This window comes from Eretmochelys imbricata, chromosome 11, assembly GCF_965152235.1.
Source record: "Eretmochelys imbricata isolate rEreImb1 chromosome 11, rEreImb1.hap1, whole genome shotgun sequence".
Classification (NCBI taxonomy): domain Eukaryota; kingdom Metazoa; phylum Chordata; order Testudines; family Cheloniidae; genus Eretmochelys; species Eretmochelys imbricata.
Genome location: NC_135582.1, coordinates 8,358,748 through 8,647,105, shown reverse-complemented (window position 1 = coordinate 8,647,105; position 288,358 = coordinate 8,358,748). Strand labels below are relative to the sequence as shown.

The following is a 288,358-nucleotide window of genomic DNA, read 5'->3' as shown; positions in this document are numbered from 1 at the left end:
GGAGAGAAGAAAACTGTATGTAACTGAAAATACAGAGGGAGTTTATAGCACATAGGCACTATACAGCTACCTAAACTGCAATGTGAATGGAAACTTGAGATTGAAAATACACTTTTGTCCCCCCCTACACACACACTTTGTAGTGGGGGAAAATCTGAAAGATGCAGAGATAAACCTAACTTCTTTGGACTCTCCTAGCAGAGATCTAGTGTCATTGACTATGATTTTGAATAGTCACAGCTTTGCCAGCCCAAAGCATTCAACTATCATAAGTTAGGCCCTAAAAAATCATGAGATTGGCTTAAAATCATCAAACTTCAAAAATAATTAATAGTGGGATCTTCTTCTTTACTTCCTGGTATACGAACCTTTAGGATGAACTCTGGTCACATTTTCAAGCTTCTCTCCACAACTATGAGAGCTAGAAACTTACTTGTTTTAAATGAAAGCTGAGATTCTCATGTAATATCATGTCAGGAGCTGACCCTTTGGGAAAAAAAAATGTTGTGAGACTAATAATTAATATAATGGGAGTTGGTAACATTGTAAAAAACAACCAGAAAAAGTTGTTATATTTTCTAGTACGTTGTCCTATCTGATTTATATGCCTCCAGAGAAGGGACTTCTCCAACTTCCCGCAACAGACTGTGTCACAGTTATGTTGATTTCACTTTCAGAAAGCTTTTACTCTGGTTCTGGTTCTTCCCTATAGGACTGGTGCTAAACTTCAAGATCCAGAACTTCAACACCCTTCTTTGTTTACTTCCTTGTTTGTGCACCAACATCACTGAGGATACTTAGCTAGTGAGAGAGCGGTTCTTAATTAACTTATACTCCCTCTGCTGGCAAAAGGGTGGTGTAGCAAAAAACATTTAAATTGTTTTGGGTTCTTTTAAGTCTCTTGGCAAGTAAGTGGGGGGTTTTCTGAATAGTAGTTCGGGTGGTGGGTTGTTTGTTTTGTTTTGTTCTCCCTTACCTCTCTAAGCAGAAAATTAGAATCCAGATGAGCTTCCTCATCAGATTTTAGCAAGTTCAAGTAAGGGCAAATTTTTAGACTGAAGCAACTGGACAGTGTCAGTGATGTACCTCTGTGTTTAATTACGTGTCCTGAACAAACCAAAGATAATTCATGGTTCTTGTAGTATCAGCATAATGTATAACAGCAGACAGCTGCTCATTCTTCCCAGAGACCTTGATATCAGCAGCAGCTATGGATTGCACATATTCCAGCCTTGTTATATATACACAGTGTTGCACATTGCCTGATCTGGTATTATACAGATGAGTTCACTCTGTACCTAGGAGATGTTGTGGGGGAGGGGAGTTAAGGCTGTGCCTGAAACATTTGAGAAATTGTGAGGCATGAGGATTTCAGAGACTCCTAGAACTTGGGTATGGAAAACACCCATTAGGTCACCTGCTCCATACCCCTTTGCATGATTTTTCACTGCAGCACGTTTCCTAGTGTTTCTAGCCTGGTTTTAACATCCCACTTCTCCTGCGAGGTTATTCCTGAGTCCTAGACTGATTCCCCAATTGACAAGCTTTCCCTGATAGTCAGCTTGAATTTCTCTCTATTTCATCACATTTCCCCGAGATACACCTTCTCGTATCACACTGAGCAGTTCCTCCCCACTAGATGTTCATGTGGAGAAGTTTGTCCTGCACTAGACAATGTTCAGCCACCTATTACACAATTTTGCTCATTTCCATGTCTTCTCCTCTCTCTGTAAGCCTTCTGACTTTATGCATTCTTCCTTGGTTCCCTCTTCTTTCTCCATTTAATTATAATCTGATATCCTACCGTGAAATGCTGTGATTCTCTAGAATTCCAATTAACAAATGAGACATGCGTGGCCCATTCCTAATACAACACAGTTGTGATTCAGCCAGTGCTTTCAGGACATTTTGAATGAAACTGAGTGAACAGGGAAGAAAAAGGTTTCTATGGATATTTGTTTGAGTTTGAAGGTGAATTTCTGGTTCATCATGTTCCTGACTTCTCCTTCATTTTCTGTGAATATCTGAGCACTCACGCTTCATCCTTGTGAATATTCTTGTGTCTGAAGCTTGAATGTACAAATGTTTGCCTGAAGTGAATTCTGGATTGTTTTTAATGTGCAGTGTTGGTTAGTTATATAAATCACATGGTATTGTTTCTGTTCCCTCACTGGATACCATAATAATGAACAAAACAAATGGCCAACTGCAAAAATTACAAATGTACAATTTGAAATTTATGTTGAAATTTATGTGGGTTAGTTGATGACAATAGTTATGTAAGTTACCACAAAGATTGCCTATGGCAAATGATCTACAGATCAAGAAATTATTCACTGAAGAAATTAGTGAATAATTTCAAATGACAAACAATTTCACAATTTGCCCCTGGACAATTCACAAAGAGATAAAAGGCAAAATATTAATTTAGCAAATTAATTATTTGTTGTGAATTAGCCAGTTGGAGCTGTGAGTCTTCATCACCTCTGAAAATCAAACTGTGTGTGTCTAAAAGAAACACTTCTCCCCCAGGCAAAGTGGGTCTACCTCAAACGTCAGATGTTTCTATTAGTTAGAAGGGTTGAGAATATAATTAAAGAAATGGGAGTAACGGAGCACGCTAGATGGGCTTTAGACAACCTGTGTTCACAGCTTGGTTTTGGAGGCTCTATATAGTGTGTAAAAATAACATAACTGAAGGCTTGTAGAGCCAAAGAGTTCATATATAGAACCTCTGCATATAGACTAAGCCAATAACAAATGCAACTTCTCATCTTTAACCATAGCATTTTCAGGCCCCAATCCTGCAAAGACTACTTACACAGGTAAAATTACACACATGCTTAAGTCTTTGCAGGATCCAGGCCAGTACCATGTCTTTGTTTAGCACCTAGAAGAGTGGGGCCTTAATTCTGTTGGTGCCTCTGGGTGCTGTAATGACTATTATTACTAAAGCCATGAGACAAAACAAATAAATGGAACTAACAAGGTTTATGCGTATCACTGCCCCAACAACTTGCTTGTACCAGTATTCCTTTCCCCTAGCCTTCAGCTGTATTTTGATTTACTAGACTTCAAGTTCGTCTGCTCAGAAACCATGCATTCCTTTAGGCACATTTTGGGTGCTAACACACACATGTAACAGATCACTCCCAATAAGATCCATGAGGTTTTCTGTACTGCACCACACAATTATGACCACAGCCAACAGGTAGCCTTTGAACAGTGTCACATATCTAATGACATGTACCCAGCTATGTGTCACGCAGCTGTATTTTTATCAGGAGGATTTGATGACATTATAAAGCACAAGAGAGTTAATACAGTGGCTTGTTTGCTCATGTCAACAGAGCCCCAAGATAAGAAGCTACCAAGGCCTGACAATGTACACTTTGGGTGGTGTCCAGAACATGTGGGCAATGAAAGGCCAGCTGCTTCCTCCTGCTGAAGTGGCATTCCCTGGTTTCTCACCAGCACTAGGGTACCACTTGACTGTACAGTAACTACAATTCACTTGACAACAATAATCGTTTTCTAATATTTCCAGATGTGCCATTACTATTGGGAAAACACACATGATCCAAAGGTCTTTAAACCAGTTACATGACTGAACATCTTCACAACACAGCATGCTGCCCTAGTCAGGTACCTGCACATGCCTGGGGTTTATCGAGAGATATGGAGTCATCAGCACCTGAAACACTGTGGTTCTCCCAAACACCTGTATCTGCATACCATGACGACAGCTGCTAAATATCTATAGGTAGGGGGACAAGAATAGGAAGGGTGCTGTGAAGGGTACTGAAAACAGAGAGGCAAGAAAATACAAGGAGAGCTTGAAACGATTCAGACAGCATAACTTAAAGAGAAGATGAATAAGCCGAGATATAGGTATATAAAATAATCACTGGTATAAAACATGTCATTCAGGCCCTCCTATTTGCCCTTTATACCAAGACCGACTATCTTTCAGAGAGACAGACAACAGCTTAAACAAATTGTGGGTTTGGTGCAGAAATTACTAGATGAGGAGGTCAGAACAAATGATCACAATGGTCCCTTTTGACCTTAAAATCTATTAGTTGGCCCTCTCATGTAACTACTAGAGCAAGAGGACAGAATAGTATTTGAAAGGCAGCACATTTAAAAGGAGAGGGTTAACATGGTAAAAACAAAACACCCCTCCCCCTACAGACACACAAAGTTGACCAGTGGAACCCACTGCCACACAGTGTTATTGAAGCCAAAATCTTACTAGGGTTCAAAAAAGGATTAGCCATTTACATGGCTAATAAAGATCTCCACAGACACATTATCCAGGATAAAAAAAGCACTAACGGTTATGAAGTCATCATTCTTCAGGACATAGGACAGTTGCTAACTGTCTGGAGTTGGAAATAAATTTGTCTATGCCCATTATCAGATTTCTTGGACCTTCCTCAGAGGTGTTTAGTGCTGGGCACTGTTGGAGATAGGATGTTGGACTGAATGGTTTCAGCTAGTTTGGCAGTTCCTCTTTTCTTATGGTCTGTATTATTCTATTTAGAAAATGGTGAGTAGTTTGTGTGAAAAGGAAGATTAAAGAATTTAAAATAATGTAATTTAGAGATGGAATCAGATTCCAGGAATCCAGCTAGTGCAGGATTGTTACCTATAGCATATCTGAGTAATTCTAACCACATGGTTATTTCAGGTTTCAGAGTAGCAGCCGTGTTAGTCTGTATTCACAAAAAGAAAAGGAGGACTTGTGGCACCTTAGAGACTAACAGATTTATTTGAGCATAAGCTTTCGTGAGCTACAGCTCACTTCATCGAATGCATCCAGTGGCTATGGTTATTGTCACTGAATTGCAAAGGCTGGAAATTTAACTAGATAATCAGATGCGTGCCTTCAGGCCAGCCCATTTTCTTACCCTGCATTATCTAAGCAATGGGAGCAGCACTGTGCAAGGCAGTGATTTACTTTGGATAGCATCATGTTTCCTTATCTTGTTTCTAGATTAATTTCCTGACCAAAGCACGTAAAACCAAGCTGGTTAGCCAACATGTGGCAGGAGCCACGTGCCCAGTTCAGACTTGAAAAAGAGAAAAGCCAAACTGACCCGGAGACTGACTTGTTTTGTTTTGTTCCTACTTCTCTGGCTTCCCACCTTCAGCCATGCCTGGATTAATGCATAGGCATAATAAACCTGTGCCTAGGGCCCCAGCTCCTGGATTCATGCCATTACACATCAGAATCTCTGTTTTCTTTCTTTCTTTTTAGTGCTTCTAGCCTTCATGGATGCAGAGAATGGCTTGAACATGCAACCCAAGTGTATCTATCTGAATATGCAGATAGCCTAAAACAATAGGCTGAAACAATAGCTCCAATAGGTGTGAACTTACCTTAACTCAAACCTATTGCCATCCCAAGAAGGGGCAAGGTCAAGGAATGAGGGAAAAGCCATGAGGACACCATGTGGGGTGTGCAGATGGCCCCAGGTTGCCTCCATCTCCAGTCCCCTTAGGAATGTTAACACTTTTTGGTGTGTGTGAAGGAAAAGGAAAAAAAGCAAAAATCTATCCCTGAGCCAGTTCTAGAAGGTACATCAGAAGAGACAAGAATTGAGATCACTGAAGGACTAGAACCAGAAGGAATAGTGTGACATAAACCAAACTAAAATGTCAGGTGAATATCCAGAAATGTCTCCTAATGGCTTGATAGTCTAGAGAGTAAGGTGTTGTGGTTAAGGCCTGGACTGGGACTCAGAAGATCAGAGTTTTACCACCATCTCTCCCCAGACTTTCTGCATTGACCTTGAACAAGCCACAAGCTCTCTGTGCCTCAATTTACCTTCTGTAAAATGGGGTTAATAGTACTTAAGCCTGACTCTCCACTGCCCTGCACCTTGTGTTGTATTTACACCTGTACAAAGTGAGGGCAAACTGTTGCCATATCAAAAGTATGCTAATGATTTACACAGACTTTGCATGGGAGTAAATGACAACACAAGGCAGTGGAATATCAGGCCACGTGTTCTCACCTGCAAGGCTGTGCACAGCTCTGTTTCACCTAGATCTCTTTACTCCTCCACTCTACCTACTTCTCCTTCTTTGCAGATCCCTGCCTCTCTTGCACCACACAACTCCACTTTTCCCATGCTACTCTGTACATGGGGAGTGGCCTCCTTTTTCTAAGCAGACGGGGTACCCCAACTCCTTCCTTCCAATCCCTCCTCAGAACCCACATTGCTTGGCTAGCTTTCCACTCCTGCTCTCTGTTACGCTCTCTCCCAGGGCCTGACTTTCCTAAAGGAAGTCCAATTATACTATTTAATATAATGTTTAAAAGCCTCAGTGCCATGGTCTGGAATTCAACATATAGAACAGCTACAGATTGCTAGACCTTAGCCCCAATGCATTAGGATCTCCCTGTGACATGGTTTCTGATGTTCTCGTTGTTCCCCATTACGTTTAGGTTCTGAACAACTTGGGACAAAAATCATGGGTGAAATCTTGGCCCCATTGAAGCTGATGGGAAGTTTGCCACTGACTTCAGTAAGGCCAGGATTTCACCCTGTATCTTCTTGCTTGCAAATACGGTACCATGCACTTCGATTACACTCGTAACCATATATAACAACAATGAGCAGGGGCTAGCAAGAGATCAAGCTACAGCGGAGAATCTCTTGGCAATGGGTGAGAAAGTGGACAATCACTGAACTGAGCCACATCAGAAGAAATGCAATACATGAACTGCACTAAGCACAAAATGGAGAAAACCGATGGCTGGGACAGCCAGCAAGAGAGGGAAAAGCAAACTGCAAGCCTTTCCCACACCTGTGCAATTACATCTGACCCAGCATAGAGAGCCTTACAGATCCCACAGTAGGACATTCACCCAGCAGTAGACTGATTGAGGCTATGCTTGAAATAAGTTCTATCATGGCCAACACCTGTTTACTGAAGAATATGGTGATATGTACTGAAAAAAACCCTGGCTCTCTATGGAAGCAGAACAGCTCCAATGTGCATCATAAACCTCATACAGTTAAAGCTCAAATAGCAGAGTTTTGAAAATGGAGGACCTGAGTTCTATCCCTGTTGTAGTCATGAATGTTCTGAGCTGCTATAGTCTGTAGCAGAATGACAGCAACGAAGCCCTAGGCAGCCGTAAATTTGTTACAATTTTTCCAGTGCCTAGAAGCTTTCATTGCCAACTCGACATATATAAAGAAACCAATAACGTTTTTTTCTTCTCAATAGCACCTCTATCTTCAGTACTGAATCAAAAGCCACATGATGGAGATGCCCCCTGAGAATTAGGAAAAAACATACCATCTAATCTTGCTCCTTGTGAAAATTCCTTTGAATTCTGCAACTATCTAATTTAGTTTGATTGGTGGCTTTTTTCCTTCCTTTCCCCCCCTCATCTGTGCTGGCCAGAAACAGTTTGCAGGTGTTCCATTTTTTAAAAGTGATGATTTCTCAACATTTTCAGTGCAGTTCTTTCTCGTGTATCATGTTAACTTCTGATCGCCTTCACTTGAAGTCTTCTCCAGTTAATATCTTACCAGGCATGCAAGCCCCCACTGTTTTGCGTTTTGCACCTTGAATGCTATAACAATCCATAACTAAGGGGAGCTTAACCTTAAAACAGCATTTGGAAATACTGACAGTCTGAAACCCAGATCCAAGCAGAGCTGCAGCAGAGACATAACAGAGATAATTTTGCTGCTAGCATTCTATCTAAACAGAACAACAGTGGACAAGGGACAAAAACAGAATACTTATGTCTCAATATATCCAGCAGGACTTTTTAACCACCCCCCTCCTCCGCCCCTCCCCACATCAGATAGGGCCATTGTTCATGCCATGGAAAACATATCAAGGGAGACAGATAGTCAAAGGCCCAGAGAGAGAGCAGTTAGGCAGCAGCTTTGAATTTCTCCCCCAACATTCTTTATAAAACAGCAGCACCTAAGACTCCAATCAAGATTGAGCTTCCATTGCACTAGGCACTGTACAAACACATAGGCTGAGATTTTTAAAGCCACTAAGAATTTAGGCATATAACTTCCACAATTTTCATGGGAGTTGGGCATCTAAATCCTCTAGTCATCTTTGAAAATTCCAACTATATTAAGGCCCTAGTCTATACTTTAAACTTAGGTCAACATAGCTATGGTGCTCCGGGGTGTGAAAAATCTGCATCCCTGAGCGCCATAACTATGCCAACCTAACCTGCAGTGTTGATGCAGCTGGGTCAACAGAATAATGCTTCCATCAACCTAGCTACTTGGGGAGGTGGAGTTCCTACAATTATGTATGAACCCCTCCCATTGCTGTAAGAAGCATCTATACCCAGTGTGACCAAACTGTGGCTCGCAAGCTGCATGTGGCTCTTTTACAGTTAAAGTGCAGCTCGCAGAGCTCCCTATCCTCCTACCATTCTCCACCTATCAAACTGTTGGGGGAACTCAGGATCTCTGCCTTGCAGCGGGGTGGGGAGTTGGGGCTTCTGCCCAGCCGAGAGGGGGGTCTCAGGGCATAAGTAATTAGCACATATTCCAAAGGACTGTTCAACATGAAGTGGCCCGTTAATATCGCTGTTGTCATAGGAGAAAAATGTGGGTTAGTCGGTTACTTTGTGACAGGCCCAGTCCTGTGAACATGGGGGCTAACCTGACAATTCTGTTAAATTTAAATTTAAGCAGCATTAGTAAGAGTAGAGGACTGGAATCCAGGTTCCTGGGTTCTAGTCCCAGTTGGTTAAGTGACTCACTGTGCAATCTTCGATGAGTCACATCCTCTCTGCAACCCACTCTCGCATAGAATGGTCATAATAAGATACTGACTTGAATATCAAGATGTATTCAAACAGGTGATAAATATTGACAGAGAAAAAAATAAACATCAATATTCACCAGAACAGGAAGTCAGTAAAGACCATCCTACATGACAGTTAACCCCCCCAAGTTAGAATGATGGCTCCCAATGAACACAGTACTGCTAAAAGAGAACATTGGTCTTTCCCCCTTCCAACCTCACCAGAACTGAGGATAAAAATTAAATTAAGCAGAAGACAAAGATGGAGATTTATCTGCATGAACAGTACAGCTCTGCCTTTTTATTCTCATCTGTGCTGGCCAGCAAGCAAAACCAGTTTTGCTTTCAGCCCTTAACTCATATTTCCTTCAATCCAGCAGGGACTGACTCCTAATGAAAAATATACTACTGACACCATTGTACGCTGCACTGTCTGGTACCATTACTGCACAGCTTTGAATGGACAACATTTTCAGGGATGCAGAGTTTGTGTCTGATTAAACCTTTACAGCACATTTTATTTCCGCCTGCCGGTTTAGATTTTTCAAACGTTCCCAGCAGTGGAGCAGCTGCTAAAGGAAGGAAAATGGACTCTCCATCTCCTGGAAACTGAGGCAACAACTGGTAAAACCAGCATTCCTGTCTTCCAGCATAGAATGAAGGGCTCCCTCCCTTTATACTAGTGGGTTCTGAGTCTGGGATGGAAGCACTAAAAAGCTGATCAAGAAAAAACACAAATGCAACTAAAAAGATTCTTTGGTCAGCCTTTTCAAGGCAGGGCCCAACCATTAGAGTCCAGGAATGGGAAGGTAGAGGGATGGAAATTGTCCCATTATGGGAAGTTTTATATTCTAGGAGTGTAAACATTTTCAGTGCCCTGAATTTGTGTCGTGCACATCACAGAGTACACACTCTGTGGAGGTATGTGACAATATCATTTATATCACCTGAATGAAGTCGTTGAGTCCAATGGAGATGAAATAGACACATGGCCTGGCTTCCACTTTAGAAGTTCAGCTTCCCAAAGCACATGCTGTATGAGAATTTCAAGGCCTATTCTACAATGCTGCATCAGCGCTCTGCATCACATTAAACTGAACTCCTTGTTTCAAGGTTCAGTTTTAGCTCCTGCCTGCCGCTCTACTGTTGTTTTGCCCTCGGCCAGATGTTCTGCAATATTCTATTGTAATGATCCAAAAGGCATCCTCTTCCTATAGTGATACTACACTGTGTCCTTCTCCCACTGTTGACTCCACATTTACTCCCATGTTTCCACAATTATAAAAGAAGGGGTTGTGGTTAAAATACTGGAGTGGGACTCAGGAGATCTGGAGCCAGTTCTCACTCACACCTCTGCTTACATGCAAAAGTTGCATTACTTAACTTAAATCAGTTTTTAAAACTACTGCAAGAGGCTCTGTGGGGTCTTATTTTGGTTTAAATCAGGCTTTTTTTTTTTAAATGTAGCTTAAACTCTTTTCCAGTTCCAGTTCAGTTCAGCAAAACTGAAATAAATCTGATTTAAACTGAAATAAGACTGTTCACACAGTCTTTTGCACTGATTTTTTTAAGTCACACCTCCAGTTAAAGTGGTGCAACTTTCTCCCAATGAAAAACCCTGTGATTTTGAGAAAGTCACTTCATTTCTCTGTGCCTCAGTTCCCCATCTTGAAAATGGGGCTAATATTACTTCCTTTCTCTCACTCTTTATCTACCTTATCTAGTCAAATTTTAAGCTCTTTCTCTGTGTAGGGGGCTGAACTAGAGGACCTCTTGAAGTCGCTTCTCACCCTACGTTTCTATGATTCTATGTACAGGGGCCCTGACCTCAGCTGAGTCCTCTGTTCTCTATGTTAATATAATTAATTAATCACGACCACCGCCATTCTGAACTCTTTCCCTGACTTGATTCTGCTACTGCTTCTCTCCCTCCTCCTTCAAACACACTCCTTCAAAGGCACCTATAATCCCTACCATAGCTCTGCTCTCAAAAAAGGGTTCACAAAATACACCAGAGGAGATAGAAGATAAAATAGAAACTCAAAACAAAAATTATGTAACTAACAAACTCCATGCTGGATTTTACCACTCAATCACTTTGTTTTTGGTTGCATCCCATTCCCCATGCTTCATCTGCATGTTGACTGTAAGTTTTTTGGAAGGGAGCGTGGCTGAAAACCTGATCTCACTGAAGTCAGTGGGAGTTTTGCTATTGACTTCAATAGGGCTGGGATTTTCACCCTTTGTCTTTATACGCGTCAATAAAGCATTTAGCACACCTTTGGCACTATATAAATGTTAATTAACTAATATTGGGATTAGGTCAACATTTTTTCAAATTTCAAAATTTGACAAAATTTTGTAATTCAGAAAAAGGAAATTGAGAAAAAATTGATAACATTTTAGTAATTTGATCCCCCAATCTCCTAAAATTTTGAGTATTTAACTGTGCAACCTTAATATTCTGCTAATTCAATTTTTTCCCTATGGAATTACCAGGTTATTTTTAAAAAAGGAAAAAGATTGAACAAAGTAGAAAGTAGTTTCACTTTCCAGGACTGTGACGTTGTACAGATTTGCAAAAAAGCACATGTAAATTCCTGAATCTGAAGCGATCTCGCTAGACACCATCCGTCTGATTTCTCCTACATATCATAGGAAATCTGCCAGATAGAATCCCACTCCTGCTAACCTTAGGAGTTACACAGCGAAGGAAAAAGAAAAGGAGTACTTGTGGCACCTTAGAGACTAACAATTTTATTTGAGCATAAGCTTTCGTGAGCTACAGCTCACTTCATCAAATGCATGCAGTGGAAAATACAATGGGGAGATTTAGATACACAGAGAACATGAAACAATGGGTGTTACCATACACACTGTAATAAGAGTGATTAGGTAAGGTGAGCTATTACCAGCAGGAGAGCGGGGGGGAAAAAAGCTTTTGCAGTGATAATCAAGGTGGGCCATTTCCAGCAGTTGACAAGAACGTGTGAGGAACAGTGCGGTGGTGGGGGGGAAATAAACATGGGGAAATAGTTTTACTTTGTGTAATGACACATCCACTCCTAGTCTTTATCCAAGCCTAAAACTATTTCCCCATGTTTATTTTCCCCCACCCCCACTATTCCTCCCACGTTCTTGTCAAGGTGCCACAAGTACTCCTTTTCTTTTTGTGGATAAAGACCAACACGGCTGCTACTCTGAAACACAGCTAAGGAAGACATTTGGAGGGAAGGTATTTATTATTTGTATTACACCACCACCCGGAAGTCTGAACCAATAACGAGGCCCCATTGTACTATATGTAGGGTTGCCAACTTTCTCATTGCTAAAAACTGAACACCCTTGCCCTGCCCCCATCCTGCCTCTGCCCCAAGGCCCTGCCCCTCCCCCACCTCTTCCACTGAGGCCCCACCCCCCACTCAGTCCTCTCCGCCTTCCCTCTGTTCCTTGCTCTCCACCCGCCCCCTCTCAGACTCCCCCCTCTTCTGGGACTCACCTGCAGAGCCAGGATGGGAGGAGCTGACGCGGAGCCTGCCTGCCTGTCCAATCAGGGCACAGCGGGGGTCAGGCCCCGGAGCAGGGGGCTGGGAGGGGTCGGTCCCCATAGTGAGGGGCCAGGGCAATCAGGGCACAGTGGGGGGGTCAGTACCCAGAGCAAGGGGCCAGGACGGGAAGGGATTGGTCCCCATAGCGATGGTGTAGGGCTGGGGCAATCAGGGCACGGTGGGGCTGGTCCCCAGAGCAAGGGGCCAGGGTGGGGAGGGGTCAGACTGTTCCAAGGCCCAGAACTTGCTCCCTGCCCGGGGTATCCTGTGAGCCCTGTGAACGGAGCCCATCAACTGCATGGTTTGGTCCTTGAGCCACACTGTAGCTGTCGCCATGGAGATGGGCCTAGCAGCCTTACCCTGCACTCTGGAGGCGCCTGCAGCCACTGGTCCAGCCCTGAGTGCATCCCCGTGGCCTGTCCATGAGAAGGCAGCTTGCAGACCCCTCATCCTGGGCTCAGGGCCTTGTCACTTCACCTGGGTGGCTGATATTTAAGTGGTTCAGGTTCTGTAGTTTCTGCATCGGAGTGTTGCTCTTTTAAGACTTCTGAAAGCATGCTCCACACCTCATCCCTCTCAGATTTTGGAAGGTACTTCAGGTTCTTAAACCTTGGGTCCAGTGCTGTAGCTATCTTTAGAAATCTCACTTTGGTACCTTCTTTGCGTTTTGTCAAAAATGCAGTGAAAGTGTTCTTAAATCAAACAACATGGGCTTGGTCATCATCTGAGACTGCTACAACATGAAATATATGGCAGAATGTGGGTAAAACAGAGCAGGGGACATACAGTTGTCCCCCAAGGAGTTCTGTCACAAATTTAATTAAAGCATTTTTTTTTAAACAAGCGTCATCAGCATGGAAGCATGTCCTCTGGAATGGTGGCTGAAGCATGAAGTGGCATACGAAAGTTTAGCATATCTGGCATGTAAATACCTTGCAATGCCGGTTACAGAAGTGCCATGTGAACGCTTGTTCTCACTTTCTGGTGACATTGTAAATAAAGAGGGCAGTATTACTTGTTTGTCTTAACGATTGGCTGAACAAGAAGTAAGACTGAGTGGACTTGTAAGCTCTGAAGTTTTACATAGTTTTCTTTTTGAGTGCAGTTATGTAACAAAAAAAATCTACATTTGCAAGTTACACTTTCACAATAAAGAGATTGAACTACAGTACTTGTATGAGGTGAATTGAAAAATACTATTTCTTTTATCATTTTTACAGTGCAAATATTTATAATAAAAAATATACACTTTGATTTAAATTACAACACAGAATACAATATATATGAAAAGATAGAAAACATCCAAAAACATTTAATAAATTTCGGTTAGTATTCTATTGTTTAACAGTGCAATTAAAACTGCAATTAACCGTGATTAATTTTTTGAGTTAATCACATGAGTTAACTGAGATTAATCGACAGTCCTGCTCTGAGGTTCTACTGTAGTAGGATCCCCATTTTACTGGGGAACCGAGACACAAAGAAATTAAGTGTCTTGCCCATCATCACACAGGAAGTCTATGTAAGAGCAGGTACTTGAACTGAAAGGTATCTTGAAAGGTACCTTGAAAGGTATCTTTCAGGCCCAGTCCTTCAATCACAAGACTCTCCTTACCCTCAAGATACTAGGCAAGTGCTAATTATTAAGTGCTAAACATTACTGGGAATATTGGAGGGGCACATGTAATATTCTCTCCCCAAATTGCTCCTGAGCTTGAGAGTAACTTTCCATTCTTGTGCAATTCGTAGCCCCTTAAGTAAACATTAGCGGATTTCTTTATCATTGCTGTGGTTTCTGTAAGTCTCCAATACAGAAGCTTTGTCAGGCTCTGGTGTTTGCCAGCAGGAACACAGTCAGTTCTTTAATCAATTAAACCAGGTTTGGTGTGAGGGTGTTGGGGTTTTTTTAGCATTCATAACTTCAAACTTTCTTCATTTTGCTCTCCTGTAGCTCCTTCAACCAAAGATCTGAAAGCGAGTGAATGAATTAAACCTTCCGACACCCCTGGGAGAGAAGTAAATCTGATTATTCCCATTTTAGAGATGGAAAAACTAAGGCACAGTAAGGGTTAAATGCTCAGTGTCCAAGTCCTGTCTCTTAGCCATTTCTACCGCCTGATGACAGCTTTTGAAGTGTAACGTGTCAGACTGCTATCTTGGAATTACACATGCAACCATCCTCCCGAATCTGTCTTCCTCGAACTCCTCCAATTGATGCCAGTTTTCCTCATTCCTTCAGAAAAATAAGAACAGCCGTATGCCATCAGAACAACAGACACTCTAGCTTGGAATCCTATTTCCAGTAGTGGCCTGTAGCAGATTCTTTAGAGGAAGGTATAAAAAAAAAAAAACAGTAGTAGTCAATTATGCAATAACATGCCTATGGGGAGAGGCTGCTCAAATACATATTGCCCTAATTATACATACAAAAGCCTTCATCCCATCTGAGTATTTCTTTTCCATGATACTTTGGATTTTCACTGTATTGGAAATAATCATCGTGAATTGCATTGCCTTTACCATACTCTTACTACCATCAGATTATCCACTATCAAGATAATCCTTTTTCCCTCTTTTTAGACAGTCAAAGCATATAGTTTCTCTCATATTAAGTTTCAGAGTAGCAGCCGTGTTAGTCTGTATTCGCAAAAAGAAAAGGAGTACTTGTGGCACCTTAGAGACTAACAAATATATTTGAGCATAAGCTTTCGTGAGCTCTAAGGTGCCACAAGTACTCCTTTTCTTTTTTCTCATATTAGGCTTGGTTCTCGTTACACTGGTGACAGACAGGAGTAATTCCAGTTGAGTCAGAACCAGTGGGAGACTAGTATAAATCGGATTAGAATCAGGCCCCCTCTCTTTTAGCCCCTACATAGTTTGGTTTTTTTTCTTCCCTGCACAAGCACCAGTGCTTCAAGTTCATGGGGAATGGCTGTAATATTTCTACGTTATCCTGAGTGATGTGGCAAAAAGGTAATTACAGAGTCCAGGAAAGCTAAGCAACACTGTTGAAACAGTGAGTGGTCTAATGGCTTGAACATGTCCTGTGCACTTGTGTTCTAGTGGGAGTCCTCCAGACCCCCACTTTGCACCCTAGGTTATTTAACAGCTCTCTGCAACACTGGCCTTTTTGTCTGGGACATCTTGGCACCAGCATTGCATAGATATATCTGATTTCTTTCAGATGGTCTGCAAATAAACTTGCTCTTTATGAGTTTGTCATCAGTATCCACCAGGTTTCCGCCACTCTGTTTCAGACTTGAGCTTTATGCAGAAATATATTGAAGTCTGCAGGAGGACTTTATCAAAGGCAGCTACTCCACCTCTACAGGCTTTTGCCCAATATAAAGCTAACTTGAGCTTCTCTCTAAGACCTACTTTTACAGTAAAGGAGCCATTTTCCATGTCTGATGTGGGGAAATACTTTGCACCAGCACATCTGGTCTAGGCTATCTAGAATCTATAGACCTTCAGCCAGAATTTAAAGCTGGCCTCCACTGGCAGACCCCTCATGGGAGTTCAGTAACCACACCATAGGTACAGTGGGCTGTATGTGCAATTTTGTCAAAACAGAAATGGGAAACCTTTGAAAGGACAGGTCAGTTCTATCACAGGGCTTGATTCCTGCTCCCACTGAAGTCAACGTGAGCTACTGAGTACTCAGCACTTTTGAAAATCAGCCCACTTATTTAGGTGGCTAAATATGCACTTGGGGTCCTTATGTTGTGCTGCGTTTTTTAAAATCTTGGCCTGTATGAATATAGTGATGTAGTAAACAGGGAAGCTTTTAGAGTGCTGAGTTTCCCCTGGTTGATTTTCAAGCTTCAGCTTCACCTAACTATATGGGACTCTGCTTAGAAATAGAATTGAGAGAGACTGTGGAGCAGGATTTTCTGACCTCATGTCCAGATCCCCACAAAACCTTGGCAGCATTTAAAATTAGATGGCGTAAAATCCCCATCACACGCCCATGTCTCACTCAGAAACAAAACCCCAACCATCAAATTTGCCTAAAGGTCATTGCCCAGATAAAGAAATTACGAGGGTTTTAATTATTAATCTTTCAAGATCAAAAATTCCCTTCAGTACAGCACAGTGGGTTGCATTGGAGGTGTTCAGGGGAAAATTTATCAGAGGCCAGTGAGCTGAATTTTGTAAGCATAGTACTACAGGCTCATTTCCACTCCCATTGAAATCAATGGCAAAAGTCCCAGCCTCCTTCAAAGATCAGACCTTGCTAAGTTTACTCCTGTGAGTCCCCCTTAAGTCAGCCACATAACTAAGAAAGGCAGGATTCAGCCCTTAAAGAGCTGCCAATGCCTAACAGTGCTGAAAAGCCTCTGAAATAATTCTGCTCATACAATGCATTGTATGTTTTCAGGGATGTGAGTAGATTTCTTGATTTAAGACTAGGGATATTTGCATGAAAACTGGATCTATCTGACTTAAGAGTTCACCTGCTCCTGCACCTGCTCATGATTATTCCTTGTCTGAGACCATATTATAGAGAGGAAGGATGATCCAGTGGTTAGTGTTAGCCTGGGACTTGGGAGATCTGGATACAATTCCCTGCTCTGCCAGACTCCATGTGACCTTGGGCAAGTCACTTAGCCTCTTTGTGCCTCAGTTCCCCTTCTGTAAAACAGGGATAACCATACTTCTCTACCTCACACAGGTGTTGTGAGGATAATTACATTACAGATTGTGTGGTGCTCAGATACCACACTAATGAGAACCATATAAAGAACCAAAAATAGAGCAAATCTCCCTTCCTGTGATATGGAATCTAGAGTGGCCCAAGACCTGCCAAATCATCTAATTCCTTTCCCTGCCCTTGGAATATTGTTGTTGAAGTCACTAGCATTTTGACCTGCCAAGCAATGGGTATCCCTCCACATTCCTTGAGGACAGAGTGAAGCAAATAATTCACAAAATTATCTATCTGAGGACTTCTACCTCCTTTTCTGCTCATGGGCAGATTGCGATTCCTCTTCATTTGTCGTATTTATTTGACAAATTCCTACAGTTTGATCAGCAAATGTTTTGCTGCAAGTATTTAAAATGTTGGTTTTGTACATCCCATGGAATGGGTTCTGTTGCCTTAACCAGGTGAGCCCACGGGCACTCCTAACATGAGGACCCTCAAATGGAAATTTTAAATTCATTAGATAAACCGTTCATTGCAAATTGCTGAGCTTCAACGGAAGATGCTGGTACAGAGATGGCACTCATCAACCACCGCCCAATAGGCCAGGTCTAGATTCCCTTCAGTCATAGAAGCAGGGGACATATTCTGACCCAAGGAACTCAGAATCATAGAACCCAGAGATGGAAAAGACCTAGAGGGCCATTTAAGTCCATTCTCTTCACAGGGCAGTGTTGTACACATTCCTGTTTCAGCCGAATACCCCTAGTTAAAATAACAGAGAAAGAGAAATACAGATGACGATCCATCAGTACTGCAGAACACATTTGAGTGAGAGAGAGAGAGAGAGAGAGTTTCAGCATGGTCTATGAAACGCTGTTGAGTCTTTCCAGAAATGTACTCTCCCTTCCTGCTATGTACCCTACTCTAATTCCAGTTTAAAAGCTTTTTGATTCAGAGGAAAATGGATAACAGGATTTAGAAACAGATACAAATAGTAAAAGTAGGGCTTTGTACAGTCCCATAGCTACAGGGGATGGGATTGTCCAAACATAGGCTCTACTAATCCATCAAGAAAATGCCCTTAAAACCTGTTCAGAGTCAGGCTTAAACTCATAAAATCCAGGAAATTCAGGGCTAAGCCTGGATATCTGGACTGATGTTCTATCCTCAGTTCACCTTAGTGGGCAAATGCTGATTAATTCATTCATTCATTAATTCCCTGTTATGCCTGCACTGAAATATCAACAATCAGATTTTATAGGAAGAGGAGAGATTATTTTTCTCTTCTAGTTGTAGTAGGGTCACTCAGTATCATTCGCTCCTTTTCCTGGTAATGGTTTATCACCCTATGCAGTAGTTCCTTTCGGATCTCTAAATCTAGCAAGCAGCTGCCTTGTTAGTCTTTGGATAAGAGACCTCTAGGGAAACTCCAAGCTATTACAGGAAGTGAGGTTGGTTATCAATAGGTGGCAGCCTGTCCACTGCATCAGTATTGAACTAATGTCCCAGTGTAAAACAACCATCATCTTGTGCTTCTAGGACTTCCAGGGACAAGAGGATGAGACTAAGGGCCATGTTTCTAAAGGTACTTAGACACCGAATTGCCATCAATTTCCATGGAGGTTAGGCACCTAAATACCTTTAAAAATCTGGCCCTAGATCCCCTAGTTAGAAGCTGCAGATCAGGCACACGAAACACATACAGAGCCATGAGTTAGACCAGCCTGGTATTATTAGAGGGCACTGTGCTACTAGAGTTGCCATCTTTTGGCTGAAACATTAAACCACTTCTATCTAATTTAGGTCTTATATGACCCCCCATTACCATAGTATTTGAGTGGCGCTCAACCTGTAATGTATTTATCTTCAATACAATATTTATTTTCACCACCCCTGGAGGTTACCATTATCCCTATTTCACAGATGGTACAAAGAGGCAGAGAAACTATGTGATTTGAGCCATGGTCCCACAGGAAGTCTTTAACAGAACAAGGAATTAAGTCCAGGTCTCCAAAGTCTCAGGCTACTGCCCTAACCACTGGACCATCCTTCTTATCTTCTGGTAATTGAAGTTCCTAGGGTACTTTACAAGCAGGACAGCCTATTAACCCCAGCATCTTGGCCAAATTCCAGTTTGGGTAAATACATTCCACTCGGCAGCGGTTTCCAATGGATACAGTGGTTCTTACTTCTAGTTCTAAACTATTTTGCAGGGCAGCTGTTTGATCCTGGTGATGACTGCACTTCAGTGAGTGAAGGGACCTGATGGGCAAAATAAATTAGGTCCCAGCAACACTAGAAACCCCATCTCTATCTCTGAACCACCAAGACAACTGCATTCCTCTGAGACACACAAAGCCCAAATGTGCAGACGCACAAATGCAGCTCACAAAGCCCAGGTCAAAGCAGACCAGAATGAAGCACAAAGCATTCTCAATCAAGAGGATCTGTCTGTGGAATGAACTTCCAGCAGAGATTAGATGGATCCACAATTTGCCCATGCCTAGAAACCTGCAAAACCTTCCTATTTGATAAAGCTTTTCCACCATACCCAAGATGATACTCACAGAATCAACCATTCCTTTCTCTCCACCACCAGAATAAACAAAACATCAACAAATGCAGCCCAAGCAGCACTTTCTATACTCTGAGAAGGCAGGGGAGCCATAGAGCTTGCTACTGCCAACCTACAGCGATGAGCAGCAGTAGAAAACCTCAAGAAAGATAAGACTCAAACTACTTATATCCAGATTCATCACTAGTGAAATGGGCACAATTCCACTGAAATCAGTAGAGTTGCACCACCATACACCAGCTGTGAATTTAGCCCATGGCTCTTAAACTGTGTAAAGCACTTCAGAAAGAAAGGTGCTATATTTAGGAACCGTAGTATTGCTGTGTAGATATTTTCATAACCCCTAATTATGCGGGGGGGGGGGGGAATTGCAAGCTCTGTAGTATTAACTAGATTGGATACATATATAATTAGAGAATGTTTCAACATGTAGACTCTTGACACTGGAGGCTTTATCAGCTCTTCCTACCTTCCTGATCTGTTTTGTTTTGATTTTAAAGCTGTTTCTGTCAATCATGGCAAGATTTACTCAGAGCACCTACGGCCGCTGTACATACTAGCATAAAATGTACAAGTAACAAACTTGTGTTCAAATCATCCTTATACTACCAGAAAGAGAACTTTACGTTGTTGTTATTATTGTTATATAACACCCAACACATGCTAGGAGCTAAACTGATCAGACAAAAGCAACTGATCATACAAGGTCACTGCCTAAATCGCTTACAGACTAAAGCCCTCCCCACCACAGGGCCTCCATGAGCTCATGTCTGCAGGTGGGAAGGGGTTCAGACAGGGACTTCCTTCCCCAAACTGTCTCTCTCTCTGCAGAGTAGAAGACCCCTGAACCAAAGGCACCAGCTCCTGCAGAAGTGGGATTAGGCAGAAGTGCTGAGCCATGGGTCATTAGAATAGATGCCCGTTCTTTCCTGTAGATCACCAAGATGCACAAGTATCTTAGAAGATCTGTGGATTTATGGAAGATGTTCCTTAAGGTGCCAGTGGCAGGATGTATCAGGCCCTAAAACTAACTAGAGTTGGCTAATGACAAACAAAAGTGGAGGGATTGCCTTTTGGAGGGGTAAAGGGAGAATATTTCATTTTTTGTCAAAAATTCCATATATCACTGAAGTTAGAAAAAATATTCAACCAACTTTCTTAAAAACTCATTTTTAAAAATCATGCAACTCTAGGATTTGCATTTCATTTCTGTGTATTGCTGAAGTGATTAGTTCTTATTACTATCTATTGCCTGCAAAATAAAGATTTTTTTTTATTTTACTTGGGGGGGATGGGGACATTCTTTCCTACTCAGAGATAACCAAATGGATTTAATTGCCAGATTCTGATTTTAAAAAGCTTTTGTGGACCCAGTCTTCTCATGCCAATTTCTAGCCCAATGAGAATGTTAAGGACTGGAGTATGGGTATAAGCACCCCAAAACATGAGTTAATAATAGAAAGAGACAAGGATGTTGGTATAGTGAAATGATATGGCTATTCTAATACTCTTGTATCCAGACCACTATTGTGGCATGATTCATAATACCCAATGCCATGGACATCATAGAATCATAGAATATTAGGGTTTGAAGAGACCTCAGGAGGTCATCTAGTCCAATCCCCTGCTCAAAGCAGGACTAACACTAATTAAGCCATCCCAGCCAGGGCTTTGTCAAGCCAGGCCTTAAAGATATTAAAAGATATTACAGAATAGACCAACAGCAGCTTATCTCTGGAGATGTAGATATAAAGGAACATAATACAAGGAACCCTCGTGCTGACTGATTTAAAATAGGGTTCTTGCCTTCAAGCTCATGGGATAAATTCACACCTGGTTTAACTGGGTGCCACTCAATTGAGGATAATGGAGCTGCAGCCTCTGAAACTGCCCGAAAATATTACAGGCCTTGTTCTCCAATATCTTGCACCTTGTGCAGTCATGTACAATTGTACAAAATGGGTGTAAAATGCCTGCATGCCATGCCAGTCACATCCCCCTCCCAGCCACATGACGAGGGAGGGATGTGCAGACACCAGTAATTACAAGATTGCTGCATGGTGGCCACGGCTTGTGTGTGCAGCTTAGAGGGAATGTAGATGCAGGGAAGAAAAAAAATGGCACATTTTCACCAGCAACTAGCAAAGCACTACAAAATCCCACCCTGGACAGTTAAAAACCAGCCAGGTGTCAACCTTACCAGCATCCCCTGGCATCGGAAACATGACTAGGTAAGAGGTTGTGAGGCCAAAGCACCACTGTACTCTGGATATTCTCAGTCATTGCAACAGCCCCTTGGGATTATAGGCACCTAGAGAGAATATAGGACAGCCTTGGGGTTGCTCTACTCTGTCCTAGAGACTAAACCAGACCCTGACTCATCATAAAATGAGGGATAAGCAAAGGTGGTTTGCCTTCCTCTTTGGGTGCTGAGCTGACTGGAGCTCAGCCACACTTGAAAATTCATCCCATTGCCGTCTCTTTAGCTATTTTATGGGCACGTACACATTATATATATATAGTGTTACAGGGAAGTACTCAAGAGTCAAGAAATGCCCCCTTGTGCAAAACCTATTATAATATTGTCACTGAAGAGAAGATCATATGATGGCTACCACAGCATACAATATACTTTGTTCTTATAGAGAACCATACACTCTTCAAGGTACTGTCTCTATAAACATTAACTAATTTATGTATATGTGTTCTGTGTGTGTTTATATACACAAACACACCATCTAGAACAACTGAAGTGAAGATCAAGCAAAATACACAAACCCACACCCATCTAAAATACAAACACAGATTCTCATGAGTCATTATTAACCACCTCATAAATTACAGGGTTTTACAAAATATTATTACTGGAGATGATTCACTCCAATGGACCTGAACTGCACATACATAACTCCCATTAGTAGTGATAAGAGTTGTTTGCTTTGCCTTCACATGACACTGGAATCCCAAGGCCTGGATTTACAGAAATGCTGAGCGCCCACAGCCCTGCCCAACTAGAGTTGGGGGAGCTTTGGGTGCACGGCACCTCTGGAAAAAAAAATCCAATCCAAAGATTAGCTGGGGAGGACTAAAACATGGTTACAATATGCAGTCTGAGTAACAGGGAGCGTGGGGGGGCTGCTGAGGAGCGGTTCATGGCATAAGGGGGTCAAGAATCCATTTCTACTGCCATACCACAGGGATGAGAGAGCCACCCCCTGGGCTGCAGGTAACACTTACGATTCCTGTATCACTGCTCCTGGAGGGAATGACTAGTTGAGCTATGCAGTTCAGGCTCCACTGTCCCTTACACCATTCCTCCCATGTTGCCCGACCAGTCTCAAAACTCCCCCTTACCCCATACCTGACCTGGGATATAATGAGCCCCTGAAGCAATTAGTTTCTTGGCACTAAGTGAACATAGTCTTAACTGCCCTGATTCTGTGCTCAGCGTAAACACTGCTCCCTGAAATGGGGAAGGATTAGCACATTTCCACAGATACCAATGAAACAAAACTCATAGGCAATGAGCTCAAACCTGCACTCTCTACTTAGGAAAAATGCTAACAGGATGCAAGATTGGGCCCATCTGACTGATGTAAGTTCCACACAAGGTGCTGGCTTTCTTAGGCATATGTATAAGTTTGCTTTTCTGCAGTGTCTTCTTTTCCCTCTAATGAATTAGTCACCTTCATAGCACTTTATAACACATTTTGCTGCACTATGGTGTTGGACAATTCTCCTCAGAACCAGAAAATAAAACCTAGGGGCAAGGCTACTTACCAGCTGGAAGGAAGCAAGAAATGTGCAGCCAGCAGCAGCTAATTACAAAATGGCCATTTTAGGGCTGCAGCTGCCTCATCCTGCCATATTTAAAAAGCCTATTCCTCAGAAAGGCATGCTGGGGAAAAGAGGGAAGCCCTACAGTAAGACGAGGCAGTGGGGACCCGACAGTTGCTAAGAAAAGCCTTGCATCAGTGTATCTTACTGTGGCATTACAGTATTATAATTATTTATAAGTCTGCCTGTGAAGCGTACATGGGTCATAGATGTATTTTTACATTACATTGTTTCAATTGGGGCTGGGTTGTGCAAGGCATAAAGCATCCTGAACTTCCGTGAGGTGCTCAGCGCCTTGCAGGAGTGAGCCCTTAATTGGGAGATGCAGCATGCTTCAGGCTACATAGAACAGGACTGAGACTTTGAAGCTCTGGGCTGTTGTCCCAGATGTTCTGCTAGTCTGTGTGAGCCAAAGGAAGTCACATTGCCTCTCTGTGCACCAATTTCCCATTCTACCTGTCGTCTGTGTTTATGTATTTAGATTGTAAACATTTCAGGGCAGGGATGGTCTCTTACCATGAGTATGTGCAGTGCCTAGCACAATGGGGCCCTGATCTCTGCTTGAGCCTGTTGACACTACCATCATACAAATACTTCACAATAACAGCTGTGCCCTAATCCTGCATGGGCAGATCCCTGTACCCCCACTGAGCTCATTGCAGGATTCAACCCTACAACTACAAAGCATACACTCTTACCATCAGTCACCAGGGCCCAGACCCTGAAAAGTATTTAGGTACCTAACTCCCATTATACACCCCACACTGGAGCCCATGCCACTGCATCTTTACTGCTATTTTTAGCTGTGCCAGCTAGATTAAAGCTAGCACAGCTATGCTTACTGGAGCTGCTGTCACAACTCCAATTCCAGTAGAGATTTAGCCTTAGTCTATGAATCGGATTGATGTTTTGCCTTTAAATTTTGAGCGGTGGATAAAATATAGACAACAAAACACAGGAAATCAGCTTTAATATAAGGCTGCCATGTGCATACATCAGGATTTTGATGGCGCCACAGAGTTCTCAGCCACTGCTGCTTGTGTTTGCCATGACACCATAAAGCTTTAGCTCATCACTTTGCAAAGGGAATCCCAGTGACAACTGGGTACATTCAAAGAGGGTTCTTGCTGGATAGAAGTGGCGAAACCAGAGTAAAATAAGAAATATGTAAGATTGAGCCTGCAAGCCCTCTGCACACAGACATTCTATTGAAGACAACAGGAGTCCTGTGCATGTGATCAGGCCCTCGATTTGATATTGGAAAAAAACAGGCTACAGCTCATGTCTCACAAAGATTTTAAAATATGGCATGTTACACAGAGTGGTTATGTGAGTCCAAGTAATCACACCAATTATGTAATTTCATTTAATTGTGGTAATTACTGAAATACACAACAGCTTTCTAAAAGTTATTCCAAAAGCTACACCCGAAGACCATGATAGAGCCTAATTCTGTTTTCACCTATTCTGGCACAACTCAGGAATAACTCCACTGAAATCAATAGAGTTATACTGATGTAAAAGTGGTTGCTACAATTGTGAGAGACCAGGGAAATCCATCGTTTGAATAGAGATCTTGACCACTCGAGATAATTAAAGATCCTGTGGTACTTTGCACAAGAGGCAGGTGCTAGTTCCTGGCCAAACACCAAGGCATGTAAGAAAATAGCCCCTGTATATTCAACCTTCACTGCTTAGTTCTAAACTGATGTGTAAAGTTGTTGTACTCAGTTAAGCAGTTGCTGATTCCAAACCAAAAGGGTGGATGCATTTTAATGGTGTACAGAGTAGAGAGAGAGAGAGAGAGAGAGAGAGAGAGAGAATCTGTGCTTATTTGCACTAGAGTGTATCAGCGGAATTACTCCAAGCTGACACCGTTAGTGAAAGCAGAAACTGCTCTCAGAGAAAAATCTTTTGCTTTATGAAAGAATCTTGAAATATTTTGTAAAGTGCTTCACAATCTTTTGAGCAGAAAGTCACTGTCCAAATGTAAGTTAGTTTTAAGAATAATAAATTCATTAAGCATAAAAACTGGGATTTTCAAAGGACCGTAGGGGAATTGGGTACCTTATTCCCGTTGGCACCTTTGCAAAATCCAAGCCTAAATCCTCAGTACTTAGGCACAACTGTGCTTTTTTTTTTTTTAACTAATATTATAGATCTGTAGCCAGTTGTGGCAAAGAATATAAAGATTAACCCTTGTTTTTCATGATCTGTCTGTACTGACTTTCATGTTCATATGTTATTGCTGTGTGAACAGACTATACAACAAATACATTGTTAATTTCCAGTTCTGACTTCTCCTCTCTCACAAGTGACAAAGCAAAGCAGGTGAGTCTTGGATGATTTCTGAGCAATTATCTGTTACCAGTGGAAATGCACAGTGTGCAAAGTCGAACCATCGTGTGTTCTGTTGGTGCACCATATTGTGACATGCCTTTCACAGAACGCTCATTAACACCAGTAGGAGTTCCATGTAGGGAACTTAGTTTTTACTTCTGTTAGAATATTTTAAATGAGGAAGGAGCATGGATTTCCAGTTCCAGAACCTCAGTGCACCAGCAGGACTGAATAATAATATGTAGCATTTACAAGGCCTAAGCCGAAGCCCACTGAAGTCAATGTGAAAGACTCCCATTGATTTCAATGGGCTTTGGATCTGGCCCACTGTGCACTTTTGCAAACATTAACTAACCTTCACAACACCTGCTGTGACCTGTGGCCTTTGCAACAGCTGCAGATAAGCTCCATGTTATAGAGAGAGCAACCTGAAGCAAAAAGATGAAGGCCACCATTTCCAAAAGTGGCCTATCATTTTGGGTGCTTCTTTTTCTGGGTGTTCAACCTGAGATATGTGGGGCCTGCTGTTGAGATGTGCTGAGCCCCTACAACTCCAGCACCTCTGAAAACTAAGCCCATAGTGCCTCAAATTGGCACTCAAAATCAGAGCCCACTTTTGAACATGTTGGTCTAAGTGATCCCTGGGCTGGGTCATTGTCAGAGCCAGGATTAGATCTCATGATTTATTAGCCCCCAGCTTTGTGCTAAGACCAATAACTCATTCCACACCTAAGAGCAACAGACGTTGCCCAGACATTGGGTAAAATGTTAAAAAGTGCTTACATGACTTGGGAGCCCAAATCTTATTTTCAAAAGTGACCTAGGCCCAGATCCTCAAAGGTACATTGGTGCTTAACTCCCACTGATTTCAATTTAGATGCCTAAATAGCTTTGAGGATCTGGGCCCAAGTCATTTTTGTATGCCATAATTATAGAACCTGCTTGCTTAACAACTGACTTTTGACTGTCCCTTAAGTGGTGCTTGAAGACAGATTTCATGACATACAAAAAAAACACATGAACTGAAAATACTTATTTGACAACTGTTCAGGTGCCTGTAAAGCTGGAAAAGCATAATATATGATTTTCAGGCCAGGATCGGGGCCTGACACCAGACTTTGCTGTGGTGAGCAATGTTAATACAGTCTAGGGTTGCCAAACCTCCAGGATTGTCCTGGAGACTCCAGGAATTAAAGGTTAATCTTTAATTAAAGATTATGTCATGTGAGGAAACCTCCAGGAATACATCCAACCAAAATTGGCAACCCCTATAGTAGTCTCATGCTCCATCTTACCCACCCTCCTCACCCTTAATCCTGAGAGTTGTAAATTATATGTAACCAAGCTTCCCAGGAGGTGACATGCATAAAAGCTCATCCAGTTTTCAATCTTTTTATTTACTTAATCTGTACACAAATGCAAAATACTTCAACAGCAAATCTAAGTGAAACTTGTTTGGTTTTAAATTACTATGGAACAGAACCTAAAAGGAACTTTATTAAATAAACATAAAAAATGGATTTAAAGGATGTACATATTGTAATGTATTCTAGAACAGTCATTTTTTCACGCTACGTTCCATGTGCGTACGGTATAGAAAAGACATTGAATAGAACAAACAATCCATTTTGTACCCTGAAAGAATCGGCAGGCCTTGTGAGGGATTGCTCAGTACAACTACATGATATACGATGGCTTTGCCATCTCATAAAAATTATAACTAATACGTTGGCCTCTTTGGTTCCAAAATTTATGTATAATACATTTAAATGTATTCATTTTTGCTGCTATAAAAATAACATTTTTTTTTCAAATGGCAGGTTTTTGACTAATCATGCAACTAAATCAGTGCAAACATTAAAAGCAATCATTCGCTTTAAAAAAGAAGCAAAAGATTTAATTTCAAGTATAAAAAAATATAAAAAAGTCATATCATAAGTCCAGTTTTGTCTAGTATGGGTCAACACTTTAAATTGCATAGCTCATGCGGCACCTGTTTACCTAGATAGTGAGCAAAGATAAGTGCACTATCAAGTACCACTTTTCAAGGCATTGAAATCTGCAAGTGCTATAATATGTGCATTCAAGCAGTTTGCAAGTGCTATGCTGTATCTTTATTTTCGGATCTTTATGGCCATCCTTGACACTTCCTGGTAAAGAAATTGAAAGCACTCTCCTCTCTCCTCCTTTCCAAGACTTGTTAAAATGTTCTTCACCTTTTATTAAATGCACAGCATTTTTCAGAGTGTCTCCACCACGTTACTGTAATTCCTTTTAGGGTTCATTGGTTTAGTTGCGGTAGCATTTGTTTTTGTTTGTTTGTTTTTTCTCCCACATTACATGTCCTTGCGGAGTCTCCTGCTGAAACACACAGATTGCAACTTTGATTTTTTGTTCTTAAAACAGCAAGATGCTAATGGTCAGCACAATCCAGATATGACAGAAAAGCCCCTTTTCAATGGCACAACAGACATAGCCGTCCATGGATTTCTAGCAGTCAGTTAAAGCATCAAATAATGCCAACCTAACGTGATTTAGAAGAATACAGCAAGTCTCAGAATTACAGTAGCTGCTTAGGTGTATCTCTCCCTCTCTCTCATGTTATCATGTGATATTCCTTACTGGAAGTGCTGTCGGAAGATAAGGATATGTGTGGTGTTTATATTAGGAGATTTTAAATTAAGAGGAAGTGATCACCTGCGTAGGCAGGTGGACTGCGGCTTCCCTTTGGACCTAAGAGGTGATGGTCATTTTTAAGTTTGGTGATTTTGACTCCTGCGTGCAAGAATATATTATGTTCTCTCTTTTCTGTGTTCTTTTGTATGAGCACATAGAGCTCATTTCAGTCTGACTTTCCAGGCAGGTGGGGAAACAGTTGCTTAGCCATTCACTTGTACTGGCAGGCATTTTAGTTATGTTGTCACTGGTGATTGACTTCCTGTTACTTGTATCTCTTTTTCGTGTGTGTGTGTGGGTGTGGGTGTGTTTAAAGTATTTCATAGCATTAGTTTACAAGTGGTAGAATATTTAAATATCCAAGATCCACAAACTGCCACTGTCCTGACACCGATGTGAAACTTTTTTTTTTTTTGCCAGACTTTTCCACAGTGACTTAACACCGATGCCTGGATACACAGTGAAACTTCCTCCAACACCATCTAGTATGGGAATGTTCTCTTTCTCCCCCCCGAAACACACCTTAAATCAAGCACAACCACATTCTTCCACAATCATATTGGGAACGTCCCTTTTCACAATGTTGTATTCATCGTCAAAGTACAGCATTGACATTGTGCTAAGTTTGGTTGGAATGCAACAGGAGTTCACGGTGCCTGGGTTCAGCCCTCGCATGCGGTACTGATTCACTACCGCAGTGTGAAAAGAGGAAGCTGATCCTGGGACTCCAGCCAAGTAGGCTGGGCAGCTCCCTTCACAGTAATTCCCATAGTAACCTGATGGCGCTATGATCCAGTCATTCCACCCAATGAGTCTAAAGTCAATGTAAAACTGTTGCCTGCAACATAGATTGGTCCTGCCATCACACTCCAGGCCTCTTTTCCGGATCCTGTGTTTGTTATCAGCTAACCGGGCTTGCACTACTAAAAAAGGACGGTGGGATTCCTCCCCAGGGTCCACATAAATTGGCAGCACTGAATACTCTTCACAGCCCTCACATTGAACATCCAGGTTCAGTCTCCTTTCTCCTTTCTCAAACAGAGCCTGGATCACCTCGGTCATGGGAAAAGTGTGCCAACCACTTCTTTTGAGATCAACTTTCTTTTCGACCACATTCCACTTGTTGCTAGTGTCCAGGTCTTGGAAATAGATTTTGACTTTTACTTTTCGCCTGCTGCCTTTCTCTAAGACATACGGAAGCAGCTTCAAGTAAAGCCACAGGCTGGCTTGAACGACAAACAAGTTCTGGTTCCCTTCATTTGAAATGAAGAAATAGAGGCGGACTCTAGATGAGGCCATATCATCTGCAAGAGAAGGAGAGACCAGCAACATTAAGTCAAGAAGAAAATGCACTATTTGAGCAATTCTAGATTCAGAAAAATGCTAAAACATAACTGATCAAAACTACTGGGAGAATTTATTAGCCAGGAATAATGCACTGAATTAGAGATCCAGAATTTGTATTAGAAATACATTAAAAAGTGACTTCCCAGAGCAAAAATCTAACCAGGCCATAGCTGAACATGTCAGATCCAAAGAAAGCAAGATAAATTATTCAGAGGAATGGCTCTGAAGAGCCAGAGAGATTCAAGCGGGTATAAGAGTACCCTGAAAAATACAGCATTTGTACCTTGATATCTACTAATTAGTTTAGGAAAAGGTTCAGCCTTCAGATACCTTTTGGATTTTACAGGAAAGGCTTTTTAACAACCAGAGAAGCTTCAGTGACTAACGAAGGATTTTGTTACAATTTCCCATATGCTAATCTTAACAGATAGCATCCAAAACACCAGGGAAAATGTTCTCAAAAGCATGTCCACTCGTACACAGGGTTAAACTAATCTATATCTACTCTTCCTAAGTAGCAGGGTATCACCCATCAGATTTTGATCTCTGCCTTTCCCCCGCCCATAAATGCTAAAAAGAGGTCAAATGAAGCAGCCGTGGTGATTGTAATATCCTTCTCATTGACTGGCCTTAATGTATTTCTTAATGTCAGAATTAAATGAGTGAAACTATCACTGATATTCCACCCAATGTCTAGCTTTAATACATTATTTGCAACCAAAAGTGTTCACCGCATGAAAGGTACCAGAACTACTTGTATCTGCTGGAATCATGTGCTATGAGCATCACACAGCTATGCTTTAGGTGATAAATGTCCAGTCTAGCCTTTTTAGTGTGCATTTAATCCACATGTTCTAATTACATTCTCCTGACTGCTATTTAAAATTATTGGATGGACAGGTGTTTCTAATCTGTTACAATCTGTTTGATTGTGTTCTGTACATTGCCAAGCTCAGATTTGTATCCCTTTCGGTTGCCCAGGAACCTTTCTTCTTTTTGTCCACCTATATATCTTTCGGGGGTTTTGTAAAGTCAGAGTCTTAGTGTGTCACCCCAGATCCCTTCAAAATATGTCTGTTAGGCCCAGGCAGTGCATATAATGTTTCTGGTGCCTTATCATGTTTGCTGTGTCTATGTATGTTTTATATAAAACAGATTTGGAAGGTGTTGAAAAAATAAGTGATTGTCAATTGAGTACTGAATAGAACTGCAACCCCAGCAGTGATGTCATAGCATTAGACTTTTAAGAAAATGGTAAAAAAAAAATCCTATTACTTGTCAACACACAACTTTTCTATAAACTGATCACAGTGAAAGGAAATCAACAGCATAGTGTCATTATATCAGTACAAAAATGCATATTACCTATGGTAGAAGAGCACCTAAGAGATACATATTCATATGTAATATATAGACCTATAAATATTGATGTGATTATAAACAGACAAGCATGTATCTATTTTGTTTATACACAGAAGATACTGTAAATGTATGCTTTTGATAGATAGTTGGGTAGATGCTGTAGATAGATGGGCAGTATACATACGAATAGATTTTGTAGATGGGTGGGTAGTCAGATACCCCAGAGAAATAAAAATAAATTTAGTGATACAGCAGATTGATTGAGGGATACAGCAGGAAGACAGGCATGTACTTATGGTGGATTGACAGTGTAGATGGATATGTAAAGGATATAGATCCAGTGGATGAATGGAAGGATGGATGGATACTGCAGGTTAGATAGATACATACAGTGAATGGATCAGATGGATGAACAGGACTGATATGGCTGATGGACAGGTATTGTGGGTGGATGGATACAGTGAACATGCAGCTGGATGGATGGATAGCCAGAGCAGATGGACAAACATACATTGTACGTAAAAGGCTGAACATAGTAGAAGATGGATACGTTAAGTGGAAAGATGGACTGACAGAGTGAGTGGATAGATCAATAAAGTGTGTGGATGGGTGAATGCACTAGGTAGCTGGCTGGATAGGTAACATAGGTGCAGGTGAACTATGGATAGATGGGGTGGGTAGGCAGATGATGGGTACAGTGAATGTGTACAGTGGATACATGGGTACACTGGAGGGATGCAATAGAGGAGGCTGAAAGACATACAGAGATAGGATGATGGAACAGACAGGGCTGTAAGGCATGTGAGTGGTGTGTGGATGGATGGAGCGAGCTGAGGGCATATGGAGGGAGAAGGTGAATGGATATAGCAGTGAGGCTGGAGGGTGTGGGTGGATAGATGGATGGATGAGTATAGCAAAGGGGGTGGAGGATATGGTGGTTAGATGGGTAAAATTGATGTAGTGAATGGATGGGTGGGTGTAGCAGAGGAATTAGAGGGTATAGAGGGATGGATGGAGTTGATAAGTGATGGTTGCAGAAATTGCTGAAGGACAAGTGGAAATGGATGGGTGGATGGATGGATCTGTCAGTCAGGCAGAGGTGATGGATGGGTGACTGGGTATAGCAGAGGGGGTTGGATGGCATGGGTAAAGGAATGGCTGTAAATGGGGAATGGAGGTAGCAGAGGGGGCTGAATGGCATGTGAGTAGAGGAAAAGAGGATGGATAGATGTATATATGGATGGAATAGCTTGGCAGAGAGGTGGATGCAATGGTGTAGTAGAGGGATGGATGGCATGGGGCGGGTGGATGTGATGATGTAGCAGAGAGATGGATAGCATGGGGCGGGCAGATGAAATATTGTAACAGATAGGTGGATGGCATGGGATGGGCAGATAGTGTGGTGTAGCAGAGGGTGGATGGTGGGGCAGGTGGATGGCATAGGGTGGGCAGCTGGAATGATGTAGCAGAGGAATGGATGGCATGGGGTGGGCGGATGGATGAATAGATGGAGAAGAGGGGTGGGTGGACAGATGGATGTATAGATGGATTGATGGGTGAAGCAGAGGGGTGGCTGTCATGGGATGAATGACTGGGTGAAGAATAGAGGTGGCAGGCATGAGATGGATGGAGGAATGGGTGAAGCAGAGCTGTGAATGGATGGATGGATGTATGCATGGATGAACGGGTGTGTGGGCGGTGGGGGTGAAGCAGATGGGTGGCTGCCATGGGGTGGATGCATGGATGGATGTAGGAAGCAGAGGGATGGATGGACAAATGGATGGATGGGTGAAGCAGAGAGTTGTCTGCCATGGAATGGATGAATGGATTGATGAAGCAGAGGAGTGTCTGGCATGTGGGAAATGGATGGATGGACAGATGGGTGAAACAGAGGGGTGGCTGGGATGGGATGGACAAATGGATGGGTGAAGCAGAGGAGAGGATGCATGGATGGCCGAAGCGGACGGTGGCTGGCCTTGGATGGGTGGATAGATGGACAGATGGGTGAAGCACAGGAGTGTTGTCATGGGATGGATAGATGAAGCAAAGGGGTGGATGGACAGATGGGTGAAGCAAAGGAGTGGCTGGCCTGGGGTCGATGGACAGATGAAGCAGAGGAGTAGCTGGCATGGGATGGACAGATGGATGGGTGAAGCGGAGGGGTGACTGGGATGGATAGATGAATGGATGGGTAAAGCAGAGGGGTGGCCGGTATGGTTTGAATGGATGGGTGGGTGAACAGAAGGGGTGGCTGGCATGGAGTGGATGGACAGATCAGTGAGGCAGAGGAGAGGCTGGGGGTGGATGGACAGGTGGGTGGGTGAAGCAGAGATGGCTGGCCTAGGGTGGATGGACGGATGGTTGGGTGGAGGGGTGACTGGCATGGAGTGGATGGATCATTGAACAAGTATGTGAAGCCGAGGGGTGTCTGGAATGGATAGATGGATGAACAGAAGGATGGGTGGCTGTGAAGCGGAAAGGTGACTAGGTGGGATGGATGGGTAGGTGACAGGGAGAGGTGGCTGGCATGGTGTGGACAAATAGGTGGGTGAAGCAGAAAGGTGGCTAGGATGGGGTGACTAGTATGGGGTGGATGGATGATTGGATGGGTGGGTGAAGTGGAAGGGGTGGCTGACATGGGATAGATAGGTGAATGGATGGATAAGGCAGAGGGATGGCTGGGTGGGACGTATGGGTAGGTGACACGGAATGGTGACTGGCATATGGTGGATGGACAGATGGGTGGGTGATGCAGAGGAGTGGCTGGCGTGAGATGGTTGGACAGATAGGTGGGTGGGATGGATGAACAGGTGGGTGACACAGAGGGATGGCTGGGATGGACGGACAGGTGGGAGGGTGATATAGAGAGGTGGCTGACCTGGGGTGGACGGGCAGATGGGTGAAGCAGAGGGGTGGCTAAGTTGGTGAAGAAGAGAGGTGGCAGGCATGGGGTGGGTGGATGGATGGATGGATGGATGGATGGATGAAGTGGAGGGGTAACTGGGACAGATGGATGAACTGATGGGTGAAGCAAAGGGGTGGCTGGGATGAATGGGTGAAGCAGGCGGATGGCTGGGTGGATGGATGGACAGGTGGTTGACGTGGAGTGGTGGCAGGCATGGGGTGGATGGACAGAAGGAGGGTGACGCTGAGGGGTGGCTGAGATGGATGGCCTGGGATATGGGGTGGCTGGGTGGACCGACGGACAGATGGTTGATGCGAAGGGGTGGTTGGAAGGGGGATGACATGGTGGGAGGTCTGAGACAGATGGCTGGGTGATGGGTTGGCTGGGAAGGACCGACGGACGGGGGGATGACACAGGGTGAATGGATGGAAGGGGTGACACAGAGGGGTGGCTGGGACAGGGAGGATGTATGGAAGGGGGTGAAGCAGAGGGGTGACTGGCATGGGGAGGGCAGATGGAAGGGGGTGGGATGGGGTGACTGGGACAAGGTGGACGGACGTAAGGGGGTTGATGCATGGAAGGGGGTTGACGTAGAGGGGTGGCTGGGACGGATGGCCGGGGAGCGTGGTGAGATGGGGTGTCTGGGATGGACTGACAGACAGCTGGGTGATACAGAGATGATACACAGGTGGGACAGATGATCGGGTGATGGGATAGGGTGGCTGGCATGGACCCATGGACGGATGGAAGGGGGTAACACAGGGTGGCTGCGGGGGATGGGATGCAGTGGCTGGCACGGGGCGGACTAATGGAAGCGGGTAACGTGGAGGGTTCGCTGGCCAGGGGTGGGATGGTGTGGCTGGCACGGGGAGGACAGGTGGAAAGGGGTAATGTGGAAAGGTGGCTGGGACGGATGGCCGGGGGTGGGATGGGGTGGTTGACACGGGGTGGATGGATGGAAGGGGGTAACGCGGAAGGGTGGCTGGGACAGATGGCTGGAGGGACAGGGTGGCTGGCACAGGGCGGACAGGTAGAAGGGGGTGACACGGAGGGCCTGGGACAGGGCGGATGGATGGAAGAGGGTGACTCGGAGAGGTGGCTGGGATGGACGGCCGGGGGTGGGATGGGGTGGCTGGCACAGAGCGGACAGGTGGAAGGGGGTAATGCAGTAGGGTGGCTCAGACGGATGGCCGGGGGGACGGATGGAAAGGGGTAATGTGGAGAGGTGGCTGGGACGGATGACCGGGGGGACAGGGTGGCTGGCCCAGGATGGACGGGTGGAAGCAGGTAACACAGAGGGGTTGCTGGGACAGGCCGTATGGGTGGAAGGGGTAACGCGGAGGGGTGGGCGGGGTGGCTGGCACAGGGCGGACAGGTGGCTGGGGGGATGGAGTGGCTGGGACAGGGCGGACGGGTGGCTGGGACGAATGGCTGGGGTCACGGGGTGGCTGGGCAGATGGGTGGAAGGGGGTGACGCGGAGCGGCTGGGACAGATGGCTGGGGGGACGGGGTGGCTGGCACAGGGCGCACGGGGGAAAGGGGATAATGCAGAGGCTTAGCTGAGATGGATGGCCGGGTGGCTGGGACGGACCGACGGCCGGGTGGGTGAGGCAGAGCGGTCGGGGGAACGCGGAACCCACCTGTCTCGGCGAAGCTGATGATCTCGGACACTTGCTCGTGCAGCGGGGGCCCGCCGCTCGCCTGCCCGTCCAGGCTGGGGATCTCCACCCGACCGTCCTCCCGCACCTTGCCGGCGTGCAGCTTGCGCAGCGCCGTGACCATGGCCGCCTTGGGCACGGCGTGGGTGATGTTGGGCCGGTCCCGCAGCTGCAGCCGGCTCAGGATGTGCCGCTTCACCGCCTCCAGGAAATCCCCGTCCACCTTGCCCGGCTCCTCTGGCCGCCGGAAGCCGCAGGACGTGCAGGTGTCCTGGGGGGCGCCCCCCGCGGTGGGTGGCGGCGTCGGGGAGCCCCCGGCGCCCATCGCCAGCCAGCAAGCCACCAGCGCGGCCAGGACCCCGCTCCAAGCCGGCCCGTCCATGGCGGGCAGCGGGCGCTGTGGCGGGGGGCAGAGCCGGGGGCCGTCCCGATCCGCTGCTGAGAGTCCGGCTAAGTCCCGGCCGCCGGCAGCTCCGCTCAGGTCGCTCCCCGGCAGCAGCGCCCAGGGCAGGGGGGCGGTGGCAGCCAAGCTGGGATGGGGAGGGGTAGCAGCGCCACTAGGGGGGCGGGAGCCAAATTGGGGGGCAGCGGAGCGTCGAGGCGGGGAACTGAGGTCTAAAGTAGGGGCAGCAGGCTGGGGACAGGAGGTGCCAGGGGAGCCCGGTTAGGGGGCGGCAGGCTGGGGGGGAGAGGGTGCCAGGGGAGCCCGGTTAGGGGGCGGCAGGCTGGGGGGGAGAGGGTGCCAGGGGAGCCCGGTTAGGGGGCGGCAGGCTGGGGGGGAGAGGGTGCCAGGGGAGCCCAGCTGGGGACAGGAGGTGCCAGGGGAGCCCGGGTAGGGGCAGAAGCAGCAGGCAGGTTGCAGGGGGCGCGGGTCGAGGAGGAGGGAGGCTGTAGGGGACAGCAGCAGCTGCCCCCGGGGCGGCAGACGGAGCTCCAAGCACAGGGCAGGCGGCTCACTCCCCAGCGGACACCCCCAGGGAGAGCCGTGCGGCTGCCTGTCCCTTCGCGGCGGCTCTCAGCTCCCCAGGTCCCGCCGAGCCGGGGGCAAGCTCTCAGTCTGGCGTCATCGGGGCTGAGGGGGGAGAGGGACCCGGCCGGGTTACGTGCAATCCAGCGGATACCCGGCGGGAAGGAAACCAGGCTGGTGCCCCACACCTCGCCCGGCAAAGCCACGCCAGGGGCGCTGGGTGCAGGGCGGCTCCGCTCGGTCCTCTCGCTGGGCAGCTCCCCTGCCGCCAGCTCCCGGGAGTGGGAAGTCAGCTCCACACATGCAACCCCTTCCCCTCCCTGCTGTCGGTCCCGGCTCGGCGCTAGCGTCCTGCCAGGCTGCCCTTCCCTCGGGCCCCAGGGGCACGGAACGCGAGCCGAGCAAATCCACGGGCTCAGCGCCGCGCCGCTGCGCGCTGGTCCGGCCGCGTCTCCATGCTCAGCGCGGCTCCCTGGCGGCGGGTGAAGCTCCGGCTCTGCGTGCGCGGCGCTCTGCCTGGCCCGTGGGGCTGGGTGGCTTTTAACGCGCCTGACGGTCCGGCTCCGAGCCGCAGCCTGCGGGGGCGGGGGGGGGGGAGGAAAGGCTTGTGGGGGGAAGCGGCTCGCTGCTCACTTATCTGCCGCTGGTCTCCGCCTGCTCATCCCCCCCCCCCTCCCGCGCCCCCCGCAAAATCACGACACTGGGCCACTTTCGCCTGAAACTTTTATACAGGCGTGAAAGCCACGTGGGGACTTCAACGTGCCCCCGGGACGCCGCAGGCTCCTCGCTCGGGAGCAGCTGGAGCCTTCGGCCGCCTAGGCTAGTGCAGCCACTTCCTGGTGTGGAAATATTCGCTTTGCCGGTTCTCTAACCGCGCACACACCCCCGTCAAGCCCTGGCCAGAGTCAAAGCGGCGTCCGACCAGCCAGTCCCCCGAATGGCCAGTTTGCTGCAGTTAACACCCCCCCCAGACCCCCCCAGGAGCTAGGTGGGTCTGAGCCCGGGGCTCGTCTCCCTTTAACACCCGGAGTTGCGGGAAGTTTGCGGGTGGGGGGTACATCCGAAGCTGCGAGCTCCTGGCCCACAAATGGGGGCCGAGGGCGACGAGCCGGACGCGCGGGGACCCGGCAGCGTGGTGGCTGGTGTCACACGGGCAGGGCTCCGGGGGCCGGCGATAAGGGGGAGCCCGTGGCGGGCAAGTGTCAGGCAGCCCGCGCTGCTGAGCTCTGGGCGGGGGAAGAACGGCAAGCCGGTCACCGAGCCCTGCTCTGCTCCCCCGAGAGAGCCCGGCGCTGCCTGCTGCAGCCGCCCGCCTCCCCTCGCCCCGCTGGGGCTGCGCTCGTACGGAGCGAGTCTCCTCGGGGAAGCCCCTGGCTTCGGTCTCCGCCTGGCGCCCCGGAGAGCAGGACGGGGACCGCTCGGGCTGCAATGCACAGAGACTCCCCGCCAACTCTCAGCACCGGGCACAAACTCGGGTCCCACTAGCTGGGGGTGCACAGGGCGGCTGGGAGGAGGCTAGAAGCAGAGGGTCTCTCCTCCGACTCAGCAAAGGGGACCCACCAACCAGCAGATCACGCAGCAACAGGCGCTCTACGGAACTCGGCACCAAGCCGAGCGCACGCACACGACTATTAGCCCCCTACCGCGTCCACACAGCGAAACAAACCCAGCCCTCGCTCGCCAGCTCAAAGCGGCCCCACATGCCCGAAGCCCGTGCGAATGACACGCCGCGCACGCTGCCCGCCACCCTCACCGACATAAGCCCCCCCCCGCGCGTACAAAGGCCGGCACGCTGCACACACTCACAGCCACACAACTCCCCCCAGGCCACACAAACAGGCGCACGGCGTGTACTCTCACCGGAAAAACAACACAACGTGCACACCAGAGCTACGCTCCCAGCACAGCTCCACACCTGAGTCACACCCCGCACCCGCGCGCTCCACACCACACTGCTGACCTTGGGCGGCGCAATCCTAGCGCATCCGCCAAGGGCTCACCTGCGGTGGGCAGGGCAGGTGCTTTTCCCGCGCTGGCTGCTGCCCGGTGGGTTTCACGCCGTGCCAGGTGGAGCAGGTAAAAGCAGCGCTGCTGGGCACGGGCACGGGCACCTCCAGGCTATGGGGCAGGGAGCAGCCTCCGGCGCGGGAACGCTGGGGAAAGGGCGCCGCCTGTCGCTCGCGGCTGGAAACGGGCCAGCTGGCCCAAGGCAGCTTTCTGCTTAGCAGCTTTGTGACAGTGCTCCGGTTGCATCAAGGGGACAGAGGGGGGATGATGATAAATAATAACAGCACCCAGTAAGTGTTACATTTCAATTAATTAGTGTCTTGCTCGTAGCTCATCCTTCACTTGGCCAATTAGCGCTGTTCATCTAAAGGGCTCAAAACAATTATTTTTCCAGATGAAGAAACTGAAATACAGAGGAGGGGAGGCGAGGCAAGGCTTCCCCCTCCCACGTCCAGAAGTGGTCTCTCAGTGTGGGTGATCAATTTAATTTTGAGAGACCTGGGGTCTGTACAGGAGGGAGCCTCTTGCAAGCCTGTCCCATGGTAGGGAAGAATCCATCTAATATTTAAAGGCTGGGAAATAGCACAACACCCTAGGGCAGATTTTTTCTTCACCAAAGGAGCTTTGTTGTCATTTTGCCAGTGATCCAAGAAATGCCAGGTATGTGTCATGAGGTAATTGGGTCAAGTGCAGTTGCCCTCCCTGTTACAATCTGGGCTAATCTCTGCCCAGCACTGAGTCTGCTCAGTTGACAAAAACATATTAGATCACATCTGAACACCATTCTCATTGCCAGGGGTTGGGTGTTGGGGCTCTCATAATGCTTACATATTCCTGCATGGACAGCTAACCCCTGCAGGTTCTAATCTAATTAATGACCGCAAACCTTTTGTTTTAATTCTATAGTGTGTTTCTGGGGGATTTGGGAATATTTTGCCCAACATATTCTTAAGTATTAACAAAATCAATAACTTGATCATCTCCTTTGCAGTTCATATTACAAATGCAAATGTTGATGTTTTAGTCCACATTTTTTTTAATACCTGGACTGGCAAAATACTGACCTACTACACACTATTCATATTTTAAACTATAAGGAGGAAGGGTAGTCTTGTCATTAAAGAAAGAGCTGATCAGGACTTTTTCAATTCAACTTTTTTCAAAATGCCATTTAATCAAAACAAACTTTTCATGGAAATGTATCCATTTTGACAACATTTTCATCCAGTATGTCTCTCACATCTGCAGTGGAATTTCTGGTCAGAGAGAGTCATCCCAGTGGTTTTGGCACTCACCTGAATTGTGGGAGATCTAGATTCAAGTCCCAGCTCCCTGATTGATTCAGAGAACTTAAGTCTCCCACATTCCAGGCAAATGCCCTAACCACTGGGTCTGAGAGTCTCTCTTTCAATCTCTCCTGGTGGAATTGTTCTGCTTTGAATAAATAATTATATATCAAGTAGGCCAGACAAAGTCCCAGATTTGGAGCAGGGATTTGACCCAGGTCTCTCATATGAATGCCTTCACCACTGAGCTACTGCCTATTCTAGATTCTTGCTTTGTTTGAAAAACATTTGGAAATGTCTATAGTTCCAATACAGAACAAAAACAAATGTCAAATCTGCAACATTGTTCACAAAGTGGAATACTTGTTTGTCAGCCAGCCCTAGATTCAAGCACAACACTGGGACACACGAGAGCTGAGTTCATGACTCTGCCACAGGTTTCCTGTGTGACCTTGGGCAAGTCACTTAAACTTGTTGTGCCTCATTTGTAAAAGGGGAATAACAAAACTTCCTTTGTATGTCTTGAGTATTCCGGGCAGGAACTGTTTACTATGTACAATGCACAACAGTGCCATATCTGGGGCTGGTTGGAGGGTCCATATGCTACTGTATACAATTATAACAATTTTTTAGAATTTAGGGGATAAATATTGTTGTTGCAACACATGCTTTCTGCTTGTTGTTCTATGCCATAAATTAAGAGAATGAATTATAGAATCAACTCTGACTCATATTGCAACCCTGACCACTTTGTTCATCATGTATTTAATGTTAATATAGTCTGATTTCACTCAGAGGATTGACAACTAGGAGTAAATCCATCAACAGAACTGGAATTACACCAGTGTAAAACTGGTGTGAGATCCAAATCAGGAGTCTCCTTCCCACCCCATCAATTTTTGAATGGGGAACCTAGAATGTAAAAAAAGAAATAATGTTAAAAATCCAATCACTTTAACAGCCTGTAAACTAATAAGAGAAAATGAATGCAATAAGCTTAGTCCTTCTGCTGTCAAATTAATTACAGTGGAGCTAAGGAGAAAACAACAGATCCAGCAGTAATGGCTGGTTCACAGAGATCGTTTTCAAATGTAAAATGTGTAAACATTTTTAGAAGGGTCCATTTCACATTTGCAATAGTTGAAGGTTGCAACCACAATCCCTCACAGTTTGAAAACTTACTATTGTCCTTGGCCTAAGTGGAAGTGAGATGCAAAAAAGGAAAACTATATCTTCAGTGGAAATAATGAAATTCAAAGGTATGATCTCTGTCACCTTAGTGGTGTGTGATGGTGTTTGTTGTTTGCTTGTTTTATCAGTTGAGGATATTTTGCATATTTTAATATTGAAAAGGTCCATGTTATATCGGAATTACTTAATTATTATTAAACAATATAAACATTTAAAATATGTTGAACAATAAATAATCTTGAATATGGTGCCTTGAACAATCAACATCCTCTGGGTTTCCTTCTAGATAAGAATGTAATTGAATCACGGATGCACTCAGTCACATGACTGAAGAAAACCCTACAGGGGAAGCAATCGGGGTTATAGAAAGAAAAGTGTTATTAGACTCCTAATCCCACTCAGCGAGCAATGCCTACTAATTGATTCATAAAGCTCTGTTAATTTCAAGTCTTCTTAGTTTTCAGCACTTTCCCTTGGGCATAAACTTGTTGCATATGCACAGAAGCTGAACTATCAGTAGGATGGTTTCTTCACACTGCTGAGTTCTCTCTCTCTCTCTCTTTATATGCTATTTGTTCTGAGCTCATCTGAACAAGGATGAATTTTCACACACACCTTCTCAAACTGGCTTGTATCCAGCTTATTCAGAGTCATGCTTTCCCATACATTAAATGCTGATTGTAATGCAAGAAAACATTAACAAAAAAGGAAAAGGATTAGATTTGTGCCTCATGGGGAAATTTGTATTTAATGAGGGAAACCTACCTTGAGAGGGTAAAATGCGTTATTCTATGAAAGGACACTTTTTGTGGGGATTTCAAGATCACAGGTGGATCTTAGTTCCTATATACTGCTGATGATTACGGACTGGCTCCTCAGTGGGTACAAATCAATACTGATGTCAGTGGAACCATGTTGATTTACATCTGTTGAAGATTGGTCTCTATGGCAGTAAGTGACTAGTGATGTATTTTGATAACCTGCATATGAATCAGTAAATGGACATTTTCCTCAGGCAGTGGCAAACATAAAAATCACATTTATAAAGGCTGATTAAGTGCCCAGGTATCAAGAATTTCTGGTATGAGGTAGGTCAAAGGACCAACTTGATACTGGATGCAAATCTGGAGCCCTCCCCCTTAAGTTTCATTCCTGGTTATATTCCTGATAACTGGAGGTTACCTGGTAACAGGGCAGCGTGATTCCAATGTGCAGCTTTAGTCACTAAAAAATGAATCCTGCAAAAATGGAAAAGTCAATTCCCACCAAACATTGATGCCTGGCTCAGTGCTATGGTTGACCTTACAGCTAGTGAACACCTGGCAATCCACAGACGGGGAATGACCAAACAACTGAAAGCAATTTGGGCTGACTTTTTATAGGTCTGATTAATGTAGCTCCTGAAGAGAGAAATATGGCTTCCCCTCCCCACCCTTTATCCTAACCTTCTTTACTTACTTTGTGCATGATGCTGAATCTGGTATTTTAATCTATTCATTGTATTTGGGAAAACATACAAAATATATAAATAAAGGCAGATTAAGAGCAACTCCTCACCTTTCTGAATCAGTAGGAGGTTTAGAGAACAGATACCATCACAGGGGAGCTCCTCAGGCTGCGTGAAATTGTCATAGCTAAAATTGTAGAGTTGTGACAATTCACAGCAAGTGAGAATCTGCTCCATGTAGTCTTAGCATACCTTTCATGCCAAGGCTCTCAAAGCACTAATATTCATTAATTGACTCTCCTAACTCCCCTTTGAAGTAGGTGTTTAACTCATTGTACAGGTGGGTAAACTGAGGCACGGAGGTTAAGAATGGATAATGCTTCATACTATTGCAGGCCTTGTTTACACTGGGGAAGCTATAGCTATACCCAGTATAGCTATACCCTCAGCTTATACAGGCAAAAAAAGTGTTCTTGCAGGTATCATTTTTTTCTGAATGAAATAAACTATGTTGACAAAAGCACCTTTTTGCTGGTATAACTGCATCTACGTTAGAGATTTTACAGGTATAGAAATGTCACAGAAAAGAAGTTACGCTCCTAACTGACATTATTATTATACTGGCAAAAGCTTCTAGTGTAGAGCGGAGCTTAAAGCATTTAACCAAGATGGTTATGATGATCTTGCTGTACAGTTTGAGAAACTGAGGTGGCAGAGGGGCTGGTGGTGTTCCATGGTACCTAGGAGAGGAGGGCAGCTTGATCCCTTCTCTCTCCTCACATGAAATTGTATACTTAGCCATCAGCCTTCTGATCCCCAATTACACAGAGCCCTTTAAAAAGCAACACTGGTGGGATTTTCTAAACTGAAGCCTCTGAGTGATTTAGGAGCATGAGCCACATTGAAAATCATTGAGGCACTTCTGAAAATGCCACCCTAAATGACCTGAGAATTTTCTGATTGGTCAGAGAGAACTGAATGACAAACAGATCATAAAGGCACAGGGGCCTCCTCAGTGTGACAGTGCAGCTCTCAGGGGATTCCAACATCAACACAGACATTCCTTCCTTGCGAAAGGAGGCATCAAATCCCGAACATCTTACTTCAAAGATGAGTAACAGAAACCCAAGAGAAAAAAAGGGGAATGTCTTCCCTGCAGCTAAGAACAAGTAGGTGTAATGAGACTGACTCATGGGGAAGAAAGAATTAAGAGTATTTCCCCTTGTCCTGTTTCAGAGTAGCAGCCATGTTAGTCTGTATCCGCAAAAAGAAAAGGAGGACTTGTGGCACCTTAGAGACTAACAAAATTTATTTGAGCATAAGCTTTCGTGAGCTACAGCAATGAAGTGAGCCGTAGCTCACGAAAGTTTACGCTCAAATAAATTTTGTTAGTCTCTAAGGTGCCACAAGTCCTCCTTTTCTTTTTACTCTTAATTCTAGGCATTACTGAGTTTTGAGAAGGTAAACATACCCTCACTTTTCTTTGGCAAGTGCTCTGAGTTAGACTAGAATCACAGCTCCCTGTGTTTGCTATGGACGGCTTGATCCTGTTATTGCTCAGAAAAAAACCTCTCAGTGAAGTAAATAGGTGTTTGGACTAAGTAAACAGGGCAGCAGTGAGCCCTACTTTCTGCCTTGACAGGGAGACTGGACTCATTGATCTGTTAGGATCCCTAAATGACTGGGATTGTTACCCTTGTGAATGCTTCTGGACAGCTGCCATTTATGACACTCAAAAAAGCAGCCATTCCCCCACCCTTACCTGGTTTTGTGGATGGGCCACGTATCACATTTGGAATATGGGCCAAAGACACAATCAATTTTCAATCTGATTTCCTCCCCCCAAACAGCAGCACCAGGCCTCCAGCAGGTCAAGGAGATGACTCAGATGGCGTGAGAAGCTGTGCATGCCGTATGTTAGAAGAGCTTGCTTGCTAAATACACGGTCAAAGAACAGGGTGATGGTATTAGTCCAGGTTCACGGGAAATGCTTCAAGGGGAAGTGAAGAGGGATAATCTGCATTTAAGCGCTAAGCACACAAGCTAAACTTGCCCTTGTGTAATTTAAACACTACTTGCTGGGGGGATTATTAAAAATGCAACCCCGCTATACTTTAGCCACACTGAGACTATGACACAGCTAACAAGTCAAGAAATTCAACAGTAGGGCTGATGGTTCAGTGTTAACATTAATTGTCTTGAACGGAATGGATGATTCTGGGAAGTGGAAGCAGGATACAGCGCTTCTCTCCTTTAATTTCAAAGCCAGCCCACCTCAGAAGAAACTAACAATTGCTACCATCTCTGCAAAGGTTTATGTGAAATGCGTTGGTAAGTCCTGATGGACAGCGGTCAAAAACTGACACCTAATCTCAGCAGAAAGGACTGAACGAACCAGGGAAACTGAACTATCCTCTCTTCTCTAAATTTCTATCTCCAGGCAAAGGCTGAGGAAGTGTTTTGGTGGGGGATCCTGCACTGCTGCTGCATGTATGTATTGTGTGGCCAGATGACCTGTAGCCACTGCTGCATTCCCCCTCTCCGTGCCTCAATTTCCCCATCCATAATATGGGGGTGATACTAGAATTGTGTGAATAGCTGATTTGCCAGTTCATTGGCTGTTCTACAAAATTAGGGGGGAGGGGGATGGTCATTTCAAGTCAACCCAAAACAAAAGTTTTTCAAATGTTTCATTATACCAAAAATATATAGATATATATCATTTTTGGAACAGACAACACATTTAGCTGAATCTGAAACAAAATGTTTTGTTTCAGTTTTGAATTTTTTTTACAATATATTTTAAAAATTATTTTTAAATAAAAAAGTGAAGTACAGTTTGAAGTAAAAAGTCATTTTGAAGAGAAAAATCAAAATGTTTCATTTCAAAAGAGTTTAATTTTTTTCTTCCAGGTTTCTCTTGTCTGAAACAATTGGACGAATTTGTGAAATTTTTGATCAACCTGCATTTTTATTTTTTGACGAAAAAAGTTTCCACCAAAAAATTTCACCCAGCTTTAAATGATATTGACATCCTTGGTAAAGCAATTTGAAATCTACCGATGAAATGCACTACATAAGAGCTAGTCATTCTTAATTAGTGTTCACACACAAATTTTACTCTCTTCTTCCCCAACGAACTGATATGTCATGCATCCCTAACATAGTTCATGCTTTTTTTCCACATTTTAAATTTCCCTATTTTATTTGTTTTACATCAGGTCAAAACTATTCTACACATCAGGTACTTAGTCAACATTTTTTGGCAAAGGCTTTTTAGTACCATAAGGCAACAGATCTAACACAATGTATTTAGTAACATGTTCATTATTGGAGAGAGAAGTACATGTAGAGAGAGCCTACTAGATGGCCTTTGGTTAGTTTGGGTTATCTGAATACAGTCGTGCTCAAATCAGTCACTTTAAATGGGTACAAATTACAGAGATATAGGTGCCATATCCTCTGCTAGTGCAAAGCAGCATAGCTCTATTGCAGTCAATGCAGTTATGCCAATTTATACTAGCTAAAGATCTGGTACATATGATTTAGTAGACACTTGTCTGACCCTGTTTTGTCATCTTAAATTTCTAGCAAGTATGTTTAACCTACCTCACCCTTCCTATTTTCTACATCCAGATTAGCTACAAGCAAATTTTTCTACCACCACCCATCACTAACATTCCCATACCACTAAATCATGTCAAATGGTTTATTAATAGCGTTTGGAAATGCCTTTTGCCCTGTACTATGTATATGATTTATACACCAGAACTATTTGCCCCCCTTTCCTCCAGCCTTATGAGGAATTAACCAGAATACACAGTGGGATTAAAGACCAAATTGCAAACTGTATATGATGAGTGCTGAAATCTGCCATGTGTTCCTAAGTACCAAAAACCTACATTATCATACATGCCCCACCCTTGGCTGTCCCTTTAACTGAAAAGGTCCTCAAAGATGTGTTGTAAAAATTGTATGAATTTTGCAATCTCCAAGTGACAGCTGGTTCTTCTTCTTCTATTTACCTGGCTTTTATCTACTCAGTGCTGGACTGGTTAATTAATCTAGGAAGAACCCCAAAAACTCCCTGCAACATTTCAAAGTAATGGTCTAAATCTTAAAATAGCGTTCTTGCAATGGTTTGGATCATTACTATAGTATTTTAAAGGGTAAATAGTAGTATTTAAGACCACTACTATGAAATACTGTAGCATTATACTGTTGTATATGAAAACAAACTAAGACCCTGGTTGGCCAACACTTACATACATGGCTAACATTATGCTCGTGCATAGTCTGATTAGGTAGGCATGTATTTAAGTACTGGCAGGATCAGGGCCCCAAAGACGTGCATTGCAGTAGTTTGGTTGCCTCGAGGGTGAAGATGAGTGTGATTGCCTTTGGGAGGGGACCACATGAGAACTATAAAGGGCACCGTTTGACATTTTTTGATTACTTCAGATGGGTTTTTCTCACTTCAAAGGCCTGGAAGACTTTAAATGATTATCGTAGCCAAGCCATGAGGAAAATTATGCTTAAACATACTAAACCTCAGTGTTTGGGTAGGAGGAGGCTGGGAAGCTGCCTGGCTTCCAGGTAAGTTGCATTTACTATTGTTCGTGCAAGTTAAATCATTTGCCCAAAAAGCAAATCAACACAATGCATGGTTTTTTTTGTTTGTTTGGTTTCTTTTCCACAGAAAAGAACATTCCTATATTCTGCAATAATGGTCCAAAACATTAATGCGTATTCTTCTGAAAAGCTATAGTGCATCTACTCACATGAGTAAAAAGGTGAGAGGAGCAGATCCTATTTTTACATCAGGCAGTGAAGGAGTGGGATTGTTTTTAGTTTACTAGCTAGAAAAAATTTTTTTTTAAAATATCCTTATAGCTCTTCTGGCTCTCTGTTAGATGTGGTATGTTTTTTTTTTCTTAAATCATAGCAATTCTTTTTCAATAACCATCGGGCAGGGAAGGGTGTGTGGACAAGCAGATAAAGATGATTAAAACATACAAGGACTGTGGAGTGGGTCCATGAAGTGATATAATCCCTGACTCCTCTCTGCCTCAACGTGTTAATGCATCAACTTTAGTACAGTGATACTTTCAGCCGTAGGTGGAAATTCACACATGAGAAAGAGGTGGTGGAGGATTTCCAGATGGTCAGACCTCAGGGAGGGAGGAAGAGGGGGGAAATTGCTGGAGGGAAAGCGGACCTGGTCATGTCAGTAATTTCCAGCTGAAAATGAAAATGGCATATAAAAATGATCCAATACTATAACCAGGTGCATTCAAGCTTTTGGACATTATGTATGACAAATCCTCACCATTTCTGGTCGTTAAGAGATCCCAGGGTTATGATGATTTGCTTATTTGTAACAATAAAGGTGTGAGCTTTGTTTTCTTGGCCAGATTCCAACATGGGTATCCCACCTCAGATCCAATTAGTGACATGATTCCTCACTTCCCCTCAGTACGATAACTAGTGCAAGTACCCATTCTGCAGTGAGCACTACACATATTGCACCCCAGCACAAAGCTGTAGCAGAGTCCAAGAGCAGACCAAGTCCTGGGCTTTAGCCACTAGACCACGCTGCTTCTCCCTGCTAACTCAGGAGCGACTAGATGCTCTGACAAACCCTTACCAATGCAGAGCCTAATCCTAGTCACATGGACTCATCCATTGACATCAACAGTGGGATTAAGGCAAGCACAAGTTGGTTCATACTGTATTTCCAAAGGGTTTCTCTGCATTTAACTTACTCCTCAGCATAGTGCATTTCCCATGGTACTGCTGATGTCACCCCAATACGGACACGGAAGAGTGCAAGTGGTAAGGCGGACATGGGAGAATATATTGTTCAGTAGCTTCTGAAGAAGTGGTGTAATACACTATTACCTTCATCTTCAGGAAGGTGAGATGCTCCATAGCAGCTGAGTGTGAGGTCTCGCCTCACTCCAGACTAGCCTCATGAAAGTCTAGGTGATTATGTACTGTTCTCACTGTCAAATGTGTGCCAAGGTGGATCCCCCTGTCACACACAATTTCCAGTATAAACTCTGAGGGGTACCAATCAGGAATAAACTTGGGGAAACAAGAGTCTCTTTCTTCCCCTTCAAAACTATTTGCACATCTTAAGCTCCAAATTGTGAGAATCGCTGTTTTTAGTTGATGCTGAAGGCCCCTATGTTATGAATTAAATATGTTTTTTAAAAAACCTCTAGCACCAAAAACTAAGACTCTTTTTCTGCTTTCAATACAAGTTCTCTAACAAACTACAGCCACAGTTATTTTGCATAACAGCAGACTGAGCTCCTCTGGTATCTAAATAGCTCTGTAATCATTTATACCACCATCAGCATTAATTTGTACCTGCCTACAGGTGCTCAGGTGGCAAGTATGTGTCAGGGTTGAATAGGTCAAAACTCCCACTAAGAAGTAATGGGGAGTTGGAGGTACTTGGCACCTTGCAGGATTGAACCTTGGGGCAAAATTCAGCAGAAAAACTCCCTTAGCTAGAGTATATGCACCAGGGCTGAATTTGTCCCTCACTTTCAGTGGCTGTTAAACGGCAAAAGAAGGCCAAACAGGATTAAATGTATGGTGTATTTACACATGGCATGTGATCACAAATCAGAGTTATTTAGACTGGAAAGGAAACCAGAGATAGGAGGGGAGTTGATGGAGGCATTTCCCACAATGGAAAGAGAAAAATGTTAAAGAGAGGAGGGAAAAGGTAGGATAATTTCAACTGCTAACAATGACTGTAACTATTTAACATAGAATGATAAGGAGTAATCCAATTGCATACTTCAGAGCATAAATTAATTGCCGGCACTGGTCAGGCTGGAATTCTGCCCTTCACATACCCCTTTGCATCAAGAAAAGGCCATTGCTGGACCGTAATCCAGCAGTGCAGATAAAAGCTCATAGTGAGAAGAGAATTAACGTCCAGAAACTATAAGTAAACGGGATCATGGCTCAACATATTCTGCCCTAGACAGTCTGTAGCTGGGGATATTAATGGCACCAGGGCAACCCCTACTTTGGGATTGCCTTGCTTAGGTAAGTTATGGTCAAGATTTTCAAAAGTGACTACTGATTTTTGGTGCTTAATTTGAGACCATTAGAAGGGACTTTAATTTCAAGAAGTGCAAGGGGTCTCAAACTGGGCACCCAAAATCTTCTCCCCCCAAAAATAGATATTACCAATTGTGCACAAGGCCCTTTACAGGCAAGTATAAACATCAAGATCTCTGCCAAAGGGAGCTTGTGATCTAAACAGAAAACAAGAGTGTCTAGAGATGAAATAAGGGAGTGAGTGAGTGTCCAGCATGCCTCTCATTAGTTCTACTTTTACTTTGATTAGCATTTTGTGCAAAAGGGAGGGGCTATAGGAAGGTGTGTGGTTGGAAGTGGACCTAGACAGGGAGAGAGTCTTCCCCCATTAGTTTTACAAGGGTGAGGAGAGGGCTCCAAGCCCACTCTGATTTTTATATCCAGGCAGGTGGACTGATTCCACAGAGATTCTTGTTACAAAGTCATGCTACGTGTTCAAAGAAAGCATTCCCCCCAGTACTGCTTATTTACTGGCAGTTGGAACACTTCAAACCTAATTTAATACACTTGGCTTTACTATATTTTGGCATGATAACAGTTATTTCCTCTCTCTGTCCCAAAAAAGTCACCATGACAAAGTTCTAATTTGGTGTTGCATCAACATTCACCCCACCCAGTACAGTGTAAACAACCCGACTTGGAAAGCTCATGTAAAAAAACGTGAAATGTAATCTTTACTCAGTTCTTGTTCTGCATAATCCAGAGGAGACAAGGAACAACAAGGCAAGACATGTCTCTGCTACAAGTGTGAACTTGATCCCAAAGCCACAGCCTTTTCTATGCCTGCTCAGAGGTGGGTTGGCAATACGAAGGTAGGTTACAGGTAACAAGATTAAGAACATAAAAAAACCCTGTTATTAAACCAGGTGTAAAGTCTCTTGAAAGTTCATCACAGCAGCAGAATTCAGCTCTGGACATTAAGCTCGCTTCCAGTGATCACTTGGAAGTTAACATATGTTAACTTTAGAATATCCAGTTAACTAAAGGTAGAGAAAAGTCAATAGCAGCTAACCCCACATTCACCTCCCAGGCAACAGCCAGAATTAGACTCTATATCATTGACTTGTTACAGGTTTTCACTTTATAAGGAAAAGCAAAGACTTTGATTTAATCAGAGGCCAACACAAGGTGCAGCTGAAGAGCTAAACACAAGCCCCTGCTACCCTCTCATTGTAACCACTGGGGGAGAGGAGCGCTGATGAACTGCAGGGTGCAGAAGCTGGTGCACTCAAGCACTGAGCTACTTCTGTTTGCGGCTCATGGGAGCCATGTGTGCAAACATCAGTGTGGTGCATTTGATTAAAAATGTGCAAATTTATCAAGAAATAAAGGGCATGCCTCAGGCTCCTGGCAAACTGCTAAGGCAGCCATTGGGACTGCCAATGCAGGACTTCACTGTTTTTAATCCTCAGGACTCCAAGGGCAAGGACATCTATCCAGAGAAAATAGGGCCAAGCATTCTGGGTACCCTAGATTCTCCCTTCCCCCCACCACCACCTTACCAACTCCCAGGATAGTTGGTGGTTTTATTTATAAATAAATTTGATGCTGGAATAAAGAGACTGCATGAGAATCTCCATTTTCACTTTAAAAAGTTTCTAGCCCTCATGGTTGCACAGAAAAGTTTAGAAACATGAAGCAGATGTACCCAAAAAGCTTAGAAATCAGAAGGAAAAGCAAAAGAACTCCAAAATCATTCTTAGGAACTTAACTCATGCTTTTGAAGTCGGCAACAATGCAAATGTGACCTGTATCTCTTGCCAGTAGTCCCACCCATGAGTCCTCTCATGCTTTGACTGTTCCTGTTTGAAGAAGTCACACCACAACTTCAATAGGCAGCCTACCTCACCACCTGCTCACTGAAGACATCCTCCTCTGTAGAATGGAGCCTTGGGTAAAGATGCAGCTCTCACTGAGGGGTGAGACAGTTCAGACTTCCCCAAGTCACTAATAAGGCATGGGTCGGTAACTTCCTTCCAGCAGTCTGATCAAGTATTCAGCTTTCACTCTCATGCAGCCCAGATGGCTGGAGTTGAGGGTGCCAGCTACATCTTGACAAGTGAATGGTATTCTCTTGGTATTTCTATGTGATTTTGTCCCTACTATCTGACAGTCTGATTAGGGATTGGCTGTCCAAGTCACAAATCTGACAGAAATGCCAAAGTCACAAAGACAAGAGGGGCTAAGTCCTAACAAAGCTATTTGAAACTAAGCAGAATGTGAGAGTGTAGCTAGAGTCGCAGAACTAAGGCAACATATTACACCATGGCTTAAATGAAATCTGGAATGCAATGGATTTAGAGGGCTCTGAACCCATGTAGTTCTCCTTCACACATCACCTGCGAGGGCTTTAAAGCAATTCACTGCTACTCCACAAAATGCTTTCAACATTCAAACAACTGATATTTTTAATACAAATGTAACCTGTCCTTCTTGTTCCTTAAGATGCAAATACTATCCCCTCCACAAGGATCAGCCAGAAGTCCCTTTCAAGTGTGGAAACTGTTTACAGTACAAGTCTGTCCTTCCATTTCTAATTCCAAACGTGCATTCCTTACTCACTAGTGTAGTCTCACTGATTCCAGTGGCATGCAACTCATGTGGAGTAAGGAAAGCAGGAACCTTCATCCTCAGCTGCTCTTTTGGGACAAACCACCAAATTCTCAAAGTGCTTTTGCGACTGCTGACACCAGGGATTGAACCAGAGACGTCCAGAGTTGAAAGAATGAGTTGCTTCAGCTGAAGCGGCAGGCTTAGTAGGAAGGGCCATACACTAACATCCTCTGTGGATGGAGCTGAGCACTGGCTTACACACTTCCCCTGGACAGAGAAAGCTTGTCCCAAATGTTTCAGGTCCACAATAGTTTGGATCAATCCTCTAGAGGACAGCTGTTCTTAACAGAATGAGAAGTCAAATTGAGATTTAATATTTTACACCCAACCCCCACCTCTTTGGCTTCAGCACTCTACAAGGTGGCATGTGGTATTGATTAATGAATAGATCCTCACTGCTTGAGGACCTTCCATGCATTGAAGTGAGGGAAACTTCCCCTTTAATCTGTGTAAGAAATAAAAATAAGTAAAAGTCTAACTTTTGGTTTGGATACCAAAAAGCTCTGAACCACATTCCAGAAACTGAACTACCACCACCTTTATTGGTAACATAACTCACTGACAAGGCAAAGATCATCAGGGTCTTTTTCTGTGTGGGTAAATAAATCTGGGTCCTATCCAAAGAGAGATCTATTCTATCACATCATCTTCCACTGTGTTGAGGGCACACACAAATACATGCAAGTTTCTGTGCATCCAGAATTTATAGGCCAATAAACACCAGTATTTACACTGATTTGTTAAATAAACAGCCTTCAGTAGTGAGTGCTTTTATGAGCTATTAAAAGCAACCCATGAATGAAAATTGCCTACACAAAAATAGAACTCTCAATCCCCAAAGAACAGTCCATTCAATGAAGGAGCTATATAGTGGATTCCTGAAGTCAAATTGGCTTTATCAGAACAAAAGCAAATCCCAGAGCAGATGGCCTCAATTTCACCCCAACATTCTGCCTCCAGTCCTCTAGAGTTAAAAATCTCAGGGCCATTAGCTGCCATTTCCTTGCTTCTCTTTGCTACAAGAATGGTACCTGATAGTTCTTAAACGGAAGATACCATCATCCCCACCACTTAGGTTTTTATATGGTGAATTAAAATCAGCACCTTGAATTACCCCTAGAAACAAATGTTTGTGAAATATTGCAGAGTCCTATTGAACATACTTCCCTCTTCACAGACATGCAAATCCATCGGTGCTCAGTAAGCAGCACCAGTTTCCACTTTGCCATACAAACTAGTTTAATGCCATAGAAATCTTACTAAAGCCACTATCCTCATAAGAATATGGAGATTCTGTTGCACACTGAAATACTTCAGCAGGAATTCAGTTTAGTGTTTGTATGAAAAAGGAAACTTTTAAATTGGAACAAGGACTTTTACTGCATAAGAGTCACCATAGTGCAGAACAACCAGAATAAAAAGAATCCCATTTGTATGGCTCTTTATGGATGATTCAGGTAACAGATTATATACACACCTGTTATGCTCACAAGAGCAATTTCAAATAGTCTCTCTCCATGGTATTTACACATCCAAGTTCTCCTTTGAGGCCACAAGGTGGAGCCAGCTTTTTTCAGGAACTGTAGACTAGAGTGTAGACTAGAGTGTTTCCTACCGTACCACAGAAATAAACAGCACTTTGCATGCAGGAAAAATAATCACACAACAGAATACAATGTTAAAGTTGGGACAGAATACAGTACAAATAGGAAGGCTGGGGCCAGGATAAGTGGAAGATACAACAGGGCATATGAAGTGTTCATAAGGTTTTGCTCTGTTGTGCCTAGTTTACAGAAGACATTCCTAAATGTGAAGGGAGGTAGATGTATAGTAGAGATTTCTGCTATCTACTTTGTGTACAGATTAGAACTTTAAATGACTCAAACCCACATACTGTATACACAGCTGGTCTATGTAGCTGGGTGTTTCTGTTCCCACTGTCCATCCTCCCTCGTTTCCTCCAATTGTTTGACACTCAGTCAGAAATGTAAGGCTGGAAGGGACCTTGAGAAGTCATCAAGTTCAGCCCCCTGTGCAGTGGCAGGACCAAGAAAACCTAGAGCATCCCTGACAGATGTCTGTCCAACCTATTCTTAAAAACTTTCAATGACAGGGATTCCACAACCTCCCTTGGAATCCTATTCCAGAGCTTAACTGTCCTTACAGTTACAAAGTTTGTCTTAACATCTAACCCAAGAGTCTCCCTTGCTGCAGACTCAGCATATTACTTTTTGTCCTACCTTCAGTGGACACACAGAACAACTGATCACCATCCTCTTTATAACAGCCCTTAGCATATCTGAAGACTTGTCAGGTCCTCAGTCTTCTTTTATCAAGACTGAACGTGTCCCGTTTCTTTTAACCTTCCATCATCTGTCAGGTTTTCTAAACCTTTTTTATCATTTTTGCTGTTGTCCTCCGGACTGTTCAACCCTGTCCACATCTTTCCTAACGTGAATCCAAAATTGGACACAGTCGCATCTCGTCTTGGCTTGTAAACTCTAGAATTACACCACGTGTCTGGACAGTACCTAGGGCAACAGGGCCTTGGTCCTGGCTGAGGCTCTGGACACCATTGCAATGCTAATACCAGGTTCCCCTCTCACTCCCTCCTGAAGGCCTCTCATCTTCCGATTGTCACATCTATACTGCTAGGTCAACAGACGTTTTTCTTCAATTAAGGATGACATTTGTTTAATCCACTAGGAAAAAGCCACTTTGCAGACCAGACAAGACTCTGAGCAAAGCTCAGATAAATAGGCTGTGTGCTAGTGAAATCCACAGGGACTGGAATCCAACCCATGAGGAAAGGAGAGCTGCTTTATGGCCACTACTGCAGTGTCACAACTGTGGTAACCTCTGTGGTTAGTGTGCTGCCCTGCTGCTCCTCAGGGAATCTGCTACCCAGTCCCACCATCGGGACCCCCTCCAGTGCCTGCTCTGGTATCTAGGAAGTCCTCATCCCCAGCATTAACAAAAGCCCAAACAGGAGATTAACTTAAATTTCTCTGCAAGGGGCAGAGTTTGGAATGAAACCTCATCCCCTCCTGACTCTCCAACCCATGCCCTATGTTGTCTTCATCAATAGCTTTTTAAACCGTTCAGCTGGTCTTTGCAGTACTTTGGCCAAAGACCCACACTACAGCCCTTCGGTCAACAAATGGCACCCACAGTTTTTGAGGCCCTGTACTTTAGGATAGGCTCAAGAGGATTCTTGGAAGACCAGAGAGGAATGCATCCACAAGTTCCTATTGTGCCACTAGTTACTTAATCAACAGTTGCTTTTAGCCAGGTTACTATGGGAAAAAATGGTCTTGAAAGACTCTAGCCTAGGGCAAGCTAACCAGATTGATAATTGTGGGATAAGTGTTTGCCAAGATAACTGTAAACACAGTTACATAGTTCTGTGACCTTATGGTCCAATAAGGATGAGTGAAGGCAGTATACTAATACAAATAACCATCAAAACAAGCACAAAATACAGAGTATTGTACCTATTTCTCTCTTTTTTATTAACAGTAATACAAATCAGTTGGATTAGCAGGATAATGAATACAAAATGGCTAAAATACATTTTTATGAACAAGAAATGTTTGTGCAACATTTGAGAGCAAAGCTTTTCTTGATCTACAGAAGAAAAGTAGAACTTACACTGTGTAGCACAACATACATACTTTAAAAAGGCAATTTCTTTTTAATCCTTCCTGTCATTAGTATCACTTCATTATGGTAAACATAGTTCTTGGGGCTCCACTGAAAGGGACATTCACTTTCCTTTTTCATCCCAAAATTAACTCCTGCTATTCCTGTGCAGTCTGAAGATTACAGTGGAAGTGCTATTAGAATGAACCATAGGCCTGAACCTTGATTTAAAAGCCCAGACAAACTATGTAACAGAATCAAGTCCCATATGTCAATTGCTATTATAAAACCACTTTCCTCACCACTTTAATGTGTTGGATAGCCATTCATGGGGGGTAGGAGGAAGTTAGGCATTGTAAAATAATTCTGTTGGCTCTTCTCAAAACCACTAACTCATAATTTTGTTTAACTTTCTTTTTAAAATGGATTTAACATGATGGTGTGTTGTGTAGTTTGGTATGACAAGGAATTACCCTCTATTACATGTGAAAGAAGATTCATGCTTTGCAATTTTAATACCCAAGGTTATTTTAATTTGATTCTATTCTAAAATGCATAGCAAACAACTTTACAGGGTAGAAGGGAACTTTTATTGACTGCCATTGAAGTCATATCAACATATAATGCCCAGTAAATATGTAGGTGTGCTTCTTCCCACGGACTCAAACAAACCTCATGTGAATTTGTCCAGGGTGCTCTCAGATGTTAGATTAACATATCCAATATATATTCATCCACAGAACAAGTATGTAATGGATAGCAACAGTGAAAGCTTCTCTCCACTTTGTTTTATCAATGTATCAACCTGACCTGGAGAGATCCCCTCCAAGGATGAGAGGTCAGGTCAGTTTCCATACACATTTAATCCTTGGCACCTTTCAGAGACAGGATCCAAGGGTGCTGGTAGGTTGCCCTGTGGATAACTGTCTACACAGACTAGAAATGAAACCTCTGACGTGGTAGACAGCCTTCAGAGTGTAACCACACTCTCTACTGAAGTGGACTATATTGGGACCATCAGCAAAGGAAAGATTGTGTATCCCCATTCCCATGCCATCCAGTTACCCCCCAATTTTAATATTTAAAATCACATTTTGCAATAGTAATATATTCAAGTTCTTCTGGCATTCTTCTCCTACATGACTATCAGGCTCCCATCGATTTCACAAATACTTGTTCTATGCATCCATATTTTAAGGAGTGCAGATAATCATTGGAAAGCTCTGCCATTCTAATCTGATGGGAGAGTTTTTTCCTGTGATCCCAACCCTGCTTTAACCTGACCTTCAAAACCTGCAGGTGTATAACCTTCAATTGCTTTAATTCACATGGGTAGGAGGATATAATTGTTTGCTAGCCTACCAAGTTCTCTTCACTTTCCACACTTGAATTATGATTGCTCATCTAAACTTGGAACAGTTCAGAAATTAAAGTTGCCTTCAGCCCCTTCTTAAAGCCCCATGACAAGAAGCCATATTTCTTTCCTCCACACCTTAATTACTACTGAAGTCTTAACAATCCTCTGTAGAGCTAATGTACCTCCAGCCAAGCAGAACTGGAAATCACTTGTGGCCACTCTGGTAACTCCCTCTGCTTGGGAAGGCAGAGAACAGCTGAAGTGTAAGGCACGTCCCAAGACAAGGGGTTGAATGCATCACCTCCATGCAACTTCCAGGCCAGGGGTACACTTTATTGCCTGGTATATTAAAATCAGACCAGTAGTTCTTCACACAAGTATTTCCAAAGAGAAATGTTGCTCACTTATGTAATTTTGTTTGAATCAAGGTAGCTACCTTGTTCACAGCCACTGAACTAAGAGACTTCCACGAAAGTTTTCTTTTCTGCATTTGTCATAACTGAAAGCTAAAACTGAAAAGCTGCCGTATCAAGTTCTTAAGTGACTTTTTGGTTTTGGAAAAGAGAGAACACACTGAAAGCTCTAACAGAATGTGCTCTTAAGCCTTCTGCTCCACTGATGCAAATGCTGTGATGTTTAGAAAAAAGTGTTAATGAGTAAAGAACATAAACCTGCTAAGCATCCTCCTCAGAAGCAAGTTTAACTCAAAAGGACAAAATCATTTCTTACTACTGTTGAGAGTCACCGTCCTCATTCTACGTTAAGAATAAGTGCTACTCTCTCTCCAGTAAGTCTGATGGGGGATTACAACACACTGGTATGCCTCGTGCAAGAACAACTCATCCATTTTGTTTTTAAAAGTCTCTCTTATCAAATACTGCAAAATTTCTAAAAAGATTAATGGGATCTTTGGGTATTAGCTCAACATACATACTCGCTTCTACATCAGTTCTAAGTGAGCTGCCTGTTTGAGACCCTTGCCGAGTGCACTCTGATTTGTGAGCAACTTGAATCACTTTCTAATTAAATCTTACACTCCAGTAAACCTTGTTAGGCATATTTTATGTGCTTGTTTCTCCTCTCAATGCTATTAAAGAATACCAGAGGTCAGCATGATAGCTGCACTTAGACTTGTAAGAATGTAAGATTTTAAAGTGAGGTTAGGAAGAGAGATTTGGACCAAAAATACATACGTTACTTAAACAACTTACCAATACCTGTGTTCCCATCAATCTTTCTAAAACTCCAGTGAGAACAGTTTCTTCCAAGAATGAAGATTTACATGCTATATTTTCAGTACAAACACTGAAGCATTGTGCTTACCCAGGAGAATTTGAAAGGGACTTGTATAGAGAGACTATAAACAGAAGTAAAACTGACTAGACTATATTCATTTTTCAGATCAAGAAATGCAAAGAGTGGACAGTCAATGAAAAAGTCAGACTATTAAAAATGAAAAGTTTAAGCATTTAACACACTATGAGTGACACTGTAAAGAAACGTGTTATAACATCTCACCCAATTGCATCCCTTTAAGTTATATAACATCTAACTACACCCAGTGCTCTTGCACAGGGTTTAGATAAAAAAATAATAACCTTGTTTACAGATATTTTAAGAGCCAAATGGCTCCTACATTTTCATGTTTCTATGCTCTATAATCAAGCTAGCTTTGTAGTGCCATTCTGACCCTTATTGTCCAGTTCTAAAGGCTAACATTTTCAAACTTTTATGGGTAGAAAAAATGGCCTGCCTAGAACTATACAGGAATTTAACCTGACAATAAAACAGATTACAGCACTCTTGATTTAATACATGATTCTCCCATGCCGATATGTCGCTTGACAAATAGTAAAATCAAGATGTGGACGACAATGAATTAATGGGAAAGGAAACGCAGAACTCCATACAAGATCTCAGTCTCATAAGGGTGCATATTTATTTTCCACTGCATATTTATTTTCCTTTTCAAATCTCCAAGTGGAATGCACAAGAGCAGCAATCTAGCACATCTGATAATAAGAATAGGTTTCAGTAATCCTAGATGTTAGCTATGTTCAGGCTTGGAAGAATTAGATTTTTATTGGTAAGTGTTGATGTCACGACACAAGCACAAACAAATGAAAAAATATTTCCATTGATGATCATCAAAATTTACAGAGAGGCAGACAAAGAAAAATGCTGCTTGAGAACTTATCAGAATGTGACATAAAGATATTTATTTTGTAAATTTTAACATGTGATGTTGACAATTTGTGTCTGGTTAAAAAACTAACTTTTTTGAATCTCAGTGTCACTAAATAATTAGTGCCTGACCCGCTCCCCATAAATTCCAGCAACTGTGAACATTTAAAATAGATAATAAAAAATGCTTAAAAATAATCGATATGTCAAAATTATAAAAAAAGAATCAAATTCTGCCAAGCCTAGATACTTTATTAAATTTTGAATTAAGCCCTTCCTGCCTCTGCACTTCTCCCACTCATTTAAAGATTGAGCTAACGATACTAGTTTGTTTAGTGCTTAGATACCCTTCACTACACTGCTCCTTTCCACATCTTATTCCTTTCTCATTGTAGCTGTATATGAAGTCACAAATCAGATGACAAGTTGAAAAATGATTAGTTTTCAGATAATATATTTGTCTACTTTTTTAAAATTCAAACAGGAGTTTTTCTATGATTCATTGGGAAACTGTACAAAATGTATTCCAGAAGCAGGATAATTATAAAGGTTGACAATCTCTGCTACAGCAACAAGATGGAAATACATATTTTTGGCAACAGAACTTGATTGACACCATTAAGTTGCAAAAGGTATTTAAGTGAAATACGTCTGACACAGAGACAAGAACTGCTAAATATGTTTCGCATATATTTCCCCTATTTCTATTCTAATGTAGCTGATCATTTAGGACTAACTTCAACAACTGCAGCTTTGACAGCGAAACTCAGCAAAAATGTCTTCATATTTTAGATAAATGTGCAGAAGAACAGTACAGTAAAAATTAACGGCAAGTAACATAATATAGGACAGTTGCCTAACTTCATTTCAGCTTTGTTTCTGACATTTAGCAACTTACTTACTAGCCAAGTAACTGTGTCAAATTGCGAGGTAGCACAAAAGCCTCACACTGGTTCCACTTGCATAGTTTTGTGATCGGTGGCCTATGTCCTTTCCCAAAAAGAAAAAAAAAGTTTCTCTTAAACAAAACAGAAAGCAGAGATGCAGTAGTTTTCACATCTCCATGACATGAATACATGTATGACAATGTAACAAAATAGACAATCTGCACTTTAAACAGTTAAGATAATGATTTTGAGGAAAAGGGGAGTAAAGAGCAGATGAAATAGAAGCAACTGTATGAGTCTAGCCTCAATACAGAATGCTACAAATTTTGGGGTTTGTTTTTTTTAAATCAGTGCCAATTTGTTTCCTTTCTAAAAAAAATAAACACTATTGTTTTAGGTCACTTACCCACCCAACAAATAATTGCTTTTTGTTTTGTTCTGTTTAAAAAAAAAACAAAAACATGAGAGGAAACGAGCCAATTGGGAAGACAACTAACCAGTATTTAAATACTAAATGTTGCATTACCAAACAAAGTCTGATTTCAGTCAGTAGGCTCGATTCATGAATGCTGCATTGACTCAATCAAACAGACATAGCTAATTTGCTTTTGAATGACAACTCCCAAATCTTCAAATGTTGGTATTCAAGTAGACTTCTGATAGTCTGAGAAAATATCAACAGCCACTTAAAGACTGTGAGAACCTCAAAGTCTTGCCAGGTATTGGTTTGTCTATAATTATTACTAATACAAAAATGACAAAGTCAGCGAGTGCACAGACACTGAAAAATGTGGCTGAACTTAAAAAGACAGCCAGAGATGTTTGGTGAGGCTAATACAGGTTGGGGGAGGGGGAGATCAGATCTGAAAAGACATCAAGAAGCTACTTGACATGACATGGAATTATTTCCTGCAATCAGACAGAAATAAAATGCCCAAAGAACCATATTTGCTGGTAAAATTCTAGCTTTGAAAGTTGCTGGCAAGGTGAGCCCATTTCAGTGTACATGGGCTTAAATTTCTGTTGACTAATGGTTCACAAATTAATTTTTTTCATTTTAAAAAGGCGGTAAGTGAATAAAAATAGCATAGGGAGTCAATACAAACTTCCTTTCATGAATCCAGCCCTATATCCTTAGTAGTAAATCTTATTCGTTCCATCTGTAGATATTTATAGGTCCTAAGGATCACAGTAAACAACATCTTTCTTTAAAACTTTTCTTGCTCTTGCCACTTTTCTTCCCGTTCTTGTCTTTGTTTTCTGACATTTTCTTTGCTCTGATTTCCCTCATTAGATCAAAGAATACCTGGAAAGTTAAACATATGGGAGATTAAAACAACAGTTCAGCCAGCAGAAAATAAATTGGTATATTGATGCATAAACTAGAGTATTTGGCAAACAAAAATGTAACACAAGAACAAAGCACCTAATAAAATAAAAAATGAGTAGTCTAAACATAGATCCCAATGCTACAAATTCACCACCTGTGTTTATGCAGTACATGAATCAGGGGAAGGGAGAAGGACTTACCTAGCTACTAAGTCATTCGGCAGCCTGTTTCAAAATGATAAAAGCCTTTTTTAATGAGTTTCACTATTAATTGTAGCAAAGCAATATGCAGTGGCATGCACAGTTTTTATAGGGATCTATGAGATTTATACTAATCATAGGAGAATGTTTACAATTAACTCATGAAAAATGAAACCAGGAGACAATAAAAGCCTTGGTATAGCTCCTTCAACACATTAATGAATTAATACAACATCACCAGGAAATATTAACCTTATTTTATGGAGGGAAGAACTTAGGTGCAGAGAATTTAAGTGAACAAGCAAAGGTCACATGGTCAAGTAGAATCCACTTCTCCCAACCCCTAAACCAGTGGTTCCCAAACTGGGGTTTGTGAAATGTTACAGGGGGTTCTCGGGAAAAAATTCCCTAATGGTGGACAGAGCTGTCCCTAGGGACACGGGGCAGCAAGGGACCAGAAGCCCGGAGCCCCTGGACTTCCAAGAGCTAAGCAGATCAAAGCAAGCATATCTATCACACTGAGGAGATTTAAACTTCAAAACTCCTTATAAGAAATGGAAAGGGAGGTGGATATTTTTTGCTGTTTTTACAATTAAATAGGCAGCTAGTATTGTTTTTAAAGTTATTATGAAAAACAAGTTTAAGTTCTGTTGTAACGCGCGTTGTTTGCCTGGACTGCTCAAGACCTGAATGCTTGTGTAGGAGGAACTCTTTGAGTTGGCTTCTTAAATGCCTTCATGCTGTTCCACATCTGATACTCCTTGATGAAACATAGAAGCCTTGTCTTATAACAGGCTTATTCAAAGTGATACAAGCTACGAAAGTGAGATCTTGGAAAAGTGTTGCCGTTTTCATAATGTAATAAAAATACTGTAATGATAAATAATAATTAATAATAGTGTGTAATAAGTATGTCATAAAAACAAATTTTATATTCCCCAGATCACTGCTTTTATAATTTATACTCAGGTAAAGGAGAAAATCCCTGGAAATATTCATTTTTAGGAGGGGGTTCATGAGACTTGACATTTTAGTGAAAGGTGTTCACAGGTTGTTAAAGTTTGGGAACTACTGCCCTAAGCCCATATGGTATCTGGAAAAAAACCTCTTTCCTCAACTAAAAATCAGAACACAGAAGGGAAAAAAACAACAACATTTTAAAAGACTGCCAGGGTCAAACTTGTTTTTTCCCCCTACACTGTGTACTAAAAATTCTAGACACAAGAATATGATTTTTAATAAAGTTTAATTTTACTCAATTTCAATGTTTAGATGGACAATAAAAATACCAGCTGAACTGTTAAAACCTGGTCTATGACTAGTCTATAGTTTATAGCTAGGAAAATGGAATTCTCAGGATTATAGAAGTCTATTGGAATAATCCTTTTAATCCTTCAGAGTTAAGATTTGTGTGACAGCTAGCTCTTGTAGTTCCCCAAGAAGCAGATATTTTATTGGATTTAATAGACAAGGAACAAAGTAATTGAGACACAGCAAAAACAAGGCCTTCAGATACTGCATTTGGAAAGCACAAGTATAAGGTCATCCCTTAAAAAAAGAAGAAAATGCTTCACACTGCTTCAGACAAGGAGATGTAAAATAAGACCTACTGATTCCTAACTTGCACATGTGTTGCCGCTGACACATTTCGAAGATGTTCTTTATGTGGCAAATATAAAACTGTTTAAATTTAAGCCACTGCCGCTGCAGGAGTGCCCCTAATTTGAATGGATTTGGGTTGTCTGCACAGACATCAGTTTCCATGTAGAGAGAGTATAGTAACAATAGAGTGTAGTAACAAGTAATATGGCCAATACATGCCTATTTTCAGGCTATACAAATGCCGAAAGTTAAGACTTAAAAATCAAGATCCAGGGTGAATTTACAAGGCAAGTGCAGTGTGCTAGGCACTTTCCAAACAGATGAGTCTCTGACCCAAACCACTTAAAATCTGCGATATTAACTCTCTCATTTTACAGATTAGAAAACTGAGACACACAGGTCATGCTGCAAGTCAGAGCTGATCTTAGAATCCAGATCTCTTGGCTTGCTTTCCCATGCTCTAATTGTGCTGCTGCCTTGATAACTAGACCACTGTCAAACCAAAGTAGGAAGATATGGATTATTTTAGCTTGCTCATCAAGAAACCTGACATTTCCTAGTGAGTGTATATGTATTTGGATGGGAATGTTAATTTAGTCTAAAAAGCTGCAGTACAGACATTGCCACAGTGAATATGCCTCATGATTTATCTGGACTTTCTAACAGACTGAACAGGAAACACTTTACTGAGCATAAAAGTCAAAACTAGCCCTCAGATATAGTGAAGCTTCAAAACGTTCACCCCAAGTCATCTTCTGTGGATGTGTAAGAGGGTGTATTTTCATATTCTCCACAGAAAAAGGAAGAGAACCCTGATATCTAAGACACTTCAGGAAGCACATATGTACGTCCACTTGCTAGAAGGGTTATGAGAATCCATCTGTTCAGAAACTGAAAAGCAATTTCAATCCAAAAACGCGACAAGTGACATCAAGCTGGAGAATACAGAGTCTTAGGAAAGGCAGGTATGGAGGGCATGGGGAATCACGTTACAAGATAGGTATGCAGTAAAAAAAATGTATATTTTTCAGAAACTGCAGATAGTCTCAGTGATCAGAAAGTAAAGAACTGAGAGTTTGAAAGTGTTCTGGCAGATATTTAACAAAATATCAGCTGCACCACATGTGAGTTGAGGAGACAAAAGAGGGAAGAACCAAACTTCAGAAGTGCTGAAATTATCCTCATTTTAATTGTTTTATGATGGGCTGAACTACAGTTAGTATACATCATTACTAAGCATTTCAAGCTATAATTTAAATGAAACCCTGCACTTCAGTGAATTCTCAGAGCTAATAAATCTACTATACTTCAAACCATCATCTGAAAATTTGCCATTGTATAAGGGCTCACCAAACTTGTATCTATATAAAGTAAGTTAATGGGATTTTCTTGACATGTTACATAGACAGCAACAAAAACCAAATGTTTGCTTTAATTTGCAAGGTATTCATTAACTGAAACATTCAAACATTACAAGTGTAGACTATGGTAAGAGGAACAAAAACCCAACCATGAACTGTGCCTGTCCCAGAAAGTAGTAAGAATTAGTCAGTCATTCTCAGTACTGAAGGACTGCGATTCTACTACTGTAAAAATGTAAGCTAGTTGCCTTACCTTATCTACATTTGCTCTAGTTTTGGCAGAAGTTTCTACATACTGCACACCCCACTCCTCTGCTTTACTTCTGGCCTCCTCCACAGGCACCTGCCTCCGCTCTTCCAGGTCAGATTTATTTCCCACCACAAGCAATGGGATTTTGTCCTCTTCAGCCTTCACACGCAGGATCTGTTCCCTAATTCATCAGATATTAAAAACAGAACAGCTGAGTTAGCTTCCTGAGAGCATCAAAAATAAAGCACTTGACACCAGGAATAAGCAAGCAGCCTTCACACTGTGCCAAGGAGTATCATATTGTACTTCGAAAAAGCCATTTCAGGATGGCCTCATGCCATCACTAATGGGTAAAGGATTCCAAATTTAGAGTGGTAACATTGCAAGCTCAGAGCTGGTACTGCCCAATGAAGATAGGAACCCAAATTGTAAGTTACAGGAAATGGAGGTAGGTTACTTGTAACTGGAATTTCTTTCAGATATGTGATCCCAATGTGTATTCCATATGCGGGATATGCATGTGCACTCCATGACTGAGACTGGAAATTCTTGCAAGTATTGTCTGTTTGTCCGTGCCTGTGCCCTGGATTGTCTTCTGCTCAGTACCAAGGGTGTAAGGGGAGATGCAGATTGACCGCATCTCTACTTCCTTCTCTACCACAAATCCAGTCATGAGGCAAACCAGAGGGGAAGGTGGTCGGGTAGCAGAATTCAGATAGGGACAACACATCTCAAAGAATCTTGTTACAGATAAGTAACTTCCATTACTACTTTGAGTTCTAGTCCCTGTGTGCATTCCACATATGGGTGAATGTCAAGCAGTGATCAAATGGGGGTGGTGGTGGCGGGGGGGGGGGATTTGAGGATGCAGGTGGTATAGATCTCGAACACTGCAATTCCAAAGGCTGTGTTGACAGAAGAGACTTGGACTGAAGCATAGCGCTTCATGAAAATACAGATAGTGCTCCAGGTTGCCATCTTACAAAGTGTCCAGCATAGGCACTTCCTGAAGAGATGCTACTGAGGTTGCCAGTGCTCTAGCAGAATGGGCCCTCACCCCATCCGGGGGAGGGAAATACACTAACGGATAGCAAAGGAGTATATAGCCAAGCATCCACTTAGAGAGGCTGAGCACATATTGCTTGTCCCCTTGCTTGCTCCACTATAGCGACAAATAGTCTGGGTGATTTTCTAAATGGTTTCATTCTTAGATGAGCATTGCCATTCTACCTTCAGACGTCAACAGAGTGTAGTTTCCTCTTCTTGCTGGGGGCAGGAGACTCCGGAAAGAACCTGGAGTGAATAAGTGCACAGTAAGTGAATTGATTGGCTTATGTAGAACGTGGAAGATACCTCTGCGATGAACTTTGGGTCGAGTGAAGGGATACCTTCTCTTTATGAAATGTAGCATATGGTGAGTCTGCCACAAAGGCTTTTCCTTCACCCACCTTCCTGGCCAACGTAACGGCAACCAGGAAGATGGCCTTCATGGACAAATGAGACATTGAGCACATGGCGAATGGTTCAAAAGGTGGCCCCATAATATTGAAAATACGAGGATTAAGGTCTCACTGTGGTGTTTACTTTGCTACTAGTGGGAAGGTCCTAGTCAGACCACTTACAAAACTGGTTGTTACTGGGTGAACAACAGAATAGCCATCTACCAGAAGGTGGAACACACTGATTGCTGCTAGGTGGCCCTACAGAGAGCTACTAGAAAGATTTGATGTCTTGAGAGTCAGGAGGTAAGTCTAAGGTAGCAGGAATACCTGCTAGTCCTGATAAATGAGGCGCCCAGGCAGAGAAATGCCTCCATTTGACTAGTTAACATTTTCTGATAGAATCTTTCCTGCTGTGATTAAGAATAGTTTGAATGGCCTCTGAACATGAACGCTCTAGGTCTGACACCCATCCAAATACCCAGGCATGAGGTGAAGCGAGTCCAGGTTGGGATGTGTGATCCTGCCAGCCTCCTAAATTAGCAGTTCTGGGAAGGACTGAATGCTGACAGGCTGCTGGGTTGAAATTTGTAGGAGGGTCCAGAAACCAGAATTGTCTGGGCTAATTGAGTCAGATGAGAATGACTTGAGTTTTGTTTTGACAAATCTTCTATAGAATCTAGGGTAATAGTGGGATTGGAGGGAAGGCGTATCTCATGTGGCCTGTCCAGAACAGGAGAAGGGCATCGCTCCTGGAGTCCAGACCTTGAACTGCTCTGGTACAACATACATTGAGCTTCTTGTTTTTCTGGGAGGCGAACAGCTCCCAAGATGGTGTTCCCAACTGAGGGAAAATGCTGCCCAGCACTGAATTGTGTAAATCCCACCCATGATTGCTGGAAAAGTGTTTGAGCACCTGTGAGTTCTGAGCACCAGGCAGATACATTACAGTGATTTCGGATACACCAATTCCATAAGTTGACCACCCCATGTACAGTGGGAGGAGCCTTGCCCCACCCTGTTTGTTTATATAGAAGACAGTCGTTATCTACATTATCCAAACATTAGAGAGAGAAGGTGGGTGAGAAGATCCTCCTCCTTCCAGCAGTATCCTCTTCTGGGGTTAGAACATTCCTCAGAAGAACTGGGTCTGAAAGTAAAGGAGACTGTGGGTCTGGGAAGGGAAAGATATCCTTTGGGGTAGTATATGTCTCAGTCTGTCCCAGATTATGAGGGGTCCCGGTTATTGGTTATGCCAGATTCTGCGCCACAATAACTTAGTTGTTGGCAGATCCTTGCAGATCCTTATGGGGCCAGGTCAGTATCATTAGAGAGTGTCCTTCCTGGAGCTTTTGGCTGGCAATGGTGGATGCTGATCCTTTGCCTTGCTAGAAATCCTAGTCAGCACTGGTGTTAGTATGGGGGCCGGAACTGTTGGAGCTTTGCTCCTACATGCTCTCTGCTTTCTTTCTGTGGTCAGGAGGGTTAGGTAGACCTAAGTCCTTGGAGCTTGTATGTGAAGACTCACCCAACTTGGACGGCATCAGAGGGGGAAACCTTCTCTTGGAAGCAGACTTAAAGGGGAATCAGTTTTTGTGTCTATGAGAGTGTTCCTTACTCTCAAGAGAAGCCAGAGGTAATGGGTCTTTGTCTCCTCTGGCCTCTGCTCCAGAGCTTGTGCTCACAGATATGCTGCTAGAGGATTGTGGCCAGTATACAAGAGGGTCTCCCGGCTTTCTCCATGATGTATTTTCTTAGTCAGAGCTCTCATCCCTCTTGGGTCTGGGGTGAGAAGAAGTGACAAATATTGCACTTTGCAGGGATATGCACCTCCCCAAGGCAGTAAAGGCAGCACTGGTGTCATTGTTGACTGAGAAGGAGTGAGGACAGGAGATGCAGTGTTTAAATCCTGGGATTCTAGGCAGTCATTGTGGACAGAGATGGTCCCTGGGGTGGAGAAACTAAGCTAACTCTGCAGATGCTATAAAAACACTATGAAACACTAAAACCATATACAATTATTGTTTTCATCTCTGTAAATATACAGGGATAACTCCAGACACAGAGGATTCCGACTCAGCACATGCGATGGCAAGAAGGAACTGGAGAGGCAGTCAGTCCGCACCTCCTTACATACACTCGGTAATGAGCACAAGGAGATCCAGAGCACAGGAGTGGACCAATGGACACTATTTGCAAGAATTCCCAGGCTCAAGTTTCATGGTGCACATGTGTACCCCCACATGTGGAATATGCATAGGAAGCAACACTTGGAAAAGGTTACATTTTGCGGTGTGTGGCTGAACACCATATCTGTTTCTTCATCTGACTCCAGTAAAGGAGAGCTTCTATAGTGGAGTACAAATGGCCTTTGAAACAAAAGTCTTGTACCATATATTTATGGTTGATAAATATTTATGGTGATAAACTCATTTGGTTGATAAATCTAAGGGCTCTTCCACACAGCAACTCAGTGCGCAGCAGACTAGAGCGCTGCAGATTTACACCCAAGCTTGCCGTGCACTGTCTCTGTACACACAAGTGCTAAACAGAAAAGCTGTGATAGTATTAATAAGATCTGTCAGACATCTAATGTATATTTTTATTTATCCATACTCCACAAATGGAAAATAAATTAAACTTAAGAAAAAAAATACCATTTTACATTTCTATAGCACCTTCCTCTGGAGGATCTCAGAGGGCTTTATAAATAGGTACATATCCCTCTAAATTGGGGAGTAGTATCTCCATTTTACAGAAGGGAAAACAGAGGGAGGGAAAAGTTCAAAGATTTGTGGAAGGTCACATTGACACAAAGCAAAACCCTGCTCCCTGGCTCCAGGACCTGTGACCTAACCACAAAGATGTCCCTTCCTCCACAAGGAAGTATGTTTGCTTCTACTAAAAGACTGACTAGAACACTTTAAGGCTCAATGAAATAAGTTTGGAAGGTTACAGTTCGATAACTGAAGGCATCTTTTATTACCCCTTCAAGTTGATTTACTTTAAGAAAAACAACCTTTTTAATCAATAAAAATAAGAGTTTAAGACAATAGCAAGCAGCATAATTTTCAAAGGTATTGTCTAAACATCGAGGAAGCTAGTGAAAGTTATGAGTTCCTGCCAAAACTAGGAAATCTTGTGTTAGCAGCATATGCTGGAGTCAACTTGTAGTTTCTTTATTCTTCTAAGAAATGAAGTGTACAGTTCTTTTTAGCTCATTTTTCATATCTTTTCATTATGTGATGAAGCAATATATAATGAACACCCACAACTGTGTTTTTTCATGCAATCAAATTAATACAATATCTCATCTATCAAGATTAGACAGAGAAGCTAGTACAAGTAGCTGCTTGCAGTTTATTTCCCATTAATAGCTGATTGTATTTAACAGATGCTCCAATTAAGGTCACTTCAAGTGCACGTTATACAAAACTGAAAAATTATGCACTTGAACACAACCAGCTATTAGAATCACAAGATACTAACAGTTAGCTTTTCAGAGTCGCACAGGCAGGTAAAATGACAAAACAGCAAATATACATATTAACTATCAAAATCTGAATATCAGCAGGATTTCTAGCCTGACTTGAAATACAGCTATGATAAAGAATCTGATCACAGAAAATCTAGTAATCATTTACATGAATTTTGTCATGTCAGTGCTTTTCTATACAATTTTCAAAAACTCAAAAGATTAAAGAAGTGGTTGTCAGCTTAAGATTTAAATTAGTGTTTTGTCCAATGAGATGGGTAGGTAATCCTTCTTTTCAATGGTGAAAGGGGAAAACTCCCATATTTTCAAATTGAGGGAGTGTAGGGCAAGGTTGCGGAAGATTGGCGAGGAGCTAAGTGGTGGACTGATGTGACTGGATGTAAGCGGAGGATGCAGGCAGTTTAAATGAATTTTGTCCGACAGACCCTGCCAAAAGACATTGTAGCATAGCTCAGCATATTTTGCCTGTAAACGAGACAGTTTATATAATAAGCATAAATCGTACATATAAGAATGTAGCCAGCTGTTGACCCCATGTAACCCCGAGATAAGCACGGAGAATATAGCGCCGCAGAGGACTCCCCCCTGGCGGAGTCCTGCCTGGTCAGCTGTCCTGAACGACCAGAGTCCCCTGCAGCCCCTCCGCACGTCCTAGGGGCTCCCCACACAGATTAGAGCGTAAGTTCTTCCTTACTTCAATAAAGCATAGTTTACTATTCTTAGGCCTGAGTGTCCTCCTTTTGCTGGTATCTTCCCCCCCCCCAGCCCTTGCGGGCACAGGGAGGTATCAGAATCTTTCAGTTACCAGCCCAAACACACACTACCATTAGCTAAATTCATAATCTGCCTTATTCAACTCCTATTGAAATTAATGGGTTTCCCGATCACATTTGATAGAACATGTTGTCTCTGGGTCTTGTCTCTTATCTCCAACCCTGTTTACCCGTAATCCTATCCCCAAGACTCCACAATAAAGCAGCCCTTTCTCTGGCTGAGACGAAGCCTGGATGCATCTCCTCCAAAACTGCAGAATCTTCAGTCGGATGGGAGGTCTCTCTCTGTTGCACCTAAGGAGCTTGTCAAAATTTTACCTATCCCCTAACACACTGCCTGAATAATGTTCCCAAAGTGCTGGGTCATGGAGCAAGTACAAGGAACAACTGGAAAGAGCTGTAACAGAAAAAAAGAACCAATTGTCTTTCCTGCCTCAGAGCTCATTAAAGAAAGGACCATAAGCAAATCTGAATGACAGCAACTCCACTTGGAGACTTCCCTGAAGCAAAATTCCAACAACGCTGAATGCTGTCTGGATAGATGAATCCTTTAAGTTCCCTCAAGGTATCCATCTCATTGCTGGGCATCTTCCTTCTAACTTGAAAAGCAGGAGGGTACGGGGTTGTAGGTTCTCCTGAATATGGATTAATTCCAAGTTTAAAGCATCCATTTCTCTTTCCCCAGGAAACACAGGGGAAAGGACAGATTAAACAAAAAAAATTAAAAATGAAAAAAAAAAAAAAAAAAAAAAAACCAAAGAGCCCCATTTTTATCATAGGTTGATGAGGTAGTCAAATTTCCTAGTTTGTCATCAGAATGCACAAGAGTTTTACTACTAACTGGATGCAGGGCTAGTGTTTTGATTTATTTCTTTATACTGTACTGTTGATGCAACAACTGCAAAAAAAATCACAGTAGGATGGCACGCTTTGTGAGGGGCTACATTTGAGGTTTTATTCAGGGCTTGTCTACATGTACAATGGCGCAGCTGCACTGCTTTAGTGAAGACACCAATATGCCAATGGGAGAGCTTCTCCTGTTGGGGTAGTTAATCCACCTCTGCAAGAAGCAGTAGCTATGTCAACAGGACAAGCTCTCCTGTTGATATAGTGCTGTCTACACCAGGGGTAGATCATAGATCAGAGTAACTATGTTGCTCAGGGGTGTGGATTTTTTTTAAGCCCCTGAGCAAGGTGTAGATGTTAAACCAGTGTAAGTTTCTAGCGTAGACCTGACCTCAGAGAGCAGATTCAGTATTTCTGTAGTTCTCAAATATTTTTATTCATTGTTAAGAATCAAAGGGTCCTGTATTATATTCCAAGTTATTGGTACTTTATTGCATATATGTACACAATTCCCATTACAGATTGTTAATATTGTTATCCACAAGGCTTTTTTATTATACACAATATAAGTATTGGTTTTCAGCTGTCTTATTTGCTGCAGAAATACTACTTTGAGCTGTAGGCAGTTATTTTTAAGCAACTATTTGAGAGAACCAAAAAATAAGATTCTGTTCTCTTTCCTGGCTCAGCAATCAAAGCTTTTGTCATTTCAAAATATCTGGTGTTAAGACTATAAATTGAAGATGTTCAATAAAAGAGAGAGAAACTCTGGAGGTGATGTTCCAATGGAAGACAAAGGTCAGATCAATATCAAAATATACTACAGGCATTTTAAAGGCGAAGCAAAAATACTAACAGCTGAAGCATTTAAAAGATCATTTTTACCAACAAGAAAAAATGAACTGACCAATTCTCTAGCAAAAATTTACCAAGGAGCACTGTCAAGGTTTCAGACCAAGAAGCGTAAATTACTAGCTCCAAACTAGAAAACAGACTTTTTGTTTTCCTTCTCAGTTAGGAATATTTAAGTGACACTCCAACTTCTGCAAGCCTCAGAAGAAATAACGGGTCCACACACCTTAAAGCAATGCTGGCATCAGTGTTTCTTATGCAAAGACTAAAAGGTTTTGCCATACAGTATGTTGCTACATAAGACAAAATTATCTATGTTAAATAGGAACATTTTGGGATTTGCAGCCACTCTCAGATGATCTACACCAGTCCAGATGCTTGTGTTTCAGATAGAGATCGCCCATCTTAGTCGTTCATCTGCTCGTTGAGAAGACGACTTGGTGGACCACTTTTGTTCATGAACATTAGCCAACAACTTAGACCCAAATATTCCCATTCCTTCTTTCCACCCGAACCCAACCCCCAATGAATCCACTGGGTCAAACATGCTTTCCATTTCTCAAGTGCTTCTTCGGCCCCAAATCAATTCTTTATCCCATTTTGGAATCTGCTTGGCTTTTTCTTGGTCCTTAGCATATGAGGAACAGTCTCTAAAAGCCAAGTTTTGCCACTCTTTTTAGGTGAGCTCCTAGTGCCATGTAGGCATCCAAGCAACTAGATCTATGCTCCTTTGCAGTTTCTGGGGACTGGACAGAAAGTGGGCAGGGCAACTTTCCATTCTACAATGGAAGACAGATATCATCCTTGGAGTGACGTCTGGAAAGGTTCTTAAGAACAAACTTCATCCTTATGGAAAATCATATAAAGCTCTCTCTCTAAGAGCACCTTTCGCTCTTCAAGCCTTCTGGCCAATCATTTTGTGATGAAAAACAAATTCTGTAATAATAATAATGGAACATAATCCTTCTCCTAGGCTCAGCTGGAAGGGGTGCAAGAGTACTGAACACCAAGATCGAAGTCCCAAGCAGGAACAAGGGCAGAAGATGGTGTTGCCCTCATGGGCTCAGATCTCCATGGCTTTCAAAAACCTCAGTATCCGATTAGGTATTGAATTGACCTTTTCTCTGAATTCTGTGACTTTGGTTTAGTTGGTACAGTTAGCCCAGCCTGAAAATATTCCAGGATACTAGGGCCAAAAGTCTACCTTTCCCTTATCCACCCAAGAGAGAAGGCTCTCCAAGTCTTCAAGTACTCTCGTGAAACTAATTATTGCCAAGATTATAATATAGCTGGTATCTTTCTCTGCCAGACCTCTTCTTCAGGCTCATGCACACAACTGTCAGGCTGTAAGGGTAAATCCTACTGTATTGTCATTAATACTGTTGATAACAGCTGAACTGGACTGTCCATGGACATGTTCAATAATCATGGCCTCCTCTTTGATGTGATCTTCTGGGCCTGCACAGCACACCCCAGAGTGGGAACACAAGAAAGTTCACAGATCTATGGTATGGTCTGGGTGCCCTCTTCTCAACTCAGCACTCTAGGGGTGCAGTGATTACTTTGGCTGGATGCTTGGACCATGAGTGATTCAGGGATGATGGACACTAGTTGAAACAAAATGACCTATTAACAGGACTTTAGATCAAGACAGTGAGAATTTTCAGAGTAAAATGAAGTGTCAGAATGAAGATTAACTGTGTAATTACTGTGGCACATAACAGTCTACAGATACTCATCTTTGACAGTTTAATAGGATAGGCAGATGTAGTAGAAAGAGGGCCTACACACACCCAGCTGAGTTGCATGAATGCTCTCTAAGCCACTCATGAATAATATACAGGAAGATTCTAGCCAATTCCCTCCAATCTGTTTGTCAGAAGCTGGGAGTGGGCAACAGGCAATGGATCACTTGATGATTACCTGTTCTGTTCATTCCCTCTGGGGCACGTGGCATTGGCCACTGTCGGAAGACAAGATACTGGGCTAGATGGATCTTTGGTTTGACCCAGTATGGCCATTCTATGTTCTTGCACTCTAGTAATGTACCATCTTGCATTGCTCAAGATGTTCTCTTGAGCAATACAAGCTCATTAATTAGTTCGCCACTTCGTCAAAGAATAGTGAACATGCACCCAGCCTTTGTAATCTGAGCAGTTTAGACAAGAAGCTTAGACAAACTCACCGGTAAGGATAAAACATTAAAATAAGTGTATTAACTACAGATCGATTTTAAGTGATAATAAGTGTTAGGCACAGAGGTCAAAATTGGTTACATAAGAAATAAAAATAAAATTGCATTCTAAATCCTAAATTTATCAGACTGAGTAAGGGTATGTCTATACCTGCAGAGTTTTTGCACTGTAAGTTTCACCGGTGATAGGGAACCGGTGAAAGAAAAGCGGTGGTTTGGGTACTCAATTCCTCAGGCGTCAGAGAGAGTGTTTACAATAGCAGCACTTCCATCACCGATGACAGCAGTGCTGCAGGGCAGCTACCCCACAGTGCAGCTCTCTCGACAGGTCTTGTGGGAAGGGTGAGCAGAAGGCATTCTGGGTCCCTGCTCAGTGCCCCGTGATGCACTACTTCATGTCCCAGCAGCCCCATTACTTCCCTGTTTCTTTTGCAGCATTTTTTTTTAAATCCCCTGCTATCTGGCTACTTTCCCCATCACATCTACAAGCAAAGGGAAAGGGAGTTTCAAACTTCCAGGGGTTTACGGGGGGAAGGGCGGACAGCCATTTACCTGGCGTCAGAGCTGTGGAGATGCTAGCCGGAGTGGTTACTTTTGGAACTGTGGGATATCCTCTGGAGGCCAAAAGGTGTTTACACAGGTAGAAGGTGTCTTCACTTTCACAACAGTGCAAAAAGAACAGCGGAAAGAACTGCATGCCTCTCGTGAAGGTGGTTTTCTTTTGCGGTAAAACTTCTGAGTTTCACCGCAAAAAGTCATTTACAAGTGTAGAGGCTTCCACAGTTTTAGCACAAAAAAGGGACATTTTGCACTTTAAAATGTCGGTGTAAACATAGCCTAAGATCTGAATCAAACAGTTTTTCTCAACCCACAAGATGTTCCAGGCAGTTTACAGTTCTTAATACACAGCCTGAATCCTCTTCTCAGCCTAGGACTGATCTCCCCAGTTCACAGTCTGTGTCTTCCAAATGATCTTCCAGGTGTTGACATGGGGAGGAGAGAGGCCACGTGATGAGGTCACTGTCCCTCTTTTATACTTTCTTCCAGCTGCTAGAAAGATCCTTGCTGTGTCACAGGGGTAAGGCTGCCTCCATTGTGTAAGTGCCCTCTGAGGAGTCTCTGAGAGGGCCACTGGGAGAGTTGGATTCTCCTTAATGGGCCATCAATGCCTGTCTAGCCAATCTTAATGTAAATCTGTTTTGTCAGCGTTAGTTGCTCTGTTGTTGCCACTGAATGGCTGGCTGTGGGTGTTTCCCACTTACCACATATTTCAGTAACAAATATATAGTAATATTTCATAACTTCACATACAATGATAGTGCATATAATTCAACAGGATATTAATGTTCAATAGATCAAGACTTCTTAAATGATACCTCACAAGGCATGCATTGTTCAAAACATATAATCATATCACAGTGGTGAATACATTTTGAGGTACAGAGTGTCAATGTTTATGTATATTTTGCAGGTCCATGGATCAGAGGAACTTGCTTGAATTCACTGCTTGTTAATGGACTTGCAAGCAAGCCAGGGCAAGAAAACAAGCAGATAGACCAAGAGGGATGCATAAGATGTCAATGACTTCAACACTGAAGGATAAGAGTAGCTGATTGTTTGGAGAGGGAGAGACAAGTACCAAAAACCAGAGACAGTGGATAGGGAGGAGTTAGGAGGGCTACCATGGATGCATGGGGGTGAGAGAGTTAAGAGTCTGAAGGAGTGTTGTTTGAAGGAAGAATGGAAAAAATGCTTGAAAGGGGCATGAAGAGTTCTTCCTGGGAATGATACTATGGCTGACCTCTTGCCTTGGATGGACTCCTCAAGGAAAGCCCCTTCTTCAGAGTCTACAGCACTACAGTTTGTGGAAGAAGTGCCAGGCACCAATGCCTCTGAGCGAGCCTATCCCAGCATGAGACCCAGCTCAACCTCTTGACAAGGCCACTGGCATTTCATGCAAGCTGTTACAATCATAGAATATCAAGGTTGGAAGGGACCTCAGGAGGTCATCTAGTCCAAACCCCTGCTCAAAGCAGGACCAATCCCCAACTAAATCATCCCAGACAGGGCGCTGGGACATGTGCAAGGACTACTAGGCCTGTTTTGCTTTCCTTTCAGCAGCGTGCCTTTGGGATACAACTGAAATCAGAGATGGCTATACCTCCTTTGTAGTGTGTGTATGTGGGAAATGGGGAAGAGAGTGGCAAATAGAGACTGAACCATCTGCTAGCTGTGAAAAACTTGCGCAAGTATCTGAACTAGTACAGAAGACAAAAGAAAAACATTTTCAAGCTACTTGGCAGGGAAAAATGAGCATTATACAAACCAAAATTAAAGAATTGTGAAGAGTTGATTACTGTCCTAATATATAAACTGAAGTTAAATAGGGAAAATGGGTTAGCTCAGATACAAGATTTCTGATGTCTTACACTCAATGTTCTGTTTGCTTATGCAACTCAGGAGCAGTAAGTTTACCTTTTTATCCTTTACCCATTACTGAGCTACAAAACACACAAACAATTCCATATTCATGTTATCAAACCTACTCAGATCTATGTAAATACACGCAAAATATCAAAAAGCAGCTTGCGGAATTGAATCTTTTTTCCCCCCTCCATCCAACTACACTGCTTACCTTAACTCTGCTGTTGCTGTAAAGGATTCGTATTCGGTTATTGAGAAGACAAGGAGAAATCCCTCCCCACTGCGGAAGTAGTTGTCTCGAATAGCTGCATAATCCTCCTGTCCCGCTGTATCCAGAATGTCTATCTGGAATTCATCCCCATCCAGAACTACTTTCTTTCTATAACTGTCAGCCTTCGTAGGTTCATAGTCTTCTACAAACTGAGGAACATAAGAAGGGGGAAATCATAATAATAATCTACAGTACCCCTGACTTTTTCAGATGTGGCACTCCTCCCTTTGGATATTTGCTTCATCACATTCCTCTCCACTTTTAATGGCCATTGTACGATGTATATATACTCCTGAAAGACCTTTTTATTTTAATCATTGTCAACTATTTCATGCCAGTTTTATGGCTTTAGTATTTTTTTAACTATGAGAGAGAGAGGTTCTGACCTTCTCTCTCAGATGTAGACCTTGGTACTGTTATTGTCTTTGTCACCTCAGTTAGAATGCTGAACTGCCCTCTGCATGGAGATACACCTTAAATCAATTCAGAAGCTGAAGCAGGTGCAGAACACAGTAGCTCAACTGTTAAGTGATGCATATTGTTTTGAGTACATACACCAGTGCTCTATAATCTACACTAAACAGCTAATGAATTCTAGGTGAGGTTTACGGTACTGGTTCCGACCTACACAAACATAAGTGACACAGATACTCAGCGCCAGGCAACCATGCTGTTCCAGGCACATCTTTGTACCAACTGTGGTCTAGGTGCTCCAGCAGGGGTCCCTACACATTAAGAAAGGGAAAGAGTTGCCACCAGAATGTTTACTATGAGAGCAGCTTGATTCTGGAACTTACTCCGCCAACTTGGTAAAAAATAGTCCACATTTGTTGATCTTTAGGACAGACTCCAAAGACCATCCATTGATATACCTCTTGGGGTTTTTTAGTTGGGTGTATTTTAGTGTGTTTTTTTCCTTTGTAATGACTTATTATCACAAACAGTTGTCAGAGTGACTAGAGTAGGGGCATAGGCTATTGAAAAATGCAATCTCTAGTTCTGTTTTAACCTATTCATTGAAGTTGTGATCCTGCCGTTTAACAGATGCACATGCCTCCCTGAGTAGACCTTGCAAAATTAGCTACAGAACTTAAACTGATTTACAAGACATGCATCTGCAAACTGAAAGCAGGCTTGAGCCCAGTATATTAGTACTAAAGAATTAGCATAAAGGAAGCCTGCAATCTTCTTTGCATTGTTTCTTCATCAACATCTGCCTCAAAAATAGATAAGAGTGTTTACTTCTACTTGAATCGTAACTTGTCTCAAAAGACCTCACAGTTTAACTGCACCAACAACACTTGAGACAATGTGGTGGACTGAAACATCTTTAGAATAATTTTACTGATTGCACAAAGAAAATCCAGCAGAATGACTGTCAATTATTCATGGAGCGTAATAAGCAATCTGTGCTAACTCTTCTTACCTCATCATACATGAACTGAAGTGTAAGTGCTGATTTGCCCACGCCTCCACTGCCAACCATGATTACTTTGTGCAGGGCCATAGAACTCTGGTTCTTGTTCTTGCTGGCAGCCATCGTCTTGGTTATTTACAGTTGTCAAGTGCCAACAAACAGCTAATTTAAGAGCTGCAGGAAAAAAAGACAGAAGTAGTCACATAGGTGAAGTATACAATCTTTTGTAAGTCTGTACATGGAATATAACAGTATCCTTGGTGTTAGAGAAAAAAAACTGTTAAACACCTCTAGCAATCAAAAAAAAAAATCACACTGGAAGAGTCTGCACATGGTATGGCTGAACCAGTTTGCATGTTTTCTTGCCATTTACTGTTCGCATTGTTAGAAATAGGAACCAGTATTATAGGCCTGTTGATAACAAATAAACTTGAAGTCTGAAAAGAACAACTTTCAAGAAGTGGTGATTAAGTCTCAATTCACAAGAGTTTAATCAAAAAACTTATCTTCTGGACAGGGACTACAAATGAGAAATTTTCTGTGGAGAGGAGACTTCTGCCTCTTCCCCTTCCACCTAAAAAGGTAGAAGAATGGTCAAGATCATGCTTAAAATAAACTATAAAGATACCATTATGACATTATTAACACCTTCCTAAAATATTTCTTTTCAATGTTTTGCTCCTTAAAACCTAAAATCTGACAGTAGTGTTATGCCTTAGATCTCCTTAAAAATAATGGGATTACTTTTGCTGTTACTGCCTACAGACAAATTGAAAGCAGACAAAGATCAATAGCAAGTCTTGGCAGACAAGACAGAAAAATACATTTAACTGAACATCTCTATTAGTTATGACAACACTATTTGTTTTATGTAGTTCTGCCTTTTCTTTTTGACAATCTCTTTGCTTCTTTGATGTTGCAAGTCTAGTTCTTCATTCCCAGGTCTCTCTTGTAAGCCCAAGGAGGAAGTGTCAATCACAGTTTCCATTCCTCCTCTAAAGTGGTTGGCTAAAATAAACCCATAACAAACCTCCATACTTGAACATGGAAAAAGTTACCCCCTAGACACAAAACTACAAGCAAAGTACATATTGTGTGTAGTGCAAACTGGACGTTTAGGACTTTCACTTGTGATAGATGTTCTTTCAATTAATCCTATTCTATCACAGACTAGCTGGAAGGAAGGGAAGAAATTAAGCCCCACTGTCTCCTGACTCAGATGTTGCCAGAAGGGGGGAAGGAGGGGAGGTGGAGGAGAAGAGATAAGGTTTAGTGGCTACATTTTCTTAAACAGGATGTAACCAACATCATCAACTTCATGAAAATGCAGGGACCTGATGGTAGGCTCAATGTTAGCGTGCAGATACAGCTCAGAGAAAATCCTAGATATTTCTGGCGTTGGCTGTCAGTCTGTGGAGGTAAGAATCTCATAAGTCTGCTGACAGAATCACAGTTCTGATAGACTCTACTTTTGAACCATTTGGGAGACAGGGACATGCTGATTTAGAGTCCAGGATGAATAAGCTGCTCCCAAACTAGGAACCACAGGTTAATGGAATAAATATTTACATGGTCCAATAGACATATACAGTGCAATACAGATATACAAGGACAATAGGGTCCTTATCATGAGGACTTTAAAATTAAGGGCTTGATCCTTGAAGTCAACGAAGTCACACACTGAGTAGTGGCTGCAGGACCAGGCCCTAAGTCAAAAGACATAAGCAATGCCACACCATGGAAGAAGGGAAGGAGAAAAGAATATTAACAGAGAAGGGAGATTTCAACAGAAAGTAGCTCCACCAAAATGAGGCTGGTGTAGCCAACTTCATTCCGAGAAGTTTGGAAACACTGCTTTTGTAAGAAGTGGGACAAATCTCCAACCAGATAAAAGTTGCTAACCAAACAATTTCAGAATGGCATATCCAAGACTGTAGAATAATGAGTTCTAATAAGACCAGCATGCAGCAAAACAGCATTTAAAGGGACAGACTATTAAACTTTATGTTCATGCAATAAGAAAACTAGATTAATTGTTAAATTTCAAGGCATTTTCATTGTTATAAAACACACTCAGGGATGTCCTGCTATGTGATTAAATTGCTGGACAGACTGAAAAACTCTAAACTTAGAAGAAGGGGTACATTATTCCATGCTATAAAGCCAACTGTCTGTACGTTGTTTAAGAAACTGACAATAAGTCTTGCTTTTAATTAAAAAATTAGTTTGTATATCAGTTCCCTTATAAAACTGTACAACATGTAGTGTCTTGAAGACACCTCTATATTCACTTTAGAATGGGACAGCTTGTAGTGACTCCATACTGTGTATTCCACTAACATCCTATTCATTGTATTGTTATGGTATTGTTTGGTACAACAGAAATGAAGTCACTGGAAGAGAAGTCTGTTCTAGGGGAAACATCTTAGTTTCCATTCACCAGCAGAAGACACCCTGCAACATCACCATTTTCCTTTCATAGTCTTTACAGCAACATGTTCAAAACAGAATAGCATATCTTTACAAACAGCCAGACCCCTGAACTTGTGGAAGGCCCAGGACTCAGCAAAGACGGGACTCAGGGGGAGAGAAGATGTAGTCAAGTGAATCAAGGCACTTACTATCCCGTCATGCTCTTCTGGTCTCCCTCCTACCCTGTACACAGGGCATTTTGAGACACAGTCAGTGAATTCACAGCTATTTGGAATCAACAGCCATTGACTAACAGAAGAAGCTGATGGAGGACACAGTAGCTAACAGTGGCTCAGCTCTGCATGAAAACGTTGACATTTCCTTGGGGGTACTCAGGACTTTTTACTCCCTTGCCTCCAACGAAAGGAAAATCTGCTTGTGTTTCACTTGGTGTCAGCTGCCAACAGCAGCAGTCTGTTTGCTACCTACACAATCTCCTCTGTGCTCTGCCAGCCCTTATTTTGCCTTGCAGGACAACAACAGGTGCACCCCAATCCCTGAGCTGCCTTGAAACATTCCCCTGCAGTGTCAAGACCTTAACCATTGATCACTCTCAGAAATTACAAGGTAAGCTGTCCCAAAAGGAACAGTGCATACACCAGCTTGTTTGAGTCAACTGAAGATTAGCTCCAATATAACATCACAGCACTGAGATATATTTATAATGAAAACAATCGTAAGATCGTCACCAAAAACTAAGATTTAAGAGATTGTGAATAAGGATAATGATAGGAACAAATTCTTCCATATAAACCAAAAAAAGTATAAAGTGTTTCCCAGAATCTAAAACTTTAACATGCTAAAAACTTTGTCTAAAATAGTTTCTTGCCTAAAGCAATCACCCAGAGTCTCCAACCAACAAGGCTGGGATCCCTCTTACTGCATTCATGAAATTCTTTTTGCTTCCTCAGTGAAGCACAGAGAGGTGTTCTTTTGCCACACTGTATCCCCAGAGTTAGTTGTTTTGTCCCTAGGGTCAAGGAGATCCCCCGCCCCAGTTTATTCCACAATGTGATGACCAGCGTTCCCTCTAATTTTCCCCCACACACAGGCGTAATTAATTTAGTTATGTGCACCAATGTAGAGGTGATGTGACACATCACCTTTATATTAGTGCACATAACAAAATTCATGTGGTGGGAATGAGGCCGAGGGGTTCAGGCTCCGGGGTGGGGCTGGGAATGAGGGGCTCAGGGCTGGGGTGCAGGCTCTGGGGGTGGGGCCAGGGATGAGGGGTTTGGGGAGCAGGCTGCCCCAGGGCTGAGATGGGGAGAGAGGACTTCCCCCCAGCTCTCTCTCTCTGCAGCAGCACCTGGGCTTGGGGGGGCGTGCAGGGAGAGGGGAAGGGGAGAAGGGGTGCCTCTCCCACAGCAGCAGCTCCAGGGTTGGGGCCCTGGGAGAGGCGCATCTTCCCCTGGCTGTGGCAGGTCCAGGTCAGGGCTGGATTCAGGCTGAGGGAGGGGCGCCCTGGCTGCGGCAGGTCCAGGCCATGGCTGGGTTTGGGCCGCCCCTTCCCCGGTAGTTCCCAGCCAGGCAGGTTCCTTGAGTGTCTGCGCAGTGCTAAATAGGCTGCTGCACAGCCGCGCAGCTTACAGGGAACATAGCTGCTGACTTCATATCTTCATGCTGACGCCATATGCAAATAGGCTTACAATGCTTATTTTACATGTGAACCAAGGCAGACAGGTGAATATACATCCTTTATCTGGTCAAAACCTCCTTGTCAACTCTGCTTTGATTCAGACTTTAAAACATACTTTCCTATATATATCAATCACACAGCTCCTTAAATGTTATCCGTACATGCATCTCACAATGATCATGAGGATCAGTATGACATAAGCTTTTATTAGAGCTCACATTTGACCCTCTTTGGATAAATACTATGAAAGAAATGTATTGGGTGTTGTGAGTTTGTCACCTGCCAGGAGCTACTGTTACAGAACAGTGAACTTTTTGCCAGTTGGCACTGAAGAGTTCTTAGGGTCACAAATGCGAAGAAAATCTCTTACACACCACATTTGTATGGCTTGTGTAGGGGAAAGGATTTATATTATGTGGTGGCTTGTTTAGATGTTTTTACATATACCTACATTAGATATGAGGAAGAAAGAAGCTAGCTGTACAATGTGTGCTAGAAAACAGGAAAGAATGGGCAGTAAACAATGGCCTTTATTTGAAAGTACTCAAACAGAAGTAGTCTTAAAGAATTCCCTTTTGCCTAATTACAGGAGTTAATTAGGGTTTCGATAAATACTGGATACTAGAAAGGAAGGTGGCTTTTATTAAAGAAAAAAAGCCTCATTTTTAATCAGAGTTTTAACATACACGAGAGACTGACAAATGCCAGTGCACTTGTGCTATTTCTGCAGTAAGGTACCACACATTATGTCCTTATAGGAATATACATTTTTTTAAGTTGCTCAGCATTAGAGAAGAGTTCTTCTCCGCACAAAACTAAAAATACAACCCTGCTTAAATATTAAATGAAAATTTAATGCTCAATCATGTAAGAGCAGGGTTCATTAAAATGTTTGCTCAATTAACTTAGCAATTTATGCTAAGAAAAGTGTCAAATAAGGTTTTGGATTTCATACATCCTCTCAACATATCTGATGCACACTCCAAAATCCAGTACATGCAGCTTCAAGTCAGGGCAGCATGAGCCAGGAAGATACATCATATTAAAGCTTCATAAATAGAGATCTATAACTAAACCCATACTGTCCTTGCTTGCCCATCTCAAGCAAGACACTCAGGCTTTTAAGAATTGGATTCCTACTCTGTGCATGTAAACTGGGTGATTACAAGTGGCCAGTAAGATGAGTAACTGGTTATTTACAATCAAAATCCATGTATTTATTGCCACAGATATTTGCACAGTGCATATATCTGCCCACACAATTATGTGCATGTTACTTAAGAAAGCTAATTATTAGGAACCAGTGTATATATGGCTCTTTATAGCCAAATATGAATACTGGGTCCTTCCTCACAGGGCTTAGACCACCAAAAACACATACAAAAGTGCGAACATTGCTCTTTCTGCAGAAAACTACTCCCAAAGAAGACAGCAAACATTGTTTGCTTTGCAGTTTCCTCTTTTTAATGCAATCCATCATTTTGTTACACCCTCAATAAACTGTCCATCCCAAACCGCAGATTAATGTTGAAAGGCTTAGCAGAATTCACAATGCCACAGACACAGTGACAGCACATCTGCAGAGTCAGTTAAAAAAAGACTGCACAGCACACTGCAAGTTGTACGACAGGGAGCCATCCTTTAGTGGACAGGAGCCTGAATGGTTTTCTCCTCAACCGTCTTTAATTTGTCTGGGGCAATTTATTTTGTTTCAAAATCTCTAACCACTTTATCATTTGGTTGAAGTGTTGGGGAATGTCAGCAGCCTCTCTCACGAGAAACATTTGTACTTACAGACAAGATCTTCGGATTGCCATCTTTAAAACTTGCTTGATTCTTTAGGTTAAGGCCATAAGAATTAGCAAAAGCAGATTTTGAACTCCTTTCTAAAAGAAAATTAAACCTTCAATTCTCTGTTTTAATAAGAAACATTTGCTATGGAATTAGGTTCACTAATCTTGTTTTAGTAACACCTAGAGTAGACAGCTTAAAGAGACCTTTGCCTGAAGCAGTCTAACACATCGCCCACCCTGCACGGTTACCACAAAGTCTAGCATTAACCTCTTGTGCTATGAGTGCAATTTCTCCCCAATACCATTAAATTTCTAATCTAATATCATACAAACAGATTTTGCTTTGTTAAAGAGTAAAAACAAACATACTAAAAGCATTTTTAAAATATTTTTAAAAGGGAAGAAAGAGAACCTGGGGAACTACAGACCGGTCAGCCTCACTTTGGTCCCCAGCAAAATCATGGAGCATGTCCGCAAGGAATCCATTTTGAAGCACTTCGAAGAGAGGAAGATGATCAGAAACACTCAACATGGATTCACCAAGGGCAAGTCATGCCTGACCAACCTGAGTGCCTTCTATGATGAGATAACTGGCTCAGTGGACATGGGGAAAGTGGTGGATGTCATATCTTAACTTTAGCAAAGCTTTTGATATGGTCTCCCACAGTACTCTTGCCAGCAAGTTAAAAAAGTATGGATTGGATAGATGGACTATAAGGTGGATAGAAAGTTGGCTAGATTGTCGGGCTCAACGGGCAGTGATCAACAGCTCGATGTCTAGTTGGCAGCTGGTATCAAGCAGAGTGCCCCAGGGGTCAGTCCTGGGGCCGGTTTTGTTCAACATCTTTATTACTGATCTGGATGATGGGATTAACTGTACCCTCAGCAAGTTCACAGATGACACTAAGATGGGGGGAGAGGTAGATATGCCAGAGGGTAGGGATAGGGTCCAGAGTAACCTACACAAATTGGAGGACTGGGACAAAATAAATCTGATGAGGTTCAACAAGGACAAGTGCAGAGTCCTGCACTTAGGACGGAAGAATCCCATGCACCGCTACAGACTAGGGACCAAATGGCTCAGCAGCAGTTCTGCAGAAAAGGACCTAGGGGTTACAGTGGACGAGAATGAGTATGGATATGAGTTAGCAGTGTGCCCCTGTTGCCAAGAAGGCCAGTGACATATTGGGCTGTATTAGTAGGAGCACTGCCAGCAGATCAAGGGATGTCACCGTTCCCCTCTATTTGGCACTGGTAAGGCCACACCTGGAGTATTGCATCCAGTTTTGGTCCCCCCGCTACAGAAGGGATGTAGACAAATTGGAGAGCGTCCAGTGGAGGGCAATGAAAATGATCGGGGGCTGGAGCACATGATTTATGAGAAGAGGCTGAGGGAACTGGGCTTATTTAGTCTACAGAAGAGAAGAGAGTGAGGGGAGATTTGATAGCAGCCTGCAACTACCTGAAGGGGGTGGGGGAGGTTCTAAAGGGGATGGAGCTAGGCTCTTCTCCGTGGTAGCAGATGACAGAACAAGAAGCAATGGTCTCAAGTTGCAGTGCAGGAGGTCTAGGTTGGATATCAGGAAACACTATTTCACTAGGAGGGTGGTGAAGCACTGGAATGGGTTACCTAGAGAGGTGGTGGAATCTTCATACTTAGAGGTTTTTAAGGCCCGACTTGACAAAGCCCTGGCTGGGATGATTTTGTGAGTGTTGGTCCTGATTTGAGCAGGGGATTGGACTGGATGACCTCCTGAGGTCTCTTCCAACCGTAATCTTCTTTGATTTATTACAGTAACAGGGTTTCTGAGGTGCTTACACTCCAAGATGACAACACCTTAGAAAAAAGATAAATGAAGTCATAGGAACTAAATCAGATACAGGGTACAGATGCAAGAGCTATTTCATGAAACAATATACAAATCAGTGAAAAGCAGTGTTCTCTAAAACAGACACGTTATTCTGAAAAGCATTAAGTCAACCTCCCCTAGAAGAGAGGGAAATCAACATAGCATCCTTCAGGAAGCACTTGCGTTGGTCCTGAATCTTGCAGTTAAAGTCATCTGCCAAGAAATTTGCCTGGCCAACAGCGTGAAGAATGGCATTAAGGGCACTGTTCTGAAGGAGTATTCCCACAAAACATCTCCTAGTGAGAACAAATCCTGTCACCCCTTGCTGGGTTGGATAGTACCTACCAGCCATGTTTTCCCATAAGCAAATGATGGTTCCTTTAGTGACAGGTGAGTAGAGGACTAGTCTTATGGGTATATCTGTCCTTTGATTTGGGGACAGCTAACTAAGTATATTGTGAAGTATGGACCACTAAATAAGTGAGTCTCTGATAGACCCAAAGGTACTTAAGAGAAACTTAAGTTAACTGCACATGCAAGTTCATTTCAGGTTGATCTCAGTTTACCCTTAACCCAATGCTCTGAAACAGAGCAAATGACATGTAGAGCTTAAATTGCACACAAAGAGGAAACCTCTTTGAATAACCAATTGTTAGGTAGGGAAAGACTAGCCATCTGTGAGCAGAAGTGACTAGGCAGGTAGAAATTTTTTCTGTGATGATTTGAAGCTTGTCATTTGAAAAAACTCTGATTAGATTACAGTAGGTGGCACAAACAAGACTTTGCCCAGAAAAAGGACCCCGAGGGGCCTCTCCCACTTGCTTCCCTGCTCTGAAAATAAAAAAAGCTATTCAAACAAAAGACCATCAAAGGGAGTGCTGGTCCATAGGGGACATTATATTCTCACATGAAACTTAGGGCTTGTCTATATTTCTGGCTAAATTGGCACTGCTGCGATGAATACAGTGGTGTCGATTTAGCGAGTCTGGTGAAGACAAACTAAGTCGATAGCAGAATGCTCTCCCATCGATGTCTGTAGTCCACCTCCCTGAGAGGTGGAAGGTAAGTCGGCAAGAGAGCATCTCCCATTGACACAGCACAGTACAGACACCGCTGTAAGTCGACCTAAGTTATGTTGACCTCAGTTACGTAACTTTCGTAAATGAACTGGCATAATTTAGGTTGTCTTACAGCTTTAGTGTAGAGCAGCCCATAGTGCTTGCTGCACAAGATCTACTGAATTCCATTACTGGTCTTCCAAAAACTCTTGCCAAATAACTTTTTTTAAATGCAAGTTAAACCAACTGGGCAACCAATGGGAGGTTAATATTCCAAGACTGCTCACAGAGTTTCCTAACTAAACCCAATCCTAAGGAGTAAAAAACAAACAAACAAACAAAAAAAACAAACTACAAATCACAGAATTACCATGACATTTGCAAATCATCCCTCTGCACATAAAGTACACCCCTTTCTGCTACCCTTTGTCTTGTCTATTTGGATTGTAAACTCTTGGGGGTTAGGCCAGTCTATTACTCATCTTTGTACAGTGCCTAGCACAAAAGGGCTCCATTCTAAGTTGCCTCCTAAGAACTACTGTAATACAAACAACAGCAGAAAGAAAAAAAAGAGGGCAGTTATGGGAGTAAGGCCTTTTACAACAGTTGTTGGAACACCAGATCTGCAGACTAGAGAACAAGTCTCCCTGCCCTTTCTCCAAAATGATTGAACAGCTTTAGGGTGGTTCTTGGAATGTGAGGCACAGCATTCAGTACAGCTCCTACTGCATAGATCTGCAGAGGCCATTTTGTGAGAGCCTACATTTTGAGCCAGATTTTAACTTGCAGCATCCCTTTTAGTTTATCATTACTAAAAGACTCACATACTGTTCCATAAACATTAAAAACCTTCCCGAAATACAAAAGCTTCTCTTTTCACCAGAAGTGTTCACAATACAACTGCAAAATATTTTCTTCCCAAATACTTAGCAGAAAATAAGATGAGTACAAAAAAGGATACTGCAAGCATCAACAAATGTTACCGTAACTTCCCTATGTTTTACTGGATAAGGAATTTACACCATTTTAAACAAGGTTATAGCCTCGCTAAAATAAATCTTAGCTTTTATTCATTTTAACTTTTCTTTTTGCAAATACAGACTAACATGGCTGTTACTCTGAAACTTTTCTTTTGTAACTCGTAAGTCCATACATTCATATAAATACACCTAAATAGTTTGAACAGACAAGAAAAAAAAAAACCTTAGAATTTTGCAAGAAGAACAAAAACTTGGGTACAGCTCTAAAATTCTACTTTTAGCCTCTGAATGCAGTGGAAGAAACTGTCAAGATTAATCTTGTTCTTGTTTTCTTGCTGTGCAACTGATACCCTTGAATGTTTCCTTTTGTTGCTACCCTGCCTCTGAAAGCAGCTATTCTATGGGTTTTTTTTTTTTTTAAATGGGAATCCGAAATTGCATGGCCAATGATTGAACAGAAGTGCTTTGTTAAATCCTTCCAATACCTGCATCTCCTATTTGAAGATACGTTTAACCCATTAGCTCCAAGAATAAAGATTACATGACATCAAAAGCAAGTGCAGCAAGAAACCCTCACTGTCCACTACTGCAATGTTTCAGTGATCACACCTCTGCAGCAACTATAATGCTTAGGCCCTGCCTACACTGGCAAGTTTCTGTGCAGTACAGCAGCTTTCTGCGCTGTAACTCCCGAGGTGTACCTACTGCCAAGCCACGTAGTGCACAGAAACTGTGCAGTTGTAGCACTTTAAAAAAAAAAGCAAACCACACCCACCCCAACAAGAGGCGCAGAGCTTTCTGCCCCGGGTCTACCGCACTGAGGTGCTAGTGTAGACACGGTGGTCGATATCAGCGCTGCAGCTGGCCTCCGGGAGGTGTCCCACAGTGCCTGTTCTCACCTCTCTGGTCATCGGTTTGAACTCTACTGCCCTGCCCTCAGGTGACCAACCCTCATCCCCACGCTGTAAATTCCTTTGGAATTTTGAAAGTCCCCTAACTGTTCGCTTGGTGATAACTGCAGTGGTCTTCTCAGCGCATCTTTCTGGGTGGCCATGCCTGCTCCACGCATGAAGCAATCCCCCGCTTGGAACAATGCTGAGTTGCTAGACCTCATCAGCATTTGGGGAGAGGAGGCTGTCCAGTCCCAGCTGCGCTCCAGCTGTAGGAGCAGGATGCAATTAATGACCCTGCTGACTTCCGTCAACATGAGTCCAACGGTAGACTCTTCCACTCCGAACTGGTTGGCAACCGATCGGTAGCAGTCTGGAGTAGCCAGCTTCCACAGTGCAATTGCCACGCACTTCTCCAATGGCAGGACAGCTCTCATTCTCGTGTCCTTGTCCTGCCGCAGGGCTGCGGTGAGCTTATCACACAGTCCTATGAATGTGGCTTTCCTCATCTGAAAGTTCTGCAGCCACTGCTCGTCATGCCAGACGTGCATCACGATGTGATCCCACCATTCAGTGCTTGTTTCCCAAGCCCAAAAGCGGCGTTCCACTATGGTCAGCACCTCCGTGAATGCCCCCATGCAATCTCGTGTCGTAGCTATTACGCATGGTGAGATCCATGTCGCACTCCTCTTGCCTTTGTAGTTTAAGGAATAACTTCACTGCTACTTGTGACATGTTGGTCAGAGCGAGCAGCATACTGGTCAACAGTTCAGGATCCATTCCTGCAGCCCAAAGAGGCAGGGAGCACAGTACACAAACCGTTGAAAGATGACACCAAATGCGGACGGAAGCACAGGGATTGCTGGGACGCAAAGCAATGCATCATGGGGCATTGGGACAGAACTCAGGATACCCCGCGACCCCCTCTGCCTTCCCACAACTCTTAGTGGCAGAAGAGAAAGAGGTGCTCTGGGGGATAGCTGCCCAGAGTGCACTGCTCCGAATACCGTTGCAAGTGCCGCAAGTGTGAACATGCTATTGCGCAGGCAGCTGACAGTGTGAACACACAACTGCAGTTTCCCTTCAACGCTCTCTGAGTGGTGCTGTAACTCCTGGTGCTGTAACTCTGCCAGTGTAGACATGCCCTTAGTTACATTAGAGTAATCAGACTCTGTAGTACCTTCAGTTGGTGGGTCATTCACAGGTTAAGTATGCCAAAAGTTGTAACTTAATACACACTCTTAATGAGAGACACACAAGTCTTGATTTTGCATGAAGCACAAGGCCAAAGCTGAAATGCCTCTACCATACAAGAATTATCTACATGCCCTGCAATCACAATGTACAGTGCATTCTAAAGCAGTTTTAGAACATGCCTGAAGAAGTTATCTTTTATACCATGAGACATTGTTTATAGCAGAAGGATAGAACATCTAAACTATAGCTTTCTGACAGTTTGTAACTTATGCATTAATCAACTTAGTTCATTTAAGCAGGTGCCAGTCCAGGAGGAAGAATGATTTTTAAAATGTCACCATTAAGGGAAAGTATCAGCACAGCCCAAGTTAAAGTATTCACTCTCTCTTTTTTTCTTTTTGTAAAAAAGAGAAGAACAAAAGGCAGAGTACATTAATACTTTTAAAATATTTTATATAAGTTTATGATCTTTAACTATAGCGGTCTCACTATGATCACATGGGATTATCTCTGTTCTATCTTTGAAAACTCATGGCGATCGGGGGAAGTCCCGGATGACTGGAAAAAGGCTAATGTAGTGCCCATCTTTAAAAAAGGGAAGGAGGAGGATCCTGGGAACTACAGGCCAGTCAGCCTCACCTCAGTCCCTGGAAAAATCATGGAGCAGGTCCTCAAGGAATCTATTCTGAAGCACTTAGAGGAGATGAAAGTGATCAGGAACAGTCAGCATGGATTCACCAAGGGCAAGTCATGCCTGACTAACCTAATTGCCTTCTATGATGAGATAACTGCTTCTGTGGATGAAGGGAAAGCAGTGGACGTGTTGTTCCTTGACTTTAGCATAGCTTTTGACACTGTATTCTTGCCAGCAAGTTAAAGAAATATGGGGTGGATAAATGGACTATAAGGTGGATAGAAAGCTGGCTAGATTGTCAGGCTCAACGGGTAGTGATCAATGGCTCCATGTCTAATTGGCAGCCGGTATCAAGGGGAATGCCCCAAGGGTCGGTCCTCGGGCCGGTTTTGATCAATATCTTCATAAATGATCTGGAGGATGGTGTGGATTGCACCCTCAGCAAGTTTGCAGATGACACTAAACTGGAAGGAGAGGTAGATAAGCTGGAGGGTAGGGATAGGATACAGAGGGACCTAGACAAATTGGAGGATTGGGCCAAAAGAAATCTGATGAGGTTCAACAAGGACAAGTGCAGAGTCCTGCACTTAGGACGGAAGAATCCAATGCACCGCTACAGACTAGGGACCGAATGGCTCGGCAGCAGGTCTGCAGAAAAGGACCTAGGGGTTACAGTGGACGAGAAGCTGGATATGAGCCAACAGTGTGCCCTTGTTGTCAAGAAGGCGAATGACATTTGGGGCTGTAGAAGTAGGGGCATTGCCAGCAGATCGAGGGACGTGATTGTTCCCCTCTATTCGATGTTGGTGAGGCCTCATCTGGAGTACTGTGTCCAGTTTTGGGCCCCACACTACAAGAAGGATGTGGAAAAATTGGAGAGAGTCCAGCGGAGGGCAACAAAAATGATGAGGGGACTGGAACACATGACTTATGAGGAGAGGCTGAGGGAACTGGGGATGTTTAGTCTACGGAAGAGAAGAATGAGGGGGGATTTGATAGCTGCTTTCAACTACCTGAAAGGGGGTTCCAAAGAGGATGGCTCTAGACTGTTCTCAGTGGTAGCAGATGACAGAACAAGGAGTAATGGTCTCAAGTTGCAGTGGGGAGATTTAGGTTGGATATTAGGAAAAAGTTTTTCACTAGGAGGGTGGTGAAACACTGGAATGCGTTACCTAGGGAGGTGGTGGAATCTCCTTTCTTAGAAGTTTTTAAGGTCAGGCTTGACAAAGCCCTAGGCTGGGATGATTTAACTGGGGATCGGTCCTGCTTTGAGCAGGGTGTTGGACTAGATGACCTCCTAAGGTCCCTTCCAACCCTGATATTCTATGATTCTATCTTGCTGTCCTGCAGACTGCATTTTATAGATATCTGTTTTTTAATTTATCTACATATATTCCATCAGTGATTTGGAATCTTAAGCAAATATACAGAAATCAGTACACCTTTAAGGGTGAACTCAATCTCCTGTGTTGGACCCTAGAACTAACATCTTTGTAAGACAGTCAACAAGATGCACTCTGTTGTCTAACAGTTGGATGGCATCCAGTTTCCCTTTCCATAATATTATTGATACTAAATCAGATGGGAATCCTTCAGAGACAGCCTCTATCAAAGGACTCCCCACTAACACCAATATATGTCCTGCTCAATGGCAAATATGCAAGTTAAATCAGTTATCCTCAGGGCCCTTGTCCCCACACCTATATTTTAACAACAGTTTAAGTATACAGTAGGAGATAGTAAGTTCCATTACTTTTTTATAGCAATGTAACAACTGTGACAGTTCCAGATGACTATGGATTCAAAGAAGCTGCATTCCTTATATCTTATTCCACATCAGATTGTTATATTGGCAGCTATCTCTTTGATAATTACGATATTTGAAAGACTTATGAAGATGTAGTCATTTAATCTTCCACAAAAAGTGCATTAAATGGATACAACAGATAATCTTAAAAACTACAACAACGAGGAGTCCTTGTGGCACCTTAGAGACTAACAAATATATTTGGGCATAAGCTTTCATGGGCTTCTAGCCCATATAAATTTGTTAGTCTCTAAGAGGCCACAAGGACTCCTCGTGGCTTTTGCGGATACAGACTAACATGGCTACCACTCTGAAACCAAATAATCTTAGTTAGCCAACATGGATCCCCACATCTGGGTCATGAAAGAAAACCACCTGTAAGCACAGGCATTAAAATACTGGGATATGTAGGTAACATCTACCCTTGATAGATTGAAAGTAAATTTTCTTTATCTACACAAGAAATTTACAGCACAGTTAATTAATTTGACTACACTGTTTTACTTTTACCCAGCAGTACTCTTGAATTTTACTGGAACTATTTAAATCCAGTTGCTTAACATTCCACGATTGCACCCCAAAATAGACCAGTTAGTTATTTTACACTTTCTGCATTAAACTGTAGCATTAAAAAGCACACAATATATATTCAGTCAGTGCATTTCTCCACCCTGAATGAGAGCCAGATTTCTTTAGAAATCATATGCTGAAATACAGATGACTGAATCTCTCTCTACGCAGGAGTGCCATTAAAATTCAACAAAATATAGCACTGATAACAGCAGGTATTTACTTATGGAAACAGATTAATAAGATATCAAAACATTAGAAAATCGCCCATTCCCTCTGTCATAATAATAATCCAAGACATCAAAAAAATAGATGTGACTAAGTTCTGAACAGCAGTTTCAGAGTATAATCTTGAAAGTAAATTACAACAGCCTATGAAAACTCCAATCATACAAAGTATCCAAAAGAGATTTGATACAGGTCTGAACGAAGCGGCGAAGAGTCCTGTGGCACCTTATAGACTAACAGATGTATTGGAGAATAAGCTTTTGTGGGTGAATACCCACTTCATCGGATGCAACGAGGGTTCCATATTTAAGCAACAATTGAGACTTTGTTAGCATCGTCACCAGAGGTATTTTTAGAATCTGTTTATCATCTCACGTGGTCTTTAAAATTCTAAGTCACTGTCCTTTGATCTGCTTTCTTGAATCTGGAAGTGAATCTTTATGTTGTATGCATTATATAACAGATGCACATACATCCTTTTGTAATCTTCAAGATTCACATCTGAGGAACGTTTGAATTCAATACTACTAAACTTTCATAGAGCTTCTCACCCAGAGACATTAAAGTCATTACAAAAAGAGGGCAAGTACAATTAGCCCTATTTTACAGATGGAGAAACTTGATCTCCTGACCACCTCCTATAAGTTCTCCTTGCTGAAGTACTCCCTCTCCACACTCATTCTTCAGTGCAGGTGATAGAATTGATGTTGCACACTTCCCTTTTGGAACAGCCAGATTTCCAGCACCAAGTATTCCAGGTGATGTGCATAGGACCATGTGCTTGGAGGCTCTGTGCCTTGACATCAATTCCTGAACCCCCTTCCTCCTTATGGTTCCCTAGCAACACAGCCACAATGGAGCCTTGTTACCACTGACTCCACAAATTATCGATGTACTAGACTGGTGTTATGAGAAATTCGTGTGTACTTCAAAGACGTGGTTTTAACCAAACACAAACTTTTACAAAGTCTCTTGGAATTTCACTTTAACACCCCTATACCTGTATGTTCACATCATTAGAGTAATTTGTTTTCATTAGCTTAAAAAGCCCTAAGAGCTGTGTGTTGGTGAGTTTTAGACTTTTTACATGTATTCCTATTATAACATAAGTTGAGTTGAGAATATAGTTGCGGATGTCATTTCAGTGGATTGTATGTCTGTAAGAAGCACTAGGACATTGTCATTAACATTTTGACTAATCACAATTTACCAGGTTACTCCAAATTCAGTTACATTTTTCCCCACCCACACAAGTTACAAAACAAAATTTAATGACTGATATTCTGCAATTACTCTTCCAAATACAGTTAATTTATCACTGTCTCAGTAAACAGAGCTGTCTTTAATTTACAAGTCAAGAATTGGTGATTAGCAGCCTTATCACTTTTTGATTACCTATTCTGTTCATTCACTCTGGGGCACCTGGTATTGGCCACTGTCGGAAGACAGGATACTGGGCTAGATGAACCTTTGGTCTGACCCAGAATGGCTTCCCTTATCACTTAAATAGAAATGAGAGACACCCTAGTTTTTGAAGTGTAACATTTCTGGTTTAACATGTTGTAGTGTGATTATTCAACATATATACTTATAGAGAAAGCTATTAAAATTACTATATGCCTTTTCCTTCTTCCATGGGGGTCTTGATGCCCCCGTTGTTTTAACACGTGAGGGTGTCTGGTATTGATCCCAATTTGTTTAACCTTATTTTAGTGAATGACTATTTAGAGAAGTTCAACGGCTATTAGCCAAGATAGTTAGGGACAACCCCACACTCTGGGAACCCCTAAACCTCCAACTGCCAGATGCTGCAACTGGACAGGAGATGGATCACTCCATAATTGCCCTGTTCTATTCATTTCCTCCGAAGCATTTGGCACCAGCCACTGCTGGAAGACATGATACTGAGCTACACTCATAGAATATCAGGGTTGGAAGGGACCTCAGGAGGTCATCTAGTCCAACCGCCTGCTCAAAGCAGGACCGATCCCCAATGAAATCATCCCAGCCTAGGGCTTTGTCAAGCCTGACCTTAAAAACTTCTAAGGAAGGAGATTCCACCACCTCCCTAGGTAACGCATTCCAGTGTTTCACCACCCTCCTAGTGAAAAACTTTTTCCTAATATCCAACCTAAATCTCCCCACTGCAACTTGAGACCATTACTCCTTGTTCTGTCATCTGCTACCACTGAGAACAGTCTAGAGCCATCCTCTTTGGAACCCCCTTTCAGGTAGTTGAAAGCAGCTATCAAATCCCCCCTCAGTCTTCTCTTCCGTAGACTAAACATCCCCAGTTCCCTCAGCCTCTCCTCATAAGTTATGTGTTCCAGTCCCCTCATCATTTTTGTTGCCCTTCGGTGGACTCTCTCCAATTTTTCCACATCCTTCTTGTAGTGTGGGGCCCAAAACTGGACACAGTACTCCAGATGAGGCCTTACCAATGTCGAATAGAAGGGAACGATCACGTCCCTCGATCTGCTGGCAATGTCCCTACTTATACATCCCAAAATGCAATTGGCCTTCTTGGCAACAAGGGCACACTGTTGGCTCATATCCAGCTTCTTCTCCACTGTAACCCCTAGGTCCTTTTCTGCAGAACTGCTGCCGAGCCATTCGGTCCCTAGTCTGTAGCGGTGCATGGGATTCTTCCGTCCTAAGTGCAGGACTCTGCACTTGTCCTTGTTGAACCTCATCAGATTTCTTTTGGCTCAATCCTCCAATTTGTCTAGGTCCCTCTGTATCCTATCCCTACCCTCCAGCTTATCTACCTCTCCTCCCAGTTTAGTGTCATCTGCAAACTTGCTGAGGGTGCAATCCACACCATCCTCCAGATCATTTATGAAGATATTGAACAAAACCGGCCCCAGGACCGAGTCGGCCCTGACAATCAGTCTGACCCAGTATCGCCATTTTTATGTTCTTAGACAAGTTAGATGTCTTCAAGTCACCAGGGCCTGATGAAACATCCTAGAATACTCAAGGAGCTGACTGAGGAGATATCTGAGCCATTAGCTATTATCTTTGAAAAGTCACATAGGGCGGGAGAGATTCCAGAGGCCTGGGAAAGGGAAAATATAGTGCCCATCTATAAAAAGGGAAATAAGGACAACCTGGGAAACTACAGACCAGTCAGCTTAACTTCAATACCAGGGAAGATAATGCAGCAAATAATTAAGCAATCAGTTTGCAAACACTTAGAAGATAAAGTGATAAGTAACAGCATGAATTTGTCAAGAACAAATCACATCAAACCAACTTAATAGTTCTCTTTGACAAGGTAACAAGTCTTGTGGATAGGGGGGGAGCAGTAGATTTGGTATATCTTGACTTTAGTAAGACTTTTGATACTGTCTCGCATAACCCTCTCATAAACAAACTAGGGTAATACAACCTAGATGGAGCTACTATAAGGTGGATGTACACCTGGTTGGAAAACCATTCCCAGAAAATAGTTTTCAATGGTTCACAGTCAAGTTGGAAGGGCATATCGAGTGCGGTCCTGAGGGATCAGTTCTGTTCAACATCTTTCTTAATTATTTAGATAATAGGATAGAGAGTACACTTATAAAGTTTGAGGACAATATCAAGTTGTGCTTGGAGGATAGGATAAAATTCTAAATGATCTGGACAAACTGGAGAAATGGTCTGAAAAAAACAGGATGAAATTCAATAAGGACAAATGCAAAGCACTCCATTTAGGAATGAACAATTAATTGCACACATACAAAACGAGAAATGACTGCCTAGGAAGGAGTACTGCAGGAAGGGATCTGGGGGTCATAGTGTATCACAAGCTAAATATGAGGCAACAGTGTAACACTGTCAAAAAAAAACCCCATCATTCTAGGATATATTAGCGGGAATGTTGTAAGCAAGACACAGGAAGTAATTTTTCCACTCTACTCCGCGCTGATACGGACTCAACTGGAGTATTGTGTTCAGTTCTGGGAGCCACATTTCAGGAATGATGTGGACAAACTGCATAAAGTCTACAGAAGAGCAACAAAAATTAATCAAGGTCGATAGAATATGACCTATGAGGGAAGATTGAAAAAACTGGGTTTGTTAGTCTGGAGAAGAGAAGACAGAGGGGACATGATAACAGTTTTCAAGTACATAAAAGGTTGTTACAAGAAGAGGGAGAAAAATTATTCTCCTTAACCTCTGAGGATAGGACAAGAAGCAATGGGTTTAAATTGCAGCAAGGGTGGTTTAGGTTGTAATAAATTGCTCAGGGAGACTGTCTAACCTGCTCTTAAAAATGTCCAATGATAGAGATTCCACAAACACCTCTCAGGGATAGTCTAGATAATACTTAGCCCTGTCATGAGTGCAGGGGACTGGACTAGATGACCTTTTGAGGTCCCTTCCAGTCTTACAATTCTATGATTCTAATGATAGTTTTGCGATTGGACTTATTCTAAGGTATTCGGTTCATTCACATAAGTTATCTCTCAATTCCATGATATTTATCAACATTATATGACTTGACCATGATTGACTCATTCTACTACTGACTGTGGGACTTGAGACAAATCACTGTGTCTACCTCAGTCCCCCTATCTGCAAAACAGAGATAACAGAGGTGATGCAAGAATTGTTGGTGATTATTTTACAGGGCTTGAACCACAAGTTGCACTAGTATTATGGAGCAAGATTCTCTGGTTCACTCTAGAAGTAAAAAGGGACCAGAAAGCAGCTATCTGGAGTCTGCTAAGAATTCCTCTGGCATAGGGAGAATTCTGCTGACAGTGCCAGCACACCAGGTTTCTACATCACCCTCCGCCCCACCCCCTCGGACCTGGGTTCAGCACAAGGGACATTTTGGAGTGGCAGGAGCACACTACTGTCTGGGTATCCTCAACTGGCACAGTACCCTGGGGACCACTACCAGCTGGCATAGCTTACACCCACAAGTCTGCCCTAAGAATCACAGTGGGACCAAGCTCCCTGATGGGCCTATCTCCCGCTCCACTGCGTCAAGCAGAAACTCAGTGCAGTATCAAATGCTGGCTATCATCTTACTCTGCAGATGAACTTGGATTTTTCTTCCAACCAATGCAAAGGCAACACTTTCATGTACATGTTCTAAACTAAAAAAACTGAAACATTAATGTTCAATACTAACCAATAACTATGTTCAATCTGTCACTTTATTTGGCTCCAATGTTTTTTAAGTTCTCCGTTCAGGAGCACATTAAAAGGAACAGTGGGAACTGCTTTTAAACAGTTCACGAACACTGCTGAACACCTACTCAGACCTACCTTTTGCATGGAACTTTCATTTTTTTTAGTCCCACCATCCAGTGGCAATATCTATTCATGCTGTGTATTTCCAAGCTATTACTTTCCAGGAGAACATGATCATGGAAAACTGAATGTTTCCACCTTTTAAAATGCAGATGTTGGGAACTAGGGTTTCTGCCTATTACATCTGTCACTTGATATATATATATCTTCTTCAGATAATCGAGTTTGTAAATTTAGTAAATTATTTAAAGCTAAATTGAACAAATGCATTTGAAATCTCATTTTTCTACCTTGGAAGTTGCCCAACTTAATTGACTCCTATTTGTTTTATGGGAAGTAAAGTATTAAGATTTCTGGTTTGAATATTGCTACAAAAGTATCAAGATTACTTAAGAGATAGTATCAGTGAAATATAAGATCATCACTGGATAACAGTCTCCTGCTGCTAAATAAAACCAAGAGTGATTTATCTGAAGTCATTTCAGTTTCACAGTAAATGCATATCATGTATTTAGGTCAGCACTCATTGCATTGCATTAGGTAAATACGTGTTTTGGGGTATGCACTCTTTTGGAAATGCTGCTGTTTTAAACCTTAAAGGCTCTGACACATTTTTATTAAGAAGAAAAGGAGTACTTGTGGCACCTTAGAGACTACCAAATTTGAGCATAAGCTTTTGTGAACTACAGCTCACTTCCGATGAAGTGAGCTGTAGCTCACGAAAGCTTATGCTCAGATAAATTTGGTAGTCTCTAAGGTGCCACAAGTACTCCTTTTCTTCTTGCGAATACAGACTAACACGGCTGCTACTCTGAAACCTATTTTTATTAAGGTATCCTGTGGGGGAAAAAATCAATTTTTAACAAAACTAAAGATCACTGGATTAATGTTTAGGCACTAAAAATTAATAAATTCATACATACCTTATTTGTATTAAATGCATTTTTGGAAGTGGGCTGTTGGTGTACTTGGGGTGCATGGAAAGTGGGAGGGAGGGGTTCATTCCAAAAATAGCTAAAAGGTAGTCTTCAAAGCTTTTATCTAAGTTTCTACACAGAGCAATATTTTACATCAGTGTTAGATTTCAAAAAAGTAAAATGCATGGTTATAATATTAAAACCCCCAAACTAATGCATCATAACCAACATTATTCTAACACACTTAGAACATAGGTAGCACTTTGGAGGTAAAAAAGTTTGGAACTGATGTTCCTACAAAGTTTCACAGATTGTAACTCAATACATACTTCTACCCGCACAGTACAATGGCTTTGTGACAGTAATCCAATGAGATACAATATTAAACATCAAGGAAGACTAGATACCTCAAGTAGAGATCTTACATTAAAATCAACCACTGCATGACAATAATATCTTAATAGAAGTTACTTCATAATTTCTCTATCCTTCCAAGCAAAATTATAAGGGCACATACCACTGTGGTTTCCTTACACTAAATTTCTCATGTAACCAAGGTCAAAATGCGGGACAACCAACTGAAGCAGCTTTTAATTACTAGTATTTTTTCTTCTAGATTTCAGAGTCGATTAAGCATTTGATCTGTACCTGAAAAGCCATAAGAGGAAAGGTTCCCAAGATGCTATGAGAAGGGTATGAAGATGAAGGGCAAAACTCTCCTCACTTTACTCACGCGATTGTCCAAAGGCGATCAATGGGACTACTCATGCAAGTAAAGTGAGCAGCATTAGGCCTAAATTGTGCTCCCATAAGCACAAGCCTTCTAGCCAATAGTCTCCATGCTACTTAGTCCCCTAAAGTTTTCCCCCATCCATACAAGCTTGAAAGTTGTATATTTTGTTAGAAAATTAATTTGGTCAAAAGGCAGTCTGAAACAAACAGGAAAAATCAGATGGAGCATAGTGCCTTAGAGTGGAAGAGGAAAACAAAGTAATGCCCCATCAATATTATGCTTTTGGGAGACATTTCTAATAATACCATAAGGATACATATTTAGCAAAAGCATTTTACTATGTAATGAACAGGAGGAGTGACGCTGTTGGGAGAGTCAACTAACCACCAAAAAGTCCTGTTGTCAGGAGTATCTGGATAAATGTCGGCTCTTGCAGTAAGTGAAAAGTTTAGCAGCAAAATAGGACAGTGGGGAAGAGTATCTTGCTGTAGCAGAAATACTCATAGGAAGCCAGTTTTAAAAGAGATGGGAGGATGGACATATTTCCAAATGGTTTTGTTATAAAAAATTTGTTAAAATAACCAGAAAGGATGTTACCTATGTCCATCACCACAATAAAGTGACATTATTGAAATCTTGATTTCTTGTTAGCGTAAATGGTCACGTCAGACCACATTGTACACTGACATCCCATGTAATGCCACTGCAGCCTGCACTTTACAGAGTTTTCCCTTAGGGTGGCAGATTCCACCTACTTATACTTTCTAATCCCATCCCTGAAAGTTAATCCCACCTTTCAATTTGGTCTGAAGTAGCAGCAGATAAATATAATAAAATAAAAAAACAAAACGGTCATTTTTATGATTCTCCACCAAATCCTGCTTTATCTCTATCCTTCCTTAAAATCTTGGGGAGGAACCTCCTTCTTCAGATCACTGGAAGTGAGTGTTTAAAGTCACAGAGTACACTGAATTACACTGTATTTTGACGAATAATCTGTTTTCAAACTGACAGGCTTACTCTGATTTACATCAGAAGCATTTAGTCCCATGTTTTTCAATTTAACACCACTTGAGGGTCAACCGTGTAATAAATTAATCAGTGGAGACTGATACGATACTATGTACTGTACATATGTTCATTTTAGAAGGTTACTGAAAGCCCAACCTGGGACCTAAAATCTGTAATAAATAATCAATGCACTTTTTGTTTCCCCCCCCTCAAACGCCAAAATATTCCATAACCCACTAACCTGAATCCTGAAAACGATATTGGGGCTGTGACCTCCATTATACAATATAAAATCCTGGTTTACTGCAACACACACGAGTGTGGAGTTTAAAGCAAGATTAAGATTAAATTGGTGTGGTTATACTGGATAGCTGCTAAACCCTAGTTATGTCTGGAAATCAGTTATATCTTTAATCAATATCAAAGGCACATAAAGGTTGCGTATCCATGTGCTCTTGACATTTAAATCCAAATAAAAATACTCAACACTCATTTAATACCAGAATTATTTCTGTCACTTATGTACTGTACTTCTATAGTTTTGATCTTTGAGTTACTAGCTTTTATGGATCATGGTTCAGATACAATGTTCTCAACCACACACTAGAGGGGATTTTTTGGGTTTGTTTTGGTAATATTCCCTAGCATAGACATTTCCCTTAGATAGGGAGGAACTTTCCTGTGTTTAGCATAAGCAGTTTTCAATTTACTGCTGTTTACAAGCATTTCATTCACTGCCACTCCATCCTCCCTGTATTCCATTTCTTTAACCTTGCCAAATCCAAAGGCGTATAAGAGAACGAGATATTTGAGGAGGATCACAAGTTGACACACAAACTGGTTTGATGAAAATTAGTTATTAGGCAATCATTTATTAGTTTCAAAAGCACCTCTATCTGGCCTTTGTTAGTACAAGTCTAGCTCTGCCCTTAGCACGTAGGACACAACAACAGTTGTCAACAACAACAGTTAGTCAAAACAAGCAATCTGAGAATCACTGGAGAAATCTGAGTAACTCAGTAATGCTGTTACATTTAAGGATCCAAAAAAGGTCTTAATATTTAGGAGATTGCTGTTCTTTAACACTTGGTTCAAAATTCAGCAGAGCCAGCACAAGAACTGTCTGAAATGCTTTGATTCTATATTATGTTTTGAACTACCATCCCGAATTTCCTTTAATTCAGAGATGAGGTGGACTGGTTTTAGCACACTTACCTGTGGACAGGTGTTCCCATTCAAAAGCCATCTCAACTGGCACCCTTGTTCACAGATTCATGTGTGCCAGGATCTGAATGGATGTGGAACCTGAACTACGCTCTCACTCCTGGAGGCTGTTCTTACTGGTCAAGTTTGAGGCACAATAACAAAATTCTAGTATTTAGCATTTAGTGCTCAAAAATGTTCACAACCCTTCTCTAATTTAACTCACAACACCCATATGAAATAGATGTTGTTATTCCCATTTAATGTTAGTGAAATATCATGTGGTTCACCAAATGCCACAGAGGATATTAGAACCAGGATTAGAATTCTATTCCCAGCCTTTTTCAATTATTAGGCCACTCAGTGTCCTGTTTGCATAGCATCTCCTCTGCACTGCCTGACTAGAGTGTAAGACTCACAAAGAAGGGACAATTTTTATGCAGCATTTCACATAGCAACAAGCCCACAGACTCCCAAACAAATGATTGCACCATATTGCTTTCATTTGAAAGACCGGTCTCTTCTCAAAGCTAAAGTACAATGTAGATGGCAGATTCAATATTGCAGCCATGAAATACCACTTATGTACATATAAGTAGTCATCCCTTGAGATATACCAGTTCATTACTGCCTTGCACAGAACTGAAGTGCCGGTAGCTGACTGTTCTTTTATGCAGACACTCAGTACACCTGAACGGATGTTAAAAATCTGACCTATCTATTAGCAAATGGAATACTCAAAAAAGGGTACTGTCAGGTCAAATTATGCTCCAAACTGGGGTTTTGTAAAAATAATCTTTTACAAAAACCAAGACTAGTAGAAATGCAAGATTTTTATTCCCATAGAATAGATTTTAAAAAAATCCTGCTGTATGCATGAAACAAACATGCTATTTTATGAGAAACTGAAATTGAAGTTGATAATACCTAGAGGGAAAAGTGTGAAACTCACCTATTTTCATTGTATAAGAGGAGAAATGTTTACAATATTAAAAACTAATAATAAAAGGGTAAATTAGATTTAATTAGTTTAAATAATCCAAGGTATTATTTGTAATACAGGTAAGTAAGTATTCAGTCAATTCTCATTAAATATTTAAAACTAGAAGAGAAGGCAAGCAACTGTCTTTACAGGAATTTATGTTATAAACGCCTTGTTTGTGCTGACAACTCCCTTTAGGACTGTGATAGATGATCATGATTCAGGATTACAAGTTTTGTTTACATCAACGCTGTCCTTGACCAATCCAGCACAAATGAATAAAGTGGAAAGTAAATATGCTAATACCATATAGAAGACAATAAGTAAAACAGATTTGGAATTGTTGGACTTCAGTCTTCTAACACCATTATTCAGGGCTGGTCCACAGTAACGCTGTAAATCGATCCAAGTTATGCCAATTCCAGGGTGGATAAAAATCAATGATTTTTTTAAATTGGATTTTTTTGATAGAATGCTTTTTGGGGAAAAAAGCATTCTAAAGATAGTTTTAAATAAGATTTAATTAATCTTTATAGCTCAAAGATATCTCATCATGGAATAGGGATTGTAAATTTTAATTCTATAGTATGAGACAATATATTCATGTAATGTTTAAGAAAAGTTTTGTAAACGAGTTCCAATAGCTCGTGGATTAGAGACCCAATCTTATGAGGTTGCAGGGGCTTCTGTATAGATTATTTAGGTTAATCTTTCTATCTACCCAATGGGACTCAGTGCTCAGTTTAGAAGATACCATCAGAGATGCTTAGTTCTGCAGTTCTCAAACTGTGGATTTGTGTCTCTAGAGATAACATGCTTGTTAACAGCAAAAATGTTTTTAAAGAAAGAAAGAATATATAGAGGTGAGAAATAACAGACCTCAACCCTATTGTCCCTCTGCAAATTTGTGTACACAGAGTCAATCCCTTACCTCTCTTTAAAAATGCAAAGTTTCAAAAAGTTCAATGAATAGAAGATTGTTGGGGGCGGAATAGATCTGGACAAGGAGAAGTCTGGAGATAAATGTGAGAAGGTAGGGACAGGCAGTAGAAACAAAAGTGAAACTGTTTGAGCAGCATATTGCAGAAGTCTTGAGGTCTTTCTGAGTGTAGCCTTCATTGATTTGAGATCTACCAATACCATTCTCTCACTAGAAGGGAAAACCTATAATGGCAGAAGGCCGTAAAAGAGACCCAGTTTGGGAATAAGAACCATTCAAAAATATGTGTGTGCTGCTGATGTTTTAAAGAAAGTCACACCAGTGAACTGGTGGAAGTCACTTAAGCACTTGGATTCAGACACTGTTGAAGTAATAATCTCACTTAACAGCAGTAGCTTTTTCTGCCGGTGTAGAAAAAATATTTTCTTCCTTTGGATTAATTCATTCAAAATTGAGAAGTCATTTGAGACCTGAAAAAGCAGGAAAGCTTGTTTTCCTTTTCCAGATTATGAACAGGAAAATGAAGGTGAAGATGACTGAGTTAGCTGCAGAATCCAATATTTTAAGTTTCTCATGTTGACCAGGCTGACATAGTCTATTTTTTTTAAATATTTCATTTAACTATTTTAGTTAAAAACAATTTAAACAAAAACAAACCTGATTTTAAAAAACTTCTATGTTTAACTAAATTCAAAAATTCATACGCTTGTCTTGTTAAAATATTATATGTTTTCTATTGAAGAAAAAAAATCCAGAATACATAACGTTGTTGTTTTAGTGAAATAAAACAGTTTAAATGTCTGTCTGGTGATGTTCTCCTCCTAATACAGCATGGCAAGAAAATCCTCCAAATATTAATGATTAACCTGTTGAACTGGCGATAGTTCATCTCCCAATGACTTCATAAATAACTGCTTCAATTACCAAACAATCATTCATTTTCTGATATAGCTGTAAAACTAATCTGAAAAGTTTTCTAAAGAAATCACTTTAAAAATGTATAGTGTGTACCTTCTAAAAATGAAACCTACATCTATCTCTGAGTTATGAAGAATATGTATTAAGGTTATAACAACCAACAAGAAAGCACTTTTATGTAGAAATCCAGGATTAAATCGAGTGTTCCTGACTAGTGATTTAAATCATGATTTAAATCAAATTCACCCCAGCTAGTTCACTTACATAAATTACATAACTGAAGTCCATGTAATTTAGCGCAATGTAGACACTGCTGTAAATTGACCTATACTGATGGGAGGCAGTCTCCCATCAAAGTAGCTTCTGCCTCTCAGGGAAGTGGCGTACAGACATCTACAGGAAAGCGCTCTCCCATCGACTTAGCTTGTCTTCACCAGACCCACTAAATCGACACCACTGCACTGATCGCAGTAATGCCCATTTAGCCGGTAATGTAGATATGGCCTCATTTATCAGCAAAGCCGGGCAGTCAATCCATCTACAGAAATATCTACAATTACAATCGAGTCTGCACCACTTAGTCCCTCCTACAGCTTTAACTACTGATATGTTGAACATTTAAGAGAACATCAGACAGTGTGCATTCTGAATACAGTCAACCACCAAAATTTCAGAATGCTAGTCACACAACTTCCCAATCTTCTCGTGAAGAGGGGAAAAAAAAAAATCAGGTCTTTCTCACAGTAGCAGATGCTTAAGGAGCAGAAAATATTAAATCTTTCAAAGGTTTTTATTAACCCCCCCTATGCTACGTTTGTGCATATTTGCAGTAAGGATCTAAAATCTGGGCTTTAAATTAGAAAAAGCAGGGATGGTCCTGAACACTTGTTGAATCTGTATGCCTCCCTTCCACCACCCAAACATACATGACCCAAAAAGGAAGCAGGGCACAGATGCCAACTTTCCAAAGTTCCAGGGGGTGCTTGACCCCTGGCTCTACCCCAGACCCTGCCCCCACCCCTTCCCCCAAGGCCTCGCCCCACCCCACCTTTTATTGCCCCCAGTCCACCCCGCCCCGCCTCTTCCCGCCCAGTTCTACCCCCTCCTCAGAGTGCACTGCATCCTCACTACTCCCCCAGTGAATTGCAGCAGGTGGGAGGCGTGGGGAGGTGCTGATCCGCAGGGCCTGCTGGTGGGTGGGAGGTGCTGGGGGTGGGGGGTGTTCAGCAACCACCATTTTTCCCCCATGGGTGCTCCAGCCCCAGAGCACCCACAGAGTCGGTGCCTATGAAGCAGGGCTTGACTATATCTGTTTTAATTCTTGCAAGTGGCCTCACAGGACCTCAGGTCCCACCCCTTGGAAAAATGGTAAAATCTAGCCTAACCTCCCCCTTAAATTGCATAATTTGGCTGGTTAGTTTGCCCCACATCTCACCTTCCCCTTCTAAAGTAACACTACATTTGGGCACTGCCTTTTCCTCTTTCAACATCTATACCAGTAAGGTTTCAGGGAGAAAGAAAGCATCTTTACAGATCTGCAACAGGTAAAGAGAACCCAGCCATGTAAGATAAGGTCCTTCAGGTGATGTCCAACTCAGGTAAGGACGATACCATCTCAAACTACTAAAACATCATCTTGCCCAGTTTTCTGAGGGGTTTTCTCATGCCTACCCACAGTAGTTTGGAAAAAATAAAGACCTCTGCACACATGGGAGTGGCAGCCTAAAACACAATCCACAATGCCCAGGGGACTCAAAAGAAGCAGCATCACTTATCAAAGCAAGTGTAGCATTCATAAACATATGGCAGCAAGACAACCTCGCCCCAAATTCTGAATTACATACAGGCCCAAGGGACACAAGTTCTCTAAATTAAACCGGGGGGGGGGGGAGTAACCTCCGATACATGTCCAAAGGTCCTCCCCACATTCACGAAGAACAGGGACATCCCCAAACACAACTGCCAGGGGAAGGATTTCCAGCCAAGGACTTCTCCAAAGGTGGCCTGCGATATACAGGAGCTAGATGACCACGATGGTCCCTTCTGGCGCTGGACTCTAGGAAGCTATGAGTCTCCTGAAGCACCCCCTGACCTACAGCCAACCCCTCCCCGCAACTCCACCTGGCTGGGCGGGGCGCAGCCCCGCACTCCCACACACCAGGCTGCCGCAATACTCCTCCCAGCCAGGGACCCCCGCTCTGCTGAGGGGGGTCCGCCATGGGCCCGGACCCCAGCGCACAGCCGGGGCAGCCTGCCGGCAGGGAAAGCCAGCCTCCCCGGGGGGGCAAGGGGCGACCCCCTCCTGCGGGCAGCCAGCGAGAGGCGGTGGCGGGCTCAGAAGCTCCGTGCGAGAGGGAGCTGGACCAAGAGACCCCACCCCACTGGAGAGGGGGGCCTGGGCCAGACCCGGCAAGTGGGGGGGCCCCGGCAAGTGGGGGGTCCCCCCCCCCATCCCTCGCAGGGAGAAGCCGCGGGATCCAGGGCTCCCAGCCGCTCAGGAGTGACAGGGTCCCGGACCCCTGGGAAGCCCCGGCTCGGTCCCAGGGGCGGGGGGACAGTCCTGACCCGCCCCTTACCTGGGGCGGACACCCGGCTCCTGGCCCCGCTCTGCCGCGGCTCGGGGCGGCTCCCCTCCCAGAGGGGCTCCCGGGCATTGGGGTTCCGCTGCGCGCTCCAGCCGCAGGACACTTCCGGCCGCGCGCCACCCCCTCCCGTCACGCTCACGCCGCACAACCGCCCAGGGCGCGGAGGCGGGCCCGCTTCCGGGTCACGTGCCGCGCCCCGGTCAATCGTAATGCAGCTGCTGGAACGGGCGGGGCCTGGCGCGGGCTCGGGAGAACCGCGGAAAGAGGCGAGACGGAGGTGAGGCGGGGAGGGGCGGTGCGGGGATAGGTGGGGGAGGGGCGGTGTTGGGACGGCAGGGGGAAGGGTGGGGGAGGCTGGTGTTGGGATGGCAGGGGGAGGGGTGGTGTTGGGATAGGTGGGGGAGGGGTGGTGTTGGGATGAGAGGGGGAAGGGGAGGTTTGGTGCTGGGATAGGTGAGGGAGGCTGGTGTTGGGATAGGTGGGGGAGGGGTGGTGTTGGGATGGGAGGGGGGAAGGGGAGGTTTGGTGCTGGGATAGGTGAGGGAGGCTGGGGTTGGGATGGCAGGGGGAGGGGTGGTGTTGGGATGGGAGGGGGAAGGGGAGGTTTGGTGCTGGGATAGGTGGGGGAGGGTTGGGAGGGGTGGGGGAGGCTGGTGTTGGGATGGCAGGGGGAGGGGTTGGAGAGGGATGGTGTTGGGATGGGAGGGGGAAGGGGAAGTTTGGTGCTGGGATAGGTGAGGGAGGCTGGTGTTGGGATGGCAGGGGGAGGGGTGGTGTTGGGATAGGTGGGGGAGGGGTGGTGTTGGGATGGGAGGGGGAAGGGGAGGTTTGGTGCTGGGATAGGTGAGGGAGGCTGGGGTTGGGATGGCAGGGGGAGGGGTGGTGTTGGGATAGGTGGGGGAGGGGTGGTGTTGGGATGGGAGGGGGAAGGGGAGGTTTGGTGCTGGGATAGGTGAGGGAGGCTGGGGTTGGGATGGCAGGGGGAGGGGTGGTGTTGGGATAGGTGGGGGAGGGGTGGTGTTGGGATGGGAGGGGGAAGGGGAGGTTTGGTGCTGGGATAGGTGAGGGAGGCTGGGGTTGGGATGGCAGGGGGAGGGGTGGTGTTGGGATAGGTGGGGGAGGGGTGGTGTTGGGATGAGAGGGGGAAGGGGAGGTTTGGTGCTGGGATAGGTGAGGGAGGCTGGGGTTGGGATGGCAGGGGGAGGGGTGGTGTTGGGATGGGAGGGGGAAGGGGAGGTTTGGTGCTGGAATAGGTGGGGGAGGGTTGGGAGGGGTGGGGGAGGCTGGTGTTGGGATGGCAGGGGAGGGGTTGGAGAGGGGTGGTGCTGGAATGACAGGGGCAGGGCTTGTGTTGGGAGGGGGTGTGGAAGGGTTGGTATTGGTATGGGAGGATTGTATAGGGAGGTGGCTGAGGGAGGGCTGCTGTTGGGAAAGGAAGGAGTTGGCAAGAAGAAGGAGGGGAAGGTGGTTTTTGGCTCCATCATGCTAGAGATTAAAATCCAGAGATACTTCACCATCCGAGATCTCAAGGAGTGCAACACAAACGCTCCCTCAGAGGAAGAAAAATGTGCTCGGGAGGGAGGGCAGAGAAAGATGGCAGCAGTACCACTGCTCAGTATAGCAGCCAGCTGCCCATCAGGAATGGACACAGAGGGATCAAACACTCAATAAGCTGTGAGGCCTTGTCTTGGGCCAATGCTGGATGCTGCTGACATGCATTCAGAGTTTCTCTGTCTCTCTCTCTCATACATCGTAAGATGACAATAAAGTATATTTTATTTGAATTGGGGTAGTAAGAGGATAGGGAAGGATGGGTGATGGGATGGGAGGAGATGGTTTTGTTGTGAGAGGACAGAGTTGCTAAAGGTCCAAAGTGCTCTCTCTTTTTAGGAGTGCCATCCTCACCTAATGAATCAGATAAGCAGCCAAAGAGCAGCTTGCAAAGTTTTTCAATGCAGTCTACAACTGCCTGCATATTTAATCTAAAGAAGTAGCCTATGGAGATAGTTGTCAGCATGTCACACTGGCTTAAACAGAGCATCGCCGGCCTTGTGGAGACTTCGGGTATGTCTGCACTCCAGCCGGGATCAAGTCTTCCAGACTGAGTAGACTCAGGCTAGCTGCTAAAAATATTAGTGTGGACGTTGCAGCTTGGGCAGCAGCTTAGGCTCTCAAGCCCACCCAACCGTTGGGGTGCTGGTGACTAGCCCCACTCTTCATCAGAGCTGCAACATCCACACTGCTATTTTTACATGCTAACGTGACCCTTAACCACATCTATCCTCTATTTATTGGACACGGGTGAAGGGGAAATCTACACTTGTAAAGTAATCCAGGCATGTCAAAGAATATTGTTTGATATATTGATTTGAATCAGTATGCGCTGTGACGAGTATAATGTGCATGGTTACCATGGGTATTATAGGGTGTATTTTTGCCTCAGTACTTTGGGAAGGAATTTTACACATCAATTTAGAGGAGAATAAGTTCCTTTGTATTATTATTTGCATTGCACCAACTGTATCCCAGATGCTTTACAGACAGTAAGACAATGAATTCCCTGCCTCAGAGTGGTTAAAATCATAGATAACATTCAAACAGATGGAGGCTTATTTATCTCCAACTGTTCTCTCTTGTCATATGTTTAGATTGTGAGTTCCTTGTGGCAGGGACTGTATTTCTTATAGGTACATACAATATCTAGCACAATGGGAACCTGACTGGGTGCTTTTTGTGCTACAGCAATAATTATTATTAACAATATCCTGTGTGAGTGAGCAGTAAAAGTTTTCTCATTTTTTTTTAATTAAAGGAAGAGTAAGATATATAGACGTTTTATAAATGTAAATAAACTAAAATCTGGGGAGAATGTCAGCGGGTATGAAGGAACTTAGAAAGCATGGTGATGAACATGATAGGTAAGTTAGATTTGCTAGTGGTGAAATGAGTTGACCAAAAGAAGTAGGTTTTAAGTAAGGATTTGAAGGCAAGATTGGGTGGCACATCGGTTCACGGAGGATGTCCCGGGTAGAGGAGGCAAAATGAGAAGAGACAATATATTGAGCCTGATTCTCCACTGCCTTACTCTCCCCACCCAGTGTTGTCATTTACACTTGCAGAAAATGGCATGAAATTTCAGCACCTGTGTGAGTGGAGAATTCTGATTTGGCAATGTTTTACACCCCTTTGGCCCTCACTTTGGACAAGTGCAAATGACTACAGAAGGAGCCAGTAAGTGGAGAATCAAGTCCTTTGGCTTCAATAGGCGTGCCACCCAGTCATACCAGTTCTCAGTTTGGGCCATTGTGTTTAATACAGAACTCCTTGCATGCAGAGTTTAATGATAATGTTCCATGAATGCCCTTCTGTCTCATTCCAGTTTCTCTTCGTTAGCTGGGATCATCTGGAATTATCCCTTATAGTGGAATACTGGCAATACTGAGTATTGTTTGGGTGGATCAATGCTGCATCCTCAGAAAACTTCCTTCCATATTTCCGTTTCTTGCATTAGTTTATTGCTGTCGCTGACATATATTAAAAGCCATTATTAGTTTTTGGTTTGTGGAGCCTGAGATTTTGTACCAGCTCATATGACATTTTGAAGAGAGCATATTCATACCAAGGGCTTCCACCTGGAAAGTTCGGAAACAACTGTCCTTCCAGGTGTTAAATTCTTGAGTGCCACATATAGGTATTGGAGTTTTCCTGACATTCTTGGCTTGGATCTAAACTTCATTCTGAAGCTCCAGCTCAGGCAAAAATTCCATTGATGTCTGTAGGGGTTTGCCAACATAAGGGCTTCAGGATTCATCCCTGTTTGACTTTGAATCACAGATACTTGTTTTACTGATATGAACAAATTTTTGCCACTGTTTCCACTGAAGATTATACAAGTTAGGAAGAATGAGTTTGTAATCATCCTTGCCTTGAGTATCATCAGTGTAGTTATCAGCTAAACAGCAACTGCAAAACCTTTATAATTGAGGAAGTTTGATTTGCAGAGGCTAGTTGTAGTTTGTGGCACCGGCAGTTAGAAAAATAGTGCAAGATTCTTTCCTCTGCTGAGAGCTGCTCAGTGCAAGGGACAGCAGGGTGTGGGAGCCAGTTACAACTCCCTGATTCTCTGCCCTGCACAACTCCAGCCCCAACCCTGGCATAGGGTAGAATGACCATGGGGCTGCTCATGCCCTATGCTAGCTGGCAACAATTCCTAAGGTACTACAGGACATCTGAGAAGTGAAGGAACACAGCTAGCTGTGATCCGTCTACATTCCTAGGATGTCCTCTACACTGGAGTAGGGGTGTGGGTGAGGGGGTGTTGGCTGCACCTTCCCAGAGTTTCCCTCCACTCACAGAGGGTATTCACAACTGGCCATGTGTGGTCAATGTTCTGCGGTACCTGAGTGGCACAAAGGGGTGGATCAGGGGAGAGAATCAAGCCCATCACTTTTTATTTATTAATCTAGCAAAAGTCATAGCCTGATTCTGATCCCATATACAGGATAATTTAATTAACACGGCTGTAAGTCAAGGAAGTTACACTGGTATAGAACTGGTGAGATCAGAATGAGGCGGATTGATAAAGAATACATTGGGATGCCATTTATTTTTTAGCAGAATCACTTTTCACAATAGAACTGTGCTGCATGTGGGTATGAAGCTTTGATGCCCTTTGTTTTCAGAGTATTAGATCTTACATTTAAAAGCACACCTCCCATGTGCACAGTTTATCAGCCAGTTTATTCTCAGATACCCTGACGGAAGAGACACACACACAGTGTGTTCACTCACGCAGACTTTTGTTCTTTCTTACTTTGTTGTTCTCTCAATGTAAAACAACACAAAAATCTGTTTCGTCTTTGTGCATGGAGAAGCATAATAAAGATGGACTACAAGCCGTCAGGAACAGTATTCCTGATAATGTCATGGCAAACCTGGTGGCTGAACTTTGTGACTTTGTCCTCACCCATAATTATTTCACATTTGGGGACAATGTATACCTTCAAATCAGCGGCACTGCTATGGGTACCCGCATGGCCCCACAGTATGCCAACATTTTTATGGCTGACTTAGAACAACGCTTCCTCAGCTCTCGTCCCCTAACGCCCCTACTCTACTTGCGCTATATTGATGACATCTTCATCATCTGGACCCCTGGAAAAGAGGCCCTTGAGGAATTCCACCATGATTTCAACAATTTCCATCCCACCATCAACCTCAGCCTAGACCAGTCCACACAAGAGATCCACTTCCTGGACACTACAGTGCTAATAAGCGATGGTCACATAAACACCACCCTATACCGGAAACCTACTGACCGCTATTCCTACCTACATGCCTCCAGCTTTCACCCAGACCACACCACATGATCCACTGTCTACAGCCAAGCTCTACGATACAACCGCATTTGCTCCAACCCTTCAGACAGAGACCAACACCTACAAGATCTCTATCAAGCATTCGTACAACTACAATACCCACTTGCTGAAGTGAAGAAACAAATTGACAGAGCCAGAAGAGTACCCAGAAGTCACCTACTACAGGACAGGCCCAACAAAGATAACAACAAAACGCCTCTAGCCATCACCTTCAGCCCCCAACTAAAACCTCTCCAACGCATCATCAAGGATCTACAACCTATCCTGAAGGATGACCCATCACTCTCACAGATCTTGGGAGACAGACCAATCCTTGCTATATAGACAGCCCCCCAAATACTCACGAGCATCCATACACCACACAACAAAAACACTAACCCAGGAACCTATCCTTGCAACAAAGCCCGTTGCCAACTGTGTGCACATATCTATTCAGAGGACACCATCATAGAGTCTCTCCGTTCTCCTGCTGGTAATAGCTCATCTTAAGTGATCACTCTCCTTACAGTGTATATGATAACACCCATTTTTTCATGTTCTGTGTGTATATAAAACTCCTCACTGTATTTTCCACTGAATGCATCCAATGAAGTGAGCTATAGCTCACAAAAGCTTATGCTCAAATAAATTGGTTAGTCTCTAAGGTGCCACTAGTACTCCTTTTCTTTTTACCAACCACACTGTAAAGATGATTTTGGACCTTTAAAAGGTTGGGATTGGCTCTGTCATGCTCTACGAACTTCAGGATTCAAAAAACCCAGGAGGAGTAAACTGCAATAGTGGCTACATGTGGAAAACAACTCATAGTATATGAAATATAACTGTTTTTGGCCTCTGAGGAGTTAATGGCCGTTTGATTTCCTCAGCCATTTCCTCTTTGCTACAGACAGCAGAAGACATCACAGTGAAACAGACTTTCAACGGAAAATCAGCTTCAGCTAAAGTGGAGATTTGTGACAGGATAAAACCCCAAGGTAATTTGTAAAAAGAAGATTCTTAATGACCTCTCCCAGCTTGTGAGGCAAGGGATTTCACATTCCAAGTGGTTTAAGAGTCTTGCACCTGCAGGACAGCGTAGTAATCAGTAGCATGATAAATTTAGGGCTGGATCTTGCAACCTCACATGAGCTATCTTTACTCATGCTTGCAGTCCCACTGAGCCTGATCCTAACCCCCTTACTCAGGGCCTGATCCTGATCCCATTGAAACCAAATATCGTTTTGCTATCGATTTCCATGAAAATGGGGCTTGCTTAGGAAAAACTCCTATAGAAGGCAGGGAGAATTTTTCCTCAGTAACAGTGGACAGACAATATTGAGAATGTGGCTTACTGAGTTAATTGGTACGATTCAGTTGAGTAAGGGTTGTAGGATGGAGATTTGAACCAGTATGGAAAATGTTGCATGCTGGGAGAGGATCAAATCTCAATTGTGTCACTTATTCAGAAGTCTCCACAATAAGGAACTCAAATTAAATTTTCCAGATCACATTATTGATATATGTATCAGTTAATAACATGAGTAACTGGATGTGATAGCAACCAGACATCTAATATGAGGTGATGAATATTTCAAAATGAAGCCTTGTCAATGCAAAATACATTAAGAAATCTCAGAGTATCTTTTTCTGTATATATAGTGTCTAATTAAACTGATTTATTCTCTTACAAAGAGACAACGTCAATATCCTCTTCTAGAAATAAAAACCATAGCTTGTTATGCATTAAAAAGAGACCTGCATATTTGGCTTTAATGTCATTATTTATGTTTAATGCAGGTTTCTCTTTTTAATTTTATAAACAGGTATTGCAAATATTGTGAGGCACGGAGACCTTTTATCCAATTAAACCTAGTAGGACTTTTTTCCAAGCACTGTATTTTACACAAGATAGATTTTTGGATCTAAATTTAGTTAGTTTCTTTCATTGTATTAGTCACGTCTCATTACAATACTTCACAGAGTTACTCTGACAGTGGCTGAAAGCCTGTGTGATGTATACAACTCTTTTTAAAAGTCAAAAGAAAGCAATAGCTTTCACTGCACCTGCAACAATAACACTCTGGGCTATGATATTATTAAATCTCCCAGTCTAAGGATTGGTCAATACTTGACTGGGGAAGCTCCCCTGAAAACCCAGATGCTGCAGGAAGTGATTGTGGTGATTAAGTAAATGATGTGCTTTTCTCTAAGTCATTTCTGAATCATTGTCCCAACAAGGTTTCAAGAAAGCACCATACTCCCAACTATGCAGCCTTCTGCATGAGCTATGAATCCAAGTACCAGTAAGCTGTAGTCCTTAAATATCCTATGGCACTTTTTCCAAGAGTAAAAGTGTTAACCCATGTGAATTGAGCAAATTCAAGTTTGTATTGTTATATTTTGCATACTTAAATTCTTCCTGTAAATTCGCTTTGGTGTAGATTCTTCCCCTCATAAGCTTGTGTAATGTGTTGTGCACTGTTAATCAGCAGTTGCATTTCACCCCAGAGGTGACAGCCCTTCAGCAGTGGGTAAAGTAGTTCCTTTCTGTAGTTTTTCCAATTAGTAAAGTTGATAAAGGGATTCAAGTAGCCGAAAGGTGCTACATAAATATAGTACCATTGTGACATGATTTCTATTCATCTTAGATCATTCAGTTGTTCAAAGTAGTACTGGAGAAACAACCTGCATGGTAATCTTCTGGACTTCAGAACATCTTTACTACAGAGGGGGCATTTACCAGTAATGCTGTTCAGTGTTCATATGTTCATTTACACAGTATTCTTCTATAGAAACAACATGTTTCTTTTGGTGGGGAAGCCAATATACTAACAAACAACTTCTCATTTCCCTTTGACTAAAATGATTAAAAAGTATGATATACTTTAGGTTTGATGATTATGAAAAATGATTTAAAAATGAATGTACCTTGTACCACAACAGTATAGTATAACAGCTCCTCTAATGTCCCTATATTCTCAATCAACTGTAGCCTACAGTTAAAGGCTTGTCAAAAGGAGTTGAAATTAACTTTTCATGACAACCCTAACTGCTAGAAGCTAATTATGTGAGTATAAATTACTAGTGCTCGTCCTGCTTATACAGGCCTTATTCATCCTATTAATTAGCTCAGATAATGACTGAATACTTAAGTGCCTATAGAAACAAAATATATATCTTCTAAGTGACATCCCTTATTTTCTGCTTTATTCCTCTGATGTATGTCCTGCTGCTATATTGAGATGCCATTAAAACTCAGGGATGATATTCCTTTAAAAAAGCATGGAATGGATTATTGAACTTCTATGTAACAGTCCTCAGCCTCCATGTGGCATGGAAATAAAAAATAATTTGAGTACAGTAGGACTCTCTCTCTCTCTTTCCAGTCCTGAACTTTAATGCTTTCCAGATTTCTGTGACGGATTTCTTTCTTTTTTTTTTTTTTTTTGCATAAACATAAAAATGTAAAGCACAAAAGCATAAAATTCTACATTAAAATACTATTGAAGGAGGAACAATTAACAAGAGCCAAGAAATTCTCAGTAAGGACTTATTAAACCATAAATGATTCTTAGCCCAGGGCTAGCGCATAATGTTACACACAACATAGAATGTGATTCTTAGGCACCAAAGGAGGAATCAAGAACCTTCATTCTAAATAATATGTCTGTATTTTGCATTGAATAGGGTTCCATATTTGATTTGGTGAGGGCAGTAAGTTTTATTAGGAAACAAATTAATACCCAAGTTAACTAGAACAGAAATATGCTGACAAGTTATTTCAAACAACACTTTAAATTGAAGTAGAGGTGCCCAATCTTTGCAAACCTGAGGACTGCTGATGGGGTTCACCTAACTTGTATGCACTGTACTGTGTAGGGCCAGTTCTTTAGCTGGTGTAATTCAGCATAGCATCATTGACTTCAGTGGAGCTACATTGATTTACAGCAGCTGAGGATCTGACTTTATATGTTAACAATTTTTTTCAAAAATAAATGCCAGTAAACCTAAATTTGTCTGATTTGTAGAACAACAGATCTGGCCTTGCAGATTTTGTCCTATCCCTGGGATTAACATTTTAGGACTGCCCAGCATTCCTGGGCGTCTTTGGCCATTCTTTGATCAACCCAAGTTTAAAGTCTTGATGCTAACCCTGGGCCAGAATCCAATCTCAGTTTTAGCCCATTGACATTACTCCAGATTTACACAAGTATAACCGAGGCCAGAATCTGTCCCCATGTATCTGTACTGAAGACTGCCAACAAATTCCTTTAAGGGGGTGCTGTCCGTTCACCAAATGGAAAAAAATGTGCCCAAGACACGTCTGTACCTGTTAAGAGGCTTGAGAACTATGATTTTACTTTAATCGTACAATAACCTTTGTACAACTTTGGGATCATGTTTATTAGGTAGCTTTACACAAGCTTTTAGGGGACAATTAATCAAAATTTTACATTTCTGATTGTAAACTGCTCAAATCTATTCAGACCTGAAATTCATCCTCAAACCAGATTTTGTGAAGGACAACACTGGAAACTTTGGCTTCATTTTTCTGATCAGACTATTAATACCAGAACATTAATGCATCTGAACTGTCACATATAGCTACATTCCTTTCATAATCCAAAGCCAAGCATCTGAACACACAAGACCTGTCTTTCTGCTGCCTTGCATCTTTTGTAGTCTTTTATATCTGTAGAAAGTGGGTGTAAAATGCTACCAAATCAAAATTACACTTTGTACTGGTGAAAATGACATAGAAAATGCAAGACAGTTGGGAATTGGGGCCATAATGTATGCATGAAGCTCTACAGACTGATCCAAAGTTCATTAAAATCAGGCCAGAAAATGCAAATGTAGTCCAGAAGGGGTTAATTAATGTGCAGCATCCAAACACTTCCAGATTAGTGAGTGTGCTAGATTTTCAGTCAGTTTTACTTGCTGTAATCTGTGTTTACACCTCATTCTGATGTGCTGGTATCTTCTGACAATCAAATCGGCATTACTTTTCCGATCAAAAATGAGTGAAAGCGTACCTCTCTTCAAAAGTGGAATAATGGCTCAGGAAGGAGAATCTAGAGGTCTTCAACACTAGCTGATAAAGCTGAACCCAGCACAGTAGTGACCAAAAATCATTACCAATAGATGTTTGGTGGCACATAGCAAATGCTGGTCTCGGGCTGCTTCCCATGGAAGCTTAGTGGGGATATGATTAGGGGCAGATATTCCAGGCATACTGGATGGCTCAGAAGCACGTACATAGTTGGGAAATGGCAAAAGAGGCAGATAGGTAGACCCATATTTTAAAAGATGGATTTTTTCTTTATATGTGTATTAACCCCCGAAGTTACTCCCTTGTAAATTCAGAAAGGGTCTTTAAATAAAACAAGCCTGAGAGCTTATTGTAGAGTGGAGGCAGCTGTCACTTCCCTGCAAAGTGTGTCCTCACATGCACTTTGGAAACCAAATTTTTGCCAATGTGGCATAAGACATGCAGGCAGATGCTAAATGCATCCATGCAAACCCACCTTTTTCACTTTGCAGAGCCTAAACCATGTCCGTCTCCCCAACTTGATGCAATCCCACCTTTTTAAATTTCTCTTTGCAGAGCCTAAGCAGTATGACCACTTGCTGCTGCATCTCTCTTTTGATTAGCTCGTGAAGAATGCTTTGCTTGAATCAGCTAGGGATCATCAGAGTCCTCCAGACAAAAGACTCAGCAGTGATTGTGGTTTACTTAAAACTTCTCAGGGGATTTTTTGCAGAGGTTTCAATTCAGCAGGAAATTGATATAAATTCAGTTGAATTTTTTTAAAAATGAGTTTGTATTTTATTCATCTGTGGCTGATATTAGCATAGATGGGCCTGAGCTATCATGTTCCAGTATGATCTTTCTTATATTGTGGCGGGAAGGGGTGCAGACCCAGTGTTTTGGTTCTGCCCATTACAAAAATAGGGTCCATTTGGAAAATGCAAACTTCCGTAAAGATCAGGGCTGTTCAGATTTGAGAGTATGCCTCACACTCATCTTAGCTATTTAGTTGACATTGAGTTGATATTTACAATTCTTTCCAGAATGCTTTGTTCAGGGAGACTCCTAGTTCTTACTAACTTCTTCACTATATGAATAAATCATATTCAAGTTCTCACACTCTGTGCTTTCAAGCATCATCTTGCTGCAAACTTTGTTTAAAAAAAATAAAAGGCCAATACGCTACATTGCATGAAAGTTAAAAGTAAAAGCATAACATTTTGGAAGAAACAGAAAAGTAAAACATTTTGGAAGAAACAAAAGTAAAACAATAACATTTTGGAAGAAACAGAAAAACCTTAGGATTTGAAAACTGAAATATGGAGAATTTTTTGGCAATGGAAATAAAAAGTTTGAGCCTCTTGTCTATAGCTGGGACTCTTTTCTGCATCCCCAAAAATCATCTGTATACATTAAAATATAAACATTTTATAAATTCTTGAATCTGTATTGGTCATGCATTCTTATTACAATTCCAGCATGCGTATCCTGACACAACCTCAGTTATGCTACTGTGTTTTGGTTAAATGAGAATGAGATTTATTTCCTAGCTGTGGGAAACAAACTCTCCTCTACCTCCAGAGCTTGCCAAATTGATTTAAAGCTGTCTGCATTCTCATGCGGTTATTGCACATGCAACAAGTTCACTGTACCTCATGATTGAACTGTTGATCCTTGAGACAGCTATCACATGGCACAGGTGAACTTTCTTGTAATTACTGGGTCTTGTTTCCCCGTAGCAGGTATAAATTAAAAGGAATGTGTCCTGTCAGTTCACAGAAGCTCCAAGTGTAAAAACAAGTAGATGTGATTGATGTGTTTTTGCCCTTAATTGCTGTACCTACAACCTACCGCATCAGTTTCACCAATTTCTTTCTTCCTCCTCCAGTAGAGAAATCCCCAAGCTGCAGAATAAGCTCTTTCCTTCACCTCCTCAGCTCACCTCCTCTTGCGAGAGCTGATAGCAAGAAGGCCAAGCAAAGGCAATTGTAATAAATCGTTGGCTGTAAAGACTTCAGTCATAAGCAGGCACCACATGGCCTCATGGGCATCAAGGTCACAAACTGGGGATGGGGGTGGGCAGGACAATAGACAGTGTGAGATTTCTCTCCAAGAGACCGTCCCCTTACCACCTGAGCTAAAAATATGCCTCTACTGGCTGTAGGGTTAATAGTAAGGCTTATTATTTACAGACCGGCCACTAGAGGGTGCAACACATTTCATGCAGTAAAGGGCCATGCAGTGCTTCAAGTGGGGGGTGCGGGGAGAGAGGGAAGGGAAAGTGCTGCAAGGGGTCAGAGACCCAGCAAAAAAAATTTACTGGGAGCCAGGTTGCTAAGGGGCACACTTTAAGCACTGTCTTACTGAAGCTGCTGCTCCCAGATTATGACAGACTCTCACTTTTTTCAGACCGGCACCGGACCATGCTGCACAAATACACCAACCTGAACATTACAGACTAATTCATATCTGTCCCTTCTTTTCTATCTACATAACCCCACCTCGCCAAGGAGAATTCCAACAACCATGCTGCTCTTCCCCTGCAGATTTGGAGGGGTAGCTCCCAGATCACAGTCATGCTCTGCTACAGCTACTAAAGTTGATGTGAAATGCATTCTCCCAGACCCATGAGGTGCTCCCAGCTGGACAGCAAGACGTATGAGGTGACACCGTCCCTCTGGCTACTACTATGCAATATGGACCAGTCCATCAGTGAAGTGGTTATGGGCTGGGTTCTGGTTCAAACCTAGCCTAGGACAGTAGTGGCTGGAAGTTTGTTACCATCACAAAAACTACAAATGCAACTGACACCTTAGCAGTCTCAGCAGAGGCAAAGGATTGAATGGGCTCTGGAAACTGAGCAACGCTCTCTGCTCTCAGGTCAGAATTAAAGCATATTGGCATGGCATAGTGGGGGAAGTTTACACTGCTACTGCCTGTTCTGTGGATAAATATAGGCCTTCAGTTTCCAAGCACTGCCACCTGTAACCAAAACTCAATATACTTCAAATTACCTAACAAAATGCAGCAGCTGTTTAACAGTGGGCAAAAACACTCTGCTATACCTCTCTAGAAAAGGAAGTAAGGACTAACTTCTTCAGCTGAGGCATTTTGTGGAGGCAGGACGATAATTATGCAAGTTGGAATTTGCCCAGGACACCATGGCTAACTACCCTGTACCTGCAAAAAGTATGATGGGATCTCTGATGAACCTCAGAGTGGTCAGTTTTGCATCTCCTCTGAATATATGAGCAATTCCCAGTGGATTAGAGCAAAGCCAGAAAGGTGCATTGCACATCTTTTTATAACAGAGCACTGCTTCCATTTTCTGGCAGGTGCTGCCCACGCCTAGCTCAATGAGCACTTTTTCTACAACGAATGCTAGCCTCACCTTGCTGACTGATTAGCCTGAGTGGGCAGGATGCCCACTCTTTCCTATGGAATAGCTATGAAGCAACAGGAAGCACTCTCTTCCTTCCATGGTCTCAGCTTGCTGCCTCCACAGCAACCCCTGCCTTTGCTGGCAAGATATCCCAACCAAATTCCAGTGCAAGCAATTACACTCTGCCTGCCTGAAAATTCCTTTGTGGTTTCAGATGGATAGAGTCATCTTACTACTTCCCTCTCATGAGCTGTTGTGTAGTGCTGTTAAACAACTGCCATTTTTCATCCGAGCAGTGGATGCATTTCAATTGCGGGAGAAGTGATCACGTATAATTTTTTTACATTGGTGATGATTATGGCACATAAGCATGCTGGGCACTTATATTAGTTAGTTTGTAAAGTGCTATGGCACCTTTTGGCTTGGAAGGAGCTATGTTAATGCAAGATATTTTCTTAATTTTCATTACTAACACGATATGTGCTTACAATTTTTGTTTTTTTTTTTAAATCCCAATTGTGACACTTGTACATCTCTGGCCCCTATAGCTATGGACATTTTCCCTTACTGACTAAGAGAAAATGGAGTCTTCACCCACCCTTTTACAAACTCTAAACATTGCTATTAGGTGAGAAACATGCATGTTCCTTACGCAGGACAATTCTTAGCACCATGCTGCAGGAGGCAGTATAGAGGCAGCGTAGTCTAATAGACTGAACACCAGACTAGGAGCCTGCAATATTCATTCTGGTTCTGACAATGACTCCCTCTGTGGCCTCACTTAGCATTCAACAACTCAGCTTCCCCATCTGTAAAATGAGGATAGTGTTTACCTTTCTATTTCACAGGGTGTTGTCCCAATTATTTAATATTTGTACAGCACTTCTAAGATATAAAATGCTAAGTATTATTACAATAGGCACATACATATGGCAAAGAGGGCATTACTGTGTTTGCCATTAGCATCTTCTCTATATCGAGACTCATGGTCACATTCTGCTCTGGATGTACACCTGTATAACCAAGAGCAGAATTTGCCAGCTGTTCCTGTAAGGCTCATTTGCATTAACATAAGAACGTAAGAATGGCCCTACTGGGTCAGACCAAAGGTCCGTCTAGCCCAGTATCCTGTCTTCCGAAAATGGCCAGTGCCAGGTGCCCCAGAGGGAATGAACAGAACAGGTAATGATCAAGTGATCCATTTGCTCATTCCCAGCTTCTGGCAAACAGAGGCTAGGGACACCATTCCTGCCCATCCTGGCTAATACCCATTGATGGACCTAGCCTCCATTGTAAGGGAGCTTTTTTGTTTCCTGCTTCATTTGTATTGATTTACATCAAATCATAGACATGCATGGTGCCTAGAGGTGCATAAAAACACACGGCCCTTCCCTGTGAAGATTACAATAAAAAATGAATAAATGCACAGTAGAAAGAACAGCGGATGCCAATTAGCAAGGGAATCCAGGCCAGGGAGTATGCTTTTCCAAAGACCTGATTGAACATGCATTAGTAACTCATCATCTGTAACTGGACAGAGTTAAGTTTTTTTTTTTTTAAGAAGTAGATAGCAATGCCTGGTGGATAAGCACAGAAACGCCTTATAGGAGAAATGCATTTTAAGGAGGGATTTGAATGAAGACAGAAAGGTGTATTTGTTCAGAAAGACTTCTTCCATAAAGATTTACACCAGATAAAATAACTCAGACTCTTTTACACCAAACGTTACTTCCTGAGGAATGAGAGTATAAGAAATAAAGCAGCTTTTCCTAGAGTATATTTTTATTATTATTATTAAAGAGTGCCCTTACACACAGCACCTGGAGTGACATTAGCAAACTCTGGCTGCACTTTCATTACAGGATTACCTTCAGAAAATCCCCTGCCATTATCAGACACGCTGACAAAACCAGAAATGTGTGCTTCGTCCAAAGAGGAAAAATGTAATTAGCTCCCATCCATCTAAGTAAGGAGGTGAACTTCATAACTGAGAGCTTTTGTAGCTTTCCACTGTGTGTTAACTGTCTGCCTGCATTGAAACTGAGCCAGGGATGAATCCAGTATCAGTTGTGCTTAAGCAGGAGTTTCAGCTGAAACTTACATCCATCTCAATCAATTAACAAAAGAGTTTCCCTGAAGATAAAGTAATTGTTTCAACTTGTATTTCTGTGACTGTGTTCAGTTTGGTAATTTATACCTAAATCGTAATAAGATTTACACTGCTACTTCAATTAAGATTCTTCTCAACGACTCTTAATTTTTGGACTAGCTCAGGATGTGCAGTAATTTATACCTGATCCTGGTCCAAGTGGCATCAATGAGAGCTTTGCCATAAATTTCAATGGGAATAAGCTCTAGCCTTGCTCACCTTCTCTCCTCACTGCTCAGCCTCTATTATCAACAGTACATAAGGCCCAAACTACCAAACCCATTGAAGCTGACGAGATTATTCATACAAGTAAAAGGTTTGCAGAATCAATCCATAGTCTGACCCTGCAGACCATGCACATGCAAGATTTCCATTTATTTCAATGGGAGCTGTGCACTCATAATTACCGCAGTTGTGTGTGGAAAGCAGGTACATGCACATGAATATGTCTAAACAAAGGGTATGCTGCAGATTTTGTTTTCTCACTGCGTGATATTGAATGGAAGAGTAATTTTATTAACTAAAAGTCTAGGGTGGGATTTTCAAAAGCAGTTAGCATTGGCCTAATTACTCCCACTGACCGCAGATTCAGGGAACAGATTTAGGCCAATATTTGAAAATCCCATCCCAAATTACTACACAAGGGTTTTATTCTAACCCCAATCTTTATGCAAGCTTCCCATCACCAGTGGGAAATCCACTGTTGGTAGAGGAGCCTAAAGGAGCCTAGCTTTGTAATGTTCACCCACAGGCAATAATAAAAATGTTATTGGCTCTTGCCCAGAATGGGTTAACGCCCATGGTCTACGTGATGCTGGAGCTCTTGGCCTCCAGTAGAAACCAACAGAGATCAGTGAGAACCGACTGAAGATTTGTAATGCAAACTCTTAATCCGGCAATTAAATTTAATCAGTTATCTTATTCCTCAGTTATCGGAAGAAATTGAATTTGTTATTATGACTCTTTATATGCTAAAACATAGGTCAAGCAGCCGGAGCACAGACCTAGAAGCCAGGAACTGAAATCCAATATTAGCACTGCTGATTATTTACACCGTGGGCATGTCTACGATTGAAATGCTACAGCTGTAGCGTTTCAGTATAGACACTCCCTATGCTGATGGGAGGCATTCAGGTAGGTGAACCTTCCGTCGACCTAGCACTGTCTACACCAGGGGTTAGCTCGGCTTAACTACGTCATTTAGAAGTGTAGATTTTTCATGCCCGAGTGATGTAGATAGGTTGACCTAACTTTTTAGAGTATACCAGGCCTGTCACTTAACCTCTCAGTTTATCCATCTATAGGAAGGGGATAATATTTTTTTACCTAATCCTCAGGGATCTTGTGAGGATTCATGAATTAATGGTTTACTGGAATGGAATGGGTTACCTGGAGGAGGTGGTGGAATGGGTTACCTAGGGACATGGTGGAATCTCCATCCTTAGAGGTTTTTAAGGCCAGACTTGACAAAGCCCTGCTGGGATGATTTAGTTGGGGTTGGTCCTGCTTTGAGCAGGGGGTTGGACTAGATGACCTCCTGAGGTCTCTTCCAACCCTAGTATTGTATGATTCTATGGTTGTAGAGCACTATGGAGAAATAAAGCTCTCTATAACTACTTAGTATTATTACTAATAATAGACTTGCCACCTTTCTAATTGCTGGTAACTGGACCCCTGAGGCCTGCCCCTGCTCCACCTCTTCCCCGAGGCCCCGCCCCCTTCTCTACCTCTTCCCTCGAGACTCCACCCCCATTGCATGCACTCCTCCCCTTGTCGATTGCTGGATCATCTCAAGGAGCCTGCCTGCAGTTAGGAGGCAGCCTCGGCTGAGCAGGGGCTAGGGCAGGTTAATAAACCGGGATCTCATAATGCCCTGCAGTCACCTGACTTTTGATTCAAGTTCCATTTTGGGTGGTCAGGTCCCCTTTTCGACCAGACTTTCCAGTCAAAAACTGGGCACCTGGCAACCCTAAATGGCACCCGGACAGAGAAGCCAAAACCCGGACTGTCTCAGTAAAACCCAGACAGGTGGCAACCATAACTAATAGACATATCTCCATATCTGCCATGGCTAAACATAAAGAAATATATTAACACTACTAATAGTGTTATTGGATGTATAGAATGTGTCTCGGTTTATTGCTATGACGACTGTCTTCCCTTAAACATTCCTTGATACTGCCAGAATATCTGCTAATTCAGAGAGAAAGGTTAATTAAACGCATCCACCTATTAAAGCAAGGTGCAAACACTGCTCTGTGGCCCAAAGCTAGTCTTCTAAACTGTCATTGTTGAAACCCAGCCATAGTTGGAAACAGAAGCTAGTCCTTAAGCAAAATAGTTTCCGATGAAACTCATTTCTGCAACAAACACAAAAGGCTTTCCCCTAAGATTAATAGTTTCATCTTGTATTTGTCTAACTGAACCCAGTTTCTGCAAGAAACATTCCTATTGGTATTTGTATGTTGAAAGAGCCAAGATATTTTAAAAACTTTCCTTATGGTGCTATGATTAGCACACGAAGATGGAATGCTGGGGGAAATTTTTACCTTGCCTACCTTCCAAACACCACGTTAGATAATTAATATAATTTAAGATAATGAGATAATTCATTTTTCAACATCTATTCTGTTTGTTTAGTTTGTGCCTTTTATTCAACTTGCACAATGAAAACAGACCAGTCAATTCACTTTCATTTATTCTCTGTTTCTTCTCAATTTCAAAAAGAAAAGGAAGACTTGTGGCACCTTGGAGACTAAAACAAATTTATTTGAGCATAAGCTTTCGTGTGGCTGATGTTATTAGGCGATGTGTCCCCATCATCACAGGGCCTAATAACATCAGCCACTCTATCGGAGGCTCGTTCACCTGCACATCCACCAATGTGATTTATGCCATCATGTGCCAGCAATGCCCCTCTGCCATGTACATTGGTCAAAGTGGACAGTCTCTACGTAAAAGAATAAATGGACACAAATCAGATGTCAAGAATTATAACATTCATAAACCAGTCGGAGAACACTTCAATCTCTCTGGTCACGCAATCACAGACATGAAGGTCGCTATCTTAAAACAAAAAAACTTCAAATCCAGACTCCAGCGAGAAACTGCTGAATTGGAATTCATTTGCAAATTGGATACTATTAATTTAGGCTTAAATAGAGACTGGGAGTGGCTAAGTCATTATGCAAGGTAGCCTATTTCCTCTTGTTTTTTCCTACCCCCCCCCCCCAGATGTTCTGGTTTAACTTGGATTTAAACTTGGAGAGTGGTCAGTTTGGACGAGCTATTACCAGCAGGAGAGTGAGTCTGTGTGTGTATGGGGGTGGGTTTTTGGAGGGGGGTGAGGGAGTGAGAGAACCTGGATTTGTGCAGGAAATGGCCTAACTTCATTATCATGCACATTGTGTAAAGAGTTGTCACTTTGGATGGGCTATCACCAGCAGGAGAGTGAATTTGTGTGGGGGGGTGGAGGGTGAGAAAACCTGGATTTGTGCTGGAAATGGCCTAACCTGACGATTACTTTAGATAAGCTATTACCAGCAGGACAGTGGGGTGGGAGGAGGTATTGTTTCATATTCTCTGTGTATATATAAAGTCTGCTGCAGTTTCCACGGTATGCATCTGATGAAGTGAGCTGTAGCTCACGAAAGCTCATGCTCAAATAAATTGGTTAGTCTCTAAGGTGCCACAAGTACTCCTTTTCTTTTTGCGAATACAGACTAACACGGCTGTTACTCTGAAACCTAACAATGCAGTGTTGCATTTGCATTCTTAATTCTGCAGGGAGAGTTCAAGGACCCTTTCTACAAGCCTTGCACGATGAATACTTTGGCTTACCTTCTCTGAGCAAAGATGTGGCTGTACCTCAGTTTCTTGCTCACTCTCTGACAGGGGAAAAGGGGTCTCTTTTATATCCTTTTCCCCACGTGCACTGCTGGCATGTCTACAATTCCCATCACTTCTAGGAACTACTATCCCCAGAATGTGCTGAAACAATATAACAAGACCGTTCAGGACCTATTTAAAAACATTAACTAGTAATGGGATGTGCTACATGAGTAAAGATTACTCGAGTTTTCACTGTACGTTTTTAAAAGAAATTTGAGGCTTAAAGTGAAGTGACATGATGTCGTCTTAGTCATAGAAGCTTGTAGGTTATCTACTCCCGAACTCTCTTCCCCAAAAGATGAGAATATCCATAAGTCCCACTGCCTCCAGGATAAAAATGTGAGCCCCATCTCTTTGCCAGAGCTTTATCCACCTAATAATTATAATAAATTAAACACTCTTCCTTCTCATTCAGACTGTCCATGGGCAATTTTCTCAAATTCATTCATTATTCAAAGATATTTGCGGAATAGTTTCTGTGAATATATTTCTTAATCTATAGACTCTTCATACATAGCTCTTTGTTGACAACTGAATATTCACATTCTAGCTGTTCTCATTAGTTTTTATCAGGCACATTGGCCACATATTGTTTCAATTTCTGGATTAGATGAGTAACTCAGACCTGGGTTTCTGTCAGAATACTCACATTTATGATTCCCAAGTTTCCTTTGCACAAATATTCTCAAGTGTTTGATTAAAATTTGCAGTTTCCACAAACATTACTGCTGGTAAACTTGATTGCTAGATTGCTCATAGCAACTGTACACAAAGGGAGCATAGTGAATATTCATGGACTTTTTTAAAAGTTATTTATTCAGCTTTATTTGCATCTGATCGAAAATCCACTAAAGTCAGAAGGAATCTTTCCATTGACTTCAATGGGCTTTGGATCAGGCCATTAAATACCATCTGCCAGTAATGAGTATTAGATAATAGAGCCCATCATCTCCAAAAGACAGAACCTCTAACCACTGTTAGATGCACATCTCTGTAGAACTGCCTTGCGTACTGTCATCATTTGGCATCAGACCATTTTCTAGATTCTGATTCAACACTGAAATCTGTGAAAAGACTCCCCTGGACTTTAATGGTAGCTTGATAGGTTCAAGTACTGTACCGGGGTCCAGTGATTTTCTCACCCAAAGGTGAGTGCTGTTGACAGAGCCATAATGATGCATGCAGAATATGCTCATTGTTAAAATTTGAAAGACCAGGTAAAACCATTCAGAAAAAAAAAAGACAGTGGGTTAGTTATGTTAACTCAAAGGAGGAGACAGAATAGCATTAGCTTTCTGATGTAACTTCCCCTCACCAGAACTGAATGAACCATTTGAATGCTGCTTGGCTTTACCTAACCTCCTATACATGAGATAAAATACACTTGCACTTCTGCATTATATTCGTAATATGGTGAGTTCCTTTTGAATTGCCTATATACCATGGAATGCCAACCCTTAAAAGAACATCTCTGAATGCTGCCACCACACAGGATTTAAATTGCATTCAGTGGTGAAGAAGCTATACTTTTTGTTTATTTTTCTGATTTACTTACAATTAGTTTAGCAGGTTGTTTACAAATCCTTGCTCTGTATGTGTGATGTTATATACAGCTTTTTGGGGGGAAGTCAAGAGGTAGTTTGGCTTGTATTGGTGTCCTATAGGCAGTGATGAGCTGCCAAAAGCTGAAGAACCAGTTCCATCAGTCGCTCCGGGTCTTCAACGGCACTGAAGGACCTGCCGCCGAAGTTCCGCCAAAGACCGGGAGCGAGTGAAGGACCCGCCGCCGAAGACCTGGAGCACCGCTGGGTGAGTAAAAATTAAAAAGGGATTCTCAGCAGAGCCTCCCCAGCTGAGAGCTCAGGCGGGCCGACCAGGACGGTCTCACGAGCCGGATGTGGCCCGCAGGCTGGAGTTTGCCCATCCCTTTAACAACCGGTTCTAAACCGGCTTCAGAGTTTAAGAACTGGTTCGCATGAACCGCTGCGAACCGGCTCCAGCTCACCACTGCCTGTAGGTCAACACAGCTGTTGTTGATAACACCCTTGGTGCCATCTGCCTTGCACTGAATTCCACATCACAGGTACGCCTCATGATACTCAATGCTATGCAGGGCCATTGATTTACACCAGTGTAACTGAAAGCAGAGTCCTATACCTAGTAAGACATGTGCGTGGTACTTAATATTAACTGAGCAACGAAAGGATTCAAATTAGTTCTGATTTGGACATGCATGTTCAGTCTAACGGCTTCCACAGTCTCTGGGGCTTGGGAGCATGCCAAGGTGACACGATTCCCACCCCACACCCCAACCTAAACATGTTTTTGGCGCATTCATTCTTCCCACAATTAGACAACAAAGTGAAGTATGTAATCCCTTGTTAGCAGTGCGATAGGAAAGTCTATGGATCACATGAACCCAGACAAATAAGCAGAGTATGCTCAGTACATCTGTCAAACTTGTTGTGGCTTGCTATAAGCCTGTACCTAGGCAGTATTAATTTAAACCTGTTTTCAATGATCGTATCTCTTTGTGCACTGTTTTATTCAGAGATGACACCACACACAATACAGAATTGCACATCCAAGCAGATACTTCTTAAAGATGCAATTATTCTGATGTGCCGAAGGCAACATTTTCATTTAGAGAGGAGAACGTAGCCAGCAGCAAGATCTTTTAGGCTCCAGGGGGCAATAACATTGTTATGCTCTATTTGCTAAAGTTATGTGCGTTACTATGTGTAACTGCCACAGAGCATGAAAAAGGACATTGAAACGTTGTCAATAAAGAGACCAAAATGTGTTTTAAGTGTATGCCTTGTTTTTCAGCAGAGATCTCTTTAAGAATAGTTATCTGGGGACAGTCAGTGTTACTATGAGCAAAATATGGCAAACTGGTAAATAGAAATGACTCCTTAACTGAGCAAACAAAAACCAAAACACTAACCAACCATGTTGCTAAAATTTCTCCTTACTTAGGAGAAATTAAAATATAATAATCAAGCATGCAATTTCAAAACAATTGTTTTCATCGCCTTAGAGATCTATCTTGAGCTGTCTAGGGGATAAGTGTGGTCTGTTGAGTAGAGCACAGGACAGGGAGATGAGGCTGGATTCCAATTGCAGCTCTGGCACTGACTCACGGTGTGATGTTGGGCAAACCTTAATTGTACCTCACTTTCCCCATGCCACTCTGTAAAATTGGGTAGGGGGAAATGATACTGACCTACCTCACAAGTTCTTTGTGAGACTTAATTAAAGTTTGTGACACACTTATAGGTTCTTGGATGGAAGGCACTGCAGAAATTATTAAACACAGAGATGAACATGATATTATAGGGTCACACCAGCATGGCTTCTTTCAAGGAATGTCAGGTCTTTCCAATCTATTAGACAATAAAATAGTGTACAACAGGAGAACCGGTCAACAAAGGCTCTCAGAAAAGGCTATTTAAAGAAATGTGGCAGTCATGGCTAGGCTATAGCAAATAGAGGAAGGATGAGTGATCAAATCTTCTGTATGGCAAAATATTATAAGAAGGTAAAATGTGTTGTCCTTTCTAGTTATTCAGAAATAAGGTGATATCCAATGTAACTAAAAGGCATCAAGTTTAAATCTGGTAATATGAAATTGAAAGTTTTTATCAAAATCATAATCTTTGGAACTCATAGTCACAAGGTTACTGGCCTTGTGGACAGGGGAGAAGCAGTAGATGTCATATATCTCAATTTTAGTAAGGCTTTTGACGTAGTCTCCACATGACATTCTCATAAGCAAATTAGGGAAATGCATTCTACATGAATTTACTATAAGGTGGATGCACAGCCGGTTCAAAGACCATACTTAGAGAGTTGTTATCAATGGTTTGCTGTCAAACTGAGAGGGAGGATCTAGAGGTGTCCCGCAGGCGTCAGTCCGGGGTCCGATACTAGTCAATATTTTCATTAATGCCTTGGATAATGGAGTGGAGAGTATTCATATAAAGTTTACAGATGACCAAACTGGGAGGGGTTGCAAGCATTTCGGAGGACAGGATTAGACTTAAAAAGGACCATGACAAATTAGACAATTGGTCTGAATTCAATTAGATGAAATTCAATAAAGATAAGAGCCAAGTACTTAACTTAGGAAGGAAAAATCAAACGTACAACTACAAAATGGGGAACAAAGGGCTAGGTAGTGGTGCTGTTGAAAAGCATCTGGGGGTTATAAGGAATCACAAAAATGTGATGCAGTTGCAAAAAACGCTAAATATTCTGGGGTGTATAATCAGGAATGTTGTATGTAAGACACGGGAGGAAACTGTCCTGCTCTGCTTAGCACTGGTGAGGCCTTAGATGGAGTAGAGTGTTCAATTCTGGGTGCCACACTTCAGGAAAGACGTGGACAAACTGGAGAGCGTCCAAAGGACAGCAACAAAAATCATAAAAGATTTAGAAAACCTGACCTATGAGGAAAGGCCAAGAAAACTGGGCATGGTTAGTCTTGAGAAAAGAAGATTGGTAACAGTCTTTAAATATGTTAAGGGCTGCTATAAAGACAACTGTGATCAATTGTTCTCCATATCCACTGAAGGTAGGACAGGAAGTAATGGGCTTAATCTGCAGCAAGGCAGATTTAGGTTAGCTATTAGGAAAAGCTTTCTAACTATGAGGATAGTTAAATACCAGAGTATATTACCAAGGGAGGTTTGGAATCCCCATCATTGGAAGGTTTGAAGAACAGGTTGGACAAACACCTGTCAGGGATGGTCTAAGTTTACTTGGTCCTGCCTCGGTGCAAGGGGCTGGAGATGACGACTTCTCAAGGTCCCTTTCACTCCTACATTTCTATGATTCTGTGATAAGATATCACTGAGACCAAGACTCCCCTGTCTACTAGGCCAGTAACCTAGGATTCAAAAAAGGGATTGAACATTTATATGGTAATGAGAATATCCACAGTTACATCAGATGAGATAAAAGAGAAGTAAACCCTCGTGCTTCAGGACATAAGTCAGCTATTAACACATGGATATTAGACAGAAGATTCCCCTATGAACAATTTATTCCATACACTTTCCACTACAGGATTTCTTGCATCTTCCTCTGAAGATCCAATACAGCATTCTGCACTAGATGGACCACTGATTTGATCTGGTACAACAACTCCTATATTCCTAAATCTAGATCCAGCAGCACATAGGAGGATATTAGACCGACATCATGGAACTGGATGCACCGTGCTCCCACATCTTTACCAGCGTGCTTTGTTTCATGAAGAGAAGTATTTTTTTTTCCTCCTGGGTTGCTTTCCACTGGTATCCTAGCTGCACTGGAGAAGCAGACCTTTCTAAGTGAGGAACAAGCATGTAAGAGGTTTTCCTCACCTTCTAGATCTGAGTGGAACTATCAAAATGGAGGAGGAGCCAGAAAAACAACTGTTTGCAATGGATGAGTGTCCAGTAGTCAGCTGCCTTTAACTCCCAGACAATTCTAAACTCTTTAACTTCTGAGTCTTCACTGGAAAACTCACAAGACAGATGAGATGACAGTAGACAAAGATGATCCTCTCTACTGTTCTCCTGCTCAGGCGCCCCTATAAATGAACTGATAAAACTGCAGTAAGAGAAAAGATGGATAAGAAGCACAACAGGAAGGTAGTGGAGGATACACTGAGGCACCACATAATGAAAACCGTGCAGCTCCTGCTAAACTCTGATAGGCTAAACTATGCCTATATTGTTAGCAAGTCAAGCCACAATTATTGGTCCCTCCCTTTCATTCACAAAAATATCACCATGCGATCTGTAGGTCCGACTCAAAATGAAGCGCATGCGTGTACACCACAGACAGAGGCGGCTACTGGCTTTGTATGTGTCTTATAGAAAGTATAGCAAGACTCAGACTGGCATTTGCTACTATAACAGCACATCTTTTGCAAGCAGGTAGGAAGGGGGTTGCTTCATGAACTAGATATGGGGGATTGATTTGAGTGTTTTATATGGCAGTTATAAATTTTATACTGAATGTTGATATTCGAAATCTTGTGAAGTGTATGAGTGACATAAAATCTAAGGGTCATATTCTGCCATTCTTATCAAGTAGTACCTTATTCTGCGAGCAGTCCCATTAAAGTCAGAATAAGGTAATACTCAATGTGAGTAAAGAGTGGCAGAATCTGGCCCTATGTTTAAGAGACTGTTAAAGTAAGTGAAATGTGAAATTGGACAGTATCCTTTTAAAATAAATCAGCTTTCTGTGTTAATGTATAACTTAGCTTGTATCTACAGAACTACATTGCAGAAGGCAAGCTGAAGATTTCTCTTCACTATAAAACTCCTTATGCTGGAAGTGGCTGCACATTGTACTTCTGAGATATTCTAGCATTACACAGACATCTAACACAAGAAGGTCCAGTCCTTGCACCACCAAGAGTGGTAGAACTCCTTACATTTAGATCTTCCTTTAGTCTAAATTACAGAGCGAGAAACAGATATAGATTAATGCAGAAGGAGCAAGAACATTTGGTAGTTATGCTAAGGAGTGTCAATGACTCACTCTTGGTAAGTTTGCTCAGTCTGTGAGCTTTAGGGATGTACCGAAATTAGCAGAGGAAAATGGCCTTTTGATTCCCTTTATATTAAGTTTACTGCCATCTAGTACTGTGAAGCTCATTTAAGTCAAAGGAGATGCAACAAAAATAAGAGGTGCTTGTCATACAACATTATTGCAATGTCAAGTTTTCATTCCGTCACATCTAAACAAAGTAGTAGTTTTTGTTCTTGTGTCTCCACAGCGAGTGCTACGTTGCTTCATACAGTGAATATGCCTTGTTCCTCCCCTGCCACTGGTACCCACCGATGATCTAATTTCTGTACACTAGACAGCCCATCCACTGCCCCTTTCACTCCAACTATATCAGGAAACTCAGCTGTTCCTTGTTTGCTTCACTGATGGAAAGTGAAAGTGGGGTGTTGTCCTTTGGCTTTTATTAACTGTCTAGGGTGCGCACACAGTTCTCTTGATACAGCTTTCTGATTTAGATAAATTGTTGGCTTAATTAGCTGATACTCACTGTGCTCAGAAGGGCTGTTAGTCTTCTAGCTGGTATTTCTTAGAGAGCACGCATGAAGCAGGCAGTCAGTGGCAAAAGCAGCCCCACACAATCAGCTACAGCGTTCCAGGCCAGTTCACACAGTGACTGCGGCTGGACTCCTCCTAGTGCTTCACAGGGCAAGGAGAAAGGGGAAGGGCTCAGGATATGATATCATACACTCGTTCTAAACACCAGGAAACAGAGAGAACTGAAATGTCAACTCTTCTGAGCCACGGGATGGACAATATCTCTGGCCGCCTCTCAATAAAAGTTAAAATAAACAGACATGACTACTTATAAGACAATATTTAAGATATCACCAGGCTCAGCCTGAAAGCAACATCATGAACTTGCTGCTAAGGTCTTTGTCCTTCTTTCCTGCTTCCTTTATTTGTTCCCCTCATTCATCATTTTATGAGTAGGAGGCCCTGATCTTGCGATGAGATCCGTGCGGGGAGATCCTTATACCTGCGCAGGGCTCCATTGACTCCAGCAGAGCTCATGCAGGCACGAGAGTCCACTTGCATAGATCCAATAGCAGAACCAGAACCTTACCTTTTAAATTCTTCAGTGAAGAAACCATGGGTACAATTTTCAAAAGCGTCTCAGTAATTGGGGAGCCTAAGCCCCAGTTTCAGAAGTGACTTACGCACTTGGGTTTCTAAATTTCATTGAAAGTCAATGTGCAAGTTCAGATCCACACTCTGTGTAGGTTTGGATCCGGCTCCAGACGTTGTGTCTCAAGACAATCTCTAATTGTAACCCCTTGTAAAAATAATCCAGGCCATGTCATTATAGTCTGTTTCTCAGATTACCATTTATATGCTTTAAAATAGGAATGAGTAAGTCTTTGGAGCAAGGCAGATGTTCTAAATTAACTGTCACCCATTTCTCTCCCTCACATTGTCAGGATACCTGTTTATACAATGGCCTCAAATAGCAGTCAGGAAAAAGCAATATAATTTCATTACACAATTATCGAGCACATAAAAATGTTTTTTTCCATGCTGTTTGCTGTGGCCAACTATTGTGTCATGCATTGCACACGCCTTCCAAATCTCCTTCCCAAGTTTACAATTCCCCATTTGCTGGACTTCCTCTCTAGTTGATCTCCTGGCTGCAGCTCATTCAGGATTCAGCATCGAGGCTACTCACCGGGACTAGGCCTTCACAGCAAACAACACGGTAACTCCTATTTCTGTACTCTTGTATCAGCCTTTGGTAGCAATCTGTGTTGATTTTTAGGACTTTCAAGGCATTTCAGGAGCTGGGTTCTTGGGAGATTTGTTAGAAAAACCTTCCATTCTGATCTGCACAGCAGAGTGTTGCTTTTTCAGTTCCAGTGTTTAAACAAGTCCTTAGGTGCCAGTGTTCTTATTCTCCTTGTGCTCTTTGCCAGTGGAAGTCACAGCCTTTCAATTTCAGGAACTAGTCTAGGTTATTTAAGAAGAGAATAAACAACAATAGTTTACAGCCTAATAACAGCAGCAGCATCTGGTAAAATGCTTATTTATCAAATGATAAGATTCCCAAAGAAACCTCCCAAAAGAGCAAACAACCAACAAAAGAAATTGAAACACTCAAACATTTTGGCTGTAAAGCTTTTATGGTCACATTTGGGGCTTTTGTAATTGATTCCACTTCAGAATGGATGGTTAAACATCTCCAATTACTATGGGAGCTTTGAGCTGTGGAGGCTGGTGGCATCTGAAATTGGGCAGACAAATCTGATGAAGTAAGGCCCTCCGATACTAGGGTGGTGAGTATGATGTAGGAACCTAGATCAATAGACACACGCGTCCCCTCTTGGAGACTCTGAAGTTTCACCCCAGAAAAAACACAGGCAAATTTTTGTTTCTCTTCCCTCCACCTTGATTTTTAATAGTACGGTGAAACATCTACAAGAGCTCACACTTATTAAGCAACCTCCTATCTTAAGAAGCTGCCCCAGAGTAACTCCAAACGCATTGGGCCCAATTCTGTTCTCAGTTACACACTGATATTTCACCTGTGTGTGTTTGACCTGATTGACCCCGGTGTAAGCATGATTAGAATAAGGCCTACGATGTAAAATTCTGCCCCACTTTTATTAAGCCACCTTTGTTATGCTACCAGTTTCTGCTTGTCCCTTGCATGGATTCCTTGGGCGCTCTCATGCTCTTTTCTCTGTCCGAAGGGCCTTTTTCTCCTAATGCATCCAATGAAGTGAGCTGTAGCTCACGAAAGCTCATGCTCAAATAAATTGGTTAGTCTCTAAGGTGCCACAAGTACTCCTTTTCTTTGTCCTAAATGTTTGCAATTTTCTTTGATTCTCAAAGGCTCAGTCCCTTGAGCTCTGCCTAGCCAGGGCCTTGATCTTAGAGCTGGACCTTGCCTTAATTTAGGAGTTGAGTTTCATTTAACCTTCTGACTCCTTCATTGTACAGCACTGAAGCACCGCATGGATTTTACGTATTGTGTTATTATTTATATGGCACTACAGGTATGTGAGAAGGTGCTTCCTATAGAGCTATTCAAGAGTGTTTGAGGCCAGTTCATACGAAAAGAGCCTCCCTTCTCTGGATTCAGGGTGTCTTCTCTCATTATCAGACAGTGAACATGGATCTGGATATTCTGGGAAATGATGGGTATTAGGTGCTGGAGAAGGCCATGAGAGTGAACCACAGCTGGTGAGAATGTAAGAAAGGAGACGTTAGTGTTGTCGAGGGCAGCAGGAGAGAGCAATGGTGAGTAGGAGGTAGAAGGAAATGATCATGGGAGGGAGGAAGCTACCATGGAGGTGAGAAGGAAGGAGATTCTCAGGAGTTGGGGACAGACAGCGAGTGGCATCAGGAAATCACCTAGAGGCAGCAGGACTATAATTAAAATGGCCATCATGTAAAAATTAGTTATTGCTTAAGTACCTGTCACATTCCTAAATAAAATCTCTACAGTTTCTTGACAGTGGCTGGCATATAAATTGATTTACAAAAGTCTGAAGTTCATTCTACTTCCTTAGGTTTCTAGATAATTTCAAGAGTATACTGCATTCTTTGCTCTTAAATCACTGCACAGAGTTGCTGTGAACTATTGAACAGCTGCTGTGTTCCACCCCTGCGTTTCAGTACTTGATGATGTGATTCCTACAACGAGTGTGCGATGCGTCCGCACACACGCACGTGCACACACACACGCGTACGCACGCGATCTGATTCTCCTTTCATTCCTCTGCAAATCAGGAGTAACTCTGCTGACGTCCCTGGAGTTGAAGCATTCTTTTCAAATGTATACTGAGATTGTTATTCTATGACAGCATGAGTTACTGCAGTAATTAAAAATTCTAAAATATTTAGCTGTGAGCAATGGGAGGTGGTGTTAATTTCCCAACACTAAAACCAACAAACAAAAAAGCATAAATTGGAAAAGGAATCCTCTGCCTTTACCTGCTATTTCTGCACTCAGGAGAATTCAGTGTGACTGTGTTACAATTACTTTCAGGCACCCAGAGGCAACAGAGTCAGCAGAAAAAGTTAAGTGGGATGCAGATGCCGGAAAATAGCATAGAGGACTTAGCCTTACGTCCTGCAGCGAGCATATGGTCTCTTGGAGTTAAATCCCAAGAGGTTTAGAGCAGGAGGGGGAAATGCTATGGTTATGGATATTTGAATAATAAATCATACTTAGTGCTATAAACACATTAACTAATTAGTCTTCACAATACCCCTGTGAAGTAGGAAAGGACTGTGTTTATTTACAGATGGAGAAACACAGCTAGAAAGGGCTACATTCATGTCACACTCCATGCAAACTTTCCCAGAGTAGTTTCTGATGGAAGAAAGCCTGAAGCTGGAGAGAACACCGAACCTTTCCCTCTACTACCATGAGGAGGGAGAGAAGGTCAGATCTGTTGCAGAACTGGGCCATGCTGGCATTATCTCTGTGAAGCCCCCAGTGGATTTTAAAGATGTTCCCACCCTATAGAAATCCCAGTGGAGGGCAGTCAGCAGCAACCCAACCTGTCCCCCTCTTTGGGATAAATCTCCTGCCCCATCCTCCAGAACAAGGTGGGAGGTTGGTCCAGAGGTGTAACTTACACCTTCCTGTGCCAGGTTCAGTGAATCTACTGTAAAAGATTAAGGCCTCCCAATTCTCCACTTTGTCCAAGCTGCAATTTATTGCAGGGTGAGGGGGAGCCTCAGGGAGTTAGTTGTAGCTACCTGATCCTTGCCGGCTCAGCCCCAGTGGAAGTTACAGCAATGAAAATTAGACTAGCCCCTCTGCTTGAATGGAGCCTATGCCTGCAGAGAATCAGGTGTAGTGGAGTTCTGCTCCCCTACGTCCCATCCAAGACATGCCCTCAGCCTGCTTCCAACACATCCCCTCTTTGCCCTTACCACAGGGGTGGGGGAAGCAGGTGGTAAAGGAGTGTCAAGTATTCTTAGCTCCTAATTCTGGGGTCAATTTGCCATCAATGGATATTCCCTTTACACAGGGGAAAATTCTCTGGTCCAAATCTGCAGCAGCTTTAAATTCACTTTGTGATGCCCTAAGTAACCAATCATCTGGCCCTAAGTAGCCAGGGCCATGCAGTGGCCAAGCCAGGTACAGATTTCAGGAGTTCCTTAGCTCCTAACCCCACAGTCAGTTATAAGATCATGTTGCCTTTCTGACTATTAACCGTGTGGCCATCATCAGCTAACATACATGGTCACTGCTGCACTGGTTTTGCCAAAAGGTATTCCCCAAATCTCTTTAGTTGAAATAATTTGATTACCTCACAATTAAAACAAACCGAATCCAACTTCTTCCTGTACTGGTAACCGTGTAGTTTCACTGTTGTTCTGCCAGCCAGAAAGAGGATTTTGGAATTTTGTGCACAGAGGCTAAAGATACTGCAAGTGAGAGGCCACAAAAGAAAAGCTCCTCTGGAAACTCCTTTCACTGTAATTTCCTTTTTAATTTTTTTTTTCTTTTTTGGGGCACGGTACTATAGTATCAAATCCCTGGACACCTAGAATGTCACTGTATCACACACCATGGCCCCTCAGAACTCATGATGACCGCACTGACTACATAACTTACAGCCTCCTGCTCCAAAAGCACTTTTGCTAAAGGAGAATCTCCACTGACTTCTAATAGTATAGGCACTATGACATACAGCTGTTCAGTTCTAAATTCATCCAATACCATTTACATAGTCCTGTCTCCCAACATGCCTTGCTGAAACGCTAGACCACAACTCTTGACATGCCCTCAGTGCTGAGGGAGGGTAGTTTCAACTCACCAGGTATTTTGGGGCACCAATCTTGGGTCCCAGACAAAGTTAACATCCAAGGTTCACTCCCAGACAACAAACTACCGTCGGAGACCATCCTGATACTGTGCCAGTAGACGAGGTGCACAAAGGCTGGCTGGGCACCAAGAAGATACTAGCTAGCTCAGGAAAGGAGGCAGAGAAAAACAGAATGTAGGGTGGGCTGCTGTAGTGTTTGGCCCACTCAGGGCAATTTAGCGCAGGTGAAGACAACATTCACCAAAAAACCCTCAGTAACTGAACTATCCCATTCCAAACCACTCATTGATAATAATACTCTGTATGTATATAGGTTTCAGAGTAGAAGCCGTGTTAGTCTGTATTCGGAAAAAGAAAAGGAGTACTTGTGGCACCTTAGAGACTAACCAATTTATTTGAGCATAAGCTTTCGTGAGCTACAGCTCAATTCATCGGATGCATTCTGTGGAAAATACAGTGGGGAGATTTATATACACAGAGAACATAAAACAAAGTATCTGACTTCAGAGGAGCTTAAAGTGCTGGACACCAATCAGGAGATAATGCTCACAGTACCCTGTGAGAGGCAAAGAAGGTCTTATTTAATTAAAGCATATATTGTGCCCATGATCTTGAATGGGGCAGTGTATTGGCCACACCAATACAAATTGGAAGTAGTTACATCTTGCAGGCCAAGAATGAAGGGCTCTGACCACTCACACTAATGGAGGATAGGAACAACACGATTGAAGTCAATGGACTGATTGATATTACTGAGAGGAGAATCTGGCCCAAAGACATTAAATAACCAACCATCAAGCCAACCCCTTCATGCCCTGGGGAAAAGACTTCACAGGGATTTCATTCAAAAGGGATCAAACTCTTCAGCAAGTAAACAAGCTGGGTCAGGAAACTCCTTGCAGCTGCCAACAAGCAGCCTGACTCCCTTTTCCCTTCCAGCACTCTATCTGCCATCAGCAAGCTTCCTCTAGGCATGCAGACCAGACCTTCTTTTGGAAATTTAAAGCCAAACCCATCAGCATTTTCCAGGGCCCTGCTATGTAAAATGCTGTGTCTCTGCTTCCATTTCGGAAATTCTTTGCCAGATTAGGAGCCACTTCCTCCCTGCTTTGACATGAATGGATCGGGAAGGAAAAGATCACAGCTTCAAAAAACAACAGACAAATGCTGCCGTGTCCCCTCCCTGTCACATTGGCTTCTCAGTAACAGTGCAAACTGTACAAACTCAGGGCCTGATCCTGCAAATACATGTGTACAGGGGGATCCCTGTGCCTGTATGGAATCAATAGGATTCCACATGGGTGCAGGGGTCTGCTTGAGTGATACCTGTTGTAGAATCAGGGTCTCAGTAGCCTACTACTTTGACCAAAATTCTCAGGAGAAGACAATAAGCATTCTCTTGCCCATTTTCCCCAGATTGTTCCTGGGAGATTGGGTTGCCCCCACACCTCATAGTACAAACAAGGGGTTCTGCACCCGCAACACTGCTGATCCCCCAGAGCTACAAAGATACCTGGTAACTGAGGACCAAAAAAACTAAGTGATTTGCACAAGGTCACACAAAGAGTCCCTCCATCTGCTGGCAATGCCCCTACTTATACAGCCCAAAATGCCATTGGCCTTCTTGGCAACAAGGGCACACTGTTGACTCATATCCAGCTTCTCGTCCACTGTAACCCCTAAGTCCTTTTCTGCAGAACTGCTGCCTAGCCATTCGGTCCCTAATCTGTATCAGTGCATGGGATTCTTCCATCCTAAGTGCAGGACTCTGCACTTGTCCTTGTTGAACCTCGTCAGATTTCTTTTGGCCCAATCCTCTAATTTGTCTAGGGCCCTCTGTATCCTATCCCTACCCTCCAGCGTATCTACCTCTCCTCCCTGTTTCGTTTCATTTGCAAACTTGCTGAGGGTGCAGTCCACGCCATCCTCCAGATCATTAATGAAGATATTGAACAAAACCGGCTTGAGGACCGACCCTTGGGGCACTCCACTTGATACCGGCTGCCAACTAGTCATGGAGCCATTGATCACTACCCGTTGAGCCCGACAATCTAGCCAGCTTTCTGTCCACCTTATAGTCCATTCATCCAGCCCATATTTCTTTAACTTGCTGGCAAAAGTACTGTGGGAGACCATGTCAAAAGCTTTGCTAAAGTCAAGGAATAACACGTCCACTGCTTTCCCCTCATCCACAGAGCCAGTTATTTCGTCATAGAAGGCAATTAGATTAGTCAGGCTTGACTTGCCCTTGGTGAATCCATGCTGACTGTTCCTGATCACTTTCCTCTCCTCTAAGTGCTTCAGAATTGATTCCTTGAGGACCTGCTCCATGATTTTTTCAGGGACTGAGTTGAGGCTGACTGGCCTGTAGTTCCCCAGATCCTCCTCCTTCCTTTTTTTAAAGATAGGCACTATATTAGCCTTTTTCCAGTCATCTGGGACCTCGCCCGATCACCATGAGTTTTCAGAGATAGTGGCCAATGGCTCTGCAATCACATCCACCAACTTCTTTAGCACCCTCGGATGCAGCGCATCCGGTCCCATGGACTTGTGCTCGTCCAGCTTTTCTAAATAGTCCCGAACCACTTCTTTCTCCACAGAGGGCTAGTCACCTCCTCCCCATGCTATGCTGCCCAGTGTAGTAGTCTGGTAGTTGACCTTGTTCGTGAAGACAGAGGCTAAAAAAGCATTGAGTACATTAGCTTTTCCCACATCCTCTGTCACTAGGTTAAAAGAAAAGGAGTACTTGTGGCACCTTAGAGACTAACAAATTTGTTTGAGCATAAGCTTTCGTGAGCTACAGCTCACTTCATCGGATGCATACAGTGGAAAATATAGTGGGGAGATTTTATATACACGGAGAACATGAAACAATGGGTGTTACCATACAGACTGTAACAAGAGTGATCAGGAAAGGTGAGCTATTACAGGTGAGCTATTAGCAGGAGAGCGAGAGGGTGGTGCGGGGGGATGGGGGGAGGGGAAACTTTTGTAGTGATAATCAAGGTGGGTAATCAAGATACAACCGCATTTGCTCCAACCCCTCAGACAGAGACAAACACCTACAAGATCTCTATCAAGCATTCTTACAACTACAATATCCACCTGCAGAAGTGAAAAAACAGATTGATAGAGCCAGAAGAGTTCCCAGAAGTCACCTACTACAGGACAAGCCTAACAAAGAAAATAACAGAACGCCACTAGCCGTTACCTTCAGCCCCCAACTAAAACCCCTCCAACGCATTATTAAGGATCTACAACCTGTCCTGAAGGATGACCCAACACTCTCACAAATCTTGGGAGACAGGCCAGTCCTTGCCTACAGACAGCCCCACAACCTGAAGCAAATACTCACCAGCAACCACATACCACACAACAGAACCACTAACCCAGGAACCTATCCTTGCAACAAAGCCCGTTGCCAACTGTGCCTACATATCTATTCAGGGGACACCATCACAGGGCCTAATAACATCAGTCACACTATCAGAGGCTCGTTCACCTGCACATCCACCAATGTGATATTTGCCATCATGTGCCAGCAATGCCCCTCTGCCATGTACATTGGTCAAACTGGACAGTCTCTACGTAAAAGAATAAATGGACACAAATCAGATGTCAAGAATTATAACATTCATAAACCAGTCGGAGAACACTTCAATCTCTCTGGTCACGCGATTACAGACATGAAAGTTGCGATATTACAACAAAAAAACTTCAAATCCAGACTCCAGCGAGAAAATGTTGAATTGGAATTCATTTGCAAATTGGATACAATTAACTTAGGCTTGAATAGAGACTGGGAGTGGCTAACTCATTATGCAAGATAACCTATTTCCCCTTGTTTTTTCCTACCCGCCCCCCTCCTCAGACGTTCTTGTTAAACCCTGGATTTGTGCTGGAAATGGCCCACCTTGATTATCATACACATTGTAAGGAGAGTGATCACTTTAGATAAGCTATTACCAGCAGGAGAGTGGGGTGGGGGGAGGTATTTTTTCATGCTTTGTGTGTATAAAAAGATCTTCTACACTTTCCACAGTATGCATCCGATGAAGTGAGCTGTAGCTCACGAAAGCTTATGCTCAAATAAATTGGTTAGTCTCTAAGGTGCCACAAGTACTCCTTTTCTTTTTGCGAATACAGACTAATACGGCTATTACTCTGGAGCCTCTGATAGTATGGCTGATGTGCTTAGGCCCTATGATGGTGTCCCCTGAATAGATATGTGGACACAGTTGGCAACGGGCTTTGTTGCAAGGATAGGTTCCTGGGTTAGTGTTTTTGTTGCGTGGTGTGTGGTTGCTGGTGAGTATTTGCTTCAGGTTGGGGGGCTGTCTATAAGCAAGGACTGGTCTGTCTCCCAAGATCTGTGAGAGTGATGGGTCGTCCTTCAGGATAGGTTGTAGAACCTTGATGATGCGTTGGAGAGATTTTAGTTGGGGGCTGAAGGTGATGGCTAGTGGCGTTCTGTTATTTTCTTTGTTAGGCCTGTCCTGTAGTAGGTGACTTCTGGGTACTCTTCTGGATCTGTCAGTCTGTCACTAGGTTGCCTCCCTCATTCAGTAAGGGGCCCACACTTTCCTTGACTTTCTTCTTGTTGCTAACATACCTGAAGAAACCCTTCTTGTTACTCTTAACATCTCTTGCTAGCTGCAACTCCAGTTTTGATTTGGCCTTCCCGATTTTCACTCCTGCATTCCCAAGCAATATTTTTATACTCTTCCCTGGTTATTTGTCCCATCTTCCACTTCTTGTAAGCTTCTTTTTTGTTTAAGATCAGCAAGGATTTCACTGTTAAGCCAAGCTGATCGCCTGCCATATTTACTATTCTTTCTACACATCGGGATGGTTTGTTCCTGTAACCTCAATAAGGATTCTTTAAAATACAGCCAGCTCTCCTGGCCTCCTTTCCCCCTCATGTTATTCTCCCAGGGGATCCTGCTCATCAGTTTCCTGAGGGAGTCAAAGTCTGCTTTTCTGAAGTCCAGGGTCTGTATTCTGTTGTTCTCCTTTCTTCCCTGTGTCAGGATCCTGAACTTGACCATCTCATGGTCACTGCCTCCCAGGTTCCCGTCCACTTTAGCTTCCCCTACTAATTCTTCCCAGTTTGTGAGCAGCGGTCAAGAAGAGCTCTGCCCCTTGTTGGTTCCTCCAGCACTTGCACCAGGAACTTGTCCCCTACACTTTCCAAAAACTTCCTGGATTGTCTGTGCACTGCTGTATTGCTCTCCCAGCAGATATCAGGGTGATTGAAGTCTCCCATGAGAACCAGGGCCTGCAATCTAGTAACTTCCGTTAGTTGCCAGAAGAAAGCCTCGTCCACCTCATCCCCCTGCCATGACCACATGACTATTTAATCTAATGACGTTTTGCTGTAGTATCTAGGCACCAGCTTATGTGCCTCTAGTGTATGAACTGCACTGGACAAATGAATCAGTTGCAGGTGTGCTAAAGCTGTAGAGGCTCCATATGAAACAAACAAAGAATGAAATGCGTGGCACTGCTGAAGCCTTGAGCACTACAGCAAGAAATTTCCACTTTCCCATTCCTAGAATACTTTGGAAATGTATAAACTCCTGGGATCCACACTTTGTAATTTTCAGTTCAAACTGGAATAACATCTGTAAAATGTGGCCAAGGACCATCTGTTTTTCCATTCCCAAAACACTGAACTATAACAGCCTTTTTCCTGCCAGCTCTGGTGCAGAGTTAAAGCAGTTCAATAGGTCATTCTGCTCTCTCCCTTTGTCAACTTCCTGTGAAAAAGATGGCAAACAATAATAGTAAGAAGAAGTGGAGTGAAGCTGCTGTGTAATGTAAACATATTTCCAAGGGAAACAAAACAGTTAACTGTTGGCCAAAGAGTCTGCAGACTCATCTGAGCTGGCTTACTGAGCACTAGGAAGTATACTGATGAGTGCAGGAAGATGGGAGATTTAGAGCCCAATGGTACTTCCTCTTACATCATCAGGAATAAACAATCTGATCCAAAGCCCACTGAAGTCAATGGAAAGACTCCCATTGGCTTCAGTGGGTTTTGGATTTGGCCTTAAATGGTGGGATGGTGGGAGAACTCGTGTATGGTAGGTGCTAGGGTATTAACCACTGTGTTTTCTAACCATGCTCAGAGTAGGTCTAGAAGACACAGTGATTGGAGAGCCAGGGGTTGCTGGTGCATTGTGTACACTAGTGCTCCCAAAAAGCGCTGCCATCTGGAGCTCAACTGATGATAGCAATAATTGGAACCTGTAGCAGTGGAAAAAGGCCTAGAGTAGAAAAGGCTACAGAGTAAGTGTCAGTTCTGGGCAGAGGTGAAAGTAAGCCGGTATGCCCCGGCACGGCATACCGGGACCGGCTTTCCCAGGTGGCAATTTAAAGCCCTAGGGTAGCAGCAGCGGGGCTCCGGCGGGGATTTAAAGGGCCAGGGCGGTAGCGGCTACCAGAGCCCCGGGGTTCTTTAAATCCCCGATGGAGCCCAGCTGCCGCTACCCCAGGGCTCGGGCAGTAGGGCTCAGGCAGGGATTTAAAGGGCTCGGGGCTCTGGCAGCCTCTACCATAGCGGAGCCCCAGGCCCTTTAAAGCTCTGCCAGAGCTCAGAGCCCAGAGCCCCGGGGTAGCGGTGGCAGCTGGGAGTCCCCAGGGCTCCTCAGTGATTTAAAGGGCCCGGGGCTCCACTGCAGTAGCAGCAGCTAGAGCCCTGGGCCCTTTAAATTGCCCCTGAACCCCAGGACTCCCAGCCGCCTCTGCAGCTGGTAGCTCGGGGGTGATTTAAAGGGCCTGGGGCTCCCAGCCGCCACTTCCGCAGCTGGAGCCCCGGGCCCTTTAAATCAAGATTTAAAGGGCCCGGGCAATTAAGGCCCTGCCTCTTCCGGTTGAGGACACGCCCCCTGCTCAGGACTCTGACGTACCAGTAAGTCCTCTAACTTACTTTCAGCCCTGGTTCTGGGAATACACAACAGGAATCCTGACTCAAAGTCTTCTACTTTAACTTGTAATTCATTTGCCCTTAGTTTGTCATCTGTAAAATGGGGATAATAATACCTCCTTTGTTTGCCTTATCTATTTAGCTCGTAAACTCTTCCGGGGAGTGAATGTCTCTGGCTATGTGTATGTACAGGGCCTAGCAAAAAGGGGCCTTAGCTGAGATCAGGGTCCCAAGATGCTACTGTAAAGAAGTAATAAAAATAAGTTCACTACCAGTTATTCAGGTGGTGGGAAAAACAGTGTAAAGAGCTGTAAGAGCCCCTTGATGAGCTGGAGGAGAGGAGAACTCCCCTGGCAGAGTCACTGGGTAAGTCAGCTGCAGATTGCCCTATGAGCCTCCCGACCCAGTAAGCCCCAATGTAAGGGGTGGGACTGCAGGAGTGTAAGGGGAGTGTTTGAAGCAGGGTCCTAGCTTCCAATACTGAGGCCATTCTAAGTAAATCCAAGATGCAGAACTATTCATAAGCAGATCAGGCAGGTCTCCCAGAGATGATCTAAATTATGCAGGGGGCCATTCTGACCCCCAAAGCAGCCCAGAATCAGGAGGGCATCGAAGCTGGCTTTAAGCCACCTTTGCCCACTTTTCCCAGGGGCTACGAGTTCTGTTCTGTGCTTCTATACACATACAGCACTTACAGACATTAAATAATCAAGCACCATAGAACTCGAGGTTTGCAACTATTATCAAAACTATACTCATTCTACAAATAGATAAGCAGAGGAACAGAAAAATGGCAGCAAATCAGTGATATCCAGGAATAGAATCCAAATTCTTGGATCAGCATACCATACTTTCTGCTGTTGGTTAGGCAGATAGATCACAAAGTGCTTGGGCTCTTCTACTTCTGCTTCCAGCCCTGGCTGGAACCCAGAAGTAAAGAAACAGCCCTAAAATGAAAAGAAAAGACAGGGTTTTTTCAGTGAGTATGGTGAAGGAGTTCCTGGACTGATTCAGCCATCCGTGATCTTCAGGGTGTCATATGGACTGGTCAGCAATGGAGTGGAGGGCAGCCATGCTCACTCATAAGATTGAAAGGAATTCCTTCACCACCACCACAAGAAAAGGAGAAGAATCACAACATGACATAAAGTTACTTCCCTGTTCTTCAAATATAACTACAGAACATCTCTGACACTCTTCCATATCCCATACTGATACAATACGCATGCAGGGTGTGTTAATCAGAATAGGTTCACATGAACAATAAATTGTTATGGACATGATTCTATTTTTCACCCTACTAGAGATCAAAGCTGGTCAAAGATTTTTGAATTAAAAGTTTCATCAGAAACTAGCCTCTCATTTGAAAATTAAATCTCTTTGTGAAAAACAAAAAACAAAACACAGTTTGGGTGAAAAATGTCATGCCATTTTTCAATTTCTTTAATCAAAAACATTATCAAAAATTTCATTGGTAAAGTTAAAACTTCATTAATGTTTTCCATAAAAAATTCAAATCATGATTTAAAAAAAGAAAGATGAGTCTGTTTTGAACACTTCACATGAAAAACAACTGCAAAAATTGGGTATTTTTTGTTGTTGTGAAAATAGGTTCTTGCTTTTCAACCAGCAGTACAAAAGATATTTTGGGGGTAACAGAATGCTGTACGTAATTGATTTCATAGCTCCAGTGGTCTAAAGGATAAAACATTGTGGCCACCTAAAAAAATGTTTGAGAGTTCCAGCCCCATCTTGGTGGGATTATTCGATTCAATGTAAGGATTAGGGTTTATCACCATGGATGGAGTTGGGACTGGATGTTCTCTGTCTTTTGCACCTATTTCTATGACTGCTGTATATATTTAAGGTGCACATATTTTGTTTCTATAAACATTACTGACAAAAAAATTCCAAAATATTGCTTTCCATCATCTGGTTCAAATTCTGTTCTTAGTACACTGGTGTAAATCTAAAATAACATTACTGCCTTCGATTAAGTTACTTCAAATATATGATGCATACAAAAGATGAAGTTGGTCATTTGTCTTTAAAGGAACTCTATATTTACAGGCAAATAAAATCACATAGAATTGTATACTCTATGGCACAACAGTGCCATCCAGCGGCTATTCCAAAATGTGCATTACAGAAGTCGTCCCAAGGGAAGTTATCAGTAGCCAAAGATCACTCTTTAAAGCTGGCAATCAGAACTAATCTGGGCATCTACTGCCTGGGTCAAGATGATCATCTTGGGCACAGGTAACTGTTTTTAGTCATTTTTCCATAATGAAGTGGCTTAGACACAAAATTTAAATTTGCTGTTTGTTTAGAAATAACTATGAAGATTAGAAATGGGTGAACCAAAAGGCTCAGAGTTTGGGTTCAGTAGAATTGTTATCCTGATGTATAAAATGCTGTTCTGAGACTAATCTGAATTTATTTGGTCTGCAAAACTGGGCTGGAAGTCCCACAAGAACAAGCTCGGGTATGAGATTCCTAATCTTTCTGCTTCTAGTGCTGGCCAGAAATCAAATGTGAAGAAACATCTATCTGAAAATACGAGAATCTCAAAAAAAAAAAAAAAAAAAGTTAGTGCAAATTCCCCTCTAAATAGCTGACAGTTCAGAGGGCAAGAGAAAAGGTAAAGTTCCTCTTAACTACCCATTCTTCCCTGTTAAAATCATTGACCTACATTTTAAAAATGAAGGGCCTCCAATACTGCAGGTGCAAATTTTTCTTCTGCACTTGCACATGAATGCTAAATTGTGACAAAGAATGGCACTCTGCACCCATTTAGATGCCCAACTACTTGATTTGCAAACTTCTATTGAGTACCACCACAGGGTACAATAGAGGGCCATCGGTTCCAATTCCTCCCTGTTGGAACTCCATTTGAGTCAATGGAGTTTCTCCATCAATGTGAATTTGGTCCATTAAAGTAAGTTTGCCCAGCTTCAAAACAATTCTGGTAATAACCACTCATTTGATGTGGAAGGTAATGATCCACTTTAATTTTTCTCTCCAGTCTGTAATGCTTCCCTTTGTAGTTATCGGCATCTCATGCAGTACAGCTGCATTAAAATGATTAATGGATTTGTTTGGCCTGATTGCACACTGATTAAATCATTTTGTGCAGTGTTCCTGTTAGTGTTCCACATTCATCTTAGTTTGAACTGAAATTCAATTACCTGGGGTTCTGAGGTCAGAGCTGCAGACAATCCTTGTAGGGCAGAGAATTGCCTCCCAGAGACCAATAGCTTCTGCAGTGGGCCCTCTCAGTAGCTAGAAAAAGTTGGTGAAAGGGCCCCAGATTTCTCAGCATCACATTTTACTCTGTGCTAGAGGATGCCGAACTATGCCCAACTAAAATTGTTTCATCGTATTTTAACTAGGGTTATATCCAAACCAAATTCTCATATCCAAACATCTCTAAAATGTTAAGAAGGGTTAAAACAAGTACAAACATTCTCCACGGAAGAACAAGTACTTTCAACATTGAAAATTTGTTTACTTTCTCTGGACTAAAATTAATACAATCTGACGCAAGCAAGATAGCATAATATAATCAATTTGATATACTGTACAGTATGATCAATAGGTTAGCTCTTTATACATTTCCTGAGACCGTGCATATTACAGTAAAAAAAATTAAAACTTTTTTTAAATCAACGCAGACATTACTGATCGGGAGCTCAGGCTCAAACTATGCTCATGCAAACTACAGTGCAAATTATTTTATTTTCAGAACTTCAGAAGACCACATTTAGTCTCTTGCTTAAAAAAGTTAAATCTATTACACTAATTCTAAAGACAAGGACAATTTAATGTTTGATTGGAAGAATTGTAACTAACTACATTACATCTGCCTAAGAAAGCCCCAGTCCTGCAAATCCTTACTCAGGTGAGTATCCCTTGTCTAGGTGAGTTTGTTGGACTAAGCCCTTAAATAGTACTTGGGCAACCTGCTGCCCCATGTGACATATCTCTTCTGAAATACAGATATTCTGTTGCAGCTGAGAGACTGCAGTGGGTAACAGCAGAGACAGGGTTAATGTTTTTTTCAGAAGGAGCTTTGGGGCAGAGATGGGTGATAGAGCAAACCAAGCTGCTCTGCCTGAAATGCTACTTGATGATTATGATCTTCTAAACCCAGCTAATGCTTAATGTTTAGAAATAAAAATGAAATCTTGCTGCATAGAGGCCCAACTTTGAGGATAAGAGAGACAGAATCTTTACAGAATCCACAAAAAGGCCAGTCAGTCGGTAGTGCATCAGTTCAGGACACTTGGATCAGCCCATACAGAATAGCAGAGGTGCTCAGCTCCCACAGTGATGTGATACATAGCTGGACCAGTTTAACGGTCACCTTCTGGTTCTAGTCAGGGCAATGTAGCTTCCCACCAAGATGACTGAAACTATCATTTAGTCTTATTTAAATAAAAGTGTTTAAGAAATGGTAAAAATAAATACTGATTCATCAATAGCAAGAAAAGTCTAGTTCTCATACAGCAATTTTAATCATTAGATCTCAAAGCGCTTACGAAAGACATCAGTATCATTATCCCCATTTTTCTGATGGGGAAACTGAGGCACAGAGCGAGGGAAAATGGCTCACCGAAGGTCACTCAGCAGGCCAGTGGCAGAGGTGGGACAGGTCTCTTGAGTCTCAGTCCAGTCCAGTATCCACTGGGGCCATGTAGCATCCCCTCACATGTATGGTCATATTGCTAATACGTTCTGAGGGGGCTTCTGCTTTAGCATCTTGCCTAAGGGACTGCTGCTGCCACTGAAGTCAGTGGGCGTTTGGCCAGAGTCAGGAGTCCTCCATGCATGATGAGTTGAGGGCCTCCCTCATTTTATCAAATGGCCTCAGAATTCCCTTTGTGTGAGGAGTGGTTTGTTGTTTGGAACCAATAGCAGGAAGCCAGGCAGAGGTGCAGGGGAAGGTTCTGGGCCGACATTCTAGAGTGAAACAAAGAGAGACAGACACACAGATGGTAGGTTTAGCAGTAATATTGCTACACCCTCTTGGCCCGCTACCGTTCATGTTTTGATCTGCAACCCACAAGATGACCATAAAAAGTAACCTTATATTCTACGGTCCCTTTCAAATGTGTCAGTTCCTGTCGTGCATGGTGAGGAGTAGGAAGATTTTTCCAGCCCTTTGGTGTGCTGTAGACTAGAACATGTCAAGAACCACCAGTCTAGAGTGTGGAGCATGACAAAGGAGCATGCCAGTTTGTCTAAATAGGTGAGGACCAGCAGAACTGGGCTTAGCTCATATGTGTTTTACTGAATAATCTGAATGAACAGAAGGGAGGGTGTGAGGGTGCAGAATTAGTTGCAAAGACTGGATAGATCTCAACCTGGGGTCATGACCAGGGGATTTTGAGACCACCCTCCCTTTCTTTATAGCTAAACAGGAAGGGGTTTCCTAAGCTTTTAAAGATAAGGTCACAGTATGGAAAAGTTTGAAAATCACCTGAGATAGTCATAGTCTTTGTTGGGATGGGGAAGGAAATAGCTGAAGCAGGCAGGCAGGTTTGCAAACCCCATTTTCCTTATCTGTCAGACCAGTATCATAAAATGCTTTCCAAATTGCCTTGTGCGGAGGTGACAACAAGGGAGACACACAATGAAGCAAAAGTACTGTAACCTATTAGACGGGAGGTAAATCAATTTACTTACCAATTCTGTGCTATAGAGTTCTTCTCTCTGACAAAATATTTGCACAGACCAAGAATTTCTATCCTTGTAAGAGATTATAAGGATTTTTTGTAGGAAACTTTCCAAATACTAGAAGTGGAAATTATAATAGGATTCACTTTCTTTATCTTCCTAGGAATCCAGTACCAGTCTTTACCAAAAGACAGTTACCCATTCACAAATAATAATTTCAAATTCCTTTTATGAATAACACGCTAAAGATCAACGGTTACAGCACAGCAGTTACAATGTACCCTAGTTAGACTAACATTTAACTAAAGATTTATTTGTCCATTAAAATAAAAAATATAATGCAGGCCCTAAACCCCTAATAGAATACCTTGCAAAATCAATACAGGGATTGGCATTTCTGACAATCAGAGATCTTCTGCTTTCACATAGGATCATACTGGGTATTATATTGACAATTAAATAAAACATTTAGCTGTTCTGCATAACCAGTTGTTTCAGCAGCCACATAATTAAGGATGTATACAACTTCAAAGAAGAAAGAAAAAAACCTTTACAATGACTGTAGCTGTTAGGCTCACACACTGTCTCTGGTTCAGTGATGTAGTACACCTCCTGAAGACATTTGGCCTCAGACTGTAATTGCTTCTTTATGGTGTTTTTCCTGTCTCAATTCCACCGAGTTCTGTAATATTACAGGAAACTGCTGCGATCCAACCCACAGATAAGTCAGGGTTACCCATGGCAGCTCTATCTTCTCCCTGCAGGAATGGGCTAGATCTGACTGGTGTTCTACTAGTCAGGGCACAGGGCCATACCTTGCATCTCAACAATATATATATTCACACAAACATAATTGCCCTACTTACTTAAGTAGGCTTCTAAGCTTACTTCTTGGAATAACCAGAATAAGGTATCAGCCTTTTAGGCAAGTAGCAAACTTCCATATCCCCTTAACTATAATCCACAGCTATTTAAAAAGATACTTATTTTCCTTCTTGGGACTAAGGATGGTACAGACACCTTAACATATAACTGCTGCAGACCAATAATGTCCAACTAGTTTGTAAAATTACAGGAAACTGTATTGAGATCCAATTCCCAAATCAGTCTGGGTTACCCCTGGCAGCGCTTATCTTCTCCATGCAAGCTGGGCTGGATCTGACCAGTGCTCAACCTGGCTGCCAATTTTGTACCCCTGACAGAACTCACTACTGATTGCCCAGGAGCTTCCAGCTTCTGACTAGGTGGTGGGGAGTTACATGTATACATGCAGGAATGTCTGCCCTTAATAAAGCCTTCTATGCCAGCTTCAAAACTAGGGTTGCCAACTTTCTAATCGCAGAAAACCAAACACTCTTGCCCCAAGCCACCCCCCCACCTGCGCTCACTCCATCCCCCCTTCCTCCGTCACTCGTTCTCCCTCACCTTTGCTCATTTTCACCGGGCTGGGGCAGGGGGTTGGGGTGCAGAAGAGGGTGAGGGCTCCAGGCTGGGTCTGGGAATGAAGAGTTTAGGGTGCAGGCTGGGGGCTGCAGACTGTGGCCGAGGGCTCCAGGCTGAGGCAGGGGGTTAGGGTGTGGAAGGGGGTATGGGCTCTGGACTGCAGGCTCTAGGGTGGGGCCAGAAATGAGGGGTTTGGAGTGTGGGAGTGGGCTCTGGGCTGAGGCAGTGGGTTGGGATGCGGGTGGGGGGGCCTCTGATGTGGGGCCAGGGATGTGGGTGCAGGAGGGGGCACTGGGGTGGGGCCGAGGGGTTCAGAGTGTGGGAGGGGGTGCAGGCTTTGGGAGGCAGGTTGGGGGCAGGGAGGGGGTGCAGGCTCCTGGAGGGAGTTTGGGTGCAGGAGGGGAGGAGGGATGCAGGGTCTGGGAGGGAGTTTGGGTACAAGAGGGAATTCTGACCTGGATCAGGGGGTTGGGGTGCGGAAGGGGGTTCGGGGTGTGGTCTCTAGGCGGCGCTTACCTCAGGCAGCTTCCGGAAGTGGTGGCATATCCCTCTGGGCGGCAGCTAAGCAGAGGTGCGGCCAGACGGCTGTATGCGCTGCCCCCGTCTGCAGGTGCCGCCCCCTTAGCTCCCACTGGCTGCAGTTCCCACCCAATGGGAGCTGCAGAGCCGGGGGCAGCACGCGGAGCCCCCTGGCTGCCCCTGTGCCTAGGAGCCACAGGATATATTGCTGCTTCCAGGAGCCACAGGAAGCCTGCCTTAGCCCTGCTGTGCCACCAACCGGCCTTCCAGGGTCCCTTTTTGACTAGACATTCTGGTCAAAAACCGGATGCCTGGCAACCCTATTCAAAACAGCTATTGAGCATGGTTACCCACTTCCTCTACTGTGCTGACATAGCAACTGCTTTTTGTGTGTGTGCAGTCACTCAAGGCTGTATACCAGTGGTTCGCAACCAGAGTTACACATACCCCTGAGGGTATGCAGAGGTCTGCTAGGGAGTACATTGACTCATCTAGATATTTGCCTGGTTTTACAATGGGCTACATAAAAAGTACTAGCAAAGACAGTACAAACTAAAATTTCATATGGACAATGACTTGTTTATACTGCTCTATATACTATACACTGAAATGTAAGTACAATAGTTATATTCCAATGGATTTATTTTATAATTATATGATAAAAATGAGAAAGTATGCAATTTTTGAGTAATAGTGTACAGTGACACTTTCGTATTTTTATGTCTGATTTTGTAAGCAAGTAGTTTTTAAGTGAGGTGAAACTTGGGGGTACACAAGACAAATCAGACTGAAAAGGTTGAGAGCCACTGCTCCGTACTGCCACCTTTTCTGAGAGCAGGTAGAAACAGCAGCTGTAATTACAGCAAGTAGTGTTTTTGGCTGAGCACCAGGAAATAAGAAAAAGAAATTGGGGTTATACTGTCATAAGTCAAGGCAGCGAGCATAGGGAGGAGCCTAAGGACTGAGGTGTGTGACTGGTAGAGCCCTGCAAATCTGCAGGTATCTGTTTTATATCTGCGGACCATGTCTGTGGATCAGCTGTGGATACAAATTTTGTATCTGCACAGGGCTCTAGTGATTAGAAATATTGTTCTAGCATTTGATTAAAAGACTGATTATTACATCACTGCAGGCACAATTACAGCTGCTCTATTAGGCTTATCCGTCTAGTGTTTAATTATTAATTATGATTACAACATTATGGAATGCACTGTTACAACCCCTCTATTGGCTCTACTGTTTGATTATCAATGATGATAAGTTTACTGCACACCTTACTGTTATACTATTGGGTTTACTGTTCCAGCATTTGATTATTAATGATGATTATAACATTTTTGCATGCACTATTACAGTTGCTACTGGGTTTATTGTTCTAGGGTTTGATTATTAATTATGATAACATTACTGCCATACTAACACTGGGTTTACTGTTCCAGCATTTGATTATTAATGATGATTTTCACATTATTGCATGCACTATTACAGCTGCTATGAGGTTTATCATTCTAGCAGCATTTGACTAGTAATGATTTTAACACGATTGCATGCAGTATTAGAGCTGCTATGTTCCAGCATTTGATTATTAACAATGAGTTTGACATTATTACACAAGCTATTGGGGTTATCATTTTACCAGTTGATTATTAATGATTGTAACATTACTGCATGCACCATTAAAGCCACTCCATTGGGCTTATCGGTTCAGGGTTTAATTATTATTGACGATGATAAGGTTACTGCATTGCACTATTGCAACCACACTATCAGGGCTGATTGTTCCAGCATTTGTTTGCTTGTGAGGATTAAAATGTGAACAGCTGTACTAGTATATTGTTGCAGATTTATTCACCCATCCCTACTTATTACACCCTGCACTGGTTACATTAATTATAACCAAATAATGTTATTGCAAACCTGTCCGGCATGCGCTACCATGTTCACCTCCATTCCCAATGGGCAGCTGGGCCAGTGACCCTCAAGGCAGCAGGGTCACCCTGCTTCCCCCACATGTGCCCGGTTGCTCACCCGAGGTGACCCAAACACAACAGCCCTGACCCGCGCCAGGTGTGTGCCTTCCACCTGCAGGCACTCACTGCTGCGTCGGGTGAACCCTTCCCCGGAGGGGAGCTGCTCCCCAGGGGCCAATGGGAAGTGAGGGGGCCCAGGGCTGGGGTGTGCATTGCCCCATGGTGAGGGTTCCAGAGCCATTATAGCAGGGTGGGGACCGTCCCCTGTGTGAGAGAGAGTAGGGGGCTGTTCCCCTCAGCTGTTAGTTGGGGGGCTGCTGAGTCTCCCCTTGCTGGCTATTTGGGGAAGCTTTGCTTCCCCTGCTTTCTTGCAGCTGTGGGTGGGGGAGGGGCCTTTGTCCCTCCCTCTTGTCCTCCCCCCCCCCCATTCTATGGGGTGTGCTCTGCTCCTAACCTGCCCCCCACCCAGTGTTTTTGTGAAGGGGGTTCTGACCCTGGCCATCTCCCCCTCCGTGCCCCCCATGTGTCTGTTCAGAGTGGGCTCTGTCCCAGCCCCTCAGTGGATGTGTAGATTGGAGAGGGGAATTTTCTCTGTGCCTAGTCCCTCCAGGGTGTTTTTTTATGGGCACCAAGGCCTTGTGTGAGGTGGGTAGAGACTGAGGCTCCAGTTTGCCTGTCGTGGAGAGCTCCGCTACGTGTGTGTAACCTCTTTGGGGTTGAGAGAGCATGGCCCTTTAAATCTCTGTCCTGAGGCGGAGGAGGGGAGTGCTGATTGTGCCTGAAGGAGGAAGTGCAGGGGAAGAGCGACAGCGTGGGTGTCCCGCACTCCCGACAGAAGGGCTGCAGCCCCAGGCCCTCGCAGAGCGAAGCAGCCCAGAAGCTGCCCGGAGCCGGGGAGGGACAGAGCAGCGACCGACCGGGGACACCAGGGCAGGAGCCAGGAGGAGCAGTGGGCCAGGAAGGAATCGTCCGAGAGAGACAGACCGGAGCTGGACCCAGCATCGCTGCTGCACGGGGCCGTGAGTACTGGAGCTTGTGGCCTTGCAGTGGGGCTAAGCAGGGAGGCTGTTAGCTGGTTCCGTGGGGAGGTGGTCGCTCTGTGTGGCTTTGCAGAGAGTGGCAGAGGGCCCCAGAGAGGTTTGCTGGGGAAAGTTCACTGGCTCCAAAGAGGACTAGAAGCACTCAAGACTCACCCCTGGACTGGAACTTTGCCCAGCACTCCCGAACTCGGAGTGCAGACATTGATCGGTGTCTGCCCTTTCAGACTGCTACCTCTGGGCCTGTGGGGCCTTGTGTTGAATGCAATTCTGTTTTACTGCTCTCCCTGTCTTTCCCCCTCTTATTTTTCTCCATTCATCCTCTGTGAATAAATATTTCCCTTTCCTGTATTGGCTGTACAATTCCCATGGGTGTTCACTTGGGGGGGGGGGTTGGAACAGGAGCCCCTGAGGTGAAAAAAGAAAAGGAGTACTTGTGGCACCTTAGAGACTAACCAATTTATTTGAGCATGAGCTTTCGTGAGCCACAGCTCACTTCATCAGATGCATACCGTGGAAACTGCAGCAGACTTTATATATACACAGAGAATATGAAACAATACCTCCTCCCACCCCACTGTCCTGCTGGTAATAGCTTATCTAAAGTAATCGTCAGGTTAGGCCATTTCCAGCACAAATCCAGGTTTTCTCACCCTCCACCCCCCCACACAAATTCACTCTCCTGCTGGTGATAGCCCATCCAAAGTGACAACTCTCCAAGTTTAAATCCAAGTTAAACCAGAACATCTGGGGGGGGAGGAAAAAACAAGAGGAAATAGGCTACCTTGCATAATCATTATGCAAGGTAGCCTATATGATTATGCAAGGTAGCCTATTTCCTCTTGTTTTTTCCTCCCGCCCCCCCCCCCCCCCCGATGTTCTGGTTTAACTTGGATTTAAACTTGGAGAGTGGTCAGTTTGGATGAGCTATTACCAGCAGGAGAGTGAGTTTGTGTGTGTATGGGGGTGGGTTTTTGGAGGGGGGTGAGGGAGTGAGAGAACCTGGATTTGTGCAGGAAATGGCCTAACTTGATTATCATGCACATTGTGTAAAGAGTTGTCACTTTGGATGGGCTATCACCAGCAGGAGAGTGAATTTGTGTCGGGGGGGTGGAGGGTGAGAAAACCTGGATTTGTGCTGGAAATGGCCTAACCTGACGATTACTTTAGATAAGCTATTACCAGCAGGACAGTGGGGTGGGAGGAGGTATTGTTTCATATTCTCTGTGTATATATAAAGTCTGCTGCAGTTTCCCCGGTATGCATCTGATGAAGTGAGCTGTGGCTCACGAAAGCTCATGCTCAAATAAATTGGTTAGTCTCTAAGGTGCCACAAGTACTCCTTTTCTTTTTGCGAATACAGACTAACACGGCTGTTACTCTGAAACCTGAGATGAAAAAGGGACTTTCCCTGCTGCCTTCCTGCGTGTGCCTTCTCTTGGCTAGAGCTGCCTGCAAAGCAGACCCCATCTGGCCACATGTGTCTGTGGGCACTGGAGTCTTTGATATTGGGGGGTGGGGTTGGATCCCCTGCTTTGGGGGTATGTTTTGGGAGAGAGCACGAGACAGTTTGTGCTATGCAGAGGCTGGGGGAGGGGGAGGGGGGAGGAATGCCAGAGTCCTTCTGCTTTTGCAAAGGGGGCCAAACTGCTTGGGTAGTGTGTTGGGTTGACAGCTTACCAAGGGTCCAGTTGTCATGGTTGCAAAAATATGGTGTAAATAAAAAAGGGAGGAATGATATAGACTGCATTAACTCATCCCTTGTATTCATTTTCCAAGAACAACAATCCCCATGCATTAATTTGCCAGACCACGTGTGAACCGACTGGCTGCCTACCAAGTGGCCCCTGTTCCAGTCATGGTCTGAGGTTGCTTTGCAGGCCCCTGCCTCTGTTTCCCTTCTCTTAAATGCAGGGCCTATGAACTTTGATTATCAGCACAAATTTATCTATGATTCATCTACACCGCAACTCAGAGCTGAATTTATTAACAGAAAATAGTTCCCAAAATTAAGTTCTCAGAATCCCCCTCAAGACCATATTCCTATGCCTTCTCTGCCTGAAAATTTTTCCATGAAGATTCAAGGTTTGTTACTGTGTTCTGTTCATTCCAAGCAGTTTCTGTAGTATTTTGCTCCCACTTCATAGTGGTGGTTAGTCTCCTTGAGCACTTCCTGCTCTGTAGCTTTCTGTTGCTCTTCACTGGGGAATCAGCTCCTAAATGCTCAGCTGGTTCTAATAATTAAACCCCACTCCTCATCTCAGCTCTGACAGGCAGGAGTAAATGGCCAAGGCTGGCTGATTCCAGACCTCCAGCCTTTAAAGGTGCAAGCTGTCCTATCCCACCCTGTGTAGAATCAATGAGGTTACAGCATTTCCATTCACACTGTGAGAAGAGTTTGGCATTTAGACCCTGCTAAGGGATAGTCAACATGACCATTTCAGATGGTAAGTGCCACCTAATACCTGTAAGCCAAAGTAGCTTCTTGATGTTTTCTTACAGTAGAAAAGTACATTCTCTTCCACATTTTCATAGGGGTCAAAAATAGCTGAGATTATCAGAACTGACAATAATGTCCAGAAGCTCCAACTGAGATCAGGGCATATTGTGCTAGGTACAGTATGTATACATAGTAAGCAACAGTCTTTGCCCCTAAAAGCTTACAAAAGATAGACAAAAGGTGAGAGAAGGGAAGTTTTATTTCCATTTTACAGATGGGGAGCTGAAGAAAAGAGACACCAAGTTACTTACCCAAAATACACAGGAAGTCTGTGGCAAAGCCAGCAATTGAACCCATATCTTCTGAGTCCCAGTTTAGTGCCTTTACTACAAGACCATCCTTTCTTTCATTTTGTTTACTTCCTGTTGCTGCCCCGCCCCACCCCAGCTACCTCTTGGCTGAGGAGAAGCTTGGGCAATTTTAATTGTAAATGAGAATTTTTCAGAAAGTTTGGCTCATGCAAGATAAGAGACTGTCTCCTTCTGGTCCTTATCTGATGTGAGAACAACTTGCCACCGTTTCTTCTATCCCTCTAGCAAGGTAGTTTGTCAGATCCTACAAACACATGCACATCAGCAACTTTATTCACATGAGTAATCCCACTGAAGTTGTTGGGATTATTTTTGTGAGTAAATGTCACTCACATTCATGCCCTAAGTGTCTGCAGCTGCAGGCTCTATTACAGGGATGCACATAATGTAGTCCAAGAGTCAAAGAAAACAGCAGCATCCTTAAATGCAGCCCTTGTAGTTCAGGGTAAGGATAAGCTAATCAATGAAAGATTTTTAGTTGATTAGTTTATCCTTACCCTGAACTATAAGGGCTGGTGCACTGAAACAATAGCCCTTGTCATTTTGATAACTGTAGCCTTCTCCTACCTGGCCTCTCTGCCTGCCTCTCAGGTCTCTCCAGTCAAGTCAGACCAAAATCTATCCATTTCTCTCACCAGTCCAACCTTTCACCTCCCTCCCTGCTTGAATCTCCCATTTGGCTTCTGTCTCTTACTTTGTAATGTTTAAACTCATCTTCCTCTGTAATGTCCTTACTACTGAATATTGTCCCATGCTACGTGTTAGCTCTCATTTTGTCCTCTACTCATTCCCTACACTCTTCCCCGTTGCGCCATGCAGCTCCTTTCCCCCATTTTCTTTCAGTACTTTTCCCATGCTAGCCCCAATGACTATTTAGGTTTATACATCCATCTACATCACATCTGAGCGCGTTAGTTTCTGCCATCTGGTTCTTTTTCTTGACTTCATGGTCAAGTGCCCTTTCTCTCCACCTTCAAATTCCTGCTTAAAAGTCCCCTTCAAGTAACCCTATTTCTATTATCATAATTAATACCTTCACTGACCCTCCATCCCATTTGCCACTGCCCTATGTTTTATTTAGATTGAAAGCTCTTTGGGGGCAAGGAATGCACATTATATTTTCTATAGAGTGCTGCATAAATTAATGATTGTATCTAAAAGTATTATAAGTTTCTATTCCTATAAATCACAGTGGAATAGAAACTTATTATACATTTAGCGACAATCGCTACTTTACGCAGCACTCTACAGAAGACAGAAGTATGGTAAGTGCTCAGCTGCAAAGTACACACACATTCTATGAACTTTGGCCCAATTTTTTGATGGAAGGGGAATAAACAGCCATTTGACTTCTATAATAAATCAATTTCTCTCACTGGAGCCTTGAAGATTTTGAAAGTTGGAATAAGCAGAGTCTCCCTTAGGAGATAAAGTGTTTGGAAGTTGATTCACATCACCTTGTGCACTATTAAGAAGATATGTGCAATCACACATCATTGTAGATTTATGACACTGAATCTCGAGGGCATTTAACCTATTGTAGTTTGGAGGAATCTGGCTAGTGGTTAAGTCGCTTGCAGTTATTGCGACATCCCTGAATGAAATCTAGGAACCAAAAATTGCCCATCTCCCAAAAGGCCAATGATTCACTTACTTAGGTACTCGGTCTCTAATAGTGGGAAATGCTGTATGCTTCCAAGGAAGGTGTAAAAACCTGAGAATGCACCTATTTGTGCAAGAAAGAGTCTCTTCTTGATTTCACAGGGGGATTCCTTGAAGCAGTAGGATTGCGAGTCTTTTTTTTCTCTCCCACCATATTTAGAACACAGCAGAATTACCCATTTTATCAACACATAACATTCTGCTAAAGTCCTGCAAAACTAAGCAAACAACTTTTCAGTGCTTACCTTATACAGGAAGTGGTACAGCCTTAAGTCTGACAACTTCTTTTGTTTGTTGTGTGTGCACTCTGCTATTGTTGAGTTCTGTAAGAGAGCTGGTGTAACAGTTATATTGGTAACAAACTTTGCAGCACATAGCCTTATGAAATTTCCTTGTCTGGACTCCTTTTTTTTTTTTTTTTTTTAATCCCTTAATAAGCTTGTATTAGCATTTTGGATTTGCAGTGGCTTAATCTTGACGTGATGTCATACCAAAGACTTGCAATGGCTTCTTCAAGAGAACTTTATAACAATGACAAGTTACATTTATGGATTCCAGTAATGTAGTGAAATCACAAAGAAGAGTGAACTCCAGGCATGGTTATGGCTGGAGCCAATAATTTATATTGAGTAAGATTTGAGAAGCATATTAACTTCCTAAAGTATGTATGTATTTCTGGTAATTAAACAAAATGAGGAAAAGAACATCACTTGTTACCATTGTAGACCTGATTAGCCTTTCCACCTATGCTAAAGTGTGGCTGAAGTGTTGGATTTGTGCATAATCTGTCACTTTGGCCTTATCTAAAAATCAGTGTATACTTTAGGAAGTTATTCCTCAGAGGCTTCACTCAGAAGTGCAATAGCTAATTGAAATGCTGAAGTTCACAATTAAGAGATACCCCTGGGGGAGACTTCCAAATGGGACGGTCTCTGAATACAGACTTAGTTAAAAAGTTATTTTAAGGCAGAGGTCCCTAAACTGTGCAGTGCGCCCCCCCAAGGGGGACATGGACGAACGTTCAGGGGAGTGCGGCGGGGGGCTGGGAGGGAGCACCACCCAACTCTGCTCCTGGTCCCAGCTGCTGGCTCTGTGCCCGGGGCCCTGGCTGCCAGCTCCACGCCCGCCCCAGCTGTGTCTCCAGCCTTGGACCCCTTACCTCTGTCTGTGTCTCTCCCCCCGCCCAGATCTGCGACCCTGTTCCTGGCCCACTCTGGGTGGGAGGGGTGCAGACAGGATAAAGGAGGGTGTGACCCTGAAAAGTTTGGGGACCTCTATTTTAAGGGCACTGAATGGTTGATCTTCTTGACTGCTAAGTGTACTCTGAATTCTATAGTAAAATATTTATTCCACTATGTAAAAAGAATATAGTTGAAATCTTACTTTGTTTAAAAAAAAAGGCCCAGAACAAATTATAGTATTTAATATTAAACGTCATTTTTTTATTTTTCATCTGTATTGTAAAGCTAGTCCAAATAAGGAGTTGGATTGGAATTGAGCCCTGGGTTAAATTTTTGACTTTGTCACAGACTTCCTCTGTGACCTTGGGCAAGTCACTCTCTCACAATGCCTCTTTCCCCATCTGTAAAATAGGGGTAACAGTAGTTCCTTCTCCCACCTTTTGTCTTGTCTGTTTAGACTGTAAACTCATCAAAGTAGAGACTGTCACAGCACCTAACACAAGGGAGCCCTGACTTTGGCTGGGGCCTCTAGGCATGACTCTGAAATAAATAAAGAATCACAATATATGTAAGGAACACAGGCCTGTGCTTCTGAGGTGCTTAGTACCAAGAGCCACATCAGACTTCATTCTGAAGTTCAGCCGCTCTAAAAATTTGGCCTTGTATCCTGGGAAATGTGGTTTGAGTTTAATAGAGCCACAATTTAAGAACTGGTTTCAGAGTAACAGCCGTGTTAGTCTGTATTCGCAAAAAGAAAAGGAGTACTTGTGGCACCTTAGAGACTAACCAATTTATTTGAGCATGAGCTTTCGTGAGCTACAGCTCACTTCATCGGATGCATACCATGGAAACTGCAGCAGACTTTATATATACACAGAGAATATGAAACAATACCTCCTCCCACCCCACTGTCCTGCTGGTAATAGCTTATCTAAAGTGATCATCAGGTTAGGCCATTTCCAGCACAAATCCAGGTTTTCTCACCCTCCACCCCCCTACACAAATTCACTCTCCTGCTGGTGATAGCCCATCCAAAGTGACAACTCTTTACACAATGTGCATGATAATCAAGTTAGGCCATTTCCTGCACAAACCCAGGTTCTCTCACTCCCTCACCCCCCTCCAAAAACCCACCCCCATACACACACAAACTCACTCTCCTGCTGGTAATAGCTCATCCAAACTGACCACTCTCCAAGTTTAAATCCAAGTTAAACCAGAACATCGGGGGTGGGGGGTAGGAAAAAACAAGAGGAAATAGGCTACCTTGCATAATGACTTAGCCACTCCCAGTCTCTATTTAAGCCTAAATTAATAGTATCCAATTTGCAAATGAATTCCAATTCAGCAGTTTCTCGCTGGAGTCTGGATTTGAAGTTTTTTTGTTTTAAGATAGCGACCTTCATGTCTGTGATTGCGTGACCAGAGAGATTGAAGTGTTCTCCGACTGGTTTATGAATGTTATAATTCTTGACATCTGATTTGTATCCATTTATTCTTTTACGTAGAGACTGTCCAGTTTGACCAATGTACATGGCAGAGGGGCATTGCTGGCACATGATGGCATATATCGATTGCATCCTAAGAACATTGAAATTTGTAACAGAAGTATTCTGGCATTGCAAGCAAATGTGATTTAGTGGAACCAAACCTCTGTAGGGACTGTCAGTTAATTCTAAATAGGTGGGGAGGTTTTAAGGGTAATACTTCCTAATCCCCCTTGCAAACCAATGTTCATAGTGTCATCCTTTCTCATGCAAGGAACCCAATAGCAATAACTGCATGAATAAGACTATTCCCTGGAGAAAGGGCTTGAAGCATAAGTTCTCTCATGAGGTTCACCAAAAGCTGTCACGTATGTATACTTCCAAACAGTGCCACCACTATAACATCTGGCTGCCCAATATGAAATCCACTCAAACAGTACCATTTGCAATGGGAATTCTGGGTGGAAAGGCTACAGGATTGCATGCAGAAGATTTTGAATTTTATTTAAAAAATAACAAGTAGGAAAAACTTTAACAGAAATTCTTTGTTTCTGTGCACATGAAACATACATGTTGGGATGAGAAATTGCTACAGTTCTAAAGCTTTGATTCTCTTAAAATCTGAAACTTTTCTAATCAGCATATTAAAAACAGAGGAAAATGAATCAGAAGACCGGTGCTGGGAAATCAGATTGTATAGTTCAATTAGTTAACACTCTATTACAGGAAACCTGAGCTTCTCATCTCCTTGAGAAATCATGTTCTAGTAAATATAAAAATAGCTATTTAATGAACATATAATATGCATTTCCTGAAATTATTTATTTTTTCCTCTGTATTTCCTGAAAATGTGTTTTAATTTTTCTATTATGAAATACCAATGGGGCACCATTAATTCAAAAGGGTATTCTGTGCTATGGCTAACACTTTGTATTTTCCCTTCTAGGGAAAAAGCTCCCCTTCCCCCACACTCCAAGTTGTCCAATTTGCAGTTAGATTGTGTGGTAGATACTAAGAATGAAATGACAGAAGGGCTCTAAAAGCAGCAGCCATTTTTTGTTCTTTACTACTGCTTTGGAAACAGTCATTTGAAAAGGTTCTGAATTTATTTTTTTATTTGGCACTTGTGCAAAAAAGGTGGCACTTTCTTTTGGAGAGGAGATTTTATGTAGATCTGCAAGTGCATTCTGTGTGTGGTTAACCTGTTGCCAACTGCAAGTATGTCTGGTTTTTGGGTTTTTTTACTTGAATGATCTGCTGTTTAGAGATGGGAGAGTATCAGAAGTAATTGGTGTAGGTCCCTCTTTCCTTCTTTCAAATAATAACCAACATTTAGCTCAGCAGGTTTTGTTATCCAGTTTATTTATGAGGGGTAAATATTTACACAAAAGGTAAAACTGAGATCAATATTTAATCCTAGGGACAAATAACTTGCTCAGCAATGTTTCCACTATAGCCATTAATTTCAGAAATGTAGCAGTTTTCCTTTGGAATCAGCGCTCTAAATGGAGATTATGAAGTACTCATGAGGGGCACAGTACAAAGGCACACTTGCAGACAATGCATGCCCAAGAAGTTTACAGTTTAAAATGCAGACACTGATAAGGCAAGACTTACTGGGAGACACAGAAGAGAAGGCGGTTAGAGCATTAAATATATTTTCTAATCAAACCTTCTTTTCCTTCTCACACTCTTCCTTAAAAATAATGGAATGGAGAGGTCAGTTAACTGCTTGTGGGCCTGTTGTCAGAGTCCTCAGAAATTATTTGAATTAGGAGATTAAGGAGCCCTGATGATGCATTGAGATTGCAAGGTCATTTAGCAGTGGTGCCCAACCTTACTACATGAGAGGTCCACATAACCCTAGGCACAACCTTGTGTGGGTAAAACAGATTCTACATATTTTAGTAAGATTTAAAGTCACCTGTAATTACATTTTAAATTCAGCCTGTTTTGTATATAGACAGGTTGTTTCTATGTACAGTATTGTCTATTTAAAAAACAAAGAAATCAATCAATAAAATGAATATCAGGATGATAGAAAACAGGAAAAAAAACCCAGTAAAGAACAAATAACCGTCTTCCTATTCACAAATAAAGAGTGCACTTTCTGAGTTAGTGAGAAGTCTAAGGTGATTTCTCAGCAATCGGTTTGTTGAAGTTTGGCTCAAAGTTAGAGACACTCATCTGAAGTATAGCAGGCAGGTGGTCGTCTGTTAGGAGGTACCACAGCTTAGACTTATTCTGCTTCATAACTGAGAACATTTGTTCGCAGATGTATGTGCTGCCGAAAATTGTGCACATTCGTCGAGCAAATTTTGGAACCAATCATTGGGCAGCAGTGAGGAAAACTCCACCAGTTTCTTTTTGTGAAACACATCTTTTAAATAGCAGTTAAATGGCAGTTCAGTCAATTCCATTTGCAGAGAGACAAGGACATTATCCTCGTTAGCAACAAAAGGGTTTTCAACAGACAGATGTCACTTGTGTATGACTTGAATTCAGAAAATCTGACCTCAAAATTCTGATCCAAGAGGCCTAATAATTTTACCATTTGGGCACAGTTCGGTGTGCACCTTTGTTTTCATCAGACTTTCCCTGTGTTTCATGTCACAGTCTCTCTCGATGTTATATTCCTTCCATACTGCAGCTGTTTCTTTACAAATCAGACCTACTGATTTGTCTTGATGGGGCACAAAAAAGAATTGATTGGTCCACTTAACTTGAAAAACACAATGTTCAATGCCCACATTCTGTTTTTTGTCGGAGGCATTTTCGCATCCATCCGTCAAATGTATTGCATCTGGGACAGGCTATAGCTAATCTGCGCATGTCCAAAGGCGTCTTCCTGAATTTTTATAGCAACAATCACTAAGGAAGTGCGTACTTAATTGGTCTGGTTAGCCTACAGCTGAGCTGCGGTTATTATTTACAAGATTGCGCTTATATGAAACATGACACCACTTTTTTTTTAATTAAACTCATTCTTTATCACAGTTTCTGATACTTCCTTGTGTAAACTACAATGATGTAAACATGACAAGAAAACGCTAATGAATTGGTGGTTAGTCTATTGTGTTGAAGCAAGCTGTGGGCCTTATGAAATGCTCTGGTGGGCTGTGTTCGGCCCGCAGGCTGCAGGTTGGGCACCCATGAAGTAGTGCACAAGAAACAAAATTGTAGAAGGCACGAATTCAGTTCAGCCCCAGTCTTCCATTTTTAGCCTTACTTTATTCACGTAAGTAGTTCCAATTATGATAATAGGACTGAAGTAAGGCAAGGAGGATTTGATCCATAATTGACCACATAGGTATCAGGATGTCTTCCTTTCTGAATGTTTGCACTAATATATGGAAGAAATGTAGCTGTCATATAGCATTTTTCATCAGTAGATCTCAAAACAATTTGAAAAATAGGAAAGTATAACTGTCCCCATTTTAAAGACGCGTGAACTGATGCATAGAGAGGCGAAGGGACTTGCTCAAGGTTACCCAATAGCCAAGCCAGGAATAGAACTCAGGACTCCCGAGTCCCAATTCAGTGCTTTTTCCAGTAGGCCACATTACACCATAAAACATTAGGAACTCTAAACATGCTTCGAGTTGGTTAGTTCTTCAAAGTGAAACCTGCTGGTCCTGCTAGAAAGAAAAGATACACTCATTCTTAAGCAGTGTCCTCAAACTTTGTGTTTGAGGAGTGTTTAAAAATATGAATAAGGAAACTAGATTGCAATGTAGCTATAAAATTTAGCTTATTTTGTATAAAACAGATTAGCACATTCTAACAACACCAGCTATCAAAATTGCATTACAGTATTGGTGAGAGGCTCTCAGACATGTATTGTTCACTGGATTTACTCCGGTTTTACAAATGATAAATATGAAAGGGCTTTTTGTAATCCAGTGTAACATGTAATCTGGTGTCTCCTCCACTAACATCAGAAATAAATTGAAGTTTTTGCATATTTTGTATTCCAAAGCTATTTTCATGTAACTTGTTTTTCCTTAGCCTCTGTACTTCTCTGTCTTTTATTACGTGATTTTAAAGTTAAAATAAATTGAAAAGAAATCTAATAATAATCAACAAGCTTTCCCATCATCAAGGCAGCATGTGATGGGGCTGAATTAAGGCCTGATCCTGTAAACACTTATTTGTGAGTTTAGTCCCATTGACTGCAGTAGTGCTATTTAGTAGGTAGCACTAAGCTCACTAGTATAGTCGTTCAGGACCCTACACTACACTGCTGGTTTGTTTGCTTTTACGCAAATAGAATATTTTTTGTTGTAAACAAAATATTCAAAAAATCAAAAATGATTTTTTTTATTCCAAACAGTACCTATGCAATAATCTGAGCTTGAGCTATTGTGATATCCAGAGTGAGGGTAACACTGTATATTGTGCTGCATAGTTTCATTTTGTGCACCCTATTTGTTACAAACTGTATCCTGAACTATTTTACATGTGTAACTAATGAAGGTATGAAGAGAGATCAATAACAGCAGAGGCAGAGAGAGATTGAGGTATAAGCAAAGGAGGAAACAAGTTTTTTGTTTTTTATTTGAAATGTAAGGCGAGATGGACGGTTGATGTGAGTTGAAGAGATACAGGAAGGCGGTTCCAGGTGACAGGAGTTGCAGAGAAGGAAGCTATTGCATTAACAGCGGAGAGATTGTTTGAAGGGGCAAAGAAGAAGGTAGTGCTTAATGAGTGGAGTGAAGGAGCAGAAAGAAGTAGAGACAAATAAGGGCCACGAGGTTGCCTGGAATAAATCCATGGAGGTTTTTTAAAACCAGGACAGCCATTTTTAGCTGGTTTTGGAAATGAATAGGGGACCCAATGTTTGAAAACCTGTGGGGGTACGGTTCCATATGTCTGAGACCCTGTCTGAATGCAGGAGACTGGCATAAAGTGACTGAATACCGAGAACTCTACGAAACAAGAACTTGGGTTTGAACATGGTAGTGAAATCTAAGATATTATGTAGCATTTCAGAGGGGAAAACAAAGAGGGTAGGTTGATTATAGGAGGTTGTAAGAACAAAGGATTATGCAATTGGATCATTCCTGACTGCTATTACTCAGCCAGCGTGTTTATGAACACAGAAAGACAGTCTTACAGGATCCTTCTGTGATCAGGATTTTCTTGTGTATTAAAGAGTTCATTAATCCTTGAATCTAGTGCAGCATCAGTTTTCCTTTTCTAACAACGTAGGAACAAACGGCAACTTGACAGAGGTCCAAGTTACTTTGTAGTTTCTGTGTCACGGTATTGCCCTGATCCTGCAATCAGAGCTATGTGAGCAGACCTGTGTGCCTGTGCAGAGCCTGATTGACTTAAGTATGGCTAAATATGGTTATAAATCCTGAACTTCAGGCACCTATGTCATACTATGTGGGTGAGCACAATATAAATACCAAAATGTAGGTCTGAGAAACTGGCCCTTTAGAATCTAATCACTGTGCTTGCAAAATGCCATCTTAGCCCAGAGCAAGCTCAGCTGACCCTGTGCAGCAATCAAATCTTTTTCTGGAAAGTGGCTTCTCCTCAAAGAAAATTGTGTGTAACCATGTGTTGCCACTTACATTGTGTCCTTGTGACCTCACCTGCATGGATGAAACTTCATGTCTGTATATGGTAATAGTTGGACGGAAAGCAGATACTAAGAGAAGATACCTTGCTTCCCTGGTGCAAAGCATTTTTTTGGGGAACAGATCCTCACAAGCCTCATTCCACTTCAAGAGATGGCTCATCCCAAGTTGAGGACAGAAATAAATCTAAAGAAGAAACTCTTGCAATGTGAGGTAATTTGGATAAATGCATTGCCAGCTTTATCACTGCTCTGATTGAAAGAGGAGTTTAATATGGTTTGTCCTTTGCCATTTAAAAAATATTTCCCTGCACTTACCCGTTATTTTCACATTGCTTGTTATGGGATTTCCCTGCAGCCTCTAGTAGAATTGTAGCTAATAACATAGTGAGCCTGTTAGATTATGTTGCCTGTGAAGCAATACTGGATGCCTCTGTTAGTTCTTCAAACAGGAAGATAAAAAGAATAAGTCCTACTGCTAAAATGATCTTGAATGGTACTACTACAGCTGTATACTTTGAGTGAGGCTCAAAAACTTACTAAGCAGGTTCAAAAAACTTACTAAGCACCTATTAGTTAGACTCAGCAGTGTTTCTCAAATGCAGCCATCAGGGGCTTTTCTTGCGGCCACAGCCTGCTGAGCGATGACGGGGGTGGCGGGGGGGAGAGGGAGAGAAATCAGGGGCCCCTCAATTGGGACCACCAGCAGGGGTTGGGCCCTGCCCCCCTTTGTAGACAAACAACAGAGGAGCAAGCAGACAGTGAGTTCCCCACTTTCCAGGGGCAGTGGGGTCAGGCTTCAGCCCTGGGGTGATGAGTTGCAGGCTCCACGGCATGGTGGTGGGCTCCATCCCTAGGCTCACCACCCCTCCCCATCACCCCTGGTCCCTGCTGCCTCCTCCAGCCTTGGGCTGCGGCCGCCCGGTTACAGGCTTTGGCTTTGACCCTGGCTCACTGCCTCTTTCCCCCCCCCCCCCCCATTGCCCCTAGCCCCAGCTGCCTTCTCCGGTCCTGAGCTTTGGCCATGTGGTGGTGGACTCCATCCCCCAGCCACAGGGCTTTGGGCTTGGGCCCCAGGATCTGGTCGCAGGGCTTGGGTCCCAAGGCTCTGGCCACCACCCTCAGCAGCGTGATAGTGGGTGCCTCCCTGACTCCTCTCACACAAACACCCATCGCCCCTGGTCCCCATTGCCTCCCTACCCAGAGCTTAATTTGTCCCCAGGCTTGCTGGGGCTGAGCAAATCTACTGTGAAAATCTGATATTTGTATAAAGAAAAGGAGTACTTGTGGCACCTTAAAGACTAACCAATTTATTTGAGCATAAGCTTTCGTGAGCTACAGCTGACTTCATTGGATGCATACTGTGGAAAATACAGAAGATGTTTTTATACACACAAACCATGAAAAAATGGGTGTTTATCACTACAAAAGGTTCTCTCTCCCCCCACCCTACTCTCCTGTTGGTAATAGCTTATCTAAAGTGATCACTCTCCTTACAATGTGTATGATAATCAAGGTGGGCCATTTCCAGCACAAATCCAGGGTTTAACAAGAATGTCTGAGGAACAGTGGGAGGGGGGAGGAATAAACAAGGGAAAATAGGTTACTTTTTATAATAACTCAACCATTCCCAGTCTCTATTCAAGCCTAAGTTAATTGTATCCAATTTGCAAATTAATTCCAATTCAGCAGTCTCGTTGGAGTCTGTTTTTGAAGTTTTTTTGTTGAAGGATAGTCACTTTGAGATCAGAAATCGAGTGACCAGAGATTGAAGTGTTCTCCAACTGGTTTTTGAATGTTATAATTCTTGACATCTGATTTGTGTCCATTTATTCTTTTACGTAGAGACTGTCCACTTTGACCAATGTACATGGCAGAGGGGCATTGCTGGCACATGATGGCATATATCACATTGGTGGATGTGCAGGTGAATGAGCCTTTGATAGTGTGGCTGATGTGATTAGGCCCTGTGATGGTGTCCCCTGAATAGATATGTGGGCACAGTTGGCAATGGGCTTTGTTGCAAGGATAGGTTCCTGGGTTAGTGGTTCTGTTGTGTGGTATGTGGTTGCTGGTGAGTATTCGCTTCAGGTTGGGGGGCTGTCTGTAGGCAAGGACTGGCCTGTCTCCCAAGATTTGTGAGAGTGTTGGGTCATCCTTCAGGATAGGTTGTAGATCCTTGATAATGCATTGGAGGGGTTTTAGTTGGGGGCTGAAGGTGACGGCTAGTGGCGTTCTGTTATTTTCTTTGTTAGGCCTGTCCTGTAGTAGGTGACTTCTGGGAACTCTTCTGGCTCTATCAATCTGTTTCTTCACTTCCGCAGGTGGGTACTGTAGTTGTAAGAATGCTTGATAGAGATCTTGTAGGTGTTTGTCTCTGTCTGAGGGGTTGGAGCTAATATCACTTTTCACAGCAGAGTTAGTAGCTAGCTGGGAAGCTGTGAAAAGTTATATTAACATACAAGTATCACTTTTCACAACAGCAGACTTACTGGCTACAAAGTCTAAAAAACAGAAAAGAAAAAGAAACCACAACAAAAAAGAGAAGAATATGCAAAGCACCTGATTTGTGCTGCTATTCTGTTTAGGTCCAATAAAGAATAGAGACAACTATACATTATTTTTACTATTGAGACTGCAAAAAACACTACATAAATAAATTGCAATGATTTGGACATGTATATGTGCATATTTATTTGTTTTTCCTAAAGTTAATTTAAGTATTTTAGAAAAAATTGTCAGAGCGGCCACCAGCAAAATTTGTTGGCCGCACTCTGAGGCCATCAAAATATTTGTTGCGAGAAACCCATAGCTAGAGAACTAAATCACTAAGCTAGACGTAGATATGCAATTCCAGTACCTGCTTTTGCTACTGCTTGCTGCCAAGCATGAAACTGACAGGTTTAGTGACAGTTTCACTACTGGCCACAGAGTTATGAATAGTTGCATTGAAAGTTTCCACTCTTGTTAATTTCACTTTGCTACTGCTCAGTAAAGCTGTGAGCAGCAACAGAGGCAATGAAGCTCTCTGGCTACAGACTCAGATGATGTAATTGCTTTATATGCAAACCACATTCAGATTTATATTGCACCTCTGATCCATTGGAATGCCAAAGTGCTTCATATCCTGTACACGGGAATAAGCTCTCTCACCATTAAGATACGCAACTGTTTCACAGCACACAGTAACTGTCTGTGTACACTAATAGTAAACAGGAAGTGAAGTGTAGCCCCAGTCCCTTCAGACTATAAGGAGGATGTGAGATTAGCAGCATGTACTATTAATAAGAGGTTTCAGAGTGGTAGCCATGTTAGTCTGTATCAGCAAAAACAATGAGCCCTTATGGCACCTTAGAGACTAACAAATTTATTTGGGCATAAGCGTTCGTGGGCTAAAACCCACTTCATCAGATGCATGGAGTGGAAAATACAGTAGAGAGGTATAAATACACAGCACATGAAAAGATGGGAGCTGTCTTGCCAAGTGGGAGGTCAGTGCTAATGAGCCAATTCAATTAAGGTGGAAGTGGGCTATTCTCAACAGTTGACAAGGGGTGGAAATCACTTTTTGTAGTGCTAATGAGGCCAATGTAATCAAGGTGGTCCATTTCAAACAGTTGACAAGAAGGTGAGAGTATCAGCAGGGGGAAATTAGTTTTTGTAGTGATGGAGGGAGTCTCAACCAAGCAGACATCTCCTCCCTACAACACCAACAAGGAGAGGAATCTGTATTTTAAGTGCCCTTGATTCCTCCCCTTTCTCAACATGCTTTGCCCTGGATAGTGACAGTCAGCCCTTTTCTTCCTCCACTGATAACAATGGGCGTCCTTCCTTTTTTGCTCTAGGAGCAGGCCTGCTAGAATCATGTCCTGAGATCGAGAGGATAAAACTTTCCAGAACCTGCTTTCTATTCCTTTGCTTCATCCTTAAACTGAACCATTCTAGTCTTTTAGCACTGAAGACAGGTAGCTCTGATCGCCTTTTCTCAGATGTCCAACCTTGGAACCATAAACAAAACAAAGATTGGGAGAGCTAGCATCTATTAACCACGGACTTATTCTGTCCATAGATTTTTCTTTTTCCATATTGGCAGCTTGCCTCTTCCATAATCCTTTACTTTCCACTTAGATTTAATGTAAACGTAAGGGTAAACTTTTGCATATGAGTGGGGGTTTTTTGTTTTTGGCTTGGCATGTCTATCTTGGCAAACGAAGGTTTTTTTCAGACCCATTCATCTAGTTAGCTTTAGGATATTTCCAGATCCTCAGTCATTAAAGAGAGTGATAACATATCCTCTTTTTTACTTTGTAATTATTACATTCAAAGCAGATGCCCTAGGAGTAGATTTCACTTAGTCCTGCAGCAGGTCAGATGGTTCCCTAGAGCACTAGCTATTTAGTATACATTCACACCTATGACTACTGACTAATATTTTCAAATGTGCTTTGCCTGCTAGTCTGTAATCTGTAACCTTAGATTTCTACCTTTAGCCTCCTTCTCAATTCTTGTTATTCTGGACTCTGGCTAACACCAAGAGTGTCCAGTTGAAAAAGGCACACTCAGTTTCACAAATGGTGTGTCTTTTAAACGGAATGGCTACCACTATTGAAATTATCTGTGCTCCCATAAAATAAGCAGCCTTTAAGCATTAGCCATGCCCCAACAAGAAAAGGGTTAAACCTTTAAAAAAAAAAAAAAAAAAGGTAGATGAATGCTCTTGCTCTCTTTACACCAAATACAGTGATACCTTGTGGCAAATTAGGTTAAAGTATTATTTTGTTTTCTCCAGGTCTGCCTTGACTCCAGATGCCTTTGAGCGTGGCGTCTAACTTCAGTCTGGGTTACTTCTTGTGGCCCACTTTTAATCTTTATGTTTTATCCTCCCAACTTATCAGACACAGATTACAAGAGGATGTAAAACAAACCTAGCCATAGTCCCTGTGGTTTTATTTCTGTACACCTTTCCTAGACAAAGCCCATTGTCTGTTACTTCCCTTTATTTGCCATCTTTCAATCACTTTGCAATTCACAGAAGTCTTAAATTCAAACAGTAGTTTTTAAACTTTTTTTCTGGGGACCCAGTTGAAGAAAATAGTTGATGCCCATGACCCAACGGAGCTGGAGATGAGGAATTTGGGGTGCAGAAGGGGTTCTGGGTTTGGGGGGGCTCAAGGCTAGGTGAGGGATTTGGGGTGTGGGAGGGGGTCAGGGTTCTGGGGTGGAGCCGGGGATGAGGGGTTTGGGGTGCAGGAAGGGGCTCAAGGCTGGGGCAGGGAATTGAGGCATGGACTTAACTCTGGCAGCTCCCGGTCAGCGGCGCAGCCGGGGTGCTAAGGCAGGCTTCCCGCCTGTCCTGGTACCGTGGACTGCACTGTGACCTGGAAGGGGCTGGAAGCAGCCAGCAGCAGGTGCGGCTCCTAGGCTGAGGTACGCAAGCAGCTCTGCGCGGCACACCCCCACCCCCAGCTCCCACTGGCCCGTTCCCAGCCAATGGGAGTGCGAAGCCGGTGTTCGGGGCAGGGGCAACACGCAGAGCCCCGTGGCCCCCCTGCCTAGAAGCCAGACCTGCTTCTGGCCGCTTCCGAGGTGCAGCATAGGAACAGGTAGGCACTAGCCTGCCTTAGCTGGGCAATGGGATTTTTAACGTCCTGGTCAGCAGTGCTGACCAGAGTTCCTAGGGTCCCTGGCTGCTGAGCAAAGCGATCCAGCACCTTACATGCCGCGACCCAGTACTGGATCGCGACCCGAACTTTGAAAAACACTGGGTTCGGAAAGGAAGATTTTGTGAGTCAACATATCAAATGCTTTACTGAAGTCCAAATATATTATAATCAGTGTGTTACCCCAATTGACGAAAGAAGTGGTGTTGCTGTGGAGTTCATTAACTGACGTAAGTTAAATGGTGTTAGTTTTGGTGAGGCAGGCAGAAAACAGGAACGTTTTTATCATAGGGCTGCATCAAACTTCTGACACTATTTTAAATTCTCCCTCACTCTCATTCGCAGACTGTACCAAGATGAGACTGGGTCCCTGACTTTTTGGGGGGATCTCCCTGGTACTGCTGGCCTTTACAGAAGACAATGGATTTGGCAAGAACCCAGATGTAGGGATGAAAAGGAAAACTGCAATGTGCTTATGGAAACCTGTACCACAGAGCAAGCCTTTTCCATGCGATCGGTTCAAACATGCCTGCAGCATCTGCAGAGGGTTTGTTTATCTTTATGGGGGTCGGTGCAATAGCAGCCTAAGTGACTTCTGGCGGTACAATATAGGTAAGTGTGTCCCTCCACTGTACGACTGGATGCAGAGTCACACATGGATCCTTGTGAAATCGGAGCCACTCCACAGCATAACAAGTCTTTAAGCCACCGGCTTCCAAACTTTAATGGTTCACCTGCTACCTTCTTAAAAAACTGTAAAGTGAATAGATGGACTGTCAAGTTCACATTCCACAGTTTGGGAATGGTAGGATTTGCCATATTGATCCATTGAAGCTGGTATTCTGCCTCTCGCAAGTGCCAGAGCTGAATGGTTGCGGTGTAGGTGAAAAGCCCATAATGCACCTACCTAATTATGTAATGGGGTGCACATATGTTCCTGTTGTCATTACACACCGAAGCATCAGATTTGTTTTCCCTTATTTTAAGCTAAAAATAATGCTCTCCTTAAAATACTCTGATTCAAGTTACATATTAAAAATACAGATAATTACTGCAACATTTTAGTACAAAAACACCTGGATATTATAAGGCTGAATTATCAAATTTGCAACTTTCATTACAAAGAAATTAAACACTTTTTTTGTGAAGTTCATTTAACATCCCAGTGTTTTGTGCTCCCCATTCTGGCTCAGTCAGGGTCAGTTCACTAGCATGAATCCCAGTGCTATGTTGAAACTGATGCTTGTGGGATACCAAGGCTTTGGTGTACAATACATAAAAACCATTAACAATTTTAACTCTGTTCAAACCAAGAGAGAGATAAAATTGTTTGCCAAATAGAAAAGTACAAACCTATTTTGTGGGAGGAATTAATTCAACCTTCCATGCTAATAGAAAAAAAATGGTGAATGAACCATCCAGTTAAAGTTGTTTATATTTTCACCTTCCCACACCAGTCAACGGGAAAACTGTGTTTGATCCCAATATCAGTCGTGGCTCATTTTGGAAGTGCAGGCAGAACCAAAGATGCCTCCTTCAAAGCATCTCATCTTCACCCTACTGCTGACTTCCATGTGGTTTGTGTGTATCCATTTTAGCGCTCCTTTTGTTTCCTAGCAAGCAATGAATGGGAAAAACTGGATCGTTCAGAAGATGGCCCAGAAGAACTGGAAGAACATTCAATGGTGGCTTATCAGGTGAGTTTAAATTAGTCCTGCTCCTCAATAGATGTTTTTCTTTGGTGCTGTGGCACAAACTGTTTCGTTGCTGTGCCCTGGGAAACAATTTGTCACCTTCCCCCCAAGACTTGGCTGCATTTCAGGCATGATATCTGTATGTGGTCTGTAAAATGCTTTGATAAATAAGAATTACTATACTATCATAAACTGTATCACTGGATGATTTTTTGCTGTCCTTATACAGCACTCAAATAATAATAAAAAATGGCCTAGTGGCATTCTTGTTGACTGGATAAGATTGGCTGTGCATTTTGGGGTATTTTATTTGGTGATAGGGGCTTTGTCCTTTTAAAATTGTTTTTAGATTTTTGTACTGCACTCCGGGTGATAAATGAATATCATTGTGCTTGCAGGGCATCCTCTATATTTTCGGTGGGATGGTGGATTCTGCTTTTACGCAGGTGAAGATCCCTCTCTGGATGTATGACATTGGTATGGAACAAGATAACCAGTTTTCTTCCAAGAAGCAGCTCAAATACACAGTAATTCCACAGAGGGTAATAAATAGCAAGGGCCCAGTTGTGTCCTCTGATGTACGTGTATGTACACACGCTCCCATTTCCCTTTGGCTTCACTGCGAGTTTTACATGCAAAACCACAGACAGAATTTTGTACTAAAAAATTCGGCTGTTAAACTGTCAAACAATCAATTTTCCTTTCCAGCAGGAAACATTTTGTAGCAACATTTCTGTACTCAGGGTTTTCAGCATTTTCATTAGACTCTTTACTTTGAGTTTTATAAGTTGATCTTTAAAAAGTTCTTTAGCAGTGAAATAGCAGGCTTAGATATGAGGGGATTTTTTTTCTAAATTATGTCCAATGTAAAGAAAAGTCACAAGTTTTTGTCTATTACAGGAAGAAAATAGTAACGTATTTTGCACTCTGAGAAACACATAGAAAGGCTGGCACTAAGGCCTTGTCTATGCTACAGGGGTAAGTGGACCTAAGTTACGCAACTCCAGCCACATGAATAATGTAGCTGGAGTCGATGTAGCTTAGGTCAACTTATGGTGGTGTCTACACTGCGTTGTGTCGACATGAGATGCTTTTCTGTCAACTTACCTTGTGCTTCTCCTTCCGGTGGAGTACCGGAGTTGACAGGAGAGTGATCTGTGGTCGATTTAGTGGGTATTCACTAGACCTGCTAAATCAACCCCCAGTGTATCAATTGCAGCAGCATCGATCCCCGGTAAGTGTAGACATGCCCTAAAAAGATCAAATAAAGTAGAAAACTACTTAAGATGAAGAAAAGGGAAAAATGAAAACAGCATTTCTTAAAATTTTTCCTGACTGTCTTGAAAGACTAATTTTTTTGTTTTGTTTTTATCACTGATTTAGCTCTAATAAAGGCAATGGGACATTAATATTCTATCCAATAATATTTTATATATTTTCCCTGGACAATATTGCAGTATTTAATTTTATATGCTGTTAAATAATTTACTATTAATATTTCAGTGCAACATTACATAAGCATATTATATATATTTTCCCACGAGCAGTAGCATGGCTAGTGGCTGGAGGCGAAAACTGGAGTGAAGACTCCTTGCTACTATTCTCTCCTTATTTCACTATGTGATCTTAGGCAAGTTCTTCCCTATCTCTGCCTCAGTTTCCCATCATGTAAAGTAGAAATACTCACTCACCTGCCTGAATTAATGAATGTTGAGATCCTCAGATGAAAACTCCTATCAAAGTGTAAAGCATCGTATGAAATAGGCTTCCCTGAGTCATAGCACTAAATTACTCATCAGTAAAAATTGGACTCTATAGAGTATCAGTGAAAGATTTACTTTTTTTTTAAATTGCCCTCATTAAAAATATTCACTACCAAGATCTCAAGGTAAATGGAACTTTTGCACATTTAGACTACATTATGGTGTTACAAAAGAAGAGCATTCCCCAGCTGAAAACACAAACTTTTTATGTATAACATACAGAATGGCTGATGGTGATATTTACATTGAGAAACCTTGGTGTAGGAAGTCTATAATACAGTGTAATATTTTCTTAGCTCAGAGTATGAAAAGACAACTTAGATAAAGGTGATTAAAATATGCCCTTTGGTAGCTCACTATACTGCTATGTTAATGTTATGTGTTTCATCCTTGCTATATGGTAAATACACCAGGATGACACTTAAAAAAAAAAAAATCAGAATAGCAATTTTAGAAGGAACAGTGTCCTCTTGTGGTCCTAGATATAAACTACACTTTGTTTAAAAAAAATCCTTTTAGATTCAGCGAGATGGACTGAGTGCCGGCACACAGCAGTGGAGACTGAGGTAAGAAACCAGGGAATGTGTGAATCAAATACATATTGATTAAACAGGTTGCTTTAAAATGTGTTCTTCAAAACAGTTCCAGTCTAGACTCCTCAGGGACATGTTGCTGTAAAGTACACTGCTTTATTTCCCTGCAATTTCAATAGCTGAGGTTTCCCCCTTCTGAAAAACTGGGATACTACCTACCTTTGCAAAACACTTTGATCCTAGGATGTAAATGCTGAATGTTATTACCTCTACTGTTCTTTTAAAACACTTCAATCAAGAGGGCCAATATTAAGCATGGGTTGCTACTTTACAAGCGGCTTATTCTCTTAAAACTAGGATTGTTTAAAGATATTGACAATATTCATAAACCTCAAAGTTTGATGTGCTCTGTTTTCACAAAAATCTGGCAATTTTTTCATTTCTTCACTCTAAATTAGGGACTTATTTGGATGAAAGTGAATCAGTACACACAAAAAACAAAAAACCCACTCCTGTTTTTGAGTGAAAACCTCAAAATGTACACATTAACTTCTTGTTCGGATATGGGATCAGTTTTCACATCAGCACATCTGAAGATTTGAACTTTCATATTTCATACAATTTGGAACATGAAATCACCCAAATCAAAATTGCTAAGATTTTCACCCACATATCACTAGATTTTCTTTTCTTAATTGGGGCAGAAAGTGATGCTGAGATAAACCTACATAAATCCAGGATGTCTGTGTCAAAGTTTGTTAAAGTGATTTTTCATTTCATTACTAAAATGTTTTCAGAGCATTGCTCCAGCTAACAGAAAGGGCCACAGCGCAGTAGTGTACAATTCCAGCATGTACATCTATGGGGGATACTTCGACATCAAAGGGATTTCACAAGAGTTTTGGGCTTTACGTTTTGGTAAGTTAAAGCTTCTCTTAGGATCTGATCCAACGCCCAGTGAAGTTAATGGAGAGCCTCCATCATGACTTCAGTGGGAGGTGGATTGGCCTCTTAAGAAACCCCTTATCAACAGGGATGGTATAGAAACCTGTGTAAACCTCAGATTTTGCTATGGTGGGCAGAATTTAATCTTTCATTTAAAAATTTTTTTCCCCCTTACATTCTGATTGCAGAGAAAACCCATTTTAGGCTGGAATTAATGCTAGCAGGGCAACATAGTTCTGAAGGAGTCTGCACTAGTTCTCTGGGCTGAGATCTCCAACACAATTTCAGCGAGTCCACTGTACAGAGATCAGCTGATAGGTTTTGCTGTCTACTGTCATATTTTTCACCTGTTCAAACAGGATTGCTAAAAACCTTAAGCCTCAGCTACACTGGTGATCTTCCGATTCCATGCATCAGTGCTCAGCCTCCACTATAGCTGTCATCATTCAAACCTCTCATGTCGACTGGGTAAATTGCTGTAAATTTGTACTGGTGCACCTTATCCCTGTTTCAGTGGCTTTGCGTGTCTACCTCAGGGGTTTGTAGAGGTGCAGCAATATCAATGGTTTGTTACTGGTGTTAATATTCAGGGCAAGGCCTCAATGCTTGTTAGAAGTTAACCCATCTTTTGAAGACCCTAGCTACCTCCCCATGAACATCCACTCTGTAAACAGAATTCAGTTCCTGAATTAGAACCCGACTTTTAATCTGCCACCCTTCACTATAAGTTGGTGCTGTTGCAACTGGCTTTTCAACTGGAGCCTTAAACTGCAAAGGAAGACAGCTATTCTCAGTTGCGTGCATCAGAGCTGTTCGACAGACAGGGTCTGCTCTGACAAAGTGTGTTTTACTGCAGAATTTTAAGCATCTCTAATTGCTGGGACTCAATGTAAAGTACCATAGGGATCAAAATCCTGCATTGGCAGGGGATGGTTTCATCTGCATATTTCATCACCAGCCTCTATTATCCTGGTTTGCAAACCAGAAAATCCCATGTTCAGAGTGACTGAAAGCATTTGTCATCTAATGGCTGTTCAATGGCTTGTTTGGAATGACTTGGTGTATCTGTACCATCCTGGGTTCCTCCTACCCATTGCCAGCAGAGGCACTAATGAGCAAGTGTGCCTGACGACTGGTGTACCCTCTCATCCCTGGAAAGCAAAGCAGTCTTTCCAGTTCAGAGTAGAAGCGCACGAACAGAGCAGTGTTAGGAAGCCTGCGGTACCTGCTCTGTAAATAAATGACTCCAGTTCCCAGGGTTGCCCATCTGGAACTTGCATTAACACACTTCAAAATAGGTTTTGGGATTTTTTTTTTTAATCACCATACTTTAGTTTTCATATATTAGCATGGCATCTCATGCCGGATTAACTTGAGGGAATGGAAAGGAAATAAAACTATCCTCATAGCTACATGTTGCTTTGTTCTTTAAATATGGTTGTTCTCAGTTATCAAACATCCTTGATATCTCTGTAATGTTACCTTTTGCTTTCAGATACAGGAGAGTGGTCACAGGTATCTCCACAGTCTTGTGACACTGGTCCAGGACCCCGGCATGGTCACTCAGCTGTGGTTTATGGCACAGGCATGTACCTGTTTGGCGGACTGATGGGGCTGAGTGAACAGAGGGACCTATGGAAGTGGGACTTTACAAGCTGCAAGTGGTCCACTATCAGAACAAGGTAAACCTCATTCATTGTCATACTAAATAAATTAGTGAAAGAAAAGTGAGGCCCCACCCTATAGCATTGTATCCAGACAAACAGAGCTTAAAGTAGTGGAAGTATCTGAATCTTTGAAAATTAGACAGAGGACTAAGGAATAGAACACCTGGAACAATTGTTCACCCCTGTAACACACAAGAAGATCTTTGCAATTTCTGTGATTTCTTAGGGATTTAAGCTAACTGCATTGGATCAGGTTTCACTGTTCCTTGGATTTGAGTTTGAGAATTAGGGAAATAGAGCAAGTATGGAAAAGGTGTGGCTTCTGGTTGCCCTTATCTTTAATAGGAAGAGGCAGGCTGCAGAGACTACAGGGCCCACGGTGGGATGTTGCCATTTTAATCAAAGTAAAAACTGTCCAGATTGAGAGGGAGCATTGCATCTTGGGACCTCTTGTCTCTGTGGATCACCCTTCCATATCAAATATGAGGGTGGCTGCAGTCTGCTGCATTTTATGTCAGGAAAAGATCCTTGATTTTTGGGAAAGTTGCCAAGGCAGCTCTTAGCTGGACAAAGTTTTGATGCCCCAGGGCCAGCAGAAATGTGATGACCATTTCCTTTTCCAACTGAAATAATGAATATTCTTGTTCTTCTTATAAGCACTAAATGTTGCCTGTCCTTGTGTTTAGCCAAGGACCTCCAAAAGTGGTGGGACACTCTTCTGTGGTCTTTCAAGACTCCATGCTGACTTTTGGTGGAGGGATTTCAAATTCTAGGCCTAACAACAGCCTGTGGAAATACCATTTCAGTTCCCAGACGTGGGAAAAACTGGCTAGTACAACAGAGGTAATTCTTTCTTCTAAAAGGTATCACCGCATCCTGGGAATTGGTGTTGGTTTCCAGCTGACGCCAGGTTTCTCTAGGGCATCCCCCATCAATCACTGGTGTCCAAAGGGGAAAGAGCCTCAAAAGTCGCCGGCAGTCTCGAAGCAGCGTGCCCATTTTCATGGCTACTTTCGCCAGCAGCATGTACACCAACCATTCAGCAACGATGGTGGCACCGCGATAGAAATGAAAACCTTTAGCCAGCCTCTGGAGCCATTGGGCTTTTACTCATTCCAAACCTCTTCAGACGCAGAGCTGTGCACAGACAAAGCACAGAGCATATTTTCCAAAAATGAGCATCTCTCCCATTGCAGCTCTTCCAAAGAACAAGCTCTCACTGCCGATGAAGTTACAAAAAACAGGAGAGGAACTGACTGTTGGCCTGAGAGACCTACAAGCGTGGCAGTTACCAACCATCCTGATATGCTGCTCCTGATTGGGGGCAAGCCTCTGTCCAGTCTCTGTGAAATCTCACTCTGGCAAATGGAGCTGAACAGCATTTAAATGACCTACACATATGGAGGGAGAAGAGAGCCATTTCCACCTGCTTCTCAGCAGAACTACCAAGGAAGTATTCTATCCAATGGCCTACTGCACATTCTGGATAAAAAATAGTCTTCCTCATACCTGACCTGAACTTCTTTTTATACAGTCTCTGTTCATGCTCCTGGTTTTATGTGGTGGAGAGACTCCTACCCAGATGCTTGTGGGATCCTCTTTTAACCCAAAATTACAGTAGATCTCCTTGCAACCCTCTCCCTGAGGTGAACCTGTTGAGCTCCTGATTCCACCCTTCTCTATAGTTGCCTTGTCTTCTGGCCAATTTCTAAGTCTTTTTTTAAGTTGGTGGCCAATTCTGTGGATAGATCACGGAACCCTTTAGGTTAGAAAGGTCATAGAATCCTAGTGCGTCCTTCTAGGCCTTACAAGCACTATTTATAGAGTAAAATGTGCCAGTTCTACCTTGACTCACACCCAGGCAACCCCATCAACATCAACACAATGTATATTGGGACAAAAGTTGGTCTTCTTGATAAATTAAGATTATGGTATTTGGTTAATACATCCAAATAATGTTCAAAATTATGCATTTAAAATGCTACTGCCACAATATATTTGATTCATTTAGGGGACAGATTGCAGGTGGCGAACACAGGTCAGTGCAGACAAATGTCCAAGAGTCAGACTTGAACAAAGGAAGAACGTATTGTGAAAGGTGTGTTAATGTGCTACCGTGAGCAAGTCTGTGATCTGTAAACAATCACAGACCAGGTTAAAGCTCATGCATGTTACTATCAGGAGCAATTAAATCCTTCTTTATGTAATGATAGCTAGAAGCAATAGGAGAAGAGTGCATAAGGCACTGGGCCATATGGAAAAGTCTGAGCAGGTCTGAGGGTTTCCCTAAGGGGCCCTCTTGCAAACACAGAGGCTAGAAGATTGTTTGGCAAGCTGTGTATGTGTTCAAAAAGAAAAGTGAGGAGAGTGCAAGGGAAGCAGTTGTGAAGATGGCCCAGAGAGGGAGGAGAGACAGAACTTGCTGCAGAGGAAGACTTGGAAATTGTTAATAAAAAACTGCCTGTTTATTTCTACTGTGTCCAGGGAAACAGGACTTTGTGTTCAGTCTCTGTAGTGAAACAAGACTGCATCAGAAAATATCCCTGACTCATATTACCAATTTATCCTTCTAACTGAAACAAACCTCCAAGGTCCTGAATCCTGGCTCATCGTCTGGGCCCAGCGAGCAGCAGTATTATGCTATTTAAATGGAAGATTTGGGGGTTTTGAAACAGAAATAGACCAGCATACAGCAGCCATAAAATGAGCAAATAAGGTCTTGAGTTGTATTAAACACAGGGACTGAAGATAACACCAAAGGAGTTATATTGTTCGGCCCTGGTGGTACTTGGACCCCAGTTGACTGCTTTGTGCTATGCTGATCACCAAGCTGCAGGAAGCATATGTGGCCATGGAGAAGGTATAACATAGTGCTGCAAGATAGATCCTAGGACCGAGGACATGATAAAAGGCTTGGACATTTTCTAACTGGAAAAAGAGAGCTTTTAAGTGAGCTTTTTGGTTGAACAAAACTGACTGAGAAACTGTTCATGCTGACAGAGCTCAAAAATTGGGGCCAGAGTCAAGGGGAAATGCCACTTCCTTTCTAATTTCTGCTTTAATCCTTTAGCTCTGTCATTTTTAAAAAACTGTTTTCACATGCCTTAAAATAGCAAAGTGCATATCACACATTTCTCTTCTACAGTGAGTGCAAAGAAAAAAAAGAGCATCTCCATAGAACTCAGTTGTGGCTCTCCTGCAAATGCTGGGAAAAGTTGAAAGGTAAAAGTACTGAATTTACATACACAACTTATTCCAAAAGTTTTTGGCTGGATGCTGCCATCTCATGGCCTGATCCTGAAGAGTCTGGAGCACCCTCAATTGCCACTGAAGTCAAGGGGGACTCAGGATATTCAGCACTTTTCAGGAGGTTCAGAACTTGGCAAGTTCAGGGTATTTTTCTCAATTTCATGACATTTTTAATAATGTATTTTTATGACCCCTGGATGTGTAACTTGTAACAAAGGTCAAATATAGCATAAATGAACGAGGTGCAGATATATGGCAAAAGTGTTTGGGCCCTAATTTTATTTAGGATTTATTTTAGTATGTTTAAAAAAATCCCCCTCCATCTAGTTTCATTAACTAGATGTGTCACTTCTTAAAATAGTCACAAAACTTCTGCCTGTATTTGTCAGCCTAGCCCACAGAGCTATTTGATATTTCCATATAAATTAACTATGGAGTTATTTAACTTAATGGTTAATCTTTAGCTTTGCTTATTACTGAAGTCAAACTTTTAATGACACTGGTAGCAGTGTTATCTTAATACTGGTTTGAGCAAGGTAATAACCATGGAATTATTTCAGACTGCTGTGAAGGCAGCTGGGATGTACATTAATTCCTACATCTGGAAAAGCAACACTTGTAACTACACCATCAGAGTACAGTAGTACCTCAGAGTTGCAAACACCTCAGGAATGGAAGTTGTTTGTAACTCTGAACAAAACGTTATGGCTATTCTTTCAGAAGTTTACAACTGAATAATGATTTAATACAGTTTCAAACTTTACTATGCAGAAGACAAATGCTGCTTTCCCTTTATTTTTTTTAGTAGTTTAACACAGTACTGCACTTGCTTTTTTTTTTTTTGGTCTGCTGGTGCCTGATTATGTACTTTCGGTTCCAAACGAGGCATGTGGTTGAAAGGTCCGTTCATAACCCTGAGGTTCTACTGTACTAAGCCTGCATTACTTTTCTACACTCTAATTCATGATTTTCTACGAAGGGTTTTCTAGTCTCAATCACGGACTTATTTTCACACATTATAAACATCAAACAAGGAATCTACCTCTTGACACACAGACACAGGCATGTTTCCAACCACTGATTAGATGGTGGAGGTTCCAGGGGCCTCTAGGATTGCCCAGACTCACAAAACAGTCTCAAGTTCTTCAGTAGAAATGTATATATATGCTATCTTTTGCGTTGGTGTGAAGTGACAGGTTACGGTGCAGGCTCTGACTGAACCCAGCTCCCTAACAATTGGGCTCAGTGACATATCAGAGTTAAGCATAGGCAGAGCACAATAATCTTAAATCAGATGCATGTTTTTATGTCAGCCCGAGTGAGCTGTATGGACCGTATTGACTTTTATCTTCTCTAGGATTGACTGGGGGGAAGGGGGATGTAGCCGCAAAAGGCAGCTGTAGAGCACCCCTAGATGCCAGCAGAGATCGTTCATTCGCTGGCTGACTTACTTCTAAATCTTTAAAAACAAATGTGATTTGATACTGGAAGGGAGGTTTTGAAATTCAAAGAGATGTGTCACAGTCACTTACAGACAGGAGCTCTCCTCTGCGGGGGCATCCGAGTGCCTTTTTGCCATGAATGTTTGTATTCCTCGCCTGCTGCCATAGCAAGCTGCAAACAGCTTGAACTGAGCCCTCAGTAAGCAATATTTGCTTTCAGCACTGCATTACTGTCCCTGGAGCAGCTTTCATTTCAGTGCGTTAGTAACAGTTACTGTAGTTAATGGCTGCGGTAATGTTTTCCAGAAACCTTGAATAGTGTCCCCTTCCCTTGCTTGTTACCTAGTAAGATTTTCAATGAAAATGTTTATTTCTCAAAGGAGGGGAAAAGTTAGCCGACTTGAACAAAACACTCCATAACCCCGTTACAGCTGCTCACCCTATCTATATATGAGTTTGGCAAGGATTCAGGAACTGTCATTAGTTTAACTCTGGCCCAAGTTAGTAATGACCAAAAGTCATTACCATCTGGTGGCACGGCAGTGGTCTGTGTGAAATAATCAGTGGATTAGCTCCAGTTAGTAGCTATCACCACCATTAGCATCTTTGTTGGCAAGTCGAGTGAAGGGACTCATTTCTCCACTAGAGCTGCTCCTTAAGCACAGGGAGCAGGCCAGCATGGGAGAGGCTTGCATTGCTGCCATCTGTCCTGTATCTCTTCGCTGGGTAAACATACTGTTTTCCAAGGCTTGAAACATTTCATAAGCAGCACACTCACTTTACAAAGTGAAAGGGTATAACCAGACTATTTGTATTAACCTCTTCTGGGACTGCAAATGTATTGTTATAGCTTGAAAAGTGAGACTATTTTAAAGTCTCGTATATTTATTAAGATACCAGAACAAATCTGTCCTTATTGATTTAACAACTTTTTGTAAGACGCAGTAAATCTACATTAGGTCAGAATATTCTGATTCTTTGTTTACCGTTGGCTTCTCCTGAGGAACAGAAGAAACTGTGTTTATCAATATCGAGGGCAGGGCAGTTAGCTGCAAAATAGACATTTTATTGTGAATGAAAAGAGACAAAAGTAAATGTACTTTTTCTCATTCAATAAAATTATGTTAAGTCAACCTGTTTCATGGTTTTGTTTCAGAAGCAGGTTTGAAAAATATAGTTGAGTTAGAGGACGTGGAAGCTTTGTAGCTTTTGCTAGAGCTCTCACTTCCTTCTGATTTAACTCACTCTTTCCTTTAGTTATAGGGCTAGAAGACAATTTTGACCTGCTCAGCTCTCACTTTTTTCCAGTAAGGGGTAAGAAGTAGTGCCTTCTTGGGAGTCATGTTCTTAAATGGATGTAGCTGTGAAAGGGAGAGAGAGAGAGCGCAAAAAATAATCCCATTTATTTTGACATTTTCCTGAATTTAATTAGCAATAATTGGCCTGTTTGTTTTCCTACAAATAGGTCTTCAATTCCCTCAAATCCTCCCCACCCCACCCCCTTTTTTTTTTTTTTTGACGTCTCCAAGTCTTTACCTTGGGCTAATGAACTAGCAATTAAAAAAGTTATATTATAAACCTCCAACTAAGCTATATACATTTAGGGACTGTGATGGGGTGTCTAGACCACACAATACTGGAAGGGGTTAAGATGGCCAGGTGGGCCAATCAATTCCATAGGCTGCACCTGGAGCAGGAGCCAGGGAGCAGGAAATTGATTGGGAGCAGACTCATGAGGACAGAAACAGGAGGGACTTGTATAAAGCCCAGGAGCTAGCAACAGAAAGGGGCAGCAGGGAAGTAGGCTGCAGTCTCTCCCTGGGAAGAGGGAGTTGGGAGGCGGGTGAACCCAGAGAGGGGGAAGCCAGGAAGGTGGGAAAGCAGCAAAGCAGGTCCCTGCAGGCCTTGGCTGCTGACAGAAGGACCCCTGAGCTGGAACCTGGAGCAGAGGCAGGCCCAGGTTCCCCAACCAGCCACTGGGGATGTGGCATCGACAGGCTGAAGACAATGGACTTTCTGATACATTCTGGAAAGACTTTGGGTACCCCCTCCCCCCCCCGGAGGAGTGACCTGGCTGGAGGGATGAGTCACGAAGAGGAGGGGTCCGCAGGGCAAGAGGATGCCAGGAGGGACACTACCTGAGGAGGGCACAATGCCTAGCCAGAGTTAATCCCCAGCACGACCAGCAGGAAGCACCACCAGTGGTGAGTTCAGCCGGTGACAGAGGTTTCAAAGATGTTCAAGCTCCCATTTACACACTTAATAACCAGCTTTTCAAACGTGTTCAGCAACCAATAGCCCCCATTACAAAATCTGGAACTTAATACTGTGAGTTATCCACATGTTTTAATGTATCTTAAATTGCATTTTAGTTTTAGTCACAAATGGTCACAGACAAGTCTGTGATGGGGGTCAGAGTCTTAACCTATTTAGCCAAGTATGGGTTAAAAGTCTTTCCATGAACAGAGTATCTTCAGCAACACTATCTCAAGCAAGGGGCTGCCAGCAAACCTTAACATTTGCGGAGAAAAATGTGGCTTGTATTGGCTCGGGCTAAAGCTTTATTATAGATGACACAAGAACTGTAACAAGGATAGAGTGTTTGATAGTCACACCGTTTACCTTTTGCTTTGGTTTCATTGGAGCAGTCTTTCCTACACTGACTCTTGGCTAGCCTGCCCTGCTAAAGTCACTTTCGCTGCCTTACAATTCTGTGGAAGTGACGTTCAAAGGAAAGATGACTCTGGGAGACCATTGTGAACAGATGTGGTATATTTAAGAGAAAACTACAATAAAAACAATTCATGATTGATTCTGAGTGGACTACAAATCACAGTTCTTGTTCCCATGTACAGACTCAATACAAAGCTCAGTGCAGTGCCTCTAATACAGTTTATACATTGGCTATCGTCGTGAAGCAGGAGGGTGAACTTTGTAAAAAACCAAACAAATAAATTATACGCTGAGCTATTGTCAAGCTTTACATATAAAACATAAAAATACAGTAGCTAGTGTGATTTTTAACAAAACTGTCTAGCTAAAAAACATTCTTACATACTTTGAAATAAGTTTGTCCAGTTAAGGATAATTAGTAGTGTGTGTAGGAGGAAACGAGAGAAGCAAAGTGCTCAGCCAGAAAGTAAAATGGCTGGGAATGTCACAGAAGATTCCTACCTTCCTCCCGCATTGTACAATGCCCGCTCCCTACCACAAACTGCACCCTCCATGGTGCTTCAGCACTTAAGCTGAAGACGAATATCCTGATGCCTAGTGTCAGATGCTAATGCCGAGTGCTCCAGATCACAGGTCTCAAATGCAGACTCTTCAAACTGCCTGGATTTCACTGTCTAACCATAAAAACCTAGTGTGCTTATAAAAGTCATTTAATTTTAACGCATTTGAGTAGGGGGGCCTTCAATTATTTCTAGAGTCCTAAGAAAGATTCAGATAGAATGATGACTTCTCTGGGCCAGAAAACAACTCCCAGAGCTTAGCAGACCATAATGTATCTCCCAGCTTTTCACATCTTCAAATGGCTGCTCTGTTATAGACATTTTTAAACATGCCTCTGATGAGTCGTCTTGTGCAACCCATGCTCTTTGCTACTCTGGGTTACACTTGCATCATTAACTACAAAGATTTTTTAAATAAAAATTTACTATTGTCCAGCTATTTGTGAAAAGCCTTGGGTGTGACAGAGCGTACTGCTAACAGAGTGTGCTGCTAATCCAGGAAGTTCTGATAAGACATCTCGAGTGACAAGGTGTTGGGCTGACAGTTGAGCTTTAAATGTTAGTCAAGAGAGACAGCTGCTAGGTGAATGCCCTAACCTCCCGGAGGTTTGGATTCTAGCAGCACACGTTTAGTACTTGACAATATAGCCCCATGCTGCTTCTGAAGGGGAAGGATGATCACGTAGTACAGCATCTCCTGCAAGAGGCAGGAATGTGCTGAAGACAAAAAGTGAGGTGTGGGGTAGGGGAGAGATTGGAAGGAGAACAAGACTGAAAAGAAGAGGTTTGGATAATAACCCAGTTCAAATTTGGATTTCTTTCCACAGAGTCTCTTTCCTGGAGCAGCAAGTTTTTCCCTTCAAAGTTATTTGTTCAGAAAACAGTCCAAAATAAAGTCCTACTGTGCTACATAGGCTAATGCTCAAATTTGAAGAAATTCAAACTTACGTATGTAACTGGCTAATGTGTAAGTACACCTCTACCCCGATACAACGCTGTCCTCGGGAGCCAAAAAATCTTACCGCGTTATATCGAACTTGCTTTGATCCACTGGAGAGCGCAGCTGCCCCCCCCCAGAGAGCTGCTTTTCCGTGTTATATCCGAATTTGTGTTATATTGGGGTAGAGGTGTACTGCTTTATACTGCCAGTCTTACTTATTAGCAGAGCCATATTCCTTTAGTTAAAGTGGTAAAGAGGCCCGTGGTTTTGGTCTCCAAGATCCTGCACTCTAATTCTGATGCCACATGTATATGGCATAACTGAACATATGATGTAAGTAGCTATGGCATTTATTACATAAGCATTTCAATGGAAATTATTACTCGAGGAGTTTAGACTCTCCAACCTGCTGCTGTGAGGCTCCTCAGATGAGATCGGTGCTAGAGCCTTCACTTCCTTGAGGTTAATAAGGTAAATTAGTTTCTATTTACATTTCCATGATCAAGGTGGTCACATGGCCCAGCCACCCTTCTGCAATGTGTTTACAATAGTTACATTTTAATTCCAGACATAAGAAAGTATTTTACTGAAATCCGTTTGATATCTAGAAACTAAACACCAACATAGTAAAAGAGGAAGAAGCAAAATGCAACATTTAATTACTATAAACTGGAATAAGCATCAGTAAAAAGTGGGGTGATGGTTTCGTAATTCAAATGGAGATTAAATCCTTCGTTCTGGGAGTCGGGTTTTTCCCTATTTGAACACCACATAGTGAGTGGCACACGTTGCCTACTTCTCACGCTTTTCTAATTTTAAAAGGGCTGTTTTGCTGTACTTTGTAACTGTTCAACAATGTCATCAAATGTCCCAACAACAAATTTAAAACCTGGACGGCAGAATTTTATAGATGAAGCACTAAAGTTAAAATAACTAAATGCCAATGGGCAACATTTTACAGGCTAGCTGGGCCTTCTATACAACCAGTAGAAAACAGGAAATGGTAAGAAATGCCCCCTTCTGAGAAAGGCAGTAAAGGAAAGGCAGTAATTGATACTCTATAGGTGTCACGGTTCCTGTATTTTTCTTTGTTTTGGTAAATATGGGTCCTCTGTAATGTTACAATATGATTCAACAGCCAATCAAGGCTACTGCACTTCTATCTGACATTTTGTAAATAACATTTTAGTGAAACAAAACTATAAGCATCAGATCATCATTGGAACAGAACAGGATTTACAGATCACAATTTTCCAAGTGACTAGCAATTGTGTGTGCCCAACTTGACATTTAAAAGGCCCTCATTTTCAGCAAGTGGGGAGCACTCACCCTCTGAAAATTAGTGGTAAAATCCTTGTCCCCCTTTAAGTCATTAGGAGTTTAGCCATTGACTTTGAGGGGGCCAAGATTTCATCCCAAATATCTGAAGCTGAGCACCAAAAATCCAGGCATCTAAAATCACTAGTTACTCTGGAAAAATCCTGGCCATAGTTCTAAGGGATTAAAAAGATCACACTAATTAATTCAGCATTAAACTGTTTAGATATTAGGGGCACAATATTTTCACCACCATGTATAATTTATTGGACACAGATGGTCACTGGGAAGAGGAGGGGGGAGGGATTGCACATACTATGCACTATGCTTAATTATTTTATTTTGTTAAGAGACTACTGAGGCTAGTGCACAGTTCACTTCAACCTGCTGTATCAACCAACAAACTTGATTTACATTAAAATTCTACTGTCATCTGTCCGTTCACAAAACCAACAAATCTCTCTGGCAGGTGATGCTGCTGAGCAAACAGGTTAACAGGAAGTGCCAAGTTTCTCCATCACAGTAATGGCTTTGTTCCTGCACCTGTAGCTTCCCATTGCTGCAGCAACCTTTTTGGGCAAATGTACTAACCCAGGCTAAGATATGAACCAGGAAGCCATATCTCTCCAAACCTGCCACAAAGCTTGGACTTGAAGAGTAAACAATCCAGAGCTCTACTACATTGGATACAGTTGAATGGGGAGCGAGCAGAACCACCGCATCAGGCCTACGACAGAAGTTCAGCTTTGAGGATGAGAAGTGCGGGAGTCAGTGAGGACCTGGGCTGCTCAATTCCTCTCACAATCAGTGCACAGAGAGCGTGGGAAAACCTGTAGTACCAGCCACAAATCACTAGCACTGGTTCCTGTAGCAGTACCCGGGAACCACTGTCCACACATAGTTACAGGCTGGTCTTCCAAGCCCCACTGCTAGTTACATTTTCTATTCTTCCCTATGTAAGGCCTTTTTTTTTTTTTTTTTTGTGGGGGGCGGGGAAGGGGAGAGAGGGAAGAAGAGACTGAGGAGTGACAGTGGGCCATGTACAATGAACAAGATCACTCTCAATAAGCATCTTGCAGACAAAAATACGACAGCAGCCCCTGACAGAATCAGCCACATTCAGCAGCAGCAAACTCTGTTATGTTGAGGGAAAAATCAACCCCAAACTAACCCATTCTCATCCACCACCACAGTGCTTTAGTCCAGTTTTTATTTTCCACATTTAGAAACATGCAGATTTTAAGCGAGCAGGAGTGAAATTGGGCAAAAGTTTAAGAATTTTCTTTAAAAGTGTTTCCACCAACATGAGCTATCTGCATGTAAATATTTATAAAATACAGCACTATGCAGAGACTCGCCTCTGGCCCCAGTCAGAAACGGAAACCTACCCTCCTTGCTATTTCAACCATGCATTCCTGTTCGGACAGGGTCACGATAAAGGACATCAAATTATTGTCCAATTGGGCTCCCATTTTTCTCCTTCCTTTGACCTTCTGTTAAAAGTTTTCTATAGCACTCCTCACCATAGTATCTAAATGCTCATCTGTGTGGTTTCTCCTGGGGACCCTATTGCCTGCAGCCCTAATGGCCTCTTCAAGCTAACTTACTGTCCGTATCCTAATCCTCCTTAGTATGTGGTAGCAAACACTTTCACCATTAGTACAGGAAGGTCAGCACTTTGCAGTGTGTAGTCTGGTCACCACTCTTGCACAAATGGGTGAACTGCCATTAGGAGACATTTGACCCTTGATCCTCTTTCTGTCCCCAGCTGACCTCTTTCCACTCTCACTCCCACCCACACCCGATATTGAAGTTTGGAACTGAATACAGGCAGGATATTAACTGTTCTGTTTGTACGCTTGTGCCACTAACCAGCTAGTTGAGTGTTCCTAAATAACAGCAGCTGGAAACACCCACAGATCCAAGATCAACAGTGAAAACTCCCTCCTAGCCCTAAAATATATAGCAGAGACCAGCCTTTGGAGAGTCCCTGTGTTCATGCCCTTCATCCTTAGGTCTTGCTTCAGCATCCAAACTAGGATGCATATCTATTGCTTAAAATACATCTAAACATGTTTGTTAAGTCTTCTAGGAAATTAAGATGTCTGGGGAAAAATAAGGGACCACCCTACCTTTCTCTTGGAATGCTAAGCTGTTTGGCAGAAGAATTTTTCCTTTCTCTGGCTACAAAGAGCAGCTTAAATCCAGTTACTGAGGTAAATGGGCACCCATGGGCTGGATTTTCAGTTCTTTCCAGGTGCTGTAAAGAGAAGGTACAAAGACTACAAAGAGGGTTAAGGCCAAGAAGGCTTGTCCATGTTGGTACAAAGGAAAACAGAGAAGGGACATTCACACAGAAAAGAATGGCCTTGACTGTATAAAATTACCATGATCACTATTAGTCAACGTTTATATTCATAACCAGCAGGTGGCCCTAGAAGTTCTTCTAATTTCTCCAAGAGTCAAGTTATGAAGCTCTGGGCCACGACTTTTCACAAAGCTAGTGGACTGATATCAGAGTGAACACTTTCCATTTACGAAGCAGTAAAAGGTAAAGAGACTAAGTCGAACACGGATGGAACATTCCTAGATTTCGTTATTCATGCCCAGAACTAGTTCCAGTGTGTGTTTCATCTCTCCTGAGAGAGAAGCTCGTGCATCCTTGGAGCTTTATGTCCTAGTTTATACTATAGTTCTAGCTGAACTGCAATAAAGGTGAAAGTTTCCCTCCAGATTCTCAGCAAAGCAGCTGGTTGTTTGTGGCCACATCCAGCAAGAGCTTAATCCCAGGTAGGTCCTTCCAAAGGGCTCCCTGAAGATGCTAGAAGGTTTGAGTTTTCAGCAGATTGGAAGCACCTCCTCTCAGAGTTCAGTGGTGAGTAAACATTTCGGCCTTATCGCAGGATCCTCCGCGACGGGGCTAAAGAGAGGAAAGCAAAGCAAAGACCCTGTAAATACACTCTTCCACAGAACAATCTGCTGGGAGGAGTGCAGGATGCTACTACTGGGGCAAATACCATGAGTTTAGCTGTGGCCCAATAACTCTACGGAAAGCTGGTACTGACTGGGCGATAAGAGCTCACAGCTGCTGAGGAGAAAAGGATACAGTCTGCCGTCTGTTGCTAGCCTACATTCTTGGCTGCTCAAGAGGAAGGTTCAGAAGAACAATTAGCACTAAGATGTCTGGGCACACCTGGACTTCCAAGACCAACACACATTAGCATGGTTTAAATCTGCTCCAAATCTGACTGCAGGGAAGGGCGCAGGATTTTAATGCTAATTTAACCCACACTATTTTTTCATCTACAGAGAGTCAAGTGCATGTGAAAGGAGACAGGCTAACGGTTGTACTGCACCTGTGCTGGTGAAGTAGCAGCAGTACAAGCTTTCTCCACACTACCTCAGCAGTGCATTTCACCGGGGACCTGGAGGGATCCCTAGGGATGAAGGGCAGTTCAGTCTCCAAAGCATCTCCTCTGAGATTCCAACAAACTTCAATAAGGGCCTATGTTTGGGGTGTAGATACCTGCCCATTAGGAACATGTACATTAATGAGCTGTATTTATTTCTGAGAGCAGGCAATGTTGCACATTGTTCTCTTTCAAGGAGAAGTGAACAATGAATGTTAGCAGCTTCCGTGGTAATGCAGCAAACGTCTAAGATCCAGATTTGTGTTGGCTGTTTTCAGTGGTTCCGTTCCCTTTGTGTTATAACTGGGAGAAGGAACAGAGCTTCCTATTTTCTCTAAAAGGGACCAGCTGCAGAAGGACAAGCTGGAATGGATTTTGCCTTGTGCGTCAGCAACAGCACTGCCAGCTGAGACCTGGTTGCAGCATCTTTACTGGTAGCGCAGTACAAAACAGAAGAAAAACCCACAGAGCTGAAACTCAGAGTGGGGACTCCCATGCGGAGAGTCACAGAAAGCCCTGTTACTCCAAGTACCCAACTGGCATGGGATCCATGGGGGGGAATGGCTACCAATGGCTCCTGTTGTCTGCCTTCCAGCTAGTAGCCCCCTCCCTGACATCAGAGGAGTTAACCATGTCAAGGAGAGAAACATGAACACTGAATGCTCATTGGTTTTGGTGTTGGAGGTTTGGTGGCCTTGTTTGCATAGCGATACTGAAATCCTTGCCCTCAGAAACTGAAATCTGACCCACCTGTTGAGGCCGATTATGAGGTTTTCTTTCTCTCTGGGATTTTTGCCTATAGTGATGTTTCCATTTGGGGAGTGTGACTAGAACCCTCTTTTTAAATGAATGGCCTGAGAGATAGAGGCAAGGAGTTTCTGCTGAGTAACTGTAACAGTGCTGCTCCCTGTAATAATTGCCATCTGTACTTGACAGACATTTTATGTACAGTTCCTCTTTTGGGTCTGTTAGTGGTTGCCTGATTTTTATATTTTGGGCAATAATAATTATAGCTATTACATCACCTAAAGATGTCAGAAGAATGAAGTAACTCCAAATTCGCTTGGACACTTTTCACTCTTATCATGAATCCATAACTCAAGTACAGATGTGGTTATTTCTCTGCGTCAACCCCTCTCCCACCCTTATCCCTGAGCCAATGAATGTGTAATAGCATTCTGACAGTGAATGCAAATGCTTCTGATTTGGATGTTCCTCTGAGTGCTGTTAAAACCTCAAAGACCCCCTCAAGCAATTAGCATATTTCAATAATAATACACAATACTTAGCCCTTGTATTGAGTTTTACATCTCTAGATCTCAAAGTGCTTAGAGGTAAAGTTTGATTCTTAAATGCCACAAATTGTTAATTTGGAGATCAAAGAGATGTAGATTCAAAATCATTTAAAGAAGAAATCTTTTTGCATTCTGAAACCGATTAATCTACATCACTCCTAGGATATCAGACACAGGTTCACGTGCACCTGCATCGCAAGGAAGAGATGTTTGTAAATCTCATAACAAACAGACATAACACAGAGACTGCACCCATCTGTGTATGGGTGCAGGGGTAAATCCTCCCAGAACAGCTGGCAGAATTGGGGCCCAGTTTAGTTCTTCCTTTAACCTGGGCATGGACATGTCCAACACTGTATCTGTTAGATTCTTTCATGTGGAAGGGATCTCTGATCAGTGCTCTAGGCAAACTTTTTTGTGCATTAATATGGTCCTTTTCCTCCATGGAGGGGGAAAAAAACATGTTATGTTGTTAATTTGGAATCAAAGGAGTATTCTTTGGCTTAAAGAAATAAATACATTTCCTGATTTCCGGTGTTACCTATGATCAGAGGAAAACGTTCACTTCATTACAAAATAGTTTCAAGGGTGGGGGGGCAGATATTATCAGGAGCAGAATGGCAAAATAGGAATTCTTTTTTTAAAGATCAAAAGCGGGGGCTTTTACAACTGCGATGATGTTCAGCAGATTTGATTGGCTTGCAAAGTGAACTGGAGAAAAAAAATGAAGGAAAGGGCTTGAGATTGTATAAACTCAGTTGAAGAATTTCTGGAAACAGTTCTGACCAAATATCTAATTATGAGCCCTATATTTATTCTAATTTCCAACATGCTTTTAAATCTTAAATGAACCAAACTATACCATAGAATCTCTATGAACAGTAATTCAATGCTCGAATAATAAAAATATAGCAGTAGAGATATGACCAGGATGGTGATAATGACTGTGAAATGCCCAGGGAGATTAGAGAGACTATTAAAATAAAAAACTCAATAATAATGGGGGATTTCAACTATCCCCATATTGACTGGGTACACATCGCCTCAGGATGGGATGCAGAGATAAAGTTTCTTGACATCTTAAATTACTTCTTCTTGGAGCAGCTAGTCCTGGAACCCACAAGAGAAGAGGCAATTCCTGATTTACTCCTAAGTGGAGCACAGGATCAGGTCCAAGACGTGAATATAGCTGGACCGCTTAATAATAGTGACCATAATATGATTAAATTTAACATCCCTGTGGCGGGGAAAACATCACAGCGGCCCAACACTGTAGCATTTAATTTCAGAAAGGGGGACTACACAAAAATGAGGAGGTTAGTTAAACAGAAATTAAAAGGTACAGTGCCAAAAGTGAAATCACTGCAAACTGCATGGAAACTTTTTAAAGACACCATAATAGAGGCTCAACTTGAATGTAAAAAGAAAAGGAGTACTTGTGGCACCTTAGAGACTAACCAATTTAGTTAGTCTCTAAGGTGCCATAAGTACTCCTTTTCTTTTTGCAAATACAGACTAACACGGCTGTTACTCTGAAATCTGCAACTTGAATGTATATCCCAAATTAAAAAACATAGTAAGAGAACAAAAAAAAGCCACCGTGGCTAAACAACAAAGTAAAAGAAACAATGAGAGTCAAAAAGGCATCCTTTAAAAAGTGGAAGTTAAAATCTAGTGAGGAAAATAGAAAGGAGCATAAACTCTGGCAAATGAAATGTAAAAATATAATTAGGAAGGCCAAAAAAGAATTTGAGGAACAGCTAGCCAAAGACTCAAAAAGTAATAGCAAAAAAAATTTTAAGTACATCAGAAGCAGGAAGCCTGCTGAACAACCAGTGGGGCCACTGGAGGATTGAGATGCTAAAGGAGCACTCAAGGACGATAAGGCCATTGCGGAGAAACTAAATGAATTCTTTGCATCGGTCTTCATGGCTGAGGATGTGAGGGAGATTCCGAAACCTGAGCCATTCTTTTTAGGTGACAAATCTGAGGAACTGCCCAGATTGAGGTGTCATTAAAGGAGGTTTTGTAACAAATTGATAAATTAAACAGCAATAAGTCACCAGGACCAGATGGTATTCACCCAAGAGTTTTGAAGGAACTCAAATATGAAATCGCAGGACTACTAATTGTAGTCTGTTACCTATCATTTAAATCAGCTTCTGTACTAAATGACTGGAGGATAGATAATGTGATGCCAATTTTTAAAAAGAGCTCCAGAGGTGACCCTGGCAATTACGTGCCGGTAATGGATATGTTGTTTTATATTGCTCCAGTGGGGTGTGGAAGAGATTTCCAGAAATTCACAAGTTCTTTTCCTTTTCTTTTTCATTCACAGCTGACTAAATTGCTTTGTTTTTGGCAGACTTTATGGGGACAGATTTACCTCTGAAGTCTACAGCCGCATTTCTATTATTCATTGTGCTTCCTTTTCTTTATCTGTTAACATATTTTCTTATAAAAAGGTTTGTTTTTTATACAGTGCTTTTCGTCACTTGCTCTATCTACTGATATACAAACTATACACAGCAATTACTTAAACACTGCAAGGTGAAAAGAAGCCACTGTATCCCCACAGTACACGGAAGATTAGGAGAGGAAGCGAAACATACTATACCCAACTGCAGGAATGGACAGAACATAACCACTCAGGCTGGAATTGGAACAGGACACCATTCTCCCCAACCTCCAAGCAATGCAGCCTCAGATAGCAGGGAAAGAGCCCTTACCTTGCAAGAATTTCAGCTGACTGCTGTGATGATGGAGATCCAGCTGGGAGTGACAATGCTTCAGTGCTGCCTTTCACTGCCTTTAGAGCTAAAACAACATCATTCCCCAAAGGCCCATTGGAAACCAGCCCACTCTGAATTAGGGAGAATGAAATAGGAAACTGGGGTCAAAAGCACTGCTGTGAGGGGACAAGTACATTTGTCAGTGGTACCTAACTGGTTGGAAGTCACGTCAGAGGAAACTAACATGTTCCTAGAGTTGGGGGGCGGGGGGAAGGGGTGTCAACCAAATGGAAATCATTAAAGAAACTTTATAGAAAATAACTCAAATAGAAGACTGTGAAAATGAAATTTATCTTCTTAAATAGAAATAATCCCATATCTGACAATGATTAGTCATGGACAGTAACACAGAAGGAGTTTCAAATGTATATTGATGTTGTCACCCTACGTTTGTTTGATTCACTTCACTCAGACTGGACAGTGAAACTGCGCAAGTCAGATTTGTTTTGTTTCTTGTCAGTTTCATTGCCTGGATCCCAACAGCACAATACTGTTGTATATGGCTTTCGAACAGGAAAGAGGAATGATTTTTAAAAAAAATAAAAATCTGTCCCAATGGATTTTTAGATTTAAAAAAATCCCATAAAAATAGCTACCTGTATAAAATTTAACACTAAACTATTTTTGAGAACATCCCATTAAATCTCCACTCTGAATTATAAATAAATAAAAAGAATGATTGAATAACTCACTGGCACGATCCACCTGGGTGTAATTGTGGGCGGCGAAGATACCTGCCAAAGGAAAATAAACATGCTGGAAAAGTTTCAGTGAAATGCAAAATGCTTTAGAAACATTATTTCCTCAAAACAATTTGACTCAAAAGTTAATTTGTTGCTAGCCGCACTGTCACATTATTTATATCTTGTCAGCCTGCACCATTGCTAAGGGCCCGTCCGACACTATGGCTTTGAATCAAGCTGCTTGTAACAGTGACTGACTCTAAACATGATTTGTGTCTGCACACCACATGGCTAACAATTGGTTAGTACAGTGGTCAGCTGACTAGGTTTCGGCACATAGCTGCCTTCCAGTAACCAGTTTTTTGCAGTGTGGATCGGACCCCTTTTCTGCAACTGGTTTGGCAGGTCCTCCTCCTCCTCTCCAGCTCTCTGTGCAGTAAAGACACTCCAGAGCACACTGACATGGCTGCTGCTTTGGCTGCATGCCTTCCAAGTCCACTCTATCCCTGCTGAGTGCTTGGGACAGCTGTCCAGATTTTTCCAGAATGCACTGATAAGCAGTGCAGTATTCTTGGGGAGGGCAGAAAATGCTACAAACTAAACTATGATACTTGTAACCAATTCAGGTGACCTCACTTCTGGTTCAGAGCCATAATGAGGAGCGCACCCATATAGTGCCCCAACAGATCAGAGTGATAACCTAAGGCACACATGAATTATCAGACCAGCAACCATGCTACTAATACATATCAGACAAATCCAATGGACAGATGCCAAATGACAGATGTCTATACATTTTCTTTTATAAATAGTCAATAGTTAAATCAATGTATGTATGAAGGAGGCTCCCTTTAAGCAACTGGATTTAAAACATAGTTACCCGAGGAATGGTTTCTGTAAAGTCAATTAGATTCTCTGTCAGTGATGTTAACAAAACATCAAGGTCATCTGGATGGCTCTGTAAAATAAATCAGTTATTAATTAAATCCCCATTCGTCACCAGATAGAGTATTTTAGTGGTTTCTTGATTTCTGAGCGCCCTCTCCAATTTACTGTTCCATTGCCAGGCCTGGTTTTTGTTCATCTTTTAAACAAAAATGATTATCATCAGATCTTTACTAACAAGCCCTTCTGTTCTCCTCTCCCCAGCCTAGGCTTTGTGCTAGTAGATTTTACACCTACACTGATGTGTAGGTGTAAATATCATCCACTGCACTTGTGCGTGTGGATGACACAATTGTTTAAGTGGAGTCTTTGGACTGAAGATCTAAACTTGGGAAAAGTGGATATAGCTGTGCGCTGGAATCAGCAGCATACAATCGGTTACAGGTGCAGCAGCTAAGAAGTCTTCTCTTTTGGGGATCCAGAATCATACACGGAACCCCTTAGCAATGTTCCCTCTAATTTTTGACAGGCCGTGTTCACAGAAAATTTCTTCTCTGCAAATTGTTGTGCTTCTGTGCAAATTTTTGTACATGCCGTGTTTCGCCGTGTGCGCGGGGTTTAGGATCTGTGTGCACGCACACAGCTTAGAGGGAACAGTGCCCCTTAGCCTAGTGAAATATCCCAGGGGTCCCATGTTACTGTCATTTAATTGTCTGGAGATGGACACAGAGATGCTGACCATGTCACATGCACATAAAACATCTACTATTTATGCTCACTGGTGCCCCCATAGAGAACACACTCTTTGAATCAGAATCAAAATCTAAGCAACACAATAAAAACTTCAGGATCAAACCCTGCCCTTGCTATTGACTTCAGTGGGAGCTACACCTGTGCAGTTAAGTGGCAGAATTTCATTCTTAGAATCTGTTCCCTGAGACACCAAAACTGCGGGATAAAGCAGATTCATCCACATGCCAGTTTAGAAAATGTTGTGCTCCAGGTTGCCATCCTGGAGTATTGGGGAAAGCAGAGTGTAGGACAGACAACACGAAGGGACATAACCCAGAGTGGGGTTTAAAATGGAGTCATATGATATTTGTTATTACAGCAGAAATCACGATTTGGTAAATGTGTGGCTATAGCAAGTATGCTGCTGTAAAGTTTATTATGTGCACAGAGCCATTCCTCTTGTATTAAACAGATAGTGGCAGTGTCTCAGTGTGAAATGAAGAGCCTTGCACACGGACAAAGAGGTGATGTGTACCTTTAAAACTGCAGTCTCTTCTGCTGGAGCCAGAATAGCTGGAGTCAGTGATTCTTCAGGGCTAGAGATGGCATTATCCTCTTCTAATGCATTACTGAAAGAAGAAAACATTCTCATCACACTGCAGAGGCCATGTGAAATAACCAGTGCTTCTTTCATGACAGCTGAGCCTAGAAACACAACAACAAATCAATATAGGGCAAGGAGGAGATTCAAGGGGGAGGAGGGATAGCTCAGTGGTTTGAGCATTGGCTTGCTAAACCCAGGGTTCTGAGTTCAATCCTTGAGGGGGCCATTTAGGGATCTGGGGGCAAAAATTAGGGATTGGTCCTGCTTTGAGCAGGGGGTTGGACTAGATGACCTCCTGAGGTCCCTTCCAACTCTGATATTCTGTGATTCTATTCTAAGCTTATGAAGAAGAAAGATGCTGATGTGATTGCCAAGTGACCCGTAGCCATCTCAGAACCTGCTACCGCAGGCTAGTGCTATGTAGCATAGACTCCATAAAGCAACTGTGCTGCAGACATCCCAGGCAGTGAACAATGTCAACATCTTCACCCCAGAGGGGTTTTGTGTTTTTGTTTTTAACAGCGCTCGTCTCAAACTTGTGTACAGAAAAGAAGTAGTTACTCACGTTATGCAGTAATGAGAGTTCTTCAAGGTGTCCCCTCCCCTTGGGTGCTCCACTGAAGGTGTACTTGCATTCCTGTGCTGCTGACTGGAGAATTTTGGTAGCTGAATCCTGTCCCCACCTTGTGCTCTTCCACAACGCGAACCAGTATTAACGGAGGTAAACCCTCCTCGGTTCCTTGTCTACCGCAGAGTTTATGATGAGAGCTCCAAAGTAGAGGAAAAGAGGGTGGGTTGTGGAGCACCCACAGGGAGACACACCTCGAAGAACCATTGGTACTGCACACGGGGAGTAACTTCCTCTTCTTCAAGTATGTACCAATGGGTGTGCCACTGTAGGGGACTCCTGAGCAGCATCCCCAACGAGCGACCGGGGCCTCAGAGTCGAGTCTGTTATGGATGAGAGTACTGGGGTGCCCACTCTGGCGTCTCCAGCGGAGTCCCCCAGGGCAGCATAGTGTTCTGCAAAGGTTTGTGCAGATGCCCAGGTAGCTGCTTTTCCGATTTCTGATGAATGCGACAGGCGAGGAAATCTATGTTGCAGAGTGCATGCGGATTACGGATGGAGGCGCTAAACTGCAAATCCGGTAACAGAGTTTGATACAGTTTGAGACCCATTTGGAGAGTCTTTGAGCTGAAATTGCTGTGCCCTTAGACCTATCTGTAATGGAGAGGAAGAGCCTAGGAAACTTTCTAAACACTTTTGTCCTGTCCAAATAGAAGGCCAAGGTTCTCCCTTAGATGTAGAGGGTTGCGATGAGGATTCTCACTGTATGAAGTCTTGGCATGGATCTGAGGATGGTTGGAGGGCCGGTTCTGTTAGAAGAAGCTTAAGTCTCAGCTCTTTATCTTATCTGGATCTGGGTTTCAATTGCTGGAGTAAACCACACTGCTGGGGAATGTGGTTTTCTCCCAGACAGTGGACATACTAAGAATGTCCATCAGTCACTGGGATAGATTCTTTGCAGCTGAGACACTTCTTGAAGCGTGATGAACCGGGCATATCCCGTCCAGGGGGATCCCCAGATAGGAGGGGGTCAAACAAACACAAAATATTAAGATTTAAAAAAAAATAAGAGACCAAAGAAAGGACCAAACGTAAAGGAAACTCTAAGTAGTACCTAAAGTAGGGAAACAATTAGCAAGACTATAGAAGCTAACAATCTATTAACAGACACCTGAGTGCTGCCTCTAGCCAGGGGCGATGGAGAAGGAACGGAGGAGGGTTTGCCCATGCAACGCTGGTTAGCCTTGTGGCAGGGCACAAGGGGGGAACAACACATGTGCGGGCCGAACGGACACTGCTACCAAAATTCTCCCATCAGCTGTGCAGGGACACAAGCACACCTACAGCGGAGCACCCACAGGGGCACTACTTGAAGAAGAATTGGAGTTTTATGGCTGCCTCCTCCTCACCTGTGTTCTCTGCATCTTTAGGGGCAAAACTGGAGAATGCCAGGTATTTCAGATTTCTCAGAGAGAGCATGGCAATCTCAGACAGATCCAGAAGATTCCCCCTTCTGCTCTGTAATGCGTGTATGCTCACACTCAGGCCAAGTCTATATGCAGAAATTGTACAACTTTAACTAAAGGCATAACGTTAAATCCATTTAGTAAAACTGGTTCAGCTGTGTGTGTGGACGCTCTGACATTGGTTTAGCCAGAGCGTATACTGGTTCACGCTGCACATAGACTTGAAACCAAGGTAAACATGCCCATACACAAAGCAGCCTCAGTTTAACATCACATCTTTCATTTAACCTGTGCAATTTCTGTATGTTTACAAGCCCTCTAGATTCTCCAGCGTTGCTTAATATATTTATTATTTACAGTAGAACCCCAGAGTTATGAACTGACTGGCCAACCGCGCAGCTCGTTTGGAACTTGAAGTAGGCAATCAGACAGCAGCAGAGACAAAGGGGGGGGGGAAAGCAAATACAGTACATTACTGTGTTAAAAATAAAGTACTAAAAAAATAAAGGGAATGTTTAAAAAAGGATTTGACAAGGTAAGGAAACTATTTCTGTGTTTGTTTCATTTAAATTAAGATGGTTAAAAGCAGTATTTTTCATCAACACAGTAAAGTTTCAAAGCTGTATTAAGTCAATGTTCAGTTGTAAACTTTTGAAAGAACCATGACGTTTTGTGCAGAGTTATGAACAACTGAACTCTGAGGTTCTGCAGATCTGGAAATGGGGTAGGCTCTGAGGTAGAAAAATCTGCAGATGGTTAACCTAGATAACTGTGTCAAGTCTAGAGAAGACTGTCAGAAACTTCAGAATCTAAACTAGCTGAATGGGCAACACTGATGGTAAATGAAGCCCAATGTTGATAAATGCGAACTAATTCACATTAAAGGGGCAAAAATTATCTACTTATACTCCTTACAGGGTTCTAAATTAACTGTATCAACTCAGGAAAGAGACTTGGATATCACTCTGGACAACTTAATGAAGACCGCAGCCTACGATGAAAAAAAGCGAACAAGATCAGGATGCACAACTAGTAGCATGGAGAATAAGGAAAATATTGTAATACAATTATATAAATCAATTCCATCTCAAATTATATGGCCTTATCTAGATTATAGTGTGCAGTACTGGTCACCCCATCTCACAAAAGGTATTGCAGAATTAGAGGGTTCACAGAAGTGGCCACGAGAATGATCAAGGACACGGATACACATTCTTATGAGGGAGATTGAAAAGATTGAGATTGTTTACCTTACAAAGGAGACAAATAAAAGGGGATGTGATAAAACAGGGAATGGTCTAGAAGGCAGATCAGAAACTTCAGTTCTCACTGTTTCAGAACACAAAAGAACAACAAGCGTTAATGAAACTGAAAGATGACAAATTCCAAAATGATAAAAGGAAATACTTTTTCGCACCACATGTAATGACTGTGGAACTTGATGCCATTGAGGCGAAGAATTTAATAAGGTTCAAAGAGGGATTGGACATTTATGTGGATAACAAGAATTTCCAGAGTTGTTACAGTTAATGCTAAGAAAAAATTTGGAACAGATATAAACCACGTGCCTTCAGAGTTTCAGCCAGTCTCAAACTAAGCGATCAGGATGAGACCTTCATGGGGGGATATTAGCCTATATCTGCCGACTGTGGGGTTCTTCCACCTTTCTCTGAAAAATCTGGTGGCTGGCAACTAACAGACACAGGATATTGGGCTAGATGGATCATGGGTCTGATCCAGTCTAGCAATTAATGCGTTCCTACTTAACAGGAGTTATTCGTACAAAAAGAGAATGCAGGCAAATTGATTTAAGTATAGGAACAAAGAGAAGACAAATCATCCTTGTCCCCGATGGAAATCTCATGATTATCTGTTCTCTCAGATTACATGACTTTCTCTTTACGATATGTGGTGCTGCTGACCCCACTTCAGCCAGCTGCCAAAACACTCATCAGCTCTTCATGTTTATGTTTGATATGGCTAGAAAAACCCCTCAGAAATGAAGGCACTACAAGCAGTAAATCACAAAAAATCCTCACTTCTACCTGGGAACAGATTAAGCAAATGAGGAAACCACATGGATACACATTTCCCACCACAAACACATGTGCAATTAGTCTATGCACAAGGGAAGTCTAGCATCAAGGTCAGCAGCTCAAAAAATAACGTTACAAACTACTGAAAATCAACACACTGATTTCCATGGAGGTTGTAGAGATGTGACTAGAATGAAGCTGGTGTACTAATGTGTCTCAGCATATCAACAGAATCATTTACAAAAAGGACACTGCCAAGATAAATATACTAGGGGCCAAATGCTGATCTTAGTTACACCCCTATTTTGAGAGCTGGATACAGATCCATCTAACTGGGGAAGAAACACTTACGCATGTCACTAAAATCTAATGCACCTTTTCCATGATTTATATTGCTTACTTTTTTGCATTCCATTCAGCCAGGATAGTTAAACTAGTAACCCTTAGCACAGGTGATGCTCTCTAGACACTGGAGGACCAACTACTGTCAAAGTTTAACTTAACTTCACTGGAAGAAAAAGGTCATGTGGTTTAGGCATTCGACTGGGAATTGTGTTCTGTTCCCACTCATTTGCAGACATCCTGTCTGATCACGAGTAAGACACACACTCTCTCTCTCTCTGAGCCTAAGTATCTCATCTATAAAATGGGGATAATACTTCCTTGGCCTCACAGGTGGGTTGTGAGGATAAATTAATTTGAATGAGTGGCTCACATGCAACAGTGATGAGTGCCAGAGAAAGGCTTGCAAATAAAACTAGTAATGACCATTTTTAGCCCTTTTCATCCATAGATCTCAATGTACTTTACTATGGTGGGGAAACAGTAATCCCCATTTTACAGATGGGAACATTGGGGAATGATTCCTTCAAGGCCATTCAGTGAGTCACTGACAGAGCAGGAATAGAATCCAGGTCTCCTAACTCCAGGGCTGGTGCTCGTTCCTAGCTTGCTTAATTTCACTCTCTTTCCCATCAGTTCTCAGGCACTTCTGTTGCGTTTAGGTTCATGGGGGAATGTTTACATTAAAAATACCCTGTTCTCACAGCAATCTAAAAAACCTCAAACACACTTGCATTTCTCTTCTCTTTTGATATGTTTTTGACTGCACTTCCTTGATCGAATTCCTTTTAGCTATTTATTTGATTTTAAACATTTTAACAGGCAATTGCACAGGCTAAAGGATAATATTAAGATCAATAATCTCTGCTGCATCATTCTACTCTGTTGCCATTTATTTTCATGCACCCTGAAGACTCTAGTGAGTGTGTGTTAAAGAAAACTCAGCAGACGAAGCCAGTCTCACTTTTCTCCTCCTCCTCTCCTTGGTGAGGAAGTGTTGTTTGACTGCTCATCCTGCTAGCTAACAGCTGTTTCTCATCTTTCCCAGGCTAATCTCTGAGCTGTTTCCTTATCCCCAGTAACATTCCTTCCCAGAGCACTTACGGAAGGAAGACATTTGAGGCAGAGATTTCTTTCAGCACCTCTCTTGATTTCTGAAATAGTGGATTGGTTGCCAACAGGCTGCTCTGTGCTTTTCCTGAGATCAGGATGCTCCTGCAAAAAGGAATAGGTACTACTCCTCATTGCCAGTTCTTTATCCATCTTCAGGAGAAAGACATTTTCTTCCCTGCTAAACCAAACTTTTGTCAGTAACTTGACTATGCAAGTGTTCTGGGGCCTGCCACATAATTATCTCAGATGACTTGTCACAAAGTTACTGACCCTTTAACCTCTATATACCTAGTTCAAATCCAGCCAACCCTGGCAATGATGCATGTGAAATGAGCTGTCGGTGCCAGTTTCTTGCACACAGGTGTTCGCTTTATATAAACTCCATTGTAACAGATCCCTTTGCTGGCACTCTGAGCAGTGTGGCCAAAAAGTAAGCCATGGAGACTTAATTACCCTCTGGACCCTAGAACAGAGTTGAAATACTCTAGTGGGGCAATGTGGCACAGCATGCATGGTCACTGCACATACTGTGCTTGTTCTGTGTATCAGAATATGACTTCAGTGTAGCACGTAGCAACTTTCACCATGCTAAATTACCTAACAAAAGGTAATGACATTAATGGGTTAAGGAAGAAAAACATGGAAACCTCAGATTGAGTATCTGAATTATCTTATACATAACAAACAACACTTGGCAAGTACAGTGCATAGTGATGTTTATCTTTGAAGTGCTTTACACATATTAAAGAATTAAACCTCATGGGATGCTAAATTAACAGATGTGAAAACATAAATTGTCCTCTTTTCACAGGTGGACTTAAAAATGACTTGCTGTAAAGCACTGGTAAGAATCAGTATCAGGAGTATGCCGCCAGCACTCCAGACTCCCAGTCCTGTGCTCAGATCACGTGAGCACCCTGCTTCTTTCCCCCAGCCCTATGCAATACCTGGCAGTGGCATCGTGAATATTGGAGTTCTTGTTGTCTGACATGCTATCCTCTCTCGTGATCTAAAAGGAAATGAACATGAAAATAAGTTTCCAAAATTTAATTCCATCTTTATGTCATGTTAGAGATTCATGGGAAAATCTGGAGTATCCCTTTTCAAAGGGAGAGTGCGCCATGTGTCTGCTATTCAAACAAAGCAGAGTCAATTATTTTTTTCTCATGAAAACCTCAGTGCTAATGCAAAACAATCCAGCCAGGTCCTCCAAGAAACAATTATCATTACTTAATACATCTACTAGCACTAGAAGCACCAAGCTTGTTCAGATCCTTATCTCTGTTGAAAGGAAAAGCTGGAATATGCTGAGAGGGACCCCATTAAGACCCAAGACCAGCAAAGTAGTCAGTGTATCTCCCTCTGAAGGACGGAGGGCAGTTCTACTCTGCCACTGTTTGACCCCCTAGTTACACAGAGCCTTCATACCTAAAGACTAGTCCCATACAGCAGCCTCTCCAGGACAGCGGAGTATCAAGAGAGTCAAACTCAATGCAGAGGGTTATGCTTTGGGGCTTGTTGATGGTGTCCCCTCTCGCCAGTCCTAAGGGGAACACCTGAGAATGGCATAATCCTTCTGAGCAAAGTATGTACCTTGGGCACTGCCTCTGCCTGGGCCTTCAGGATGTTGCTCTTTATGTCTGCAGGAAGACGCTGTGATGTTGTTATTGGGCTCTCAATTGCGTTATTAAGACACTTATCTGTCAGCTTCACCACCTCATCCTAGAAATGAAAAATGTTCATTAGGAGCATCCCCTCCATGACAAAACCTGGGCTGGGCTGAGTCCATAAACATCAACACAAAATGCTAAGCAGCAAGGCTTCAGTGGGGGAAAAATATCAGAAAAGGTGAATATTCAAAGAACAGAGAAACAATTTCTGACTTTGTTTTTAAACTTGATTGAATAATAGTAGTTAAAGGGTTAACTAGCAAGGGTCTGATCCTACACAGCACAGGGGCTGAGTGTTGCATTTAACGCAAGGCAAGATGCAGTATGCAAGAAGTGGACAGCATGGGACTCTGATCCCGCAATAATGAGCGAACTGCTGCAAGGCCACATAGTTACACCTCCTGACTAATAACAGCAGTGAGACTTCAGGAGAGCACTGAGTGAAGTTCTTCATTACCGTGTCTCATCAGTCACATTCGTTAGCCCCACCCAGCTCTTCTCCACCTTGCCCAGGTGAATAAGGGAGTAGGTGCATAATGGGGGTGTTAGACTTACCCACTGCTCAGTGCAGATGATTGTGCCGGGTGCTTAGACTTACTTGTGTTATGTGCAGTGTCCATTTGCCTTGTGGAGCAGAGCCCTTGTGCACAATACTGGACAGTACACAAGGACATGAAGGATCAAGGCCTTGGTGCTTACAAAACGCTCTCAAGACTAAATGTGCTAACTATTCTAAATCCTATCATTAGAGAAATGATGCATTTTACTAATAGCATCTTGGCACAGATCTGTTTCTACAACCCTGTGCGCATAATGCTTTGTACGAATATAAAGGCTTTTGAAAACCAGGAGCTAACAATTTACATGAGCAATGCACAACTTTCCACACCATGTCACTCTGGTGAGTGTAACCATATGGAATTACTCACCTAGCAACCGGATGGGGTTTTTAATACAGTTTTAAATCCTATTAATGTAAACAATGAGGTACCTACCATCTTAAATTAATTTATCCCAAGTAGGCAGCTGAACATTTGCTCTCAAATGCAGCTTCAAGAGATTTTTTTTTCCTTAGACCCCAGTAGTATATTAGACTAAACAGCCAGACATATAATGCTCTCACAATACTTTTCCCACTAAATTACTTCAGAAGTAAAGTACTAGTCAGACGCACACTGAGATCAGTCAAAATCTGCAATATCTATTCTACAATGGTTTGGGGTTTTCTGGTTATATGTACTATTTTTCTTAACTGCAAAGTATTAATCAAGTTTTCAGTCTCTGCTAACTGCTATGTTATTAGTGACAGATGCTAATCAGCTGAGTGGAAACTAAACCTTTTGACCCTTCTCTTCAGGGTGCGACTCAGCAGGGGAAGTTCCAGAGCCCTACATTCCTCACTTAAGTCACTTGATAAGCAAGACTGATTCTTCTTCTGCAAATCTTCTCCCCCTACAGTGCTCAACGTATTGCCAAAATACTGCAGCCCTTAAACACAGGAGAAATCCCACTGAAGCCAGAGGAGCTGTTGGTGTGCACAGAAAGGGCAGTATTTAGCGGAAAGCATTTTTTTTTTTAAACTATCCATGCTCCTCACCAAAGCCAACAAGAGAAGGGTAACCCCTTCACTGCTGACTGACATCCCCCCTTCACACTTAATCCTTTCCATTAACTGGAATGACAAGTGAGGAAGATTTTCAGTGAGAGCTGCTGGATGTTCAGCTCTTTTGAGAATCAGGCCACTTATTTAAGTGTCTAAGTATGGATTTATAAGTCTAACTTTAGGCACACAGATTTAAAAATATTGGCCTAAGTCAGCAATACCCAAAGGCAAAAGTTGGTCCAATCTTAAAGGGCCACTGTCAATGTAAAATAGGCTGTTTTTAATTGTTGCCAATAATTTTTTTTGGGGGGGTGAGGGGGGGTAAGAGGGAAGACACATTCACTCTAAATATATGAAATGCTAATAAAAATATTTAGTGGATGGTTTGTAACTTTATGGAATAGTTTAACAAAAACAAGATTTTTATTGTACCAAATCATTAACCCTCCCCATTAATTCTCCCCATATCCTTGAGATCTATCCTTCCCTTCTCAGTGTTTCCATCTCTCTATATCTTCCCTACTGTCCACTCTTGCTGAGTGCTACATGGAGGGCCAAGGGGAAAAAAGTTAGAATATTCAGATATTTGCAGCATCTTTATGTAATTTTCCAGCCCTAGTTAGAGTGTTTTGTGGATACAACAGTCAATATTTGACAGGAGAAGCGAGTAAAAGAATCACACATATGGTCATTGTACTGACTACTCCACTGCTTTGATTTCAACAGAATAAAGTCTCTAATAAATGTCATTCCAACCTTATTGCTGTGGAATATCCTTACAAATTAATCCAACCACACCGGGTTTCAGAGTTAACATCCCACTCAAAAGAACAGGAGACATTTCTGATCTCTCTGAGCTAACGATTAAGGGCCAAATTTTCGAAAGTGCATATCGTCTACAAATGGGGCCAGATGTTATGACATGCCCAGCATCCAGCAGCTCCTATTGTTTTTAGAAGGATCTGCTTCATGTTGAGCACTCATAATGCTTAAATCAGAGCTGAGCTCTTTTCAAAATCTGGCCCCGAGTATGTCTGCAGACTCACTACATCTTCTCTGCACTGGTTCACATTTAGAAGGTTATTGCTGCAACCAGATTGTTCTATAAATGAAAGCTTTACATTCTGCAGAAAACATTGGAATTACAAAAAATCTAGAGACTCTCAATAGGTATTACAGTATGGAATTTCTACAATTCATTGTTCCAGTAGTGCTACCAGGAACTTTGATTATTAAAACTAAAAATATATATACATATTATTTACTTTTCACCATTCTGTGGTTTATTTTTGTTGCAGTTTCCTCAGTATGGACAGTGAATCTAGCCCAATCACTTTCAATCTTCTTTACCACCAGTTTCACTTTCTGGTTCTCATGCAGTAGCATGTGTTTAGGTTCCCAACATTGTAGGGGAAATATTTAAATAAAAACTTATTTTTTTCTTTTAATGCCAAGAAAACATTTCTATTCAGATTAACATACATCTCCCTGCGCCAGTTTTATTTTGTGTTACAGGAAAGGGAAGAGTAGAGAAATCAGAAATGGTTGGGGGATAAAATATTTGGCACATGACACCAACTCACAATATCTAAATTACATGACATTTAATTTGGGTAGTTGGCAAAGATATCTAACTCTGCAGGTTTCTAGATATCCCAGGTCCATGGCAGTTCTCATTGTTCCTGCCTAGTGGAATAAGCCTAGACTGTTCATTAGTAGGTATCTGATCTATACAGCATATCTATAGTACATCAAATTACATCTGAAAACTATACAAACACTGCAATGTAATGACAGAGGGAGAGATCTTCAAAGGCACAAATGAGAATTAGGAAACTAAATCCCATTGACTCTGAATGAAAGTTTGGCATTTACTTGTCTTTGGTACCTTTGAAAATCTCCCAGAGTCTGGTACATCCACACTGTCAAGTCACTTTTCCACTTTTCTTCATGATAATTTAAAGAGCACAAGACTAAGAAAACCAAAAAAACACCTTTCGGAGTAAAAACATTAATCAGGAACTAGGGCTAGGTTTCATTGTTCATTTCATTCTAGAAGCTGATGAAAGTGTATTTAAGAACTAATTGCTCTCCTTTGTTAGGCTCCTGAGATTTGGCCAATGTGCTAGTCAAAAGCTTAGGAATGACAAAGTTACATGCTTCCATTCAAACAAAGTTTGGCAGCGAGCAGCTAGAAAACTCCAGCGACCGACTTGGAAGAATAAAGCAATTCATTCCACATTTGCAAATTCTCATTCAAGAGATTCTGCCCTTTCTAAGGGGATGGATAGATTGGTAGATATTTCCCTACCAAAGAACCAATCAAAAGTGGATGTAAATCTAGAATTCTCTAGAGATGATTCTGAGATACAAGCTCTGATCTTTACAGAAGAACGTTCAAGTTTTTCATCTAACAGAGTTGATGAACCACTGGCATTTGGAAAAGTTATTTTGCTCACTGGTGCAAGACACAGCTTTGCTTTCACAATCAGAGAACTAATGACCCATTCTGCTGGCAGTGCAATTTGTTATGCTTCTTACAACCTCTTGCCTTGTACATTCCAGCACGCTACAACAAAACTGGAGATATTTTATATATTATTACAAAGAGAAAAAGACATAGCATGCTGAAATTAACAAGCAAAAACACAGAAAGAGAAATAGCTGGGATAATAAAATAATCAAAAATACAGTTAACGTCAAAATTTTACTTTAATTATTTCTCTTTATAGTGTGGCAGTTTATAACTAGTCTGATGGGAACAGGTACCACAAGCCTGTCTCACATGAGCAGACTAGATAACAATGGGACTGCTTGCAGGATCAGGTCCATAATTTCTACATATGCATTTTGTAAGATTTTAAATTAAAAAGGGGGCAACTCCCAAACTGGTTTTAACTACTGTTCTTTGGTCACTGTTTTGGGGATCATTTCATGAGAAACATTTGATCTACAAACTGACACCCTCTAAATGACCTTGAAATTTCTGTCCAGCTCAAAATTGACCTCCTCAAACAATCTCTAGCTCTTTTTATTTTTAACAATCATTCTCAAATTACCACTTGCTTAGGCTGGCTCTACACTGCCACTTTTCGCGCTAAAACTTTTTTCGTTCAGGGGAGTGAAAAAAACACCACCCTGAGCGACAAAAGTTTTAGCTCTGAAAAGCGCCATTATAGACAGCACTTTATCACTGGGAGCCGCGCTCCTGGCGACAAAGCTACCTCCGCTCGTTAGGGGGTTGTTTGTTTTTATCGCTGGGAGAGCTCTCCCCCACGGGGAGTGCTGCCACGGTTGCGCTGTAACGTGGGTAGTGTAGGCATACCCTTAGAGTCAGCATAGCTTGAAAAGCTTTAGTCAAACAACTTTCTCCTTTTCTACCAGAGGAAAAATACTAATTCAAATAGAGTTTACACCCTACATTTTCACAATAATCAGTTTTAGAATGTCATCCGCAGGTCCTTACTGATAGGTGTCTTTGCCTACAAAACTAAGTAGTCGTAGTATAATTCATCCTTAATTATCTAGGCCTCAACTGTGCAAAACGCCGTTATCTAAACTGCAACATGTTGCCCAATATCTAGTAAACTGAAAATTCTTTTGATTATCCAGAACTTCCATTATCGAAAGTTATTCAGTGTCCTGTGTGATATCTGCATAATCAGGGCTGTACAGTACAGGCATCTGTTTGTTAGATTAGCTCACTATAGGAGTCTCAGTGTGTTTAGTTTACCTTAGCCACAATTTAACACTATGAACAGAGGATTTCATTCTATTCTCTCTTGATTTAATCTTCACAATTGTTTCCCTCTTTATTTAAAGCCAACAGGGAGATGAACAAGTCAAGAGAGTCTGAAATAAATTGTGTTCATTTGCTTTAGTTTACATTCAGCATAACAAGACCCACAGGCTACCCACTAATCTTCTTAGAGACTTGGTAATCTTTGTAATGCAGTCACCAAACAGAAAGGTACACAAGGCATCCCAGTTGTCAGCCCTTAAAGGAGACATGAACACAATACCCAGTAGCTATGAGCATGCAGAAGCAACGGCCTTTTCTCAAAATAAGGAGGAAATGTAGGAATGGGCTCAGCAGTCACGCAAGTCAACCTACACATGCACTTCTCCAAACCTTTAATAGATCCTGATCCACTTTAACTGAAAGAGAAAACCCCCTTGACTTTAATGGGAGGTATATCCAACCTTTAGCCCTCCTGGGCTAATGCTGTGATGCAGTCTGTGTTGTTTTGCCTTCTCTTCCTATTCAAAATACAAGTATCCTGGGTTTGTAACATGGGGGGAGAGGACTGAGTTGCTTTTAACCAGATTGCGTTGTAGCAGCATCTGGAGGGAAAACTAACCCAAATTCTTGGGAAATAACAACGGACTCGTAGGGCTGTTATGGGAAAAGGATGAGATGCCAGACATGTCACCCTTAATTCTACGTGATGTTTGTTTATAAATACTTTTTATTAGGCTAATACTTTATAGACCAGGGCCCCATGCCCTGCCCCCCATAGCACCTTTTCTCGTATTTGCTTGAAGGGAACTACTGACATTAATGAATTAAGATGCACAACTCCCCTGTAAGGAAAATAAGCACGGTGAAACCTGCACTAAATATCCAAAGGACTGATAAATATAGGTTATTTAACAGAAGTGGTCTCCCAACAAAGAAACAGTTATTATCCCCATGTAATAATAATAATACTTATTTTTTGCAGAGGGTGAACATGAGATGCATGGGGTAAAATCCTGACTCTACTAAAATCAATGAGAGTTTTGCCAGGGAATTTAAGTAACTTTTGTTATAATGCATGCTTTATTGTGTATTGGATTGACAAATATATTGGAAACAATAAAATAGACTAAAAGATAAAAAAAAAAAAAAAAAACTCTCCCCCTCCTCTGTTCTTGTATGAAATTGAGTAGTGCACTAGATTGTGCACCATTTGCATACATGGGAGTTGGGATTTTCACGAGTGCCTGGACACCTACTAGGCACCTACCTACATATTTAGGCATTTACAAAACCTTTGTAAATCTGGTCCTTAGCTAATTTCCAGCAGAAATTATTCACTTACCATGCAAAAGATTCTATAGAACAAAGTATATGCATTTGATTTGCTTGTGTCTCTAACATCATTTATAGACATTTTCAAACAGCCTGCAAGTGGGACATGCTAACCAGAAAGCAAAAGGGCTCTCAAAATCATCACAACACACTCAGTAACTTTCAGGAATGCAACCAGAATACCTGTTTATTAATATTGATGTTTATGTTAGAACGGGGCGCTGACATCGGGCTGGGTTCTGTCTCCAGATGTTTCAGTTTCAACGTGTCTTCAAATGCTGAAAAAGATGGCAGAGACAACCTAAGGCCCTGTTAGTGCAGCTATGGGGTTATTTGGCATTTCAAATTTACCCTTCCTGACCACGAATTATCAGAAGATCAAGCTATCTGGGCCAGTATGAAATAAAGCTGCTTGTTCACACTTGAGCAATTTAACTTCCATGGATTGGTCTGTATGCACTGAATCCAAAAGAGAGGGAGTCTTGTACTAGTATGAAGTTCAATAAAAGTGTGGGAAGGTAAGTGAATCTGTGTCTCAGGAATTATTTGCAAGTACGAAAGTAGCTCCTCAGAAGAGAGTGCATTTATACCATTTATGGGTTATCTCACATATTCTGTAAAGAACCATTATACTTTCTCTTGGTTCCACACTCATACATACTTGATTTGAGAAATAAATTGCTCCCAGCCAAAACCACTAACTGTCAAGCCCTGCCTGGCTCTGTTGTCCTAAACAGTCACAGTAACGTTTATATGCTGCCACAGAGTTATTCAGGACAAAAGACAACAACACAGTTTTAAAAAAAAATCAGAGTTACTCTCTTTAAAGTGATAGTCTACTACCCAGCTTGCTGATTGTGCTATCATGCATGCTCCAGCAGGCTGGATTACTGGAGGAGCAGAGATGAAGCATGCAGGTCAGCTAGATTTTAGGCAGCTGTGGTGGTGCTATATCTTCAGCCTGGCATTCTTTCTGCTCTGCAATGGGGAATTCAAACCCTACTTGGGGAAAATTATTTTGTTTGCAAAAGTCTGTTAGCAGCTGGTTTGTGGGTTCCCCTATTACCACCACAGAGAGTGGATGAGACATCAATGAGTGGAGTGTGAAGGCTGCTCCCAACAAGTAAAAAGAAACACACCGGGGGCAGTAATGATGGATGCCCACAACTGCAATAGGAATAGAACAGGAAAGGAGTGTGTGATGTGGTCATGTGGAAAATTTCCTTTTCAGCGGAAGGGAGCTGGAGCACCCATGTCTCCACAACACCGTGTCTTGTAAATAGTGGGTGAGGCTAGAGAAGAAAGATGGGCAGCAGTTAGGGTGCTAGCCTGAGACTCAGCAGATCCAGGTTCACACTCCCTGCTCAGCCACAGACTTCCTGTGAAACCTTGGACAAGTCATTTAATCTGTTTGTGCCTCAGTTCCCTATCTGTAAAACAGGGATAACAGCGCTTCTCTACCTCACAGAGGTTTTGGGAGGACAAATACATTGAAAATGTGAGGTACTGAGACACTAAGGTAACGGGAGCTATTTAAGTATCTAAGAAAGATAGATAGTCTATAGATACACCAGTAGGAATACCACGATGCTAGTAGTGACAGCTTGGATCACGTACTAGCAGGATTATAAGCCTTGATGCAATCAGCACACAATATGGTTGGAAATGCAGGCTATGGAAAACATAACACTACTATTTGTGCTGTTTCTGAATCCTGAAACATATTTTTACTGGAATCATCAATATAGTTATATAGCATGTTCTATCTACCAAGACCTTTTGCCAGTATTGTCAGTGATACTTAATTTTCTTTTCTGAACTACAGTACAGTATTGCTGTGTGCTATTAAAACAGCTCCTATATTATATTCAGGAGGTGGCTGTATTTCAGTGCTGAGCAAAGTGAGCCGTATACATGTAGTCTGTCGTATCTGTAGAGTCTTTTGGGATTTTGGAGGAAAAATACTCAGTCATCACAATAATTCCATTATCATGTACCACTGTTTCTATATGGAATGATAACGGCAATGATTCAGGAAATTTCCTTACCAGCAGGATCTGTTTTTTCAGCAGCTGTCTCCTTTGTGCCAGGAGGAACAAAGCTAAGATCTGCCTCTTCTGGAACTCCTGCTGTCAAACTAGCAACAGGCAGGCCTGTTGCTTCATCAATGCAAGTCTCCAGCAACTCCTTGCTGTCTAGTAAATCAACAATCAGAGGCATGCTGCAAAAGTAGGAAGATGGACAGAGACAGGTAGAATCATTTCAGAAAAGTGACAACACAAGGCAAGGATTTAAAAAATGCAACCTCAGGTAAAAAAGCAGGTCACTTTCCTTTTCCTGTTGTTTTCAAGCACCCATGCACATTCTTTAAAAATTGTTTCAGATAACAAGTTTACACTGGTTTCCAAAGGAATTTAAAAATCTACAAGCTAGATACCTTGAAGAACGAGCTTCAAAACTCAGGACAGGTCCATATATCTCCACTTCTTCCGCTGTATGAAAAATCAGTTCATAGTAGAGGAAAAATTCTCTGTGGAGTGTGATCATCAGCACAGCATGACCAGACTGGAAGCAAAAAGTGTCTTCAAACAACCTCACTGGAGTCTTTGCATGCAAACATAGCAAATGGGAACGGCTGCGCTGTGTGACACCTTTACTTCTTAAAATACTCAAACAGCTAATCCAAATCCTTCCCGGCTAAGGGGAAGTTGGAACCCGAATCAAGATCTGGATCCAAACTTTGTAAAGCAGATCTATCCATTGTTGTAAAGGTGGACAAGCAACTATGTAAATTTAGCTTTGGTCAAATCCTTCAGTACTTTTTAATACAAATTTAAAACAAAGATAGAATGTATCCCTTTGCAAAAAAAAGCTTTCCCCCATTTTTTTATTATTTACATGGCACTTTACAGAACAAAGATGGGTTCCCCTCCCCAGAAGAGCTCAGAATCTAAATTAAGGCCAGAATACCACAGGGAGAGGATGAGGAAAGGGAAAGACAAGGGCAAAGGCAGTAAGACTACTCTCTGTGTCCAAGGATCTAAAGGCATTTTGATAGACTCACAGCACCTCTGCAAGGTAGATATTATTTATTCTCATTTTGCAGATGGGTATGGAGATTAGAGCCTGATTTTCAAAGATGGGCATGTACAATTGTGTGTTCCTAATCTGTGTGTGGAAGCACCACATCTGCTCATGGAAACCAAATCAGCACTCATGTGGCCAGTCAGAAGTACAGTGGTTGCCATAAAAGAGTAAATATTTTCCAACAGATACCACACCTTGGGATCTGAGATACCACAGATTGCCCTATGCTTTGAATTGGAAATAATGGTGGCATCTCAGATGCCAGATGTAACATCTGGTCATTGTCTTCATCTTTAATTCCCACCCATCAGCACAAATGCGATGATGGGGCCAAATGAAGTCTGTCCGTCACTTTCTATCTTGTGCCGGTTTCATTAATCTTTAAACCTTTTTGTTCTATGCCATTCTTCAATGACATTCAAATCATCCTCGGTCTTCCTCTATTTCTAGTTCCTTGCACTCTGGTATGTATCACCCTGGATGACATTATTTCTGTGTCCATTCTTGACACATATCCAAACAATTGCAGTAATCTTTCTTGAATCTTCGGTAAGTGTTATTTCTTGCCCTAGCCATTTCCTATCTCATTTTTTATTTTCTGCAGTCTTGAAACTCTCAGTATCCCCTGAGCCAGTTCATTTCTCCAGCCAAAATCTTCCATTCATTGCCTTTCCTCATACTCCAGCATTCCAACTCATACAGCAGTATTGGCATGACAGTTGTCTCATATACACTAATTTTTGTTTTTCTCAAAATGTCTTTATTCTTCCAGAACTTGCTGAATTTTCCAAATGGAATAGCAGCTAGTCTGACTCCTCTTATGTCATTTTCACCATTTTCATCCTTCAATACTAGTCCTCCAAAGTACACACATTTTTCCACTTGTTCTAGTCTTTGTCTCAGAGTTTGATCTTTACCTCTTTCTCTTTTCTTCCAAATGCCATGTTTTTTGTCTTCTCCATGCTGATCTTCAATCTAAATTTTCTACTTTCCTGGTCTACCTCATTATTATTCTCTGTAAATCCTCCTTGGTCAATGCTGAGAGGTCAATATCATCTGTGAATTTCAGATTATGCACTGTCCTACCCCATAACGTGACTGCTCCCATTTCACCTCTCAGTGCTACAGCCATTATTGGGTCTAGTACCAAGCTGAACAAATCTGGTAATAGCGTGCATCCTTGTTTCACTCCTACAGTTGTCCTGAACCATTCCATCAGTTTGTCTACTCCCACCACTCTCACTGACTTGCCGTAATGAATTTTTCAGGAACACCACACATTATCATAGCATTTGGCAGAAAGGATTATAGCAAGTTATCAAAAACCTGATGTATTATTTCTCGTATCTTGCAATAAAACCCACGTCAAATTTCTCTTCACATATTCTTCAGCTTATTTACACTGCTTGCTTATCCAGTTGTTTTTGGGTCTCTTTGCTTTCTATTTTATCTCTATTGAACTCAGATCTTTCATCCTCCTTTTTATTATCCTTCAGCTTCCTACGCTTGTCACTTGACTGGCACACTTCATCTGTTACCCACCTTGATTTGTGTGGTTTGGCTTTGTGGCCCAACACAATTTCAGTCTGAGCATTGATCTGCTAAACCCAGGGTTGTGAGTTCAATCCTTGAGGGTACCATTTAGGGATCTGGAGCAAAAATTGGGGACTGGTCCCGCTTTGAGCAGGGGGTTGGACTAGATGATCTCCTGAGGTCCCTTCCAAACCTGATATTCTGTGATTCTATGCATGGGGAGATGTCAATCACAATCAGGGGACCGAGGCTCAGCAGACATGCAAGCAAGCAAATGAGAGAGACTGTCCCTCTGTCTTGCTATTGCTGCACGCCCAGTGTGGAGGGGCAGGGGCTTCAGGGTATTTGGAGGCAGGCATAAGGCAGGCTCTGTTCCTGCAGGCAGAGCATAATGTAGCAGCCTGCCTAGAGAACTGTTCCCATTCTTAGTGAATTCCCCCAAGATCATAGAACAGGTGTAAAAGTTTTAAGGCTCCCTTTACATGGCCAGGGTGGTGTAAAGGAGCCTTACTGTAAATGACAGTATGGCCTTATAAATACTTACAGTGCTTCAGTGATTAGAACTGGTCTAAATTTTTGGACTGAAAAATTTTCCTTTCAAAACATGCTCCATGCACTGTTTATTACTGACCTTTCTGTGAGTTTGATTCCCCAGCCCTTATTTGCTCTTCAATTGCCCAGGATTAACACTAAGCATATAGTGGCATATATTTGTTGACTAATAACTAGAAATAAAGGGTCAAACCTAGCTACTATTACTATTAGACAAGGGGATCTTGGGATTTCCTCCAATGCTCTCCACTCCCATTCTCCATCCATTGTATTGTAGTTTAATAAATTATCAAAATAATTGAAATTGGCATGATTATTTTGACATATAAAATATGCAGAATTTTAAAATATTGTGCACAGAATTTTAAATTTTTGGCATAGAATTCCCCCAGGAGTATCGGTTGTAGCATTTCATATTTCTTTTTGCCTGTTAAATATATTGATAGCAATGTATGCCACAAAATATACAAAGTTTGTAATGTAACTAAAATAAAGTTACAGAGAGAACCTTGGCTTTTGAAATTTCCTAATTCTGAATGTTTGATTTCTCAACAGCCACACCAACAGGGTGGCCATCCCCTTTAAAGGGCCAGCCAATCTGGTTCAATTATCAGACCCAACTGAGAAGGGTTCAGATCCTATAAAGGGCTGAGAGCTCAAATGAGAGGAGGTGCAGGAGGGAGACAGGTTCCAGCAGTAGTCTCAGAAGCAGGGGGATTGAAGGAAGGTCCTCCTTTTAGCGCTGAAGGGGAAAAGCCCATGGGAGCTGTAGCCTACAGTGGGCAAAGGAACTGCTTTTCATTTTGGAGTTTTTAGTTTTAGGAGTAGAACTATGCTCAGAAAGAGACTTGAGCATGGCAGTGAATCCTTCCTGGGATGCTCAGAAGATACAACCTGACTGAATAAACCGAGACCACAGCTAGCCAGCCTAAAGCCAGACCAGGTAGGTAGCACTGTTGCACACTGCAAAACACTAGCATTAATGCGACCTACCAAAACAATTAACTAAACTCAAACATTCTGCGGCCAGGCTTATGTCAAAGCAGTGGTTGCTGCTGCTTGGGAGTGACTGGGAACTGACAGAGCACTTGTAGCAGGAATGGAGAAAGAGAGATGGGACTGGGTTCCCTACCTCCTCTGGACCCAACACGTAACCCAGTGACCCACGTCCACGCTGGGGGCACAAGGGCCAGGCTGGGGTGCTGGGCCCAGCAGCCCATTTCTCTCTTCTCGCTCCAGTGGCACCAGATGAGGATGGAGTTTCCTTAATTAAAAAAAAAAAAAAAGTGTGTGGGGGGGAGGGTTGAGAGTACACCAGGCAAGGCTTCCGCTAATAACTGCACCCCCACCGCAAGCAATCCATTCATAGGCTCCTTCCCATTAACAACTCCCAAGACCCAGCTCTTCATTCCCCCGCTAGGAAAACAGCCTTATCTTGATGCCAGTTGATGTAGTTAGCTCTGTAGTGCAAGAGGAAGCTGTCTGTGCTGTGGTACTCAAGGTTCACACCGTGATGATGTGAGAGGGGTGGGTTGTTACAGTTGCACACAATAGAATGGGTTGTTTTGTTTTTTTTTTAAATCTTTTTCCTTTAAGAAATCATGAGAAATAACATGCAAAAATGTTAAAAGAACATTATTTAGATTGCACAGTCAAGCACTTGAAAGTTAGGAATTGCCAGATTTGCAGTGGCTTAATTCAGCCCTTTTGTGTGTCCTGCCTATGCACTGAAAGATCTGCTCTGGAAAAACTATTATATCAATGCGCAATTACTAACTGGGTCATAATGCATATGCACAAGTGAGCCAAATTAAGGTTGCACAGACCACCTTAATTCTGACATTTCTTAGCTTCGTGTGCTTGACTTTGCAACTTAAATAATATCCGTTTGATGTAGTTTTTGTATATCATGCATTAAGAAGTTGAGTATCTTTTTTACTTCTTTCATTTTTGGTTATTAGAAGGTGACCTGCAAAAGGAAGGCGGAAGAAATAGGTTTGTGACCTTTTTAAAGATTTTACAAAGAAATGGAAGGTGTTTAGAAAAACTAAGGAAGGCCGTTCTTAGCATTCCTAGATTTCTAAAGTGAAAGCAGAAAAAGGGCTTGGGAACATGTTTCAAACGTGGATTGCAAGCTCTCTGTTATTTAACAAGTAGGGTGTCAGAATGTTTTCACCCATGTGTTTGTAGAGGGACTGACAAAATCTGGACTTTTCTGAAGGCAACTCCCAAGCTGTTTTAACGTTACGAGCAATTCATTATTATTTCCAACACTGACTGTGTATTACAGGCTGGCATCTGTTACGAGGGGAGAGAAGCTTCTTAGGAACAAGTGCGGGTTGCAATGGAGAGATGAATGTTGTGTGGTCAGTCACCATTAAACTATGTGTAATACTTCTGGGTGTTTCCACAAGGCAGGGGTAGTGTAGAGGAGGACAGTTGCTAATAAAGATTTAATACAAATGCATATCCCAGAATCGTTCAGCCACTTGAATAGATTGGTACTGACTAATGGAGGAGTCGGCTATCGTGTTGTATACATTCCAGGCTAAAAGATATTTTCCTGGAAGGGAAATATGAGCCAGGGGACTGGAAATAGGATACAGAACCTTTTACTTTTAACTCACCAGTTCAAATTCATCCATGCCGATAATCACCAATAGCACAATTTTTAAGAGTGCTGAACATTTGCACCTCCCACTGCAGTTAATGACAAACATTGCACTTGCCAGACTGAATCAGACCCTAAGCCATTTCTCCAGTCTGACAATGGACAGCACTAGATGAGTCAGAAGAAGGTGCAAGAAATTCTGCAGTAGGTTGTAAACGTCTGATAATTTGTCCCCCCATGAGATTCTCCTCCTACCCCCTTTAGTGAGGTTGGCTTAAACTGATGTCTGAGGTTTATTCTCTCTTCCAAATTATCTTGTGGTTTAGCATTTAATGTAACAATTCTGGATATTCTTGTAGCGGGTACTCAGCTCCTTCGAAAAACATCAGGCAACGTGTTACCACCAACTAACGTGGCCAAGGTAACCATTAACGGTCTTCAGTTCTCAGTCAGCTAGCTTGGGTCCTCAGTCTTCTGTAGCTTACCCTTACGGAAATCAGGAGTAACGCCACTGAATTACACCAGTGTAAATACAGTGACAGAGGAGCATTAGATCCTTAGGAAGCAAGTGAGATTCAAACCCAGCTGGCAATAATATGTAACATATACAGTGCTAAAAAAAAATAATTCATTTCCAGGCTAGTTCATTCCAGTATAACCACTAGCCTGAGTTGACTTTTCACATTTGAATGAGCTGAGCTGTCCTTCCACATCAAGGTTTATCTAATGAATATGCCAACCAAGCTTTATCGATAGCGCTGCGGTAACACAATAGCCACCCAATGTGCCTTATACCACAGCCCACTAGAAGATGTAGCCAATTTCTTCATTCACAGAATCATAGAATATCAGGGTTGGAAGGGATCTCAGGAGGCCCGACTGCTCTCTGCCATCTGGATTTCAGTCAGTATCTGCAGTAACCACAACCACCTCCATGTTTACCTTGGAGCTAAACACAGGCTCTTGGATAACATATGGAATAAGTATAAAGCCATTATGAACATTTTAATAAAATAAGTATTCATCATTGTGACAAAGATCCAAAAATATTTTCAAAAAGTCGGATGTTTTGCCATGCCATGCCATTACATACACACACACACACACTCCTGTTCTCTCTGGTGAGTTCTTTCTCTCTCTGTCACTCATGGAATATTTAGCTGGTAGGTAGAGTACTGTACCTGCTCGGTATAACAGATTTCATTTTTAAGTTTTTCTAGTACTTCTGAAATACAGAAACTAACACAGAAAAGTACTTTTGCTTTAGTAAGAAAACTTTTGTCTGAACCTACCACCACCAAATGCACAAATAAACCTACCTAAAAGGAGAATGAAGCTATTCTGGTCACCTCTGGTCACCTTATGGATCATTTATACACAGCGATCCTATCCTTTTTTTAATACAATGGTAAATGGAAACTTAAATTTCATCAGTAATCTGATTTTATCTCCCCTTCTACACTACTGCCAAAATATCTATGGAGAAATTGCAATTATGTCCTGACTATACCTACTTTGTTAGCACCTTCCACGTGCTAAACATTTGAAAGATAAAATTAGCTTTTAAAACATTAAATTTGCAATTAGCAATTTGAAAATTATTCAGAGAACTGACTCGATCAAACACGTTCAGCAACACAGACACTTTCTACTCTTAAAGCTGAATGGTGGAGAATTTTTAAAAGACCTTTGTACCCATTTTTCCATTTGGTTTTGGACAAGAGGTAGAGAGCATTACTGTTCTTAAACTAACTTGAGAGAGTTCCCCTTCAAGAATTGTATCCTTGACCTTTGAACCAACAGTCATCTCCATGAATCATTTGGTAGAATGGGTGGTCTTCAAGCAGCCTTCACCATCTCATCTGGAGCACAGTGGCAGGGACCGGACAAAAGCACAGAGGAAACAGCGTCACAGCTTTGCATTTTGATATATGTTTTAGAGAAATTGTATCTTTTTCCAGGCTAAGCTATAGGTTTGATGGTAAGACTTGTTCGAAGCCTGGGACCAGTCTGTCAGTTTTTAAAAACCTGAGTGGTCTCTGACTCTGGATAGAGTCAATGAGACCACATACATGAGGAAAGGGTGCAGTATCAGGTCCTCACTGCTGCATGTCACACATAATTCTATTATTGTTTTCAGGTAAGGGGCGGGGGGGGGGGACATTTAATAATGCATATGGTTTCTGTAAACCCAGATGAGTTTGGGATACGCTCTGCAGATTTCTGGAAATATTGACACCCCCTTAAAGCTAAAATCATTATCTGGAAGGGTCTAGTGTGACTTCTGAGACTCCAAACTGGACTAGCATCAGGCCATAAAACCAATGAAGTTAGAGCAGGCCCAAGATTCTCAATAAGCCAGTGAACTGGGTTATTGGTTCAGATGTCAGTGAGTGACTTTTTTAAGAAGAAGTGTATTTCCTAATTGCAAGACCACAAACAATGGAAGGCCCATTGCAATTTTTAGGGGGAAAATGTCCTCTTTTGGCAGGATGGAAACACAGAGGCATCTATAGACCTTGTAGCTTGGCAAACTCCCTTTAGACCAAAGATGTTTGTATGGCATGACCTTCAGAGCCCATATATCCTATTCCTAAATCAGGTGAGAGGGTGTAGCAGAGCTGTGGGTAGAGACAATGGCCAAATAGGAAAGAAAATCTGTGATCTAACATGACAGTATATTGTATTGACGACTATGAATGTGGAGCAAGTTTACACATACAGCGCTGCAGTGCGTAGCGAAGACACAACCTACACCAATGGGAGAGCTTCTCCCGTCGGCATTGGTATCCCACTTCCCCAAGAGGCGTAGCTCTGTTGACAAGAGAAGCCCTCCTGTTGACACATTGCAGTCTACATCAGGATTTCAGGCGGTACAACTGCATCGCTCAGGGCTGTGGATTTTTCACACCTCTGAGTGACTCAGTTATATCGACATAAGTCTATGTGTAAACCAACCTAAGATCGATCTCTCACTCTCTCTCCCACACACGAGTGTCTCTTACTTCAGACTATTCAAAATGTTTCTGTTAATGAGGTAAACTCACTCTGACAATTTCAGACACTAAAAAGATATTTTCCCATAGTTAGACTATTTCCCAAACTATTACTTCAAACCAGTTATTTTAGTAACAATAACAAAAATACTAGGGAGCTAAAACACACATTGCAAACTGTTTTCTGGAATAGCAGTAATAGTGTTTATCCAAACTGGGGTGGAATGTTGCTAGGAGGACACTGACAACAGGCACAGGATCGTGCCTTTGGTTCAGTGCATTAAGAACTGAGTTGTTCTTAAGTGTACATATAGATATGGACCGAGCTGTCCCACTAATAGCAAAAGTCTTAAAACCTTCCCTACAGTGAAAACCAGGGAAGAAACATGGTTTTCCTATACAAGCAATCAAGACATCCTTCAAAAATATATTCTCCCTGCCTCCTTCCCCATCCCCCGCAATTCTATTCTGTACCTTTTCAGGGGCTCTGGTTTGTTTTGTTTTTTTTTAAATAAAATAATTTCATTTAATTTCCAAGAAACATTTTCAAGTAAAATAACTACAGAACTTGTTACCAACAGACTTAGAGTGGTTGAACTGCAAGTCACCCATTTCTCCCATGCTTTTTTAAACAAACTATTATGGTGCAAAAGGATGGGCAGTTATACACCAATGATGGTCCTCTGATTTAGTTCAATTCCTGAAATCTCACTTAATACCACAGGTGCAATACCCAGTTTTGTTATAGATGCAAACTCCTGCAGGGGTCCTCAGAGTTACCACCAGCTAAAATCCTTTAATCGTTAAGAAAAATCTTAACACATTTAAAAAGATACACATACCCTTTTCAGTACAAGAATACTTGGAGTAACAGACCAGTAGTGTATATGCTAATTTTTCTTTAAAAGATTCAATACAACAGCACCATATGCAGGGGCCTTCGCACAAGGTCTGGGTATTCCTAATCAGCTCTGGGTCCATTGTCCTTATCTTAGAGGCAACTCAGAAAATGTAATGTTCCAGACTGTGTTACAGAACAGCCTCAAGCTCCAAAAAGGCCCACTTCTCATAGATCGGTCATGGTAGTTTGGACAGCATAACCAATGGCATCACTATGAATTCCTGCATTCTTCACATTGCGCTCATGGACAAAATCAGTGTAGTGTCTATCCGCAGACTGGGTCGAGGGTGGGGCCCATGCGTTCCATACACTTCCACCACGTTGACGGCAGTCATCAGCATCAAAGGGCCTGGATCATTGGGGATTGGGAGGGGGCACAGTTAGTAATTAGCAACGGAAGGGGAAGGGGTGGAAGAAAGTAGGAGGTGAGAGGAAGGGAGGGAAGAATGATGTGAAAAAGAGTAATAAGGAAGAACTAAATTGCCAAATGTCAAACACCTAATAAAGGAAGTGTGCAAGGATATACACAGAATAAAATAGCTGGAATGTCAAATTAACCCCTTAATTGCTGCTGCCAGAGTGTATATGTACTTCTGCAAAAGCTTCAAAATGGAAAGTCAAGGCATCCCATGTATGTAATGCTTGTAACTTACAATGTTTTTCATCTATATATTCCAAAGCATTTTACGAAGCTAAGTGTTATCCCCATTTTACAGATGAGAAAACAGGCAAAGACACGAAGGAATACACCTCCTTGAAAGAGTGCTTTACATGTTTAGCGGCATTAAAGGGTTTGAATGACATGTCTCAATGCACAGTGGAAACAAGCTACTGCATGCAACAGCAAGGTTTAAAGCTACCAAAGAAGGCAGGTTCTCAAGGCAAATGAAAAGAGGGGGAAAGGAGGAAAGAGGACATCATAAAAACAAGCATTATAGTCAAAGAAGGGATCACTACAGCACATCTTTCACATTTCATTAGCAGAATTCACTAAAGAACTAGACATTACTGAAGAACCTGATCATAGCTGTACTTGATTATCTCGAATATGATATGATATGATTGATTATATGATTGGAGGTGGATTATTTTAGGAAAAGGCCAAGACTTTGTCTTCCAATTTGTTTGAAAAATGTAGCAATACAAAAGTGACTATACATAGCCAGTGCTAATGCATTCCACACTGGGAATAAAGTCCTCAAGGGCTTAGGAAGACTAACAGGATACAGCACGATTCATGTATAAAGCACTGTCCTGACATTAATATATTTATGCAAGTGTCAAGTAATTCTTATGCAGGAAGCAATATGGCCTTGGGATAATTAACTTGGTCCACTGAAACAGACACCTGCATGATTGGATTTTAGAACTTTTAAGCGTTTTCTTATAAGAAGCCTCAAGATGGAAAAAAATGAACCAACATGCAGAGACTGTTCCAGCATTGTTTTCTCTATCCGATTCGGAATCCCGCATTATAATGGTTTACGTGAGGCTGACATACACTCTGTAAGACACGCTCACAAAAAAACAAGCTCTCTCTTTTTCTCTAAGCTATTCAAGGGAGCAAATTCCTAAAATAGCCCCCTTTAAATAGCGTAATTTTAGAGTCAGTCATTTAGTTTAACCATAAACAAGTAAGTGGATCATCAGATACAGCTACAAAGTGTTCATATTTCATCAGGTCTCATGTCCCAGTAAGTTCAGTTTAATACTTTTAACCACACCAAAACAATTGAGCAGGCAGGACATTAGCTAAAAGATCGCATTAGACAGGGAAGCAGAAAAGACATGCAGGATACACAACAGGGGTAAATGATTAGACAGTCCTCCTTTAGAAAGGAGAGAAGATTTGCATAACTTTCACCCACAGGAGCGCAGAATTTTGTTCTTTGCGATGCATATTGTGAAGAAATGGCATATGAGGTCCAAAAGTTAAAACAGCCATCAAATGGTTTGTTTTTAAGTTATTCCCTAATTTTTATAATTTAAGAAACCAAATGAAAAGCTGCTCACAACAGGAGGTAGTAAGATCTGTGCATGCTCCCTGACACGGAAATAGATTTGCTAACCTGCTATTGCTTCTTCCCCGTTTTATCCCAGAAGCAACTCTTTTAGTCCAGCACAAAGCCAGAAAGATGCTGCTTGTGTTTGGGGACCTCCAGTTTTGCAGTTAATACCTCACATTGTTTGATGGTTACATTTGGATTTGTATGGCCAAAAGGGTGCAGAAACCTCTTCTGTACTGAGGAATTTAAACAATAGAGCAGAGGATTTCAAAATCAGAAAACAAAAAGACTGAAAATCCTTCTTATGATCTGACTCATCATTTTTGATGACACCTGCAGTATTCCAGTTTTAAATTAAAGGAAGGGCTGTAATGTAGCCAGTAGAGGTATCTGCAAGGAACAACACCCAGAAATTGACAGGTTAGATCCTTAACCCTAATCCATTCACCCCAATCACCACTATAAAGAAATAACCTGAAATATTTCAGTGTTTTCAGCTATCCATGGACATTATTTTTCAAAAAGGAGGACTGTTTTTCTGTGACAGAAGCCAAAGCCAATACATGCGGAAATAGGCCAATTAAAAGCAGAGAGCAGTTTAGAAAAAAACCCATTAGCTGCAACAAGACACTAAGATACCAAGTCATGTAAGTCACAGCTCTCCAACTAGACACATATGTTTCAGCAATGTGTCCACCAAACCCCATTTCCAGCCTGTGAAACTTGAATGCAGCACACATAGTTGACTACACAGCTCCAAACTGTTCTTTATTTCCCCATTTTAAGGCTAGATGCATCCCTTACCACAGCAGACAGAACAGCTGCTAGCAAACCATGTTAAACCCACATTACCAGAAAGAAAGCTGCTCCATAAGTTACTACAATATTTTTTATAAACACAGAGAAAGTTTTATTTTCTTCTAAGTGAATATATTAAAACTGTGTCAAGTAGGAATGGATGTTTTCTTGGGGTATGTTACATTAGGTAACACACAGATAAATTTTACGTTCACCCACCCTCTTCTACAGACAAACTTCCTTCTGCAGCTGAATCTAGCAAAGAGCTAGATTTCCGGACAAGGTCTGTCAGCAACACAGGTTCAGGCTCTTAATCCTAACACAGGCACACTGGGATCAAAACTACCACAGATGGGCCTGTAAATTCTCTCAGCTTCTGAACAGAAGTAATGGAACTTAAATATAGAACAGAAACCTTATTACTGCTACATAACAGTATTGCTACCACCATAAAAGACCTATGTAGAGCCGTTTGGAGCTGGAGTCAAATGTTCCGAACGAAGAAGTTACCAGATTCTAGCAAGCACCTTGCAGTTAGACTGAGTAAATACAGAACAAAATCATACTGAGAAGGCTGAAAGAATAAAGATACAACCACCTTTCACCCACCACCACCACCAGGGAAGAAATCGACCGATCAACGAGATCACCACAGACAACCCAGAGATTTCAGATACTAGGCAAATCAAGGGCAAAAGAAAAAGAGAAAGTACCATTTCATCAAATGTTTTGCAGCAGAATTACAATGCAGCAGATGCAGAGCAGAATTATTCTCCCTCTTTAAATCCAAGATCCAGTATATTTAAAAAAAACCCACTTAATATGTAATTAGTTAGATTTGTACAATGCAGTTCTTTACACCATTACTGTCAGGTATTAACCATATTTACATAGTTTTGTCTTTGAGAGACATAAAAGCAAAACAGAATCAGATTCTAGCCAAATGGAGGACCTTTTCTTTTGAGGACTGAAACCGCTTAGGATAAGAGCTTTAAATCCATTGCATCCCATCACAGCTGCTTCTCAAAGCCTAACAAATCAGAGCTCCATTTCCATTACTGCATCCCCATTTGAAGTCACAACCCATGCTATAGGAGACAACGAGTGAAAAGACTAAGAGCTGCTCTCTCAAACTCACCCAAATTCTGGTATATAAAGAGCAGACATTTTAATTAAATGAAATCAAGCTCTTATCCTTCAACCATTTCAGTTTCCCCAAACAAACTCCTCCTCTCTTTGCACTGTAGAGTTAGTTTACCCATTGCATAAGATTTCTGGGACACATCCAGAAAGAACTTGATTTATGATTGGCACGTTTTTCCCAGGATCTAACAGGATAAGTCTCTGTTCCTGGGCTGCATGCCTCCAGACACTGGGTCACAGAGACTATGTTGGCCGTAGAGGGTGGAACAACTCCCACCAGAGCTAGAAAATGCTGCAGTAGATTCCTCCATAGGAATAGCAGCAAAGATTCCCTCAGAAGCTGAGCAGGTTGCCTCTGCAGCACTCTCCGCCTGGTCTCAAAGCACTGATCCAGCTTTATCACCACTGACCTGACCCACAATTTATTCTTCTCAAAAAGACAAAACAGGTAGTTTAACAGCAGATTAACTATAAAAAGAAAGGCATTTGGACTGTATATAAGCGAATGACCTTTCCCTTTCAATCAAAGAAACTAGCAAGGGTCTGCAGAACGCACCATTTCATGTCTTGCTGGCTGGCTCCAGGGCTCCTAGGAAAGTTTTCTATTTCCACTAAGACTGGGCCAGACGGAATGATGACAGGCAGGGTCGGCTTTGCATTCCAGCTCTTGGGAAATAAAACAAAAACAAGCAAGTCATCTTAAACACTTTACCGCATGACAGTGACACACAGAAAAAAACAACTCCTCCTCGTGCCCAAACATGAGGCTTGACAAGACTTCTCCCATAGATACTTCCCCCCACTGGAGATACATGTCCCACTTTTCAAATGCCAGTAACAGTACCAGGGTCAAACTGGGTACAGCACTGCTCTTGGATTTGCAGGTAACAGCTGCAGCGCCCTCTTTCATTCATGGTTTGTCCCGGATGCAGCAACTGTTCCCCTCTGTGACTAGCTCTGCAACAGTGATCTGCAACTTTGTAACCCAAAAGCAGGATTACTGCAATTCATCTACCCCTGAATAGCAGCCAGAAGCATCAACAGGTACTGAATAAAGCAGCTAACCTTGAGCACCAGCACATCTGTTTGTTTCCTGATGTGGCTAAAGGGATTATACTTTTAATGGCCTAGAAGATCACCCCCTGGTGGTGTCCGATCTGCTCTGTTGCACTTACTGTCCGCCCCTTCAGCTGACATACTCCAGAATGGGTCGCAGGGCATTCCTATTGAAGAGTCCACGCCTCTGAAACCTAACCCCTCTGGTGTATCATTCTAGTAACTGGGGAGGGAGGTGGTTATGTTTTCGTAATGGTTGTTTTTAGTGACACAAAGCACCTACCATGCACAGATGCTGAGGGGATGAGTGCATCAAAAGTTTTATGAAAAACAAAAAAAATTTTAGATGTTGCCAGTAATTTATCCTTGATGTAGCAGAAGTACGTGTCCCTTTAAAAATACCAGAGCAGTAGCCCAGAACACTAATAAGAGATGGAAGCAAAACTGCCAGCAAGCTCTGTCCCTCTCCTTTGTGTGCAGTTTAACTTGCAGAGCATTAGTAGAGTTTTGCAGGTTACTATAGTTCTCAAAGATCATACACAGTTAAACAACTTATGCATAATTTAATATGTTTACATGTTGGAGAGGGTGGGGGAATCTCCCTCTCCAGCTAGTTAGCTAAAATCCTCCATGCCAAGTTAACCAATGATCCCACTTGTCACTTAGTAGCTGAAATAAGAGTCTAGTTTAATGTGTAACTTTAGAATCAATAGTCAGTCAAAGGAAGCCACTGCATTTAAAAAGGTTAGCATAAGGCCCCAACTCTTGAAACTTGTGAAGACCAATGAAGCTTCTATGTTTAGGGAAACAGTCTCAGAAATGAATGCCGTAGAGATTGCCTTACTTGTTGTGATCCATTATTTTGATGTAAGACATTGTTCGGAATGCTGAAAAGCAAGAAAAATTTAAATCAGAATCTTTCAGGGATCAAGATATATGTTTATAAATTGTGTGGGGGACCAAAATCAGATAGATTTCAAGTAGAACAACAATTTACTAGAGGTCTTTCTACACCATTTAATCTAAAAATCACTTTCCAAATGAAGTTAAAAACCTTATGCCTGTGGTCAGCAACCTCATTCCAATGACAGCAGGGCTACCAGACTCCCAATTTGTTCAGGCTGGAGTTTCACTATATCCTGTCTCACTTTTTCCCTTGCCATTCCATGATATCTAGTTGGATTATATGAAATTTCCTTGGGGCAAGGACAACACTAAGCAGGCATGCCTTTAACACTTAATGCAATTTTTGCATATACAGAGCCAGATTTTAAACATTCAACGTAAGACAGATGGCAAAAGTACCTTCCCTATTCATTACTGTTATACGCTCATTGTATAATTAACTTTGGACAGAAAATGGCTGAGATTACATAACTGCTATTATCTGAAGTCTCATGAAGTTGCACAGAAGGAAGGTTCTAAAGCAACAGTTTATATTGTATATTACAAGGCTACTCTCCCTACAAGCCCCAGAAGCCCAGAGTATTGCTAGCCCTAATCAGATACTCAAAAATAATGAGTCAGGCCACCAAAAAATTCATGAGTTAAAAAACAGATTTTGGATTCTTTTTATTTGTCTTCTAATATCTGAGTCTGTAAATTGCACACATTTCACATTTTTAAGATCTTCTCCACAATTACAAGGGATAGAAACTTTTTATATTTAAATGAAAGCTGAGATTCTCATGTATTCACATGACTCCATGAGCAGGGGCTATAAGAAAAAACCCCAAATATCCTGGGAGATGGTAACACTGAGTCCAATCCATTTAGAAGTGGAAATCCAAATGTGTTCCCCTTCTGCTTTCTTCACTAGATGGATAGCAGCTGTAATAAAGGGTCTAGGGGAGGGGATGCTGAAGGAATTCAGGATTCAGTCTCAGATAGGGTTTCCTCACATGCTGGGCATGGGCAGAAAGACATGGAAGAGAAAAACACCACAGCCAACACACATACATGCCAGATATACAGATCTTAACCAAAAATGTTAAGACTTAGTCTAAAAAAAGCTTCTTTTCCAATCTCTCATTTTAAAAAAGAGTTTAATCCAGATTCTATTAATGCCCCAGTTGCTTCTGGCTGGGACAATTGGTATCATTTGCACAGAGTAACCATCCTGTCAGTCAACCTGCTGAGTAAACTGGTTTCAATATTTTTGAAGTCCTTTTACTTAAATAGCCCTACAGGTATAACACCAACCAAGATCATATAAGCTACACTCTGGCTGTTCTCTTACCGTGCTCTCTGCACTGAGGGGGAAGTGCAGAGTGGCATTACAAGTACAGAGTACTGCACCTTTAAAAAAAATACTGAGGAATGCTTGTACAATCAACACATTCCTCACCGATGAGTTAATACAAAAGAAACAACATGCATCTTTCATGATGCATTTTAATTAGTGATGCTTGAGTGTGCAGTTTCAGAAACAGCACTCATTGCTCTGGGGGTGAATGTGCCATGACACAACACCAAGGTGAGTATCAGGGAAACTAAAGCCTTCAGCACTGGCAGGCGGGGAAATTGTACCGAGCTCTTCTTCCTGCAGCAAGGCTGGTTTGAACATGAGATTCAAGTAAAATGGCATACCGACAAAATGTGAAGAGCAATTATTAACACTAATAAATAAACTACACATCTACCGCCCCTATCCGAGGATTTCAAAGCACTTTACAGACTTTAATTAAGCTTTCGAACACCCAGCATCACTGGGAGGTAGGTCATTATTAACCTCATTTTACAGATGGGGAAAAATGATGCAGAGAATAGTGAAGAGACTTTCCCAGAACCACACTAAGGAAGAGAACCCAGAGGCTCAGCCCCTTACCCAAAAATTACTACAACCCCCAGTCTATGAAGATGGAGCAAAAGCAACCTGGCTTTGTAGAATCTATCAGCTTCCTTGTCACTTCAGTTTCAAAGTATGGCTACACTTCACTCACTCTCTGTGACTTATATCTACCCACTCACGTCCTCCAATCTGGCCCTCAGTTGCTATTACTCTGCATATCTTGAACAGAGAAGGGGATCTCACTCTCTCACTAGCAATGGCCTATCTGAGTAGGGCAATGGTTCTCAACCTTTCCTGATTACTATACCCCTTTCAGGAGTCTGAAGCCTGAGCCCCACTGCTTGGGGCTCAAGCATGTAACTTAGCTTCGTGAGGCCCGGGGCAACTGCCCTACTTGCCACCCCCGAACGCCAGCCCTGTACTTGCGACCTCCCTCCCCCCTCCAAGCCCATCCAGCAACTCCCACGTTCAAAAACAGTGATCTAGATGAGTTGACATACTCCTGGAAGACCTCTGCATAATCCCCGGGGTACATGTACCGCTGCTTGAGAACCACTGGTGTAGGGCTCTTCCTTCATACCATTCAAGTCTCACCTCAAAAAAACTTCCTCCTTGCTGTAACCTATAGTTTACTCAAAACACTGCCTATCCTTTCTCCAATACAAATTCATCTTACAAACTCTTCCTACTCTCCCAATCTTACCTCCAACCTGTTTTCTTTTAGCTTCCCCGCCACAGCATGCATTTGCACTTTTACTGCTTTTAAATTTCATCTGCCTCTACCCACAGAAATTGCCAGATCAAATATCCCTTTGCATCAGTGATTACTGAATGGCAGAGAATAAAAAACAGCCCACAACAAAACAACCTACTGAGAGTTTTATTATGTTTTTAAATCTTATGTATTACTTCAACCAGGGGATTTTCAATCTGGCTTCTTTGGCGCCAGTTAATGGGTGGCAATCAGACAGGCCAGGGAAGTGACACCATTCACCTTGGTTTCTCTTCTCCGCTCTCCCACCCAGCCCCCACTGCTAGCTCCACCTAATGAGCTGGATTCGCATGGAGTTACTAAATGAAAACCCAACTATAAAGGAGGGGAGAACGTCCAGGAACAGGAAGAAACACATCAAAGAAAAACGAGGCCAGTCCAGTTACTCTGAAACATTAAATTCAATGAGCTAAACAAACCTAATTCCCCCTGGGCTCATGGAGGAAGAGCCAATAGCTTGTTGTTATAATCTAGTCAGCCTCGAAAGGAATATGATTTTGGCTCTGGAAATAGATGAAGCCCCTATGGAATGTCATTATAGAGAAGGCACTGTGGGAGAAGAATGATCTGCCAGCCTCACACTGGAAAACATCCAGGCCTATGTACCATGGGCAGTGGAGTGCAAGTACACTGGGGTGTTTGAGTGGGTTAGCTTGTCTTTATAAGCATGTGTGACCTTAAGAACCCCAATATTCACACCCTACACACTAGTGTACTGATCTTTGTACAAAATATGCCTTGTGAGGTATCATCTGAAAACAAATAACTCACTGATCATTTATATGCTTGCATAATGTATGTACATGATTTGTATTAAGAGTTACGGCTGCATGTTGGAATTATGACTAAAGTGTGTTTAAATTAGGCATATCAGAGGGAGCTGGTAAACAGGTCTCACTTAAACAAAGGAACGTGTATTTGATTCTCAGACCAGCCCGATCTTCAGGCAAAGACAAAGTCTTTTTTTTTTTTTTTTTTTACATATTAGGTAAACAAAGCTATTAAGCTAACTGAGTGGGGTAAGAAAGAGCATGGAGCTTCCTTCACCACCAGACTCCATGTCAGCATCCTCACAACTTGAATAAATTATACTTTGAGCGTAACCCTCAGAAAAATCAATTTCAAAGACTTATTGGTGTACAAAGATGGGAGGTGGGGGGCAGGGAGCTGAACCTCAACTGATAAGCAATTGAATCAATTGATTGTATACAATATTATGGTGTTATAAAAAAGTGCATAGAGAGTGACGACTTTTCTGGAATGCAATTACACACTGGTAATTAATATCATTGTGAAATGTGTGCATTAACATTATATAAGGAAATATGGATACGTAATGATATTGTGCTTTACTGTCTGTGGCCAAACAGGTTCCCTCCCAGACAGGAGAGAAGGCAGCTATTCACCTGTCTCCTATGTAAATTCAGCATGGTGGAATCAAAACAGTGGAAGCCCTACTTACATACAGAGAGGTGGAAAGGCCACGGGAAGGGAAAAACAGCATAAAGTCACCCTGCCTCTTGTAACAAAGTAGATATAAGCAGACAGATGCCATTTTTGGCATCCATCACTTGACAGACAAAATGGAACAGAGCTCTTACAAACTGAGAAAGATGGGTCCTTCAATCAAGGGGCGAGATAGTGACTGAAGTCTCTGGAAACTGAATACAGGCGAGAAACCATCGCAAACAACGCCTACACTTTGCTAGATTAAGTTTTAGACTTTTAGATGTGTGTTTTCACTTTTATTTGCTTGTAACCCTTTCTAACTTTATTCCTTTTACCTGTCAACACTTAACCTATGTCCTACTGTGTGTAAACTTGATTTATTTTTACTATAAAGCAACTCAGTGCTGTGTTTAATTGGAATGGTGTATTTACCTCAGTTAAGTTAATACTCTGTGATGTGCTTTTGTGCCCTTAGAGGAATAAACAAACCTTATTTTTCTTCTGAACTATCCAGGAGAGGGCTGGACATTTCAGAGCACAGTGTTGGGAAAATTTGGGACAGAGTGTGCTGGAATCATCTTGCTGGTTCTAACAAATGCTGGTAGAGACCAGGAAGTGTGAATGATGTGTTGCTGGCCAGCTGCTGGGATCAGAGTTGTTGGACCAGGACTATAGTTATACACAGACACTCAGGGGTGTGACCTGCATGCTTGCTGCTGACAGTGAACGTCCCAGGCAAGGTGTTACAGTAGCAAAGCATTTGAGGCACCCACACTTAGAACCCCTCACTGCCCTGGATTGCACCCTGAACCCTTCAACATCATGAAATGGCTTCCACTCAGGACTCTTCAGGATGTACAACTCTATAGCACAACAAAAGCATAAGCTGGGCAAGGTGCTATGGGAATCTTACTTATTTCCAAGCCCACTATGGAATTTTCTGCTGCTGCAACCCACAGCATTTCCCTAGGTGAGTTATACTCTCGGCCAGATGGATAACTGCTGTAGAGGGCGGCACAGTTGCAGCACTACATACAAATAGAGGTGAAGGATAAGACATAGGAGGCACAGCCTCTTGTTTCCAACCCATGCTCCCCGAGCACAGCACTTCTGGGGAGCTTCTAGCCCTTGCTGGATCAAGTACATACATTAATCTGGCACAGAATTTGATCCCTTGATCCAGCAAGGGCTACAGGCTCCCCAGAAGTGCTGTGCTTGGGGAGCGGGGGTGGGAAAACCGAGGGTTGTGTCTCACAGGGCTTTCCTTGTGACCCTTTCTGGCTGACAGAGAGCAACATGCAGGCCCTCAACAGGAGGGCCTTCTATGCTAGGACTTGGAGATGCAAGGGAGAGAGGCGAGAACCAGCCGAGTACAACTCCTCTGGGTAGGCATTGAGGGGGTTGCCCCAACTGCATTTGGAATATGACTCTACAAGTTACTAGGATCTGAGGGCTGAAAAGGAGAGCTGTTCCTTGTGGATGTGAACATTTATGTGAAAAGAGCACAGATACTACAGTGGTACAAGCTTTAGAGAAGCACTTTGCTACAACAATGATAATATAATCCTGGAAGACCTCTTTCAAGAAGGAAGAGGAGGAATGTGAAGTAAGTAAACGGGTTGATTTCTAAGGTTTAGAAAGAGAATTGGTAACTGGAGAATATTACTTATTGTTTGTATTGCAGTAGTACTTAGGAGGCTCAGACATTGACCAGGATTCCACTGGGCTAGGTGCTGCACAAATGCAGAAGGAAAATTACAGACTCACTCCTAAAACGTTGGGCACTCTCCCTACTGATTATTATTATAGGTCAAGGCATAAGTGTAAAAATGAAGAGAATAATTTTGGTGGAAGTGTCTAGTTCTACAGTATTCCTCCCCACTCGTAAATTCCACAAGCTTTGTATTTCAATTGCATCATTGTAGTAGAGACACATCAGCAAGAAGAACTCCTCTTATTCCTGTCTGCTTGATTCTCTCACGGCACAACAGAAAAATCCTGCTATCCTCCTCACCAACATTTGAAAGCAAGTCAGGACTGGAGTTAGTCATAAACCCACTTCCCCAGAATTCAAAAGTATTTTTGCTTGCTAGGATGCATTCTTGGCAATATCCTCCACTGAGACAGCATCACCTAAAACCAGCAGCTCTCCACTGAAAAATAGGAAGGACCTACCCAAACTGAAAAAGCAACTTTCACTGTGGCCTGTGTTATTCAGGAGGTCAGGCTAGATGATCAAATGGTTCCTTCTGGTCTTAAAAGCTAAATTAATAGTGCTCCTTTAGATCTGAACTAACCTTATAACCTGCCTCCATACACACACGTAACTAAATACAGACTGAACCGAAAGGAAATTAAATAGCAGAATGTCTCCTACCTTGTTTCTTCAAGTTTAGCCACGTTTGCTGCAAAAAAGTCCAGACAAGATCGATTACAAATTTAAATTTGCATTCATTCTGTTAGTATTTATACAGCACCATAAATAAATATCCATGACACTTAAAAATAAGATATCTTCCCCCAAAGAGCTTACAACCTAAATTAAACAAACACAGGAAAAGACTAGAGTGACCGCAAATAAGGAGTTGCAAAGCAAATACGTATGAAGCACGAAGAACACATTTTTAAACTGGAGACTAGGATTTATGAAGGGATCTGAAAGCAGACATGAAGGTCATTCCAGGCATAAGCAAGAGTGAGAGAAGGAGACAAAGGGAATATCAAGGCAAGAAAAACTGGCAGCATGTCGGTCACAAGGTGGGACAATGGCTGAGATGCAAGCAGGGGAAGAGTTGTTCAAGGTCTTGCAAGGATGGGGAGTTTTAAGCTGACACAGAAAGTACAGACAGACAGCAAAGGGATTCAATGAAGGATCATGCTCATATATTGGTTAATTCTTTACTTATTAGACCAATTATTTTTCTCTATAAACATCTTACAGTATTCATAGGTGACTTAGCTGTTAGGCAACCTCACAAAATGTCAAAGACAACTTGAAGTCACCCAGTTTGTTAAGCACACTGTGTTGCAAATATGTCCCAAGAGCAATGACTCAAAGGAAAGATGGATCATTATAAAAATCATCATCCAAGATGAGGAGAAACATCCACACAAGAACTCCTGTCTAGAATCAGCACAAGATGTTACTCTATCTGAGTCTCATTGTGGGCCGTGCTGCCTACAATGTGTGGTGACAGTTTACCTTTCATTTGTAGCGTTCTCCTTGAATATCGCTTGCTGGGCCTCCTTTCAAAGGACGCTGATCTTCTGGCTTTGTTGGTCTTGGTTGTCTGGTATTCTGTTTTCCCACTAAAAGTGAAAGTTAAGGTACACAACGATGGGACTAAGCACTTGTTTACAAAGGCAGAATATAGGCATAACTGGGACAAAATACCTTGTCTGACTTACTTGTAGGTGTTTGCTTTATGGCTCAGCAATCCTACCTTGCTAAGACAAACAACTTTATGCTTCTATGGTGCCTTTCATCAGAAGGACTCAGGAACTTTGCAAATATTTTAATCTCTGCTGAGGGAGATATTATCCCCATTTGCAGAAGCAGAAACTGAAGCAATAATTCCTTAAGGGTTAAATTCCTCAAAATACACACTTTGTCATTTTAAACACGCAATCATGGTAACTGTGTGCACTTTTTGAAAAAATCAGAGCCCAAGAGACTCAGCCAGTATCATATAGGAAGACTAGAACAGACCTAGAAATTAGAACTTTGATGCTCTGACTCCCAATCCTATGCTGTTTTCTCAAGACAGGTCTTCTTACCTAAAGAGGAACCTGAGGGCTCATGGGCTTTGGATACAGAGCCTCCATCTCCAGCTCCTTTGCCTAGCAGACAGACCAAGGATTGGTAAGCAGCTGAACAACCAGCATGCTCCAGCAAGGTAGCATGTGGTGAGTTTGCATTGTCACTGCTTGTACTTCACCTGTTCTGTAGATGTAAGTCACTTCATTCTCCGGAGCTGACAAGACAATGTTTTCAACATGCCCTACATTCACTTCTTTAATAGCCCTATTACATTTGCTAGGGGTTCTGCCCGAACTGCAGATTATGCTTTCCAGAGATGTGCAAGTAAATTACCTACTTCCATTTGACAATGTCCTTAAAGTGACCCTCATACCCTTTACAAATGATGATAATGTCTATATTTATTATATTTTTCTATTTATAAAATGCACTTTTCACAATGTGTATGCAGATGGACTTCATGTGATCAATAAAGCAAAATGATAACAGCTTAATTGACCCAGGGCCCAAAAAAGAGAACTTAAAAAAAAATCCCAAACATAGTAAACTAAATCTGCCTCCCCTAGCAAATCAACCCCATAGGTAAAAGACCAAGTGTCTTACAGTGTGTCTTTGGGACAAAGATGAGACCTCGTTATATGATTATGCAGTGTCTGAAACAGCGGGGCCCTGATTCCAATTGGGCTTTCTGGGCACTGCCGCAACACAAATAATATGAATTCCAGAGTCACAAGCCTTGCTCTGCCATCAAATGTGTAAAGTCTAGAGTGTGTCAGTTAAATGCACCTTATGGAACATGAAGTGGACTCTCAACCAGAACCAAAACTGCAGGGCTTCATGAATCAAAATCAACCACTTGAACTGTACCTGGAAGTAAATGGGAAGCCAGGGTAGTCTACAGAGCACAGGTATAATGTACTGTATGTAAGAAACAGGACAACCTGTTGACTTTGGGAAACTGCCCCTAGTACATTTTAGTGCACAGATCAGAAAAAGCTTAAGTTCAGTTCGCAAATCTGGAAAGGGTTGTTTATTAAAGATTGTGCATTATTTTGGCCAGTTTAACAGCCTAATTTAAATAATTTATCTAAATGCAGTTTGTGACATTCAATCTTCTGGACACTATAGAAACTGGATACCACTTTCCTCGCTTGTGCATTACCCAAGGGACTGGAAATGGGGAGAGAAGAGACAGCGAATGAGAAATGACTCTGACCTGTATCTGAACCGTGATCCCAGCCGAATGAAGCTTGATCGGCTTGAGCCTTTTTGGACGGGTCCCCTGAGGCGGAAGAAAGCATGATGTTCCACTGCACACTTCCACAAGTGTTTGCAGGCTTTGGGGTGATCCAGCCTAAACACAAAAGTGTGCTCCTGCTCCTTCCCCTTAAAGCACATAAAATACACCATGAATTCAAACAGCCTCGAACGAGTCAGAGTTCCCCACAATTTAATGAATGCTCAATAAAATTTATATTCATCTGTGGTGAAAAATCTCCCCCACTTCATCTCTGCCTGAGAATAGATGGATGAAATACGCCAAATACAAGTGGAATTGCTAGAGAGAATATTCAGTATTTTTGACTCCAGGAACAACTGGATTTGGCCATTTATTTTTTGTGGAATAAATTAATGATTAAATATACTTGTTAAAACCAGGATGGCTCTGTGTTAGGACAACACATCAGGGCATCACCAACACCAGCTAAGATTTGCTTTTGACTAGTTAGCAAATAGCACTGTAACTACAATGCATTCACTACACGTGAGGCATCTTAAAAGAGTCACTGTCCAAACTGGCCTGCCCAAATGTATACACATTAGAGTATGTGGCTGTGGGGCAGCGGCATTGAAACTGTTTATTAAAATGTATGTTAGCAACTTTGCACTCAAAAAAGATCCTACATAAACTGATTTGTAGATAAGCCGGATGAAAAATGTCACACAGGGATAAGAGACCCACAATATGGCGGCAACTAGCCTAGGTCATGACTCGGGCTCATGGGGCTTGAGCTGCAGGGCTAAAAATCACTATATAGACATTTGGGCTCAGGCTGGAGCCTGAGCTCTAGGACCCTCCATCCTCACAGGATCCCAGAGCTCGGGTCTAAGCCTGAACGTGTACACAGCAATTTTTAGCCCTGCAAGCTCAAGTCAGCTGACCCAGGCCAGCCGCAGGTTTTTTTATCTTTGTGTGGCCATACCCTAGGAGGCCAAGCTCAGAACAAATGTGGACTGATGGGAATATTACAACATAAAGGTACTTGTCTCTGTGGCAGACTTCCTTGTTCTTGTTCCAAATCAGATCCACCTCCCTGTGTTACCAATCCTCGCTTTTTTATAATCTGCTCAACTCAGAGCAATTTCTCCTCCTGGGGGCATTTCTGTCATCTGTTTAAGGAATGAGTTCCAACTGCGTGGCATTTACACTACCTACCTTTATTAGCTTTCTTACATAACACACCAAAGTACACTTGCTCTTTCCAAATTCTCTGGCCCATACTAGTTAAACAAGACATTGCCCTTTTAAAAGCTGAGAATACAAAGCAAATCAGACATTGCTAAATTTCTTTTACATGTAAATTCACTGCCCCCAAGAAGTCACAACTAAAAACACTCCAATGCGGCCATGTTACTCCTGCAAACTTAAGTGTGAAATGAGAGCAGGAGTAACTAACTAGTGCCCGTGAATCTTAGTTACACAGCAGCTAAAAGAGCTAACAGCACATTTTAACTACCTGCTCATCATCTTCAACAACAACTAGTGTTAATTTGTTCTTCTTGAAGTCCAGTCTGGTTATCTTTGGCCTGTCAGATGAAGAAGAAAAGAAATGTGTAAACACATCTTTGTTGGTCCATAGAGAAGAGTTATATTCAATGTTCTGCTCTAGAACTCACCCATTTTAAAAGCTAATATAAACAGACTGAGGTCCTACAACAAACATCCCAATGAGGTATGTATTAGCCGGTGTATTAAGAAATTGTCATTAAGAAGTTATGACTTGAAGAGATTTCAAAAACTATAGCAACTTTTAAAAAGATGAAGCTTCTATTGGGGGTCTTAAAATGGATTTTTAGCTGACATCAGTACAGTCTATTATTTCTGGGCAGGGAGATGATAATTAAGGCAAACTGTGTTTTATACAATTAGATTGGATCCAATCAAACAAACCTGCCTGACCACCCCCCTACCCATACCTTGCCAGCATGGGAATAAGCATGAGAAACAGGGACCAGGGAAAATAACTTTGGACCCTTAAACCTTGCTTAAGCCTAGACCCAAATCTCAAAGTGGGTTCCCCATCTTTCTGCCTGCTTTTTAACCATATGCAACTGTACAAGTCCTATGGAACTGCTACAAATACCTCCAACAAACTGGTGTTACCCCCTCAAAAGCCTGCAGAAGGGAACTGCAGGTGTTGGTAAGCATTTTCATACTCTTTACTACATTATATGGTTATGTGCTTTTATCTAGGCCTGAATGCATTTCTGTGGTAAGTGTGGGACAGAAAGGGGTCATTTCCAAAAAAAGGCAGAAACCACCTGGATGGTGTTTTGCACTCAAAGGATTCCAATACCCACACCTCCTCACAAAAAAGAAAACATTTGGCCAAGATACCAACTTGACTGGTTGAATGCTTTCCCCTCTCCCCCACATATCCAGTACTACACACATACACAACGAATCCAATAAAGCAGCATGACAACCTGGGAAAGCATACTTGATATTATTAGTGATGCTGTACGGGCTTCATTGTGTATGTATTTAGCACTGCTGTACGGAAGAGAGATGAAAGCACACAAAAACCATTCACGTATTTGTCAAGGACACTAACCAAGGAAGATAACGTTTTGGACACTGAAAAAAACCCATAATTTTAAGCTATGGAGTATTTTGCAGATTACTAATATTGACTAATGGTCTCAGACACTGTGATGTTCAAGAATTCTTGGCTAGTGTAAAAGAGTTAGGTATTTTACAATGCACAGTCTTAAGTCTTTCAATCTCACCAGAAAAACAAACCAATCTTGGTGTCGCCTTCAAAGACCAGAACTCCCGTCGGGGTCAGTCCAAGGCTGTAATCATTGCCGTCCCTTGCCTAAGTATCACAGACCAAAACAGGTTGTGTTGAGTTCCACGTGTAGGATCCCATGTATGTATAAATCATTCCAATGTATCCCATCCTTCATTGTTAAGGTTAAATACTATTTGTTATTTTATTACAATAACAAAACTCTCTAAAAAGCCTCCTGAATAGCTTATGCTACTCCACAACTCTTTGGAGAGATCAGGATAAAGAAGGAAGGAGAAGAAAGGGTTTCTTTATATGCTTATGGGCTAAAGACCCTTCTTGTGTTATTCTCTACCGTTCTTCCTTTACAATCTATTTAGTCTCTCTATAGACAATTGTGAATTGATACCAGATTAAATCCCAGTCCAATTTTGATTTAATTTACTATGATTTTCACGTAGGCTTCAGGCTGACTGAAATCTGCAGCGCCTATCACATGTTTAAAACACAATATAAATATAGATAGATTAAAATTACAGCCTCCAGAAGCATACACAAATTAGTTCGTACCAAGTGATTACGCATAACCAGCCTAAGTACTAAACATTTTAGAAAAGCACCATATTATTACCTTAATCTCATTTGTTTTCCTTTCCTATACAGCACTTTTAGCTTTGCACAATACTTGGAACATTTGGTCTGTAAGAATAACCGTTTCCAAAGAGGTCATCACCTTGTGGGCAAACTTACCTTGACTATGTGCATGTCCACCCCATACATTTCCAGCCACTTAGCTTTGTTCAAATAGTTAGTTTCAGCTTGGGCTGGTGTTTGCCCCCTGAAATAAATTTTTTTAAAGTTAAACAGAATCCTGTAAAACTACGAGCAATGAAAAGAAAAACTAGCATATGGAGAAAGAGGGGAAAAACTGATGTCTGTGGGACTGCAAAAAGCAAACATTGCTGGCTCTCTCAAAGTTTACATGAGCACCAAGGCCACCTTTGCAAATTTAAATCTGAAACGCTGATTGTTGCAAAAAGCATTGCATTGCAAGATTAGACAAATTAATGATTTCACTGAAACTGTGGAATTTTACCATTCATTGACAGGACTAGAATTTCACCCTGCATTGAAGAGGCAGACATGTAAAAATATCAGTTTTCATGTTACATTCTCAGCCAAGAACTGTTAGATTTGGTTTCTCATGTTCTATGATGGAATCACATTACGATTATATCTGGGTGAAAGACCACATAGAAATGTCAGCATCATCCCCACTGCATCATTTGCATATGCTTTACCAATGGAAGAGTCAGAAAGTTGATTTGGCAAGCATGGATCAGGAGGCTAAAGTACCTGTATTCCTTCCACTTCTCAAAAATGGCCAGTTCCATCTCTTCAGTTTGAGTGGGCATAAACCTGAACTCAGACACCAGGTCAGGAATATGTTCAGCAGGATCATAGTCTCCAAGTTCAGCTACAAAGAAAGAACTCTGTCAAGTGACATTCCATTCAAGATAAATCCTAGCTTAAAGGAAATAGCTGTAACAAGAACTGGCTTGAGCTGAAATGTCTACCATGATTTGTTTACTTTGTTAAGTGTTCGAGACTCAAAACTTCTCCCACTCCCTACCCCCCATATTTACTGTTTCTACCTGTTTTCATGTGGAAACTGCAGACACTGACAAACGGCCCTTCAGCCTAAGCTCTGTACAGAACTTCTGCATCTGCTGATGAAATACTGTTAGTACAGCTTCTCAAAATTTTTCCCGCAAGAAGTTTTCCAGCAAAATTTTCTTCTCTTTTTTTTTTTTTCCTTTTTTTTTAATAAAATGGAACTTTTCATGAAAAATTGTCAACATCTTTGAATTGTCAAGATCTTGGAATCTCTTGAAACATTTTCATCAAAATAGTTTTTAAATAGTTACCAAGCAGTATTTCAGTAAAAATTGTTGACTTAAAAAAAAAAAGAAATAGAGAAAAAATGTAAAACTTTCAAGAAAAATGTACCCATTTTGAATCCTGTAGAAAGGAAAGTTTCAAAATTTCCCCCAAAACAGTTTTAATATTTTTCAACCAGCTATGACTACAGATCTCTCTGCAAAAAAATAACTTAGGGATGCAAAGGCAAGAGTAGGGGAGAGAAACTATTTTTCCTCTTTCCATCAGTGTAAGCACACTAGTGTCACAATGGCTGCGCAACATCAGAGAACTGGCTCCTTTTTCCACGGCTGCTAACACTTAAAGGCCAACCTTTTTCAAACACAGTTGCCTAAAGAAGAGTGCTTATATCTGTAATTAGAAACCTAAATTAACATGGTCTCATTTTCAGTCACCACCTCCAGTGACTTCAAGAGAGTAGTTGGTGCTTCACTCACCTTTGAGAATCAGGAACCTAATTTTGGGCCCCCAAGTTCTGGTCAAAAGTGCAAGCAAGAAACTGACCTGCTTGAAAAGTGCAAGTTTTTTGTACAAAAATAAAGGGAAAAACTTTTTGGAAAACAAAATGGAAAAGCCAATTAAATATATAAAATATTTAAAAGGTGCAAAAATTGAGTTCATTAAATATTTTGTTGTATTTACTATACACAAATTTATTTCTTGGAGTTCTGAACACAAAACCTTTAAATAGCCTTTTTATACACTTAAAAAAATACTTTGACACAGAGGAAGTCTGTAGATCTACAGTAATTTACTCCCACTATGCCACCTGCCTCTGTTGAAAGGAATGTTGTCAAAGCCTGCTTAGGTTCCAGCTGATTTAAATAAAACCTGCTCAGCTGCCAACCAGACAGTAAGATTAAAGCACTGCTAAAGAACTCACTGTGGAATTAAGAACAGATCTGAAAGTAGAAAGGAAATGCCAATATTTAAGAATAGGGTACATGACCTATTAAGTTCACCCTGCATTTCTAAACACTTGATCTACTGCACTATTAGATCAAACGCATTTATCAATGCCAGTATCTCTCAGAACGGGATGCATTCAAACTGTTTAATATCAAGGGAAAAGCAACAGATTTCTCTACAACAAGTTTCCCTACCTTAACTACTGGCTCTGAAAGTCAAGGAAAGCGTGGGCCCCTTAATGAATGAAGGAGGCAACCTAGTGACAGAGGATGTGGAAAAAACTAATGTACTCAATGCTTTTATTTGCCTCCGTCTTCACGAACAAGGTCAGCTCACAGGCTACTGCACTGGGCAGCACAGCATGGGGAGGAGGTGACCAGCCCTCTGTGAAGAAAGAAGTGGTTCGGGACTATTTAGAAAAGCTGGACGAGCACAACTATATGCACTGCATCCGAGAGTGCTAAAGGAGTTGGCGGATGTGATTGCAGAGCCATTGGCCATTATCTTTGAAAACTCATGGCGATCGGGGGAGGTCCCGGATGACTGGAAAAAGGCTAATGTAGTGCCCATTTTTAAAAAAGGGAAGGAGGACGATTTGGGGAACTACAGGCCAGTCAGCCTCACCTCAGTCCCTGGAAAAATCATGGAGCAGGTCCTCAAGGAATCAATTCTGAAGCACTTAGAGGAGAGGAAAGTGATCAGGAACAGTCAGCATGGATTCACCAAGGGCAAGTCATGCCTGACTAACCTAATTGCCTTCTATGACGAGATAACTGGCTCTGTGGATGAGGGGAAAGCAGTGGACGTGTTATCCCTTGACTTTAGCAAAGCTTTTGACACCGTCTCCCACACTATTCTTGCCAGCAAGTTAAAGAAGTATGGGCTGGGTGAATGGACTATAAGGTGGACAGAAAGCTGGCTAGATCGTCAGACTCAACGGGTAGTGATTAATGGCTCCTTGTCGAGTTGGCAGCCGGTATCAATAGGTCGGTCCTGGGGACGGTTTTGTTCAATATCTTCATTAATGATCTGGAGGATGGCGTGGACTGCACCCTCAGCAAGTCTGCAGATGACACTGAACTGGGAGGAGTGGCAGATATGCTGGAAGGTAGGGATAGGATACAGAGGGTCCTAGACAAATTAGAGGATTGGGCCAAAAGAAATCTGATGAGGTTCAACAAGGACAAGTGCAGAGTCCTGCACTTAGGATGGAAGAATCCAGTGCACTGCTACAGACTAGGGACCGAATGGCTAGGCAACAGTTCTGCATAAAAGGACCTAGAGGTTACAGTGGACGAGAAGCTGGATATGAGCCAACAGTGTGCCCTTGTTGCCAAGAAGGCCAATGGCATTTTGGGATGTATAAGTAGGGGCATTGCCAGCAGATCGAGGGACGTGATCGTTCCCCTCTATTCGACGTTGGTGAGGCCTTATCTGGAATACTGTGTCCAGTTTTGGGCTCCACACTACAAGAAGGATGCGAAATAATTAGAAAACGTCCAGCGGAGGGCAACAAAAATGATTAGGGGACTGGAACACATGACTTATGAGGAGAGGCTGAGGAAACTGGGATTGTTTAGTCTGCAGAAGAAAAGAATGAGGGGGGATTTGATAGCTACTTTCAACTACCTGAAAGGGGGTTCCAAAGAGGATGGATCTAGACTGTTCTCAGTGGTAGCAGATGACAGAATGAGGAGTAATGGTCTCAAGTTGCAGTGGGGGAGGTTTAGGTTGGATATTAGGAAAAACTTTTTCACTAGGAGGATGGTGAAGCACTGGAATGCGTTACCTAGGGAGGTGGTGGGATCTCCTTCCCTAGAAGTTTTTAAGGTCAGGCTTACAAAGCCCTGGCTGGGATGATTTAGTTGGGGATTGGTCCTGCTTTGAGCAGGGGGTTGGACTAGATGACCTCCTGAGGTCCCTTCCAACCCTGATATTCTATGATTCTATGATTATCTATACTGGGATTCTCAAACTTCATTGCACTGCAACCCCCTTCTGACAACAAAAGTTACTACACGACCCCAGGAGGGAAGACCGAAGCCTGAGCCTGCCCGAGCCCCACTGCCCTGGGCGGGAAGCCAAAGCCAAAGCCCAGGGGCTTCATCTCTGGGCAGGGGGCCTGCAACCTGAGCCCCGTTGCCCAGGGCTGAAGCTGAAGCCTGAGCCCTCGGTGGTGGGGCTCATGCTTTGGCTCTGGGCGGTGGGGCTAGGGCTTCAGCTTTGGCTCCGGGCTCCAGCCAGTCTAATGCCAGCCCTAGCGACCCTATTAAAACAGGGTCACAACCTACTTTGGGGTCCCAACCTGCATTTTGAGAACCACTGATCTACAGCACTATTCATATTTAAGCTGAGCAGATCTTTTATAAAATACCTAGGAGAATAAAAAATTTTAGGGATTGACTTAGTCTTCTTTACGAATCACAGCAAGAATAAGCATGATACCAAATAGGTTTTATAAGGTATATGGAGTATATAGAGAGGGACATTTTTCCAGAGCGGTCTATGGTACATTAAACACAGATCACATAACTGAAAAGAATTTCACTGCACAATTCCCTTTGCACCAGTAAAACAAACAAAAACTATAGCCTTCCATTTCTGTGTGGATCCCATCATCCCCAGAACTGTCAACTCAACTGAAAGTGGAAGGAAGCAGACAGCGGCCTGGTCCACATAGAAGTTGTACTGGTGTGAGCTAAATCCACATGATTCAAGTGTAAACCAATGTGGAGTGTCCATACACAAAACTGCATTGGTTTAATGAGACTGGTGCAACATCACACCTTTAGTTAAACCAGTGCAATGTGTGTGTAAACAAACCCCCTGTTTGGAACCACTGTAGTTTGGTGCATGATTCCATTAGACCAAGGATGGAACCTGAGGAATTGACTGCACTGAGACACCAGAGGGACAGCCCTGTTCCTGTACAAGGGCAGTTCAAGCTGAGTGCACAGTGAACTGTTAGTCTGAAAGTGGACACTCTTACAAGTCTGAGGAAAAAACGTTTTAGTGGAAAATGAAAACTAACACGTACAGTTCATATTGCACTCTGCAAAGTGCCTGGTGCCAATTCATTTCCTTGGCTAAAATGTGTTTCTTCAAAAGCTCCTTTCACCCTTCCCTGATGTGGCAAAGCACTTTGTAATATATGCTGACAAATTAACAGGCAAGGAAAGTAGGTTTTTCAGCTTTAGGATTACCAAGCCCTGGCCAAGATACTTATCTTTGCACTACAGTGGCAGAGAGAGGAGGATGCAAGACTACAAGGAAGAGTCTACACAGTCATTTCCCCCACCCCACTCACCTTGTAAGGTATAAGCTGCCAGCTGGACCGCTGTGTCAAACGGGCATTCCAACCTGCCACAGGAAAAATGGCTCATTAGATAAACCTTTGCGTGACTGTGTTCGCAAAGAGGAGACAACTCTCAAGCATTTGAGAGCTGAGATGCGGTTCGTTCCAGTGAATTTGATGCTTGAGATAAGTACTATAATATCCAGGCTACACTAATTTGACTCTTTGAGCCAGCACACCAAGAATACACATTTGCATACACACAGAAGGTATCAAGAGAAAAATATATTCTTGTCAAACTGAATGCTGGGGTTCCTAGTTTTCCTAAGAAACTGTGTTGTTAAATCTCATGTTAAACACACTGTAATTGCCTGAGAGACTCAATGTAGCAAACATACTATACTCCTGGGGGAATTGTGCATCTCTGCGCATGCGCAGAATTCGTGGCCCCCTGCAGATTTCTTTGCTTCCCCACAGAAAAATGACTTCTGTTGGGAAAGCAAAGGGAAGCTGCAAGAGCGGTCATGCACCCCTTCCCCGGCACCATAGGCAGGTTGGCTCGGGGGCCCAGAGCAGCTGGTAGAGATGTAAATCACCGCCGGGGAGAGGGGCTGGGCAGTGCGCAAGTGAGAGAAAGAGAGAGAGAGACACACACACACAGTGTCCCTCTTGCTCACTACTTCAGCACACTTGGCGTGGAGGGGCAGGGCTTCAGGGTGTTTCTGAGGAGGTAGGCATGGGGCAGGCTCTGTCCCCTCAGGCAGAGCAGAATGTAGTAGCATGCTTGCTTAGTGAATTGTTTTCCATTGTCTTTGTCAATTCCCCCATGAGTATAAAACAGGTGTAAACATTTTAAGGCTCCTTCACATTGCCAGAAGGGTGTAAAGGACGGTATGGCCTTATAAATGCTTAGGGTGCTTTTGTGATTAGAACTGGTCTAAATTTTTGGACTGAAAAAAATTCCTATCAAAATGTGCTCCATGAACTGTTTGCTACTGACCTTTCTGGAGATAGTCAGTAGCCAATATAACTTGTGAGTTTGATTTCCCAGCCCTCACTTGCTCTTCAGTTGCCTATGATGGAACACTGAGCATATATGACTGCATATTTGTTGACTAATAACTAGAAATAAAGGGTCAAATCTAGCTACATTACTATTTGGCAAGGGGTATTGGGGATTTCCTCCATTGCTCCCTACTCCCATTCTCCATTCATAGTATTGTAGTTTAAATAAACTACCAAAATAATTGAAATCGGAGTGATTATATTGCGTTATTTTGACAAATAAAAGACGCAGAATTTTAAAATATTGTGCGCAGAATTATTATTTTTTTGGCACAGAATTCCCCCAGGAGGAATACTAATAGTACTTACTTTCCACTGAGAATATCCTGTTTTAGCTGAAGAACAAATAAATACCTATGAAGGTAAAAGAAAGGACAAAATAATCAATTAGAGCTAGCAGTTCTAATGCCAGTCAGCAGCTGGACAGAAGGAGCTATAACCTGACATTTAAGAACTCAATAAGGTGCAACTTAGATTTAAGATGCTGCACACTGATCTTTCAAGGCCTCTCAGTATGGGCTTGCATAGACTGAGCACAGTGCAAACGAAGAAAAACCCAAATGATGACTTATATGAATTCGGATCAAGGACCTAAAGGAGAAAGAGGAAGATGCTGCAGGATTAGTCCTGCTCGTTTCTCGCTCTTGCCCCATCAGGACTCAGTAATGCACCATGTGACGGTCGGCACCACCATTCATTCAAAAGCATGAATGTCTAAATTTTTTCTCAAAAGTGCCTTTGCCTAGATCCCATCCTGAAAACTGGCCACAGGAGAGTGGAACTGGAAGAAAATAAAGTCTCGTGTTACCACCTTGCTCTCCATAGCAAGGCCCTGCAGAAAATCTTAGCTTACAGACTGCTCTTCCTTTGGATTGGGAAGGAAGGGGGGACTAGTACACCTGGCAGTGAAAAACAGCATTACCCTTTTATTCTTCTTCTGGTGGGGATGCCCGAAGAAGCTCCATGAAAGAAATGTCACTTACCCTACGATAACTGGTTTCAGAGTAGCAGCCGTGTTAGCCTGTATCCGCAAAAAGAAAAGGAGTACTTATGGCACCTTAGAGACTAACCAATTTATTTGAGCATAAGCTTTCGTGAGCTACAGCTCACTTCATTGGATGCATTCAGTGGAAAATACAGTGGGGAGATTTATATACACAGAGAACATGAAACAATGGGTGTTACCATACACACTGTAACGAGAGCTATGACCAGTAGGAGAGCGGAGGGGACGGGGACCTTTTGTAGTGATAATCAAGGTGGGCCATTTCCAGCAGTTGACAAGAACAGTAGGGGGAGAAATAAACAAGGGGAAATAGTTTTACTTTGTGTAATGACCTATCCCCTTTGCCATGTACGTTGGCCAAACTGGATAGTCTCTACATAAAAGAATAAATGGACACAAATCAGACGTCAAGAATTATAACGTTCAAAAACCAGTCGGAGAACACTTCAATCTCTTTGATCACTCGATTACAGACCTAAAAGTGGCAATTCTTCAACAAAAAAACTTCAAAAACAGAATCCAATGAGAGACTGCTGAATTGGAATTAATTTGCAAACTGGATACAATTAACTTAGGCTTGAACAGAGACTGGGAGTGGATAGGTCATTACACAAAGTAAAACTATTTCCCCTTGTTTATTTCTCCCCCTACTGTTCTTGTCAACTCCTGGAAATGGCCCACTTGATTATCACTACAAAAGGTTTCCCTCCCACGCCCCACCCCCCCTTGCTGGTAATAGCTTACCTTACCTGATCACTCTCGTTACAGTGTGTATGGTAACACCCATTGTTTTCGTGTTCTCTGTGTATATAAATCTCTCCATTGTATTTTCCATTGAATGCATCCGATGAAGTGAGCTGTAGCTCACGAAAGCTTATGCTCAAATAAATTTGTTAGGTGTCTAAGGTGCCACAAGTACTCCTTTTCTTCGTAAAATAACTGTGGTTCTTCTAGGTACTGTAGTTAGTGTGGATCCCACTGTAGGTGTGCATAAGCCTCACGTGTGAAAGACTGGAGAGGTATTGTTAAAATAGCAGCATCTGTCTGGGCTGTGCATGGTTTCAACACCACCATGTCCCTATGGAAGGATGTGTAAGGTACTTCAGCTCTGAGTCAGTGAGCTCCAAGCCCTTATGGCTGAAGTGATGTCCATAAAAAAAAAAAGACCATTTTGATGGTCAGGTGGTGTAGTGAACACTCCAACGATGTTTCAAAGGGAGGGTCTGCGAGTTGAGGTCCCATGTGGGAGTTAGGTCTCTAACCAGAAGATACGCATGAAGGAGGTCACTCAGGAATTTTGATACTGTCAGATTTGAGAAGATTGAGTATGACTGTACTGAACTGTGATACTCCGATATTCCTGCCAGGTGAACTTAGAAAATGTTAAATGCTAGTCCAACCTGCTTCTGGTGCAGCATGTAGTCAAGGATCGTCAGTCTTGGGGCCTCCACTTGGGCTATCTGGTTTTGGGCAGCCCATATGGAAAAAATTTCCATTTGGAGGAGTAAGTCTTCCTAGTGGGAAGCTTCCTGCTTCGTACAAGAATCTCCTGAGCCTGTAGGGAGCACTCTGTCAGGAGTGCTCAACCAGCCTACATCCAAAACATCACTGCAATGACTGCAGATCTAGGTGCAGAATTTCACCACTGTTCTGAGATATTATGTGCAAGCAGGTCAGAAGGTGTATGGGGCGGGGAAGGGCGGACACGAGGACATCTGCAGTATGCCCAACAGCCAAACTGTCTTGGCCAGCATGAGGCTACCAACACGATCATAGCCTTGTCCTGTCTGATCTGGACCATTGGATCCCATTCCCAAGAGAGTGAGAGAGACCATGACATGTGCACAAGAGGCCAGGGATTGTGGCTGGTATCTATCTAGACTCATGGTGGTTTAGAAGCACACAGATCCAGTACATGGGTCCAACTGCAGAAGCCTGGTGTGTGTCCACCAGTGGGTCCACCGGTCTGTGATACCCTTCCTTGCTATCACTCTGTCCCATGTTAGAAAACCATATTTGGCCAGTAAGGATTAGCAATTAGCCACCAACAGCTGTGTGCAGCAAAGTACAACTTTCTCCCAAATAAGCTGAGCCTTTTGGTGTCCTCTGGGGTACCTCTTACTGGACTTCATCTTTTCTTGTACCGCAACTAAGGAGAGTGGGTGAGGAGAGCCTAGGAGCACTCAAACCCCATAGGAGGTACTCAATATCTCTTCGTGACTCATTTCAGAATGGGCATTATTGTGGCCAGTATCTGCCACAGTGACTTTGGCAGGGCCAAGCAGTGCCTCATTTATAGGGAAGGCAATACTGGCTGAACTGCTGCACAAGGTATCTTGTGGATTTTCTCCGATATGACTGAAGTCTTGAACTTCGAAGTCTTGATCTCCAAAGTTTGTACAATCATCAAAAGGAACTTCCGGAATACTTTTTTAGTCATCTGGTGCTGGTCCTGCTGCTGAAAATACAGCTTCATGAGGTGACAAGTTTGACTAGTCCTTTGATGACAGTACACGGCGTTGGTACTGCGGTGTCCCTGGATACGGCTCTTTCTGGTACTCTGGCCAAGGATGCTGATGAGGAATGCCCTCTTCCTCTTTTTCAAGAGGAGTGGAGATGAGCTTCTCAATGCCTGAGATGGCAGGCCTGGTACCCCGATAGGGCAATGGTGGAATGCCATAGAAGTACGGCTCGCTTGTTGGATAATGGCCAATCCAGAGCTATTCCTGACGAGCTGGTGGAAGCTGAGCCCTGTAGGGTAAGCTGGCAGAACTATCTGAAGTGTTAACCACTGACCTCAGAGAAGAAGTCTCTCTACTGGAAGATGGAGGGTATGTGTGCCCCAGTGATGGTGAAGAGCCGACCTCCTCCAGGGACAGCACTGAAGAGTATGGTGCTTTCAATACTGGAGTCTGTACTGGTGCAAGTCAGCGTCTTGGTATCGACAATGATCTTGCTTCTCCTCCCAGCTCATCCTCCTCAGTCTGTTGATGCTGATGGATGCATCACCGGAATCGGGTCACTGCTGGAGGAATTGGCCAAATCATATGGTGCTCCTTCTCCTCAACCCTAGATGTCACGTAGGGCACGGTGGATTTATCTCCAGAGGCTTTATGGCATCTGTCCTTCTTGGAAAACACTGAGCTCTGTCTGGAGTCTCTGCCTCAGTATTTGGAGTGGCACTTCTGTGTACAAGACTGAGACCAGAGGTGTTGGTGCTGGGTCATTCCTTGGTGCTGTCTTCTCTGCACCAATCTCAGGCATTGCTCGTATGCTAGATGGGGCAGCAGATGAAACTGGTTTGTCTGCCAGTAGAATTCTTAGAACTTGTCTCCTCTTAGTCTGATGAGACCTTAATGGAACGTTAGCTTCCCATCTTATGACTTACATATTCTGATGAAGAACGAGAAGCAGACCGAGCATCTGCTCAGTATATGAAATTCTTCCAAAAAGAAGAGTCACCAGCTGTGCTTATCTTTCTGGGTAATTAGTTCATCGCAGGATGGTAATTAGTTCATCGCGGGGCTTAAAGCCCACAGGTTTTGAGTTCACTATGCTAAGGATCCCTGTTCAGGAGGCTCTGGTTGGCCAAGTTCAGTTCAGACAGATGGAGACTGCTCATGGTGGCAGATACAGAAGATCAGAAGTAATTATGAAGATTTTTTTCAAAGATTTGTAGACATTTAGCCTGAGCTGAGAACTAGCAGGTAGGACAGTTTTCAGGTTCGGTGTTGCTGCCATGGGAAGTAAGGGGGAACTGCGGGAGCCTTGTGGCCACCCTGTCCTTTATGCCCTGGTATAGGAGCGCAAAGCAGCACAAGGTGCATGAGCTGCCCCAGATGCTGCTATTACAAAAAAAAAAAAGCTCTAATCTCACGTGCAAGAGGCAAACATGCATTTAAACTGATATCCACACTGACACTTACTTGAGCTAACAATGCACCTTTGCCTTGCTTATGAGTAACAGAGGATCTGCAATGTTTACAATTAATGGGAATAGGAGAACACAAGAAAGAATTGACCACTCTTGCCAAGACAGTTTCTCCACTAATAGCACTGATCCACTCTGCAGAAGCAGAATTGCCTTCTACAAATAATCTCTGTTGTCCAAACCTGGTAAGTTTTGCCCTTTTTCTGAACTCAGCTGAGAACATCAATGACCCTTCTGGTGTATATATAACTGTAAGGCTATGATGCTAAATATATCATTTCATATTTAATGATCCTCCAGCATTAAGGAAAATATACTGAATTAAGTAACAGGAACCCTGGGGTGTTAAGTCACAAAGCATATATACACAAAGCAATCTTGTGGTGTCTAGATATATACGTAGGTTAGTACCAGATGAAAAGCAGGACTACCCAGGGATTCCAACAAGCTCTTTTCTGATTGAAACCCAGGTTTAGCCATGACTTAAATCCTGCATGCGTACTACTGTGGACTCACATCTCAGTACGATGGTGAAATAATCTTCTTCAATTTGCTTATGCTTTGCATGGATCCTGCAAATGATGGGGCCTAACTGAGTTCACTTATACCAGAGAGAAATTCACAGTTACAAATGCATTTTAATGTTTTTCTGTCCAAAAACATAGCTAGATATCACATGGCTTTAAATTAACCACAACTGATAAGAGACTGAAGTCAGGAGTGGGACAAAACGTAAGCTGCCCACTATCCCACTGGCTCAGAACCTATGGCCACCCTATTAGAAGAGCTTATTAAATAAGGCAACCCCCCCACGTGTCAAATAATGTATTCAATGAATATTGGGGAAAAAAGACAATGGACACAGAATCCAAAAAATCCCAACAGCAGCCAAACAGCTCTATTCATAGAGCTGCAGGCTTCGAAGGAATCCCAAGGGGTCATCTAGTTTAGAGGTTCCCAAACTAAGGAGAGTGCTCCCTTGGATTATCAGGGGGACGTCAAGACCTGATGGGCTGTGCTGATGGGTCAGGTCAGAGGGGGCTCTGTCAGGCAGGAGAAGTGAATGGGGCACTGTGTGGGCGGTTCCAGCTGTGAGGACCAGTGTCCCCTCCCCTGTCTCACTCCCCCACTGCTGCAGCAGCCACCAATCAGCAGTTACCATTCTCCACTGGGGAGGCCAGTGGGGACTCTGCAAGCAGGGAGTTGAAGGATGCACCTCAGAAGTACTGAACCCTCAGCCACACAGAGCCTCCTCCTGATTCGGCTGTTCAGAGTGGCCCCAGGGCACACAGCCCAATCTGCTTCCTCTACTGAACAAAGCCTGGACAGGGAAATGGAGGGGGCTCTATCCGGCAGGGGGGCCAATACTCCAGGGTTGCAATCTTCCATTCCCCACCTGACCCTTCAGCATGGCCCTATTCACTTCTCCCTCCACAGTTCCCTTTCTCATGCTAATATATCCCAGAACATAAACATAAGCTGTAGCTCACAAAAGCTTATGCTCAAATAAATTGGTTAGTCTCTAAGGTGCCACAAGTACTCCTTTTCTTTATACAATTGTGTAGATCACACTCAAGTTACCTTGTTAACTCTTCACGGAGATTGTTAGGCTCAGAGGAGTAAAATTTTACACGAAGATGCAGACAGTATGGAGGGCCAACTGCAAAGTAAATGAATTGAAGAAATTGATAACAACAGGATATTACCTGGGAAAGGTCCGAATTTGTTATAGAACAGAAGCATATATACCAGAAGTCTACCTATCAATGGTTTTGACCCAGCATAAGGTGTCTGAGAAAAGAATTCCCTTGTGACATGAGATTTTCTTTTTTTTAAATCACACACTAACATACACACAAAATAGTTTGTTTTACATATTACAAGTCAACCCAGCCGTCTTAAACCATTAAGTTGATTGGTCTTGCCAAGAACAGACAAATCTAGGTTAATCCCAATATTTAAGCACTCTATTCATCATTTAGAAAGTCATGGATTTTGGCTCTGCACTCAGCCAAATTCTTAGAAACTCTGCTGTCCTATGTAAAACACTTGCAGAGCTCTGGGGAGTACCTGCTGTTGACAGGTTATGCCACCATATTCCACAGAGTTTTAGACCCAATTTGGTGGGGGTGAACAGTCCCTCTTTGGGAGCATCATCTTTCTTGAAGGCAGAGAGTTAATCCAGACAAAGAATGGATTAACGGTTCTTTGAAACTGCAGAGCTCTAGATGGATTTGTGCATTGAAACTAGGATCCTTTTCTCTGACATCCCTTCCAAGATTTACATTTTATTAAAGTAGCATCGCAAGACCCTAAAGACTGTACAGTTGCAGTGAAGAAGCTGCTGAACATAGTCAGCCAAGATTGACATACTAACATATCCAAAATTATCCAGTGATAGATTATCACTGAATCTATCCAATAAGCTGCTACCAAACTTTATGCCATCTGTGGTGATTTGATAGGCAGACCACACACGGATTAGGGCATTCTACAACCCACCAAGCAGAGGGGGCTCTGAGACAGTTTTTCATTTAGTGAGGACAAGGCTCTACATCTGCTGAAGAAACTGTAAAGCTATGATGCTAAATAAATCATTTCATATTTAATGATCCTCCAGCATTAAGGAAAATATATTGCATTAAGTAACAGGAACCATGGAGTGTTAAGTCACCACTAGGCACGTATCAAGATTTTGTCACCACATCGCTCCTTTTAGGACACTGCCTATTCCTGGCAGGATGACTTCTAGTGTTGCAAATACACAAGACTACATGTCCCCACAATCTATATTGCTACTTGATTGGATGAAAAAAGAAATTTAAAAGGACACTTACTTTTAACTTGTTTTTTAATGCTCTTTGTGTTGTCCAACCAATGCTGAAAGACACAGAATCCTTGAGTTGAAATTGTTTTATCATAAGGTAAGGAGAAATCTTTACAAAAAGAAACACAGATGTAAACCAAGTCACAAAGGTTAGCCATACATTAGGAAGGACTGTCTTAAAATGGCGAGCAGTCCCACTAAAACAAAGCCTAATCTGAATCCTTTATGGCTAACGCCCCAGTCTGCTTACCAAAGCATTTTATTCTAAATAACATGGGTTAACCCATACAAAAAGTGTGTCACAGAGCAGACTCCTTAAGGGGATATGTGAACACAGAAGCACCACATCATAGTGCATTAGAATAGAGTTTATTTCAAGTGAAAATGATCAAGACACAGAATTAGTTTCAAGTGATTACAGCAGACAGCATCCATGCAGCAATACAACATGTAGAAGTCAGTGCTCAACAGAGCATTTATCTGTCTGGAGTACTGATACACAAACAATCCATGTTAATGATACCACATGCTTCCAGGAGAACAAATCAGTTCCTTCAGGAGCACAGACAGTGTGAGATAAATTCACATCGCATTAAATGAGGATTTCAATGTCTGATACCTGCCTCAGTTTGTATTCTACACTTTTGGGAAGGGAAAAATAATGAAGGAATTATTTTTCTCCCTCACAAACATTTCCTCTAGGAATACGTGGTTAGACGAAGCCTTGGTGTTATTTATTAATGAATGTACATGGGGCCTTTACCTTAAGAGGAAATCCTGATTTTACTGAAAAATACTTATAACTAACTTTTTAAAATGCTGAAAATGAGATCATAAAGTTTTAGTGGTGCAAAAAAAATGGGAGTAGAAAATACCACATCATTTCAATTATCTTGGTTATAAGATAATGAAGCTAATGAAGAGTACCTTCGTGAGCAGGCTGGCTAACCTAGTGAGGAGGGCTGTAAACTAGGTTCACCGGGGGAAGGAGACCAAAGCCTTGAAGTAAGTGGGGAAGTGGGATACCGGGAGGAAGCACGAGCAGGAGAGCGTGAGAGGGGAGGGCTCCTGCCTCATACTGAGAAAGAGGGACGATCAGCGAGTTATCTTAAGTGCCTATACACAAATGCAAGAAGCCTGGGAAACAAACAGGGAGAACTGGAAGTCCTGGTACAGTCAAGGAATTATGATGTGATTGGAACAACAGAGACTTGGTGGGATACCTCACATGACTGGAGTACTGGCATGGATGGATATAAACTGTTCAGGAAGGACAGGCAGGGCAGAAAAGGTGGGGGAGTTGCATTGCATGTAAGAGAGCAGTATGACTGCTCAGAGCTCCGGTATGAAACTGCAGAAAAATCTGAGAGTCTCTGGATTGAGTTTAGAAGTGTGAGTAACAAGGGTGATGTCGTGGTGGGAGTCTGCTATTGATCACCGGACCAGGGGGATGAGGCTTTCTTTTGGCAACTAAAGGAAGTTACTAGATTGCAGGCGCTGGTTCTCATGGGAGACTTCAATCACCCTGATATCTGCTGGGAGAGCAATACAGCAGTGCACAGACAATCCAGGAAGTTTTTGGAAAGTGTAGGGGACAAGTTCCTGGTGCAAGTGCTGGAGGAACCAACAAGGGGCAGAGCTCTTCTTGACCGCTGCTCACAAACTGGGAAGAATTAGTAGGGGAAGCTAAAGTGGACGGGAACCTGGGAGGCAGTGACCATGAGATGGTCAAGTTCAGGATCCTGACACAGGGAAGAAAGGAGAACAACAGAATACAGACCCTGGACTTCAGAAAAGCAGACTTTGACTCCCTCAGGAAACTGATGGGCAGGATCCCCTGGGAGAACAACATGAGGGGGAAAGGAGGCCAGGAGAGCTGGCTGTATTTTAAAGAATCCTTATTGAGGTTACAGGAACAAACCATCCTGATGTGTAGAAAGAATAGTAAATATGGCAGGCGATCAGCTTGGCTTAACAGTGAAATCCTTGCTGATCTTAAACACAAAAAAGAGGCTTACAAGAAGTGGAAGATTGGACAAATGACTAAGGAGGAGTATAAAAATATTGCTTGGGAATGCAGGAGTGAAATCAGGAAGGCCAAATCACACTTGGAGTTGCAGCTAGCAAGAGATGTTAAGAGTAACAAGAAGGGTTTCTTCAGGTACGTTAGCAACAAGAAGAAAGTCAAGGAAAGCGTGGGCCCCTTACTGAATGAGGGAGGCAACCTAGTGACAGAGGATGCGGAAAAAGCTAACGTACTCAATGCTTTTTTTGGCTCCGTCTTCACGAACAAGGTCAGCTCCCAGACTACTGCACTGGACAGCACAGCATGGGGAGGAGGTGACCAGCCCTCTGTGAAGAAAGAAGTGGTTCGGGACTATTTAGAAAAGCTGGACGAGCACAAGTCCATGGGGCCGGATGCGCTGTATCTGAGAGTGCTAAAGGAGTTGGCGGATGTGATTGCAGAGCCATTGGCCATTATCTTTGAAAACTCATGGCGATTGGGGGAGGTCCCGGATGACTGGAAAAAGGCTAATGTAGTGCCCATCTTTAAAAAAAGAAAGAAGAAGAAGAAGAATCCTGGGAACTACAAGCCAGTCAGCCTCACCTCAGTCCCTGGAAAAATCATGGAGCAGGTCCTCAAGGAATCAATTCTGAAGCACTTACAGGAGAGGAAAGTGATCAGGAATAGTCAGCATGGATTTACCAAGGGCAAGTCATGCCTGACTAACCTAACTGCCTTCTATGACGAGATAACTGGCTCTGTGGATGAGGGGAAAGCGGTGGACGTGTTGTTCCTTGACTTGAGGAAAGCTTTTGACATGGTCTCCCACAGTATTCTTGCCAGCAAGTAAAAGAAGTATGAGCTGGATGAATGGACTATAAGGTGGACAGAAAGCTGGCTAGATCGTCGGGCTCAACGGGTAGTGATCAATGGCTCCACGTCAAGTTGGCAGCTGGTATCAAGTGGAGTACCCCAAAGGTCGGTCCTGGGGACGGTTTTGTTCAATATCTTCATTAATGATCTGGAGGATGGCATGGACTGCACCCTCAGCAAGTTTGCAGATGACACTAAACTGGGAGGAGCGTAAGATACGCTGGAAGGTAGGGATAGGATACAGAGGGCCCTAGACAAATTAGAGGATTGGGCCAAAAGAAATCTGATGAGGTTCAACAAGGACAAGTGCAGAGTCCTGCATTTAGGAAGGAAGAACCCCATGCACCGCTACAGACTAGGGACCGAATGGCTCGGCAGCAGTTCTGCAGAAAAGGACCTAGGGGTTACAGTGGACGAGAAGCTGGATATGAGTCAATAGCGTGCCCTTGTTGCCAAGAAGGCCAATGGCATTTTGGGATGTATAAGTAGGGGAACTGCCAGCAGATCGAGGGATGTGATTGTTACCCTCTATTCGACATTGGTGAAGCCTCATCTGGAATACTGTGTCCAGTTTTGGGCCCCACACTATAGAAAATGATGTGGAAAAATTGGAAAGCATCCAGCGGAGGGCAACAAAAATGATTAGGGGACTGGAACACATGACTTATGAGGAGAGGCTAAGGGAACTGGGATTGTTTAGCCTGCAGAAGAGAAGAATGAGGGGGGATTTGATAGCTGCTTTCAACTACCTGAAAGGAGGTTCCAAAGAGGGTGGATCTAGACTGTTCTCAGTGGTAGCAGATGACAGAATGAGGAGTAATGGTCTCAAGTTGCAGTGGGGGAGGTTTAGGTTGGATATTAGGAAAAACTTTTTCACTAGGAGGATGGTGAAGCACTGGAATGCGTTACCTAGGGAGGTGGTGGAATCTCCTTTCTTTGAGGTTTTTAAGGTCAGGCTTGACAAAGCTCTGGCTGGGATGATTTAGTTGGGGATTAGTCCTGCTTTGAGCAGGGGGTTGGACTAGATGACCTCCTGAGGTCCCTTCCAACCCTGATATTCTATGATAAGCTAGATACCAGTTAATTCTCAGAGGGAAAAATCATGACTTATTTTATGTTAGCACATTAGACCACATAGGAGAAAAACTTGCACATCCACAGGTAAGAAAGAAGCCTGGGCACAGGCACACATGCAGTGTGCCCAGAAGGAATCGTGCAGCCGTACACCTGGTACTGCAGAGGTTGTACCATGGGCCAATGACAGAGCTGGGCCCAACACACGATGGACCACACAGACCCATATCAGAGGGGCATGATCTGTCCAAAATGTGTGACATGGGCAGGTAACAGATGTTGCATTATCCTAGAAGAGAACTACACTGGCTGAACGGCTGGAACAAAGTACCATGCACACCATGTTTTGGCTGGAATGTGATGCTTAAAGAGGCATCTCGATCAGCTGATCTCAGATGTCTCCTTGCTGCCAATACAGTTGAGTGTCATAAATCAGCAGTGCTCCTCTGGTAGAACTATGGGTCACACTGCTCCCCCAGGGGCCTGGTGATTCAGATACTTCACAGAAGGTAAGATGGGGATGGGAGGGGAGGAAGGCCATTTTCAGACCGCAGGACTGTGTGCACATCTGTTTAATCTCCAGTCTGTTTTCTTTCATCTCCTCCACATTCCAGTGGTAGGCAGTTAAAAGGCCGGAGACAGGCACTGATAGCACTTTACTTGACTCAGCTCCTAACACCAATGCCTCCAGGAGTTCAGCTTGAATGGGTAACGGGGGAGGGGACCATGGGGAAGGGGAAGGGGAAACAGAACAGCTTTTACCATTGGAAGCCTTGGAGGGACTTTTTAAAAGAGAGAAGGCTACATTTATTTCAAGTGATTCAGATGGAATGCAAATGGGGCTGCCAAAAAAGTTTACATTTTGATGAGAGTTTATTCTACACGCTCTAGTACCTTTATCCAAATCTAACAGTCACAATGAAGAATGAATCACTAATGAACAATGAAAACTGCATACTGAACAAACAAAAAGAGCTAAAAGTTATTCTTAAAACAATTTAGAGTTGATCACTTCAGAAAGGGAGACTAAATAAATAGGTTTCAGATAAATAAATAGGTTGCATGTTAGTCTGTATCCGCAAAAAATAAAATAAATAAATAGGTTGCATGTTAGTCTGTATCCGCAAAAAAGAAAAGAAGGACTTGTGGCACCTTAGAGACTAACAAATTTATTTGAGCATAAGCTTTCGTGAGCTACAGCTCACTTCATCCGTAGCTCATGAAAGCTTATGCTCAAATAAATTTGTTAGTCTCTAAGGTGCCACAAGTCCTCCTTTTCTTTTTGTAAATAAATAGGAATAGCAGCTTTTTAAACAAAGTGGTAAGAATAAATCTTGTTTGACAAAAAGTAATAGCTTTTCTCTTGCTATGTGGAATAGCTCTGTAATTTAGACAATGCTATGCAGGTTATGTTCAGCATTAAGAACTACCATAGCTGAAGTATTTGCTTGAGTATAACAAAAACAGTATATTCTACAATGAATTAAACTTATGTAGCATTTGACTCCATAATGCTCTCTGTACATTAAAGTGAGGTTATAAGTTTGCCACAGTTTAAAGTTCAGTACTTCCTTCTTGTTACAGACTATGTTTTCTACATTATTGAAGGATAAGCTAATTAGCCTAATAAGTCTCATGTCATCTTTATTTTCCACACCTCTAGGGTGGGTTATACCGTTTGACGCTGAATTGATCTAAAGCTACTTGAATTCAACAGTAGCCTTCCTACTGACCACAATGAGCTTTGGCTCAATCCCTGTATGCTCTAGAAACCGGCACAAATGCTCCTTTTTGACAGCTTCTGTCTTTATAGCCCAAAAAAATATTCCTAACCACCAGACTAAAAATGAATACAGAGGCCAGGTGAGCAAGATAAGATATTCTTTCACTTCACATGGGATTGCAAAATTTTATTAGAAGAAAATAGGTCAGTGGTTGGATCTCAGATTGCAAAATCTTAGCAAGAGTGGTTAGGGGCCCCTGCTGCTCCCCCCACCCCAGAGGCTGTGGCTGCATAAAAAGCCCCTGATGGCTGCATTTGAGAAACGCCGCACTAGACTGTGACTCAGGAGGCCTGAATTCAATTCCTGACTCTGCTACAGACTTCCTACAGGACCTTGGGCAAGTCACTTGATCTCTCTGTACTTCAGTTCCCCACCTCTAGAACGGGGTAGTGTTATCACTAATTTACTTGCTCCATTTTGAATGAAAAGCTGCCATCATAATAGGCAGACAGTTCTTTAGAAAGATTAAACTGTTTGCTTCTCGCCATTTGGCATTAGTCTTTTCAAAATAAGAAGCTTACTACAGTATTTAAAAGCCTTACAATAAATGAGGGTCTCAATGAAACACGTTAAACAGTGAATGTAAATGCTCATGACAGTTATAAAAAGGAAACAAACCAAGCTGAATTGCCTGCAGATAGCATGTTACACAGTCTAGATGAATACTCACCAGGAATCACCTGGACTGGAAATACCCGCCCAGGGAACCTAACTCATCCAGGGAAACTAACCCATGAGCCATTTTTGGGGTAGGAAAGATTCTTCCTCACAACCCCATCACCTGAGGAGGAGTCACTGTTATCAGACATTGGGGTGGTAAGTAGGAAAAACAGTCAGACAGCATGGCTTAACAAGTGGAGTTGAATAAACTGTGAGCTCTAATAAAAGCTACTGGCACATGGAAACTCTTCATAGGGAACATGACAGCACGGAAATCAATTAGACTGTCTCTATGCCCTCATGCACAAAGGACGCTGTTTTGGTGAAAAGAACATAGAAGTGTGATGGAGCAGTTTATGAGCAAATTGAAGTGCAACAATCTCAAGAGGCTAGATTTGTATTGCAGGTGTAGTAATACAGCATACAACGTCATGTACACAGCTTGTAAATTCTTAAAGCAGTTTCAATAGTCTGTCGTATCAGGATAGTAACCATCTAAATGCTCCATGGCATATGGATAAATAGCAGCAACAGGTGCAGATAAGAAAAGGGAAGTAAGAGAACATTTTCTTTAAAGTGCACAAATAGTGAAGGGGATCTCAGTATTGAGTGTATTTTATCTAGTAAAATTGCCAGAGGGCCTACGTCTCTCGTTGGCAGTCCATGTACATACCTACCCTCTTCTTTAACTACTTTTCCAAGGTGACCTCAGGTGCTGAAAATTAATTCCCATCACTAGCCCTCCAGCAATCTTCCAAACTAGTGTTTTTGCTGACAAGTCAGCAGCAGGCAGGCAGATAGATAGATGCTGCTCCAACCATCTCTGCTGGAGTCTCCAGGGTGGAAGGAGACACCCCCGACTTTTCTCCCACAATGCCAGCTGTCCTCTGTAATCCAAGAGAGCAAGTGCCATACTCACTGCTGGTGTAAATGGGTGCCACTCAGAGAACTGGAGTGGAACTGTGCCTACTCATGTCAGCAGTGAAATTTGCCTTAAGTATCAAATGTTCAAGGTCAGATTATTTTCCTAAAGGAAACCCCTCTCTGCAATACAAGTTAAGTGTGAAGAGAGATCCATGGAGACTGCTTTATGTAGGATACCATCAAGGTATGCAGGGATTTGGGAACAGCTCATCCAGATTCTAGAGAGGCCAGCCAGCCTGTTTGGTTGCCTTGTCTACCAGGGGAGGAAACAAGGAGAACTTCATGTTTTAGCAGCAAGCCAACTAACATGCTATTTTAAGGTAAATAGTTCACGTCTGACCCTAAAAATTTCAACTTTTGACAAATATTTCAGAAGTCAGTGGACTAGTGTCAGTACCTTTATCTTGCAGACTGAACTAGAGCAGTTCAGCTACTTATATCACCAGTAGCTGCCATTCCTACCCTGCTGACTTTGGTGTGTTACTCTTGAAATAAATCTGAAGTGATTTTGAAATGCATGGACAACCTGGTCATCTGTACCAAAGAGACATGTGTGACAGACCCAGACCAGTGGGATACAGGAGTCTGGTAGAAGGCAAATATATTGGCCACTGAATGAACAGTTTTCTGTTCCCTCAGTGACCAGAGCAGGGGCTGTGCTAGAGCAATCAGGAACCTGCCAGAACCAATTAAGACAGGCAAGCTAATCAAGACACCTGGAGTCAATTTAGAACTTTCTAGATTCAATTATGGCAGGCAGGCTAATCAGGACACCTGGTTGAAAAAAGACCTCCCATCAGTTAGTAGGGGGGCACATCAGGAGCAGGGAGTGAGAAGGCGTGCTGCTGGAGGAGTGAAGTATTCAAGCGTGATCAGGCTTCAGGAGGAAGATCCTGTAGTGATGATAAAGAAGGTGCTGGGGGGAAGGCAATGGGGAAGTAGCCCTGGGAATTGTAGCTGTCACGTAGCTGATACAGGGAACATTGTGGACAGCTGCTATCCACAAGGCCCTGGGCTGGAACCCGGTGTAGAGGGTGGGCCCAGGTTCCCCCCCATCCCCCAACTCCTGATCGGACACAGGAGGAGTTGACCTGGTCTGTGAGAAACACGAGAAGGGAAGGTCTAAATTGGAAAGGGATCTGCCCTGTCCCCGACCCACCAGGTGGGACACAGAGACTGCAGGAATTGTTCTCCATTTCCCCCATGCTGGCCAGTGATGAGGTTAGCTGAGTGGACGGCAGGTTTGAGCCACTAGCAAGAGTGGCCAAACTGAGGGCTGCCGTGAATCTCTGAGGCAAGCAAATCTGCCAATAAGCGCAGGACCCACCGAGGCAGAGGAGGAACTTTGTCACACATGTGATGGACACCCGAGCAATTCAAAAATCTAAATACAGAGCCCCTTATCTTAGAAGGGCACCATTTCCCTCCTGTTGCAAGAAGAGTCAGTCCTGGGTCAGGTTAAAATGTTACATTACTGAGATCCGGCTCTATTCCCTACCTAGCTCGTGCAACGGGCAGAAAAGGCCTCTCCCTGCATCACTGCCTATAGAACGAAAGACTGGGCAAACCCAATCCCAGCTAGTTCCGCTCTGCAATCGTTAGTTAATGAACATTACTGGACAAAAGTGCTGTGGTATCAAAGTCCTTCTGCAACAACTGTCCTGACTTTAAAACCAGAAAGGAGAGAGAGGAATGGGACAGAAAAGTGAAGGACAAGAATATGTAAGGGACTGTGGTGGCCAACATGGGGTTGATTAATCTTTGGTATGCTCTGCAGTTTTTGCATCCAAGATAATTTAAACTACAAACATTTGCTTTTTGGTAGTCTGTTGGTCTGTTACATTAAGTTTTAAACTTAATGACCGTTGCTGGAAAAAACAAGCCTCTGTTACTCACTGCCACTTGTGCAGAATCCATGAACCTCAGTCCAAAGTAGTCATTTTCAACGAGGTCCAGATGATACATGATCTGTTCAAACAGATGTTGGCCCTTGGCTTTTTTCTGAAATTGCAAAATAAATTAGCATATAACAGGTGTATTTGTTACTGCATTTACCTTTTCAAGGCTACGAAAACACAAATTGAGTATGCCATAAAAATGTTTCTAAACACAAAATTGGCAACAGCCTCACCTACAACTGTAGAGTTGCTGGCATTTACAGTGCACCAAGTACATGAAAATATTTAATGATCTGTAATTTATCAAATGTAGATTTTAAACCTGTCTTTATAAGTAGGTAGTGCCAAAATGCCAATAATTTGGAAGTATTCAGCAAGGAACCCTACGACTCTGTGTCCCCTGCATGCCCAATGAGGGCACTTTATGCCATGAAATTGGAAACACGGTTGTCGTCTGGCACGGCCTAATGCACCAGGCAGTTTTCAAGGACAGGTATAGAAATAGCCACTATTTGAAATCCAGATATAATTCTTATAATTCTTCAGCTTTGAAGCAGATGGGGGGCGGGGGACCAAAATCATACAAAGACTATACTCTAGGATAGCTCAGTCATCAAATCCTTTCAAATGACTAAAGCAAAGCGAATCAAGCAACATTTCTCGAACACAGTGCACTCTCACCAACAAGTGATTTCACAACCCTTACATACATAGTAGAGAGATATATTGCTTGTCCACAGAAATGTGTACCATTCACTCCTTTAATTTATTAATCTGGTGAGCCACTCCATCCTATTTATTTTTTTAAAAACCTATTATCTTCGTTTACCTGCATACACAAAAACCAACAGCAAAAATACTAAAAGCCAGTCTTTATTTAAAGAAACAGCTAAGATTGCTAAGGGACACTACTGAAAAGTATTTACATAACACATCACTGATAAAACCCATACACTTAAAATGTCAGAAAATATATATATATATATATAATCATAGAATAGCAACCTTATCTCTGATCCCAAATAAATACCATGTTTCTGTGATAAATACAAAGTATGAACATAAAACATTTGAAAATCAAACGTTAAAAATTCTGTGCATTGTGGCAGCTGATCAGCTTCAAACAAGTCAAATTTACATATACATAAAAATGCTACACACTTTTCCTATTAAATTCCTTTAACAACACTATTCTCAAGGAAGCACTTTATCAAAACTTTTATTATCTACTGCTTGATTTTAACAAGTATTTCTCACTTAGTCTCCTGTAAGAGAAAATATTTAGATACAACATCAAGATAATAAAAATCCACTAAGAAAACCCATGGGTCAGAGTTAAGATTGTTATGTTGTAATGAAAGATATTTTATTTTTATCAAGTAGAAATAAATTTATTTATGTTTATTAGTCAGGCAGTGTACATGTTTAATGTCCTTAACTATTTATTTCCTTGCTTGTAAGTGGTTGGGTTTTGTAAACAACTGATGTGATTCTTAATACACTGTTGGCACTCAGCAACCTTAACAGGTTTACACAGTTATGAGTTGAGTAAAACCCAAACTTTTGTCCCATACTGTATGCCAACTCACTAGAAGCTCACTACCAGGTGAAACAGTCTATCACAGAATTTTTGGCTAGGTTTGTTTAAAAAAGTAGTCAAATGAGTTGAACACAGATACAAAAGCCATTGAATACAGTCTAATGATTTCTACAAAATTTGCTTTGTTTATAAAGTAATATTGAGAGCTAACTATAATTCTTATTCTCAGAAGTTCCTCCATCTCTGCTTCAACCACTAAATCCCATACTAAAAGAGCAAGCAAACTTTTTACCACCCTATTGTACTCTGATCTTTAAATACTTTGCATTTAATTAAAACTGTAACCGTGGTCCTGGGTTAAACCTCTCTTTCAATATGATTCAAACCTACATTTTATACTGAAAGCTTTAAATCAAATATGACAAAAGCCTAGACCAGTGGTCCCCAAACTTTTCAGGATCACGCCTTCCCCTGGGGCCAGGAGTGGGGGGACACAGAGAGGGCCCAAGACTGGGGCCGCATCTGGGGGCAGGGTTGGGAAAGGAGCCATGGCCAGAAGCTGAGGCTGGGGGCGGGCATGGGCCCAGGAGCTGGGGCCACAGTAGAGCTGGGAGCGAAGCAGGGCTGGGTGGTGCTTCCTCCCCACCGCCCCCCCCAAATGTTGCTCAGGCCCCCCAAGGGCATGGTGCACCCCTCAGTTTGTGGAACCTCTGGCCTAGACACTGATTTCAGGCTGTCATACTCTTCTGTCGCTCCCTTATTACTAAGTACCAGGAGGACTTGGAACAGCAAGTGACCTCACATATATGCACAGCAATAATCAAGTATAAGAGGAGGCACTGGGGACAGACCATCAGCCTCTTCTGTTAGTTTCAGTTAATAGAACCATTATTATTAAAAATAAAATGTATTAAAAACTCTCCAAACAACTTTGTTACAACTCTTGAACCAACAGGAGCTCATCTATTTAAAATAATAATTTCTTCCACTTTTAAGACATTTGAGCCAAGGTCCTCTTTCTTCCAAAACAACACATTGAGCTATTAATATTTTATCTTAACAAGTGGATGTTTCCTGCAGCATAAACAATAGGAAAGACAGGCTGATCAAAGTGAAATAAATTCAGGTTTGGGAAAGGTGAAGTTACAAAAGTCATCAGCTCACACCAAGGACCTGATGCCTGGCCTAAAGCCAAGGAAAAGGCTCCACAACAACTGCATTTTAGATTTTACTTTTATTAAAATATCTATATATTATAAACGGCTATTCAAGCTACGTTTCAAGCTTTATAATGCTAATAGCTGAAAGAACAGGTAAATGAGAGCCCCTTACCTCCATCTAGGACAGAAGTGGGCAAACTATGGCCCATGGGCCACATCCTGCCCAGTGCTTGAGTTCCCGGCCGGGGAGGTTAGCCCCTGGCCCCTCCCCTGCTGTTCCCCCTCCCCCTCAGCCTCAGCTCACCATGCCACCAGCACTCTGGGCAGCAGTGCGAGCTCCTGCCGGGTAGCGCAGCAACGTGGCTGGCTCCAGCCAGGCGGCGCGGCTGCCCAGCCTGCTGCTCTGAGCAGCATGGTAAGGGAGCAGGGGGCAGTCGGTCCCGGGGGGCAGAGGTTCGGGGGATGCAGTCAGGGGACACGGGGGTTGGATAGGCGTGGGAGTGGATAGGGGTCAGGGCAGTCAGGGTACAGGGGGGTTGGATGGGGTAGGGTCCTGAGGGGGGGGCCGTTAGGGGCGGGGGGTCCTGGGAGGGGGCGGTCACGGGACAAAGAGCATGGGGCGTTGGATGGGTCGAGGGTTCTGAGGGGGGCTGTCAGGGGGCAGGGGCCAGGCTGTTTGTATGGAGGGCTGGATAGGGAAGGCTGTGCATCCCCAGTTTCAGAACCCCGATGTGGCCCTCAGGCCAAAAAGTTTGCCCACCCCTGATCTACGACATCAGTTTGACCCTGGCTCAGGTTGTAAAAGCTGTTATTGTCTAAAAGCCACTCAGTGACACCTGAAATTCATGGATGTTTATTTCCCAGTGGATGGATGTCCACATCACAAGTGGTACCTACCTTGGCAGTCTAAGCAGAGGGACAAAGGACCAAATGGACAGAGACTAAATTCCGCGGGAGGCAGTCCCTCAAGGATGGGATTTAAGGTATTGGTGGGAAAGCCTGTATTCCTGCCTGTACTGTGCTTCTGACTTAACTACTGGCCCTGTCAATCCAGCATCCCTCACGCACAGTTTTATGGACACAATTTATATCAAACAATAAATGTAAAATACCCATTTGGTGTAAGTTAAACAAATTTTAAAGTTTTAGTTGAAAACTCCACTGCTGGGAGCTACACATACATTCCCAAAGGTTTGTTAAACAGGTCTCCTACTGTCTATGTTTAACTAATGGAAGCCAAGGGATGAACTCTACAATAAGTTATTTTTTATGGGTTCACATAAACTTACTTGTGTTCAATAAAACTGCCATTCCCAGCACGTTCCAAAGGAATAGCAAAGATACATTTCTATTGCATTTCCATTCAAGAGACTATAAAGTAACAACTCAGTTGTAGAAACACTCAGTTTTTTTTAGACTGGTATTTTGATCTCACTCTTACCTTGTGTGTTTTGGCAGAGCTGGGGTTACCTCAAAGGACAAGCAGTTAAGTGCTTCCAAGTTGCTTAATGATTTCCAATAAAGCATTAACTACTTCACCCACAAACAGACCTAAATTTGAGACTGGTTCTCCCTTCAGGGAGACAAATTAACCTCCTCATGCATATGAAATTTCTTGAAATCCCAACGCTTGATTAATGTAGGTTATTAAACTAGGCAGGAGGTAATAGGGGGAAAAAACCCTCTAACAGCAAGAGGGCTGGGCTGTTTAAATAAAATAAGTCTTTGAATAGTACAGGGCAGCGAAGGGCTTGTCTATATTTGAAATGTACCAAAATAGCTATTTTTGAATAATGCCTTGTGTGGACACACTTGTTCCGGAACAAGAGCGCCTTTTACTGGTTTAGGTTAATCCACACAGGGGCTTATGCCAACATAATTATTCCAAAATAATTATTTTGGAATAGCTATTTTGGGTAAGTTTACAAGTGTAGACAAGCCCTGGACCTAAATCAACTGTCAGCTTCCTGCTTAAGAGTGAGACACCACTCTTTAGGAGGAAACAATCAGGGAATATGATGTACTAGATCCCCAAACCCTTCTACTAGGGGATATTTATGACTTTCTGTGTCAGACACACATGAAGTGTCCTCATAGTGGGAAATAATCCCCACCCCTCCAAAATTAACTATGGGGAGGAGCCGTCTTAGTGTGGCTCTCACCTCTCCTCCATGGAGGATGCCATACTGCACACTCCCATGCATCACCCCTTACTAGTCCAGTACCATGGTTTTCTTCATCAAAGGTCAACAATTGTACTAACATGCAGTTGTTTGGTAACACAGAGACTGGAGTTAAATCAAACAACCCATCGTCAATGGTTAAGTGAAACCAAGGCTCATATCTAGGTTGTCAGTGGTGAAGGGTATCCTTATGGACAATCAGTCATGTTCACGTGTCTCAGATTTGTACTTACAGTATAAGCCAGCACCTGCTCAGTTTTAGAAAATGGAAGTGGCTTCACGACCTGCTTCCTTCCAAAAAAAAGTTGTTCCCAGTAACTGGGTCAGATCATCAGTTGGTGTAACACAGCTTTAATGGATCTATACTAACTTACATCAGTTGAGGATATGACCCTTACACTGTACAGACAAGTGCATTTTCACAGGCTGGGCAGCTCACACTTTTACTATTCTACACTGCCTGACCCCCCCGCATGTGAATAACCCAAAATAAAGATTTTTTTTTTTTAAACCCCACACCCATTTTACTACCCAAGGAAGTTGTCAAGAGGTAATTTCTTTCCTGCACTCCCATCCCTTTTGGGGAGAAGGGATTATCTGTGCCTGAAAAACACAAGATCTCTACCCCATCTCCATTATGTCACTACTAAACTCACTATTCCCCAAACCAGCTCCCTGTTGCAGTCATAATACTTCTAGGAGAAATGAACTGTAGAAGATTCCTTTCAGAGTATCAGAGGTCAGTTAAGAAAAACCCCCTCCCTTCTGCATTTACCAAACACTCTGCCCTGGCCTGCCTATCTCATCCACCTGCTAAATCTTGTTCTTTAGATTGTAAACTTTTTGGGACAGGGATCATCATATATTTCTACCACATTTGTCCTCTAGGCCAGGGGTTCTCAACCTTTTTCTTTCCGAGCCCCCCCCCCGACATGGTATAAAAACTCCACAGCACACCTATGCCACAACAACTCTTTTTCTGCATATCCAATAGATTAAAAGCCAGGGCCAGCATTAAGGGGTAGCAAGCAGGGCAACTGCCTGGGGCCCCACGCCACAGTGGGCCCACAAAGCTAGGCTGTTCATGCTTTGGCTTCAGCCTAGGGCACTGGGGTTTGGGCTTCAGCAGACGGAAGAATTAATTCTATTTTTTGTCCCATTTGTGGATCTTTCAGGAGTTTGTTTGGATAGAAGCATACAAGAGTCACATGTTTGCAGTAATGAAAACCTTTGTTCAATTCAACTGGAAAGTTGAGTCACTGACAATATTCGCTGTTATCCTTTTAGGTCATGTGATTTAGGACTGCCTATTCAGTTTCAGTGCTCTACAGGTAAAGAACGTACTTTGAGGCTTTGACAATTAGGGACCACATCCTTGAACTAAGAGAGCCAAATTTTCAGGACTGCCACTTGTGGTCATGGAATGTGTTTCTGCAAATGCGTATTCATTTGCTCAAAATACCCTTTTTGTAGGCTGAGGGTATGTGATGAAAATTTAAAATCTGGCTTTTAATATTTATGGAAACATTCAAACAGGAAAGGAAGGAGACCGATCACTTTATTTACAGCAATGATTCTTCAATATTACAAGTGCAATTAAGGGATCAAAATTATTTAATGGATGGCAATCCTTTATATCGTATTGTGTATTTTATATTACGGCACAAGTGGCTAAACGTTTTTTTCATAAATGTGAAAAAATATATATGACAACACTTTTCAGCATAGAGTAAAATATATGATCACAATAACCCTGTTTCAAGACCAGACAGTTAACCCACACACGAAGTTTCAGAAAATAATGTTTCCACTCTTCCCCGCCCCGTCAGAAATACAAAACAGTCTAGCAGCAATAATTTTCTAGAACAGGTTTTGTCTCCTTCTCCACAGCCACAGGACATGTAGGAAGTCCCATGTTGGAATTTTAATTTGGCTAGAAGCAATCAGCACTTATATAGCACTTTTCATCTTCAATGTGTTTTATAAAACATTACTTCTAAATTTTAAATTGACTTTTTAGCTAATTAACACTAATCCAGGGAGCAGTCTGAATTTAATTTACATAATTCCTAGTTTTAATGACAATGAATTATGACCGACAGAAAAAGCTTCATTTTACAATTTCCATGCTAAACAAGACATACATTCATAAGTGAGAAAATGGATTGTAGCCTTACAACTGGAATTAACATAGCAAGTTTGAGAAGTATTTTAAGCAAAAGAGAAAATGGTTCTTGCAAATCAGCCTAGCTCTTTATTTAATCCAGTTTCATCCCATTGCTTCCCAATATAGATCTCATACCACTCTAAAAATTCCTCTCCCTCCTTGCCACACTACAGATTGGAGAAACCTATATGTAGGAGATAGATGCTAAAATCCTGGACTCAGCTGGTAGAGATGAGTGGAGCATTCATAAGGATTGGTGGGTCTGCTACATGCATTTCTCTGAAAACAGAAAATTGCATGGACAATTAAAGAAGTCAAATAGTGAAATTGAGGCACACTTGGGAAAAACTTTTAAACTAAAATCCTATTCAAGAGTAGCACTATTTAACCTATAATACAGGGGTGGCCAACCTGAGCCTGAGAAGGAGCCAGAATTTACCAATATACATTGCCAAAGAGCCACAGTAATAAGTCAGCAGCCCCCCCATCAGTCCCGCTCTCAGCGCCTCCCACTCACCAGCAGCCCCGCCGATGAGCACCTCCCTCTCCCTCCCCCACCTCCTGATCACCTGTTTCGTGGCGTGCAGGAAGCTCGGGGGGATGGTGCGGGAAGAGGAGTGAGGGCACGGCAGGCTCAGGGGAGGGGATGGGAAGGGGTGGAGTGGGGGCAGGGCCTGTGGCAGAGCCAGGGGTGGAGCAGTGAGCACCCCCCGGCACACTGGAAAGTTGGCGCCTGTAGCCCCAGCCCCGGAGTCGGTGCCTGGACAAGGAGCCGCGTGTTAACTTCTGAAGAGCCGCGTGGGGCTCCGGAGCCGCAGGTTGGCCACCCCTGCTATAATACATTATTCTTCTAGTCTATATAGTTTTTTATTCCACACATCACAGTATCTGATTGTTTTTCAGTAGTGCATTAAGCCATGTGACTACTCAAATCACACGTTGTTTGTTCTCTCATCTGAGGGAGAAGCATGTGCAGTGGAGTGTCTTGTTTCGATAGCAACAGATATATACATATTAAAAAAGATAAGCTACGTGTTTATCAGAAAGTAGTGAGGTCTGCGATCGTCCTTAGTTCCTGGGGGGAGTTCATTCCATAGTCTCAGACCACACCTAGAGAAAGTTCTGTCTCCTGCTTGGACGAGTTTTACTGCTGTGGTAGAGGGTTTCACTGTGCCAGAGGAGCAAAGTTATTGACCACAGTGCTTGTCCCAGAGCTTCAGATGATCGTTTAGATAGCCTGGGCCCAGGCTATGGAGCATTTTGAAAATAATGACTGAGATTTTGAAATTGATTCAATGGTCTATGAGAAGCCAGTGTAGACAGCAGAGGACAGGTCTGATACGTCCCTGGTGACCTGTGTTGCCGACACACCAATGAATTCTGCAGTAGTTGGAGTTTTCTAAGTGCTGAAGGCTTCATACCCATATATATTGCATTTCTGTAATCCAGCCAAGTTGTGATGGAGGCTGAATAACTGAGGCCAGATCTTCATCTGCCAGGATGGGACTGAGTTTCCTAGCCAAGGAGAGATGGTAAAAACCGTTACTCACAGATGCGGTTATGTGAGAGCTCTACATCAATGAGGAATCCATGAGTACTCCTAAACTATGGACTGAATTGATGGATTGTGCAAGTGTATCTTCAACCAAAGGATACTGCACCATGGCTGCACACATTTCAAAATACTTCACCTCCATCTGGTTCGGGTTCGCCTTCAGCCAGCTGTTCTTCATTTAAGAGTTGATCTTATCTAAACATTGAGCCATATTGGTGGTAGCAGTTTGGTTACACGTGATGAAGAATAGTCTGTGTCTCTTCTGCATATTGCTGGCCTTTAAGTCAGTGTCATCTGACCAATTCACCTATGTAGGCACAGAAAAGGACCAGAGAGATAACTGATCCTTGCGGACCTCCACAGGTAAGGGGTCTGGTGATGGAGATGCAGTTTCCCCATCACTACTTATTTGGGAGCATCCTTCCAGAAAAGGACTCAAAACACTTTAGCACATGAACCCCTGCCACACCTCTCAAGCGAGAGAGCACCATTTTACGGTTAACAGTGACAAATGTTGTAAAGAGGTCCAGCAGGATGAAAATGGATGTCTGTCCTCCACCCATGACTGGAAGGGATCATCCAACAGTGCACTAAAGTGGTGTTGGTTCCATGTCCTGGCCTGAAGCATATTGTGCAGGATCCAGAATGTCAGATGAGCTCATTATGGCTGACCTTTTGCTAGCTTCTCTGTGAGCTTCCTGAGGAACGGCAGGTTTGACACTGGGCTGTAGCTGCCTATGACTGAAGTATTCAGGATGGGTTTCTTCAGTGTTGGTTGGACTAATAAGTGTTTGAAGGAGAAAGGGGAGATTCCTTCTCTGAAAGAGGCACTCACTATTTTGGTCAGGCGTGGCACCAGTTGTTCATGATTTTCTTTAAGGAAAGAAAAGTTTCTCACACACACACACACAAGGAACAACATAATGTTGTAGTCAAGGAAACTCTTCTTGCCTCCTGCAGTGCCATGGCATAAGACTTCAAAAAATATTTACAACTAGCATAAGACTTCCGCCTTCAACACTCTAGCTGCCTTCCCTCTCATTTTAGCTGTTGCAGGACATCAGCAACGACAGCAACATGTGAGGATGCAGAGAGGGGACAGAATGCTTAGTGACTTCTGTGCTGACACTTAAGGACAAAAGCCCATTACCAGTCCAATTACCCCATGAGTTAAGTGTCTGTTGTAGGAAGCTGTTCTCTCTCAGAGCACTCCAGAAACATTTGGGTTCCATACACTCCAAAGACAAGAATCAAAACAGGCCCTTGAATGGAAAGATTACCTTAAATCAAAGCAGATTGTGTAAAAAGAAAAGGAGTACTTGTGGCACCTTAGAGACTAACCAATTTATTTGAGCATAAGCTTTCGTGAGCTACAGCTCACTTCATCGGATGTGTGTGAGAAAGAGGAGGAAACAGTAGTGTTCTAACCAGTGTTCAAGTTCTTTGTTTCACCCTGCATTTCCACTACTTTTTCCTTCTTCCCCAACACACAAAGGCAGAGTGTGTGACCAGTAAGTCATCTTAAATTAATGGAAAGTCTCTGAAGAAGCCAATGAGCAGTGCTGCTGTGGAAAGCAAGCACTTGTGCTAACCACCACCACCACACTATAAATACTACAAGTAGCTGCACAAGTACAGCATGCTCATTTGCAGTTACTGTTCTCCCAGACAGCCACAAATGAGGCCTAGCATGTGTGATGGTGACATTGACTCCTGGAGCACAAGTACTGGATGGCTGACCAAGTCATTTCACAGAAGGCAAGGAAGTAACTCTCCTGGATAATAATGATTAGCCTGCAAAAGTCTCCAAGGGAGCAAGAAAGAGGAATGATAGATTTCTTCTAGAAAGAAAAAAGGTAACTTATGCCTTCATCTTTACATTTAGTCACCTGGATGATAAGTCGTGACACCTCTCAAAGATCAATGTATGTTCCTCATAGAATCAAAAATGTTATTACAGACACCAGGAATTTGCCTGTAGAGCCAGCACCAGCTGCAGAAAGATTATTGTTCTAGTTGTGTACAGTCACTTTACTTTAGTACTTACTATTGCAGCTGTGATTATAAAGTGTTTGTGGGCATTTCTGGATCCAGGTCAAGCATTTTACATACAAAACAGCCCTGGACATGCTACTTATATTGTTTCAACAAAATTTACAGGGGCGTATTATTTTACTACTCACTCTAAAGGCCTTATTTGTTAGTCAGTTTAGACAACATCTCTATAAATGCAATGTTTCTAATATTTTTTTAAAAATTCAGGAACTCTGTTTCAAGTATTGGAGAAGGGATTATTTTCCAGCCACTGTACCTCACTGCCACCACAGTACTACTCGATAGTCAAGCAATCCCTAGAATGCCCAATGCTATTTTAACTAGGGCTGTCGAGCAATTAAAAAAAATTGCGATTAATCATGCTGTTAAACAATAATAGAATACCATTTCTTGAATATATTTGAAAATGTAGAAAACATCCACAAATATTTAATTTCAATTACAACACAGAATACCAAGTATACAGTTCTCACTTTATATTTATTTTTTATTATAAATATTTACACTGTAAAAAAAACCCAAAAAATAGTATTTTTCAATTCACCTCATACAAGTACCATAGTGCAATCTCTTTATCGTGAAAGTGCAACTTACAAATGTGGATTTTTTTTTGGTTACATAACTGCTTTCAAAAACAAAACAAAGGTAAAACTTTAGAGCCTAGAAGTCCACTCAGTCCTACTTCTTCTTCAGCCAATTGCTAAGAGAAACAAGTTTGTTTACATTTATGGGAGATAATGCTGCCCACTTCTTATTTAAAATGTCACCTGAAAGTGAGAACAGGTGTTCGCATGGCACTTTTGTAGCCAGCATTGCAAAGTATTTACGTGCCAGATATGCTAAACATTCATGATAGAGAGATTGTACTACGGTACTTTTATGAGGAGAATTGAAAAATACTATTTCTTTTGTTTATCATTTTACAGTGCAAATATTTGTAATCAAAATAATAATATAAAGTAAGCACTGTACACTTTGTATTATGTGTTGTAACTGAAATCAATGTATTTGAGAGTATAGAAAAACATCCAAAAATACTTAATACATTTCAACTGGTATTTTATTGTTTAACAGTGCAATTAAAACCACGATTAATCGTGATTCATCTTTTAATTGCGATTAATTTTTTGAGTTAACCATGTGAGTTAACTGCAATTAATCGACAGCCCTAATTTTAACACATTCTTGAACAGTTAATTATGAGAGAAAGTCCATTTGCTTTAAGACAGGACTTGCAGAGCAACCATTCTGAGCAGTGGCTCCGACAATCTCATTGGTACTGAGCAACTCACACCGAAGTCAACATCTTTCATGATCTAGTCATACGTTAAGAGAGCCGCAGTGAGCCACAGCTTCTCAACACTGGGCTGTTCAAACTCAAACAAGACATCACTGACATAGCTATAAACTAAATAGAGGTGAGTGGCAGCAGTCACCATTGTCAGTCCTGTTGGCCAATACGTCATCATGCAAAGCAAACAAACACACACAAATGATCTTCAGCTCTTTAGGCTGCCCTGTATTTTTAAACAGACACATCACACACAATCAAACATATTATTTAAGGTTCTTTACGCAGGTTTATCAGAGAAGTCAGCATTCAGATTTTTAAGGATGTGAACTTTCAATAATCTGGTACATGCCAACAGTAATCTGTCTACATAGATATCAGGTAGAAAGCTGCTGAATGAAAAGGTAACAGAACTTCAGAAACAATTTTTATTTCCCTGCACATCACTCCCATTAACTGAGTTACACCAAGGGGCTTAACTTCTCCTCCAATGTGCATGCACAGGACTGAAAAGGAAATATGAACCACCCCCAAATGCTGCTAAGCATCTCTCCATCTAAGTTAGACCTACCTCAGTATGCCACAACTCACTAGCGCAGTGAAAAACATTCAATATTTACAGCACAATGAACATGTTAACTGACAGCACTGACTAACCACTGCATTATCCTTTCAGCACATATTTATAATCAGATGCTAATAGATCTGGGTTGGTTGCTATGACAAACAGGCATATATAGCTTTATCCAGTTCATAGAAAATAAACAACTGAACCTGACTGATGCAAGTCAATAGTGTTTAAAAAGCAGCTGTCTCTCTTTCATACCGGTAAGTCCACACTGACATCAGTTCCATCCAGCAACGATACTCGACAAGTGATAATGGATTTTGCATCTCCCGCCGCAGGGATGTGGGTTGCAGCTCTTTGGGCCTCTCTTAGCCGCTCCTTCTCCACATGCTTGCGCATAGACCGACGCCCCAGAGTTCGTCGAAAGAAACGTAACATCTTTGCTATGGAGCCCCAAGACAAAGAAAGGACAGATGTTAACATTTCAAGAAAGCAAAAGAATCTAAGACAGCACTTAATGAAGCCTGTGATTTTCCAGGGGGTCTAATGGAATTAGGGACTCAAATTCAATTGAAGTGTTTAGGGATCTGGGTGCTTAACTCCTTTCAGCTCCTTAGAAAATCCCAAATAAAAGCCTTAGTGAAACACTGAATGGGATTCAGGGATTGGTTCCCAGCACCATATTAAGACAACTCGGGTGCTTAAAGTAAAGTATTTCAGGAAAATCCAGTGACTCCTTATTCAGATCTCACACCGTTAACAGTGAGCTTATACCCATGGCAGTCAAATTTCTCTATGTCCCTAAAATAGTTAGTTATGCTTTCTCCCAGGCTACTTTCCTGATTGAAATGCTCCCCTTTTCATATGGAACAAGTTACAAACAGTTCTTAATACTCTTTGGATTGTGCACAAAATCCAATTTATAAACAAATCAGACAATTTGTACACATTTATTCCCTTTCAGTCACAGAAACGCTGATTTAGGTGGATGAGTGCCTGAGCTGGCAAACCTACCCAGGCTGTAAGTTCCTATCTAAACTACAAATACAATCCCATCAGGGACTTGAGTCACAACAGAAAAGTCCCCTAAGTTAGTTCCAAGCTTGGGCCTCCATCCTGTAAGCTGATCTGCACAGGTGGAAGCCTGTACCTTAGCACAGCCCCGCTGACTTCAGTTATGCTCTATGCAGGGATTCAGTTGTTTGCAACCAGCGAATCTAAAAGCTGATCCAGTTTGTAGTATGATCTGGACCTTAATCACACAAAAGGTAATACCCAGCCTACACTACAAAGTGAAAACATGTTTGTAACCAGTTCATGTGATGCCTCCTCTGTGGCCAGGTTCCATAGCATTTGTAATGCACACAAGGCCTAAGACTGTTTTGGGAAGGTCACCCCTGAACCCGTGGTTTAAACTGTGCTATGACAAGCATCTGGAGATTTGCACCTTGCATGAATCACATTTGAGTCAAAACAAGCTGGTTCCCTGTAAGTTTCAACCTTAATCACAACCCAAAAGTAAAAAACACCAAACGTATCTTCCGTATTCTGTCTGGACTTGCCTGCCACATGCTATCACGGTGCAAATCAGAAATTCCTCTAAAGTTAACTAAGACCAATAGCAACAGAGACTTAAAAAAAAAAATTACAAATATGACTTGCGTCATAAACCCACAATAATATCCACTCCCATTCATAATATAATCCAATAACATCTGCTGCCATTCATAACGTCAGTTTTACTGAAACTAGTAGACTAGAAGGATGAGGCCTATATCTCATATTTAATTAAAATGAAAAATATATGGTTTAAAGGGACAGTCAGAAAATCTAACTAAGAAGCCATTCAGAAAATGGCAAGCTGAACATCATTTCATTTCTGTCTCCTCTTTGTCTTCACCTCCCAAAAAAACAGTAGCAGAGTTTACAAAGCTACCCACTGCAGTTTAGTATTTAAACAGGACAGTGGGAAGCCACATGCTTCTGCTATAACTGTTCACAGAGACATCCAACAGGTTGCTTGCAAGGAGCTGCTGAACAGCTCAGGCTTCCTCTTGCCCTTCTTCACAATGCTTCATGCTTGGCAAATCTACCCAGAAAAGAGCAACTGAAGAGGAAGACGCGCACAAAACAAAAAAACAGTGTACAAAACTATTTTGCCTCACAATTTGGACTGTTCCACTAATTTGTAGATGTAACAGATTCCTGTGTACAGCAGCTGCCTATAAAAGATAGCTTCGTTGCTTAGAAAACAAATAACTATAGCTTCTTACCTTATCTGGTGCCCAGGAAAATACCATTCAAGCACCTTTAAATAACACTTGAAAGGCTTAGAATTAGAGAATGAACCATCACTAAGTCACACATGCAATAAAACTACAAAAAGCATATGTGGCCTGCCTGGATTTCCAGAGGAGAAAGTGGATGCACTTATGCTCCTTACACAGCAGACAGTCACAGATTTCTTTCTAGGTCCCCCCAAAAGTTTCAATACACACAAAACAACAACAACAGGGCAGCGGGCTCTGAGGCTGGGTCAACCGACCCCAGCTTAGGCTGCGGGGCGAGAAATCGCCATGTAGACGTTTGGACTTGGGCTGGACCCAGCTCTCAGAGCCGGGGCACCAGCCTGAGCCCAAACATCTGCTAGTTCTAGCCCTGCAGCGTGACCCAGGGGCTCTGAGACCCACTGTCACAAGGAGGGGGGGCTGTGTGTGTGTGCGCGGCGTAGACACCTAGTCTCATACCTCGGCGGAGATGAGATTGTTCCCGACCTCCCTTGGCTATAAAATCAGAGAGAGTCCCAGAGGGGGGTGGGGGAAGAGGTCCTGAATGCCCAGACCGCGGCGAACAGCTCAGCAGCTCTGAACCGTCTTCATGCTGCGCCCCCCCCATTTAAGCCCGGGACGCGGCCAGTGCCTCCGGCGCAATCACGCGGGGCGGCCCAGGCGGGGCGGCCGTGACCCGACCGGCCGAGACCGGGGCAGACCCGCGTCTCTCTCGGCGTGTAACACCCCACCCGGGTTCCCGGGACGGGCCGAGCCTGGCGAGGATCCTCTGCCTGGCTCCCTCTCCCCGCCCGGCACGCGCCTGGGGGGTCCTTCGGGCAGCAACCAGGGGCAAATCCCCGGCCAGGGCACAGCCCACGGGGCGGGGGGGCCGCCCACGAGGCTGGAGCCCCCGTACACCAGTGGGGGGGGGGGCTGGAGCGGAACCGGGGGTCGGGGGGGAGGGGGAATAGACGGGAATAGACGGGGGCGACTCGGGGTGGGGGGGAATAGAGGGGAGGGCGGCTGGAGCGGAACCGGCGGGTGGCGGGGAGGGGGGTGGGGGGGCTGCAGGGAAAGGGGGGGCTCGCCCCCACATTACACCACGCGGGGGTTGCCCTGACAGACGCCCCCCCCCCCCAGCCTGCCGGCGCCCGTGGGGACCCCCGGCAGCGCCCCGCCCCTCTCACCTGCTGCCCCGCTCGGGAGCGGAGCCGGCCCCGGCAGCTGCAGTAGGAGCGAGCCCCCGCGGCGGCTCGGGATCGGAGGGCGGAGACTGGGGCGGTTTCGGGGGCGGGCACAGAACCGGCCGGCGGGCCAAAAATGGCCGCTCGGCTCCGCGAGGTCCCTCCCCCGCCTCCCCTTCAAGGTACTGTGCCGCCCGCCCGAGGGCGTCAGCTCGCCTTAAAGGGGCAATGCCACGCTCCACAGGACCCACGGAGAGCCCTCTCCCCTTACGGGGCCGTGCCACCCACCAGAGGGCCCACAGAGAACAGCTCCCCTTAAAGGGGCAGTACCACACTCCAGAGGGCCTACGCGGGGCCACCTCTCCTTAAAGGGGTTCTGCCACCCTCCCCCAGCGCCTCCACAGGACCATCTCCCCTTAAAGGCGCTGTGCCACTTGCCAGAGGGCCGACGTAGGACCACCTCTCCTTGGAGTGGCAGTCACCCACCATAGGACCTACAGAGAGCAGCTCTCCTTAAAGGGGCAGTGCTGCTGATGATAGGAGGGCGGGCATAGGTAACAAGTACCTGCTCCTCTTAAAAGGGCCCTGGTTCCAGTGCGGTCAGAGCAGGACAGTGCCACCAGCCTGAGGCACCAGGGAGAGAGGCAGGAGCAGTTCCATTGGGGCTGGGGAGAGGGGCTGGAGGAGCACAGGAAGCTCCCCTTTAAGAGAAGGGCCCCTCCCTTTGGCCACACCCCACACTTGAAACCAAAGGCTGAGTGCAGGAGGTGCTCTCTGTCCTTTAGGTGCCTGTTAACTCTGGAGCCTAGTGAGGACACTTTTACAGCGGACATGTCATGGAACCTCCCCAGCGCACCTCCCACTTCTCCCCCCGCCCTGGTGGCAATGATAGTGAAGCACACCACTGTTCCTACCCTTCTGACAAGTAAAGGCACAGGAGCAGCCTGAACAAAGTTTTCCAGGCTTGGTTAAACACTAATTACAGGAGAGATGGTATGCAGCACTGGCAACCTATGCCTGTG

At 42.6% G+C, this 288,358-nt stretch overlaps 5 protein-coding genes and 1 long non-coding RNA gene across 18 annotated transcripts; 2 read left to right on the top strand and 4 right to left on the bottom strand.

Moving 5' to 3' along the window:
• Positions 1-28,960: 28,960 nt before the first annotated feature.
• On the bottom strand, positions 28,961-36,086 carry INHBB (inhibin subunit beta B). Its single transcript, XM_077830250.1, has 2 exons — positions 35,687-36,086; positions 28,961-29,736 (listed from the first exon to the last, which is right to left on the bottom strand). The coding sequence occupies exons 1-2, from the start codon at positions 36,084-36,086 to the stop codon at positions 28,961-28,963; spliced, it is 1,176 nt and encodes a 391-aa protein (XP_077686376.1).
• Positions 36,087-55,823: 19,737 nt separating this feature from the next.
• On the bottom strand, positions 55,824-135,518 carry RALB (RAS like proto-oncogene B). Of its 3 annotated transcripts, XM_077830513.1 has the most exons (6): positions 108,514-108,669; positions 78,872-79,036; positions 77,386-77,594; positions 65,154-65,331; positions 61,938-61,961; positions 55,824-61,713 (listed from the first exon to the last, which is right to left on the bottom strand). In XM_077830513.1, the coding sequence occupies exons 2-5, from the start codon at positions 78,983-78,985 to the stop codon at positions 61,950-61,952; spliced, it is 513 nt and encodes a 170-aa protein (XP_077686639.1). In that variant the 5' UTR covers positions 78,986-79,036; positions 108,514-108,669; the 3' UTR covers positions 55,824-61,713; positions 61,938-61,949. The 3 variants fall into 3 exon arrangements, with proteins under 3 accessions (XP_077686639.1, XP_077686638.1, XP_077686637.1); XM_077830512.1 differs by lacking the exons at positions 61,938-61,961; positions 108,514-108,669 and adding an exon at positions 135,391-135,518; XM_077830511.1 differs by lacking the exon at positions 61,938-61,961 and having other exon boundaries at positions 108,514-108,668.
• LOC144272456 (uncharacterized) lies at positions 108,741-124,067 on the top strand. Its single transcript, XR_013347563.1, has 2 exons — positions 108,741-108,799; positions 121,321-124,067. It is a non-coding gene; the product is annotated as an uncharacterized LOC144272456 (long non-coding RNA).
• A 22,507-nt stretch (positions 135,519-158,025) lies between the features above and the next one.
• LOC144272153 (leucine-zipper-like transcriptional regulator 1) lies at positions 158,026-239,614 on the top strand. 10 transcript variants are annotated; one of them, XM_077830035.1, is made up of 9 exons: positions 158,026-158,241; positions 176,993-177,259; positions 178,265-178,344; positions 178,740-178,818; positions 180,624-180,670; positions 181,435-181,555; positions 183,078-183,264; positions 183,936-184,092; positions 186,395-186,519. In XM_077830035.1, the coding sequence occupies exons 2-9, from the start codon at positions 177,097-177,099 to the stop codon at positions 186,395-186,397; spliced, it is 837 nt and encodes a 278-aa protein (XP_077686161.1). In that variant the 5' UTR covers positions 158,026-158,241; positions 176,993-177,096; the 3' UTR covers positions 186,398-186,519. The 10 variants fall into 10 exon arrangements, with proteins under 10 accessions (XP_077686161.1, XP_077686163.1, XP_077686160.1 ...); XM_077830037.1 differs by lacking the exons at positions 183,936-184,092; positions 186,395-186,519 and adding an exon at positions 239,320-239,614; XM_077830034.1 differs by lacking the exon at positions 183,936-184,092 and having other exon boundaries at positions 186,395-189,073.
• LOC144271974 (band 4.1-like protein 5) lies at positions 194,765-221,752 on the bottom strand. Its single transcript, XM_077829687.1, has 11 exons — positions 221,708-221,752; positions 220,141-220,268; positions 219,752-219,924; positions 217,887-217,981; positions 210,950-211,078; positions 210,304-210,365; positions 203,763-203,856; positions 202,491-202,568; positions 201,620-201,661; positions 200,865-200,998; positions 194,765-196,350 (listed from the first exon to the last, which is right to left on the bottom strand). Exons 1-11 carry the CDS (start codon positions 221,750-221,752, stop codon positions 196,293-196,295), a joined length of 1,038 nt encoding a protein of 345 aa, XP_077685813.1. The 3' UTR covers positions 194,765-196,292.
• Positions 226,467-287,460, bottom strand: EPB41L5 (erythrocyte membrane protein band 4.1 like 5). 2 transcript variants are annotated; one of them, XR_013347495.1, is made up of 18 exons: positions 287,340-287,460; positions 284,141-284,325; positions 271,362-271,466; positions 262,156-262,198; positions 260,900-260,978; positions 254,691-254,735; positions 253,329-253,381; positions 248,528-248,648; positions 247,922-248,009; positions 247,170-247,258; positions 245,897-245,966; positions 244,375-244,544; positions 242,601-242,707; positions 241,776-241,803; positions 235,231-235,273; positions 233,887-233,996; positions 232,786-232,863; positions 229,604-229,732 (listed from the first exon to the last, which is right to left on the bottom strand). XR_013347495.1 is itself a non-coding variant. In XM_077830027.1 (17 exons), the coding sequence occupies exons 2-17, from the start codon at positions 284,318-284,320 to the stop codon at positions 229,549-229,551; spliced, it is 1,515 nt and encodes a 504-aa protein (XP_077686153.1). In that variant the 5' UTR covers positions 284,321-284,325; positions 287,340-287,460; the 3' UTR covers positions 226,467-229,548. The 2 variants fall into 2 exon arrangements, 1 of the variants encoding a protein (XP_077686153.1); XM_077830027.1 differs by lacking the exon at positions 232,786-232,863 and having other exon boundaries at positions 226,467-229,732.
• Positions 287,461-288,358: the final 898 nt, after the last annotated feature.

Coding starts and splice junctions, on each gene's coding strand:
- INHBB (XM_077830250.1), bottom strand. CDS start 36,086: ATGGACGGGCCGGCTTGGAGCGGGGTCCTGGCCGCGCTGGTGGCTTGC. Junction 29,737..35,686: donor CATCAGCTTCGCCGAGACAG/GTGGGTTCCGCG, acceptor CTTCTCTTGCAG/ATGATATGGCCTCATCTAGA.
- RALB (XM_077830512.1), bottom strand. CDS start 78,985: ATGGCTGCCAGCAAGAACAAGAACCAGAGTTCTATGGCCCTGCACAAA. Junction 77,595..78,871: donor TTCAGTTCATGTATGATGAG/GTAAGAAGAGTT, acceptor TATGTTCCTCAG/TTTGTAGAAGACTATGAACC. Junction 61,714..65,153: donor CTAGAGCAAATGTAGATAAG/GTAAGGCAACTA, acceptor TTAACTTTCCAG/GTATTCTTTGATCTAATGAG.
- LOC144272153 (XM_077830028.1), top strand. CDS start 177,097: ATGAAAAGGAAAACTGCAATGTGCTTATGGAAACCTGTACCACAGAGC. Junction 178,345..178,739: donor ATTCAATGGTGGCTTATCAG/GTGAGTTTAAAT, acceptor TTGTGCTTGCAG/GGCATCCTCTATATTTTCGG. Junction 178,819..180,623: donor TCTCTGGATGTATGACATTG/GTATGGAACAAG, acceptor AAATCCTTTTAG/ATTCAGCGAGATGGACTGAG.
- LOC144271974 (XM_077829687.1), bottom strand. CDS start 221,752: ATGGAGAAGACAAAAAACATGGCATTTGGAAGAAAAGAGAAAGAG. Junction 202,569..203,762: donor AAGAGACTGCAGTTTTAAAG/GTACACATCACC, acceptor TTTATTTTACAG/AGCCATCCAGATGACCTTGA. Junction 201,662..202,490: donor TTACAGAAACCATTCCTCGG/GTAACTATGTTT, acceptor TTCCTTTGGCAG/GTATCTTCGCCGCCCACAAT.
- EPB41L5 (XM_077830027.1), bottom strand. CDS start 284,320: ATGTTACGTTTCTTTCGACGAACTCTGGGGCGTCGGTCTATGCGCAAG. Junction 271,467..284,140: donor ATGTCAGTGTGGACTTACCG/GTATGAAAGAGA, acceptor TTGCAATTTCAG/AAAAAAGCCAAGGGCCAACA. Junction 254,736..260,899: donor CTCCGTGAAGAGTTAACAAG/GTAACTTGAGTG, acceptor TTACCTTCATAG/GTATTTATTTGTTCTTCAGC.